We start from the raw sequence: 267604 nt of genomic DNA, 5'->3' as shown, positions 1-267604 counted from the left end.
AAGATGTGTCTGTTGTGCAACAGAAGCGAAGACTATATCTGTATTTGGCAAGGGCTCTCACTTGCAAGGTTATCAATTATGCTAAAAGGAATGAAGAACAAGGCCATTTTTATTTATGCACAATATGAGGAGGTACTGGCCATCGGGAACATAATAAAACTTAGCTAATGCTTTCTGAGAAGTTCTATCCAATGACAGGGCACGTTTCAACAATGCGGTCATCTTACCCAAAGAAAGAATGGTCAAATCTTATAGTGAGATAAAATTGTAATCTGTCTATCAAAAGGTGGGACCGCTATCTGTTGTCTAGGTAGGGTGGGGGATCTAGGAGCCCCCTCATTGGAGTCATGGTAAACCAATTGTTTTATACCACAGACACTGTTCTAAGTGTTCCATTTCCCAAGAAGCACTTGTTCTCCAAAGTTAACCATAAAATTAGGTTTCTGGCAAGATAAGAATGCAATGGGGACATTGGCAGGGGCTCTTGTTCAGTGCCACTTTGACTGTGCATGCTCTTCCTGGTACAACAGTGCTCCCAAGATAATAAAAAATTAATTGCAGACATCTCAGAACAAATTAGTCAGGATTATTCTTAAACTTCCAGCACTTACGCATCTTGACTATTCCCACTTTGAAAGCCTTAGATGGCTCAAAGTGGAGGAGAGAGTCGCTCAAATTAAATTGTGTTTTGTACATAAGATTGTCCACAGTATGGTCCCCAGGTACCTATGTAACTACTTTAACTTAGTAAGAGATAACCATAACTATTCCACTAGAAGGAGTGAAACTGATGTTGTTCCTTTTAGATTTAAAAGCGGTATGGGGAAAGAAACTTTTTTATGCTCATTTGCCATTCTGTGGAACAGTCTTCAGAAGAATTTGAAACTTATAACCACCATAGGTAGTTTCAAGTTCTCAATGAAAAATGGCTCAAAAGTGAGTCGTAAGATTATAGTACGTGGCTGAGAAGGAAATACCCGCGATAGCATATGGTCTGCCTTTTGGTGCCTGTTGTCTATTATATGGTGATTGTCTTGTATATATTAGGTATTGATTATTTTATATATTAAGGGTATGTGAGACAAGGGAGATGTTGTTTATTAGGAAAGGAAATTGTACTAATTATCTCATGTTATGATACAAACAACAATTTTTGTCTGTCATTGTCTGTTGCCATTACAATTACCGCCTAACCTTGTTGCATTCCCCGTTCCCCCTTCCCTCTTCAAAAGGACCACAATGGAAATAAGCTGTTAAGCTTTATTGTGTTATCCTTGATGATTTTCATAAATTGTGTGTGGATGCGTCACCGGCTGGAGCGCCCACATGTATGTCTTTTACAAATTGTCAAGTCTGACACCAAATTGCTAATAATGACACAACGTGGCAGCGGATTGCAACCGACCAACTAGCTTCCCTAATGTTTGTTGGAACTATTTTTCAAATATATTCAACTATTTTACAGGTGGATGAAGTGTTTAAGTTAAATGTCCTGTAGTTTATACACTGAAACCTTATATGAACAGAGCATTATAAATCATACTCTCTGTCAGATGTCTCCAGGTAAGCCAGTCTCTCGTTTAGGAAATGAGCCGTCCTGTGTCAACAGTCTAATGTTCATAAAAACTCCAGCTCGTATTAGATATCAGGCTGTAAAAGAATCACCTGCAGCCTTTTGGAACTCCTCTCCCTCCTTATATCAATCAAGTGCCACAGTTTAGTGCTCACACCGGCCAGATTTTAATTTCTCTCTAAGCTTTATTGAAATTTGATTTGCCAAGATAAAGCTTTAGCTGTTAATCTTTTTTTCCACTCCTCACTCGTCCCTTCCAATAAACTCATTGAAATGGGCATACATGTCTCTGTGCTATGTATTTCTGAGGAGGGAATGAGAAGTTATTTTTTTATGACAGAAGTTTGTGTTTTATTCAAATGTATACTGCCAATATTGAGCAGTGAATAAAACTGCAGTAGACATTTGAAACATGGACAAAACCATGACAGTAATCACTTTCACAGTTTGCAATGTAACCCCAACGCCTCGGGCTATATAACACTGACCTACTCAACATGGGCTAGATTCAACACAGAGTACTCTAGCTCTACCTTATACATCATTCATCCAGGATCGGTGAGATTGAAAAAGTGAATCCTTGATATTCTGTAAAATGATATTTCAAGATTGACCCAATACTCCACTCCTTGCAGACTACGTCATCTCAGAGCGTGATCTCACTCATTCCTTTATATGTATAGAACAAAAAACGCTTCTCATTTTGATTAAGGAAAAGTGCGCTGGGTTCATGTCTATGGGAACTCTGCTTGCTCCACTCTTTAATTGTTTTTCTTAGAATCTTGGACCCATTCCACATCTGTCAACATCAATTACCCCTGGATTAACCCTGCCTCTACACAACAACTTCCTCCACTCCCGATACACACAAACATATACACACACGCTTATATAATTGGTCATATTTCTCCAGTGCTGTCTCAACATGGCCAGGGCTCAGTCGGGACTGCCACACAAGTTGCCATTGGAAGTGCAGCAAGGACCGAGCCCGCTGGATCACACCGCTCGTCTCTGTCTTATTACCCGCACATTTCTCAAACAAATTTTCCCAAACTAGATTGTCTAGATTCCTACAGCAATTAAAGCATTTCTCCCATTCCCCGCTCCTTTCTTCTCTGTCCCTTTGGCAGCAGAGGCAACCATGTTGGTCAAGTCGTCTCAATGTTCCTGGGCCAAAGCTGACACAACCAATTTGCGGAGGCAACTGTGATTTGACAAACAAAAGGAACAGAGGATTACTGCTCGGAGGACGTCTGAGGTTTGAGGAGCAGTGAGAATCTCACAGGCCGTGCCATTGTTTCCCAACCACAGATAGTTTTTGGCAGCCACCAGCCATTTTCTATTCCTAAACCCGAGGAGTCGGCCTGCTCTGGCAAAAGCCTCATAAAAGAGACAGAGGTTGCAGTGAAAATTAGAAGCAGAAGAAATAAAAAACCTCTTCTGGAGGTGAAAGGGTGAGGAGTTCTGACGTGTGCTGAGGATGCTCTCCACAAAAATTATGAGTCACTTAGACTTGAATGTACATGACAAAAAACAATGTCTAACAACATCAAATACCAGATTGCTGATAGGGTGATTGATTGGTAGCAGCAATAGTCTGGTTTATTTTAACAGTAGTGTAATATTTGGGAGCCTTGGTCTAGTCTGTTTTTTTCTCTATTGGTTTCATGTTCATCAGTAATTAAATTGGCAAGACAGAATATTGAGAATGATATAACAGCACTCTTTCTACAATTGTGTGTGTGTGTGAATAATAATAATATGCCATTTAGCAGACGCTTTTATCCAAAGCGACTTACAGTCACGTGCGCATACATTTTTACGTATGGGTGATTCCGGGGTTCGAACCCACTACCCTGGCGTTACAAGCGCCATGCTCTACCAATTGAGCTACAGAGGACCACAGTGAACACGTGCATGCGTATCTGTGTATGTGTGTTTTCACTGTGACCCTCTGCCCTTCAAAGTTGATTGAGGCGAGTGACAATAATATTTTAACCTGTGTTTCGGAAGAAGACTGCTCCATGTTGCCCTCTGGCCCATCTGGTGAGACAGTAATGACACACTTCATCAACCATATACCATACCTCTTTCCCTGACGAGAAGGATATGACGGAGAGAGATGGAGGCAGCCAGGGCTAATGCAAACGGTCAATGTCGGACTATCTTTAATATCGTTAACTGCTTGTCCATTTCCATCCCAGGCAGGGAGGAGGGCAGGGAGGAGAGAGGGGGAGAGTGACAGAGGAGAGGACAGGAGAAGACAAATATGGCTGCGATTTCTCAGAGTAAAGCAGGACAACGTCAGATTCATGTCTCCTGCTAGACTGCATATACACTATGGGCACAAATCAACGTTGGGTACTTAACTATTATGTTTTCTTTACAATATCCTGTCTTATAACTTCATAAACAATTCCAAAATGATGTGTTATTATTTATAGAGCCAGGTGTATGGCATACCAGTAAAATAATACTAAATATCCTGGTAATAAGGGTTTTGATGATGTGCAGGTTGGAAACTCCAAAATATTCCCACCTCATTCAGGTCAATAAAGTTAATCATAAAAGGCTATTTATTTTTGGGTTCCTGTGTTTGGATTACGTTTCTGTTTCTCGTGGGAAAGGTTTACTCTCGAAAAACACAAACTGCTTTCGACTTAACGCTTGAATGCAAATTGTCTGAATGATGTTATGCCATTTTTTTAATGGACCTTTCGAGGGCATTGAAACATACTAATTTTACCTTTGAAAAGGTTGGAGACGAGTTGATCGCTCTGGAGTGGATCCTTTGAGACATCCGTGTAAAAGGATGCTGGAAGAGAGGTTGTGTGTAATTAGGGAGAAATGAAATTGAATGCGACGATACTTTCAGCAGCAGAGCTCGCTGTGCTAACATAACAGAACACTCATCAGTTCGACGGCCGCAAACGGCAATATGAAAAACATCTGTTTCAACATCTCCCACTTCCCAACAGCAATGTGCTTGAGTGGATTGTGGCACCCTGACCTTGATGGCGTTTTGTTTTTATTTGGCTTCTGGGCTCAGTTTAAATGGACAGCTCCTCTGCAGAAATATGACTGTGGGGTCTCGCTAACACTATGCTATGACTGCTAACTATGGTTGTAGTCATGGTCAGTCGTGGTTATTCCCATTCTATTATTTCTGGGTGGGGGCTTGCTGTGTTCTTTTTCCTGTACTCTGGCACTGTGTCAGACACCAGACTGGAGTACAGTATAAATTATAAATCTGTGCGAAAAGCACTCCTTTCCGCAGCAGAGCATTTAGGCCTTTAGCTAGTGTACAATATCGTTTTCACACCATACCATGCCAATTGGTATTGGATAATTTATTTTGACATTTTCGTTAAAAGCACAGTTACAACAAATATGGTGGATGAATAACCAGACCTGCTCAGTACAGCTTGGTTTGGCTTGACTTGGTTCTGGCTCAGTATTGTGAAAAGCCCTAAGCACTGACCTGTTGAGAAATGACACGGGAAGGGTGAATCTGGGATCGGCTGTACAGTTTCCTGTATGAGTCTGATGGACAGGCGGTGGAGCACGCTCGCCCTAGACGCCACGTCCCACGTCCTTGTCCAATTCAATCAGTGTTAAAAAGCTGTAGGACGAGACGTAAATGCCAAGACTGGCTGATCACATCTACTGTATAAGAGGCTTATGGTAAACCCCCCTTCCGCTATGTTCCCGACTTTGCTACTGTATAAGTGGTTCCATCGATAACCTTTTGGTGTCATCCTCCTTATCTCCCCTGGATTCTCCTCATCAACGTCTTTTAGACAAGCAGAAAAGGAGGACATTCACTTCACCAAAGTTTACTTGAGAGACTGTACCCAGGAGTTGGCCTACATATCCCTATTTCTTTGAAACCATATTCAATTGAATAAATGAGACATTATGAAGACACATTATTTAGATTATTCTTCAATAACTTCCCTCAACATCAACTAAAGTAGGTTTCCTAGGCTGTATCCAAATACGAGTCTTTGTGAACTCACAGTACGAGGATATATTACAACTGGCACACTATGTCAGCTGTGCTGTACGTCAGATCTCTTAGTCTAATGAGAGATGGTGGACGTGGAGGGGAAGCAGGAGTAATGCCCAAGGGGATTGTCATACTTTCTTAAACACTGTTGAGAAGGTTGCATCCTATCCTCCATTTTCACACGCTGCTGCTCTGGGCTTCTGGGTCCAATGAACCGTCTGTACAGAATCTTGGGTCGGGCAGGAGGAGTCACCAGGAAAGTAAAATATTATTGCAGCGAAATCCAATATGTGGGCACGACTATGACAGTTAATAACTTGGCCCCCGCCCTCCCCTTCACTTTGCCTGCACCACCCACAGAGAGACGGCCGTGAGCAGCCTTACAGCTCCCAGCCTCTGACTGACTGACTGAATGACCTCACACCTTACAGGGTACACAAGGGTCCTTCTCGGTCGGGGCCCAGAAATTCACCCCATAACTCCCAAACAATGTTCTGTTCATTTGTCTCCCCCACTCTTTTACAATACAAACAGCACACAGTTGCAACATTTTCAGTACAGGGTGCTCAGTTGTACGATAATACTGTTCTAGGTGTGTCCAGATTAGTGTATGCCGCGGCCGCCGGCGCCTGCATTGTTCCCTTTTTGTTATTTTAGAATTTAAAAACCCATGAAGGATGGTTTTCTCTGGCCACTGGGCGAGGGTCGTGTGAGCTCGTCTCCAGAGGCACCCACACCACGCCACCCCTCTTACGGTCATCTGTCTGGTCTGGCCTCCGGCTTCCTGGAGAGGCTCTAACTCTCAGGCCACACGAAGATATACCCGTCGCCAACGATGCGTCATCGCCTTCTGACAGGCGTAATTACAATGTCCGCCTGTTTCAAAACGCAGCCTTACGGGAATGCTGGGGCCCCATTACTGCTCCGTCCCGTGCGCTAGGGGCCCGTGGGACCATAAAACGCTCATCTGTAACCAGCAATAAAAGCAGCAGCAGAGAAAAAAACAACAGAAAACTTGGCTCCGTTACAACATGGTATTTATTGCAATAATAATCACACCCCCTTTTTGCTTTTATTGCATGTAAGCTTGATTGATTCATTGCCTTGGAAGGAGCACATGGGAATATATTTGTCAGAGTGTTCCGTGACTCTGGCAGCACTGTTTCCATGGACCACGAACAGCCATGCTATGTCTGTCTGTGTCCATGCATCTGGGATGAGAACCATAGGAGGTGAGACAGTTAGCCATATTACCGATGAAGGGGTCTACTCTACAGAACACCAAGCAGTCCTATAGAATTTAGTATTTATTTTTAAAGTCACCATTGGCCTCATGGTGAAATACCTGAGCGATTTCCTTCCTTTCCAGCAACTGAGTTAGGAAGGACACCTGTATCTTTGTAGTGCTGGGTGTATTGATACACCATCCGAAGTGTAATTTATAACTTCACCATGCTCAAAGGGATATTCAATGTCTGCTTTTTTCTAGCAATAGGTGCCCTTCTGTGAGAATCTGTGTTTGAAATTCACAGCTCGACAGGGGCCTTACAGATAATTGTATGTGTGAGATAGAGAGATGAGGTAGTTATAATAAAATCATGTTAAAAACTATTATTTAACACAAAGTGAGCCCATGCAACTTATTATGTGAGTTGTTATGCAAATGTTTACTTCTTAACTTATTTAGGCTTGCCATAACAAAGGGGTTGAATATTTATTGACTCAAGACATTTCAGCCTTTCATTTCTAATTAATTTGTACAAATTTCAAGAAACATAATTTCACTTTGACATTATGGGGTATTGTGTAGGCCAGTGACAAAATCTCTTAAATTCAGCCTGTAACACAACAAAATGTGGAATAAGTCAAGGGGTTTGAATACTTTCTGAAAGCACTGAAACTAGGTCCAACCATATGGTAGCTATAGCTAGCTAGCAATTTAACAGGATTGTTAGAAAGGTTTTATAAATACTTTATTGTAACTTTATTGTCACCAACTGATATACACTGAGTGTACAAAACATTAGGAACACCTTCCTAATATTGAGCTGCACCCCTTTTGCCCTCAGAACAGCCTCAATTCGTGGGGGCATGGACTCTACAAGGTGTCGAAAGCCTTCCACAGGGATGCTGGCCAATGTTGACTCCAATGCTTCCCACAGTTGTGTCAAGTTGGCTGGATGCCCTTTGGGTGGTGAACATTTCTTGATACACACGGGAAACTGTTGAGCATGAAAAATCTAGCAGCGTTGCAGTTCTTGACACTTTCAAACCAGTGCATCTGGCACCTACTACCATACCCCTTTCAAATGCACTTAAATATTTTGTCTTGCCCATTCACTCTCTGAATGGCACACATGCACAATCCATGTCTCAATTGTATCAAACCTTAAAAATCCTCATTTAACATGTCTCCTCCCCTTCATCTACACTGATTGAAGTGGATTTAACAAGTGACATCAATAAGGGATCATCTCTTTCACCTGGATTCACCTGGTCAGTCTATGTCATGGAAAGAGCAGGTGTTCCTAGTGTTTTGTACACTCAGTATATTGGAGTAGTTTCAAAATTCCACCTCTTCTTTGGAGCTCCGCCTATACAAAATATTTGATTGGTTTTAAGTGTCAACTTTTCTCCCCTTTTTCACAAGACATTTTTTTTTCTTTTTTTTTTAATCAGCTTAATATTGCAGATAGATTGTATCTTCTATCAATGTAATTGTCTGCATCACTTCCAATCCCCCATGTTTGTTATATATATACTCCCCTTTATTACTTTTCAACCCCGCCATCCTTTCCCTACTTGGAGTAAATTAGTGAACAACAATGCCCAGGCCTCTACTTCCGGCCTATACTTACTATCTACATCTTATGGACACAGTTAATTTTACAATAATTATATTATATATATATATATTTTTTTTTGCTCCTGAACTTCTTCTACTCTCAACCTCTCCGATCATTTTCATGATGTCCATCCGGTTTGCTTCTATGTGCCATATCTTTCTAACTGTGCTCTTTTCCAAAAGCTCCCAACATACAACCTATATACTTATTATGGACACAGTATGCTTACATTATTAGCTATCTTTGTTATTATTTGTTGTTATTTGTTATTAGTCCCATCCTTCAACTCTATTCAATAACTCCCATCTATCTCTTAACACCATCCATATAGGATTTCTATTTGCCATATATATTTCAACCGTACTGTGATGTTTTACAAAAGTTCTGAACCTTTCTATTCTCATTGCTTCTACAGATTGTGAATTAAAAATAAACATTTTTGCTAAAAGTATTATTATATTATTGATCGATTGACTATGACTTTTCAGATCACCCAGTAATGCTATCTGCAAGGTTAGCTCCAGGTAAATATTGCAATCCTTTAGCCATTCCTGGACCTGTGTCCAAAAACAAGCTACAAATGGACAGAACCAAAACAAATGATCTAATGATTCTGTCTCTTCACAGCAAAATCTGCAGAGCTGGGAAGATTGTATCCCCCATATAAATAACATTCTATTGGTAGCAAGAATTTTATATAATAATTTAAATTGAAAGATTCTAATTTTTGAATCCGGTGTCGCTTTGCGTGTCAGTTCATAAACACTATGCCATGGGATCGGTACATCAAAAATCTCTTCCCAACTATTTTGCAATCTATATGGGACGGCTGTCAATCCTTTGGTCCTTAAGTGAAACTGATATATTTTTTTATTTATCACAGTTTTCCTTAACCAATTATGTTCTTTAATGCAAGGCCGACAGACAAGTTCCTTACTTTCTCCCCCTTCCACTTTCGTCTTCCACTTTTGCGGTAAGGCTGCAATTATTTGGTTGTAATTTTGGGTAGAGCAGACATTTCCATATGTTTTTGTTAGCTGCATGTGTCAATTAGTATATTTGAATTTAACCACAATATTTGTTGCATTATTTGTTCTGTCGTTTCTGGAGGATTAAATTGAAATTGCAACCAACTTTCTATGGCTTGTTTTAGAAATAGTGATATTTGGGAGATTATTTCCTTTTCACAATACATTTGACTTTATCTAAAATGTAAGGATCCTGTCTCTCTTATATTAGTCAATTAGAGCTTTTTACATTATTTTGACCAGTAGTCTTTCTCTATCTTTAATGTATATTAAACCCATTATATAAGAACCAAATTAGGCCCACATGACCATTTCCATGACTAGCTGCCAAAATAATATTGATCCTGTTAAACAAGGCTAAATATGGACAAAGCCCAGGATCAGAGAGGGACTCAAAATAATCACTCAGGGATCATCCCCAACATGTCTTTGGCAACTTCAACGACACTTTATGGATATGGGGGCATGGCTCAATGAAAAGGCCAAGTGTTTGGACTTAAACACGGAGCCAACACATAATAGATCCTCACCGCTAATAACATCCAATATGACGTAGAAACCCTCACAAAATCTATTAATCTATTCTTAACCACCCCAGTCAGACAGACTTTTTCTATTTTCAATCCTGGGCCTGGAGAGCCTTATCTGATGAGTGACTTGGTCAACATCCCTCTGATTAGATGAAAACTCAGATGGCCCCTCGAGTAAGCATGGAGTCTCTGTGCGCTCAGTTCATTCAGACCTCCATGGGAGCGAAAGAGAGAGAGAGGCTCTGCTGCAGTGGAGATGGCGTGGAGTGGTGTGTAGCGGACATTGAAGCCTCAGAGCGGGATTGTTTAACGGGCGGAAGGATGAACGTCAGCCTGATGACCAACATAGATGGCCGACAGGATCCACTGCTAAATTGGGAAGGGCACCCAGTATCGATGACGCACAAGATGCCATTCCAAGTGATGGAAATAACCCAGAGATTTCCCCAAAGAAGACAATATTCAAGGTTGTCTTCATGTTGTCATTTGTTTTCACTGAAAGGGATGGATTTTCACAGATGGATTATGGTGAACAGACGCATAGATGTGTCAATGTTCAGAGGCTAAATGGTTCTATGTCATCAAACCAAGTAACCTACCAATATTGTGTCTCTTCTCACAACAGTTCTACGTCATTTATGAGGAATAGCCTCAAAGTTAGAGTCATTGGTCTGAATCATCACTCAAAGTCGATTTGTCGACAATTCTATTTGACAACAATGAACATAAACAAAGGAAACAGGCCAGATGAGTTAAAGCAAGTACAGAGACATGCACGTTAACTCGCACTGTAGCATAAATCATGCATTTATATCAATGGGAGATTTGCACACTAAAATACAAGTTCCTTTCTAAAGTTATAATTTTACCCTAATAAATATGCATTTTTACTCTCCATCTCTTTTTGCATCTCCTCTTACACTTATGTAACCTGAGTTTTAATATTGACATCCTGACTTAGCAACATAATTGAGATAATACCTAAATGGTTATTATTATTACATTGTTATTACACTGCTATTATTCTGTAGACAGTAGACAGACAGAAAACAGGCAGATTATTTTATTTATGGCAAAGTCATTAAGCTCAGTGGAGACAGAACTCAAGCCTGTTTATCAATATTATATTGCTAGCTATACAGTATATCAATATTTATGCTGCCTTCATAATACATTTCCATCATACACTGTAAAATCTAAAATTATTATATTTCTCGCTGAATAAACATGGTGGAAACCACATGAAAATATATAAACTATTTGACCTTGTGTGTTCTTCGGTTCATGTCGGGATATGTGAAAACATCCCAGCAACTGAGGATTTGATGCTGTGATCACAGCACCGGTCCAAGCGGGCCCGAATCAATAAAAGAACCACGGTAGACATCCAAGATTTCTGGAGAAGGACTGAATAGAATTGTTTCTGCTTGCTCTGCTCGGTGTGTCTAAGTCAAAGGTTTGGGCCGAATAAGGCCCCTCTTTCACTCTCTCTTCAGTTTTTTGACTGGAGGCCACAAGAGAAGGCCTAGGCAGAAAAACAGGTCAATACCAACTGTTAAAAACCCATGATTGGATGTTTTGTGGTCTGGCCGTTTGGAAGACTGCATACAATAACATTTTACTGGGTTCATAAACCTCTGGTGGATGTAAGAATTGCCCCTCCATAAATCCTAAGGTGTTAAAGGCGAGGCAGTAAAGCCGAAGCTAAAGGAGAAAGGAGAATGTATAGAGAAGCAGATCTCCACTCTCCACTATCAGCCAGAATAGTTCACAGTTTGTTATGTGATCTTAAGATGATGGTGGAACCATGAGTGCTAGGCGATCATCACTTAGAACAAATGTGTCTATGGAGATAGCCAGTGTCAATTTACAAGTATGCCCGGGCCGGTGTGAATATGATTGTTTGATTGGTGTTGCATTGCAGGGTAATGACTGATTTGATGTTACATCAACAATGTTAACCAGGCTAACAGGCCACTGGCAGTATTAGGATGGATAAAGTATCACAGTATCGTTATACTGGCTGTTGGAATGGATCCACCGTTCCATGCATCACTTGATTTGATTTGGACCAGTGGTCTCCCCTGAAGGACAATATTATGGAAAACCCAATACACTCTCAATGAACCGTCTAAGTCACAGTTCAAAGTAGATGTTCAGAGATCGTTTTGGTAATGTTTCTGAAATATGACTCAATGCAGTATTCTGGATGAACACAGCCATTTCCACTCGTTTTCATTTTATTCCCTTTAAAGAAAACAGGTCATTCAGTTTGACCTAGTTCATTGTCACTGTCTCATGTTGTGAGGGGGCTCCCCATCCTCTTTTTAATGTAACACATAACACCTGCTAATCTCTCTTCCTCCCTCCTTCCCTCTAGGTAGAAGTAACAAAAGTTATCACGCACATGTGGAATCTAGCCCCATAGTGGTTGTTGAGGGCCATCCTCTCAGGAGTTGCGGCCCAAAATGGGAGGCCCCGCTGGGACCAATATATAACCCAGCTTGAGTCATCCTGCTCTGGACCCGGAGGATCTGGTGTCCCCTCTGTGCGGCTGGTTTAGACGGGCCTCTGTGCGAGGTGCAAGCATACACCCTCTCTGATCGAGTTCAGATGTTCCACTGGCCAGGGAAGGGGAGACGAGGCGCATCAATCACCAACCCGGATGTCCTGGATGTCCCAGTTTCACGTTCTTCTGAATAACTGTCCCTCTCTGATCTGTTTGGGTTTGCTGGAAGACACTGTCAAAACAATAATGAATACAATACCACAATTAATCATCTTGTATAAATGGTTAATGTATGTGTGCATGCATCCATATCTGTTTGTGAGTGTGTTTTTATGAACACTGAACAAAAATATAAACGCAACATGCAACAATTTACAGTGCATATAAGGAAATCAGTCATTAGACCCTTATGGATTTCACGACTGGGAATACAGATATACATCTGTTGGTTACAGATACCTTAGAAAAAAGGTAGGGGTGTGGATCAGAAAACCAGTCAGTACCTGGTGTGACCACAATTTGCCTCATGCAGTAGTGGTGCTTGGATAAAAACCACCGGTGAAGCCAATCCAGAAAAAAATGCCATATTACCTATGTGTTGTGATAATTGCGTTGTTTGCTCTATAACCTGCTAGTTCATATGCCTTGACACTGTGATATATAGGCCTAAGGCCAAGACAATAAGGAGACACAGTGGCAGAATAAATTCAACCACACATTTGTTTCATCACAAAACCGGAGAGCAACATCTGTCCGCAAGTCCACAAAACATATTGCATGTACCTAACAGTTACATGACCTACAGCATGGTCAAGCAAGGTAATGTTTCCGATATTTTCAGACTACTAAACAACTATCGATTTAGAACCACAGAGAGTTACCGCAAGTCACAAAGAAAACATGAGCTGACTACACTATTCCAGCACCATTTCAACTTCAACATTTCAAAATCATCTAATCACCTATGCTTAGTCTAATACAGTGACTACTTGCACACACGTGCGTTCGTGCAAGTAGAAAAAACATGTTGACTTGTAGAGAAACGGCAATGCCATCCTCCTCTTGTTCATGTTGACGAAACGGTCTATGACTCTGTCATACAGTACACGCTTTTAGTTTTTGTTGTCCTAGGCTACCTGGCTAAAATACTTGCTCGCTAGCCTAACTTCCTTTCATGGGCAATGATGCGCCAGGCCAGCTAGTTAACATTTTCATACTACATCTAGCTACATGTTGAATGTCCATCCTCCCAAGCCAGGGACACAATGTATAAATGTATGGTTGGATCAGAATCGCCGTTATAATCATTGGCCAGTACGGAGAATTAAGTAAAACCACTAGTCCAAATCCTTACCTCCATCTATTGCTAATTTAGGAAAGGGACAATTTTAGCTAGCTAGCTAGCCACCGGAGGTCAACAACACAACGAGATGCAAAAAATCAAGTATTTTCTGTCAATAATGACATTTGGCTTGTGATGTGATTGGTCTGAAGCCAAATCCAAACTGGCTTCCCTTGACACTTTTTTTTGGTGCGCCAGGACCATTCACAGATGAGCTCACTCAATTTAGCTAAATGCTGATTGGCTATTATTTTATGTATTTTTTATCAAGGGAGGCCTAATGCTCACTGGCTTCCCTGGCATTCAATGCTACGGGAGGCAACAATATCATACTCTTTCTGACCAGACAGCATCAGATAGATACGCTACACATACAGACAGGCTCTGTTTCGTTAGCTAGGATGCTTTCTCCGTTGAGACACATTCATCCTCTTGAAAACTGAAGGACATTTATGAAACACATAGAGACGAAAGAGACATTATTTTGTCTTTTTTTATTGGTACATTTTTCCTTGGCGTCCATGAATACACGCAACTGGCCTCATGCAGCGCGACACATCTCCTTCGCATAGAGTTGATCAGGCTGTTGATTGTGGCCTGTGGAATGTTGTACCACTCCTCTTCAATGACTGTACGAAGTTGCTGGATATTGGCAGGAACTGGAACATGCTGTCGTACACGTCTATCTAGAGCATCCCCCAAACATGCTCAACGGGTGACATGTCTGGCGAGTATGCAGGCCATGAAAGAATTTGGACATTTCCAGCTTCCAGTAATTCCAGTAATTGTGTACAGATCCTTGTGACATGAGGTGATGGTGGCGGATGAATGGCATGACAATGGGCCTCAGGATCTCGTCCCGGTATCTCTGTGCATTCAAGTTGCCATTGATAAAATGCAATTGTGTTCATTGTCCGTAGCTTATGACTGCCCATACCATAACTCCACCGCCACCATGGGGCACTCTGTTTACAACATTGACATCAGCAAACCGCATACCCACACAACGCCATACACGATGTCTGCCATCTGCCCGGTACTGTTGAAACCGGGATTCATCCGTGAAGAGCATACTTCTCCAGCGTGCCAGTGGCCATCGAAGGTGAGCATTTGCCTACTGACATCAGTTACGACGCCGAACTGCAGTCAGGTTAAGACCCTGGTGAGGACGACGGGCACGCAGATGAGCTTCCCTCAGATGGTTTCTGACAGTTTGTGCAGAAATTCTTCGGTTGTGCAAACCCACAGTTTCATCAGCTGTCCGGGTGGCTGGTCTCAGATGATCCCGCAGGTAAAGACACCAGATGTGGAGGTCCTGGGCTGGCGTGGGTGATGTGGTCTGTGGTTGTGAGGCAAAATTCTCTAAAACAATGTTGGAGGCGGATTATGGTAGAGAAATTAACATTCAATTCATTAGCAACAGCTCTGGTGGACATTCCTGCAGTCAGCATGCCAATTGCACGCTCCCTCAGAACTTGAGACATCTGTGGCATTGTGTTGTGTGACAAAACTGCACATTTTAGAGTGGCCTTTTATTATCCCCAACACACTGTGCACCTGTGTAAAGATCATGCTGTTTAATCAGTTTCTTGGTATGTCACACCTGTCAGATGGATGCATTATCTTGGCAAATGAGAAATGCTCACTAACAGGGATGTAAACAAATTTGTGCACAAACTTTGAGGGAAATAAGCTTTTTGTGCGTCTGGAAAATTTCTGGGATCTTTTATTTCAGCTCATGAAAAATGGGACCAACACTTTACATGTTGTGTTTATATTTTTGTTCAGTATATATGGTTGGCGGTGTCGTGAGTCAAATACACTCAAGGTAACGACTAAGGAGACAGCATACCCAAAATGCACTGTGTTGACTGCAGAGCCAAGTGGAGCCGAAGGAATGCATCCATGTGAGTGTGTTTTTCATGTACATGGTTGGGTGTGTCATGAGTCAGATACACGCAGATGTATCATATACAAAGTATGTCCTGTATTACTTGAGGATTCATGTCTGTTGATGTGCAGGGATTGATGCTAACAGAGGTCGTATATGTTGTTGATTCATCTATATGTGAAGTGGACAAGTCACTGCCCCCAATAGAATGGGTTTCAGAATCCCAATACCAGACTGACTGTGTTATTTCATAGCAGTCCAACCCTCCATGGGCTCGGCTCGCCCACATGGGAGTGATTGCTGGATCTGAAGCTCTGTTCAATTCCAGACCCCTGTGAGTGGTGCTGACCCCGTGCCTCCCAAATGTCCCTGGCAGGTACCAGTAGCTCCCGAAACAGAGATCACATGAAAGAGAAGCGAGCTGTTGAAAGTAAACAAATTAACAATTGGCTTTTTTACACGCAGGTTTGCATGCATTTCAGGTTTTTGGGAAGCGAAAGCACCCGCGGGCATAACCCTCTTGGATACAAAGAGCATGTAGTATGTGTTTGAAGTGATATCCATTAGACCACTACGGCGCTGGGTTAGAAAAAAAGCCCTTCCAGAGTGGCTGGAATCTGTTAGTCCAGGAATTCACAGGATAAATAATTTCAAGGTAGTCTGTAAAATGAAGTGCTGCCCGCAATACTTATTTATACTGTAATTATCTGAGGTAGTCTCAAACTACTCAAACATCAACCACAGTAGCACTACTAAGTTTTCGATGTATGTGTTGTTTTTCCAATGAAATCCAATCAAGTCCACAGTTCAAGTGCATGTAATAACAATGCCATGTGCGGTAGACTGAAGATGTATGTTGTCCCATGTGTTTCCTCCACTGTAATGATTAGACCCAGTGTCTGGATCAAACACATGCAATTCACCCGCTCCTCAGGACTGATGGGACGATTTGCTTTGCTAATTTCCTGTTGAAAGACAAAACCGTACAATGCAAACCTACATTCTCTTCCTCCATTTCTCTCCTATACATCTGGAAACACACATATATATTTATTGCTCTCACAAGACATTGTCTGAGTTGTATAGCTGTTACAGTCCAGGGGAGAGAGACTGTGAGAAACAAAAGAGAGAATGAGAGAGATAGAAAGAGTGGCCTAAAGAGAGAGAATGAGAGAGGGGATAGAGAAAGAGAGAAAGAGTCAGCCTAGACAAATTCAGTTGAAAAGGTCAGAGATATTCAAGCCAGAGACAGAAACACAGGTATGTGATGTATCTAGAACATGCACGTTTTCCCAGCCTTAACTTTCTTTCTCCTGCATGTTATCGTGTGGAGTGCGGATGGCCATGTGTCCTGAGCTTCACGCTCTCCCAGACTCCCGCCAACCCCTACTAAACCCCCTCTGGACCCCCATTGCTCACTGCTGTCCTGAGACCTGTCCGCTGGTCCTCCCGGCCCTAATGAGCCTCTTTAGTAACCCAGCACCTTTCACGTCAAGCCAAGCGCTCTCCAGGAGACAAATCGGACACAGAAACCATAAACACATTCCCACAGATTCCTCAACCAGAGGACGGTCAATAGGCGCCACCCCCATTGCTCAAAACACCCTTTCCCCATGCCCAAAAAAATCAACAGTCATAAGGAGATTTCAGAAATGTGCTGATTTTGAGATGGATATAGAGTGGACTCTATGACCTGCTGGGATCAGTATGGGAACTGACCACTGCACGGGAACAGTCACAACATTTTTCCATAAGCAAGGATGCAGCAACGCAAAAATAAAACCCCATAAAATCTAAAGGCCAGATAGAACATACCAAAAAACATAATAATGTTTGAAAAGTATATGGTTCCAAGAGCATGTGTTTAATGTTCTCATGAACAGCCTTTGCCATGTTTATCGAAATGTGTGAACAACTCAACCCAAAAATGAAATCCTGTCAATCATGCTCTGTTTTGGACGTTCTCAACCCAGAACCTCTGCTCTCCCGTTATTGAGCCATCACATTTATTGGAAAACGATGAGAGGGGCTTATTTGGAGACAGAGGACTCGCGTTAATCACGATTTCACGATGTGGTTCAGGACGTGACTCTAGCACGTTTCCGACCTGACTGGGCTCCACAGACGACCTCCTCTAGTAGGTCCACTGGGCCCCGGTCCACGGATATAGATATAGAAATATATCCCCACCAAGCATTCTTCCATCAGAAAGCCTTGTCTCGCCACTTCACCGGCTGACATGTGAGTGACAGCGCCCCCCCCGCCCCCAGGACTTCAAAGCAGGCTAGGATGCAGAGAGAGCGGGCCAAGATGTCAGGAAGAGCTGTAGGGAGCGTGCCATGAATGATAAGATGCAGGTTGGAAACTGGCAGGGACATATCACACCATCTCCTCTCCTCCACCGCTTATCGAGTACACTATCTCTCCTCATCCTCACCTTGTTCTGTTGTTCACACGGTAGAGGGAGAGAGAGAGAGAGAGAGAGAGAGAGAGAGAGAGAGAGGGAAAACAGAGAGAACCTTCAAGAGGCCCAGTAATTCTAACCCTGTAGTGTCCCGCTGCAGGGCTGCCATTGTGATGCTAAGATCAGGTCACAGGGTCATGGACAGGGGAGTTGGCGGTGGCTATGCCGTTAATGTCTGTTCTGGACTGCACCGAGTAGCCTTGGTCTCTTAGACGCTGGGGCGGGATGCGTCACCGGGGAGAATTAAGTGTTAACATAAAATATGCCAAAAATGCCAAGCCTTGATGTGTCAGTGTGAAAAATGGCCGACCTGTCTGCGGGACGGTGTGGTTTATGGAGGCCGCCTCATTAATCTCCTGTGACTGATTCCCAGGCAGTCAGCCGTCAGAGATCAGGCTGTGCACCGCTCTTATACCCAAACCCAACACACATGTACCAGGGCTGGGCTCTTCCAGGGGATAGGGGAGAAATGAGAAGGGAGAAGAGGAAAGGGGAGAAGGGGAAGGAGAGAATGGATAGGGGAGAAGGGAAAGGAGAGAAGGGATAGGGGAGAAGGGGAAGTTGCCTTTACTGTGCTCCCACAGTAAACCCCCACCAAAAATAGTTTGGCATCCACATATTCCCTTGAAATAAAAAAAGAAGGGCCCATATGGAGCTGACTTGAGATGCAGATTTGAACACACTAGTTCTCCAACTTTCTGTTCCCTCGAGTTTGAACTGTGATTCGAATGTGAGAGGTCAAAGCATTTTGACTTCTCTGGGTCAAAACTATGTGCACTATATGTAAAGGTAACATATACACTCCTGGGCTAAACATGATAAGTCCTTGATAATACTCCATGAGAGAAGCAAAACTAAACACAAAGAACCTCAACTGTGTTGACGCACAGTTGGGCAAGCAGTAATGGTCTCAGAATACTCTGCCTCCCATCCACCCCCAGCAAAATAGCTCAAAATTGGGGTTTGAGGAAACTGGGTCCCTGCTGCTTTTTGGCCTGGGTCTCAGACTCCTCTACAACATTTTTTATTAGCATTCAGGATCACTGGTCAAAGGAAAAAGCTCCAAAATGTACACACCAAGTTGACAAATAAATAAAGCTCCAATAAAGTACCAAACTCTTGTGTGAGAAAAGTCGGCCACATTCGACTTTAACAGTTAAAGGGATACTGCGAGATTCTGGCATAAAAAATTAATTGTTGTGATTAATTGGTTGAGGAGGAGGTTGTCGGGTGAGGTCGTCGGGTAAGCTTGGCTTTATACATAGTTTGGGCTTTGTCGAGTAAAGCTTAAACTATGTATTTAGATTGTAGTTAGGTATTGTAGGTAGTTATCGTGGGTTGTTGTATGTAATTATTGTAGGTTAGTATTGTATTCGGCTGAGCCCGGTGAAGCACGAAGCTAGCTAGCTAACCCACTACCTGGACCAGCTGGCGGGTAGCTACTGGCAACTATTAGCAACGGTATAGTTGTTTCACGCCTGAGAGTGCCTGTAATTACGCCAGCTAGCTGCCTACAACAATTACATACAATAATGCCTACCATTCAGCTGTTTTCTAACCTCATTGTCTGAACCGTTAACGTTAGGTAGTAAGTGGCTACTGTGCTTGAAATTTAGCTAGCTTGTTGCTACCTGGATAGCTACTAGTAAACAATAGCTGGAACGACCTAGCGAACAGACGCGAACTGGCTGAGTCAATTCAGTGGCTAGCTTTGCACTTGGCTAGCTAACAGTAGCTGCTAGGGGTAAGTCATAACCTACATTTGTGTTTTGTTTTTACATATTGGTAGCCAGAGTCGTTCAAGGAATTCGGGACATGGGTGACTAGTTAACGTTAGCTTGGCTCTCTCTGTGTGTTCGTGCCGTGAAAGGAGGGGTTTCTTCTTTGTCTGAAAGCAATGGCTAGCTAGTATGCTAACTATTCTAGCTAACTAACTGGCTGAATAAGTTGACGACAGACTCGCTCAAGCTGTCGGGACTAACCCACAACGTTAGACATGGACACGAACGATCTGCTTGGCGTGTTGACACACTGGTGGCTTGTTGTGGCCGAGTACTGGTGCTAAACCGTGTTGTTGGAGTCCGGCATGCTAGCTGGCTGTGGCGTCTTATGACTAGGTGCCCTGGACGATTTTCACGGAAGAATACTGTACCAAGTTAGCTAGCTGAATAAACTAAGTTAGTCTATTCCTAGAAAACATTGAACTGCTGTAGTTTACAACAATTATAGTTTCTGAGGTGGAAGTTGGGAGAGTTATATTTGGGTGTTGTGGTGAGGGAGGCCCCGCTCTCTCCTTTCCCAGATGTTTAGTTCATTTCATTCCGAACTCCTTTGCATTATTGTAGCCATTTTCTGTAGCCTGTCAACTATGCCTCTGTCTATCCCTGTTCTCTCCTCTCCGCACAGGCTATACAAACGCCTCACACCGCGTGGCTGCTGCCTCTCTAACCTGGTGGTCCCTGCACGCACCACCCACGTGGAGTTCCAGGTCTCAGGCAGCCTCTGGAACTGTCGTTCTGCTTCCAACAAGGCAGAGTTCATCTCAGCCTATGCTACCCTCCAGTCCATCGACTTCTTGGCGCTGACGGAAACATGGATTACCACTGAAAACACTGCTACTCCTACTGCTCTCTCCTCGTATGACCATGTGTTCTCGCATACCCCGAGAGCATTTGGTCAGCAGGGTGGTGGCACAGGAATCCTCATCTCTCCCAAGTGGACATTCTCTAGTTTTCCCCTGACCCATCTGTCTATCTCCTCATTTGAATTCCATGCTGTCACAGTCACTAGCCCATTTAAGCTTAACATCCTTGTCATTTATCGCCCTCCAGGTTCCATTGGAGAGTTCATCAATGAGCTTGACGCCTTGATAAGTTCCTTTCCTGAGGATGGCTCACCCCTCACAGTTCTGGGGGACTTCAACCTCCCTATGTCTACCTTTGACTCATTTCTCTCTGCCTCCTTCTTTCCACTCCTCTCCTCTTTTGACATCACCCTCTCACCGTCCCCCCCTACTCACAAGGCAGGCAATACGCTTGACCTCATCTTTACTAGATGCTGTTCTTCTACTAATCTCACTGCAACTCCCCTCCATGTCTCCGACCACTACTTTGTATCCTTTTCTCTCTCGCTCTCCTCCAACACTACTCACTCTGCCCCTACTCAGATGGTAACGCGCCGTCGCAACCTTCGCTCTCTCTCTCCCGCTACTCTCTCCTCTTCCATCCTATCATCTCTTCCCTCTGCTCAAGTCTTCTCCCTCCAATCTCCTGATTCTGCCTCCTCAAACCTCCTCTCCTCCCTTTCTGCATCCTTTGACTCTCTATGTCCCCTATCCTCCCGGCCGGCTCGGTCCTCCCCTCCAGCTCCGTGGCTTGATGACTCATTGCGAGCTCCTCCGGAAATGGAGGAAAACTAGACTCCCTGCGGACCTGGCATCTTTTCACTCCCTCCTCTCTACATTTTCTTCATCTGTTTCTGCTGCTAAGGCCACTTTCTACCACTCTAAATTCCAAGCATCTGCCTCTAACCCTAGGAAGCTCTTTGCCACCTTCTCCTCCCTGCTGAATCCTCCTCCCCCTTCCCCCTCCCTCTCTGTGGATTACTTTGTCAACTATTTTGAAAAGAAGGTTGACGACATTCGATCCTCGTTTGTTAAGTCAAATGACACTGCTGGTCCTGCTCACACTGCCCTACCCTATGCTTTGACTTCTTTCTCCCCTCTCTCTCCAGATAAAATCTTGCGACTTGTGACGGCCGGCCACCCAACAACCTGCCCGCTTGACCCTATCCCCTCCTCTCTTCTCCAGACCATCTCCGGTGACCTTCTCCCTTACCTCACCTCGCTGATCAACTCATCCTTGACCGCTGGCTATGTCCCTTCCGTCTTCAAGAGAGCGAGAGTTGCACCCCTTCTCAAAAAACCAACACTCGATCCCTCTGATGTCAACAACTACAGACCAGTATCCCTTTTTTATTTTCTCTCCAAAACTATTGAACGTGCCGTCTTTAGCCAACTCTCTTGCTATCTCTCTCAGAATGACCTTCTTGATTCAAACCAGTCAGGTTTCAAGACTGGTCATTCAACTGAGACTGCTCTTCTCTGTGTCATGGAGGCTCTCTGCACTGCTAAAGCTAACTCTCTCTCCTCTGCTCTTGTCCTTCTAGACCTGTCTGCTGCCTTTGATACTGTGAACCATCAGATCCTCCTCTCCACCCTCTCCGAGCTGGGCATCTCCGGCGCGGCTCACTCTTGGATTGCGTCCTACCTGACCGGTCGCTCCTACCAAGTGGCGTGACGAGAAGCTGTCTCCGCACCACGTGCTCTCACGACTGGTGTCCCCCAGGGCTCAATTCTAGGCCCTCTCCTATTCTCTCTATACACCAAGTCACTTGGCTCTGTCATTTCCTCACATGGCCTCTCCTATCATTGCTACGCAGACGACACACAACTAATCTTCTCCTTTCCCCCTTCTGATAACCAGGTGGCGAATCGCATCTCTGCATGTCTGGCAGACATATCAGTATGGATGACGGATCACCACCTCAAGCTGAACCTTGGCAAGACGGGGAAGGACTGCCCGTTCCATGATCTCGCCATCACGGTTGACAACTCCGTTGTGTCCTCCTCCCAGAGTGTGAAGAGCCTTGGCGTGACCCTGGACAACACCCTGTCGTTCTCCGCTAACATCAAGGCGGTGACCCGATCCTGTAGGTTCATGCTCTACAACATTCGGAGAGTACGACCCTGCCTTACACAGGAAGCGGCACAGGTCCTAATCCAGGCACTTGTCATCTCCCGTCTGGATTACTGCAACTCGCTGTTGGCTGGGCTCCCTGCCTGTGCCATTAAACCCCTACAACTCATCCAGAATGCCGCAGCCCGTCTGGTGTTCAACCTTCCCAAGTTCTCTCACGTCACCCCGCTCCTCCGCACACTCCACTGGCTTCCAGTTGAAGCTCGCATCTGCTACAAGACCATGGTGCTTGCCTACGGAGCTGTGAGGGGAACGGCACCTCCGTACCTTCAGGCTCTGATCAGTCCCTACACCCAAACGAGGGCATTGCGTTCATCCCCCCCCCCCCAAAAAAAACTTTGTAAAGTGGTTATCCCACTGGCTATAAGGTGAATGTACCAATTTGTAAGCCGCTCTGGATAAGAGCGTCTGCTAAATTACATAAATGTAAATGAATGGTCATAAGACTGATTGGACTGTACCAGAGTAAGTGCCCCTCTGCAAGCCCCCTCTTAACCTTGTACATTTGCAGATTTTTGTCTGTATCCTTTTATCAAAAGTCAAGAGAAATTAGCATATAAAACCTTTAGCAAAATGTGTGACCCCCGGACCCCAGGTCAGAGTCGTTCCTACGCCCCTGCTCACGTGTTGGGTTTAGAAGTTAACTTTATGCTGAACATTCCTCAGCATGCTGAGTATCGAGCTGGATTGAGCTGGACCGAGTTGAGCTCAATTGCCTGGGGTGAGAGGGAAAGTTACTGGACCATGCAGAATTTTAAGGAGAACTCAATCTCCTCTTCAGATTCATTGTGGTGACATCGAAGCTCCACTGGATGTGCTGAATGCACAGCTTCCCCAACCAGAGCGGTTTCAGTTGTGTAATGTTATCTCAAGGCCACGTGATGATATCGCTTAAAAATATGACATTGAATTTATGACTCATTGCCACTTATGTTTTGAATCATAGTTAATGATTGCTTAAAGGGATGGAATTGCCACCACAGTAAATGTGAGGCATCATACATCAATGCTTCGATTTAGGTGATTTTCCAATGTTCCATCTTCCATGTTAAATGTTACCTGAGATTTTTTTAATGCTAATTTCAATGTTCCACGTTTCACAATAGACACCCCTTGTGAAAATAATACATAATACATACATTCATTCAAACTAATGAGAAATCCTGTAGTACGATAACAAATGATCAAATAAATGGTCATCTCAAACAAGTATTGAAGTCCAACTCTGAATTATTTTCTAATAACTCAGCTGCATACTTGCATAGCATCCACTTGTTTTGGTTTTTTTTCTGTTCATTTCAACTCCATTTAACAAGTATCATTAGTGCCACTAAGAATATGCCTGGATAGATATTTTGTAGTGTCTGTGCATGATTAGTATTCGTTATGTGAGTCTACAGAGTCTGGTTGAACACAATTGTGTCTATGAAAGGGTGCCATTGATAATTACTTTGAATGCTTTTTATATTCATTTTCTGGCCAATGATTTAAAGCGTTCATTTGGTTGAGGACCCAACTCATAAAATAAGTTATTTCATTTCATTTTTCTAATGCCTTTCTATTACTGGCTCACATATGGCTAACCTTTCTCTTTGGACCTGCTATATTATTTTTCTCTCTATAAATATGTTATTTTTCTCCCCTTATATTTCCCAAGACCAAAATATCATTTCCAGACAGAACATTCTCGATCAGCAGTTCATAAAAAGTAATTGGAAATAGGAGGGAAAAGGAAAATGATTTTGTGAAGACAACATATGCATAAAAGATTTTGCACACCCAGTCGGCACGACAACAATAGTATGATGGAAGTTTTAGAGTAGTATGAGTGTTTTTTTTGTTTTTGTTTTTTATATATATATTTTTTTAAATGTCAGAGGCAGAATTATTTATCTTCATATCACAATAACAGCTTTCTAATGTATCTGGAGGTGGTTTGAATATCGCTCACACAGGACAACGACTCCCATTGTTAGGGGCATAGACATGAGCATCTTGTCACTATATACAGATCTCTGGACGGGTGGGTACACTTTTACACCTGCTACGTTAGGTTAGATACACACAGACCACATGACAGAGGAATGTACACAACACAACTACGAGAGGGACAGAGACAGTTGGTGAAAGTGGACCTCATCTACTCTGAAGAACTAGTTAAATGATTTGGTCAGACAGTTCTGCAGTATACTTAGACAGGCTAGCTAAATAGGATGACTAAAGACAGTACAGTATGGGGAACACATACACAACTGAAATATTGGATTATTTCATAGTGATGTCCTATTTTTCTATTGATCACTACCCAGTGTGGACCTGACAGATACAATGGAATATTTTTTTGGCAATTGAATGTTCACTGTTTTTAGCTTTGAGATTTCCATTTTAAAAAAATCAGAATGCATTTCATGTTTTTTTAAATTATCGAATTCGAAAACCGTTATTTGTTTGTAATCGAACCGAAACAGAACAGACCTCATCAAAAAGCACTAATTTCTCAGCACTAACACAAACACACACACACACACACACACACACACACACACACACACCTTTTGATTGTCTTTTCAAAAGCAAGTTTTGTTTTTAAATTCTTAAAACAAAGACAGCTTTGATGTTGTGGGATATAAATGTTCAATTATACCAATGACATTAGTTCCTGCATTTAGCTGTATGGTGACCTTGGTTTAGTCCAAAATGACCCTGGTCAAAAGAGCCCCGTGGGCCCTGGTCAAAGTAGTGAGTGCGCAATATAGTATGAGTGTTTATGATGAGAACAAACTTCTTAAATAATATAACATGTCCTAAGTTAAGAGCACATCTTAAAACTAAATAAATCTTATCTCCAATCATAAAACGCTAGACAACAACAAGCTGTGAAGTTTCCATGTGCAGCAAAATAATTAAGAGCCCTTGCTTTCATTAGTAATAGCAGTGGCAGCCTGCCCCAGTGCGTAATTCTGGTTAAGGCTGTGGAAGGAAGAGAAGAGTCCCTACTACTGTCTTGGAGATAGAGACTGAGTGGAACCCATCACTATTACCTTGACTCACCCCACAAACAGATGGTAGCATCTGCCGCCTGCCAAGTTTACTGGGAGGATAATGTGTGTGTGTGTGTGTGTGTGTGTGAGTGTGTGTGTGAATGTGCGTACAAACACAGCATTAACAACACTTTTAAAAGAATCTTCATCTCCCAACACTCGCCGCTCAGCTGTTCATCTTGTCAGCCCAAAAATAAATATGATTGTATGTCACCTCAATCAGAGTAGCTCATCCTCTCTCAGAAGCAGATATCAGAGAGAGCAGAGAGCGAGAAAGGAATGTTAGTTGCTACTTTATATATATTCCCTGACAAATATGTATCCAACAGAATATATCTGGCAACCTTAGCATGCAATACAGTAACAGAGTGAATCAATTTTACACCATACACCGACTGGGGGAGTGGGTGAATTCATCACAGTCGAAGCGACCAACCGCTCTGTCAGCCTAAGCTCTCCACAGTTTGTCCTGCAGATGTACAGTCAATCTGGATCTTCAATTTCAACCGATACACAAATCACACAAAAGAGGAGTGAGTCTGTCTGCTCAGACGAGATCTTTGGGGTTTGTCTTAAACCCTTCCATGTTTCCCAATTATCATTGTTGGGAATTAGCAGTGGCCAATTACCCCTAGAGACTGTGGAGGAGTTTGGATCTCTTCCATGAGGCGAGGTCTAACCAGACTAATGATAAGTCAAGCCATGCGTGTACACAGATCCTCACGAGCCCATGTGGACGCCATCAATAACAGTGTTGATGGTTTTAGAGATTAGAAAAAGAAGAAACATGTTATTGTAATGAAAATAACAATACTCACATTTCCAGGGATGGGGGTTACTTCAGTGAGCTATTGAGGCCAAAAAAAAATGGTTAAAAAGATGACCAAAAAAAACAGGAGAAGGCTGAGACATGATGGAGGCAGGCAGGCGAGGCCTGCGACGTGTGGGTCCTGAGTACAGCTGTCACAGTGAAATCAAAGCCCTAGAAAGGAAGTGTTCACATCAAAGGAGAAATTTGGGAAATATGGAGAACAATTCCTGTCCCATTGTTGCAATAAGGAATGAGGTCTGGCACACAGCCCTGGAACTCCTTTGACTCAAGCATTGTTGAAGCAGTTAAAGATATGTTACCCATACCTACCTACCTGGCTGTGTTGTGTTCTGTTGTGAGTTTAAACACTGGCAAGGTGTCTGAAACACAAAACACCCACCATGTTGGCGAGCAAACATGTAACGGCTTGAGGGCGCTATTCATAGTGTTGTCGGTTGCAGAAACCTCTCTCTCTATCCTCAACTCTCTTGACTTCGCCATCTTCCCATTTTAAAATATCCCTGTGGTTGCCAGCAATGTTCACCCAGGAAGCTCAATCAGTAGCCGATCCTGCTTTTTCCTTCTTTTTTGTAATTAGGTCTTAGGCCTTTTGTGGGGTAAGCCGCATGCCTTCTGGCTGAGAAGACGCTCTGAGAGGGGATTTGTGGTCTGCGAAGCCTGGGCTGGAAAGAACAACTGTCTACTGAAGCCAGCAGCCTGCCTCTCTCTCTCTCTCTCTCTCTCTCGCTCTCTCTCTAATTCGACACATGCCATGTGCTGTGACGGAGTGGGCAGACAGGATGCTGCTCGGGCTCGGCATGTGGATGGCCAACCCACCACCACGGCCATGTGGAGCCCGATGCAGGGCCCATCGACCAGACCAGAGCAGAGACAGGCCTCTAGAGGCCACAGAAGATCCCCTGGCTGGAAGGAGACGGCAGCAGTCTGGAGCCTCATGGTCAAGTGGCCTGGAAGATGAGCTGTGTTCAGAGCAATGTCTCATTTCCCAATGCAAAGCTCACAGTATCTCAGAAATTACCACACACGCACACAGAGACACACACGTGCACGCACACACATACACACTGGCTATGAGTTGTCCTTTTGCCTTGAGAGAAAACTATTTCCCAGCATCATTGCCCTTTGAGAGTAAACTCAGTTTGTTCAGAATCTGAGAACTGGCAGGGTTCTGAAAGGAGACATTGTGCAGCAAGAGAAAGGTTAGCATTCTGGAATTTGCCAATTGACCTCACAGTTTCATATTATGCAATAGCAATCTCTTCTTTTCCGATGTGGAAAGTTATGTGATACCTATCTTTTATACTGAAAATAACCATATTCTTTATTAATGTCAAAACGATGCTGTGTGGCATAGATTCCGTCTCAACTAGTTGAATGAGAAATGTTCTCAATTCTGAACCCAACTCTATGTTTTCATGGCATGAAACTGGAGGGTCTCTGGTTGTCAAAACAGATTTTCCGTCAAATGTATTTCACCCTGAAAAACAAAGTTACTTGAAATCACAATAAGTTACAGTTTACTTTTCAAGTGTATCTGTGTGTAAACACGTGCATAAATGGGCGTGAATTTATTGTGGTGGAGCTAATATTCATAGATTTATGGCTCAGAGCAATAGATTGAAAGCAGTCCTTTTTGTTGAGTTTTCAGGAGCAACATGCTCTTTTCAAAGGGGGTTGAAGCCCTTTCATGCAGGTAACAGGGATCTGACCACATCAGTAGACCAGGACCTCAAGATAAAATACTGCTTTTGATCTTCATGATAGGCCTGATTTAGACACGCTAGCCTGTGGAATCTTGGTCCGTACTGATAAATCATTGAATAGCTTTATAGGAAAAAGTCATTCTTGAACTGCGATGGCATTTGGGCATGTTTTTTATTTATTTAAATGTATTTGGGTGCATCTTCCTTCTCATTCTAAACTAATATGGCAGCTTAATGACTTTACATAAAATGTACCATCATGATAACATTGTGCCACCAGTAGGCGTAGTAACACTAAGGACGGTAACACCAATGACACATTTTAGGTAATTGAGGATTTTCGTAGGCCACAGATGCTCAAATCTAAGATCATTGACCCTTTAAAAATAATTTACTAAAGTGATATAATTTTGCTCACATTTAAATTGAGTAACAACAATGACACCTTTTATTTAGATACCATCTGCATCTGTGGGCATGTGTGTGTCTGGCAGACGAGCCCCTGACATAGTGTCTCCCGAGTGGCGCAGTGGTCTAAGGCACTGCATCGCAGTGCTAGCTGTGCCACTAGAGATCCTGGTTCGAATCCAGGCTCTGCTGTAGCCGGCCGCGACCGGGAGACCAATGGGGCGGCGCACAATTGGCCCAGCGTCATCCAGGGTAGGGGAGGGAATGGCAGGCAGGGAGGTAGCTCAGTTGATAGAGCATGGCGTTTGCAACGCCAGGGTTGTGGGTTCGTTTCCCACGGGGGGCCAGTGTGAAAATAATAATGTATGCACTAACTGTAAGTTGCTCTGGATAAGAGCGTCAGCTAAATGACGTAAATGTAAAATCTCTCCACTGTGTCAGGTGTTGTTTGAGCGATCCATACTTGTTGGTCTCCGCTCCGAACCAAACACTTTCATCACCTCGCTCTGTGACTAGACAAGGCAGGATTTAGCACCGCATGTCTCATCCATCTTTAGCACTCCCATCCTGTTCTATTCCCCCCCAAAACAGAAAGAGACGGATGGGTTCCCCCGTCCACCCACTCCACTACCACCTTGGGAAACTTCTCTCCAGTCCGCACCATGGATGGGGCCGGCCCCTGCTCATCCTCCACACCCTGGCCCGGCTTTCGCCCCGGTTCCAGAGTCAACACCTTCTACGGCGTCGCATGACAGAGAACATCCACTCATACTCATTGTTCACATTAATGATGACATATACATTTTTTCCTTCTCTCCAAGCCTGGCAGCAATATGATTTAATGCGTGGATTTCTTTGGTAAAAAAAAAATATGAAAGAAAAGGTTTTATGTTTGACATGGTTCAGGATTTATTTTCTGGAGGTATTCCAATCGTGTCTCTCGCTCCCGATCAAGACGTCCAATCTGTGGCTAGCGGAGTTCACATATCATCAAGATCTTGACTGATGTTCTGGCCGAGGACGGCTAAATCACAGTGTAAGCTCATCACAGAGCCTTATCCACTTCAGCTGACCTGACCACCGTGGAGCCTGGATCCAATAGAGCCTCTAGACACTAGCAAGCCCTCTTCAGGCTAATCTCTTTGGGAATAAGGGATTACAGGCAACACTAATGGCTAATCCACTGCACTTTGTAACCCCCTGAGCAGAGCCAACAGTTTAGGGCAGGCTGGGTTTCCCTTCCTGCTGCTGGTCTGTCTGGGGATCTTCACACTGCTGTGTGTGTGTGTGGTGCATAGCAGTGGACTGAAGCTGACTACATGTACATTACCATGATTGGACTGAGAAGAAAGTATTTGAAAAAACAAACAGAAAAGGACTATAAGGCTGCGTTTACACAGGCAGCCCAATTCCGATCTTTTTCCACTAATTGGTATTTTTCCCAGAATTGGGCAAAAAATCTGAATTGGGCTGCCAGTGGAAACGCAGCCTAAGACACTTGCATATAAAAGACCTGCCGCATTCACGTGCTAGTAGGAACTAGGAAACGTGTAAATTTCCAACTTGCTACCTGGTTGTAGTTATACACGTTTAACCAGTTAGCAAGTCGGAAATTTCAGTTTCCTAGTTCCGACTAGCAAGTGAACACGGCAACTGACCTGGTGGGAGTGCATTTATACATGATTAGGTACCTCCTTTATGCGTGATGTTATTTCTGTCTTTTGACAGACTTATTATTAATTAGACCCTTTCCATATCCATGGGTGTGTAATTTATCATGATGTTTATCAAGATAGGCTATCACTTCAATCGTATGATAATGTGTAGGAAAGAACATCTGATGAAAGAATGTAACCTTGCATTCTGAGATGCTCATAACTCCATATTCTCTGAACTTCTTCCTTGAACTCCCAGAATCTCAATTCTACCTCCAGACTACAGATGGCACTATTGCATCAGACACTATTGGACAGTGTCTACATGTCAATGCCTTGAACTGATCATTCACACATCACTATGATTGACAAATCAGCCTTTATGGACCATTTACAGGCATTTAATTACCTTCTCCACAAGAACAGGCCTAATTGCCTGGGTTGGCAAGTAAATTACATCCTCTCTCAAATTAAACATCCTTCATTGCTCTTCAAATGCGTAATTTACATTCAGTAATTCCTGTAAAAGTAACCACTATCAGTTTATGCTCAGAAAAAGTCCCTTGGCTTTCATTGGTTCTGCCAGATTGGTGTGCAAAATCAAATGCAGACACATCATACACTGACCATGGTATTAAAAACGGCTTTCTCCACTTCAGCTTTGAGCTCCGCGACCTCTTTAAATCCTAAAGCTGTCCAAAAAAGGCCATAAACTCAACGCTCAACTTTTCCATCAGTCTGCGAGTGAAATTATGAGACAATTGCTGCGACTTAATAAACAAAAAGCGATCTAAGTACCAGCTGACCCTGCACGGGTGAGCGAGAAACAAGACATTCATTTGGACCAGCCCGGATCCGACAATCACAAATGAGTGTGGTATAAGGAAACCAGACCTCCTTTTCACTGCATTAACATCTATTTTTCCCCCCTCATTTATAAATGTTCCCAGATTCATGAATTTGATTTGTCTGTGTTTTAATTACTGGCCGCCAGTCCGTGTGCTCTGGGTCTCCCTAAACTGAAATGACAGAGGTGTTCTGCCGCGCCGCCACGCGTTGCAGTTACAGAGCCCTTATGGTGTCTGGGTAATTGAAGGGCGGGATTCCCAGCTGGATCCAGTGTGAGAAGCAAAGGCCTTTAGCCTTGCTGCTGTTCATTTAATGAGAACGCTTCTCTCCCGCTCACTGGATAATGGCTAAAGCAGACAGCTCTAGTGTTGCTGATTGCTCTGCTGTTGCTACTGGTGGGGTAGAGTGGCTGGAGCTCAAACACCATAAGATCAGAGAAAGCTTACAGAGAGAGGATTTTATCATCATTATCATAAAAGTAATGAATCTGCCGTTAACATTATCAGTTGAGCCAATGTACTGATAAGAAAGATTGGTCCTATACACAAAAACAAAATAGACCCCAGGAAAATCCCAAAGACCAACCCACTGAAATGAGAAGATTTGCTCCAGACTGCGAACAATTCAAACCTTTATTAAGACATCTGGATGGACTGACAGAGAAAAAAACAATAGTTACAAAATAAAAACGTTTCATTTCATTTACAGACATAAGGAAATCTCGGAGGGCCTAGCTGCATACAGACGGACCTGTCCAAGCCCTCTCTTTATATTAGCATTTATTACAGCCACTCTCTTCTCTACTCACATCTCAGTCCCTGATCTCAATGCGGGAGCATCCTCTACCTGGCCTATGTCTCAAATGTCACCCCATGTATCCCATATAGTCCACTATATTTGCTCAGATAGGGCTCGGGTTAATAGTACTGCACTATAAAGGGCACTATGTAGGGCGTAGGGTGTCATTTCAGACACAGCCCTGCTCTAAATCATCAGGGGGAGGATAGGGGTGGTGGTGGTCGAGCCTGGAGGGGGTAGGGGAATGGAGGGTGCACAGCTCTGAGCCAACAGAGCTGCCTTGTTGAGCCATGTAGTTGGGGGTGGGGCTTAGGACATGGTGATCTGCATGGACTCCAGCATCTCCTCCACGGCCTTCACGGAGCATTTGTTCTCCTTTGTCCCGCGACCGGCCAGCTGCATGACAGAGAGAGAAGAGAGAAAACATCAGCTCATCACATCTTTAAAGAGGCCAAAGCACAGGGCTGGCTGAGGGAGAGCCAGCCAAGCCAACACACTCTATCGCACACTCAGTGTCACGATAACCTCATAGCCCTATCTCACGCTTCACCACATCAGGTCAAAACAGTTCAATCTGCAGACAACAGACTAAATTACACTGCGTATACCAAACATTTGGAACACCTTCCTAATATTGAGTTGCACTCAGAACAGCCTCAATTCGTCCGGGTATGGACTCTACAAGGTGTCGAAAGCGTTCCACAGGGATGCTGACCCATGTTGACTCCAGTGCTTACCATAGTTGTGTCAAGTTGGCTGGATGTCCTTTGGGTGGTGGACCATTCTTGATACACACGGGAAACTGTTGAGCGTGAAAAACCCAGCAGCGTAGCAGTTCTTGACACAGACCGTTATGCCTGGCACCTACTACCATACCCCGTTCATAGGCACTTAAATCTTGTCTTGCCCATTCACCCTCAATGACACACAAACACAATCCATGTCTCAATTGTCTCAAGGCTTAAAAATATTTATTTAACCTGTCTCCTCCCTTTCATCTACACTGATTGAAGTGGATTTAACAGGTGACATCAAAAAGGGATCATAGCTTTCACCTGGATTCACCTGGTCAGTCTATGTCATGGAAAGAGCAAGTGTTCTTAAGGTATTGTATACTCAGTGTATATAAACTCCACAAAACCAGCATAATGGGGCAACGTTGGAATGTCACATCAGCAGCCTGACAAACCTAGAATGATAACCTGACAGAAACACATGAAGCACCATGATGAAGACAGACTGGCCATGGGCAATTCCAGAGTGACTAACGGGGCAAAGAGAAGAGAAGCACCACCTGGAGTCAGGGATGTTCCTGGCCTGTTGCAAAAGAGCTGTGTGTCTGTGTGTGAGGAGGGGGAGAGGAGAGAGAGGGAGGGCCAGGATGTCCTGATGACTCATTGTCTCACGGCCGCACGTCTGGACAGCCCCAAACAGCCCCATAAACCACTGCTCCTAATCTCTGCCCCCCTCTCTCTCTGCCCCACTCTCTCCCTCTGTGTATGTGTGTCCACGGGCCAGACTGGACTTCCTCTGTGACTCACACACACAGCCACTCAGACCTCTCCATCTCCCAATTAAACCACAATCAGCCCTGCTATTATCGGAACTCTCCTCTCGGCCCTGTCCCCAAACTACAGAGACTAACAGAGAACCTAATTTAGCCACGCTAGGCTAGGAGTTAGGACATGTGCCCCCCTGCAACAACAACCACAGGCACTTGGCATTAGTGAGTTGTGCGGTAGACTACGCCTCATTCCCATTACAATAACTGCTATTTGGGCACAGGGACAGCAGCGTCGGGGAAAGCGTCCTAAGACTTGAGAGCAGGGTTGGTGTGTGTTTGTAAGGCAACATCTGCAGCTGGGCGGAGAGCACACAGACAAGTCAGAGCAGCGCAGCGGAGGATATCTTTGGCCCTTTCTCAATAAAAGCATTATGAAAACCACATTAACCCCCTGTGCTGAAACAGAGACTGTGTTCCTTTCTCCCACATGGCTGATGTGCCATTTCTGGCTGGACACAGAGAGGGGCATATTCGGCCTGTCCTCAGGAATGAGCGATGGGTCTCCGGAGATGCTCTGGCTCCTCATTATAGACCAACATTCAATCCCAAGCTAACCCTAACCCTCTTTATCTGGCTTCTACCAGTTTTGCTAAATAGCAGAGTGCTTTACAGTAAATGTGTATATTCTAATACAAATCCACATTAGACAAGGTGAGTTTCCCACCATACAAATGTAAAGCGCTGCCACTTGGAGAACCTGGAAAAGCATTAGGCTATATAAATACAATCCATTATTATCGGAATAGTGAGGTGGGGCTTGCTGTCAACCATTTATGAACCTGTTGATATACTGTATGCACACACATGCATATCCAATATGATGTTTCCATATGGGGTAAAACTGTGTTTTCAGAGTGTGTCATAGAGAGGGAACTTGGTGAAAATGTACCTTTGGCAAAGAAGTAATTTCCGAGTGTGACTCATGCAGATGTATTAAAGCGGTGGTGTGGGGGCGGTGTGGTGTGGGTGAGGGGGAGTTGATGACGGTCAGCGCGTTTTGCTGTGTGCTTCCCTAATGTCCCATTATCCCCAACCACAGAGCCAGGCAGCCAATTATCTCGCTTGCCTAAGGTGAGGGGACTGTATTAACTCCAGCCCTGAACTCGAACAATCCAACTCGAGAAAGACTAATCAATGACCGAAAAAAATATGGCTCCACTGTCTATATTTCATTAGTTTATGTAACTGTAGGGTATATGTACAAACGAAAAACCACTAAAACGCCACAATTCAAGTGTTAAAATCTATCAAACCGTCAAAGATCATTCATTATTAATTTGTTAAGGACAGATCTTAAGGAACATTATGAATGAAAATGCATTTCAAAAGAACAGAATTGCATATTTTGAGTTTAAATATATTACTGTGCTTTAATTGTTGCGAATGCACGCTAGGGACTGTCCCGGGAACACTTCACATTTCCTGAAAAAAACTAAAATGACACGACACGGGACATTACAACATTTTCCCCCAATGTTGACACTAATGCAATTCTACAAAATACACAGCAGCAGTTTACCAAAAATGTAATAGCACATTATCCAAACATGTTGTCGCATGGAAGCCTTTAGCCTAGCATATTAACTTCACACAAAGTCGCCATAAATTCAAAGCACACGCATAATTGACACTGCCTGACTGCACGTGCCACCCCGAATGCAGTTAATAAACCCTACAGGAAACCCCTACACCATAGGCTATAAAAGATTGTGCACCGTTTCGTACTTGCTGCCCATACGAGAGCTATGATTCGACAAAGCTATTTCCAGGATACACTCTGTGCGTCCTGAGCGCCTGTCGAGACAGCCTACTGCTAAAATGTGCTGAATTAATTGAGGAACATGATAATGCTCGGAATTTATGAACGGCCTGTTTCGCAATTCACAATAATGTAATTTTGGTCACTGGCATAGTGACCATATCTTGATTTATATACTGGGACTATTTGTTACGTTACCCAGCAAGAAAACCAAAAAAGTCGCTCAAACAGAAGGGGGAACTACCAAAGAGTCACTGACAACAACTAAAACAAAACAGGTGCAGTTTTAGGAGGGGTTCTAAAAGACACTCATTGGGTCTCCACTGAAAGTTGCATAGCAACAACAACTGGGACCTAAAAGACACCCACCATGAGCACCCCACTACATTTGCCCACTAAGAGGCAAACAAAAGAAAAATCCACAACAAACTTAGACAGGAAGCAAACCAAAACAGGTGTAACACATATTGACTAACGACGTGACATCAATCGATACGCCCTGCGTGCTAACGAGCTATACGTGCTAAAGTCCAACCTCATAACATTAATGGAAAAACCAAAACCTGTAACACCTTCCCCCTTAAGACAACAAATATATCCTATATTTTTGTTGGACAAGTTCTCTCACCACCAACAGAAAACAACTTCCATTGCACAACATAACCAACTTAAATTAATCACTACTTAAATGCGTCGACTTCTCCAATATAAACATTGCCACTACTGGCTGTCAACAATTAAATACAAGACAAAACAGCCACCTCTATTTTTCTTTCTATAGTTGCCCAAAACTCGCAAGTTTTCGTAAAACTCACATACGCTTCTATAACTCTCGTCCCCTTCGAACGAGCGCAACCAAAACAAAACTCATCTCCAAAATGTGCAGTAAAAATAAATTGTGAGCCAGGGCTACACACTGGCTAAACACAAAACGTATTGAATGCCCACCCTTGAAAGACAATCAGCAACCAAGTTGTCCTTACCACAGACATGTCTGATTTCAAGGGGAAACTCCTGTAATATACATACCAACTTTCCTCTTGTGATTTTCCTTAGTGTAAAGGAGTGGCAGCGCACATGATCAAATCAAATCATATTTTATTTGTCACATGCCCGAATACAACCTTACCGTGAAATGGTTACTTACAAGCCCTTAACCAACAATGCAGTTCAATAAATAGATGGTTAAGAGAAACTGGTTACCACTCTTTGCTTTGGGCAAAGGACCAACACAATCCACCAAAACCCTGCTGAAAGGTTTGTCAAAAGCAGGAATAGGTTGCAAAGGTCCAACCGGTACAGCTTGGTACGGTTTACCCGTCCGCTGGCAAACGCGACAGGATTTACAGTAAGACAAAACATCCTGTTTCAGACCAGGCCAGAAGAAGTTATCCAAGATACAGTCATACGTCTTGTTGACCCCAAGATGGCCTGCCATACTACCATCGTGAGCCAACCTCAGTATCTCTTGTTGAAGCGTAACTGAAACTGCAATTTCAGATACACTGGGCCAATCGTCTTGCCCAGAAGTGGCACGAGAACTCCATATCCTCATTAGAATACCATCTCTGTCAAAGTAACGCACACTAACTTCATCAAACTCCGCCTCTTGACATATCTCAGCAAAAAGAGGGGAGAGGGAAACATATTTACTCTGTTCCGAAATCAGCTGCTTCCTAGACATCAAAGTGTCAACTGTAGGGACCTTCTCTTCCTTCAGTGGTCCTACAAACTCTCTCATCTTTGGAGTATTCAAAGGAGAGGTCAACTCAGGAGGTTTACCGAAATCAGGATCACCCATAAACGTCTCGGACAGATCGACCATGGTGGGATCGCTGACATCCTCCTCAAAACTAGCACACACTGGGAACTCTCCAGGGTACTTTTCTGATAACCCATCGGGTTCCTCTACTCTGGGTTCCTTACAAATGACAGGATTTGGCACAACCTTCCCTCCAACCAAATCTGATAACTATGAATTATTCCCGGTATTGAAACTCGGTAGATTTTCAAGGAAAATATTAATCCCTAGTGCAAATGGGGAGCGCATGTAATCGTGGTAATTCTGCCAAAAAGTTATACTCTAAAATAGGGAAAGTGTAGGGTTAAATACGCAAGACATTTCCTAGTCAGTTGCACAACTGAATGCATTCAACCAAAATGTGTCTTGTGCGTTTAACCCAACCCCTCTGAATCATAGAGGTGCAGAGGGCTGCCTTTATCAAAGTTCATGTCGACCCAATGGGTAATTGTTAAGTTGTTTGGCAAGGATAGGTGATTTGGAAACAGCATAATCTGCTCTTTCTGATACTATATAGACATAAAAAGATCTTACCTGCTTGTGACTATGTAGGAGTCACTCTGTTTAATTTCCCTGCCGGGCCCTGTCTTTCCGTTTTCAGTAGTAACATTTTTAACGGCCTTGCCCCAGTCGCTTTGACCCCATTGTGACGTCTGCTCCCACAACACCACTCACCTGCTGCCTTTTCTCGTACTGAGGTATGACAATCACCAGGTACAGCGGGTCATAAAAGCGGGATGGCTGACACGAGCAGCCCTTTAATGCCCCCATCAATCAGTCAGCACAAGCACACAGCAGCCAGGCCAGCCCTGCGGAGGCCCACAATGATCCACAGCGGCTCCCTTTCAAATAGCCCAGGACCCATTTAAAAAGGAGGAGAAAAAAAGTCAACCTTGCGCCCTGTCATTTTTCCTCTCACACGCAGGGTGGGGTCCCGCTGCTCTGCTGCCCCTGCCATTACCAGGCAACTTAAAACAAACACAGCCCAACAGGTTGCTGGCTGGGCCCGCCGGTAGCCTCTTCCTGTTCCCTGGCTGATAAGGGTGTGGCTCTGGCTCTGTCTGAGAGTGGAGACCAAACACACATGGTATTTTCCCTTGTGCATTTACTCACCAAATAGAAACACTTAAAATGTGAATAAATATTCCACACCCACAGTGTTGAGTGTAACATTGTAAAGTGTGCCTGACTGACTGATTGACACCACCCACAGTGTTGGAAAACTAACACAGTTAAGTGTTCTTGATTAATCAACACCCAACGTGTTAGAGACCCAACACCCATACTACTACTAACCTCTGTGGTGGAAACCCTCCCAGCACTCCAGGAGGGAAAGACAGCGCTGAGTGTGTCAAGACGTGGGCTTTAGTGGCTCAGCGGGGTTCCACTCTCCCGACAGAGCCCGCACATGCAGAGCAAGGAACTGCTTATTACATGTTTAACTGTCAATGCCTAAATAAGCAACATATATCACCCCTTATGGCAGAAAATAGTTATATTAAATATGCATTTACACTACCGGTCAAAAGTTTTAGAACACCTACAGTGAGGGAAAAAAAGTATTTGATCCCCTGCTGATTTTGTACATTTGCCCACTGACAAAGAAATGATCAGTCTATAATTTTAATGGTAGGTTTATTTGAACAGTGAGAGACAGAATAACAACAACAAAATCCAGAAAAACTAATGTCAAAAATGTTATAAATTGATTTGCATTTTAATGAGGGAAATAAGTATTTGACCCCCTCTCAATCAGAAAGATTTCTGGCTCCCAGGTGTCTTTTATACAGGTAACGAGCTGAGATTAGGAGCACACTCTTAAAGGGAGTGCTCCTAATCTCTGATTGATTGCTTCTGTGGACAGGTGTCTTTTATACAGGTAACAAGCTGAGATTAGGAGCACTCCCTTTAAGAGTGTGCTCCTAATCTCAGCTCGTTACCTGTATAAAAGACACCTGTCCACAGAAGCAATCAATCAATCAGATTCCAAACTCTCCACCATGGCCAAGACCATAGAGCTCTCCAAGGATGTCAGGGACAAGATTGTAGACCTACACGACCATCGCCAAGCAGCTTGGTGAGAAGGTGACAACAGTCGGTGCGATTATTCGCAAATGGAAGAAACACAAAAGAACTGTCAATCTCCCTCGGCCTGGGGCGCCATGCAAGATCTCACCTCGTGGAGTTGCAATGATCATGAGAACGGTGAGGAATCAGCCCAGAACTACATAGGAGGATCTTGTCAATGATCTCAAGGCAGCTGGGACCAACTCACCAAGCAAAACAATTGGTAACACACTACGCCGTGAAGGACTGAAATCCTGCAGTGCCCGCAAGGTCCCCCTGCTCAAGAAAGCACAAATACAGGCATGTCTGAAGTTTGCCAATGAACATCTGAATGATTCAGAGGAGAACTGGGTGAAAGTGTTGTGGTCAGATGAGACCAAAATCGAGCTCTTTGGCATAAACTCAACTCGCCGTGTTGGGAGGAGGAGGAATGCTGCCTATGACCCCAAGAACACCATCCCCACCGTCAAACATGGAGGTGGAAACATTATGCTTTGGGGGTGTTTTTCTGCTAAGGGGACAGGACAACTTCACCGCAAAGGGACGATGGACGGGGCCATGTACCGTCAAATCTTGGGTGAGATCCTCCTTCCCTCAGCCAGGGCATTGAAAATGGGTCGTGGATGGGTATTCTAGCATGACAATGACCCAAAACACACGGCCAAGGCAACAAAGGAGTGACTCAAGAAGAAGCACATTAAGGTCCTGGAGTGGCCTAGCCAGTCTCCAGACCTTAATCCCATAGAAAATCTGCGGAGGGAGCTGAAGGTTAGAGTTGCCAAACGTCAGCCTCAAACCTTAATGACTTGGAGAAGATCTGCAAAGAGGAGTGGAACAAAATCCCTCCGGAGATGTGTGCAAACCTGGTGGCCAACTACAAGAAACGTCTGACCTCTGTGATTGCCAACAAGGGTTTTGCCACCAAGTACTAAGTAATGTTTTGCAGAGGGGTCAAATACTTATTTCCCTCATTAAAATGAAAATCAATTTATAACATTTTTGACATGTGTTTTTCTGGATTTTTTTGTTGTTATTCTGTTTCTCACTGTTCAAATAAACCTACCATTACAATTATAGACTGATCATGTCTTTGTCAGTGGGCAAACGTACAAAATCAGCAGGGGATCAAATACTTTTTTCCCCTCACTGTACTCATTCAAGAGTATTTCTTTATTTTTTACTATTTTCTACATTGTAGAATAATAGTGAAGACATCAAAACTATGAAATAACACATATGGAATCATGTAGTAACCAAAAAAGTGTTAAACACATTTTATATTTCAGATTCTTCAAGTAGCCACGCTTTGCCTTGATGAAAGCTTTGCACACTCTTGGCATTCTCTCAACCAGCTTCATGAGGTAGTCATCTGGAATGCTTTTCCAACAGTCATGAAAGAGTTCCCACATATGCTGAGCACTTGATGGCTGTTTTTTCTTCACTCTGCGGTCCAACTAATCCCAAACCATCTCAACTGGGTTGAGGTCGGGTGATTGTGGAGGCCAGGTCATAGCCCTTACACAGCCTGGAGGCGTTTTGGGTCATTGTCCTGTTGAAAAACAAATGATAGTCCCACTAAATGCAATCTGAGGTGCAGTTAACTCTAATGAACTTATCCTCTGCAGCAGAGGTAGAAGTAACTCTGGGTCTTCCTTTCCTGTGGTGGTCCTCATGAGAGCCAGTTTCATCATAGCGCTTGATAGTTTTTGCGACTGCACTTGAAGAAACGTTCAAAGTTCATGAAATGTTCCAGATTGACTGACCTTCATGTCTTAAAGTAATGATGGACTGTCGTTTCTCTTTGCTTATTTGAGCTGTTCTTGCCATAATATGGACTTGGTCTTTTACTAAATAGGGCTATCTTCTGTATACCACCCCTACATTGTGACAAAACAACTGATTGGCTCAAACACATTAAGGAAAGAAATTCCACAAATTAACTTTTAACAAGGCACACCTGTTAATTGATATGCATTCCATGGTGACTACCTCATGAAGCTGGTTGAGAGAATGCCAAGAGTGTGCAAAGCTGTCATCAAGGCAAAGGGTGCTACTTTGAAGAATCTCAAATATAAAATATATTTAGATTTGTTTAATACATGATTCCATATGTGTTATTTCATAGTTTTGATGTCTTCACTATTATTCTAAACTCAGCAAAAAAAGAAATGTCCCTTTTTCAGGACCCTGTCTTTCAAAGATAATTCGTAAAAATCTAAATAACTTCACAGATCTTCATTGTAAAGGGTTTAAACACTGTTTCCCATGCTTGTTCAATTAACCATAAACAATTAATGAACATGCACCTGTGGAACGGTCGTTAAGACACTAACAGCTTACAGATGGTAGGCAATTAAAGTCACAGTTATGAAAACTTAGGACACTAAAGAGGCCTTTCTACTGACTCTGAAAAACACCCATAGAAAGATGCCCAGGGTCCCTGCTCATCTGCGTGAACGTGCCTTAGGCAAGCTGCAAGGAGGCATGAGGACTGCAGATGTGGCAAGGGCAATAAATTGTAATGTCCGTACTGTGAGACGCCTAAGACAGCGCTACAGGGAGACAGGACGGACAGCTGATCGTCCTCGCAGCGGCAGACCACGTGTAACAACACCTGCACAGGATCGGTACATCTGAACATCACACCTGCGGGACAGGTACAGGATGGCAACAACAACTGCCCGAGTTACACCAGGAACGCACAATCCCTCCATCAGTGCTTAGACTGTCCGCAATAGGCTGAGACAGGCTGGACTGAGGGCTTGTAGGCCTAATGTAAGGCAGGTCCTCACCAGACATCACCGGCATCAACGTCGCCTATGGGCACAAACCCACCGTCACTGGACCAGATAGGAATGGCAAAAAGTGCTCTTCACTGACGAGTCGCGGTTTTGTCTCACCCAGGGGTGATGGTCAGATTCGCGTTTATCGTCGAAGGAATGAGCGTTACACCGAGGCCTGTACTCTGGATCGGGATCGATTTGGAGGTGGAGGGTCCGTCATGGTCTGGGGCGGTGTGTCACAGCATCATCGGACTGAGCTTGTTGTCATTGCAGGCAATCTCAACGCTGTGCGTTACAGGGAAGACATCCTCCTCCCTCATGTGGTACCCTTCCTGCAGGCTCATCCTGACATGACCATCCAGCATGACAATGACACAAGCCATACTGCTCATTCTGTGCATGATTTCCTGTAAGACTGGAATGTCAGTGTTCTGCCATGGCCAGCGAAGAGCCCGGATCTCAATCCCATTGAGCACGTCTGGGACCTGTTGGATCGGAGGGTGAGGGCTAGGGCCATTCCCCCCAGAAATGTCCGGGAACTTGCAGGTGCCTTGGTGGAAGAGTGGGGTAACATCTCACAGCAAGAACTGGCAAATCTGGTGCAGTCCATGAGGAGGAGTTGCACTGCAATACTTAATGCAGCTGGTGGCCACACCAGATACTGACTGTTACTTTTGATTTTGACCCCCCCTTTGTTCAGGGACACATTATTCAATTTCTGTTAGTCACATGTCTGTGGAACTTGTTCAGTTTATGTCTCAGTTGTTGAATCTTGTTATGCTCATACAAATATTTACACATGTTAAGTTGGCTGAAAATAAACGCAGTTGACAGTGAGAGGACATTTCTTTTTTTGCTGAGTTTACAATGTAGAAAATGTATGTAAAGACAAGATTAAATCAAGAATAGTCTGATAGGTGACAATATTAGCCTATCACTTTTTTTTTTATGCTAGTGGTTGTATACATTTGGGATCTATCGCATCCCACAACTGTCCCAGACTATGTTTGGAATATTTATTTCTCGCACAGAATAGGGCAACTTTTGTACTATGGGGGATAGTAGTAAATGTAAATGTGTAAATGTGGACAGTTCTTCCAATATCTTCAATATGCACCTCGGAATTGGATAAGGACGCACGCAGGTGCGTCCCCGATGTGTCTGTCTTCACTTGTAGCCTGTGAGAAAGACTCGATCACGTGATGGAGAGCCGTGTGAGTGAGCGATGCATCGGTGCAGGCAGCACTCAGGGGGAAGGCATGGATTTTTTTAGGGTGCATTATGGCCACACAAAGGGGATGCCGCTGTGAAATTCATGGCATTATCAAATGCTTCTCAAATTGTGAAATAGAGACTGATGAAGTGTGTACAGCCTGCGCAAAAAACAAAGCAGAGCTTATGCCTTTCAAGTGACTTATCATGCAGCCTTAAAATGTATTAAAAATCAGAACATATAGCCCAACGTTTGTAGAACAACTAAAGTTACATTAATAACTCTAAATTAAGCATATAGGAGGACCTATTTCTTTAACTGCTCAACACAGAATAGCCATATGTGCGCACTCCCTCAAATCATTTGGAGAAAAGATCCTTTCTATTTTATTCAGCTTTATTCAATTGTATTCTTCATACTATAAAATAATAGAAAATAATGAAACGGAATACTATTCTGTTCTTCTGAAATAGACTACATTTTCTTCATATCATGTTTCTTTAGACCTGTCAAAAATAAATAATGGATTTATTGTGAAGGTGTAGGATATAGACTTTTTAAAAATGTAGATGTTCCAAAGGTCTACATCAGTGGGTTGTAGGCTGTGTGTGGAAGCCAGGAGATGCTAAATGTGTTTATGTTAATTAACGGTCAATTATCGTGAGACCGACAGTTATTTGCTTGACAATCACCGGCTGACGACATTTCGTGACAGCCACAGCCCTACTTTGAAACAACATCCACAACGAAAATGTTTTTCACTCAGTTTCAACCTGTTGTTAAACTTCTTTCTTCAAATTGATCATCACAGAGAGGTCAACATTTTTTGCCTAACAGCGAGATTTAAAAGCATGATACTGTTTTGATGAATATGGTCTCCACAACAGCCCTAGGCACCACACCTAATTCTGCCAATAACCTCACCAACAGTGATTGGCTAGATTAATCTCACCTGGTCTAAAGCAGAAATTTTCAATAAAATACAAAGTACCTGTGGCACTACAGAACCAGGGCTGACTACCCTTGTTGTATAGGAACAGTTAAGTGGAAAAGGCAAGTGGGAAAGGACCCATGTGGCTCAGTCGGTAAAGCATGGCGCTTGCAACGGCAGGGTTGTGGGTTCGATTACCACGGGGGACCAGTACGAAAAAAAGTATGAAAATGTATGCACTACTGTAAATCGCTCTGAATAAGAGCGTCTGCTAAATGACTAAAATGTAAATGGTGTAGCTTCCAAAATTAAAGTTGACACCTGCCCTCTGTCTCGGTGTAACTCACCTGATAGGCTCGGTTGATTTGATTGGTGGCCCAAGCAGCATACTTCACATTGGACTTTTTCACTGTGGCGTTCACTTTGGGGCTGGCAGCAATGTGGCTTGCCGACTAGACGGGAAGAAGAAGAAGGGAGTGGAAAGCAGGGGAGAGAGGAAAGAGGAGAGGGAAAGAAAGGCGTCGTCATATCAAACACATGGCGAAACTGCAATAAAAGCATAATTGAGATGAATGTGCAACCAACTCCACCGTGGGCAAGACGACAAAAATTGGCCCTACAACACGTGTAGAAAACGTTTACAGGAGAGGAATAAGTTAGTGTTTTATTTAATGTCCCAGCCACCGTGTGCAGTGTCACTTCATGGGCCCTAATTTCTCTAACACCATAGATAGCCGGTGATGACAGGGCTCGGCATGTCTTCGGAACCCGCGGTGCGGTGGCGAGCAAAGCGCGATGTGATTCATGCTCTCCGCTCGTCTCAGCTCCCCTCAGAACCACAAAACCCATGTCTTTCCCATGCTACTGCCATCGTCTCCGCAGTGCAAACCCCACTAGGCTTAAACGGGCAGCACTTCAAAGGTGTCCCATGGACATGCTGAAACTTTAACTACAATCAACCTTGCCCCCCCTATTATTTTCTTTAAAACGCTTTTGCTTCTGGATTTCGGTAAGCATTTTTCATTTTCTTCTTCATAACCTCCGGCTTATGATGTCAGCTCCGACAGACTACCCCAGAATGTCGTCGTCCTCCGTGAGAGAGGATCCCCGCTAGTGCGGTGACACGGCACTGACTAACACTAACTAACCTCACAGCGGTCACGACTACCAACGACTAAGCTGTACCAGGTGCTCTGAACGACTAAACAGAACCAATCAAATAGCTCTTCGGTGAGGAGCTGCCCTTCGTTGGTGTTCATGAAGCTTCACTGTCAACCAGAATCAGATGAAATGGTCAGAAAGTCATTGCCTTGGCACAATCCCATGTCAGGAACTAACATGCACTTGTCAAGGATTTCAACTCTGGAGCTCATGGACACACTTTTTATGAATTTAAACCTGAAACCAGCGTTAGGCCAAAATACAAGTGGCAGTGGATGATTTGACAGAGCAACATAAAGTCCTCTATGTAACTACGTATGCCTTTCCTACACACTTCTCAGTAGTTGGTATTCCGACTTACCTTATGCAGGTGCGTAACGGGCTTTGCAGGCGTGGTTCCCTTGCGTGCACTGAATACACTTAATTCAACCACTGAAAACCCTCCCACTTGCTGGCCAACAGATTTTCTCGTGGAGTTTTCAATCAATAGGGTTTTCAGTACATGTATCTAAAGCCATCCCTTTTAATTTGGTGTACCTTCAATTTGACTCACTAAAATATATGGAGAGAACGGTTCAGAATAGGGATCAGTGAAACTAAGCCTTGTAGGCCTAAATACATGCATATTTGTCTCCTTTTCAGCACCAATTGCAAGATAAAAAAAAACCTCTGATCTTGTATATTATCTACGCTTAGGAAAGTATTTATGTATAATAATAAAAAAAAACAGGTTTGGAGAGCCTATACGCACAAAATATATTGGTGAATCAAAAATACAGTGGTTCGATTCATCCTGAAAGCTGACAATCAAATTGTTCAATCCATGAAGTATTGGAAGGTAAGTGTACAGTAGGGGTTGAACAGTAGTCAATAAGTCTACCCTGATCCTGGAACTGTGATGAGAACAGTCCAGTCGTTGTGAACCGTGCGCCAGGCTCCAGGTTTAAACTGCTATGTATGGTCTGCGTTCCATAATGATTCAAATAGGCTACATGTCGCAAACGATTGCACAACTTGTAATACGTTAGCCTAATATGATCCACCATTGCTAGCGATCCTCAGGAACAACCACACAAATCTGAAAGAGGAAAGAAAGGTAAACTAACTATGTAATGGAATGATGCAAAATGTAAGGAAAGGAACACTTAAGTGACAGTTCTAAATGTATGTAGGTATAACTGACGGTGGCATGGTGAAATAGATCTAACTCAATTGTCATTTACAGTGAGGGAAAAAAGTATTTAGTCAGCCACCAATTGTGCAAGTTCTCCCACTTAAAAAGATGAGAGGCCTGTAATATTCATCATAGGTACACGTCAACTATGACAGATATTGAGAAAAGAAAATCCAGAAAATCACATTGTAGGATTTTTAATGAATTTATTTGCAAATTATGGTGGAAAATAAGTATTTGGTCACCTACAAACAAGCAAGATTTCTGGCTCTCACAGACCTGTAACTTCTTCTTTAAGAGGCTCCTCTGTCCTCCACTCGTTACCTGTATTAATGGCACCTGTTTGAACTTGTTATCAGTATAAAAGACACCTGTCCACAACCTCAAACAGTCACACTCCAAACTCCACTATGGCCAAGACCAAAGAGCTGTCAAAGGACACCAGAAACAAAATTGTAGACCTGCACCAGGCTGGAAAGTCTGAATCTGCAATAGGTAAGCAGCTTGGTATGAAGAAATCAACTGTGGGAGCAATTATTAGGAAATGGAAGACATACAAGACCACTGATAATCTCCCTCGATCTGGGGTTCCACGCAAGATCTCACCCCGTGGGGTCAAAATGATCACAAGAACGGTGAGCAAAAATCCCAGAACCACACGGGGGGACCTAGTGAATGACCTGCAGAGAGCTGGGACCAAAGTAACAAAGCCTACCATCAGTAACACACTACGCCGCCAGGGACTCAAATCCTGCAGTGCCAGATGTGTCCCCCTGCTTAAGCCAGTACATGTCCAGGCCCGTCTGAAGTTTGCTAGAGTGCATTTGGATGATCCAGAAGAGGATTGGGAGAATGTCATATGGTCAGATGAAACCAAAATATAACTTTTTGGTAAAAACTCAACTCGTCGTGTTTGGAGGACAAAGAATGCTGAGTTGCATCCAAAGAACACCATACCTACTGTGAAGCATGGGGGTGGAAACATCATGCTTTGGGGCTGTTTTTCTGCAAAGGGACCAGGACGACTGATCCGTGTAAAGGAAAGAATGAATGGGGCCATGTATCGTGAGATTTTGAGTGAAAACCTCCTTCCATCAGCAAGGGCATTGAAGATGAAACGTGGCTGGGTCTTTCAGCATGACAATGATCCCAAACACACCGCCCGGGCAACGAAGGAGTGGCTTCGTAAGAAGCATTTCAAGGTCCTGGAGTGGCCTAGCCAGTCTCCAGATCTCAACCCCATAGAAAATCTTTGGAGGGAGTTGAAAGTCTGTGTTGCCCAGCGACAGCCCCAAAACATCACTGCTCTAGAGGAGATCTGCATGGAGGAATGGGCCAAAATACCAGCAACAGTGTGTGAAAACCTTGAAGACTTACAGAAAACGTTTGACCTGTGTCATTGCCAACAAAGGGTATATAACAAAGTATTGAGAAACTTTTGTTATTCACCAAATACTTATTTTCCACCATAATTTGCAAATAAATTCATAAAAAATCCTACAATGTGATTTTCTGGAAAAAATTCTCTCATTTTGTCTGTCATAGTTGACGTGTACCTATGATGAAAATTACAGGCCTCTCATCTTTTTAAGTGGGAGAACTTGCACAATTGGTGGCTGACTAAATACTTTTTTTCACCCACTGTATATTTACAATCCCCTTATCCAAACGGCTTACTCATTTACCTAGCGCTTATCAATCGCTCTTATCAATGTGTAGAGAGAAAAGTGCATAAAAAGATAATTACGGCCTCCCGAGTGGCGCAGCGATCTAAGGCACTGCGAGGCGTCACTACAGATCTGGGATCGATCCCGGTTTGTGTCGCAGCAGGCCGCGACCGGGAGACCCATGAGGCGGCGCACAATTGGCTCAGCGTCGTCCAGGTTAGGGAAGGGTTTGGCCGGCCGGGATGTCCCATCGCGCTCTAGCGACTCCTTGTGGCGGCCGGGCGCATGCATGCTGACTTCGGTCACCAGCTGTACGGTGTTTCCTCCGACACATGGGTGCGGCTGGGTTCCGGGTTAAGCGAGCAGTGTGTCAAGAAGCAGTGCGGCTTGGCGGGGTCGTGTTTCGGAGGACGCATGGCCCTCGACCTTCGCCTCTCCCGACTCCTTTTTCCATTTACCCTGAAAGTAGTCTATGGGCAAGGAGAGACAGTCACCTACGGTTTGAATTTGTTTAAATAGCCACTGCTAACGTTAGCTAATTTTAACCCCATAGACTACTTTTAGAAAAATAAAGGTTAGTCTATAAAAGTGAAGATATCCCTTCAAAGACCATGAACGGATCCAGTGGTTGTGCCCCTTTCCGTGTATGAGATGTTTTGACTGCCTGAACCCCTGTGAGAGGAAACACTGGAAGGCCTGTGTCGCTGCTTCTCTCTGCTCTGGCCATCCACCCACCCTTATTCCTGCACTCTCCGTTTGTGTTCTTATGTCAGGACTCACTTACATATGATGCATTGGTGCTAATGGACAACTTCCTGTTTAAATAAATATGCAGATGAAAGGGGGGCATTTGGCGCAGACAAAATCAAAACGTTAACCTGGGCCGGGGCTGGGGGCTGCCTGCGACAGAGAGAGGCAGTGGCCCTCTCTTTCCCCTTTTCGTACTGCCACTGCTCTTATTTATTTTAGTCATTTTGGTCCTAAACATGAAAAAGGTCCCGTACAAAAGCCTAGAGGGATAATATCACCAAAATAGAGAGCTTGAAGGGGCAGACTTTTCCAAGCCGGGGGGTTTACCCACTGAGTCAGCATTGACCTGACCTGTCTGAAAGCTGGGCTCTGTGGTCACTACACAAAGCCAGTAGCAGGCCTGCACATTTTGACAAACCACAGGAGAAAAGGGATGAGTTGTTGCTCTTTCACCCCCTCCCTCGCTCCTTTCCTCATGCGACGGTTAGACGTTTGAACTCACCATATACAGACCGAACAAGGCCCTCATGTTTCTGTTGTTCAGCTTCAGAGCCTGGGCAAAATATTTTCTGGACAGCTCCAGGTTTTCCAGCCCCCCCTGGGTGTACTTCACCTATGAGACAAGGCATTAAAATTTGAGGGGGGCTTACGCAATGCCTACATGGCATCTGAATAAGCACGACATGACAAGCCATGTAAACATTTCGACATTCATGAGCGTGTATTCCCACTGACGTTAAGTGCAGCGGCCGGCTCCTCCATTCACGTAGAGGGCTGGGGGAAACATTATTCCATAGTTAGGCCGCTTGATGACGGACATGCAGAGAGTCATACCTACCTCAGCGTACTGCTCACAGTACAAGTGATTGTGAGGGTTGGTCATCATCAGCTCCTCCAGACAGAAAGCTGCTTTTCCATAGCTGTGGAAACAAGGGAACAATGAATAGATTGATGACTACTAGCGATGGACATTTAATCTTTCAGCTTTAAAATAGTAAGGGGGGAAATGTGCTCTATTTCATCTGTGATGTAGTCTACCCATTCCAATCCGAGAGTGTACATTTGTTCTGCAGAAAGTTCTATTGCTGCCTTGGTTTACTGTCCCATTTTGGCAAGTTTGGATCTAGGAAGATGCATCCAACAAACTACGTTTATTTGCAGACTAAGGGGATCTGGTGGCCTATGTGGTTATGTCTATATTGGCGAAACTCTTCCGTTTTGGAAAGTGGAACATTGAAAAGGAGAAGAGCGGGGGTCTCCAGACAAACAGGATCAATCTGTCTGTCTGGGGATGTGTTTTTCACTCTGGTAATGTGTAGTTAAATACCTTCCTGAGGTCAGCGCTACAGTAGGAACTGGCACACTGTGCCCTACTCAAATGAGATCACTTCTCAGACTGCTGAGCTGTTGACCTCACGCTAATCTGCAGCCATTCCACATCTAATACACAGTTTCCCCTTCAGGGGACCCGTCCAAGGGAAGGCAAGTTTATCACTCAGACGCACACAGTCAGAATTACAAAGTCCACACACACACACACACACAATTCCCACGCCTTGACAGACTACATAAACCATATGACCCCAGAACACTAAAACAGGGCTATTAAACCAAATCGGACAAAACACACAAAAAAACTGAATTCAATTCTAGTGTAGAGAGACTGTACGTGATCCAGCATATGCTGTATCAGCGCTTGGAAATGCGCAGAAAAACCAAAATGGTGCTTGAGGGATCCTAAATTACGCAAGATATGGATGCTAATCTGTAGCCATTTCACTGCCAGCGAGGGAGAGAGGAGTGAAACAAAACGCTGACGCAAGTTGGGTGTTTTGGCGGGAACACAGGCCCAAATGCTGCCTCGCACGACATGAAGAGACTATCGGCCCATTTAGAGTCAGTTTAAAGGACTTCAAAGAGAGCCACACCATGAGAGTGGTGGGGGAGAGCGAGGGGCGAGTTGGAATGAGAGGGAGAGAAACTGGGGGGGGGGGGGGGGGGGGAAGAGAGAGAGAAAGAAAGAGCGAGAGAGATCAGGGTATTTGGAAGGTTGGGGGGCCGCTTACAATTACCACTTCCTCCCCATAAAGACTTTCAGATGTGCTCCTGCAGTGGCCCCGGCCTGCAGCGGAGAGGAGAGAGGAGAGGCAGCCTCCATTAACAGGCAGAGGCCTGGCTGACTGCAGTACCGCACCCTCCAATCTCCACCCTCCGACCATCAATACCACCACTCAGCTCCAACTCCCTAAGCCTGGGCTCAGAGACCACGGTGCTAGCTCGGGGTGGTAGCACTGTTCGGATGACTCACACAATTGCTTTGTTTTCTTTGAACACCAAACCAGACAACGGTTGGTTTTTGGTGCTACCAATTGTAATACCACATTTTGACTGAATTCCAGCCCAAAGTTTTTCCCCAACTAGACTGGGCAAACGGATCAAGATTCCGCCATTAGACTGTGCAAACTGACCACAGAAAGTCATCATGCTCTGTCGGATGACCAGGCCAATCTGAACCGATAGACAGTAGTTCAATAAAGACTACTTCAACAGCACTAAAAGCTCAGATGATTCTCAATGAGTCGAAGCATCTCAACGGTTCAACGCAACAATAACAAAAAGGCGCAATCTCAGTAACGTCCGAATATCACTCAGCGGTATGAGGATTATTCAAAAAAAGTTTCCACTGTGTTAGGCTATTAATTACTGTCATAATGTTTGAACACTGATGCCTGTAGAGCCATGTAACAATGGCAGGCGAGAATCCGTGAGCGATTTGTATATTTTTAGCTTGCGGGGCGCTACACAGTGAGGGCGGAATCGTTTATTTCTCTTCCTCACTTCCCCATCAGCCTCGGTTTTTTCTGGCTCTGGAAAGAAAGTGCCACCAACTTCTCCTGGGAATCTCTCTGCAGCCACTCTCCCTCCCTCTCTCTCTCTCTGTGGAAAAGAAAGGCGATAATGACATGCTGTCCGGAAGAGGATGGGAGGGGGAAAAAGGGCGTTTGTAACCCAAAATACAGAAAAGAGAAAAGAAATTGACACGCCTGTAGATAAGGGGCTCGGGGAGTGAATAGGGTGATATTAGAAAAGTTGGGCTAAGCTGGGAGATAATCCGCTCACCCCTGGATTTCCTCCCGCTACTACAGCAATAAAGCCACTCGGGACAAAAACATGAAATATCCAATAAGCAGCCCTCTCACTACGCTAAACATTCCTGCAGACACTGCCCTCTTGCCAGGGTGACCGCAGAGCCGGTGTGCTGCTCACACAACCACACACATACACACACACCTCCGTGAAAGACGGCTGCTTCCCTGACTCCTAAGCCCCCAAGACAATTAATGAGGGACAAAAAGTGACACAAACAAAACAAAAACATTTTTTGCAATGCTCTTGTCTTGGGAGGCTGACAATTACCCCTGGCAACAGAGATATCAGTAGGAGGTTGTCTTACCCCCCATACGTATGAGTGGGGGGCTTAGGGACTAAATCCTATTACCCTCCTCTCCATGTGACAAACAAAGACAGGGGCTCAAAGCAGACCCCTGGCTGAGTTAGGCATTTCACCGCCCCTCTCCATTGTGCCCATCCTAATACATCCCCTCTGGGATCAAGCCGTCAGTTCAGCCACCGAGACTGGGAGAGGAGAGGAGTTACTGCTTACAGACACTCCCCACTCTGTCTCACCCCCCTGAGTCTGTTAGAAGCTGACAGATGCCCCTGGGAGATATGATAAGGTGCCGCCTCCAGGTCTTGACACCAGGGAGTGCTGACACACTGCTGGCACAGCACTCACCACTGGAATAAGTCAGTAAAAACAATGTGGGTAAATTAATCACAAGTGACGTAGGATAATGTGGGCACCGAATGGCGCAGTGGTCTAAGGCACTAGAGATCCTGGTTCGAATCCAGGCTCTGTCGTAGCCGGCCGCGACCGGGAGACCCATGGGGCGGCGCACAATTGGCCGTCCAGGGTAGGGGAGGGAATGGCCAGCAGGGATGTAGCTCAGTTGGTAGAGCATGGCATTTGCAACGCTAGGGTTGTGGGTTCGATTCCCACGGGGGGCCAGTATGAAAAAAATAAAATAATGTATGCACTCACTAACTGTAAGTCGCTCTGGATAAGAGAGTCTGCTAAATGACTAAAATGTAATAATGAGTTAAATTAATGTGATAAAGAAATGCGATGATTACTCATGCTCGTTGATGTAGAGTTCCGACAGCTCGTGCCACGCTTCCTGGTCCCCGACGAACCTGTAAAAACAGTGAGAAATTTAGGGAGTCTCCCATTGAGGATCATCAACAATAACCTCTCTAATGTATAGTACAACAGCTGAAATCTCAACGTTTCAAATCAATCCAAATCATGGCATTATATAACTAGGCTAACATAGACGGACAGGGCAGACAGGCAGAGCTCCCAAGATGGGGGGTTGAGCAGGGTTGGGGGGGTCTCATGGACAGGTTGTGGCCCAGCCCGGCTCAAATCGAATGCAAACCCCCTTTTAATTAAAAAGACCAGGGGAGGTGCGGATGAGGAGGAGGTCGTCCAAATCCCCTTGTAAAACACTACTCACTGCTCCAGATACTCGTTGAGCTCGCGAATGGCCTCGGCACTCTTCCCCTGGGCCTTCAGAATGGAGATCTTCCTCTTCCTCGCCGCCTGTGGAGATCAGCATCAACAGAGGATTAGTAAGGTCTTAGCTCCTCAAGTGTTTGTCCGAGGAGAGGGGTTCTCCTCAGTGCTCACACTAATAAAAGGGAGAGGAAAGAAAGGAGGAGGGTATGTGTTAAATGAGTCTGGGAACTGTGCTCAGGTGGAAATTGGGGAGGTGGTGGGGTTTGGGATGTTGGTCAAAGCTACCCGCCTCTGCTCCTGGCCGATCCCCCTGGGGATAGGGACCATGAGTTCACAGAACGCCAAGTCTATTGGGAGTGGAGGGAATCAGGATTTTACATTTTCTCTACGGAATCATCAGCCAACAGCATTGATGTGATGTGGTGATGTTCAGTACCAAATCATTTCATTTCAGTTAAGTGATATCTTCATTTAGGAGAGAGATATTGACTGCATGAACCAGCCTTACTGAGCACTTTTCTGTTACAGTTCTTCCACAGCGGTGAGAAGCCTCGTTACTTAAAATGCTGATGTCCCTTTTAAGGCGACTATTATTGATATTGTTATGGGGCAACTTTAAATTGATGTGCCAGCATCGCGTAATGGTTAGCTAGGCTATATCTGTGGAAGGAAGAACACAAATCATGAGTCAACGTTTGAGAGTCGGCGTGTGTGAGCTTAGAGGCTGAGATAAAGTGGTGAGTCATCCCCATCTAAGTGGGAAAAACATTGCCTTACCCCAAACCCAACGGCCAGCGCATTCAGAATGAGCTTCTGAAACCTAGCTAACTTACACCAGCCTCCAATTGCCTTTTTTGGATGTTGAAGTGACCTTAAGGTGGATTAGATTCTCATCAATCTGAATCAGAAAGTATTACGCCCGCTCCTCTGACTTTTCCAGGCGGCGTTTTGGTGTGTGTGTGTGTGTGTGTGTGTGTGTGTGTGTGTGAGTACCTGCTGTACGGGCTGCTGTTGCCATTAGAATTGTGCTGCCCTGCCTGCCATGGCCCATTTTATTTATGGACTGGCATTTGATTGAGTGGGGCTTCCTTTCTCCCACACTCATAACCAAAGCCATTGAGGGCTGTGCATGAGTCACGTCTGAGCGGCCATAAATCTGGGAATCCACTGACACCGCCGTCACAATAAATCCACTTATCCATCACCCTGGGACAGGGACCTGCACTACAGCCTGGCTATGGTGCTTACTCTCACAACACACACAGACACACACTAACCTAAAGTCAGCGATTTTTTATAAATATCTAGATTATTCTTGACCTGTATTATTGGGGGGGGGGGGGGGGTCACACCAACCATATTTCTTCTTCTCTCCCCCCTCTGCCCATAAAACACATATCTCCTCAAAAGATCACACTATTCTACATGGACAATATTCTACTGGGGCTTGATGCTATGTGAGATTAAGGAATTTATACTCACTTCTAACCAAATTGCTAACATATGGATTTTCCCTGTCCGATACCAAAAATATGTCAGAACACCAAATTTCAGTGTGGATCTTGCAATTGTAGGCCTACCCCACACCCCTCTCTTCCCCCCTTCCTCTCTTTCTTTCCCAGTCCTTTTTTCCTGATAAAGAACCACTTGGGGCTCACTCAGAACATATGGAAGTTGGTAGCCCCGAAGGAGTCACACGGAACTTTATTAAATGCGGAGCTCTCCCAAACCGCTCCTCCGCTTGCTCTCTCCCCCTCTCCAAACTAATGATCCAGAAGAACCTGGCAGCAGGGATAATCCCGCCGTTGTCATGATTCTTTTTTAATTAGGGTTCTCGAGGAGCACTCCGAGTGGAGCACTGGATTGTTTGAATCACCCCTGGCTCTCGCTGAGAAGGACTCACCACAACACAGGCTCTGACTGTGAGGACTACACTGGACACCTAGATAGCCTATGTTATAATAATGTTATTTAACATACATGGAGGGAGAGATGGAGGGGTCGAGAATGGAGGGGATGGAGGGAGGAGATGAAGGCGAGAGAGAAGAATACAGAGAACGATGCTGTTTCACAACAGCGGCACATTGCTAGTAGATGAAGGTATTATTGCATTAAAAGCAACAACGACACTAAAACATTCAGAGTAAAACATTGGTGTACAGTAAAACATTTAAAAAAATATTACAGATGTTTCAAATGCCTAAGAGCTGAGGGAGTTGTACATGTATTACTTGGAATCAAAGTCTACGAAGGCATCCAGATATCAAATCCAGAAGCATTGTCTAAATAGTGCCTAAATAAAGGTTGCAAAGAGCCAATATTTTCCATTTCAACAGGATCTAGTTTCAGCTCAGTAGAAATCTGAGCGCATCATGACCTCTGTAAAAACTATCTTGTCCTACACTCTAATTGCATACAATTCTAGGCCAACCTCAGTAAGGGATTCTCAGCGACCTCAATTGCTTTCTCAATAAATACTAGCGGTGTTTCTACACACCAATTATGAAATGAGGGTCGGAATTCCATATATCAGATGAATCATCCACAGTGTCATTTGGACTCCAAATGAATAATTAATGAAGTTACCTTTTGTATGAAAATGTGGTAGACAGACACTAGGCTATAGCCTTTTAGCCAAAGTTCTCAGAGAAAAAGAAAAAAAGACGAGCAAAGCACAAAAATGCATTTACGCAAGCAGACGAGAATTTCGCCAGATCATTGCTGTAGGTATTGGAAGGGCTAAGAGTTCGACACATTCTTTGGACACCGCCATGGCAGAGAAACCTTGAGCAATTTCTGATGATTCAACAATTTTGGTTAATGGGTACCACATCTATTCCACAGCCTGTAATTACAACAGCTCAGTTTCCAATCTCCAGCTCGGCATGCTGGGATGCCTCACAAGTCCTTGCTGTGAACGCCAATTTTCCGCCATTTCTTTGAGCTCCATCCCCTCCCTCATTGTACAGAACATGTTAGAGAACATGCTGGACTGGGATCAGAGGAGATCCTCCTGTAGCTCAGTTGGTAGAGCATGGCGCTTGCAACGCCAGGGTTGTGGGTTCCAATCCCATGGGGGGCCAGTATGAAAAATGTATGCACTCACTAACTAAGTCGTTCTGGATAAGAGTGTCTGCTAAATGACTAAAATGTAAAATGTAAAGACAGGTGACCTAAATGATGTCAGCCCCCATCCACACCCTCACCAGCCAGGATGGGTTGGCAGGGGACAGTGAGGACCTGTTTCCATTCCCGCCCTCAGGTTTAACCGAGAGGGCGCTGGTGTTCCGGGTGACATCCACCCAACCTTTGGAGATCAGGAAACGGAGTGATCCCATCCCAGGACATCGCCTGGGTGTTGCTCTGATTGTCTGGTGAGTACTAGTACCCACCATTCCCAAGGCACCTCCCATTTCCCATTGGTGAAGATCTCACTACCCAAAGAATGAAGAGGGCAATGCATATTTGAACTAGTTTATCCATTAAAGTAAACTATTACGTGTCATAGGAAGAGCTCCTAGAAAGCCTTTGATAATTCCGAACCCGGTAGACTTTCAGCGAAGTCTGCCTAAAACATTGTCCTTTGCGAAGGCTGATTTTACTCTCTGCCCTTCCAAGTTCAGTTTAGGGCTGGGCGATATGGCCAAAATATCATATTTTTCACATTTTTGACGGTATGCCAGTATTTTATGTTTCTGAATAATACAAGTTCTAAATATGCTTTATGGGTCGTGCATAGGCATGGGCGGTATTTAGCGTATATACCGTATACCGGGGTATTTGGAAATGGCCACGGGATGGTTTTTCAATACCGTCAAGACTATTTATTTAACGTTTTTTTTTATTTACACATTTGAATATTTGTAGTTACTTTTTAAGTAAATACCTGCAGTCAATTTGTGTAATACGTTAGGAGAAAAAGAAGATTGCGTTCTTCATTTCACCTGCCACATCATTCTTCATTATGAAGCTTACCGGTAGTCCCCAGTCACGTGGTGTTTGTTTACAAGCACACAACGACGAGAGACCGGAGCCTTGTGAGTCACTCACTGATGTGCAGCACGCGCCAGGTGATCTAGTTACAGTATGGAATTCACAACTAAATGTTTGCCTGCTAGATATGTATCATTTGATTTACACAACATGCCTACCACTTTGAAGATAACATATTTTTTATTGTGAAACAAACTAGAAATAATAAGAAAAAAAATAAGAAAACTTGAGCGTGCATAAATATGATGCTGCCACCACCATGCTTCATTGTGGGGATGGTGTTCTTGGGGTGATGAGAGGTGTTGGGTTTGCGCCAGACATAGCGTTTTCCTTGATGGCCAAAAAGCTCAAATTTAGTCTCATCTGACCTGAGTACCTTCTTCCATATGTTTGGGGAGTCTCCCATATGCCTTTTGGCAAACACCAAACGTGTTTGCTTATTTTGTTCTTTAAGCAATGGCTTTTTTCTGGCCACTCTTCCGTAAAGCCCAGCTTATAATGGATTTAATGGTGCTCATTGGGATGTTCAAAGTTCTGAAGGTAATTGTTTGCACCAGATCTTATTTAGAGCTTCATAGCAAAGGGGGTGAATACATATGCACGCACCACTTTTCCGTTATTTCTTTATTTTTTAAACAAGTTATTTTTTTCATTTCACTTCACCAATTTGGACTATTTTGTGTATGTCCATTACATGAAATCCAAATTAAAATCCATTTAAATTACAGGTTGTAAAGCAACAAAATAGGAAAAACGCCAAGGGGAATGAATACTTTTGCAAGGCACTGTCTTTTACAGTTTACCGCCGAGCCCTAGTTCAGTTTGCAGCCATAATACTCAAATACAGCAAATGGCGCTAAAAACTAAGCACAAGTAGGCTAATTGACAGAACTATCAATGCTAATGCAAGCTAGCTAATGGGTGAGAGATCTGTTAAAAGGTACATAAAAATGGTATCCATTAGTTAATCTGACTGGGGAAGTAGATAAAGGGCTTCATTGCCAAAATCCTGAAGTGTCCCTTTAAAAGAGTTCAGTGTTTTCCAACTGGAAATCAACTATCTAAAGTCAGCTTGAAAGATTAAATCTAGCTATCATTATGGAAACTACTTTTTGTGAATATAAACCAGATGTTGGAAACACACTGAAATCTCTCTTCCACCTGTCACAGACACTGGTGGATTGGAGTTCGCCAGAGACGAGTTTGGCAAAAAATGTAGGCTGGGCAATCCACCGCGATTGAACACCTTGGACAAACACCTGACTTTTTGTTCTTTAAAGCCAGTGAACAAAACCATTTCCAAGACTTCAGACCCTATTGGTGATTCACTCATGTTAATTATCTATACTGAACAAATATATAAAACGCAACATGCAACAATTTCAAAGATGTTACTGAATTACAGTTATAAGGAAATCAGTCAATTGAAATAGATTCATTAGGCCCTAATCTATGGATTTGACATAACTGGGAGGGCATAGGCCCACCCACTTGGGAGCCAGGCCCACCCACTGGAGAGCCAGGCCCAGCCAATCAGAATGGGTTTTTCCCCACAAAAGGGCTTTATTACAGACAGAAATACTCCTCAGTTTCATCAGCTGTCCGGGTGGCTGTTCTTAGATGATCCCGCAAGTGAAGAAGCCGGATGTGGAGGTCCTGGGCTGGCGTGGTTACAAGTGGTCTACGGTTGTGATGCCAGTTGGACAAACTGCCAGCTTATGGTAGAGAAATGAACATTCAATTATCTGGCAACAGCTTTGGTGGACATTCCTGCAGTCAGCATGCCAATTGCACACTCCCTCAAAACTTGAGACATCTGTGGCATTGTGTTGTGTGACAAAACTGCACATTGTAGAGTTGCCTTTTATTGTCCCCAGCACAAGGTGCACCTGTGTAATGATCATGCTCTTTAACCAGCTTCTTGATATGCCACACCTGTCAGGTGGATGGATTATCTTGGCAATGGAGAAATGCTCACTAACAGGGATGTAAACAAATTGGAGAGAAATAAGCTTTTTGTGCATATGGAAAACTTCTGGGATGTTTTATTTCAACTCATGAAACCATGTTGCGTTTATATTTTTGTTCAGTATATTTATTGCTGAGGTTGTGGAAGTGCCTGCACTGGCAACTTGACGACCAAAAGCAGTTTCTCAGGAGGCATCACAGCCTATACAAACTAACTTGCTCTTCCCTTCCCACCACATGTATTGTCTTCCATGACAGAGTATTTAATGTGCTTATAATTGAAATAGGACATGGTGGATCTAACCTGTGTAAAACAAATAGATCTCTCATTTTAATAGAAGAACGAATAGAGTGACTGGTTTGGTCCAACAGAAACAGCGAGTAAAATAAAAATAAATGACGGTAAATGACAAAGTGAAGAAGGTGAAAAGGGGTCTGAACGAGGGGGAGCAGACAGTTACACTACAGGGAATCCATAGAGATGAGGAGGCAATTCTTCCACACCAGAAAGAAGGGGAGGTGACTGCATCAGAGTATACCCAAGTTTATTGATTTTGTCAGCAAGGCGTCCGTTTGTTTGAAACAGACAGTCGGTGAGGTGCAGAATCCTCACATGGTGTCCAAAGAACAAATGTTTACGCTTCGTCTCTCACACTTTGCCAGCCAGGAGAAAATGTTTCATATATCTAAGCAAGTTCATGTGTCAGGGCAACACAGAAACTTGTTGAACGTCTACAGGAGGACTGCCAAAACAAATAAGGTCATGGTTTCTTTTGAAAAACTTTAAAACATGTATTTTCTTGCGTGGCCACATGTCCTTATGGAAACAATTAACAGCAGGTACAATGCGTTTTGGGTTGGTGGTGGGGGATTGGCAGAACACTGGATAGACATGGTCTTGCAAGTCATTCAGCTGAAATTCAATATAAATTGAGAGAAGATTGTATGGAACTTAAAGTATGGAAGTTAAAGCAATAGTGTATATCTAAAGGCTATACCCACTTATAATCTGACGGACTCAAATGGTTAACTGCTGTGTAAACCATAGGGTTGCATTTGTTGGAATTGTTTTGTGGGAAAAACTGTTTTGCTACATCACTGTGATAATGCAGACTAATTGGCAGATACAGTTATACAGATGACACTCAAAAGACAACATGTGGATAGAACTGATACAGCAAGTGGCGATCAAGATAGTGGTAAAGTAGCAGCCTTGTCAGAGGCCAGACGCTCTACAAATCTCACAGTGCATTATGCATGGGCCTAAGATTTAATATAACAAGAACTTGAGTAAAAGTCAAAGGCTTCTTGTATCTGTTTCTACTGTTTAGAAGTGAACGCTGGGCTTTACACCTGAAGAAGGGATGCACATTTCGATCAATTTTGCTGCCGACTAACCAACCCTCATTAACCGGTAAAAAAAAATCCAGACAGTAAAATGATGTGACTAACAGAAAATTATATGCATGCATACAAGGAACTGACATTTTTAATTAAGAGAAACATGCAACAATAGCAAACCTATCGTCTTTCAGTCAAAAGGCTATAGCCTATTATTGAACATGAAACTCCTGTAATGAAGCAGCTAACAAAACGTAATTTTCAAATGCAATTTGCGGGAAAACCCTGTTCTAAACAGCGCACCTAATGCGAGTGGTTCCATATGTGACAGATAAAAATCTCAGTTAGAAACATAGAACGAGGGGGACTCTAATAGCCACAACTAGGATGGCCTCTGGCTTCTGGACAACGAAAGAAAGTTGATATGAAAACCAATAGAACAGCAGAGAAATGCTGGTTAACAGTATGAGGAAGTCAAAATAATTGCCTCCACGTTTCTATGGATGGATTTTGGCTACTAGGCTATTTTGAAGCAAGGTAAGACTTGCCTCATTATTGGAAGTAAAGTAAAACGTTCAGGTTTCAAACAATCATACTGCCTCAAGCTAACATTGCAAAGTGGTGGGTGACGCGCTGATAGCCTGCCTACCGTTGACTATAGCCTATGCACTTAAATGGCGAAAGGGAGGCGCGCTTTAATTACCAGTTGAGATTGAGATAAATAAAAATATTACCTCTTTTTAAATCGTAGCCATCAAAACTGGGCTTACAAAAGCATGTTTCACTCAAGGTCTCGCAGTCTCACTGCAGAATTAGACATTTATCCACGTTTCTCCAAACATCAAATTTAGAAGTTGCTCCAAACGTCAAATTTCTAAGTGCTTTTGACACCTTGGGTTGCTCCTGCTGTTCTGTATCGTTCCATTTCTTCAAACGTCAAAATCAGAAGGATTAAGTTTAGGCACTCATTCCGAATGGTTAAGGTAAGGGTTAAGGTTTGGGATTGAGTTAAAACGAGAAAAAAAAAAACAGTGTCCACAAACAAAAAAAATAATAAAAAAAACAGTGTCCACCACTGGGATCCAACACAGAACCTTCTGATCCAGAGTCATGGGATTACGCCCATCCCCGTCTACAACGCCCTAGCAAAACCAAAAACGACAAGGTAATAGCGCTCACTGCTGCCCCTAGTGGCCGTTTTGAAGACATTTCCCGACATCCGCAAGACATGGATAGACGTCCAATTTCGAAGTCAATCTTGAACGATCTCCCTGGTTTCACTCCGGCACCAGCTTTTGAGCTACTCTCGCGCTGTTTTACAGGTGATTGGCTATTCCGCTCCTCAAACAAGGCTATATATGCTGTGCGTGTGTGATAAATAATATACATGACTAACGAAAATACACAAGTACCTATTTAATACCATTAAAGTTATGAAAATGTACTTATAGACTGATAAGCATGACCAAGTAAAAATGCTTTTTCATGAACATCCCTAACCTGAAGCCGCCTGACAGTAATGGAGGACGTAATAGTGGAGCACAGTCCTGCTCACCCCAGAGGGGGTCTAAGAACTACCTATATATCACAGTCTTCAAAGAGCAGGAATTTTATTTGGCCCTAGTTCCACCCAACATGTCAAACACTGCCTAAGACCATGAACCACTGCCCCATCTCCCGCTCCCTCAAACTCCTGTAATGTGTGTGTGTGTGTGAGAGCCTGATCAGCAATGTGGTTGAGGTCAAAAAGGCCAAGGAGAGTTTAACTAGGCAAACTCACACCACGAATACCAAAGCTTTTCAGCAGATTTAAAGCTGTCCAAAAAGTTTGGACCACAACTGTAACAAAATAAGAATAAGTGTGTGTTTTTCCTCTCTTACCGTATTGGTGGGATCGTCTTGCAGTATTGAATCATACTGCTTGCTGGCATCCTCGTACCTTCAAAAGCAGAAGAAAAAAAAAAAAGACTCACCAGTCAAGAAAAATTAGGTGGTGGGGAAATCAAACAGAATTCAAGGCAATCAAGTTTCTGTACACAACGTGGCCGGTCTCTATGGTTACACTGTGAACCCTTGCAGAAATCAGCAGTGACCTAAAGGAGGAAATAAACAGTCATTACTGTTGCTGCTCAAATAGCCTGCGTTGTGAGAGGCTTACACCACTTAACAATGAGTCAAGAAACCAATACAAAGAGTAGGGAAGCACACTGATCTGAAGAGTGTATACACAATGATTGCCTTTGATTTGTTTAAAGGTGAATCAAATCAATCTGTTCAGCTTTGTTTTAGAGGCCTTTCTTTTGAGCCGTGTAGAATAATAGGCAACCTTCCATTACATACAAGTCTGATCAGAGCTACATTCAACACAATGTGTGTTTTAAAGTTACGGAGCAAAGGGGGAATCCATACGATTCTGTTTAAAATGAGTGAGTTATGAGCTGTAAATACCAAACCATGCAGACATTTCCTGGCAACAGGGAGGTGGGGAGGCGTGTTCCCTTCACTTGTCATGTCAAATCATGGGTCCGCAGGGATGATTTTGAACTTGTTTTTTTTTATTAGAGGCAATCTGCAACGCTAACGGTTTAGCAGCCAAAAAGCCAGGGCTCCATGATCAAAACCTGTTCTGCCCACCACAACCTACAACAGAAGCAACTCTGTTTCCCATTAGCAGTGAGCAGCCCCACTTCCAGTGCCACTCCTTCCCTCACATCCACTTTATTACTCAACTGCACTCTGGGAGATTTCAGACGGCACCAACCAACCACTCATGAGCCACTTTGATATGCTTTATTTACTGGGGGGGGCTCAACGAGACACAGTGTGTGTGCGTCGGGGGTGATGGATAGTTAGTCATTTGAAGCTGTGTCATTCCAGTGTACCTCCGCCTGAAGCCAATTAGAGGCCAGTGTGTGCCATGTATTTAATCTGACAGTGCAGGAGCAATCATTTTCAATTATCACATCAACTCTGACATAACCGATAAACGAGTCATGGTGATCAGGGGTGGTAAACAGATTGAATTACCCTTACTCCAGTTCCAGTCAAAAATACTGTGTTTATCTTGTTCCCTTACACTCACTGCCTTTCTGTTTTTATGAATCACATTTGCAGATTTAAAAATAAACAGTGCTGAGAAGAAGCAAAGCTGAAACTGAGATGCCATGTCAATATTTACAGGCAGGCAAGACCTCGTCTCTCAGCTCAGAGACGAAAAGCACAACAAGACAATACAAAAAATAAAAAAAGAGAAGATTGAGGGACTCCCAGAATAGCAGTGGGAGCAAACCACTTCCTTCCTGGGGAATCCCTTGCTCAGGCTAAAAGGGCAGAGCACAGAACCATTCACTTATTTTTTCTCCACCTTTTTGCCAGTGGAATGGTTGTTTCCAACACAAACAGAGAGCCCACCACAAACACACCCAGACCATCATACCACTTAGGATCTACAGTCCACCCCACCCCACCCCCTTTACCACAGGCCTATAGGGTAAATCCAGTTTAATTAAATCCATTTTTGACAGCATCCCTTTTGATTTAAACAAAACTTTCCATACATGTTTGCCCATGGAAAAAGTGGTCGGAAAGTGACTTTTTGGACCTGAATGCCAAAACAGTCAGGAGATAAAGGTGCTCAGATTTTACCCATTTTGCATACCCCACCATACCATGAGACATCCATGTCTTCTTCACTGGAAAATATAAACGGTTGAGTTTGAGATCATTTAAAAGCTTACAAAAAGTGGTCAAATTTTTATTATTTCTTGAAAAAAAGGTTTTGTAATAACAAAAATGTAACGTCAACTATCTAAAAACACAAACTCCCGATTTTTTTCATATTCGCATACGCTGTAGCTTAGACCCTATTTCACAACATCTGAGGTTTTTGCGTTGTGCCCGCCATCGGTTGAGACACAACATGCTCTTGAATACAGGGTGGGTGCCATTTAGGGCTGACCCCATTTAGTCGACAGGTTTATTGATTGGTCGATAGGCTGTTGGTCGACAGAGAATTTTTTTATTCGAGCGGTCGCAAAATGTTAAAAATTTCTCATGGCACACGAGACACCTGTCTGATTTCTGCATGTCTCAGTGGACTAATCCATTGTGGAGGCCGCAGGGATGGCATAGTCCATCCCTCTAAGACAGTGGTTCCCAACCAGGGGCACTAGGACCCCTGGGGGTACTTGGCCTAACCACAGGGGGTACTTGAGAAGACCCATGAGACCATAGGCTTACTGATAAAATGCACATGAGGGGGTACTTCAGGGGCAGAGAAACATGCAATTGTTGGTACAGTAACCTAAACAGGTTGGGAACCACTGCTCTAAGACATACAGTGCCTTCAGAAAGTATTCATACCCCATGACTTATTCCACATTTTGATGTGTTATACCTGAATTCAAAATGGATTAAATCTATTTTAAAAAAATCTCACCCATCTACACACATAACCCAGAATTACAAAGTGAAAATGTGTTTTTGGACATTTTTGCAAATTGATTGAAAATGAAATACAGAAATATCTCATTTACTACTCATTCAAGGGTTTTTCTTTTTACTATTTTTTACATTGTAGAATAATAGTGAAGACATTAAAACTATGAAATAACACATATGGAATCATGTAGTAACCAAAAAAGTGTTAAACAAATCAAAATATATTTTATACTTGAGATTCTTCAAATATCCACCCTTTGCCTTGATGACAGCTTTGCACACTCTTGGCATTCTCTCAACCAGCTTCATGAGGTAGTCACCTGGAATGCATTTTAATTAACAGGTGTGCCTTCTTAAAATTTAATTTGTGGAATTCCTTTTCTTCTTAATGCATTTGAGCCAATCAGTTGTGATGTGACAAGGTAGGGTGATATAGAGAAGATAGCCCTATTTGATAAAAGACCAAGTCCATATTATGGCAAGAACAGCTCAAATAAGCAAAGAGAAACGACAGTCCATCATTACTTTAAGACATGAAGGTCAGTCAATTCGGAACATTTCAAGAACTTTGAAAGTTTCTTCAAGTGCAGTTGCAAAAACCATCAAGCGCTTTGATGAAACTGGCTCTCATGAGGACCGCCACAGGAACAGAGTTACCTCTGCTGCAGAGGATAAGTTCATTCGTTACCAGCCTCAGAAATTGCAGCCCAAATAAATGCTTCACAGAGTTCAAGTCACAGACACAGCTCAACATCAACTGTTCAGAGGAGACTGTGTGAATCAGCCCTTCATGGTCGAATTGCTGCAAAGAAACCACTTCTAAAGGACTCCAATAAGAAGAAGAGACCTGCTTGTGCCAAGAAACACGAGCAATGGACATTAGACCGGTGGAAATGTGTCATTTGGTCTGGAGTCCAAATTAGAGATTTTTGGTTCCAACCGGCGTGTCTTTGTGTGACGCGGTGTGGGTGAACGGATTATCTCTGCATGTGTAGTTCCCACCGTAAAGCATGGAGAAGGAAGTGTTATGGTTCTATGCTGGTGACACTGTCTGTGATTTATTTAGAATTCAAGGCACACTTAACCAGCATGGCTACCACAGCATTCTGCAGCGATACACAATCCCATCTGGTTAGGCCTTAGTGGGACTATCATTTGTTTTTCAACAGGACAATGACCAAACAGACCTCCAGTCAAAAGTTTGGACACACCTACTCATTCAAGGGTTTTTCTTTATTTTTATTATTTTATACATTATAGAATAGTGAAGACATCAAAACTATGAAATAATACATATGGAATCATGTAGTAACCAAAAAAGTGTTAAACAAATCAAAACATATTTTATATTTGAGATTCTTCAAAGTAGCCACCCTTTGCCTTGATGACAGCATTGCACACTCTTGGCATTCTCTCAACCAGCTTCATGAGGTAGTCACCTTGAATGCATTTCAATTAATAGGTGTGCTTTGTTAAAAGTGAATTTGTGGAATTTCTTTCCTTAATGTGTTTGAGCCAATCAGTTGTGTTGTGACAAGGTGGTATACAGAAGATAGCCCTATTTGGTAAAAGACCAAGTCCATATTATGGCAAGAACAGCTCAAATAAGCAAAGAGAAACGACAGTCCATCATTACTGGTCTGAATACTTATGAGGTATTTCTGTTTTTTTTATTTATATAAATTTACAAACGTCTAAAAACTTGATTTCACTTTGTCATTATGGGGTATTGTGTGTAGATTGATGAGAAAAAAAGTAATTTTATCTACTTTAGAATAAGGTTCTTCATTCACAATTGGTGATTACATAATTATGCATCCTTCGCGTCACCTCGCTCATCAATACATTATACTTAACTTCATTTATTTCATCTGTTTGTGTGTGTGAAATTTGTTACGGTATAGTTTAAGTTCAGTTGAGGCAATTATCAGAGTGATTATAAACTGGCCACAGCACCTTCAACTGTCGGGAGAAGGAGCAGAGCAGGCCCTACTGTTGGGAGGGGCAACGGGGGAAAACCATAAAACAATGACATGCCCTCCTAAAACTGGTTATAACTCCAGTTCTGTTTGTGATATTAAGATTCTAATTAAGACAGTGTGTTGTATAGACTTATTTAGGAAAAGTCAAGGACGGAGGAGGCCATGACTTAAAAAATGGCAGAGTAATATTTTTTTTACAAATCATGAGCGTGAACTGGGTTTACACCAGATTTTTTTTGCAGACGGCACATGCAAATGAGCCTAATTGTAGCCTAAGACTTACCTACCGGTACATACTGTAGCTACTTGATACTCTTATAGAGTACCATAGTATGAGTCTTAATACCCATAAAAGTTAGTGGTCAAACAAGGAAATGGTTCCGATTGTTTTTCCACCATTTAGTTTTCCCATGGGGGATTTTAGAAACACTTAAAATAAGGGCTGTGTTTCGTGTAGGCTTTACCTGGCATGACATTTTGAGAACCGTGTAAATCTCTTTAGGACAAGGTGACTTTTATCAATATATTTGCCTGTATTTACCCCCAAAAAATGAAATGCTAATTAGCTGCTTATGTGGCTATCATAAAAAACTACAAATGCCATGATGATCTGGACGAGACTGCCGAATCACAGCAAAGGTAAGGAACCTCTGAATTAACGATCTAATTTTAGCTAAATGTAGTATTGAATAAATTGGCAACATTTCTTTAAATTGACAATTCTGTGAACTGTCTTGTGCAAGTTTTAAATTGACATAATACCTATTAGCAAAGGTATCAGCTAGAGATGATGTGCAGACCTTGCAAGGATTTGCAGTCTTGCATGATGTCTACTTTGATGCTAATTAGCATTTTTGAAAGAATAAATAGAGCCGAATATATTGATAAAAGTCAACTTGTTCGAGAGAGATTTACATGGTTATCAAAACGTCACGCCAGGGTCTTAATTATTTTATCATCGCCTTGATAAGTTCCTTTCCTGAGGATGGCTCACCCCTCACAGTTTTGGGGGATTTCAACCTCCCTATGTCTACATTTGACTCGTTTCTCTCTGCCTCCTTCTTTCCACTCCTCTCCTCTTTTGACCTCACCCTCTCACCGTCCCCCCCTACTCACAAGGCAGGCAATACGCTTGACCTCATCTTTACTAGATGCTGTTCTTCTACTAATCTCACTGCAACTCCCCTCCATGTCTCCGACCACTACTTTGTTTCCTTTTCTCTCTCGCTCTCCTCCCACACTACTCACTCTGCCCCTACACAGATGGTAATGCGCCGCCGCAACCTTCGCTCTCTCTCTCCCACTACTCTCTCCTCTTCCATCCTATCATCTCTTCCCTCTGCTCAATCCTTCTCCCTCCAATCTCCTGATTCTGCCTCCTCAACCCTCCTCTCCTCCCTTTCTGCATCCTTTGACTCTCTGTGTCCCCTATCCTCCCGGCCGGCTCGGTCCTCCCCTCCAGCTCCGTGGCTTGATGACTCATTGCGAGCTCACAGAACAGAGCTCCGGGCAGCGGAGCGGAAATGGAAGAAAACTAAACTCCCTGCGGACCTGGCATCTTTTCACTCCCTCCTCTCTACATTTTCTTCATCTGTTTCTGCTGCTAAGGCCACTTTCTACCACTCTAAATTCCAAGCATCTGCCTCTAACCCTAGGAAGCTCTTTGCCACTTTTTCCTCCCTGCTGAATCCCCCCCCCCCCCCCCCTCCACTTTGAAAAGAAGGTTGACGACATCCGATCCTCGTTTGTTAAGTCTAATGACACTGCTGGTCCTACTCACACTGCCCTACCCTATGCTTTGACTTCTTTCTCCCCTCTCTCTCCAGATAAAATCCTGCGACTTGTGACTGCAGGCCGCCCAACAACCTGCCCGCTTGACCCCATCCCCTCCTCTCTTCTCCAGACCATCTCCGGTGACCTTCTCCCCTACCTCACCTCGCTGATCAACTCATCCTTGACCGCTGGCCATGTCCCTTCCGTCTTCAAGAGAGCGAGAGTTGCTCCCCTTCTCAAAAAACCAACACTCGATCCCACTGATGTCAACAACTACAGACCAGTATCCCTTCTTTCTTTTCTTTCCAAAACTATTGAGCGTGCCGTCTTTAGCCAACTCTCTTGTTATCTCTCTCAGAATGACCTTCTTGATCCAAACCAGTCAGGTTTCAGGACTGGTCATTCAACTGAGACTGCTCTTCTCTGTGTCACGGAGGCTCTCCGCACTGCTAAAGCTAACTCTCTCTCCTCTGCTCTTGTCCTTCTAGACCTGTCTGCTGCCTTTGATACTGTGAACCATCAGATCCTCCTCTCCACCCTCTCTGAGCTGGGCATCTCCGGCGCGGCTCACTCCTGGATTGCGTCCTACCTGACCGGTCGCTCCTACCAAGTGGCGTGGCGAGAAGCTGTCTCCGCACCACGTGCTCTCACCACTGGTGTCCCCCAGGGCTCAGTTCTAGGCCCTCTCCTTTTCTCCCTATACACCAAGTCACTTGGCTCTGTCATATCCTCACATGGCCTCTCCTATCATTGCTACGCTGACGATACACAACTAATCTTCTCCTTTCCCATTTCTGATAACCAGGTGGCGAATCGCATCTCTGCATGTCTGGCAGACATATCAGTATGGATGACGGATCACCACCTCAAGCTGAACCCTGGCAAGACGGAGCTGCTCTTCCTCCCGGGGAAGGACTGCCCGTTCCATGATCTCGCCATCACGGTTGACAACTCCGTTGTGTCCTCCTCCCAGAGTGCGAAGAGCCTTGGCGTGACCCTGGACAACACCCTGTCGTTCTCCGCTAACATCAAGGCGGTGACCCGCTCCTGCAGGTTCATGCTCTACAACATTCGGAGAGTACGACCCTGCCTTACACAGGAAGCGGCACAGGTCCTAATCCAGGCACTTGTCATCTCCCGTCTGGACTACTGCAACTCGCTGTTGGCTGGCCTCCCTGCCTGTGCCATTAAACCCCTACAACTCATCCAGAATGCTGCAGCCCGTCTGGTGTTCAACCTTCCCAAGTTCTCTCACGTCACCCCCCTCCTCCGCACACTCCACTGGCTTCCAGTTGAAGCTCGCATCCGTTACAAGACCATGGTGCTTGCCTATGGAGCAGTGAGGGGAACGGCACCTCTGTACCTTCGGGCTCTGATCAGTCCCTACACCCAAACGAGGGCATTGCGTTCATCCACCTCTGGCCTGCTGGCTCCCCTTCCTCTGCGGAAGCATAGTTCCCGCTCAGCCCAGTCAAAACTGTTCGCTGCTCTGGCACCCCAATGGTGGAACAAGCTCCCTCACGACGCCAGGACAGCGGAGTCACTCACCACCTTCCGGAGACATTTGAAACCCCACCTCTTTAAGGATTACCTGGGATAGGATAAAGTAATCCTTCTACCCCCCAAAAAAAAATTGTGAAGTGGTTTTCCCACTGGCTATAGGGTGAATGCACCAATTTGTGAGTCGCTCTGGACTAGAGCGTCTGCTAAATGACGTAAATGTGCCCTTGAGCAAGGCACTTAACCCTAATTGCTCCTGTAAGTCGCTCTGGATAAGAGCGTCTGCTAAATGACTAAAATGTAAATGTAAATGTAATTTTATCAAGCAGTAGGCTTAATCCTTTACACTCGTGGGAATTGGCCTATATGGATAGGGCTAAATTGAAATGTTTCTCACAGAAGAAATATGTAAAGCATATGCATAACCATGGTAGCAATTGAAACGGAACAGTTTGGAGATAATGGGAAAATTGTTAGACCAAAGGTGAGTACACAACAGTTCACCTGATAAAACAATCTAAACATTACATAGCTGATTTTGTGTATTTTACATTTAGTGTACTTTTCACCGCAACGAAGTCTGAAAATACTCCGGATACATTCAGTAACATGATAAAACTATTCCTGGAAAATGTGGGGTATGTGCAAACATAAGACCAAAAAATTACAAGGGTTTGAGTGAGAGGACTAACTGGTGTCTCTAAATGGCCACACACCTCTCCAAAGTGTGCAGTTCCTATGCAATTACAACGCACTTATGACTCTAGAGTTCAACTTTAAGGTACTTATTTGAGCTCTCCTAGCTGTGCCGTTGAGGAACTAGAGCAAGTACACTTGTAGTTGTTTCATTTGGAACACAACCCTGCATCCCCGCCATCACACAATTACTGTTGTTGTTTTCGCAATCCAAAAACGGTTCATTTTAAATCGCAATCTGGGTCAGGTGGGCATGACTTGAAAGCTTGTTCTATTGCCAACATGATTAGCTAAATTATAAAATAAAATTGTAGTGTTAGGCTTTCACAAGGCAATTCAGAGAAAAATATTGTAATTTTGGTGCGTATAGAAAGGAGTCATGAGTACATTGAGATGTGTGTGCTAGTGTTGTCATGATACCAGAATTTTGATTCCGATACCACATTTAGTATAACGATACTTGATACCAAATATAGCAAATATTTTCTTGACTGGGAGAGATGTGAGACGGGGGAGACAAAGTGAATTAATAACGTTTTTGGTGACAATCATCTTTGAAATCAGCAATATTTTGTGTTAAGGTTTGCATATTATTACAAACAATGTGAAGTGCACATTTGGACTGAACGGTGTTTGGCTAGCTTGTAGGACATCAGAGGTATTTATTATACTCCTCAACGTCTCATCTTTCAAAATGCATTGTGTCATCTTAAATTTACAGCATTTCCCTCACTCACACAACAAAACATTTGCAAAAGTTGCCCAATTACTGGGAGAGAAGGGGCAACTTCTTGTCGCGCACGGTGCTCAAATTCAGAACGGCTGTCAGTCAGAGGTCTGACGTCATGTATAGCATGTTACTGTACAGCCACTACATTCCAATTTAGGCGCTTATTAGTGCCCAAATCTTCCATTTTCAACCCGTATACGAGTACGAGTGTAAATGGTTAAAGCATCAGACAAGCTCAGTGCATATAGTTGATTTTATTAAAACACACAGGTATGTCTATATGGAAAAATATACATTTAAAAATGTTGACCAATCGATTGTTTTTTTTTTTGTCGGGGACAGCCCTAGTGTTATTTCAATTATAGAAATAGAATTCGTATAATGGACAAATCCCTTCAGACCACAGCAATGTTTTCTTATAATTACTACCATTTTAGTACATTTATCAGCCAAAACATGTCAACCACCCTGTGTTCAAGAGAATGTTGTGTCTCAACTGATAGCGGGCACAACACAAAAACCTTAGATTATGTAAAATAGGGTCTAAACTACAACATACAGTGGGGAAAAAAAGTATTTAGTCAGCCACCAATTGTGCAAGTTCTCCCACTTAAAAAGATGAGAGAGGCCTGTAATTTTCATCATAGGTACACGTCAACTATGACAGACAAAATGAGAAGAATTATATACACATCTCAACTGTTTATCTTTTCCAGTGATGAAGACAGATGTCTCAATGGGTCAACTTTGAAAGGGAAATTAAAGGGAAAGTGGATACCTAGTCAGTTGCACAACTGAATGCATTCAACCGAGCACCTTTATCTCTTGAATGTTTTGGCATTCAGGTCCAAAGTCACTATCTGAGCACTTCTGCAATGGGCAAATATGTATGGAAGGTTTCTTTCTAAACAAAAGGGGTGCTGTCAAAAAGTGATTGAATTCAAATGGATTTACACTATAGTCTTTCAGCCATGTTACAGTGAGAGACTATGTAGCTTACTTTTCCAAAGCCTCCAGCCGCATTCCCGCTAATCGCTTCACTCGTTGGCTACCTGGAAACTGCCTCTTCAGTTCCTGTAGACAAGTCTGCAAGGGAAGTGGGCAGAGGGGAGGTGCAATTAGAGTTGGCTGCCTGCAAAATGTTACAAACATACAGGACACATACACTTTCTATTACTTAAAGCCCCCATGCAGTCTTTTTTTTTATATATATATTTTTATATTTTTAAGGGGTAGATCAGTTTTAATATTGCAAATAGATTGTAGCTTCCATCAATGTAATTGTCTGCATAATTTCCAATATCTTTTTTTGTAAATATATTTATATATTTACACTACCGTTCAAAAGTCTGGGGTCACTTACAAATGTCCTTGTTTTCGAAAGAAAAGCAATTGTTTTGTCCATTAAAATAACATCAAATTGATCAGAAATACAGTGTAGACATTGTTAATGTTGCAAATGGCTATTGTAGCTGGAAACAGCAGATTTTTAATGGAATATGTACATAGGCGTACAGAGGCCCATTATCAGCAACCATCAGTCCTGTGTTCAAATGGCACGTTGTGTTTGCAAATCCAAGTTTATTATTTTAAAAGGCTAATTGATCATTAGAAAACCCTTTTGCAATTATGTTAGCGCAGCTGAAAACTGTTGTGCTGATTAAAGGAAGCAATAAAACTGGCCTTGAGACTAGTTGAGTATCTGGAGCATCAGCAATTGTGGGTTCGATTACAGGCTCAAAATGGCCAGAAACAAATAACTTTCTTCTGAAACGCGTCAGTCTATTCTTGATCGGAGAAATTAAGGCTATTCCATGCGAGAAATTGCCAAGAAACTGAAGATCTCGTACAACGCTGTGTACTACTCCCTTCACAGAACAGCGCAAAGTGGCTCTAACCAGAAATCTGTCCTTTGGACCGATGAGTCCAAATTTGAGATTTTTGGTTCCAACCGCTGTGTCTTTGTGAGACGCAGAGTAGGTGAACGGATGATTTCCGCATGTGTGGTTCCCACCGTGAAGCATGGAGGAGGAGGTGTGATGGTGCTTTGCTGGTGACACTGTCGCTGATTTAGGCTATTTAGAATTCAAGGCATGGCTACCACAGCATTCTGCAGTGATACGCCATCCCATCTGGTTTGCGCTTAGTGGGACTATCATTTGTTTTTTCAACAGCACAATGACCCAAAACACCTCCAGACTGCATAAGGGCTATTTTACCAAGAAGGAGAATGATGGAGTGCTGCATCAGATGACCTGGCCTCCACAATCACCCGACCTCAACCCAATTGAGATGGTTTGGGATGAGTTGGACCGCAGAGTGAAGGAAAAGCAGCCAACAAGTGCTCAGCATATGTGGGAACTCCTTCAAGACTGTTGGAAAAGCATTCCAGGTGAAGATGGTTGAGAGAAGGCTGAGTGTCCAAAGGTGTCATCAAGCCTACTTTGAAGAATTTAAAATCTATTTTGATTTGTTTAACACTTTTTTGGTTACTACATGATTCCATGTGTATTATTTCATAGTTTTGATGTTTTCACAATTATTATACAATGTAGAAAATAGTGAAAATAAAGAAAAATCCTTGAATGAGTAGGTTTCCAAACTTTTGACTGGTACTGTCTAATTGGAGTAAACTAATGAACAACAACAACTTAGGCTTCTACTTCCAGTTTATACACATTATATACAGTGGGGAGAACACGTATTTGATACACTGCCGATTTTGCAGGTTTTCCTACTAACGAAGCATGTAGAGGTCTGTAATTTTTATCAGAAATTTTTTATCCAGAAAATCACATTGTATGATTTTTAAGTAATTAATTTGCATTTCATTGCATGACATAAGTATTTGATCACCTACCAACCAGTAAGAATTCCGGCTCTCACAGACCTGTTAGTTTTTCTTTAAGAAGCCCTCCTGTTCTCCACTCTTTACCTGTATTAACTGCACCTGTTTGAACTCGTTACCTGTATAAAAGACACCTGTCCACACACTCAATCAAACAGACTCCAACCTCTCCACAATGGCCAAGACCAGAGAGCTGTATAAGGACATCAGGGATAAAATTGTAGACCTGCACAAGGCTGGGATGGGCTACAGGACAATAGGCAAGCAGCTTGATGAGAAGGCAAAAACGGTTGGCGCAATTATTAGAAAATTGAAGAAGTTCAAGATGACGGTCAATCACCCTCGGTCTGGGGCTCCATGCAAGATCTCACCTCGTGGGGCATCAATGATCATGCGGAAGGTGAGGGATCAGCCCAGAACTACACGGCAGGACCTGGTCAATGACCTGAAGAGAGCTGGGACCACAGTCTCAAAGAAAACCATTAGTAACACACTACGCCGTCATGGATTAAAATCCTGCAGCGCACGCAAGGTCCCCCTGCTCAAGCCAGCGCATGTCCAGGCCCGTCTGAAGTTTGCCAATGACCATCTGGATGATGCAGAGGAGGAATGGGAGAAGGTCATGTGGTCTGATGAGACAAAAATAGAGCTTTTTGGTCTAAACTCCACTCGCCGTGTTTGGAGGAAGAAGAAGGATGAGTACAACCCCAAGAACACCATCACAACCGTGAAGCATGGAGGTGGAAACATCATTCTTTGGGGATGCTTTTCTGCAAAGGGGACAGGACGACTGCACCGTATTGAGGGGAGGATGGATGGGGCCATGTATCGCGAGATCTTGGCCAACAACCTCCTTCCCTCAGTAAGAGCATTGAAGTTGGGTCGTGGCTGGGTCTTCCAGCTTGACAACGACCCGAAACACACAGCCAGGGCAACTAAGGAGTGGCTCCGTAAGAAGCATCTCAAGGTCCTGGAGTGGCCTAGTCAGTCTCCAGACCTGAACCCAATAGAAAATATTTGGAGGGAGCTGGAAGTCTGTATTGCCCAGCGACAGCCCCGAAACCTGAAGGATCTGGAGAAGGTCTGTATGGAGGAGTGGGCCAAAATCCCTGCTGCAGTGTGTGCAAACCTGGTCAAGACCTACAGGAAACGTATGATCTCTGTAATTGCAAACAAAGGTTTCTGTACCAAATATTAAGTTCTGCTTTTCTGATGTATCAAATACTTATGTCATGCAATAAAATGCAAATGAATTACTTTAAAATCATACAATGTGATTTTCTGGATTTTTGTTTTAGATTCCATCTCTCACAGTTGAACCTATGATAAAAATTACAGACCTCTACATGCTTTGTAAGTAGGAAAACCTGCAAAATCGGCAGTGTATCAAATACTTGTTCTCCCCACTGTACATTTTACAGACACAATCTATTTTACAATAGTTATATTTTGTTTATTTTTAGTCCTGTCCTTCCTCAACCCCTCCCATCTATTTCTGATGTCCATCCAGTTTGATTTCTATTTGCCATATATTTTTAACTGTGCTGTTTGACAAAAGTTCTGAACCTGTATACATTTGACACACAGTATATTTTACATTTGTTATCTTGTCGTTATTAGTCCCACCCTTCAGCTCCTCCCATCTATCTCTTAACACCATCCATATTGGATTTCTATTTGCCATTATTTTTCAACTGTGCTGTGATGCATCACAAAAGTTCTGAACCTTTCTAATTTAAAGATAAACATGTTTGCTAAAAGTATTGTTATGTTATTGATAGCTTTTTAATTCTACACAATAAGCATTTTGCTAGAATTTTTGCATCACAACACTGAAGTGTAAGAGGCCTCCAACTTTATATTTACCACTTAGATCCAGTTTCAGTAATGATGAAATCAGACCTTGTTGAGCGTCTGATAATCTACCATTTATATAGGAGTGGTTAAAACATGCTAATAACGGTCCTCTTGAGTATATCAAAAATAATTTGGTGCATTTTTCCCCATATTCCATCCAGTTCGCTAAATTTTTATAATATATTACACTTTTTTGAATAAGTTCCTCCATTTATTTTGTTTTTCCTCTAACTTATTCTGAGCCTCTATGGTATAGTTTTTATTGTTATCTATCTGTACCGTTAGTCCTTCCATTTCCTTTGTTAATATGGACTCTTTTGACCTAAATTGCTTTTGTTTTAGATAAGAACTGAATTGCATGGCCTTTAAAGGCACATTTAAAAGTGTCCCATACAATAAGGGGATCGGATGTACCCCATGCAGTCTTTGGAATTGTATTTTTAAATCACTGTATATCGTCAATCTGTGTTTATTTAATGAAAATAAAATGTTACATTTACATTCTAGTCATTTAGCAGACGCTCTTATGCAGAGCGACTTACAGTTAGTGCATTCATCTTAGAGATTCTCCGGTACTTTTGTATACTTTTTTTGCCAGTAGTTCTGAAAGTAGCACTCACAAGCCAAAAGTGGTCCCCTGAAAATTGCGTACTACGTCACATATGTGCAGATATGTGCACCACGTCATTGCTGTCTCTCTATTGGTCGGTCTCTGCTGTTTCCACTGTGCCGTTGGGTCCACCCTGCAGATAACGCTGGGCAGGCCTCTTGCCAGCTGTCACTCAAATGCGAGAGGCTGAAGCTCATTGGCGAGAACTCGAATTGCTAGGGTGCTGGCCCACGTGGGAGGAAATGTAGGGAAAATGGCGCAGCACAGCTTCAAGAAAACAGTCGCTTTCAAACTAGGGATTTCATAACCACCCCTATGTAAAATGTATACACGCATGACTTTGGATAAAAGCGTCTGCTAAATGGCATATATTATTATACACTGCTCAAAAAAATAAAGGGAACACTTAAACAACACAATGTAACTCCAAGTCAATCACACTTCTGTGAAATCAAACTGTCCACTTAGGAAGCAACACTGATTGACAATAAATTTCACATGCTGTTGTGCAAATGGAATAGACAACAGGTGGAAATTATAGGCAATTAGCAAGACACCCCCAATAAAGGACTGGTTTGCAGGTGGTGACCACAGACCACTTCTCAGTTCCTATGCTTCCTGGCTGATGTTTTGGTCACTTTTGAATGCTGGCGGTGCTTTCACTCTAGTGGTAGCATGAGACGGAGTCTACAACCCACACAAGTGGCTCAGGTAGTGCAGCTCATCCAGGATGGCACATCAATGCGAGCTGTGGCAAGAAGGTTTGCTGTGTCTGTCAGCGTAGTGTCAAGAGCATGGAGGCGCTACCAGGAGACAGGCCAGTACATCAGGAGACGTGGAGGAGGCCGTAGGAGGGCAACAACCCAGCAGCAGGACTGGTACCTCCGCCTTTGTGCAAGGAGGAGCACTGCCAGAGCCCTGCAAAATGACCTCCAGCAGGCCACAAATGTGCATGTGTCTGCTCAAACGGTCAGAAACAGACTCCATGAGGGTGGTATGAGGGCCCGACGTCCACAGGTGGGGGTTGTGCTTACAGCCCAACACCGTGCAGGACGTTTGGCATTTGCCAGAGAACACCAAGATTGGCAAATTCGCCACTGGCGCCCTGTGCTCTTCACAGATGAAAGCAGGTTCACACTGAGCACATGTGACAGACGTGACAGAGTCTGGAGACGCCGTGGAGAACGTTCTGCTGCCTGCAATATCCTCCAGCATGACCGGTTTGGCGGTGGGTCAGTCATGGTGTGGGGTGGCATTTCTTTGGGGGGCGGCACAGCCCTCCATGTGCTCGCCAGAGGTAGCCTGACTGCCATTAGGTACCGAGATGAGATCCTCAGACCCCTTGTGAGACCATATGCTGGTGCGGTTGGCCCTGGGTTCCTCCTAATGCAAGACAATGCTAGACCTCATGTGGCTGGAGTGTGTCAGCAGTTCCTGCAAGAGGAAGGCATTGATGCTATGGACTGGCCCGCCCGTTCCCCAGACCTGAATCCAATTGAGCACATCTGGGACATCATATCTCGCTCCATCCACCAACGCCACGTTGCACCACAGACTGTCCAGGAGTTGGCGGATGCTTTAGTCCAGGTCTGGGAGGAGATCCCTAAGGAGACCATCTGCCACCTCATCAGGAGCATGCCCAGGCGTTGTAGGGAGGTCATACAGGCACATGGAGGCCACACACACTACTGAGCATCATTTTGACTTGTTTTAAGGACATTACATCAAAGTTGGATCAGCCTGTAGTGTGGTTTTCCACTTTAATTTTGAGGGTGACTCCAAATCCAGACCTCCATGGGTTGATACATTTGATTTCCATTGATAATTTTTGTGTGATTGTGTTGTCAGCACATTCAACTATGTAAAGAAAAAAGTATTTAATAAGATTATTTCATTCATTCAGATCTAGGATGTGTTGTTTAAGTGTTCCCTTTATTTTTTTGAGCAGTGTATTAAAACAGTAATTCTGCTCATAGATTATGCATGTATGAATTACACATTGACACATCAAGCCCTTAGTCGCCAAAGTGGCGAAGCATGTCTTTAAGATAGTTAGGTGAGAAATGTTTTACATTTACATTTTAGCAGACGCTCTTATCCAGAGCGACTTACAGGAGTAGGCCCCTATAAAGTCTGTTATATATTGTGCCTGATTCCATTTTTTTTTTATTCCAAATTCCGTTTTCTCCTTTTTGTTTTTCCAGGTTTCAGTTTTTCAATTCTTTATATTTTTATTAAATCACAGCAATGCTTAAACAAGTCCACAACAATGCTTAAACAACATTGGGAGACCACTTTTGAGGTCTGGGAAAACATCTAAGAAATGTTGCATTTTGGGTGTAGTTACCCTTTATTGCAAGTGTGCACCAGCCAGAGACCGTTGTTTGGTTAGCTGTGTTTCTGTAGCGCTCATGTGAGTTTGCAAAACAAATGGCCACTGGATTGATGCAAATAATCATGATATTCTGCCAGGTAGGCATAGGCTACATTGTAGTTAACATTTAGTTTAGAAGGTTTTGGGGAAAGCCTTTCCATCTACCAGCAGATTATTATCATTAGCATTATCGCTAACGGCTACACAAAGTGCAGACTAGACATACGTGCACTGCACACAACACACAGACAGGGACATTCCTGTGCCGTTTCAGAGGTTGCAGGAAAATAAGAATCACTGATGCATGTTCATATCTTATGATTAATTAATTGTCTAATAAGTTAAATACATTTTTGAATATTGCTGAATTCCGTTTTAAAATCTGGATTCAGTGATTCCGTCTGCGTTTTCCGCAACGCTGATTTTATATGCCCTACAGAAGACATTAGGGTTAAGACCTTTTGGTTACCGGCCCAACACTCTTAACCGCTAGGCTACCTGCCGCCCAACATACACAGCCCGAGTGACGTGCGGACAGGGTAGGCAGTGCCTACTCTGTGAAATGAATAAAAATAGAAGTAATGTTTTTTCTGCATGATAAAATCGATTTCTGAACTTGTACTTACTTCCCTAATTTGCGCAATGAGACCAGGGGAAAGGCAGCCTCGCTGTGTGCCTTTTTCCCACCCTTCAAACTCATTGACATTACATTTACATTTTAGTCATTTAGCAGACGCTCTTATCCAGAGCGACTTACAGGAGCAATTAGGGTTAAGAGCCTTGCTCAAGGGCACGTCGACAGATTTTTCACCTAGTCGGCTCGGGGATTAGAACCAGCGACCTTACGGTTACTGGCACAACGCTTTTAACCACGGACGTCGAAAGGCAGTCAGAGAGCTTCGCTGCCTTTCATGTTTCAATATGTTCCATTCATTTTCATTGCACCCAAATAATAAATGTGCATGTGTACTGGCATGAAATAAGTAATGAGATAGGCAGAGGACAGGCAGAGCTCGCTCCTGCCTGTGGACGTCACACGTTATCTTCCGCCTTTTGGAGGTTACGTTCTTTTTTTACTGCTAGCTAAAGTAAGCTGATCAGGATGGCTAACATACTGCATCTGAAACAGTTTTCAAAGAAGAACTTTCTAGCAAAACGGGCTATTAATGGATGGAAGACCTACACCTGAGCTTAGGGACTTACATCAAAGCTAGGGAGAAAATAACACGATCATTTCAATCTGAGTGGTATCAACGGAAAGACTGGCTCTGTGGCTGCGCTGCTAGAAGCCGACTAAGCTTCCCCTGCCTGCTGTACTCCACCAGATATCAGCGTGTAACACGCATTGAATGAACGACGGAGATTGAACATCAGCATGCACAATGCAAACGTAAAAGACAACTGTAAGATTTTGAAAGACCTAGCTAATTAATGATACATCATGCTACCTAGGTAAACAGGATTTGGCAATTCGAGGCAACGATGAGTGCCAGCTCATCAAACAGGCCCAGGGGCAACTATATGGAACTACTACTTGACTTGGCTGAAAAAAATGAACAGTTAGCAACCCATGAAAAAAATGAACAGTTAGCAACCCATAAAAAAAAGGAACAGTTAGCAACCCATGAAAAAAAGGAACAGTTAGCAATCCATTTAGAGACTGCCACCTTGTTTGGTTTTTGCTTATGGCCTATGATGGAATTTTCAATAAAAATGACTCGCTCTTCCGTGTTTTGCAGAAAAAAGTGATGGATATGACTTTCTGCAGTACCCGTATCAGCGACACAATGAAAGCACTGGAACGGCAGCGACAACACTTTGTAGTATCTATGAGCGATTAGAGCAGAAAGGCGATGAACTGGGCCTGGCAGAAAGTGAAACTCAAAGTAAACAGCTGATCAGAGTAGAGAGGGGGCGAATCTACTACAACGTACTGGACAATATCAATGTTTAGATGAGAGCCAGGTTTGACCATTTTGGTGTACTTCATTTCCTAGGCTTAGTGGACTGCAACATTTTTTAAACAATGTCACAAAAGTTCAACACCAGCAACTGGTCATTGTTCAGAATAATCAGATCTGATTTTGTCATTCTTTGGGGAAAAACTCCATCCTACCTGAAAAGGCTGACATTCCAGGAGTAAAAGGGCATTATGATAAATTTACAATTTGAGTGTTATTTCAACCTCATAGTATGGAAATATCATTCAAAAAAAGAAAATCGACATTATGACTGCACTGCCCCTTTAAACACAAACAAATATACGGTATCCATGTAAAACATTAATGGTTTTGAGATGTCAAGCACAGCACCTATATATGCAGTGTTTTTGTTTTTTTAATGACGCATTCCAGTCCACCCAGACCATTGAGAGCAGAGCAGGGCAGGAGGGATAGTTGATGGTTTCCATTCATGGTATCCATGATAAAAGATCAACAACACAGTCCTGAAGAAATGATGTGAAAATCGGCAGTTGACGTGGTTGAAGACCATGTTGCCTTGTGGCTACCCACAATTCACCACTTGCTACTATAAAAAGGAGAAGCAGGATGCTCTTTACGGTGAGTTTTTTTTCCTCCCTTCTCTACGAGGGAACTGGAGTTTGTTTTTTCACACACTCATGACAGAAGTGATATCCTGGATGAGATGGAAAGTCTGTTCTGTAGCCCAGATCTTTTGACCTATCCAACTACAGTCATGGTCTTTCTCACAGGCAGCAGGTGATAGGACAACTTTACGTAATCTAGTATTTTTTGCAATGCATAGGAAAACCTTGCAAAACATCCTCATATACTATTCCCATCACCCATTGTTTTTTTTATGTAATCACTCAATTTTAAGCAGGTATGAGCAAAACTGACAGGACATTAACTAGGCTTCAATAGTACATTTAGCCAGATTCAATCAGTCCAGAACAGTGGGAAGAAATGCCATTGGTTCCTGCTTTTTGCAGTGAAAATGCACATTTTCATTTAAATCAAACTAAGCAGGAACAGTGTTATATTACCACAATGCGAATTTGATTGAATTTAAATGCAAACGTATAGGCTAATGCCATTGGTTCCTGCTCTTTGCAGTTTAAGTGCATCTTTTGATTTAACTCAAACTAAGCAGAAACAATGTTATATTTTCCAAAATGCAAATTTGATTGAATTCCAATCCAAAACATATAGGAACATCAAAACATGATAAATTGACATATAGACTGTTAATACAGTATTAGTTCTGACAGTAACATAAGGTGCTTTCTTGTTTTTCTACTGGATCATAGGAAGAATAGGAGATGGGCCTAAGTGATGCCTCAACAGGAATCAGGATTAGGCCCCATCTGCTCTCCTAGCATGTTTATTTTCAACTGTTGGCATTCACTTCAAACTTTTCACTTCCATAGGAGAATATCTTGAACAGGGAAAATAAAGTCTGTCTGCTATCTGGGCATGGCTTCTTATCAACCCAGACACTCATAACCCGCTCAATTACCATTCAGTCCTAAAATCATGTCTGTTTGCTATCTAGGCATCGTTCGTCATCAACCCAGAAACCCATAACTCACTAAATTACCTTTCAGTCCTAAAATGAGTAAAACAGAATAACCTCATTCTATCACATACTGGATTTGAAAATAATCAATCAGATCTTAAAATAAACTGGATTAAACACTAATTAGAAATAATTGTGGTTTTAAATTCCCAATGTTATATTTGAAAACATGGGGCGGCAGGTAGCTTAGTGGTTAAGAGCGTTGTGCCAGTAACCGAAAGGTCACTGGTTCTAATCCCCAAGCCGACTAGGTGAAAAATATGTCGATGTGCCCTTGAGCAAGGCACTTAACCCTAATTGCTCATGTAAGTCGCTCTGGATAAGACCGTCTGCTAAATGACTAAAATGTAAAAGTGTGGTGGTCTTAACTTTTTGCTCTCGTCATTTTAAATGTAATACATTTTCATAAACAAGCCCTTGAATCCTGGGAAATTGCTTTCAAGTATGAGCTCTCTCCTCAATCCTCACACTTGTATTATTAAGAATAATGAATACATGCTGCATAGAAATAAAATAATGTATTTAAAGGACTGGATGGACAAGGGACTTAAAAATATATATAATAATGATCATCCTTTTAAATACATCTCTCTCCTGTATGTTTTATGTTGTTCAATCAAAAATAAATTTGGGGTGAAAAATCATGGTGCCTTCAGAAAGTATTCACAACCCTTGATTTTTTCCCCACATTTTGTTGTGATACAGCCTGAATTTAAAATGGATTACATTTACATTTGTGGTCACTGGCCTACACAAAATACCCCATAATGTTAAACTGGAATTATGTTTTAGGACATTTTTACAAATTAATAAAAAATGAAATGCTAAAATGTATTGAGTCAATAAGTATTCAACCCCTTTGTTATGGCAAGCATAAATAAGTTCAGGAGTCATGTTATGGGTATACTTGTCATCAGCAAGGACTAGGGAGTTTTTTGTGGGATAAAAATAAACAGAATAGAGCAAAGCACAGGCCTTATCCTAGAGGAAACCCTGGTTCAGTCTGCTTTACAGACCCTTATCCTAGAGGAAACCCTGGTTCAGTCTGCTTTACAGACCCTTATCCTAGAGGAAACCCTGGTTCAGTCTGCTTTACAGACCCTTATCCTAGAGGCAACCCTGGTTCAGTCTGCTTTACAGACCCTTATCCTAGAGGAAACCCTGGTTCAGTCTGCTTTACAGACCCTTATCCTAGAGGAAACCCTGGTTCAGTCTGCTTTACAGACCCTTATCCTAGAGGCAACCCTGGTTCAGTCTGCTTTACAGACCCTTATCCTAGAGGAAACCCTGGTTCAGTCTGCTTTACAGACCCTTATCCTAGAGGAAACCCTGGTTCAGTCTGCTTTACAGACCCTTATCCTAGAGGAAACCCTGGTTCAGTCTGCTTTACAGACCCTTATCCTAGAGGAAACCCTGGTTCAGTCTGCTTTACAGACCCTTATCCTAGAGGAAACCCTGGTTCAGTCTGCTTTACAGACCCTTATCCTAGAGGAAACCCTGGTTCAGTCTGCTTTACAGACCCTTATCCTAGAGGAAACCCTGGTTCAGTCTGCTTTACAGACCCTTATCCTAGAGGAAACTCTGGTTCAGTCTGCTTTACAGACCCTTATCCTAGAGGAAACTCTGGTTCAGTCTGCTTTACAGACACTGGGAGACAAATTCACCTTTCAGCAGGACAATAACCTAAAAGACAAGGCCAAATCTACACTGGAGTTGCTGACCAAGACGACACTGAATGTTCCTGAGTGGCCTAGTCTAGCAATGATCAACAACCAACTTGACAGAGATTGAAGAATTTTAAAAATAATAATATTGTACAATCCAGCTGTACAAAGCTCTTAGAGACTTATCCAGAAAGACTCACAGCTTTAATCACTGCCAAAGGTGATTGTAACATGTATTGACTCAGGTGGATGGATACTTACGTAATCAAGATATATTAGTGTTCTATTTTTCATATATATATATATATATATATATATATATATATATATATATATAAATAACTTTACAATTTTTTTTATTTTTCTTCCACTTTGACATTACAGAGTACTTTGTATAGATTGTTGACAAAACATGACAATTAAATCCATTTTAATCCCACCTTGTAACAACAAAATGTGGAAAAAGTCAAGGGGTGTGACTACTTTCTGAAGGCACTTTAAGTAACACAATCTGTAACATATCTATTAGTTAACTCTGGGATGGTAGATGAATCAACAAGGGGGAGTTAAACTCCATAAAGGTTTACAGCTAACACTAACACTGCTCAGCAAATTGTTTTTCCAAAGTAGACAGATGGGGTAATATTTTTGGCCAAATAAAAATATTTTCACATTTGGCAGCAGGGGTGACAAAGTAGCAATGACTGTGAGAGATGGGTTTTGAGGTCGTTGGGTGTGGGTGGCAGCTGTCGGTAGTTCACTTACCCAAGCCAAATCATCCCGACTGCAGTCCAGCGCAGCTATCATCACCTGCTCATAAATTATCCATACTGGGCACAGGAGACAAAGAGAAAACGCACTGTTTTAATATTCCAGTACAGTGTCAAGTGGAACATCAAAACATGATAAATTGACATATAGACTGTTAATACAGTATTAGTTCTGACAGTAACATAAGGTGCTTTCTTGTTTTTCTACTGGATCATAGGAAGAATAGGAGATGGGCCTAAGTGATGCCTCAACAGGAATCGGGATTAAGCCCCATCTGCTCTCCTAGCATGTTTATTTTCAACTGTTGGCATTCACTTCAAACTTTTCACTTCCATAGGAGAATATCTTGAACAGGGAAAATAAAGTCTGTTTGCTATCTGGGCATGGCTTCTTATCAACCCAGACACTCATAACCCGCTCAATTACCATTCAGTCCTAGAATCATGTCTATTTGCTATCTAGGCATCGTTCGTCATCAACCCAGAAACCCATAACTCACTAAATTACCTTTCAGTCCTAAAATGAGTAAAACAGAATAACCTCATTCTATCACATACTGGATTAGCAAATAATCAATCAAATTTTAAAAATAAACTGGATTAAACACTAATTAGAAATATTTGTGGTTTTAAATTCCCAATGTTATATTGGAAAAGTGTGGTGGTCTTAACCTTTTGCTCTGGTCATTTTAAATGGAATACATTTTCATAAACAAGCCCTTGAATCCTGGGAAATTGCTTTCAAGTATAATTTCTCTCCTCAAACCTCACACTTGTATTATTAAGAATAATCAATATGTGCTCCATATAAATAAGACCATGTATTTAAAGGACTGGATGGACAAGGGACAAAAAAAAAATATTATATATATATATAATCATTTTGTATCAATCTCTCCCCTGTAAATTTTATGCAGTTCAATAAAATAAATTTAAAAAACGTTCTATTAGGCCTACTTCATTTAGAGGATCAATCATGGTGAATGACCACTGACCAAGTCAAGGCTATGTAGACCAAATTCTGCTGGTATTCTAAGATTTCCTTCTTTATAGAAAATGTTCTAAACATCATAAGATATTGTACAACTCCATACAAAAGACAAAGCTATGCAGCCCTTCCCAAAAGCACAGAGAAAGAAAGCTTACACAGCTGTTATCTAGGGCAGCAGAAGATTGTCATTTCCCCTCATCTTGCTGTGATATTCTAACCAGTTACGGTGTGACGCCTTATTCACAAGGTTTATCAACATAGCACGATACATTTCATCCAGTGGTTTAGCAATAAAGATTAAATGTTTATTGAAGTGTTTATTCAATCATTCAACTGTAACAGTAAAAGACAGTGATTATTAATAGGCTTGGCTAATGGATCCAATTAATGGAATGAATGCTAAATGTCAGACAAGTCTGTTTTGACAAGCACGCCAGACGTCCTCTGCCAAACGCTGTCTAACTGCTTATTGAGAAAGAATAATAAAACCCAACTCAACAAGAAAACTGATATGCCAAAACAAACAAACGCCTGGAGTTTCTTGCCTTTTTATGATTCCAACTCTTGTTTTGATAATTGCCATCTTGTTTCACAGCCAATTTAAGAACTGGTTTCAATAAAACCGGGGCGTGTTAAGTGTTTACCCTGCTCTTTAAAGACTGTATGAATCCTAATGATTACAAGGAAAATAGACTTTCAAAGAGTCGTTCAGCAAGACTACATAGTGAGATACTAGCAGGCAAAACTGAGTGTACCGCTACCAACCATCACATATGGGTTATTTTCTATCAAGAAAAGGCTTAACAAGTTTCTGCATCATTCAATTCAAAAGTTGAGTCACATTGGTAAGCCTACTAAAAATACTGAATAGGCCTAGGCTTCTGAGAACTTGTGACACATTAAAGCTGGAATTTGCATAAGGTGAAACAGCGACACTGTTGGACCCAGCGTCTTTGTTATTGTTTTGTTGATGAAACAAAGGAGAGGAACGTTCAGCATCGTTGTAAAAAAGAATCGCAGTACATATTCTGCTGAGGGGTATACTACAAAGTAGGATCAAGGATTTAGCCAGCTAACTAGCCGAAATATTGTAAAATATTAGAAAGATAAGGCGGCAGGTAGCTTAGTGGTTAAGAGCGTTGTGCCAGTAACCGAAAGGTCACTGGTTCTAATCCCCAAGCCGACTAGGTGAAAAATCTGTCGATGTGCCCTTGAGCAAGGCACTTAACCCTAATTGCTCCTATAAGTCGCTCTGGATAAGAGCGTCTGCTAAATGACTAAAATGTAAAAATGTAAATAAGCTTAAATGGGCATGGTCTAATTGATTCAACGAACAAAAACACATCTAAGTTTAGCTTTTTTAATGAACGAGAAATTAGTTATTTCTGGTTGCTCATCAAAGATAGCTAACTTATTGATCCTGCTTTGTAGTATACCCCTCTGTTCTAAAAGTGTTAAGTAACTTTTTGTTGTTATAACCCAAACGAACGTGGCAGTTTCACCAAACAGATCCCAGCTTTAAAAGATACTACCCTTTACGGTTTGCCTTTTGAGGTGGGAATTGATTATTTTGGAATAAAAAGAACAAGTTCAGGCTACACTAGTGCCTTCACAAAGTAATCATACCCCTTGAATTATTCCACATTTTGTTGTGTTAAAGCCTGAATTCAAAATTGATTTTTTTTCTCACCAATCTACATACAATACCCCATAATGACAAAGTGAAAACACACTTTTAGAAATACTGGCACATTTATTTAAAAAAAATTATACATAAATATCTCATTTACATCAGTATTCACACCGCTGAGTCAATACTTTGTAGAAGCACCTTCGGCAGTGATTACAGCTGTGAGTATGTCTAGATAAGAGCACGGCGCTTGTAACGCCAAGGTAGTGGGTTAGATCCCCGGGACCACCCATACACAAAAAATGTATGCACGCATGACTGTAAGTCGCTTTGGATAAAAGCGTCTGCTAAATGGCATATTATTATTATTATAAGTCTCTAAGAGCTTTCCACACCTGGATTGTACCAGGTTTTAATCTTGGGTTTTGCCTGTGCTTAGCTCCATTCTGTTAATTTTTTATTCTGAAAAACTCCAGGCCTTAATGATTACAAGCATACCCATAACATGTTGCAGCCACCACTATGCTTGAAAATATGGAGAGTGGTACTCAGTAATGTGTTGTATTGCATTTGCCCCCAACATAACACTTTGTATTCAGGACATAAAGTTAATTTCTTTGCCACGTTTTGCAGTATTACTTTAGTTCCTTCTTTTCACTCTGTCAATTACGTTAGTACTGTGGAGTAACTACAATGTTGTTGATCCATCCTCAGTTTTCTCCCATCACAGCCATTAAACTCTAACTGTTTTAAAGTCACCATTGGCCTCATGGTGAAAATCCCAGAGCGGTTTCCTTCCTCACTGGCATTTTTGTAGTGACTGGGTATATTGATACACCATCCAAAGTGTAATTAATAACTTCACCATGCTCAAAGGGATATTCAACGTCTGCTTTTTTTTCTATCAATAGGTGGCCTTCTTTGCGAGGCAGTGGAAAACCTCCCAGGTCTTTGTGATTGAATCTGTGTTTGAAATTCACTGCTTGACCGAGGGACCTTACAGATAATTGTGTGTGGGGTAGTGGTGCGTGGGTCAGCTGTTTGTTCACCTGCACGTGCCCGCAATTGCTAATAACCCATCCACAACCGCCCGACTCTCTTTTGTCATTATATGTTGCCCTAGAATACCAAATAAACCCTTGATCAACATAATAATGTAATAGATCAATAGAATGAATGCTTCAATCTAGTTGACATCGGTAAAGTTCTCTCTGTCATCTTTCACGGCGCAAATACGTTTAGGGACTGGGGTGAAAATACAATAACGCAAAAAAACAAAAAAAAACAAAAAAAACGGGAACGATTTTCTGTGCAAAATCTCCAAATGACATCAGTTTGACCGGTTGTAAGAAAAAAGAAAGCTGTGAAAATGACCCAAGGTGTTTCTGATAAGATTTCAGTTCGGCTTCGATGCATATTTTATGTGGTTGAAATACTATCAGCTTTTATGAAGAAGACCCGTGTAGCTCAGTTGGTAGAGCATGGCGCTTGCAACGCCAGGGTTGTGGGTTCGATTCCCACGGGGGGCCAGTATAAAAATAAACTAAATGTATGCACTCTAAGTCACTCTGGATAAGAGCATCTGCTAAAAAAGGACTAAAATGACAAAAACAACAAAAAGACAGCACCTCTACAGATGGTATCTAACTGAGCATTGCATTCTCTCAAGATGCAGAAATAAATAAATCATATTTCTCACTCCTGTTCCCAAGTTCAAATTTTGCCTACATTTGGTGTATCATTTTACTGCAAGAAATGCTTAATTCTGCAGGAGTTATTATTAAGGCTATGTGAGAGGTTATAGACCTACAGTCAGTGTCCAGATTTCAGTTTCCATTCAACTCATCTAAACAGTAGGCTACAGTTCCCTTGACTTTTCTAGCTCTCCCTTCTCTTTATTTTCAACTCTCCGTTCACAGCTTTTGTCTTATTGAATTCAACTTCAACAATGTCCTTTTTGCCTCCGTAGATATACATTCACTTTTTCTGCCCATTCCCAAAAGTATTATTTGGCGATTGGCTGTGTAGGCTATTTGGCACGCGTACAGTTAAGCCATGAAGCTTAGGCATTAATAGCAGATAGCCTAAAATAATGGGGGAAAAACTCAATGTAGCCTATATAAAATGCACAAGAATTCACATTTATGGATTTTTTTAAGGTATTGTTTCTCTTTGTTCAACCTGCCCGCCACCCACCCGCCCTTCAGCCACACAATATTTAATGACCCTAAACCTGTCCGCCCCGCGGATATAACCGCTGGGACTGCGGGTTATGAGTCAACCCGCGCATCACTAGTGTGGGGTACAGAGATGAGGTAGTCATTAAAATATCATGTTAAACACTGTTTTTGGACAGAGTGAGTCCATGCAACTTATGTGACTTGTAAAGCAAACTTGTATTCCTGAACTTATTTAGGCTTGCCATAACAAAGGGGTTGAATACTTATTGACTCAAGACATTTCAGCATTTACATTTGTACAATTTGTTTATAATAAAAACAAGTGTGTAGGCCAGTGACCAAAAATCTCAATTTAATCTATTTTAAATTCAGACTGTAACACAACAAAATGTGGAAAAAGTGTGAATACTTTCTGAAGGCACTGTATTTTGAGGCCCTAACTGCCCCTTTTCTGGCACACAAATTTATTTTGACAAACAAAACAAATTACATAAGAAATGTATCAATATTGTGGCGTTTTGGGTAGGCAGTGTAAGGTTCCGAGGCGAGAACAAATCATCCAAAGTGCCAGAGCCAGACACGTTATCACTGCTCCAAAAATAGTTACAAGAAGAAGTGCATGACTAACACCGTCGTTAAGTTTGCTGATGTCAACGGTTGCAGGCCTGATCACCGACGTCAATGAGACAGCCTATTCAGAGGAGGTCAGAGACCTGGCAGTGTGGTGCCAGGACAAAAACCTCTCCGTTAACGTCCGCAAGACAAAGGACCTGATCATGGACTACAGGAAATGGAGGGCTGAGCACACCACCATTCACATCGATGGGGCTGTAGTGGAGCGGGTCCACATCACTAAGGATCTATCATGGTGAACACACAGTCGTGAAGAGGGCACGACAACACCTCTTCCCCCTCAGGAGGCTGAAAAGATCTTCATGAAGTTCTACAGCTGCACCATTGAGAGCATCTTGACTGGCTGCATCACTGCTTGGTATGGCAACTGCTTGGCATCCGATCGCAAGGCGCTACAGAGGGTAGTGCATACGACCCAGTACTGGGGCCGAGCTCCCTGCCATCCATGACCTCTATACCAGGCAGTGTTAGAGGAAGACCCTAAACATTGTCAAAGATTCCAGAGAGTCTGTTAACGCATGGCAAGAAGTACTGATGCACCAAGTCTGGAACCAACAGGACCCTGAACAGCTTCTACCCCTAAGCCATTTGACTGCCAAATATACTGAACAAAAATATGAATGCAACACGTAAAGGATTTGTCCCATTTTTCATAAGCTGAAATAAAAGATCCCAGAAATGTTCCATTCGCACAAAAAGCTTATTTCCCTCACATTTTCTGCACAAATATGTTTAACATCCCTGTTAGTGAGCATTTCTCATTTGCCAAGATAATCTATCCATAGCAAGGTGGTGACTAAACATCATGATCAGGGACAATAAAAGGTCACTCTAAAATGTGCAGTTTTGTCACACAACAGAATGCCACAGATTTCTCAAGTTGAGGGAGCGTGCAATTGGCATGCTGACTGCAGGAATGTCTATCTGAGCTTTTGCCAGATAATTGAATGTTCATTTCTCTACCATAAGCTGCCTCCAACGTCGTTTAAGAGAATTTGACAGTTTGTCCAACCAGCCTCACAACCGCAGACCACGTTTAACCATGCCAGCACCCATGACCTCCACGTCTGGGGGGGGTGGGGTTGCTGAGGAGTATTTATGTATGTAATGAAGCCCGTTAGTGGGGAAAAACTCATTCTGATTGGCTGGGCCTGGCCAGGATCGAGTCAAAGATTAACGGAGCAAGTACAGAGAGATCCTTGATGAAAACCTGCTCAGGACCTCAGACTGGGAAGAAAGTTCACCTTCCAACAGGACAACGACCCTAAGCACACAGCCAAGACAATGCAGGAGTGGCTTCGGGACAAGTCTCTGAATGTCCTTGAGTGGCACAACCAGAGCTGTGCAGCAACGCTACCCATCCAACCTGACAGAGCTTGAGAGGATCTCCAGAGAAGAATGGGAGAAACTCACCAAATACAGGTGCGCCAAGCTTGTAGCGTCATACCCAAGAAGACTCAAGGCTGTAATCGCTGCCAAAGGTGCTTCAACAAAGTACTGAGTAAAGGGTCTGAATACCTATGTAAATGTCATATTTCAGGGCGGGTTTTATTTATAAATTATGGGATATTGTGTGTATATTCATGAGGGGGAAAAAACTATTGAATCAATTTTAGAATAAGGCTGTAACGTAACAAAATGTGGAAAACGTCATACATATATATACACAGTGGGGAGAACAAGTATTTGATACACTGCCGATTTTGCAGGTTTTCCTACTTACAAAGCATGTAGAGGTCTGTAATTTTTATCATAGGTACACTTCAACTGTGAGAGACGGAATCTTAAACAAAAATCCAGAAAATCACATTGTATGATTTTAAAGTAATTAATTTGCATTTTATTGCATGACATAAGTATTTGATACATAAGAAAAGCAGAACTTAATATTTGGTACAGAGATCATACGTTTCCTGTAGGTCTTGACCAGGTTTGCACACACTGCAGCAGGGATTTTGGCCCACTCCTCCATACAGACCTTCTCCAGATCCTTCAGGTTTCGGGAATGTCGCTGGGCAATACGGACTTTCAGCTCCCTCCAAAGATTTTCTATTGGGTTCAGGTCTGGAGACTGGCTAGGCCACTCCAGGACCTTGAGATGCTTCTTACGGAGCCACTCCTTAGTTGCCCTGGCTGTGTGTTTCAGGTCGTTGTCATGCTGGAAGACCCAGCCACGACCCATCTTCAATGCTCTTACTGAGGGAAGGAGGTTGTTGGCCAAGATCTCGCGATACATGGCCCCATCCATCCTCCCCTCAATACGGTGCAGTCGTCCTGTCCCCTTTGCAGAAAAGCATCCCCAAAGAATGATGTTTCCACCTCCATGCTTCACGGTTGGGATGGTGTTCTTGGGGTTGTACTCATCCTTCTTCTTCCTCCAAACACGGCAAGTGGAGTTTAGACCAAAAAGCTCTATTTTTGTCTCATCAGACCACATGACCTTCTCCCATTCCTCCTCTGGATCATCCAGATGGTCATTGGCAAACTTCAGAAGGGCCTGGACATGCGCTGGCTTGAGCAGGTGGACCTTGCGTGCGCTGCAGGATTTTAATCCATGACGGCGTAGTGTGTTACTAATGGTTTTCTTTGAGACTGTGGTCCCAGCTCTCTTCAGGTCATTGACCAGGTCCTGCCGTGTAGTTCTGGGCTGATCCCTCACCTTCCTCATGATCATTGATGCCCCACGAGGTGAGATCTTGCATGGAGCCCCAGACCGAGGGTGATTGACCGTCATCTTGAACTTCTTCCATTTTCTAATAATTGCGCCAACAGTTGTTGCCTTCTCACCAAGCAGCTTGCCTATTGTCCTGTAGCCCATCCCAGCCTTGTGCAGGTCTACAATTTTATCCCTGATGTCCTTACACAGCTCTCTGGTCTTGGCCATTGTGGAGAGGTTGGAGTCTGTTTGATTGAGTGTGTGGACAGGTGCCTTTTATACAGGTAACGAGTTCAAACAGGTGCAGTTAATACAGGTAATGAGTGGAGAACAGGAGAGATTCTTAAAGATAAACTAACAGGTCTGTAAGAGCCGGAATTCTTACTGGTTGGTAGGTGATCAAATACTTATGTCATGAAATAAAATGCAAATTAATTACTTAAAAATCATACAAATGTGATTTTCTGGATTTTTGTTTTAGATTCCGTCTCTCACAGTTGAAGTGTACCTATGATAGAAATTACAGACCTCTACATGCTTTGTAAGTAGGAAAACCTGCAAAATCGGCAGTATTGGTTTCTCAAATGACTGCCTCGCCTGGTTCACCAACTACTTCTCAGATAGAGTTCAGTGTGTCAAATCGGAGGGCCTGTTGTCTGGAACTATGGCAGTCTCTATGGGGGTGCCACAGGGTTCAATTCTTGGGCCGACACTTTTCTCCGTGTATATCAATGATGTCGCTCTTGCTGCTGGTGACTCTCAGATCCACCTCTACGCAGACGACACCATTTTGTATACATCTGGCCCTTCATTGGACACTGTGTTAACAAACCTCCAAACGAGCTTCAATGCCATACAACACTCCTTCAGTAGCCTCCAACTGCTCTTAAACACTAGTAAAACTAAATGCATGCTTTTCAATCGAACGCTGCTGGCACCCGCCCACCCGACTAGAATCACCACTCTTGACGGGTCTGACCTAGAGTATGTGGACAACTACAAATACCTAGGTGTCTGGTTAGACTGTAAACTATCCTTCCAGACTCACATAAAGAATCTCCAATCCAAAGTTAAATCTAGAATCGGCTTCCTATTTCGCAACAAAGCCTCCTTCACTCATGCTGCCAAACATGCCCTCGTAAAACTGACTATCCTACCGATCCTTGACTTCGGCGATGTCATTTACAAAATAGCCTCCAACACTCTACTCAGCAAATTGGATGTAGTCTATCACAGTGCCATCCGTTTTGTCTCCAAAGCCCCATACGCTACCCACCACTGTGACCTGTACGCTCTTGTTGGCTGGTCCTCACTACATGTTCGTCGTCAAACCCACTGGCTCCAGGCCATCTATAAATCACTGCTAGGCAAATCCCTGCCTTATCTTAGCTCATTGGTCACCATAGCAGCACCCACCCGTAGTCTGCGCTCCAGCAGGTATATCTCACTGGTCATTCCCAAAGCCAACACCTCCTTTGGCCGCCATTCCTTCCAGTTCTCTGCTGCCAATGACTGGAACGAATTGCAAAAATCTCTGAAGCTGGAGACTCTTATCTCCCTCACTAACTTTAAGCATCAGTTGTCAGAGCACCTTACCGATCACTGCACCTGTACACAGCCCATCTGAAATTAGCCCACCCAACTACCTCATCCCTATATTGTTATTTATTTTGCTCTTTTGCACCCCAGTATCTCTATTTGCACATAATCTCTTGCACATCTAGCATTCCAGAGTTAATACTATTGTAATTATTTTGCACTATAGCCTATTTATTGCCTTACCTCCATAACTTGCTACATTTGCACACACTGTATACATATTTTCTGTTGTATTTTTGACTTTATGTTTTTTACCCCATATGTAACTCTGTGCTGTTTTTAATCGCACTGCTTTGCTTTATCTTGGCCAGGTCGCAGTTGTAAATGAGAACTTGTTCTCAACTGGCTTACCTGGTTAAATAAAGGTGAAATAAAAATAAAAATAAAAATAAAAATCAAATACTTGTTCTCCCCACTGTACCTCTAAATAGTAAAACCAGAGAAACTGATAATTTTCCGCAGCTGTATATATATAGCACCAGTCAAAAGTTTGGACACACCTACTCATTCAAGGGTTTTTCTTTATTTTTACTATTTTCTACATTGTAGAATAATAGTGAAGACATCAAATCTAAATGTCCATTGCTCGTGTTTCTTGACCCAAGCAAGTCTCCTCTTCTTATTGGTGTCCTTTAGTAGTGGTTTCTTGCTGCAATTCGACCATGAAGGCCTGATTCACACAGTTTCCTCTGAACAGTTGATGTTGAGATGTGTCTGTGACTTGAACTCTGTGAAGCATTTATTTGTGCTCCAATTTCTGAGGCTGGTAACTCTAATGAACTTATCCCCTGCAGCAGAGGTAACTCTGGGTCTTCCATTCCTGTGGTGGTCCTCATCAGAGCCAGTTTCATCATAGCGCTTGATGGTTTTTGAAACTGCACTTGAAGAAACTTTCAAAGGTCTTGACATTTTCCGGATTGACTGACCTTCATGTCTTAAAGTAATGATGGACTGTCGTTTCTCTTTGCTTATTTGCTCTTGCCATAATATGGACTTGGTCTTTTACCAAATAGGGCTATCTTCTGTATATCCCCCTCCCTTGTCACAACACAACTGATTGGCTCAAACGCATTAAGGAGGAAAGAAATGCCACAAATTAACTTTTAAGAAGGCACACCTGTTAATTGAAATGCATTCCAGGTGACTACCTCATGCAGCTGGTTGAGAGAATGCCAAGAGTGTGCAAAGCTGTCATTCTGCAGCGATACGCCATCCCATCTGGTTTGGGTTTAGTGGAACAATCATTTGTTTTCCAACAGGACAATGACCCAACACACCTCCAGGCTGTGTAAGGGCTATTTTACCAAGAAGGAGAGTGAGGGAGTGCTGCATCAGATTACTTGGCCTCCACAATCCCCCGACTTCAACTCAATTGAGATGGTTTGGGATGAGATGGACGGCAGTGTGAAGGAAAAGCAGCGAACAAGTGTTCATCATATGTGGGAACTTCTTCAAGACTGTTGGAAAAGCATTCCAGGTGAAGCTGGTTGAGAGAATGCCAAGAGTGTGCAAAGCTGTCATCAAGGCAAAGGGTGGCTATTTGAAGAATCTCAAATATAAAATGTTTGATTTGTTTAACACTTTTTTGGTTACTACATGATTCCATATGTGTTTTTTCATAGTTTTGATATCTTCGCTATTATTCTACAATGTAGAAAATAGTTTTAAAAAATAAAAACAAACCCTTGAATGAGTAGGTGTCCAAACTTTTGATTGGTACTGTATATATATATATATATATATATATATATATATATATATATATATATATATATATATATATATATATATATATATATATATATATATATATATATATATATATATATATATATATATATATATATATATATATATATATATATATATATATATATATATATATATATATATATATATATATATGGTCAGTACTCCTTGATTCCACACTGAATTAATTCATCATTGGAGAACCAGTCATTTCTAAGAGATTGATGCCCTTCCTTGCTTTCATGAGCAGCGAACTGTGACAAAATCAATCATAGGCCTACTGTCCAACATGTTCTAGCAATCATGTTGCAGTGAAACCACAAACCATAGCAGTCCACATTAAATCTAGATTGTAGTATTTGCATGCTTTTTGCCAGACTGAGAATACAGTATATGAATTCATTTCCCCTTCAGCCACTAACTGTTGTCTATATTGAACATGCTGCCAGACTGTAAATGTTGGCTATGTGTATGTCTTTGATGCCTGAAAACACTATACATCTCCATAACCTATATGTCTAGACTACATCGAAGTCCACATCCTTCATATTATAATGCTACTTTTTGTCTGATGAATAAAATCAATCAATAATATGCCATTTAGCAGACTCTTTTATCCAAAGCGACTTTCAGTCATGTGTGCATACATTTTTACGTATGGGTGGTCCCGGGGATCGAACCCACTACCCTGGCGTTACAAGCGCCATGCTCTACCAATTGAGCTACAGAGGACCACAGAATGAAACAAATAGACAAATCAAGCCCTTGGCTCCCAAACATCTTGTGATGGATGATGGCTAGTGTTGTGGATCATTGTGTACAAACAGATTCGGCCTACTACAGCAGCACTACATTTACATTTACATTTTAGTCATTTAGCAGACGCTCTTATCCAGAGCGACTTACAGTTAGTGAATACATATATTTTTTTTTATACTGGCCCCCCGTGGGAATCGAACCCACAACCCTGGCGTTGCAAGCGCCATGCTCTATCAACTGAGCTACATCCCTGCCGGCCATTCCCTCCCCTACCCTGGACGACACTGGGCCAATTGTGCGCCGCCCATGAGTCTCCCGGTCGCAGCCGGCTGCGACAGAGCCTGGATTCGAACCAGGATCTCTAGTGGCACAGTTAGCACTGCGATGCAGTGCCTTAGACCACTGCGCCACTCAAGAGTACGAAATTGGTCTGATGTGAATCTTGACTTAATGCATATGCACTTACTGTCATCTCCAAGTTTGGACGCATGCTCATTTATCAATTCTTCGCCAACATCCACGATTTGCTCACTGTTTCTGTGGTTATCCTCCCTCCACTTCCGCAGCTTGTCTCTCATTTCTGTGAACACAAATCAGGCAATAAAAAATGTACATGCTTCATATAACATCATATTGAATCAGGTAGAGCGCACACACACACACACACACACACACTCGAGAGTGAGCAGCACACTATCAGCCCCTGGAGCAATTGGGTTAACTTGCTCAATAGCACAACGGTAGTGGACACTAATGATCCTGAACCAGCAGCCCTCTACTCTAGCAGGCAGTTCAGTGCATACTTTTTCTGCTTACTGGTCCACCTCTCTAACATCTGGGCTACCTATAGGTTCCTGACATACAGTGCCTTCAGAAAGTATTCACACCCCTGACTTTTTCCACGATTTACACAAAATAAAAATTAACATTTGTTAAATAATTATGAATAAAAAAACACTAATATATCTTCATTACATAAGTATTGAACCCCGAGTCAATACATGTTAGAATCACATTGGGCAGCAATTACAGCTGTGAGTCTTTCTGGGTTAGTCTCTAGAGCTTTGCACACCTGGAATGTACAATTCGTTTTTATTACGTTTTTATTTTTGTCAAGTTTTTTGCTCTGTCTTTAATTTTTTTACATTTACATTTTAGTCATCTTTCCATAGATTTGAGCCGATTTAAGTCAAAACTGTAACTAGGCCACTCAGGAACATTCAATGTCGTCTTAGTATGCAACTCCAGTGCAAAAGTGACTCGTTTCATGAAACTAGACGTATGTCGCATATACATTTATTTTTTGTCAAAATGAAGTTTTTGGCAGAAATTCCTTCTGCAACATGTGAACTTTCATGTGTCTTAATAACAAACTTGTATTCCATCCATACATATGAATACAATTGTTAAATTACGAGCCTAGTTGGTTTAGCCATGGAAAAAGACAGGAACCTTCCCGCTAGCCATGATTGGCTGAGATAATGGATGGCCTGGACATGCCGGGATATGAGTTTGGATTGGTGTACCATGTAGCATGCTTCTGTCTATAACGTGAGCTGTTCAGTAAGTGTTGACAGTCCTTTCTACCGCGCCGTTTTTGAAAGATATAACTTTAGCCATCGAGAACTACAAAAGTTTTGCTACTTTCCTCAACAAAATTGATTACCTGAATTTAGCAGGCTCCATCGACAGATCAGTTGGAAAAAGTGATGGGCTACTTTCTACACACGCCACAGTCAGTGTGAACCGGAGTGACTTGACACAATGCTGGCCAAAAAAGGGTTGCGTTCGGCTATCTACTCCGATTTCAAAGCCCGCTCGTCTGAGTGTGCCAGAGCATAGAATAACTGATGAATTTACCAACGCTCAACACCCGTTGAATATGGCCGGTGTCAGTAAACGTCGGCAAATAAAGCGTAATTAAATTGTTGCCAGCATCACAGTTACAGTCACCAACGCTCTGGATAACATGAAAACACCCTAACCAGGTCTGCTAGGGTGAGTAAAATGGTCAGAGTGAGATTCTCTCTAATTTGTGTCTGGAAGTAGCTAGCAAGCTAGCCAACATTAGCGTGGGTGCTAGACTGCCGTTGTGAGGTCAGAACGCTCGGATCAACCCTACTCCAAGGCCAGAGGTTCCAAGAGCGAACCGCGCTGAATTTACGAACGGACAATCTGACAACGCTGTGAATTTACGAACGCCCAGAGCGCACTCTGGCACTCCAGATTGAATTTACGAACACACCCAAGATATAGCTACAAACAAAAAGGAGTTAAATGGTTCCAGTCTGCCGTGAAGCGTTCAAACATGTATACGGTTAAGAGTCTAGCTACATTTTCAGATATAAGTTTCTAATTTTGTAAGAAAGTCGTGTTAGTTACGGTAGCTAGCTAACGTTACATTTATGATCTGTGTAGTAATATTATTCAAATCAGAAATCCATTTGCATTGCTAGTTATAGCCTAATGTTAGCTAGCTGACATTGAACCTAGTTTGTTAGCAATAGCTAACTGCAGATTCATACTACAGCTATTCCAATGTTTGTATTGGTAGTAGTATGAGTTGGGATTATGCCGGTTCATTGTTTAGCTAACTAGCTACCTACATGTCTAAACACAAGACTCCACCGCGGCCGGATTATTACATGACCCATCAAATTAGCCAGGTGTGTCTGGGGGGTGATTACGGCCATCTATTGTATTTCACGAACATGTGAACATGTCTAGACAATAGTGACCCATCCACTTAGCTAGATGAGGCTGGGTTATAGCATTTCCTTCACATGACCCATCAATTTAGTATGTTGGGTAAGCATCATCTAATATTAATAATAACATATTCATAAAGTATTTTTTTCTGGACACTTTGTTTTTGATATTGCTACTATGCATGTAACCACTTCACTGTACCGTTTACACCTTCTATATCCTGTGCATGTGACAAATAAACGTAGATTTTATTTGATATAGCGTGTGTTTACCACATTGCCTCACGTTATTATTATTATTACATGTGAATCCTTAAAAATATGGGTGGGGCTAAGGCTTAAGAGGGTGTGAACGATGCTGAATGGGTGTAGACAAAGAGCTCTCCAGTAGGTGTACCAACACATTCAAGGACCATTTTCTCAAAAGTGGGGTTAGAAGTTTATCAACTTTCAAAGCATCATTACTTTCCCATTGTTCCTCAACTGCAGTATATGATATAAAAAATTTCTAGCTCTGAGTCTCTACTTTTATCTAATGTAAAAAACACAATTTCAAATGTTGCTACATAAGACCGAATCGAGGCGGTCGGTCACATATTTGGCCTTTTGTATGTGCTTTTGCTCCAATCTGTTTCTTTTTTATCCTGAAAAACTCCCCAGTCCTTAAGGATTACAAACATACCCATAACATGATGCAGCCACCACTATGTTTGAAAATATAGAGAGTGGTACTCAGTAATCTGGTGTATTGGATTTACCTCAAACAAAACACTTTGTATTCAGGACAAGAAGTTAATTGCTTTGCCACATTTTTTGCAGTATTACTTTATTGCCTTGTTGCAAACAGGTAGTGCTAAGCGATTAACTTACATTTCTGTTATTTTCCATTTATAAACAACTAATTGACCGATGTCGGTTAAATTATTTGAATTCCATTCATTAGTTTTTTTCCTGTGAGCTCAATGCACACATCACAGTTTCTCTAGAGATACATCGGATCCAGCCTGAACTGTTCGATGTAGTAGGGAGTTGTAGTTTCCAACAAGCCAATATTCTACATAGTTTAGCACATAAAGTGGTAATTAACTACAATGACCATAATCCATTGTGTATCTACTTGTCCGGTGTGTTTCTTTTACGCCTGCTTCGGATGAGAGAACAATGAGCGATCGTGATGTGATAAAGAGCAGTTGCTGCTTCGCGAGTTATCTCTACCTGAAAATATTTTATCTAAGTGAGTGATAGTTGGTATTCCGCTGTAATAAAAGTATGCCTTGTTTACTTTGAAGAACTACACAAATTGTTATTTTGTCAGACAGCATAGGCAGCAGCTCTATAGAGATGAGATGACTTGGAAATAAATAAAGTCATCAAATTAAACAAACGTAATATACACAACTGAAATATTTAAGTAATGTAATGTGAATAAATGGTTAATAAGTGATAAGCAGTAATGGGCAGTCACTACCATCATGGGACTTTTATTAATTGTTTTATTCAACCCACATAATGCATAGTGAATTTAATGTTAAAAAATATTAACGAAACCAGTGATTATTTTTTTTATAATCGAACTCAAAATGCACTAATCGTTAAGCACTACAAACAGGATGTATGTTTTGGAATATTTGTATTCTGTACAGGCTTCCTTCTTTTCACTCTGTCAATTAGGTAAGTATTGTGGAGTAATTACAATGTTGTCGATCCATCCTCAGTTTTCTCCTATCACAGCCATTAAACTCTGTTTTAAAGTCACCACTGGCCTCATGGTGAGCGGTTTCCATCCTCACCAGGAACTGAGTTAGGAAGGATGCCTGTGTCTTTGTAGTGACTGGGTGTATTGATACACCATTCAGAAGTGTAAATAATAACATCACCATGCTCAAAGGGATATTCAATATTTTTTTATACCCATCAACTAATAGGGGCCCTTCTTTCCGAGGCATTGGGAAGCATCCCTGGTCTTTGTGGTTGAATCTGTAAGATAATTGTATGTGTGGGGTACAGAGATGAGGTAGTCATAAAAAAAGTATTGTTAAACACTATTATTGCACACAGAGTGAGTCCATGCAACTTATTATGAGCCTTGTTAAGCACATTTTTACTCCTGAAATTATTTAGGCTTGGCATTACAAAGGGGTTGAATACTTATTGACTCAAGACATTTCAGCTTTTCATTTTTAATAAAAAATCAAATAAAAAACAATTTCACTTTGACATTATGCGGTATTGGGTGTAGGCCAGTGAATTTTAAATTCAGGCTATAACAACAAAATGTGGAAAAAGTCAAGGGGTGTAAATACTTTCTGAAGGCACTGTATATACACTGTATTTACATATTGATAGCCCGAGTCGTTCAAGGAATTTGGGACATGGGTGACTAGTTAACGTTCGTTTGGCTCTCTCTGTGTGTTCGTGCCGTGAAAGGAGGGGTTCTTCTTTGTCTGAAAGCAATGGCTAGCTAGTTTGCTAACTATTCTAGCTAACTAACTGGCTGAATAAGTTGACGACGGACTCGCTCAAGCTGTCGGGACTAACCCACAACGTTCGACACGGACACGAACGATCTGCTTGCGCGTTGATACACTGGTGGTTTGTTGTGGCAGAGTATTGGCGTTAAAACGTGTAGTTGGAGCCCGGCATGCTAGCTGGCTGTGGCGTCTTATGACTAGGTGCCCGGACGATTTTCACGGAATAATACTGCACCTAGTTAGCTAGCTGAATAAACTGAGTTAGTCTATTCCTAGAAACATTGAACCGCTGTAGTTTACAACAATTATAGCTTCTGAGGTGGAAGTTGGGAGAATTATATTTGGGAGTTAAAGCTAGCCAACGTTAAAAACAACAAACCACTATTGGTGGTTTGTTGTGACCAAGTGTTGGTGCTAAACTGTGTTTTTTTTTTTTTTTTTGGATGCTAGCATGCTAGTTAGCTATGGTGTCATAGTTAGCTAGCTGAATAAAGTGGGTTGAGTCTATTCCTTTAAACATTGAACCGCTGTGGTTCACAACAATTCTGATTTCTAAGGTGGAAGTTGGTAGAGTTTTTCCTCGGGTGGTTCAGTGAAACAATTATAGTTTCTGAGGTAGAAGTTTCTCTCCCAGATGTTTAGCTAATTTCATTCCGATCTCCTCTGCATTTTTGTAGCCATTTGCTACAGCCTGTCAACTATGCCTCTGCCTATCCCTGTTCTCTCCTCTCTGCACAGGCTACACAAACGCACCACACCGCGTGGCTGCTGCCTCTCTAACCTGCTGGTCCCTGCACGCACCCCACACCTGGAGTTCCAGGTCGCAGGCAGCCTCTGGAACTGCCGTTCTGCTGCCAACAAAGCTGACTTCATCCCAGCCTATGCCAACCTCCAGTCCCTCGACTTCCTGGCGCTGACGGAAACATGGATCACCACTGAAAACACTGCTACTCCTACTGCTCTCTCCTCGTCTGACCATGTGTTCTCGCATACCCCGAGAGCATCTGGTCAGAGGGGTGGTGGTACAGGAATCCTCATCTCTCCCAAGTGGACATTCTCAATTTTTCCCCTAACCCATCTGTCTATCTCCTCATTTGAATTCCATGCTGTCACAGTCACTAGCCCATTTAAGCTTAATATCCTTGTCATCTATCGCCCTCCAGGTTCCCTTGGAGAGTTCATCAATGAGCTTGACGCCTTGATAAGTTCCTTTCCTGAGGATGGCTCACCCCTCACAGTTTTGGGGGATTTCAACCTCCCTATGTCCACATTTGACTCATTTCTCTCTGCCTCCTTCTTTCCACTCCTCTCCTCTTTTGACCTCACCCTCTCACCGTCCCCCCCTACTCACAAGGCAGGCAATACGCTTGACCTCATCTTCACTAGATGCTGCTCCTCTACTAATCTCACTGCAACTCCCCTCCATGTCTCCGACCACTACTTTGTTTCCTTTTCTCTCTCGCTCTCCTCCCACACTACTCACTCTGCCCCTACACAGATGGTAATGCGCCGCCGCAACCTTCGCTCTCTCTCTCCCACTACTCTCTCCTCTTCCATCCTATCATCTCTTCCCTCTGCTCAATCCTTCTCCCTCCAATCTCCTGATTCTGCCTCCTCAACCCTCCTCTCCTCCCTTTCTGCATCCTTTGACTCTCTGTGTCCCCTATCCTCCCGGCCGGCTCGGTCCTCCCCTCCAGCTCCGTGGCTTGATGACTCACTGCGAGCTCACAGAACAGAGCTCCGGGCAGCGGAGCGGAAATGGAAGAAAACTAGACTCCCTGCCGACCTGGCATCTTTTCACTCCCTCCTCTCTACATTTTCTTCATCTGTTTCTGCTGCTAAGGCCACCTTCTACCACTCTAAATTCCAAGCATCTGCCTCTAACCCTAGGAAGCTCTTTGCCACATTTTCCTCCCTCCTGAATCCCCCCCCCCCCCCCCTCCTCTCTCTCTGTGGATGACTTCGTCAACCACTTTGAAAAGAAGGTTGACGACATCCGATCCTCGTTTGTTAAGTCTAATGACACTGCTGGTCCTGCTCACACTGCCCTACCCTATGCTTTGACTTCTTTCTCCCCTCTCTCTCCAGATAAAATCCTGCGACTTGTGACTGCAGGCCGCCCAACAACCTGCCCGCTTGACCCCATCCCCTCCTCCCTTCTCCAGACCATCTCCGGTGACCTTCTCCCCTACCTCACCTCGCTGATCAACTCATCCTTGACCGCTGGCCATGTCCCTTCCGTCTTCAAGAGAGCGAGAGTTGCTCCCCTTCTCAAGAAACCAACACTCGACCCCACTGATGTCAACAACTACAGACCAGTATCCCTTCTTTCTTTTCTTTCCAAAACTATTGAGCGTGCCGTCTTTAGCCAACTCTCTTGCTATCTCTCTCAGAATGACCTTCTTGATCCAAACCAATCAGGTTTCAGGACTGGTCATTCAACTGAGACTGCTCTTCTCTGTGTCACGGAGACTCTCCGCACTGCTAAAGCTAACTCTCTCTCCTCTGCTCTTGTCCTTCTAGACCTGTCTGCTGCCTTTGATACTGTGAACCATCAGATCCTCCTCTCCACCCTCTCCGAGCTGGGCATCTCCGGCGCGGCTCACTCCTGGATTGCGTCCTACCTGACCGGTCGCTCCTACCAAGTGGCGTGGCGAGAAGCTGTCTCCGCACCACGTGCTCTCACCACTGGTGTCCCCCAAGGCTCAGTTCTAGGCCCTCTCCTTTTCTCCCTATACACCAAGTCACTTGGCTCTGTCATATCCTCACATGGTCTCTCCTATCATTGCTACGCTGACGATACACAACTAATCTTCTCCTTTCCCCCTTCTGATAACCAGGTGGCGAATCGCATCTCTGCATGTCTGGCAGACATATCAGTATGGATGACGGATCACCACCTCAAGCTGAACCCTAGCAAGACGGAGCTGCTCTTCCTCCCGGGGAAGGACTGCCCGTTCCATGATCTCGCCATCACGGTTGACAACTCCGCTGTGTCCTCCTCCCAGAGTGCGAAGAGCCTAGGCGTGACCCTGGACAACACCCTGTCGTTCTCCGCCAACATCAAGGCGGTGACCCGCTCCTGCAGGTTCATGCTCTACAACATTCGGAGAGTACGACCCTGCCTTACACAGGAAGCGGCACAGGTCCTGGTCCAGGCGCTTGTCATCTCCCGTCTGGACTACTGCAACTCGCTGTTGGCTGGCCTCCCTGCCTGTGCCATTAAACCCCTACAACTCATCCAGAATGCCGCAGCCCGTCTGGTGTTCAACCTTCCCAAGTTCTCTCACGTCACCCCCCTCCTCCGCACACTCCACTGGCTTCCAGTTGAAGCTCGCATCCGCTACAAGACCATGGTGCTTGCCTATGGAGCAGTGAGGGGAACGGCACCTCTGTACCGTCAGGCTCTGATCAGTCCCTACACCCAAATGAGGGCATTGCGCTCATCCACCTCTGGCCTGCTGGCTCCCCTTCCTCTGCGGAAGCATAGTTCCCGCTCAGCCCAGTCAAAACTGTTCGCTGCTCTGGCACCCCAATGGTGGAACAAGCTCCCTCACGACGCCAGGACAGCGGAGTCACTCACCACCTTCCGGAGACATTTGAAACCCCACCTCTTTAAGGAATACCTGGGATAGGATAAAGGAATCCTTCTACCCCCCCCCCCCCCCCAATTGTAAAGTGGTTATCCCACTGGCTATAGGGTGAACGCACCAATTTGTGAGTCGCTCTGGCTAAGAGCGTCTGCTTAATGACGTTAATGTGCCCTTGAGCAAGGCACTTAACCCTAATTGCTCCTGTAAGTCGCTCTGGATAAGAGCGTCTGCTAAATGACTAAAATGTAATGTAAATGTATAGGGTTAAAACAAAGCTCATTCGCTAGTTATCTAAATATCTACCTAGCAAGTAAGCTAAAGTCAACTCTGGAAAACTCGCACAACAATGCTCTCTCCTTTAGTGTTAACACGCAGGCTTGAGAATATCTATCTTTTGCTGATTTTAGCTAGCTAGTAATAGCTATCCATTAGTAGTAGGCACGTCAAACGTTCAGCCTGCTGCACAGACCCTATGGACACTAGTCTAGAGTAGCTGGTTAAATTGTGCTTAGGAGCATTTTTTACATCTAAATGGTTAAACTAGTGAGAAATAGATGTGATTATTTAAAATAATCTGTGAGTTTCCATGACGTGGACAGTATGTGTTACTACCAGGGGTTGGAACTGGTTCAGCGAACAGAACAGAAAACCGGAAAATAATGACATTTTTAGAGGAACAGAATCAGAACGAAAGTGATCTATACTGTTCTGGAAAATAACCAGTATTTTAAAAGAATGGGAACCGGTTAACGTTCTTTTACGTTTTTGTCAAGTCCCACAAAAAACGCAACAAAGCGCCTACGCAAAGCCCTCACTGTCACTCAAACTTATTCCAGTGTCTGCCTGCCAGCTGAAAATCTTTGCCAGTGTGTGTAGGCTACCTGCCCGAACCCCCCTCCGAAGCATAGGCTACTGTACCCTACTGATGTTACAAGCGTGATTCTGAAATTAAGGAGAAAGATTTTTAATGAGAGAAGAATGGATTCACTTTTTCAATGCTAATTAAGAACACTAGTTATCATGTTTCACATTGGATTTATTTACGTGTTTTTATATTAACTCTGGTGCCGCTCTGCACACACAAGCTTGTTAGCTAGCTCTGGTCCAATGTTAAGCCCACTTTCGAAAGTTCAAAGACATTACAATTTCTTTCATAAAAGCTGCTCCTCTGTAGGTATAAAAATAACAAATAATGTTTTATAATTCTATGGGTCTAACTCAGATAATGCATGTCATAACACGATGCCCAGCGCTTAAAGGGATACTTTGGGATTTTGGCAATGAGGCCCTTTATTAACTTCTCCAGAATCAGATGAACTCGTGTATAGCATGCTAGTTGATACCATAGACTTCCAGTCATTGCGCTAACGCTAGTTAGCGTTGGATTCTCGAAACTACCTCTAACGTCCTTCATACTGGACAGAGACATACAAATTGGATCCACAAGTTCATCTGACTCTGGGGAAGTAGATATAGTGCCTCATTGCCAAAATATCCCTTTAAGCCAAGCCTCCTCCTCCACCCTCTCTTGCGCTCTTCAGTCGCATCTCGTGCCCTACACTTATCTGTCTAATTCATGTAAATAACTAGCTATAGCTTGCCTGCTTCACAGCAAGCTGCTCTATCCGCACTGATTGGTGAAGTAGTTGAATGTAGAGCTAAATGTAAAAAATTACAAAAATAAAAATGATTTCAGAGGTTTAAAAAGGAACAGAAAGAAACAATATAAACTTTTTTGGGGTTCAAACCGGTTCATTACTTTATTTTGGTGGTCGGAACAGAGGAACGGAATTTAAAAAAGAATGGTTCTGTTAGAACGAAACAATTGGAAAATAATTTTTGTTCCAACCACTGCTTACTACATTACACAAGCTGACGTTTTGACCACATCGAATTGGGGGGGGGGATTAAACATCCTTTTTACCTCAGAATGTTTATAGTCAACACGATGACAAGATAAATTGCTTAACACAGAACAATATCTTTGGCTTTGTACTATTGATTTTGTCATATGCGCTGGGGGTCGCAGGACTTAGAACGCAGTTAGCCCAAACATTTGGCCCCTGTTCTATTGATTTCAGAGTGAACACATTATTCCCAGATTCTGTGTGGTTTTGAGTGGTGTTAGTTAACAGGACATGCAACCTCATCTCCCCCCTCTCGCGCAATTTATGTTAATGTCATAATCAACAGGAGTGACTGAGAAAAAAGTGCTGCGTTTCTCTTTCGGTTTTAGTGACCACCATATAAAAATCTAACATTCCAAAATGTGGCTGTCTGTGTTCTGCAGGTTGTCCTCTGACCTGTGATGTATAAATATATCCAGTTTCCATGTGGTTTTTGAGTTGTGGTCTTTTCAACAGCAAAACAACAGGGTTTTTGGTGCATGGGCAGGTGCTCATTTAAAAAATACAAGTAATATGATTACTATTGTTGCACATATGTGTAGATAGTACATTTTATGTTTATGTTTTTTTATGTTTAGGTTTACAGTGCCTTTGGAAAGTATTCAGACCCTTTGACATTTTCCACATTTTGTTACGTTATACCCTTATTCTAAAATTGATTACATTGTTTTTACCCCTCATCTACACACATTACCCCATAATGACAAAGCAAAAACATTGAACTGAAATATGACATTTACAAACATTTACAAATTTAGTCAGCCACCAATTGTGCAAGTTCTCCCACTTAAAAAGATGAGAGAGGCCTGTAATTTTCATCATAGGTACACGTCAACTATGACAGACAAAATGAGGAAAATAAATCCAGAAAAACACATTGTAGGATTTTTTATGAATTTATTTGCAAATTATGGTGGAAAATAAGTATTTGGTCAATAACAAAAGTTTCTCAATACTTTGTTATATACCCTTTGTTGGCAATGACACAGGTCAAACATTTTCTGTAAGTCTTCAAAGTTTTCACACACTGTTGCTGGTATTTTGGCCCATTCCTCCATGCAGATCTCCTCTAGAGCAGTGATGTTTTGGGGCTGTCGCTGGGCAACACGGACTTTCAACTCCCTCCAAAGATTTTCTATGGGGTTGAGATCTGGAGACTGGCTAGGCCACTCCAGGACCTTGAAATGCTTCTTACGAAGCCACTCCTTCGTTGCCCGGGCGGTGTGTTTGGGATCATTGTCATGCTGAAAGACCCAGCCACGTTTCATCTTCAATGCCCTTGCTGATGGAAGGAGGTTTTCACTCAAAATCTCACGATACATGGCCCCATTCATTCTTTCCTTTACACGGATCAGTCGTCCTGGTCCCTTTGCAGAAAAACAGCCCCAAAGCATGATGTTTCCACCCCCATGCTTCACCGTAGGTATGGTGTTCTTTGGATGCAACTCAGCATTCTTTGCCCTCCAAACACGACGAGTTTAGTTTTGACCAAAAAATTATATTTTGGTTTCATCTGACCATATGACATTCTCCCAATCCTCTTCTGGATCATCCAAATGCACTCTAGCAAACTTCAGACGGGCCTGGACATGTACTGGCTTAAGCAGGGGGACACGTCTGGCACTGCAGGATTTGAGTCCCTGGTGGCGTAGTGTGTTACTGATGGTAGGCTTTGTTACTTTGGTCCCAGCTCTCTGCAGGTCATTCACTAGGTCCCCCCATGTGGTTCTGGGATTTTTGCTCACCGTTCTTGTGATCATTTTGTCCCCACGGAGTGAGATGTTGCGTGGAGCCCCAGATCGAGGGAGATTATCAGTGGTCTTGTATGTCTTCCATTTCCTGATAATTGCTCCCACAGTTGATTTCTTCAAACCAAGCTGCTTACCTATTGCAGATTCAGTCTTCCCAGCCTGGTGCAGGTCTACCATTTTGTTTCTGGTGTCCTTTGACAGCTCTTTGGTCTTGGCCATAGTGGAGTTTGGAGTGTGACTGTTTGAGGTTGTGGACAGGTGTCTTTTATACTGATAACAAGTTCAAACAGGTGCCATTAATACAGGTAACGAGTGGAGGACAGAGGAGCCTCTTAAAGAAGAAGTTACAGGTCTGTGAGAGCCAGAAATCTTGCTTGTTTGTAGGTGACAAACTACTTATTTTCCACCATAATTTGCAAATAAATTCATTAAAAATCCTACAATGTGATTTTCTGGATTTTTTTTCCTCATTTTGTCTGTCATAGTTGACGTGTACCTATGATGAAAATTACAAGCCTCTCATCTTTTTAAGTGGGAGAACTTGCACAATTGGTGGCTGACTAAATACTTTTTTCCCCCACTGTAAGTATTCAGACCCTTTACTCAGTACTTTGTTGAAGCACCTTTGGCAGCGATTACAGCCTTGAGTCTTCTTGGGTATGACGCTACAAGCTTGGCACACCTGTATTTGGAGAGTTTCTCCCATTCTTCTCTGCAGATCCTCTCAAGCTCTGTCAGGTTGGACAGGGAGCGTTGCTGCACAGCTATTTCCAGGTCTCTCCAGATGTGTTTGATCGGGTTCAAGTCCGGGCTTTGGCTGGGCCACTCAAGGACATTTAGAGACTTGTCCCGAAGCCACTCCTGTATTGTCTTGGCTGTGTGCTTAGGGTTGTTGTCCTGTTGGAAGGTGAACCTTTGCCCCAGTCTGAGGTCCTGAGCGCTCTGGAGCAGGTTTTCATCAAGGATCTCTCTGTACTTTGCTCTGTTAATCTTTCCCTCGATCCTGGCTAGTCTCCCAGTCCCTGCCACTGAAAAACATCCCCACAGCATGATGCTGCCACCACCATACTTCACCGTAGGGATGGTGCCAGGTTTCCTCCAGACATGACGCTTGGCATTCAGGCCAAAGAGTTCAATCTTGGTCTGAGAGTCTTTAGGTGCCTTTTGGCAAACTCCATGCAAGGTGTCATGTGCCTTTTACTGAGGAGTGGCTTCCGTCTGGTCACTCTACCAAGACTCCAGGAAGAGTCTTGGTGGTTCCAAACTTCTTCCATTTAAGAATGATGGAGGCCACTGTGTTCTTGGGGACCTTCAATGCTGCAGACATTTTTTGGTACCCTTCCCCAGATCTGTGCCTCGACACAATCCTGTCTCTGAGCTCTACGGACAATTCCTTCTACCTCATGGCTTGGTTTTTGCTCTGACATGCACTGTCAACTGTGGGACCTTATATAGACAGCTGTGTGCCTTTCTAAATCATGTCCAATCAATTGAATTTACCACAGGTGGACTCCAATCAAAGTTGTAGAAACATCCAAGGATGATCAATGGAAACAGGATGCACCTGAGCTTAATTTCGAGTCTCATAGCAATCTACACACTACCCCATAATGACAGTCAAAACAGGTTTTTAGAAATGTTAAAAAATTTAATAAAAATAAAACCGCCTCCACATATATGTAAATAAGGTATCGGTTTTATTTTTATTAAATGTAACATTTCTAAAAACCAGTTTTCACTTTGTCATTATGGGGTAGTGTGTAGATTGTTGAGGAATTTGTTTTATTTAATCCATTTTAAAATAAGTCTAACATAACAAAATGTGGAAAAAGTCAAGGGGTCTGAATACTTTCCTTAGGCACTATCAAACTGTTTCTGCATATTGGTTATTGATTGACACTTTAAAACGGTGTTTTGGCATTGTGCTATTTATCAATACGTCTTGTCAACAAGAAGCAGCGACAGCATAATTTTAAATGTCCGTTTTAGGAATATAAATTACATTTACATCATTAATTTCTAATGGTATTATACTTAGCTAATCAGGTAACTTTTGAAAGAGTCCAAAAACGTGCTGTGATTTATTTTGATGATAGACAAGAAATCACCAAAACGGGTTTTCCCGTTGCCTATTAGTAGTATCCATTGCAAGACTGTATTTTAGCAAGCCATCTAATGAGGCAGAACAATGTCAGCAGGTAGCTAGCTAACTTAGTTAGTTATAATCAGCTGACAGGCGTTAGGTACCTAGGCTAGCTAGCTTAGCCTGCTGTGTATCCTTGCAAACTCACACATGCTGTGGACTGTTAGCTACGACAATGGGATACAAAATAACAACATTAACAGATGAATCAATACAACGTTAGCTAGCTAACTTTGCTAAAATCTTAGAAATAAGAAAGCTAGGCAGAAATAATGTGCTAGCTAAGTGGCTATCTCGTGTTAGCAAGCTGAGCTAACTAGCTAACAAGTTAGCAGCTGGCTTGATGAGATGGACATACGCAACTACATTCGCCGAACGATGGCTAAAATGCCCTACGTCGAATTATACAAGGAATTAGCAACACACTTTCAGTCATACAGTACATTAAAACGTTTAATCGTCTGTGTTTACCTTCCCAGGTTACATCGTACATTTCTGATACCGACGCCATCTTCCTTGGCAGCACAGGTTCAACGTCATTGAACTGGGTGTGGCTTGTTTCTGCTTACTGAGCATTTGCTCTCTGAATAGTGTAACCACAAGTGACCAGTCAGTCTACAAGCTCGAGAATAGTCAAACATACACTGCTCAAAAAAATAAAGGGAACACTTAAACAACACAATGTAACTCCACGTCAATCACACTTCTGTGAAATCAAACTGTCCACTTAGGAAGCAACACTGATTGACAATACATTTCACATGCTGTTGTGCAAACGGAATAGACAACAGGTGGAAATTATAGGCAATTAGCAAGACACCCCCAATAAAGAAGTGGTTCTGCAGGTGGTGACCACAGACCACTTCTCAGTTCCTATGCTTCCTGGCTGATGTTTTGGTCACTTTTGAATGCTGGCGGTGCTTTCACTCTAGTGGTAGCATGAGACGGAGTCTACAACCCACACAAGTGGCTCAGGTAGTGCAGCTCATCCAGGATGGCACATCAATGCGAGCTGTGGCAAGAAGGTTTGCTGTGTCTGTCAGTGTAGTGTCCAGAACATGGAGGCGCTACCAGGAGACAGGCAAGTACATCAGGAGACGTGGAGGAGGCCGTAGGAGGGCAACAACCCAGCAGCAGGACCGCTACCGCCGCCTTTGTGCAAGGAGGAGCAGGAGGAGCACTGCCAGAGCCCTGCAAAATGACCTCCAGCAGGCCACAAATGTGCATGTGTCTGCTCAAACGGTCAGAAACAGACTCCATGAGGGTGGTATGAGGGCCCGACGTCCACAGGTGGGGGTTGTGCTTACAGCCCAACACCGTGCAGGACGTTTGGCATTTGCCAGAGAACACCAAGATTGGCAAATTCGCCACTGGCGCCCTGTGCTCTTCACAGATGAAAGCAGGTTCACACTGAGCACGTGACAGACGTGACAGAGGCTGGAGATGCCGTGGAGAACGTTCTGCTGCCTGCAACATCCTCCAGCATGACCGGTTTGGCGGTGGGTCAGTCATGGTGTGGGGTGGCATTTCTTTGGGGGGCTGCACAGCACTCCATGTGCTCGCCAGAGGTAGCCTGACTGCCATTAGGTACCGAGATGAGATCCTCAGACCCCTTGTGAGACCATATGCTGGTGCGGTTGGCCCTGGGTTCCTCCTAATGCGAGACAATGCTAGACCTCATGTGGCTGGAGTGTGTCAGCAGTTCCTGCAAGAGGAAGGCATTGATGCTATGGACCGCCCGTTCCCCAGACCTGAATCCAATTGAGCACATCTGGGACATCATGTCTCGCTCCAACCACCAACGCCACGTTGCACCACAGACTGTCCAGGAGTTGGCGGATGCTTTAGTCCAGGTCTGGGAGGAGATCTCTCAGGAGACCATCCGCCACCTCATCAGGAGCATGCCCAGGCGTTGTAGGGAGGTCATACAGGCACGTGGAGGCCACACACACTACTGAGCCTCATTTTGACTTGTTTTAAGGACATTACATCAACGTTGGATCAGCCTGTAGTGTGGTTTTCCACTTTAATTTTGAGGGTGACTCCAAATCCAGACCTCCATGGGTTGATACATTTGATTTCCATTGATAATTTTTGTGTGATTTTGTTGTCAGCACATTCAACTATGTAAAGAAAAAAGTATTTAATAAGATATTTTTGAGACATGTTCAATGTATTTTATTCATTTCTGCTACTTCCATTGTTTTTTTCTGCTATTAATATGAGTGTAATATGTATATGATATGATTGAGTGGTGGGCGTAAAAACTGTTCGTATTTATTAAAATTAGAAGATTCATGGAGGTCAAGTAATTTATGATTAAGGGGAAAGGTAAGACCGAGAAGCACAACATGTTACTTTATGCATGTCTTGCTCACATGCCATCTTCAAAAGGTAATGTGTGTAATTGAGCAGGCAAGGCTATCATGGATGTTCACTTTAAGGCAGCTGTTCAATCATTGGGGTAATTGAATCCTACAATCTGATGCATAGATTACATCAGGTCCCTGTCTATTTAGTTGAACAATTGACACTCAGAGCAGACCACAGTTTCTACACCTGCAAAATCTCACTTTAATCCCTGTGGAGAGGATCAAACAGACTGGTTAGCATAAGAGTCATGACAGCACTGGATGTAGGACTAGATGTAAACAAAAGCAATGCATGCACTTGCTCTGACCCTTTCCCCCATCATACCCAGGTATTAAATCTGACAGCGCTGATTAACACACTGCCTCCAGTTATTATTCATGTAACTGCGCCTAAAATTACCCTCTTTCAATCGACCTCAAAACAGGGTCCGAACCGTAACCCTAGCCCTCTCCAGAGGTTTAGGTCTCCGAGCTCTGCAATACTGCTCACGCTAAATTTATATTCATCTTACACCTAGCTTTCATGAGGACTGGTTAGATTTGTGGTTGTTACCAGGGAGGGCTGGAAAGGGGTCTGTGATGCTGTATAGTCTCGTGCTTAGTTTTGTAATTCATTTTCTTCTGAGGTAGGATAAGCAGGATGTCAGGAGTAGTACCACTGAAAGTGGGAATTGTGTGTTGAAAGCACATTTGAGATGCTGTGTTGTGTCTCACTTTTCCCTCTCAAGGGGCCTCTGACTGTCAATCCCATGTCTCTGACTTTGTAAGTTCCACGCCACACTCCATTACCACATTACGCACTTGTTGAGGTGGACTCAGCACAAACTCACTTACAGAAACATTTCAGAATCCTGATGTCATCCCCAGTACCGCTCACTGCACTGTAGATACTTTGTTACTGTTCTATTGTCTGAGGTCAACAGCACTATGTTTTGTTACAGGACACTGCCATTGTAAAAAGGCAGAGCATGGTCATTATTGGGCAAGTACAAGTGCACAAGAGGACTATAAAATCTCATCATCTCTGTCAGGGATACAAAAAATAACATTATGTGCGGTTGAACTTACGTTCAGCTCAAACGATCCGTGGACTTGTAATTTTCAAGTCTGCACATGGCAGTCAGTTGATATGTGGTCGGGTTTTTGCTGGAAACGAAAATACTGAGGCGACCACATTAAAACAAGCAAACACTGTCCTTCGGGGTAACGGGCTTTCCCTTCTCTGCCAGGGTACTGTTAAAGGCCAGGGCCCTGCTCTCTTCCCGAACCTGCACCAACGACCAGAAAAGACGTTGGGGCCTGACTCAGAGGTTGAGAGGCCATCTGTACTGTGCACAGGTTTAACAAGCTGTCTTTAATGTTGTCAGCATGAGATGCAGCTGTATCTGGAGGTAGTGAAAAAGAGAGAGGGTCACTCAGCTAGACGATGAGTAGAGATCAATAGCAACCGTCCTGAAAACCCAAATTGTGCTCGACTGCTGCTTACTTAGGTTTTCATGCTCCGAGAGCCCCACAAATGGCACGTGGGACAGGCAATTCACAGTGTACAAAACCTTAAGAACAACTTCCTAATATTGAGTTGCAACCCAAACCGGTGTGCCTGGCACCTACTACCATACCCCGTTCAAAGGCACTTAAATATTTTGTCTTGCCCATTCACCGTCTGAATGGCACACATACACAATCCATGTCTCAATTGTCTCAAGGCTTAAAAATCCTTCCTTAACCTGTCTCCTCGCATTAATGATTGAAGTGGATTTAACAAATGACATCAATAAGGGATCATAGCTTTCACCTAGATTCACCTGGTCAGTCTATGTCATGGAAAGAGAAGTTGTTCATAATGTTTTGTCCTCTGTATATATATATATATATATATTTCCTTTCAGTCTCCTTTCCTTGTCTTCAAAAAGACAAGCTTACAGTAGAAACACTGCACAGGCATTATATTTTGATTTCTGACAGAAGCAATCAGAGTTGGCAATCACTAAAATGAACAGTTATGGCCTGAAAATTGATGTGGAGTTTAGGTGCTCTGCGGTTTTGAAACAGTTCCTGTTAGTTTCCAGCCTTTTCTTTTTCACTGGTGTCATACGGTTGTGGAAAATGAAGACAGATGCAATTAGCAACAATGTTTGGGCTAAACCCTCTGGAGCCAGCTGTGCTGTGTTTGCTTTGAAAGCTGACTACGACCCCTGTCTGACCAAGTTGCTTTCAGCTCACCGCGAATCACTCTCTACAGATGACTTCAGCACACGTTGCCTCTGATGATCTTCTCTCCGTAGCACCCTTTGACCTCACCCTTAGCCTGCGTGAGAGGCCCAGAGCGGGAAAACTGTGGCCCATCACAATTTAGCTACCTCACTCTCTCACTCCCTCTCCCTAGGTTTCAATGCCAAGAACAATATTCAGCTCAATGTCAGCCCCGCACAAGTAATTAACGTTACTCACACAGTTAGAAGCTCAGGATGTATGGCTCCCCTGACACCTAGTGTAGTAGCGTGATTGCTCATAGTGGAGTAGTGTATTACCACATGCAGTACATTATGTGTTGCTGGATTGGATTTAATGTCCACCGTTCTTTCTCATTAAATTCATTTTAAACAAGTTTAACATCACCAAGCAAGAGAAGACTCTCAAAAGACTCATTCCCCATGTGTGTTCAGATGTGTTCACCCACAAGTAACCCACTGCAATTTAGGCAGGTATGAAATGTCCCATCATGATATGGGTTGAGGTACAAAATCAACTACATCCCTGACTAAGTATTAGGCTTGAAGCTGAATTCAGATTTCCTTGACTTTATCCTAGTAGTTGAGCACTCTAGCAGAGTTAACAATAGTATGAGAGAAATGTTTTATTATCTTTCAATGCCAACCTGTGGAGAAAAATCACACTTTGTTTGAAATAAAAAAAAGGTGGTTGAAATTATGCTGCAACATGGAACATTATTTATTCTATATCAATTACTGTAAACTTAACGAAAGGATACAGATTCAGTCTTTGAATTTTGACTTCTCACGCACACATGATACGCCATACAGTGACCAATCTGTCATCTACTGTAGATACCCTCTCATGTTTGGACGTTGATTTCCTCATAACTTTATACTGGCACTGATTAAGATTAGGGAAAAAAGTTTAATCTGAGTAAAGCCTAAATTTGAGTCTCCCTTAAGAGCTAGCCTCACAGATGGTGGCCCTTCTCAGTAACGGTATCCCGAGCAGTAGTGGTCTGACCTTTAACCCCAAGCTATTGTTACAGCTTGAAACATAGAACACTTCTACATCCTCCCGGGGGTCCGAGTTGAGGTTTACCATTTAGAGAAGTTATGGCCCTTGTTCACTCTCATAATTACTTTCCTCCAATTGTTTTGAGAGTGGTTTTCTTCAGAGCCTTCAACTAAGTTACATAAATATATGCAACTGCAATCATTCCAAAAATTCTGAATCCAGATGAAGAAGTATAAACAAATCCCATCCCTTCTTCGGCGGAAGCCATTGCTAAATAGCATGATCATGGAGTTATTGGATTTCACATTTATTTCCAGTAAGAATGTCCATGACCAGCCTCCCGAGTGTCACGGTGGTCTAAAGCACTGCATCTCAGTGCTAGAGGCGTCACTACAGACCCGGGTTCGATCCCGGTCGTTATCACAACCTGCCATGATCGGGAGTCCCATAGGGCGGTGCACAATTGGCCCAGCGTCGTCCGGGTTAGGGGAGGGTTTGGCCGGGGGGGCTTTACTTGGCTCATCGTGCTCTAGCGACTCCTTGTGGCGGGCCCGGGTCCTGCAGGCTGACCTCGGTCATCAGTTGAACAGTGTTTCCTCCTGAACAGTGTTTCCTCCAACACGTTGGTGTGGCTGGCGGGCGGTGTTAAGCAGCGCGGTTAGGCAGGTCATGTTTCAGAGGACGCATGACTCGACATTCGCCTCCCGAGCCCGTTGGAGAGTTGCAGCGATGAGACAAGATCGAAATTGGGGAGAAAAAGGGGGTAAAATACAAAATAATGTATTGTCCATGACCACATATTTTGAGATAACACTGTATTCCCTGTAATGTCATGTTTTCAGAGAAAATTGCAGAGGGGAAATCAAGCTATGCATATCATGAGGAGTGAGCATGTAGGGTTGGGGCCAAGGGGGGTCAAATATTCTCTCTCTGTTTGCTTAACTCTTTTTTTTTAGTGGATAATATTACTGAAGTGTACTAACTACAGGATTACAGCATCACATGAACACACATATACACTTCTCCTCTATGTTTCCTAAGACATAATATGACACGTGGCCATGTGAGGATTCTCCGGGGTTAGAAGGACTCTTGGTGTAAAATGTTGACATGTGCTGTGCAGATGTTCTGCCATGCTTGATGCAACTGGGTGCCTTGCCTGTGAGTTTGTATTGTTTTCTGGCCCCCTGGCTCGGTTGATAACCCCGATCCCACTGCCATCGAATCGGACACTGCTGATGTCAGCATTGGGCTCTGGATCAGGAGTGTGGGCTGCTGATTTATAACCTGAGGTGATGCATATCTAAAAGAATAATTGAAATTCATATGAGATACTGGCATTCAGATTGAGAGGAGATGCTAGGCTTTGCAACATCCAGCACAGAGGCATTTGTCTTCAGATCGTTTTGATGTATTTTTTGACAGATATTAGAGAGAACAGAGGCTGGTGGTGGGTGTCTTTGGCAGTGTCTGTCTTCATCCCTCTCTTGGAATCGTTGACGGAGGAGGCTTTCAGAGAACTAGAGAGCTGAGGTTTTTCATGGAATCCCTGGTTTATCACTATTGGCCCTTTAAGTTGATCCAGTTAGGAAAAGCTGAAAAGTATTTATCCTCTGAAAGACACACACATCAAGAGATGGATCCTTTTTCTGCATGCTGAAATATGTTTATGTTTCTGACAGCATCCTTTTATTGGACTGGGATATACTGACAGATGGATCATGTGTGGCCACAAACCCACACAGTCTCCAAAGGCCTCCGCCTATAGCGTTCACAACATTTTAATTTTAATTCAAGGAAACAGAAATGAGCAAGTGGGTCTGTGTATTTACGCCAGTTATCGGTATAGTGTTTTACAAGGCTCCACTCTGGATCACTTTCTTCATTAGCATGACTGTGTGATGTTTCTGGGTCTTGCTGGGATCTCCTCATTAGTTGTGTGTTTTTGCCTTTCCAACATGGTTTGGTTGACCGAGAAGAACCTTGGCAGTGGTCGACTAGACTAAGGTACAGTCAGAAATATATCCCAGCCGCCATAGCTAATTTGGAGACCACCCTGCCTCCCCCACAGAGATTGAGTGTGATGCAGAACAATGGGGAGGGGGAGGTTCAACTTTGTGGTTAAACAATAACTCCCCACAGCTACAGACTGAACTGAGGCGCATGCAGTGGGGTCTTGCAATACACAGACAGAGAGTGTGGTGTCAGGCCCTCCAGCTGGAAAGGTCTGATTTGGGTTGACCCAAACCTCCTGGTGCGGTCTCCAGTCTGGCTCCAAGGTTCCAGTGTCTATTCTAGTCTGTCAAGAACTTGGACTAGGCCCTCCGGTTCTGGACGGTCCAGTCTGGAACCCATCTAATGAGAGAACAAAATAAAATCAGGGGTAAATTGTGTGTGCATGTTTATGTATGCTAACACCTCTCAGTGTCAAAAAGGGGCAGAGTGCGTAGGCGTGCATTCTGCATTCACAAGTACATTCTGAGGAGTAGTAAAAAAGTAGCAACATCCGGAACTACCAGGGCTACTATTGAAAACAGTTCTGCCTTCCGCAATCATGTTACCACCCATTTCCATACACAGTGAGTAAACACAACATTCAAGAAGATTCCAATATGATAGGCAAGACCACCTTAGTTTTGGGTAGTACAGCACTTTAAACCATTGTCGCAGCAATCCCGCCAGTGAGGGCATATATCTTTGGATGACAACTGTGCACACATGAGCATGGGCTGTGAGCTATGAGCTCACTCAGCGAATCAGTAAAGTACAGTAGCCCTATAAAAGAATAACATTCAAAATGGGGTCTGCCCTGAAGTCTATAGACCTCAGAGCGGTGTTCAGGTCCAAGAAAGGGTCAGGTTCAGTAACCTCAAATGACTAACGCGGGCAGGTCCCCTATTTGCTGTGTAAGTGTTTCCCTCCAGTTGGAACCTCGATGTGTTAATCACTTTAGCTCTCACAGTTTCCTAAAACTTCCACCAAGCCACAATTAGGTATGATTCACCGTAAAACACATAGGCCTAATTCTGCTTTTCAGAGTAGGGAAATAACCAGCTGAAAGGATCCAGCAAGGGAAGGTGATCACAGCTTTTAGTGTGACTCTGAAACCTGATAGATGTTTATTTGGGGTAAATTGTGTAGTTCGTGTGATGACTTTTATCAAATGAAATGTGCATAATTCAAATACAACACAGTAGCCCCTTAGAGTCCTACTAGGGGGAAATGTAAATAGCTCCTGAAATAAATAAAAATCCCATCAACCGAAAACGAATTCCATTTTAAGAGGAGAGAGTATTCCCATGCTTGGATTTTTCCAACATACTCCCCAGGGCACCTTCATTAAAAACACTGGCTGGATGAAATAAGAGAAACCAAAACAATTTGGCCTTTGAATCACTCTTTCAAACACAATATTCTTTGTCAATTATAATTTAGCTTGTGGTATTTAACCCATGGTTGAAAAATATTTATTGGCTGTTGTTTGCAAATGTTAGGTTTTGCCTTCTCCAGATTAGTTTGTACATTTCTGTACCATGGTGTGTTTTGTTGTTGGAATCTGATATCAAAGTTGGAAGAGAAGCACCAATCCTATCAGGATTTGTTGTCATAATATTTACACTTTCACTTGGCAAAAATATATCCCCATAGCTTATGATAAAAAAAAACTGAGGAAGACAAATCTCAACAGAAAAAAATATTAAAGACTAAACAGTGCACTTCTTCTGGATAAAACCAAACCACTTAGTAATAGCTGGTAATTTCTTAATAATAAACCATGAATAATCGTTTCACAGGCATTTTCATGGACGGACTCCCAAGTAGTAAAACTGCCAAATAAGTGAATATGCCAAATTTGTCAAAGCAGTAAGCAAAAGTAATTTGGCGCCATTTTCACAAAAGGAATGCTGTTCAGTCAGTGGTGATCCAAATGCTAACAAAGGGTAGGCTATATCATAAAACAAAAAAAGCAATTTTCAGAGTGAAGTCACTGCTAGGCCTACAAGTACAGTGGGGAGAACAAGTATTTTATACACTGCCGATTTTGCAGGTTTTTCTACTTACAAAGCATGTAGAGGTCTGTACTTTTTATCATAGGTACACTTCAACTGTGAGAGACGGAATCTAAAACAAAAATCCAGAAAATCACATTGTATGATTTTTAATTAATTAAATTTGCATTTTATTGCATGACATAAGTATTTGATACATCAGAAAAGCAGAACTTAATATTTGGTACAGAAACCTTTGTTTGCAATTACAGAGATCATACGTTTCCTGTAGGTCTTGACCAGGTATACACACACTGCAGCAGGGATTTTGGCCCACTCCTCCATACAGACCTTCTCCAGATCCTTCAGGTTTCGGGGCTGTCGCTGGGCAATACGGACTTTCAGCTCCCTCCAAAGATTTTCTATTGGGTTCAGGTCTGGAGACTGGCTAGGCCACTCCAGGACCTTTAGATGCTTCTTACGGAGCCACTCCTTAGTTGCCCTGGCTGTGTGTTTCAGGTCGTTGTCATGCTGGAAGACCCAGCCACGACCCATCTTCAATGCTCTTACTGAGGGAAGGAGGTTGTTGGCCAAGATCTCACGATACATGGCCCCATCCATCCTTCCCTCAATACGGTGCAGTCGTCCTGTCCCCTTTGCAGAAAAGCATCCCCAAAGAATGATGTTTCCACCTCCATGCTTCACAGTTGGGATGGTGTTCTTGGGGTTGTACTCATCCTTCTTCTTCCTCCAAACACGGCAAGTGGAGTTTAGACCAAAAAGCTATATTTTTGTCTCATCAGACCACATGACCTTCTCCCATTCCTCCTCTGGATCATCCAGATGGTAATTGGCTAACTTCAGACGGGTCTGGACATGCGCTGGCTTGAGCAGGGGGACCTTGCATGCACTGCAGGATTTTAATCCATGACGGCGTAGTGTGTTACTAATGGTTTTCTTTGAGACTGTGGTCCCAGCTCTCTTCAGGTCATTGACCAGGTCCTGCCGTGTAGTTCTGGGCTGATCCCTCACCTTCCTCATGATCATTGATGCCCCACGAGGTGAGATCTTGCATGGAGCCCCAGACCGAGGGTGATTGACCGTCATCTTGAACTTCTTCCATTTTCTAATAATTGGGCCAACAGTTGTTGCCTTCTCACCAAGCTGCTTGCCTATTGTCCTGTAGCCCATCCCAGCCTTGTGCAGGTCTACAATTTTATCCCTCATGTCCTTACACAGCTCTCTGGTCTTGGCCATTGTGGAGAGGTTGGAGTCTGTTTGATTGAGTGTGTGGACAGGTGCTTTTTATACAGGTAAGAAGTTCAAACAGGTGCAATTAATACAGGTAATGAGTGGAGAACAGGAGGGCTTCTTAAAGAAAAACTAACAGGTCTGTGAGAGCCGGAATTCTTACTGGTTGGTAGGTGATCAAATACTTATGTCATGCAATAAAATGCAAATGAATTACTTAAAAATCATACAATGTGATTTTCTGGATTTTTGTTTTAGATTCCGTCTCTCACAGTTGAAGTGTACCTATGATCAAAATTACAGACCTCTACATGCTTTGTAAGTAGGAAAACCTGCAAAATCGGCAGTGTATCAAATACTTGTTCTCCCCACTGTATGTGGGCCAAATGGAGGCATGTTTGTCTTTTTGAAAGATGGGTCTATTCTTTGGCAAATATTTTATCCACCTCAGAACTGGCTGGGTAAATATAGTTTACCATTGGCCAAAATATTGCTAAATGATCTGTGTGTCAGTTATTGATGATTGTGAGAGCTCAACATAAAATGTTGAAGGAAATTAAAGGTTTAAATCACTCTCTGAACAAAATAACAAACTAGCGAGCATCTAGAGATCAAAATATAGGGACATTTGTGAAATTAGTGCAACAACAATAAAATTAACAATAGAATTAAAAGATCTGAAAGATCCTTTACTCAAAAAACCTTACTCAAAACTCTTGGGCAGAGGACACAAAGGAGCAGTTCTGGTGTTTTTCTCCAACTTTTTTTGATTCTTCCTCGAGTTTTAAAGAGCACAGACTTTAAGCCAGGGCTGGCTGTGTCTGAAACACCCAGTAAAACAGCATCGGCCACGGTGAGTGGTGTCTGTTTATGACTCATTTCTACCTGCAGTCAGAGGGCAGAGAGAAAGAGAGCTTCACAGTAACAAGGGGCAATTGTTTGGGGCTATAGGACAGTGCCATGTGGTTGTCAAGCAAACACGGTAGTAGTGAAACCTATTAGAGATGGACCATTTAATATCTGATATTGGCTCTTCACTGCTGGGTATGGCCAACACATGGGCATCTTTATGAGGCATCTACTGAAGTGAGGAAAAAAGGGTTTGCTTTTGCTGGGTAGTCAAGACCCTAATAACTTTGTAGGCAGGCAAAATGTTGAATTAGCCTTATTATTATTTTAATAATTAAAGGGAATAATTAATCATGTCTATGTTTATTTAAATCTCTATTTTCCCATGTGCTTTATTTCATTGTGAAGAGTCACAGTCTTTGAGCTTGGTGAACTCTATTAGATACTTCTCTGTTGGAGAAATATTGATGGGTTCTGAGGAGGCCCAATGTTTTAAATTTCATCTAGTTCACTTGGCAAATAACTCCCTCTTCATAAATGAAATGTTTCATTGTATCAACACTACAGTGAAATTATGGGAGTCTTGAAAGGTTTACTACATAGTCATGCTTCCCTTTGAGTGGCCTATGCAGGAGAAAAGCTGAATATACATTTCCATTTGAGCGTGCACATAGTGCACTCCACATTATAAAATATCTTAAATGAGACAGCCCTGCGAGTCACAAGAGAAGGACTTGTACACTCACAACAAAAGTTAAACAATATTAACTAATTGGTTGCCAAAGGGATAACTTAATAATACTCTAATTGCAAAGTCTAATTAGAAGAAAATGCCTTTATGCACATGCCATTATCAGGAACAATTAAAAATAAATAAACTAAATTAGGACTGGAAAATTGTGAGACAGTGTTTGCACTTCCCATGAGGTACTTTATCAGTGTTGTACATTTGTTTTATTAGTTGAAGGCTACTCAATCCACTCATTTATAATAAAAAAAAATGTATGCACTAACTGTAAGTCGCTCTGGATAAGAGCGTCTGCTAAAATGACTAAAATGTAAAAATGTGTTTTATCTTGTCTACAAAAATGTCTGAGAAAAAATTACATCTTGAATATGAATCTTGAATGCTACAATGAATCTTGAATTCTACAATGTGCCTCCAATTCGCTTTGTTGGAACAGCCAGGTAAGATAATGTACAGTATAATTAGACATGGTCATTATCGTCGTTATCTTCATTAAAATAGTGAATAATCAGTAGTAGTTAATATTTGTTAATAATCAATATGGCCAATCCGTGCAGGTACTGATGCTGAAAGTGACGCTGATTGGTCATTTACGTAACACGTTCTCACTTCTACTTCCTCCTCTCTCGCGGTGAAAATGGCTGAGTACGACCTCACCACCAAAATTGCCCATTTTTTGGACCGACATCTCGTCTTTCCTTTGCTGGAATTCCTTTCTGTCAAAGAGGTAAATGCGTGTGATATGTTAAATTGTAAATACAATCTAGGTTTTCGGTAGAAGTGTGTAAATAACCCATATAAAAAATGTAAACGCCACGTGCGTGAGTCGATATAGCTAGCTTGCTAACTAGCATATGCGTCTTCTGTTAGCTAGGTGACTAGCTAGCTATATTGGTGATTTAGTAAACGCTATGTTGGTGTCAGTTTGATTTTATATTAACGTATTGCATAACGTTAACGGCAGCACGCTAAGTAAACTAGGTAACCTTAGCTAACTTTATTTTTAAACCTAGCCTAGGATGGTTAGTTAGCTAACTTCATTTTTAAACCTAGCCTAGGCTAGTTAGTTAGCTAACTAACCGGTAACTGTTACTGGCGGCTGCTGCTTCCCTAAATTAAACTAGTTAACGTTCTGGCTAGCCTAGTGAACAAACATTTGCTACATGTATTGAGCTTTTATTTTTCAACATTAATATCTGCAGATCTTGGTGACATGACTCCTAGATGCTAGCTAGATGTTCGTCTCGATAATGTATTTAACTAGTCTGTCCTTGTCAACTAGCAAACGCGTTAACTGTTATTGTTGTTAGTTAGCTAGCTAGTAGTTAGAAAGGTTGATAACTAGTTACCGATAAACACTAGATATGCATTAAAGTAACGTTACCACAAAGCAATAACAGAAATTCACGATGCCCAGAGCTTACCCATGACGTTGCACAACGATTGAAGTGAATAAAGGGCCATCCACACCAAGGACGATAACTATAAACCATCCACACCAGCGGATCATTGTGCAGGACACCTGCCAATCAATCAACGCATCCTACTGCAAGCTGTAGGCCTATTAATAAGGTGTTAACACGACCATTCAGTGCTTCAGGGTGTATTCAATGTCCATAGTGACAACTGCACATAATACTTCAATGTACATGTAATATAGAAATTTAAATGTAGTAATTCAAAAACAACATGCTGTTTAGCCTACGCAACTTTAAAATCATGACATTGCTTGCCTGTCTCTCGTGGTTTGCAAGTGATTTCCATTTTTCTAATGATTGTCAATTTGTTTGTATATTTTTCGCTGTGCTCATGTCTGACCTGTGTGACAGATCATTTGGCCTAGGACTATTTTACATTTAGCGGTTAGAAAGAGCAAGCCTCCTTCTCTCCAGGAAAATAATATTAGGCCTAGTATAAAAAATTCTAAACATAAATATCCTATAGCTTTTCCTGGGATTTCACGTGAAGAGGAATAACGGAGAGGCTCGCATAGCCTATTGCGCACAGAAACAGCTGGAAGAGAGGCTAGATATGTGTAGCCGAAGTAAGAAGCTAGATATTAGGCCGTTCATTAGCTAAATAAATAGTAGGGATATAAATATTTACCTGTCAAAGTGCAAGAAAAAAAAGTTTACAGATGGCAGTTCTGTGCATTCAACCAGGCTGCGCTCTGCAGTCCTGGAATCTCAAAGCTCCACTATTGATTAGGCCTACGTTTTTAGACAGTAAAATTATTCTACCTAGGCTACAACAACACAGTGGAATGTATTATTGTTATCAAGTGAATGCACAATTGTCTAGGGCTGTAAACTGCAGTGATGTAGGCTAATTTGAATAACCGCTCAAACATCCTGTTTTGAATGCTTCATGATGAAATAACTGCGTACAGCCTAGGCCTGATTATGCAACCATTTAGATCAGTTATTGGTTTATTCTCCACAGTTTAAAGGAATACTTATTTTGGCAATGAGGTCCTTTACCTACTTCCCCAGAGTCAGATGAACTCGTGGATACCATTTTTAGGTCTCTGTGTGCAGTTTGAAGGAAGTTTCTAGCGCAATTGCTAACTAGCGTTAGCGCAACGACTGGAAGTCTATGGGTATCTGCTAGCATGCTTCCTCATACTGGTCACAGACATAACAATGGTGTTCATCTGACCCTGGGGAAGTAGATAAAGGGCCTCATTGCCAAAATCCCAAAGTATCCTTTTAAGGTCCAGAAAGGTACATCAGCAAGCTACTCATATGGTGTATTTTGGTCACACCATCACTCACACTCTCTCTCTCCCCTTTCAAACTCCCCTATTCTACATTCAGTAAGCAAGAGCAAGCTGGAATCACTCCTAGATAGGCTAGTAGTAGTAAATAAAATGCTTGAATTAAGTATACTACAAGCTATTCTAGTCTAGCTTTTCCTGGGACTCCAAGAACATCTCTAGTCTAAGTTAGAAACGGATGCAACCCAGCACTCATTAGCTTTTACTATTATGAGTTTATTAGTCACATGCACAGGGTTGCACACGTACAGTGAGGGCAGAAAAGTATTTGATCCCCTGCTGATTTTGTACGTTTGCCCACTGACAAAGAAATGATCAGTCTATCATTTTAATGGTAGGTTTATTTGAACAGTGAGTCAGAATAACAACAACAAAATCCAGAAACGCATGTAAAAAATGTTATAAATTGATTTGCATTTTAATGAGGGAAATAAGTATTTGACCCCCTCTCAATCAGAAAGATTTCTGGCTCCCAGGTGTCTTTTTATACAGGTAACGAGCTGAGATTAGGAGCACACTCTTAAAGGGAGTGCTCCTAATCTCAGCTTGTTACCTGTATAAAAGACACCTGTCCACAGAAGCAATCAATCAGATTCCAAACTCTCCACCATGGCCAAGACCAAAGAGCTCTCCAAGGATGTCAGGGACAAGATTGTAGACCTACACAAGGCTGGAATGGGCTACCAGACCATCGCCAAGCAGCTTGGTGAGAAGGTGACAACAGTTGGTGTGATTATTCACAAATGGAAGAAACACAAAATAACTGTCAATCTCCCTCGGCCTGGGGCTCCATGCAAGATCTCACCTCGTGGAGTTGCAATGATCATGAGAATGGTGAGGAATCAGCCCAGAACTACACGGGAGGATCTTGTCAATGATCTCAAGGCAGCTGGGACCATAGTCACCAAGAAAACAATTGGTAAAACACTACGCCGTGAAGGACTGAAATCCTGCAATGCCCGCAAGGTCCCCCTGCTCAAGAAAGCACATATACATGCCCGTCTGAAGTTTTCCAATGAACATCTGAATGATTCAGAGGAGAACTGGGTGAAAGTGTTGTGGTCAGATGAGACCAAAATCGAGCTCTTTGGCATCAACTCAACTCGCAGCGTTTGGAGGAGGAGGAATGCTGCCTATGACCCCAAGAACACCATCCCCACCGTCAAACATGGAGGTGGAAACATTATGCTTTGGGGGTGTTTTTCTGCTAAGGGGACAGGACAACTTCACCGCATCAAAGGGACGATGGACGGGGCCATGTACCGTCAAATCTTGGGTGAGAACCTCCTTCCCTCAGCCAGGGCATTGGAAATGGGTCGTGGATGGGTATTCCAGCATGACAATGACCCAAAACACACGGCCAAGGCAACAAAGGAGTGGCTCAAGAAGAAGCACATTAAGGTCCTGGAGTGGCCTAGCCAGTCTCCAGACCTTAATCCCATAGAAAATCTGTGGAGGGAGCTGAAGGTTAGAGTTGCCAAACGTCAGCCTCGAAACCTTAATGACTTGGAGAAGATCAGCAAAGAGGAGTGGAACAAAATCCCTCCTGAGATGTGTGCAAACCTGGTGGCCAACTACAAGAAACGTCTGACCTCTGTGATTGCCAACAAGGGTTTTGCCACCAAGTACTAAGTAATGTTTTGCAGAGGGGTCAAATACTTATTTCCCTCATTAAAATGCAAATGAATTTATAAAATTTTTGACATGCGTTTTTCAGGATTTTTTTGTTATTCTGTCTCACTGTTCAAATAAACCCACCATTAAAATGATAGACTGATCATGTCTTTGTCAGTGGGCAAACGTACAAAATCAGCAGGGGATCAAATACTTTTTTCCCTCACTGTAATCGCAGGGTACAGTGAAATTATTATGTTCCAACAGTGCAGGTCACAAAACGGAAGTGAATGAGACTAATACGGTCCAGAAAGGCATATTAGCAGGACAGTCATGGTGTGTATTTTGTCAGGCTGTATCAGTGTTAACAGATGGGGTTACCATCGGCAAATCTGGCCTTCTGTTTGTTGTGGCTCATCATTTTTTTTAAGTCGTCCTATAATTAATCTGGCCACAAATATGCTCACACATGCTTAGTTATTCAGGAACGCTTACCGTGTGCTCTGCCTTATCTCCTCTCGGGGCAGCCTCGTGCAGCTAGAACCAAGAACGCTGCAATAGAACGCATTTTTGATTGGTTGTCATTGTTTTATCGTCTGAGGAACAGGGAAAAAGTCGCTCTGAAAGTGATCCCAAAAATAGCTCTCGTTATCGTTCTCCGCTGTTTTTGTAGTTATCGTTAGTTTGAACGCTCCTGTTCATTTGAATTATAACTTAAATTTTTTGATAATTATGGTCCTTGGTGTGGATGGCTCTTAATAAGTCATAATTTTTTAGTCAAAGTATGATGTATTTGGGCTTGAAGTGGGAAATCCGCAGTGAGGACTTAGGATGTTTTCCGTGTGTTTCCTCATGATATGATGTGCTAATATTTTTCAGTCCATGTTTCTTTCCATGGTATTGTTATATTAATCAGAAACACCTGCAAAGTTCTTAGTCGTCGCAACTGAGCAAACAGCTTTTTGTAGTAGCAAAAAGCAGAGCCATGTAGCAAATTAAAATAGGGGGTTCATACTTGTTTTAGCACTTCCACTTTTTTTTTACCAGATTTTACATAATTCATTGGATATTTTATCCACTTAAAACATTTTTTGCTAGTCTGTATTTAGAAAAAAGACACATTACCATTTTGTAAATGTGTGATATGATTGCATTTTACAACCCTGCTCCCCCCATCGCCTTAAGATGAATGATTTTGACCACTAAAGTATTGCTTCAATGCTTTAATTGGTGCAGCTAAACCACAAGTGTCTATCCTATAATGAACACGCACCCACAGTTGTCAGTTCTACTATTTGTTGATGTTTCTCCACTCTACGTGGAAATCACCACGGCGTTCTTTCCCACCTCCAATTCGTGAATATGTGCAAGTAGCTAGCATCATTCTTCGGAGGTGTAAACAAAACAAGCATTTCCGCTCTAGGGCAGGAGTTACGTAAAAATGAGTGTGGCATTGCCCTCTGGTGGGCGCCTTTAACAACCAGGCATCCATTACAGCTAAACACGTTTTCTTCTAACTTAGTTAGTCAGGTTAGTAGCTGAACTCCTTACATCTGTCATTGTCAGCTGTTCTCTTAAACTGTGTAGTCCAAGTTAAGGATTTGAGACTGTATATTCCACAATAACCCAATTTCCCACCTTTTAACCATTTCTACTTTTAGATCTACAATGAGAAGGAACTGCTTCATGGAAAATTGGATCTCCTTAGCGAGACCAACATGGTGGACTTCGCCATGGATGTTCACAAAAACCTTTTCCCTGAGAAAGAGATTCCCGCCAGTAAGTAGACTGCACACTGCGTAGTCTACCTCCTAAAATGTTGTTCAAGAAACCTGTACAGTGATATAGATAATGCATGGTTCTGTATTGTTTACACTTATTGATGAAACAATCACAAGATGGCGGCAGAACTGATTGCACACCATCCCCCTCACATTTGACAGTCATGACTAATACAATCCTCACTGTCCCAAAAACTAGTATAAACAGACAAATCTTTTCACATTAAATGTAGCATATAATCGTATTCTCCTGGGTATTGCCTTGGTCAAAGCCTCTGTTTTCTCTCTGTCCATGTGAAGCCCTGAGGGAGAAGAGGATCACTGTGGTGGCTCAGCTGAAGCAGCTGCAGGGTGAGACCGAGCCCATTGTGAAGATGTTTGAGGACCCAGAGACCACGAAGCAGATGCAGTCAACCAGGTGAGTTAGAACCTCCTGCCCACCATTTGACTGACGGATGTTTTAGGAGTTGTCATTTGCATTTATAGATGGTCCATCATTGGCTTTTTATGACATGAATACGGCCTATAGCAATTCTTGAGGTCCCATAGTAGTGGTCTTGCTGTCTGTGTAAGATTCTCTAACTTTGCAGGCTTAACGAATGAAGTTCAAGTGGCATTTAATTGAGATAATGTTAATCAAAACATTGCTATGCCTTGACAGTGACCATTTCAGTAGACTGATTAATTATTGTACAGTATCTTAACTCTAGAGCAATCCTTGTACATATTGCACATGTTTAAAAACCACAAAGGGACAAATGTGAATAAAACAAAATTTGATGTACATGTGCGTATCACATTTGTTATGAAATGGACTCTAATGTGGTATAAATGTGCCTGTGCCAATTCTATTAAAAGTTGCTTCAGGCAATGATGGCTGGTTGGAGCTTCAGGCTCCTCAGCCTATTTAGGTCAGGAGCCTACAATTGCATTTATCGAACCTACTGTCATGGAGAACTCATGAGGTTGTGGGTTCGATTCCCACGGGGGGGCCATTATGGAAGAAAAAAAAGTGTATGCACTCACTAACTGTAAGTCGCTCTGGATAAGAGCGTCTGCTAAATGACTAAAATGTAAATGTACATTTTGGATACAATTATTTCCCTAGAGTGGCTTTAGGGGGTTACATCTTGCAAACTCAAACGAGGAGACCGATACATGATGCTGCGGTCAATGTTAAGGACATTTAGTCTGCGCTGACTTTAACCAAGCTATTTTAATCACGGCAAACTCAAGTCCTCATTCTTTACTTGGCTTCTTGGCAGGAGTGAGTTCAGTTCATCAAAGGACACTTCATCCACCAGCCAATCTTGAATTCTTTGTTTAAAGGTTTTGGTTTGAGACATGTTTGTTTATCAAAGCAGGCATCTTATACTGACCATTACACCATTGTAATGGGAGTTTTGAAGCCTCGTGAATGTAACTTAAAACTTTTTGGAGTGTAGTCTGTTGTACTGCTATTTTCTATTCAGATTTACGTTCTGAGTAATCTCTCTTTGTAGGCAGAATCATGTTTCTCTCTCGTTATGCGGGGATTCGTTTTTGATACCATTTGGATTTGTAAAACAATACAAGACTTGTCCCGGGTCACCAAAAAACTGTCTTCACAAAACCAAAAGGGCAAGCCATGCCAATTTTTGCGTACCACGCAAATATCATTAAAGTTACTCTGGATGGGGTAGTGTGTTTTTGATATGATTTTGGATTTATATAGCGGATCATCCCTGACTGGAAATGGCAGAGGTTCAATATTTGAATCCCCTAGTCCTCTTGGGATAATACTGTGTGATGTAGAGAGAATGATTTGTGTTGGAGAGTGTCTTTTTGCCAACATGCCTCATAGGAGGCCTGCCCTCAACTTACTATCTCTAGGAAGCAAATCCAATATAGACTAGGCCTAGCCAATAAATCCTTCAAATGATCTGTCATTCACTTTCTGAATTATTATTCCCGTCATGTTTCTCGTCCATGTTGATAGGTTGAGGAAATTAAACAATTCTATGGATCTTGAGTTTGTCAACATCCATTGCTTCTTTTCTCTTTTTGGTGCAGAAGGTGGCGTAACAGCCCTAGTCTCCAAGACCTGCCCCAGGTTCTAACATCCACAACTGCCTTTCAAGCCACAGGGACAACAGCAAGATACCCCACATACCTTTTGAAAGGGTATTCAAGGCACAATGTAGACCTCTACATTTTGGTATGTGGGGTATCTTGCTGTTGTCCCTGTGGCTTGAAAGGCAGTTGTGGATGTTAGAACCTGGGGCAGGTCTTGGAGACTAGGGCTGTTACGGTGATCATATTACCGCCACACCGGCGGTCACAAGTCGTGAAGGCAGTCAAATTCTGTTTAGTCACGGTAATTAGGCTTCTCCAAGCTCTGTTGCATTTAAGTCATTTAGCGGACGCTCTTATCCAGAGCGACTTACAGTTAGTGAGTGCATACATTATTTTTTTATACTGGCCCCCCGTGCGAATCAAACCCACAACCCTGGCGTTGCAAACGCCATGCTCTACTGAGCTACATCCCTGCCGGCCAGTCCCTCCCCTACCCTGGACGATGCTGGGCCAATTGTGCGCCGCCCCATGGGTCTCCCGGTCGCGGCCGGCTACGACAGAGCCTGGATTCAAACCAGGATCTCTAGTGGCACAGCTAGCACTGCGATGCAGTGCCTTAGACCACTGCGCCACTCGGGGTTGCTGCTGATGGTCATTAGTAGCCTACCAAACTTGCTAACTGCCTGGTACTCAGCACTCTATTGTCCCTCTAATCACTCTGACATCAATGCAAATGTGATCAAACACTTCATGAGAGCTCATGTTGCGCAACATTTCTATAGGCTATCCCTCTGCCCCTGTTTCGATACAGGTGTATAATAATGGTCCATTCTAAATCAAAACAAATGTCACACGTATATGTAAAGATTTAATCAAGAAGAGTCTGATTGGTGAAAATATTAGCCTATCACTTGTGAATTATATATTATCAGTTGTGAATGATGCCCAGGGTAAGGCAAGAAACAATGCATACCTTTTTTTTACTTTTTCAAATCATAGTCGCACACCTATCCCATAGGCCTATATGTTTTGTTAAGGTTTGTATCTCAACTAAAGTGGCCAAATAACTTCTTAAAATTAAGCACATTAATCCGCTTTACAAAGGGTGTAGAGCCTAACTAGCATACATATGCAGCGCGTGAGTTTGGGGAAGAGAATTTTCATAAAAGCGTTACATGCATAATTGCATTTGCAGGTCACTTTTGGTAATGGTGTTTTCCAGCTAATGGAACATTCGCGCTTATAGCCTACTGCCGTGTGCGCTTTCTAATGTGAAGAAATAGCCTAATGTAAACTTCTGACCCACTGGGAATGTGATGAAATTAATAAAAGCTTAAATAAATCAGTCTCTCTACTATTATTCTGACATTTCACATTCTTAAAATAAAGTGGTAATCCTAACTGACCTAAGACAGATTTTTTACTAGGATTAAATATCAGGAATTGTGAAAAACTGAGTTTAAATGTATTTGGCTAAGGTGTATGTAAACTTCCGACTTCAACTGTACATACATACAGTACCAGTCAAAAGTTTGGACACCTACTCATTCAAGGAGTTTTCGTTATTTTTTTCCTCCCTATTTTCTACATTGTAGAATAATAGTGAAGACCTCAAAACCATGAAATAACACATGGAATCATGTAGTAACCAAAAAAGTGTTAAACAAATACAAATATATATTCAAATAGCCACCCTTTGCCTTGATGACAGCTTTGCACACTCTCGGCATTCTCTTAACCAGGTTCACCTGGAATGCTTTTCCAACAGGAGTTCCCACATATGCTGAGCACTTGTTGGCTGCTCTTCCTTCACTTTGCTGTCCAACTCATCCCAAACCATCTCAATTTGGTTGAGGTCGGGGGATTGTGGAGGCCAGGTCATCTAATGCAGCACTCCATCACTCTCCTTGGTCAAATAGCCCTTACACAGCCTGGAGGTGTGTTGGGTCATTGTCCTGTTGAAAAACAAATGATAGTCCCACTAAGCCCAAACCAGATGGGATGGCGTATCGCTGCAGAAATTCTGTGGTAGCCATGCTGGTTAAGTGTGCCTTGAATTCTAAATAAATCACAGACAGTGTCACCAGCAAAGCACCCCCACACCATAACACTTCCTCCTCCATGCTTTACGGTGGGAACTACACATGCAGAGTTCATCCGTTCACCCACACAGTGTCTCACAATGACACAGCGGTTGGAACCAAAAATCTCCAATTTGGACTCCAGACCAAAGGACACATTTCCACCGGTCTAATGTCCATTGCTCGTGTTACTTGGCCCAAGCAGGTCTCTTCTTATTATTATTGGTGTCCTTTAGTAGTGGTTTCTTTGCAGCAATTTGACCATGAAGTCCTGATTTACACAGTCCCCTCTGAACAGTTGACATTGATGTGTCTGGGACTTGAACTCTGTGAAGCATTTATTTGGGCTGCAATTTCTGAGGCTGGTAACTAATGAACTTAACCTCTGCAGTAGAGGTAACTCTGGGTCTTCCATTCCTGTGGCGGTCCTCATGAGAGCCAGTTTCATCATAGCGCTTGATGGTTTTTGCGACTGCACTTGAAGAAACGTTCAAAGTTCTTGATGTTCCTTATTGACTGACCTTCATGTCTTAAAGTAATGATGGACTGTCGTTTTTTCTTTGCTTATTTGAGCTGTTCTTTCCATAATATGGACTTGGTCTTTTACCAAATAGGGCTATCTTCTGTATACTCCCCCTACCTTGTCACAACACAACTGATTGGCTCAAACGCATTAAGAAGGAAAGAAATTCCACAAATTAACTTTTAAGAAGGCATACCTGTTAAATGAAATGCATTCCAGGTGACTACCTCATGAAGCTGGTTGAGAGAATGCCAAGAGTGTGCAATGCTGTCAATGGTGGCTATTTTGAAGAATCTCAAATATATTTTTGATTTGTTTAACACTTTCTTTGGTTACTACATGATTCCATATGTGTTATTTCATAGTTTTGATGTCTTCACTATTATTCTACAATGTAAAATATAGAAAAACCCTTGAATGAGTAGGTGTGTCCAAACTTTTGACTGGTGGTGTGTATACACACGCACACACGGTACCAGTCAAAAGTTGCTTTTGAAGTACAAAGGAGCAGCTCGAACTGTTTTGAAAATGAAAGACCCTTGATTTGCCCGCAACTCTAGATCTGCTACAGTCCAGGAATTGAAAAAATTACATTTACATTTTAGTCATTTAGCAGACGCTCTTATCCACAGCGACTTAGTTAGTAAATTAGAGCTGAATGGGGCTTAAAACACCCAACATGCATCAGCCAACTGGTTACTCCAATGAAACAAGGCCACTAACTGAAATTCTCTTGCTCTTTTTCAGGGATGGACAGGCCCTTTTTAACTATCTGGCGGAGAAACACAGCGTAAGTTTGGCCCGCTTTGCTGACGTTTCACTTCTAATCTGCATTTCCCATGACCCCTGTGTGAACCTGCTGTTTGGGGGGGGCCCAAGCAGGGAGACTTCCCAAAAACCTTAACTCATTTTTTGGGGGGTTTCGGCTTGCAGAAAATTCTGTGGACATTTGCATTCTGTGGTGAATTGTTAAGAATAGACAGCTCGGGACACATGGGTCTGGCCGCAAGAATGCTGGGGAGTCTATATTTGGCGTGACCCCCCCCCCCCGGTTGTAACCATCCCACCCCGGCATCCCGCTGACCTGCACCCTGTCCTCAGTGCGCCTCCACAGCCCATAGGCCACTCGGCTGTGGGAAAGGGCGGTCTCCCTCCGCATCGCAGCGGCTAGCAACCACTGCCTGTCAAAGCCACACTGCATCTGTGAGACTGGCCTCGGTTCAAAAACTGACATCAGCACGCTGTGAGATGTCAGGAGTTAGCAGGAGTGTACCGTTCAGGGTTCCGTTAAGAGATATTCTACCCCCCCATGATCATTTACCCTGACCCCACCCCACATGGCCATTTATCATTGCTACAGTGTGTGTGTGTGTACTGATCATAAATATAAATATAAACACAACATGCAACAATTTCAAAGATTTGACTGAGTTACAGTTCATATAAGGAAATAAGTCAATTTAAATTAATTAATTAGGCCCTAACCTATGTATTTCATTGACTGGGAATACAGATATGCATCTGGTCACAGATACCTTAAAAAGTAGTATCTGGTATGACCCCCGTTTGCCTCATGCAGCGCGACACATCCCCTTCACATAGTTGATCATGTTGTTGATTGTGGAATGTTGTCCCACGCCTATTCAATGGCTGTGTGAAGTTGCTGGATATTGGTGGGAACTGGAACACGCTGTCGTACACGTCGATCCAGAGCATCCCAAACATGCTCAATGGGTGACATGTCTGGTGAGTATGCAGGCCATGGAAGAACTGGGACATTTTCAGCTTCCAGGAATTGTGTAAAGATCCTTGCGGCATTATAATGCTGACACATGAGGTGATGGCGGTGGATGAATGGCCCGGCAATGGGCCTCAGGATCTCATCACGGTATCTCTGTGCATTCAAATTGCCATCGATAAAATGTAATTATGTTCGTTGTCCGTAGCTTATGCTTGCCCATACCCCACGGGACACTCTGTTCACAATGTTGACATCAGCAAACCACTCGCCCACACGATGCCATACACGTGGTCTGCGATTGTGAGGCCGGTTGGACGTACTGCCATATTCTCTAAAACGATGTTTGAGGCAGCTTATGGTAGAGAAATTAACATGAAATTATCTGGCGACAGCTCTGATGGACATTCCTGCAGTCAGCATGCCAATTGCACGCTCCATTTTGTTGTGACTAAACTGCACATTGTAGTGGTCTTTTATCATCCCCAGCACAAGGTGCACCTGTTTAATCAGCTTCTTGATATGCCACACTTGTCGGGTGGATGGATTATCTTGGCAAAGGAGAAATGCTCACTAACAGGGATGTAAACAAATGTGTGCACATTTGAGAGTAAAAAGCTTTTTGTGCGTAGGGAAAATGTCTGGGATTTAATTTTTTTCAGCTGATGAAACATGGGACCAACGCTTTACATGTTTGTTTTTGTTCAGTTTATTGTTCTCCATATTTCGTCTCTTTCACTTCTCATTTTATATATTGTTATTTTGACCTGCACTGTTGGATTTTCACTGTACCCTGTACATGTGACTAATAAACTCAATCTAACGCTTGTAACGGCGTGCTTGTCGCACATGGCTAGTCGAACGCCGGACTCTTCATTGAGACAATGCCGGAACATCAATCCATGGGCAAGTCGGTGCCACATTTTCATTTGTGCTGAGTTCTTGCGTATAAAGCAGGCTATAGTGTGAAATAGAGTTATCGTTAATGGAGTCTTTGTGCTTATCAATGCATGAGCACCTTTTCCCCGTTCCTATCGCTCCTTCTATCTGTGGATTTTTTTTTTTGCGTTGTGACCATAGACAATTTGACTTACTCATGGGTGCAATGGCTGCCAGTCTTGACTTCAATGGGAACTGCCTTCTATGGTTGGTTGTGGCTGTCAGTTTGCCTTTTGCAAATTTCTAAATACAACCACGTGAAAAACTTAGTTTGGAAAGCAAATAATGTCATTACTAAATGTGTAAATTGATAGGTATTTTAACAATTCTTTTTACACACAAAGCATGTATTAATAAAATATTTAATCAGTTGTCTGTCTCGTCCCCATCATTTTGAGGAAATCTTTGCGAGAGGCAGTGGATCTGACTTCATTGGTCCTCAATTAGTGGCTCAGACACTAGATTCAAGATAAATTGGCCCCGAGTTAGCCTGCCCTGGAGCAGGTTAGTTCTGAAGGATTTGTAGCCATAGAAATATACCTGGCTAAAAGGTGATCCACTTTCATGGTACCGGTTAAACGAAGTTGACTCACTAACTCCTCAGACCTTATTCGTATTATAGGTCTCAGGTCGGTTGTTGAAGGCGTTTCCCAAAAAGCCACAGGTGACAACGTACATGACAAAGTAAATAGGCCTACATGTGGTGATGTTGTAGCATTCCGTATGGGATGTTGACAGAGAGGTTCTTGTACACAGAATTCCACACTTAAATTGCTCAAGGGCGCAACAGTATCTAGGATGATACCAGCAACCCTCTGGTTGACCATGCACTCCGCACCATATTTTCCCATCTGAGCAGGGATTCGAACTGGAAACACTCCCGCTTCTGTTAGCTCTTTTAACTGGTCTTGGCAGCAGCTAACGGGGATCCATAATAAAAACAGATACAAACTGCTAGGCTACCTGCCAACCCCATTGATCAGTGATGGTAATCAAACAGAATGGGCTCTGAAATCGAACATGATTCTAGAATTGCCCTCCTTACTCCAGCCACTCTGTTCCCTGTGGTCTGGCATTGACTGGATATAACACCATGGCTCTAGGACCATAATCTTACATGAGGCTTACGAGAAAGCTGACCAATATGGTCATCAAATAAGTAACTGCTTGTGTCAGGTGTCTATGCTCTGAATAGTTATCGGACAAAACCATTGATCAGCATTTGTTTCTCTTACAGTTCCGTCAGGAGTACCTGGACACTCTGTACAGATATGCCAAGTTCCAGTACGAGTGTGGAAACTACTCCGGGGCTGCCGAGTACCTCTACTTCTTCCGTGTCCTGGTGAGTCTAGTACCCCTCGTTTTCAGTATTAGGCTTATGAAATATCAAACTGGCGACCTTGGATACACAGCAAGTTAATAGACCTAGAGATGTTGTTTTACTATTTAGATTCTTGCGGATTTGTACCCTTGCAACTTCATCAGTAGGTTTTGGGATGACAACTGGACCACTCACAAATGGGCACTTTATTCGGCAGTGCTTTATATTAGCAAGCTCTTTAAGGGCAAACGGTTTGGCGATGATTGAGGCTTCATTAAGAAGTATTAGTTTCTCAGGAACGACTCCCATTTTGTGCATTAATCACTGTCGTTATGTGATTTTTTTCCAGCAGTGGACCGTGCCAAACGCCATAAATTATGAGCAGTATACATCCACTTAACATTGTATTTTTTGAATTAGGCACTGTTTCCGCTGATGTATACTCTTTTGGCTCAACGAGTTTTCTAATGAAAAATTGAATTTCCTACTTCACTGCTCGGTTGTTTGGCCAGGGTTCTTTCATTTTTCAAAGGGCTAGCACAAGAGGAAGAGGGGAAAAAACACCCTATCAGTAATTGCATGTGAAAAGCTGCCGTCATTCTCTCCGTTCAATTCCCCACACGTCTTCAGTATTAGGATGAGCTGATGTTCAAGGACGTGGGTAGGATATTCTTATTTTATTTACTTTGCCAAGTGTTCAGCAGCAGACTTCATTATCTGTCTTTAGTCCTCTCGCTGGGCGGGCTGCAGTGGACGGCTTATTGATTTGAAGCCAGATAGCTCCGTGTCAGGCTTCAGAGTGCTTATGAGTTACGTAACATGTTCTGGTGGGCTTCGAGAAGTCATATATGCACTCAAATAAAGAATCGACTGTTACTGAGAGCAGGTTTACTAAACAAAGAACTAGCCATCCACTTAGGATATACATTTGCTAAGACCACTCATTTACGCCTATCTTGTTTGAATTAGGGATATAGGTTTTGTTCAATTTTGTTGCAGACTAACCAACCCCGGTTAAATTAAATCAAATAAAATGTTATTTATCACATGCGCCGAATACAACAGGTGAAATGCTTACTTACAAGCCCTTAACCTCTTCAACACTAGGCACCTGGCTAAAGTGTCTGCCTCCAAAATGCATGCCCAAATTGAATAGAGTATATCTCCAAAACGACAAGGGCTATAAACATAATCTTGGTAGCAAAAGAAAAGTAACACATGTGAGATGTATCTTGAAGTGAAATAGTTAATGTGGGTATTACTGTGTCAGAGTACATGAAGCTAGAACACAGCATGAATAGGGAGGTTTTGATTCTGCCTGAAAGGAACTTCAGGTTTTATAGGGAATGCTTTATTGGACTTATGCAGCTGCAGCCCCTAAACACTATGGGACCATATATCTGCCCAATATCTGATGAGTACTTATGTTAAGTTTGATGCCAATAAAGTGAAGTAAACCAAAGTTGTAGGGGTTTTAGTTGAAGTATGTTTAGTGACATTTGGGTAGATTTGGGCACCATCAGTGCCATTTGACTTTAATCAGGTACCAGACAGCAAAAGTCATAATTTCACTAACATATCACTATATGTGTACATTCCATCAAAATACAACTGTTTTGATGTTTCCAATGTTCTCCCAGACCTCTATACGTGTTGACTGAAGTGATAATTCAGTGACAAGAAATAATACACATAGCATTCTATTGTCAGTAAACTTGCGTGTGGTCCTCTATTTAGCCAATAAAAGTTTTATCATACAATAAACTGACTCGATTGTGATCCTTGCAGGACTAGCTAAGCTAGCTAGCTAAACTAAGCTAGCAAGAGAGCTAAGCTAGCTAAGCTAAGCTAGCGCTAACTTACGTTGAGCTTCAGTTACATTCTATAATATCTATTTGAGTATGTTTTGTACTCATACAATAAATTAGTAATAGTAGTATTAGAAGTAATAAACAACAATGGGATTACATACTCTTCTGATTCTTGAGTAGGGCCCTGGACACGATAACCTTCGTTCTCGTCGTTGGGGTCTGGTTCGTCCGGTCATCGTCCGATTCAGAGTCAATTTATTTCAATCAATCAATCAATGGGGATACATGGAGTCCAACTTTCATCTGTTACAATTGCTAACGCCTCTGTAACTGTATATTTCTTACTAGAGCCTGCCATATTTTTATAAACGTTGTGTTTTCCCTCTGAAATTCAAGTGCTGTTGTGCGCTCTGCGTAACCGTGCGTAATGCAGCAAGTCAACTAATGTGATACAATGAGGTGCGCACATGGATATTTCAACAACCGGTTGGTCGATTTTGACATGTGACCCCTCTATCGAAAGTTCTGGATCAGTATAATTAGATTAGCACAATTGCAAGCTACTGGGATTGCATTATATATCCAGAAGATGGTGACTAAACAGTGCCTGTTGTGATTTAAACAAACTACTGACTTCATCTTCAAACACATTCTTGGCCATGTAAAACGATGGAAACTCATTGAAATCGACTCGGAATGAGAGAGACACTAGAGTATCTTTTCAAGTGGTTTTATTCGATCAGACACTACTTTTGGTAACAAAAACAACAAAGGTAAGACGCAGTTTGTTGTGATAAAAAAAATGGAAGTTTGTTATTGACGTTCTTTGATTAATAGTTTAGTGAGTGTTGGTTATAGTGGAACACGGCTATCACTGTTGGAATCTGTGAGGTAGCAGATTATACGGGCATGCACGGTTTCATAATACAGTACTGGTTTTGCTATATGCTTATATATTTGCTTGGAGTCTGAATATTATTTCATTTGGGCAACAACAGTTTAGCTAGATTCACAGTTGAGGCACTTCTCGTTCCAGTAGTGTATAACATTCAGGTATTCACACATGTTTAAAAACCGTACTACGTCATTGTTTGAGATTGCGGGAGGAGTACTCCGGATATGGGGAATCTCGGGATGAAGAGGTTAACCAACAATGCAGTTGGTTAACCCGTTAAATTAGTTCCAAACAGTAAAATGATGTGACCAACAGAAAATACTATGCTGTTTTTTAAGTGGACCTCAACTCTGTTTTCACTAAGTGCATTTAGAGTTGTTGCACAATGACTGAATTTCACTTCAAGCAGCAACCAGCTGTTTGAGGAGCTGCCTCTAGCTAAACTCTGTATGCGGTACCAATTTAATTCCACTAAATAATGCAAATGAACCTATAGACTGATAAGCATGACCAGTCAAATGTATTTTTGGTTAACCGTTAACATCCCTAGTTTTGAATGTCCTGCAACTAATTCCATTGAGTGTCTCAACCTGTACGGCTACACATAGATTTGTATTGTTTAGGCTAACATATGAGAGACAGAGGTGCATGGAGGAGGGATTAATTAATTTTCACCAGCAGTGAAATACTTTGGAAATCAGATAATACCAAAGAGGGTTGGGGGGGGGGGGGGTAATTACAGTTCACTGAAAGTACTGGCAGTATCCTCGTTACACATGCGTACTTCTTATTTCCTCTATAAACAAAGGGATCATTGCTCAGGCTCTGGTGTTTATGGCTTCTCTCCCGCTGCCCTCAGAAATTAGTGAAAGATGAACTACACAGAGAATGGCCAAGGTGTAGTAGGACTGTGTGCACTGCTGTCTAGAGAGTGGGAAACCTCTTAGGCCTAGGGGGGTGGTAAACTGACTGAGAGGGGCGGCCAGAGGAGTGTTTTGTGTCACAATAGAGTGGCGTAACACTAGATAAGTCCTGGGAATGGACAGCCTGTGACCCCAGTGGAAGGTGCCACCAGATCTTCAGTGCTGCCTTTTTGTTAGTCACTCTCCAGGACCAGTGGCTTGTAAGGGCTACTCTGGGTCTGAACGCTCGGCTGACCTTTTGTGCTATCGTTGGTTTTAACAAGTGAAGTCACCTAATGTTCTTCAGAAAGCCTATGCGTCAAACCTAATTTCCAAACACAAATAATCTGTTGGCCAATTAGGTTAATTTCTACTGTAGTACCAGTGTTGGTGCTTTTGGTCTAAGGTGTGTTTATATTTCTATGGTCTGACTGTGCACCACCACTACTGCCCCCTTTCAGAAGCCTATTAAGTTTCTTTTTTGGGGAAGTTGTTCACAAATGTGATGAACAAACACTCCTATGTTTTTGGTGGTAGATTTCACCATTTGTTTTTCCAAAGCCAGTGTTTTACCATTTCATCTCTACTATGTCCTGTAATTCCTCCAACCAAACAAGCACAACCAGTGTTTTCCAAGTCTTATTAAAGTGTTTTAGTTTTTCTGTTTGCGTCTGTCCTCCTTTGAGCTCTGCGGTATAGCAAAGACTCGTGCCAACGCCAGTCTCAAAAGAATGGAAATAATAAAATCAACATTTTACATTAGAATGACAAACATTACGACCAACTTAGGTTTCCCATTTTAATTGACATTTAATACTCTTCCTCTGTCGTGAAGATGTCTGTGATGAGTCATGCACATTGGTGATGCTTGTGTCCTCTCCTGAAAAACCGTCTTGGCAGAGACTCTGAGCAACGAGCCCTACTCTCTGTAAACAGCCTCTTAACCCAAAGCATTTGGGCTCTTCATTTGATTGATTCTATGTGATGCACTCCCATTTAAGTATACTAGCGAGAGACATTGAAGACCAGATGATGGCGATTCTTGATTGAACATGAGCAAACCCCCTGGTTTTTAGCTCAGTTTAAATCCAAATTGCTCAGTTATGTTGCTTAATCTCATCAATGGGAGTCTTTATACTTAATACCTGCCCCCCTATTTTTCCCCCTATTGTTGTGGACCTCCCATCTCCTCAGACTACCACCGTAAGGTAGAGGTGAGGCTCCATAAGTCATCGAACGTGGGAAAGTCAGTCAATTAAACAGAGGAAGCCAGGCTTGCAAAATCTAGGCCTCGGGTCATGTTACAGTGTAGCCTAGCGCGAAAAGAGCAACTTATTCATATCATCAGTTAATGCAGGTATTGGATGTTGCGAATAAAGATTGAGTGTCCCGACGGCTCTCCAGCACAATAAATGTATTGTTGCTGGTCAGTCAGTGAAAATGTGCCCCGTTTCACCAACCAATGGAAACTCTAGGTAACTGCTGGAAAAACCCAGGTATTGAAACTATTGTTGCGTGGCCACTAGTGAATGCCAGGCAGTGTGTAGAAAGCTGCCATAATGACATGAAGGTCCACCAAACGTATCAGGCAGGGACTTCCAAGGCAGAAAAAACAACAAACAAAACTCCTTTTAGAGATGAAACGACAACCTTTAAATTGGCAGCGTGGCTGGCTTTTCTCCTAAGTTATAATGCTGATCTTTCTTATGAGATCTCATTTTCAAAGTAATTTAAAGCAGTCCTAAGTTTTATGATCAAAGAACCCCACTGCCCCTCTTCGTGTGTTTTACTCTAGAAGACTACCTTGTCGCTGGCCGCTGACTTTCCCCACTTGTTTTTTCCTACCAGAATTTATTTCCACCTGTCATGCTCTCTTTATGTAGCAGTTCATTTAAAAGTTACTGTGTAGTCTAATAAAGTCTTCATGTAGCCAAGCAGGTAACCTAGCGTTTAGAGCGATGGGCCAGTAACCGGAAGCCGACAAGGTAAAAAGCTATGTGCCTTTGAGCAAGGCACTTAACCATAATTTGCTCCAGGGGCGCTGTACTGCTATGGCTGACCCTGTAAAATGAAGTGCTATGATGAAACCGTCTCTCATGAGGACCACCACAGGAAAGGAAGACCCAGAGTTACTGCTGCTGCAGAGGATAGGTTCATTAGTTAACTGTACCTCGGGTTGCAGCAAAATAAGTGCTTCACAGAGTTCAATTAACAGACACATCTCAACATCAACTGTTCAGAGGAGACTGCGTGAATCAGGCATTCATGGTCGAATTGCTGAAAAAAACACTATTAAAGGACATCAATAAGAAGAAGAGACTTGCTTGGGCCAATCAACATGAGCAATGGACATTAGACTGGTGGAAATCTGTCCTTTGGTCTGGAGTCCAAATTTGAGGTTTTTGGTTCCAACCGCCATGTCTTTGTGAGATGCAGATTAGGATAGAATTCAAGGCACACTTAACCAGCATGGCTACCACAGCATTCTGCAGCGATACGCCATCCCAACTGGTTTGCACTTAGTGGGACTATCATTTGTTTTTCAACAGGACAATGACCCAAAACACACCTCCAGGCTGTGTAAGGGCTATTTGACCAAGGAGATGGTTTGGGATGAGTCGGACCTCCGAGTGAAGGAAAAGCAGTCAACAAGTGCTCAGCATATGTGGGATCTCCTTCAAGACTGTTGGAAAATAATTCCTCATGAAGCTGGTTGAGAGAATGCCAAGAGTGTGCAAAGCTGTCATTAAGGCAAAGGGTGGCTACTTTGAAGAATATAAAATGTATTTTGATTTGTTTAACACTTTTTTTGGTTACCACATGATTCCATATGTGTTATCTCATAGTTTTGATGTCTTCACTATTATCCTGCAATGTAGAAAATAGGAAAAATAAAGAAAACCCCTTGAATGAGTAGGCGTCAACGTTTCACTGGTACTGTATGTATGTATGTATGTATGTATGTATCCTTTATCGTGATAATCTGCTTTTCTCAATTACTAAGAGATCCCAGCTGTGGCTATACAGCAGACACCCGCCCTCACTTCCTGGTTGACTCTTGTCACTGACTGCGTTTGGTGTTTTCATGAGCTACTGTGGACCAGAGGTTCCCATGAGCCGTAGGGTGGGGCTCAAGCTTTGATTAAGAACAGCATCTCGTGACCTTTTGAGGATGGCTGTCCCCTCGACTGTTTCTTGTTAGCATCAGTTCATATATCAATGCATTTAGCTTGTGATAATGGAGGAGTTGTGCTAAGACTTTATAGGTAACATGATTCAAAAGGATGTGTTCCTTTTGTGTTAATGGTAGGGGATTATCACAATTATATTTTAACATGCTTAAAACGCTTTAGAAGTTATTGAAACTTTCCTCTCAAAGACATGCAGTTTGTACAGCAAACCAAAATTAAGTGTCCTACTGGCAATGTACCAGACAGACTTTGGAAAAGCGTTTTACCTGGTTAGGACTGTTTTTGAAAAGCTTGATAGCCAATCAGGGACATTTCCTAAGGGCATTAACAGATTTGTCTTTGATGCCCTTTTTCAATCAAGCATCCAAACTGTCATTTATCTAGACTAGACTGATTTACCCTGGCTCGGAGTAAATGATGAACACCTCCAGATGGTGTTGAGAAACCAAGACTGTTGCTGTTCAGTGCATCTAGGTTTCTGTGGCCAGAGCAGGACCTCCGTTGTTGGTGAACTCCAAGTGACAGACATTTTGATTACTCTGCCTCTACTGCAGGCTTCTCCTTGTAGCCTTGTTGATCAAAGCTCTCGGACGTTGCACAAAACCACCACCAGAAGTAGTAGCAGCATACACACTTCATTAAAGTCCTTTCAGAGAGGGGCATAAGACCAGACTGTTTTCAGCAAGAGGGGATTGACCGGAGGTCAATGCAGAATCAGAGGAACAGCGATGGGGTTTTCCCTCGAAGATGCTAGGTGTGCCCTGCCCTCCCTCCCTCAATCTACTCTAATTTGCTGGTATAGCTTCAGTGTTCTTTCCAATTGCAACTATTTTACTGCTAAGTTAAATATCCAATTGAGGACAAAAGTTATTTCAAAGGAGTGATCTCGACCCAGAGATGTGAACTCAAGGTATCTTCAACCATAATTTCCTTTTAGATAGAATGACCCATGTAATTGTGGTATAATAATAATAATAATAATAATAATAATAATATGCCATTTAGCAGACGCTTTTATCCAAAGTGACTTAGTCATGTGTGCATACATTTTTACGTATGACCTTTGACCTGCTGACCGTGCCTAAAAAAAAAAACGTCACAACCACGGGGACTAAGGTGGTAGCTTGAGCTAGGCAGCACTAAATTAAATGATACCTTCCATTCTTAACTCTATAGAGGAGGACCAAAGCTGAAATGCCCTAGGCCTATCTTTAGTAATGTGTGTGTTGTCTTCCCACGGCTGTGTGCCACCCTGCACATTTTAAGAGTTGCAGCATTAAGTAAATAACAGTAACCAAATGTTTTCGCACTAGCACATTGTATGGCGAAGCTCACATATGCTTCAAATGTGCTCCTAGTTACGGTGGTAATCTGAAAGGATCGCAGAACATCTGCAATGCAGAGGTTGCCCTATCAAAAGTGCAGCAAATTAGGTTTTATAAAAAGCTAAACATCCTTTCATGATCCATTTCTCTTTCTGTCAAGCCCCATTCCCTCAAGATGACATAATTTAATCCGTTTATCCAGTATAAATAAGAGAAGTAACTCCACCGAACAGTTTTGCCTGCCAAAGCCAAGCGGCGGTGGCAACGGCCACTCCTTCACTGACTGTCCCGAGCATGCGTGTGTGCGAGCACACTTTTTGTACACTGAGGCATTTATCAGGATTATATCTGCCAGTGCCTGGTCATTTTGCAGATGGGTTGAGTTCTGCTGCTTTGTGATGTGATGCTGTGTTTCAGGTCCCGGCCACAGACAGGAACGCCCTGAACTCCCTGTGGGGGAAGCTGGCCTCTGAGATCCTGATGCAGAACTGGGAGGCTGCGATGGAAGACCTCACCCGCCTGAGGGACACTATCGATAACAACGTAAATGCCCCACTTCTCAGAATTTGACACTGCACTTGGATTCCCTTACATAGATTAGACTCCCATATTGACCACCTGACTCCAGAGGAACTGCAAATTGAGCAGTTATGTGGATCTAGTTTAATTTTTAATTGGATGGATAGCTGGGAAGGGAGCAGGGGTGCGTGCTTTGGCTTGGAAGGAAAACGTTTTGAAGGGAACCGAGAGGGAGAGAGATCTCTTAAGTTCTGAAAGTACTCTCTGAACTTTTTAATTGTCATACAGCATACTGTATTGTCACCTCAATCAGAACTAGTAAATAATGACAACTCTCTCTCTCTCCTGTCCAGTCGGTGAGCTCCCCTCTCCAGTCTCTTCAGCAGAGGACCTGGCTGATCCACTGGTCCCTTTTCGTCTTCTTTAACCACCCCAAAGGCAGAGACAACATCATTGAGCTCTTCCTGTATCAGCCCCAGTAAGTACTTTCAGCTCTGACACACTGGATTTCTTTATATTAAAACACTGTATGCTTATTTAGATCTGATGACTAACCCTCCTTAACATATTGACCTGTAGAAACTGCCACCTCTACAGTCGGGGGGGGGAGGGGGGGGGGGGGGGAGGGATTATCCCTAAAGAAGAGGCACAGTAGAGGGCTGGACCTCATCTGAACCTTGGGCCCCAGGGTTTGCTGCTGGCCCAGGAGAGACCCAAAAGTGGTTCAGCTGGCAGCAGCCTTGGTCAGGTCCTGCTACATGTGGAGAAACTAGACTCGTTTTTATTAGACTAACTTGATTTTGAAAAATAAGCCATTTACTCTTAATAACTTTGGGAAGGGGGCCGCTTCAAAATCCTACTCTGGGTATTTTTTAAGTGGTTTCAGTCCGTTTATTTTTGTGTGGTCTATTTACTGTCAAAGCTGCGAGTCAGTCCATGTGTATTGCAGATCGGAAACTCTGCACTACTTAAAATGTACACACCAACTATTATAATGCATCCCCCCTCCCCTCCCCCATTCTGATTGCCAGTTTGTGTAGTTGAACAGATGATTATAGTCTGAAAGTATGACATGCCACCACCACATAGCAGATAGGGATGTCTGGTTCTCTCTGAGTTTGACTTAGTTTTACATTTTATTGCAGATAATGAAGGAAAGGCTGCCCAATAATTAGTCATGAAAAGCTCACCCAAATATCTGTTTGGACAAACTTGAGGGAGTTTCGTGTGCATTGCAGTTTCACAGTCAAGAAACCACTTAATTCCACAGTGAGGCTTTGCCTCATTCCCTCACCCCTTGACCATTACTTCCTTTGGCCAAAGTTGGTGACCAGTGGCTAGGCCTTATTTTAATGTTTGACCTCTGTTACCCACACAGTCAGCTAAAATTGCACAAGGCCTTCCTTGTTTGTATTAATGAAAACCTGAGTTCAAGGGCACCCATGGTGAGAATATTGTCATGCAATGATGTAGGTGCAACGGGGGAAAATAATACTGTAGTAATGCTATCCAAGCACTCGAAGTCGGTTCAGAGTTTCACTTGCTTTACATTATTCTGTCATTCTCAGATGGGCAATGAAATTGGAACTTCTACCCCTCATCTTCACCCTCCTATCGTGTCTCTCTCCTAGTTACGCTCTCTCTCTTTTTCTCTCACTCACTCACTGGGTCGAAATTGTTTTGATTTTGAAACTAATTCTTGCTTCAATTCTTGTGAAGCATCCTCTGCAGCCAGTACAGCGACGTTGTTGCCTCAAACTCCAAAACGAGTAGGTTCCCTCAGTGGGGTCGGGTGAATGTTACATTTTTTTTTTTTTTCTCACAGCTAGTCCCAGATATGACTGCATGACTCGTGCAGGATTGCTTGCTATTGGAGACCCCCTGGAGAGAGAGTAGGTGTAAGTTAATCAGGAACTGAGCATGGAGTGTTGTGGTCTACCACTGAGTCAGACAACTACAAAGGGAGAGGAGAGGAGGCTTCTCTAACCGGGTTGATGATCGCTCACCGCCTAGCCTGCCTGCTCTCTGCTGTTTTTAGACCCCAACATCACAAGTGCCACAGGCCCCCTTGTCCCTTTTTAATTGTTTCAACTAATTAAACCGTTGTCAGCGGTGCTCCCTCTTTGCTCTGAACAACATTTGTTTCTCCGTCCTAATCTATCAGAGAGCTGAAGGGGCTGGACGTGGCAGGGAAACTCCACTTCCTCTTTTGAAATGTAATTTGGTCGGTGGAGGATTATTGAATGGGATGGATGGGGGGGGGGGTCAATGATAGCTGTTCAGATAAGGATGAAGAGAAGTTATACAATTAACTCAAGTCGAACACTCCTTTTGACAAGTAATGGGGTTGTATGTGTGCAAGTTGTTTTTTCACGGAAACGTGTTGGGAAAGGACTTGAAACACTATGCAGAGTAAGAATGTTGTCTGGGGTTCTAATCGGCTTGTAACAAGGCCCTCTCTCGTGCTCAGCCCTTAGCCAGTTGACCTGTGGCTGAAAAACAAGGCCCTGATGGATAGGGTTTCAGCTACTGGGCAGGTCCCCTTCTCAGTGATCTGTATCTGCTGCAAAAGGCCAAGGTTTCTTTTCCTCCTTCCCTCCGCTCATACAGGGGGTACTGAAAGGGAGTGTTTAACCTATGTCATGCAGAGAATGCGCTATTACGGACTTATCTGTTTGGTCGATAAGGTCAGCCATCCAAAATGCCATGGGCCTAATTGCTAAGTTACTTGCGTACAAAAATAGACCTTTATGCCCTTAAACCTATGCATACACCAACACAAAGTTGATCAACTTTGTATAAAGGGAAAGGGGGATACCTAGTCAGTTGTACAACTGAATGCATTCAACTGAAATGTGTCTTCCACATTTAACCCTGAATCAGAGAGGTGCGGGGGGCTGCCTTAATTGCCTTCACCTCCATAAATATCAACTCGCATCATGTGCCATTGCTTTTTTGCCATGTAGTTCCTCCAGTCCTTAAGACCCCTGATTATGTGTTCTGGTCGTGACCTTTTGTTTTGTCATTTCAGGTACCTCAACGCCATTCAGACCATGTGCCCACACATCCTGCGTTACCTAACCACAGCTGTCATCACAAACAAAGATGTTCGCAAGCGGCGGCAGGTCCTGAAAGATCTTGTCAAGGTCATACAGCAGGTAAAAAATTTCTCTAAGCACATTTCCTACAAAGTTTCTCACTGTCTGGACAGTAACATGTTAGCCAACCTTAGTTGTCAGACAGTGTAGGATTGGCCATTTTGAAACAAGATGGCACCAACTATTAAAGGCCAGAGAATCCACACATCTGTGAGGAATGTAAGGCCTTTGCTGATAAACTTGCTGCTCTTACAGAGTATACTTCTATCAGAGATCTGGTCCCGGCTAGAGAGGTCTTGAACCCATTACATTTGATAAATGGCAGCAAAAGGTCTGATTTGTAGTGTACCGATTTTCTTCCCCAACCCCAACATCGGTAGCTTCTTCAGAGATCAAATGGCTCTGAAATCTGAATAAGCGCCATCTCGGTGGCCTCTGTGTAATCACTAAAACATGTGCTCTTTGCGTGTTCCGTCTTCTGGATCTGGGTCTTCTTGGGTCTCTCCCCCCCCCCAGCATGGTTTGGAACTGTTTAGGTGACTTTTTGAATCTGCTTTTATTCACTGCTGGTTGCCATGGTTCTCCCACATTTACATATTTTTATGGGTTAGGGGGCATGCTGCCTTGCCTGTCGATAACCTGTGCTCTGTCCACTGCTGGAAAAATAAAGAGCTAGCCACGCAGGCATGTGCAAATTGTTAGAAATGTTATTTTCCATTTCCAGGAGTCCTACACCTACAAAGATCCCATCACAGAGTTTGTGGAGTGCCTGTATGTGAACTTTGACTTTGACAGCGCTCAGAAGAAACTGAGGGAATGTGAGTCGGTAAGTCCCAGCTGTCCCCCCCCCCCCACACACACACACCACCAGTCAATGTGCAATAGATTTTGAATAATTTGTCCTTTTCAGACCTCAGTTTAAAATTTGGTAATAGTCGTTCATTGTGTCCCGCTCTTTATATTCCTTGGTTTACAGAGGGATTTGGATTGGCCAACCAGCCCTCCCAATGTTCCCATGTAGCTAGCACAGAAGTAAACACCATTAGTGATCATGCAAGATTGGCCGACCTTTCACACTTTCTCACAGCCATGGACTTTTTACATGTTTTATATACATATATATATTTATTTTACATGGGTCCATACATATTGCCCGATGGTAGAATTGCATTCGGTCATTTGGGTGATACAGAAGAGCTCTGGGAAACCCAATGACTCATGGGTCTGGACAGATTTTTATGATGGCCTGTAATTGTCCATCAGCCTGGTAGTTAACAGTAAAAGCTTTATAAGCAAAGGTCTATGCAGAGATATTCAGACTCTCATTTAAGAGACGTGTGTCATAGACAGCCATTGGGATCATTTATTTCCATTTTGGTTTGTAATGGCTTGGTGTGTACTACCATTGAAGTAACTGTAGTGCATCAGCTAAAAATAAAGGCTGCACTTTACTTCCAGCGATGCCTTTGTCCAGCTAGGCTTAGTTCTCAGTAACAAAACAAGGTAATAAGAACAAGTAAGCTGTTCGTCAGATGTGTTGGCTCGCGGTGGACTGTGAAGATGACATTTTCAAAACGTACCAAAACGAATCTCTGGCCAACTCCAACCCACCATTTTGTGATAGGTCGAATTAAATGGTGGGAGTGTTACCGGTGGTTGCTGCTTCTAGCAGAACTTTAGTAGGTGGTGGACTTTGGTATGCAGAGATGAACTATCTGAACTCTCTGGTTTATGATCACACAAACAGTTTTCATAATGATTGTTAGCGATCTTCTTTCATGCTAACTGGTTATTTGCCACTATATATAGCTAGCTAGCAAATCCAGTTCATTTCTAAGAGTTAGCTTAACAAAACCAAACAAGTTACATTCCCCCTATCTGAACTATCTCTGGTTTATGATGACACAAACAGTTTTAATAATGATTGTTAGCGATCTTCTTTCATGCTAACTGGTTATTTGTATGGGTGGTCCTCTGTAGCTCAGCTGGTAGAGCACAGCGCTTGTAACGCCAAGGTAGTGGGTTCGATCCCCGGGACCACCCATACACAAAAAATGTATGCACGCATGACTGTAAGTTGCTTTGGATAAAAGCGTCTGCTAAATGGCATATTATTTATTATATTAGATATAGCTAGCAAGCAAATCCAGTTCATTTCTAAGAGTTAGCTTAACAAAACCAAACAAGTCTGGTTGATTTTGTTTATTGCAAGAAATGATTAGATACCATGTTGTAGAAAAGTTGGCTGGTTAGCTAGCTAGTAGTGCTGTCACACATCAACTCTCTCACCAACAGAATCTAACGCATAACACCAATCATTCACAGCGCCATCTACTGTATTGCAGTGTCCCAGACACACACTGAACTGGGAGTAGTTCTGTCAAATGTACGATTCAATTCAGAATCCTCGAGTTTAGATGGAAGACTAAAACACTCCGATTTAAATGCTGTAGAATAACACTAGTAATACAACATTGGTATTGATGAGAATTCATAGGTTTTTGAGTGTTGAGAAATGTCCCTGTGAACATATTTACAACTTGTGGTCAGATATTCATCATAATTGTGAGAAACTTAATCAGTCATTTAGGGTAAATTATGTGGCGCTTTGATTGAATATGCCCAGGAGATGGCTCATTTACTGAAGAGGGGCTGGACAGGTTCTGGAGACCCAATCACTGGACAGCAATCAGGTTTAGAGACAGAGCAGGTGTGCTAATTGGTGCAGTGCTCTGGGTATGTTCTCTGAAACCCAATCTCCCAGCCTCATTCTTTGCATACAAGGGTATAATTGAGATTTCCCAAATGATTTGATAATTTGGACCCGCAGAGAAATAAAAAGCTAAACTTTGGGCTATTTGGCCCCCTTTTCATCTTTGCTTCTTGACGATAAATGCTCTGAATGAAAAACATCTGGCCTGATCAAATGGCTCTTTCACAGAAGTAAATCATGTCAGCGGTTTACTGAAGGTCCCATTTCATCCTAATCTGTTTTTAAGATATAAAAAGCCTCTAGCTCCCCCAGTCCGCTTCTTAACGAATGAGGAACCTATAGCTAAACTCATTTGTACAGAGAATATTTTCTACTTTGATAGTTTTGCTCTGCCAAATCTGTGCTCTGACAGAAAGTACCCAAAGCACTGCCTTCCAAAAATGAGATATTTCCTGTGCAAATGCCTTGGCGGGGGGCCGCAGCAATCGCTAAATGACGTACTACCAACAATATTGTAACTGCATCCCATTTCAGCGAAGACCTGACACATGCCCTCAATCACCAAGCTCGTTGAACACTCGCACATTTTTAAAGAGCCCTCTAGGTTGGTCTCGACTTCCCTGCTTGGGGTGTTGTTTACAGAGACTCCATGTGGTTGGAGCAGATGCTGCTCCCTGTTACTCCTCAGGTTGGAGACCAGTTCTCCTCGAGGTGCGTTAGCAGCATTGCCTTGGGAGTAGTGTCCTGTCAGTCTTCTCAGTGCAGGCCCAGCACATGCCCTAACCTTTTCGCCTGTGAGTTCCAAATATCTCTAACGGTCGCCCCAGCGTGAGTTCTTTTTTTAATGCGCATGTCAGAATGCACTCACTGTTCCAAGATGTGATTGTTACGCAACAGGACAGTTACCCGCGCTGCCCTCAAACCAAGACACGCTGCCTGCTAATTATCTATAGGCTATGTTTCAACTTGTCAATTTTAAATTATTTTCTAACAGTTTGAGTTGAGGTGTGTTAGTTAATTCACAGAAGTAGCCCATTTCATTTTGTTGCAGACAATTTGTTTGTGGCTTTACTGAGCCTGACAAACTTCTCTCTTCAACGAGAGCCCAAGCACTTCCCCAGTATTTCCCCAGATCAAGTATGAAGACATTGTGCATCTCTAGTTACAACAGTCCTTGCACTAACTTTTTCCCCCTGGCACATTTTCTGGCTGGCGCCCGCATTGCCTTCATTGTTGTTTTCCTTACAGATGATAACTTTGGACGTGTGCGTTCCTATCAAAGTGCCTTATTTTCTGTATATCGTGAATGTCGTTTCTACTGTATCATACCGTATGTATGGAGCATAATGCATTTACTGTTTTTATTCACTTGTTTTCAAGTACTGGTGACAAATCATGCATTCCGATTATTGCATAGATTGTAATGTACACATATGATGTGTGTAAAATTACTTTTTTGAAGGTTGTACTGATAATGATAAGCTATTTGACAGCTATCTGTGGCGCCATGTTTGCTGACATCATACAATGCAATCTGGGTGTCACGTAAACGTCTGTCAGACCAAAGATGTTATTAACAAAACAAGGTGAAGAGATGGTTCACTCGACTGACTTATGGTCAGTCGAGTGAACTATTTGGGAACTATAGTTCCCAGTTGTCTTGAACGCTCGGAAGTAGGAGATTTCCAAGTTCCCAGTTGTTTTGAACGCGGCATCAGATTGTAACTATGGTACCTCAGGGTTGCCAGCTCAGATCCCCCTTTCCAGGGGGTTTATTTTTATTTAGTGTATAAACATCTGTGTTTGCCCCCCATTTATTGAGAAATCCCCACACAATACTTTCCCCCATTTCTACCCCCCATGGACAGACTGCCTGTCTGTTGAGGTGGGTGGCTGTGCAACAGTTGCGCTGCTGCACCTTAAGTGCATTAAGTGTGATGGGTCTGCAAACATTTTCACAAAATGGTGTCATTTGAAAGCAATAAAGGCAGGGGGGTTTTGCAGACGGAGACGCACGCCATGAAAAAGAACATCAGTCAAGGGTTAAAGGATATTTTGTGGAGTGATGGTTGAGAGGTAAAAATATATTCCTTTGTGGATGGGCCTTTGTCTTGATGAGCATGTGTAATGTATTGGTTTGGAGTCATTGAGGAGAGAACAAAGGGACTACATTACTCTGGGTGATACCCACCTATTTACTGATTGCTGTAATAGTCATAGCTGTATTATTTTCCAACTTCTCTGTCTTCACTGCAACCTTCACAACAGTGAGTGGCAATTGATTTGGAAGGTGAAGTGGGGAGTCCAGTCTTATTTGAATGCACCCCCTGTCATGGAAGTAAGCGCCTGTTATTTTTCTGCTTTCAGGGTTTTTGTCCCCCCCCCCAGCTGGAATCGCTGTCAGATGTTGGCGACTTTTGCATGTTGAAGAAAGTGGGGGAAAACACCTACCTTAAGTTTAGCTCATCAGATTGTGCATAAAAGGCCACTTCAAGCCCTTTCAAAACTTGTTTGAGGATCTTGGGCCGAATCCCAGATGACAGTGATTAGGGCACTTAGCTGTTCAAAGTTGATCATCCCTAGATAAGCATTGTCATAGCTGAAATGTGGTGTTGCCTGATAGCGCCATGTAATTGGGATTTCTTCAAGCAGAAATGGAGGGAGAAAACAGCTCTCTAAGCTTTAAGCCAACAAAAGTTGTGAGTTCTTGGAGTACATTTGAAGACCGAGGTCTGTGACGTGAACTAGGAGTCAAGACAGTTGGAACGCCGTAATAACCACAAAGGAATGTAAGCGTTTTGATGCAACGTTTGAGTGCAAAATGGGGCCATGAACACTTCAAGTACAACTGTCTAAGTGCTATTTTATGGCGGCGTAAACTTTTCAATTTAGCTGTAGCCCATCTGTCAGTGTAGCTAGAAAGCCCCTAGCCCATGTGTTCTAACGTTGGGCAGAGGGTGTTCTCGCCCCTATGGTGGCTGTAGAACCCCTGAGTGTGTGGTGGCGTGTAAATTGGTTGCTCCCGCTTGGCACAATTTACCCTGCACCACTGGGCACAGATGAACGGTGATAAGTCACAGTGGCTGGCTCCATTCTTGCCTCCCGTTTTCATGTGGAGGCAGCGGAATTCAAAGATTTGTGGTCGATTTTGGAGCACCCCGAGTGGCCTGGGATTACTTTTTGCAGATGGGGGTTTCTCCTTTTAAGGCTTTTGCCAAAGTAAATCGTTCGGTAACTTAAATGTGGCTAGAGCAAGACCCCCACCCCCCGTTTAGTCTTCATGTATTTAATTTATTTATTTAATTTGACAGTGAATTGGGTTTTCCCACAATTGAATCAGTGCTTCAATCCCAAATAAGGACTGCAAGGGGGAAACCTGTTACTGCTGTACTTTTATGGTTCTCCAGGGCCATTCAGTCAGAAAACCCAATCTTGATTGCAGTAATGAGTTTACGAAAAAGCTCAACTCTCATGAACTGCTTTACTTTCCTGAAACCCTGCGGTGGTCTTCTATAGAAATGCATACACGGATACAAATACTCACTATAATATTTGTATTACTGTTACTTAACTTTTATTTCCCTCCATCTCTTCCAGGTGCTTGTGAATGACTTCTTCCTGGTGGCTTGCCTGGAGGACTTCATTGAGAATGCCCGTCTTTTCATCTTTGAGACTTTCTGCAGGATCCACCAGTGCATCAGCATCAGGTGAGAGCAAGGGAGTGACGTAAAGCACCAGTTGGGGAACTGACAGGAAGGAAAGGCGCTGCAGGACTTAAGGATGGTGAACATTGCAAGAGATCAGTCTTTGCTACACCGCTGTTCGCCCTCACTGTCCAAATGCTAAGATGTGCACCATGCGCTACAGTGGCCAGCTCAGACTAGCTAAAGACGTACACAGGAAGGACATGACAATCTGTCACCAGCCAATGAGCTCGCTAAGCAGACCAGCTGCAGGAAGAGGGTGGATATGTGCAGTGATTACAGGAATGCCCCCCCACAGATAAGCATTTATTGCCCCCTTCCCCAGTCAAATAGACTCATATCTCCACATACACATTTTAGGGATTAGGCAATGGGAGCTTTAACTGCTTCCTGGTTGTTCTGCTCACTAAACTTTAAAGACCACCTGAGTGAGAGACCAAACCAGGGACAGGTTTCTCTCAGGGAGAGGTCAGGGTTTAGATGGGCTTTGATGGCTTTAGATTTTGCCAGCTGCTGCTGCAGGGGAGAGGGGAACAGCGTAGCTCCACCTCTGAGTCGTCCTGGGTCAGGGTGGCTGGGGTTCAGAGGGTTCTGAAGTTCTCCTTTTCCCTCCTCTTTCTTTCCCAAGCCTTGTTACATCCACTACAATACATTTACCTTGGATATTCACCAAAACCAATACATTTAGTCAATGCTAATTATGTTGAGCATTAGGGGGGAAAAAGGTAATGGTCCACAATTTAAGAAGGATTTGGCTGCCTCTTGTGCATCAATTCTAGAAAATAACAAATGTATAGCTATACAGATGTAGGCGCATCTAGTGCCCAGTCTACCATTAGACCTCATCTTACTGTGGACTTCGCTCACTCTAGTCTAATATAACAGGTGATATACTACTTTTTTTATTTTAACCTCACTGCTTTTACTGTACAGTGAACACCTGGACTTGTGGAAATGCATTTAGAAAGACATCATATTAACTGTAATGTAGTAAGGGAAAAAATGGTTATACTCAAACTTTGAATGGAATATTTGGAATATGCTGTCATGGACATTGAATGGAAAAGGTAAATTAATTATAACTTTTGACAGAGAAATTATTGCACTGCCTGTTATACAGAGCTGTGGAGGTCTGTAGTCAAGGTTGATCCATAGAACACGATAGGGCTCTGTCGAAATCTCCAGTTGCAGATGGTCTGGAATTGATTAGGAGTCCCGGCTCTTTTTTTTGGCAGACTTGCTGCAATTGGATACATTTACTTGTTAAAGACCACAAAGGTTAGTGGTAACAGTAGGAAGTTGAATTGTGATGTTTCAAATTTTTTCTCCTGTGTTTGTAGGTCTTTGTTAGCTGAGATTGTAAAGGAAAGGTACACATACAGCAGCGCTCGGCAGTGTCAGGGATTTCCGTGTTTATTTAAAGCCGTTGCGATGACATTGGACAGAACACGTCTATTTTTGACAGACGCTCAAATTCCATGTCATTAGTCTGCTACCCAGAAGCCCTCTGCATCCAAGCATGGACTCAAATGAATCTGATGCCTGTTTTTTAATGAGGACATTTTTACAGCTGTTGGCAATGAAGGTTTCACAGATATTTAGCTTGCTTTTTGCCCACGGCGTGGGACGAAAGTAGACCAGAAGTGCAGGTAATTGAGTTACTTTATGCAGAAAGGCTCATGTAAAAAAGGTGGTGGTGAAAATGTGACCCCACGATTTGAGCTTACACTCGTAATTGCATCCACTTATCTTTTTGTCTGGACTTGGGTATGTTATTTCAATTTTGTTTTCCTTTTTGTAGATTCACAAACGTAATATTACCATATTTGACATTCTTTGAATGTTGATAGGCAGTCATATTTCTAACCTTGACCTCAGATGGTACACTGTCCAGTGACTTTGTCAGTACGTACAGTGAGGGGAAAAAAGTATTTGATCCCCTGCTGATTTTGTACGTTTGCCCACTAACAAAGAAATGATCAGTCTATAATTTTAATGGTAGGTTTATTTGAACAGTGAGAGACAGAATAACAACAAAAAAATCCAGAAAAACACATGTCAAAAATGTTATAAATTTATTTGCATTTTAATGAGGGAAATAAGTATTTGACCTCCTCTCAATCAGAAAGATTTATGGCTCCCAGGTGTCTTTTATACAGGTAACGAGCTGAGATTAGGAGCACACTCTTAAAGGGAGTGCTCCTAATCTCAGTTTGTTACTTGTATAAAAGACACCTGTCCACAGAAGCAATCAATCAATCTGATTCCAAACTCTCCACCATGGCCAAGACCAAAGAGCTCTCCAAGGATGTCAGGGACAAGATTGTAGACCTACACAAGGCTGGAATGGGCTACAAGACCATCGCCAAGCAGCTTGGTGAGAAGGTGACAACAGTTGGTGCGATTATTTGCAAATGGAAGAAACACAAAAGAACTGTAAATCTCCCTCGGCCTGGGGCTCCATGCAAGATCTCACCTCGTGGAGATTCAATGATCATGAGAACGGTGAGGAATCAGCCCAGAACTACACAGGAGGATCTTGTCAATGATCTCAAGGCAGCTGGGACCATAGTCACCAAGAAAACAATTGGTAACACAGTACGCCATGAAGGACTGAAATCCTGCAGCGCCCGCAAGGTCCCCCTGCTCAAGAAAGCACATATACAGGGCCGTCTGAAGTTTGCCAATGAACATCTGAATGATTCAGAGGAGAACTGGGTGAAAGTGTTGTGGTCAGATGAGACAAATCGAGCTCTTTGGCATTAACTCAACTCGCCGTGTTTGGAGGAGGAGGAATGCTGCCTATGACCCCAAGAACACCATCCCCACCGTCAAACATGGAGGTGGAAACATTATGCTTTGGGGGTGTTTTTCTGCTAAGGGGACAGGACAACTTCACCGCATCAAAGGGACGATGGACGGGGCCATGTATTGTCAAATCTTGGGTGAGAACCTCCTTCCCTCAGCCAGGGCATTGAAAATGGGTCGTGGATGGGTATTCCAGCATGACAATGACCCAAAACACACGGCCAAGGCAACAAAGGAGTGGCTCAAGAAGAAGCACATTAAGGTCCTGGAGTGGCCTAGCCAGTCTCCAGACCTTAATCCCATAGAAAATCTGTGGAGGGAGCTGAAGGTTCGAGTTGACAAACGTCCGCCTCGAAACCTTAATGACTTAGAGAAGATCTGCAAAGAGGAGTGGAACAAAATCCCTCCTGAGATGTGTGCAAACCTGGTGGCCAACTACAAGAAACGTCTGACCTCTGTGATTGCCAACAAGGGTTTTACCACCAAGTACTAAGTCATGTTTTACAGAGGGGTCAAATACTTATTTCCCTCATTAAAATGCAAATCAATTTATAACATTTTTGACATGCGTTTTTCTGGATTTTGTTGTTGTTATTCTGTCTCTCACTTTTCAAATAAACCTACCATTAAAATTATAGACTGATCATTTCTTTGTCAGTGGGCAAACGTACAAAATCAGCAGGGGATCAAATACTTTTTTCCCCTCACTGTACATAAGACGGAGCCTGTCAGCCAACACTGAAATGTGGCACGTGGCAAGGTAGTTGGACAGGTAGTTGGACGTCTTTTCCCATCGCCAAATTTTCTTCCCAAACACTTAAGTTCTCTGATAGTTGGAATAGTGTTGTTGTGTACTTGGATGTAAAATGGAAGATCTTTCCACTTCACAATTGAGTCATTAGAAAGACCACACGGTCATTTTCGGTTTGTCTTGAAAAATCTATTTTACCCCAACAAGCCGAAAAATCGGGGGTTGTTCCAAATGGCTCAGAATCTCTTAATGCTATCATATGGTAGTGTTTAACAATGCATTCGTCTGAGGCTGACCACTTTAAGAAGGGGGCACTTCTATGGGAGTTTTCCCTCTCTAACACAGTTATCCTGCCCCCCACACGCCTGGCCTCTCTCCCCGAGTGTGAGGGTGGTTGAGAGACTCGCAGGAGTCCATCCCCCAGCCTGAAATCGAACGCTAAGGAGCCAGAGTAAGTAAGGGGTCGGAATTAAAGCAACCCCACCCCTCAAGGAACAGGGCTATGGCTGTGTAAAACAAAACCAGTCAGGAAGGCTGTCTAGTTGGCTTAAGGGCCAAGGGATATGTCAATAGTTGAGCTTGTAGGTCAACTCCCCCCATCCATCCCCTGGCCCCTCACTCTTTTCTTCCCCTTCCATTCATATCCCCTTCCCCATCTTCCGAAGTTCCAGGTTAAGGTAAAAGTTAAGACCTGGTCTACAAAGGAGATCAAGCAAAGTCCTTTGTAAAATATGATACATGAATGCTCTTCCCCAGGAAAGCATTGCCAGATTTCCCTTTATGAATTACATTAGAGTAGGTTGTTACCCCTGAAGTCATCCTGGGTGCAGGCAGGGGCACTGCACGTTACTGTGGTATGCTGGGGAGATCACATTCTGGAGGGTGTTAGGGCCGAGGTGAACTCCCTGTGAGGAAACGGGATCATGTTTGTTTTTGATCTCGGATCTGAGTCTGGATTGGCTGACGTGCCCTCCGCTTGATCGGATTGCCAAACAAACACTCTATCCGTACCCCTCTGCAGCAATCACAAATCTCTGGGGTTACAGTTTGAAACGGAACAGTTTGTTTGCCGTGGATCAGTTAATGAAATTGTAGCGAGCTTACTGAAGTGTCAGGACTAGAGTGTTCCGACACTGAAAATGGTTTATCCACCTACACCGTTTCTTGACAATATTTACTATTTTTTTTACTGTTTTGCTGAGCAAGGGATTGAAAAGTTGGATAACGCCTACTACCGTTAGACTTTGTTAAACACAGATTGTCTGATGTTTTAATGAATTGGCTTTGGCTGTGAAAAGAGCTGTAATTATCCATCAATGCCAAATTTTACGCTTCATGAACATTCGTTATAGACCTACACCACCAAGTGCTCTGCGCCAAGTCATTTTGCCCCAACTGTCGCGCCCCGTGGGTCTCCTTAGTGTTGATTGTGTCACTCCTGGATGGCAGACACATGTTAGCCATCACGACCTAAACTCACGTGAGCAGACAGCTGACAGTTTTCGTGCTCGTTAGGTCCTTCATAATGAGCCATAAGAGCAATTTCGTTTTCCACAGCATTTTGCCGTAATCGGCTGTCCGGCCTGAGGCATGTGGGGCAGAATTTAGTCATTTGGGTGTGAGTGACAGGTTGATCGGCCCCCTCTGTGTCCCCCTCCACTCCTCCAGCCCGTGGGGATTCAACGTTAATCAATCCATAACTAGTGTTTTTCTCTTGTGGTATCCACCTCCTCCATCACTTCTGTGGTGAAAGTGGTGATGGATCATCACGCTCTGTTACTTGGAATGCCCCGAGGCAGTGCCTCTTTATGCTGAGGTAATGCTGTTTATTATTTGTTGGGTTCTTTTTAATGCCCCTTCCAGACACTGATGTAATTTCAACCCCCTCCGTACGTGGTTTTGCTACGTTTTTCAAAAAAGACGACAAGCTGGGTCAAGAGAGTGGCGAGAATGTGTTTTTGCTGTCGGGGCCTTGAGGTAAGGCAAACATTATCCCAAATGAGGTTATTTCCAAATGGGCATTTACGAGGGAGAAAGTCTTAAAGAAGTCAGCGTTTGGGAAGTGACAGTTGAAATGGGCCTGCTGGTATTGGCGACTATTGTGGGCTGGGTCTGATCCCATAGCGTGTGAGGTGGTTTGGGGTGGCGAGGGTCTGGCTTACTCACAGGTCTGTCTCTCTCCGATCCCCGTGGGGGAGAAGAAACATGATTAATGTAGCAGGAAATTATAATTAGTGGGGTGCACTGTTTTCATACAGGCCTCATAACCCCATGGTCCCACACAAAAACACACACACTCTAGTATCTATGTTGGCGAACGAGTGTATTAATGAGGTTTGTTCAAAGTGGAGTGTATTTGAGGTGTGTGTGTTAGGTGACTGTGCTGTGGGATGAAAATGAACTAGCTGTACTACTTGCAGTGGTGGAAGAGGAGATGGGCATATTTATAGACCCCTAATATGAAATGGGGGACCAGCAGGAAACGTGGGGGGCGGGGAAAAGGGGGTCTAGATGGTGGTAGTAGTATTAAGGGGGTTTAGATTTTTTTCAAAGCCGCAAGGGAGGCCAGCTGCACTGGAAAAGGCTTTGAATCAAAGGGCGCCAGCCGCCCCCCCCCCACCTCCCTCTTTCCCTCGGTGACACATCATGTCCTACCGCTCTATCAAAGAGCAACCCGGCAGCAACCTGGCTTTCATTTGGGGACAGTAGCAGGTCCCGCTCTGTCACGGCAGGATCTGGACCAGGTGTTGAGAACGTAAGTGTGTGTCCAGGAGAGGACATCAAAGAGTAAAGTGACTGGCTGGGGAGAGAAACCGGGATTCTCACTGACTACTAATTGAGTTAGCCTGGGGAGTCACTAAATCTTCTGGTCTTGTTCATGTAAGACCATTTGCACATGTTCCCCTGATCGGGTTGCTTTGACATGTCATTGTATTTTACTTTTAGCCTAAGAATGTGTATGACTTGGTAATGTGTTAACATTGTCCTGTTATTAGCTTTGTTACAGGCCTAATGCAGACCATTCATCATATTGAGTAGTGTCGCAAATGTAGAGGTATGGCATCAGACCGCCACTGAAAAGGATTGTCATATACACTAAGTGTACAAAACATTAGGAACACTTTCCTAATATACGGTTGCACCCCCTTTTTGCCCTCAACAGCCTCAATCCGTCGGGGCATGGACTCTACAAGGTGTCGAAACCGTTCCACAGGGATGCTGGCACATGTTGACTCCAATGCTTCCCACAGTTGTCAAGTTGGCTGAATGACCTATGGGTGGTGGACCATTCTTGATGCACACGGGAAACTGTTGAGTGTGAAAAACCCAGCAACGTTGCAGTACTTGACATCCTCAAACTGGTGCGCCTGGCACCTGCTACCATTAAAAATCCTTCTTTAACCTCTATGGGATTGGTGTCCCGTATACGGGACGGTTGAGCTAACGTGCGCTAATGTGATTAGCATGACTGTCGTAAATATACAGCAAACTTTCCAGGACATAGACATGTCTTATATGGGCAGAAAGCTTACATGCTTGTTAATCTAACTGCACTGTCTAATTTACAGTAGCTATTACAGTGACAAAATACCATGCTATTGTTTGAGGAGAGTGCACAACAACAACAAAAACATATCACGGCAACTGGTTTGATACATTCACCTCTGAAGGTAAATTATGTACTTACATGCAGTAATCTTGCTCTGATTTGTCATCCTAAGGGTCCCAGAGATAAAAATGTAGCATAGTTTTGTTTGATAAAATCCATTTTTATATTCAAATGTAGGAACTGGGTTCTACAGTTTGAACCCCTGCTGTCTCTGGCTCCACACCCACCCCGCCCGGCCATCTAGATGTGTGAAAGTTAGTGTAGAAGCTAATGATCCATCATGTATGACATTCCTGGGAATTTGTATTACCATATCATTTTTGTATGTTCTCTATAGTTATGTACTTGAAAACGTATCAATTGACCAATTCGGCACATTTGGGCAGACTTGATACAAAATAGTCCAGTATTGCAATGCTTCACTGGATCAATCAGAAACTTTGCACACACTGCTGCCACCTAGTGGCCAAAATCTAAATCGCGCCTAAACTGTAATATTATATTGTGGCCTTTCTCTTGCATTTCAATGATTAAACAGAAATATAATTATTTTTTTGCCAGATCTAATGTGTTATATTCTCCTACATCAATTTCACATTTCCACAAACTTCAAAGTGTTTCCTTTCAAATGGTATCAAGAATATGCATATCCTTGCTTCAAGTCCTGAGCTACAGGCAGTTAGATTTGGGTATGTCATTTTAGGCGAAAATTCAGAAAAAGGGTCTGATACTTAAGAGGTTAACATGTCTCCTCCCCTTCATCTACATTGATTTAAAGTGGATTTAACAAGTGACTTCAATAAGAGATCATAGCTTTCACCTGGTCAGTCTGTCATGGAAAGAGCATGTTTTGTACACTGTGTATAATCTTGGCTTTTTTCCATGAGTGGATGAGTGTTATTTTCTGCTGTTTGCTTCAGTACATTAGAGGCTATACTGAACTTTTGCCCCTGGGCAAAATGCCACAAAAAGGGTCCCCTGAATGGACAAATATTGTCCAGAAATGATCTCATTGAACAGAGAGGGGTACACCTTCCCACACCCCAATTGATTAATGGGATATGTGTATATGAACTGTATACTATATGTTTCTCCTCAGCATGCTGGCAGACAAGCTGAACATGACACCCGAGGAGGCAGAGAGATGGATCGTCAACCTTATCCGCAACGCCAGGCTGGATGCCAAGATAGACTCCAAACTGGTAAGAGTGACGCCCTGTCTGTCTGCCTCGTTAATCAATGACCTCAGCGCCCACGCAATTGATTAGTCAGACTTTTTTTTTTTTTTCAACTCTTTCCTAATCGTGGAGCTTATTCTCCGGGGGTACCTCTAGATGCAATATAAGTACATAACTGTAGAATGACTGAGACGAGAATACCAATGCATGGGATTTGTCTGCCATTATCATAATAGGAGGGTATACAACACAGTATGAAGTAAGCAACCACAATACCGTACCCTTTTTAAGTCCTTGTTCTCCTCTGTACAGCTCCATATTGGGTCTTGCATGTTTTGGCGTACCCATCACGGCGCAGAGTTCTCTGTAATCAGCTAATCATACCCTAGCCACTCTGCCTGGAATGACATAGAATTACTTAGATGTGCACTGAGATTTGCATAAATGTGTCCCGAGAGGCTGGCGGTTGGCGAAACGGTGGTGTCTGTGAGACCTGATGTGATTGGTTCTCCCCGCTGTGTGATTAGGCCTAACTGTGCGCCCCTCACCCTGTCCTGTTCTTATCCAGGGTCACGTGGTGATGGGGAACAACGCTGTGTCGCCGTACCAGCAGGTGATTGAGAAGACAAAGAGCCTGTCCTTCAGGAGCCAGATGCTGGCCATGAACATCGAGAAGAAGATGGCCCACGCCAGCAGGAACGAGGTACGGGAGTTGTCACACCACTACCCACCCTCCCACACCCTGTCAAACACTACCTATTCCCTTTTCCAACTGACTGCGTCTCTTACGTGGTTGACACAGTTCAAAGCCCTCTCGAAATGATCAGCTCAGAGAGAACAGGGCTAGAAGAATGTCGAGGAACCAGCTTCAACAAAAAGCTCCTCTTGACACGGAATCGGCCAGTAAGAGCACGTTTTAACGGAGCTAGCTGGCGCTTTCATCATCCCATTGATCTTCATAGGCCTAATGACAAGGTAGATGTCAACGCCGCCGTAAAACAGGGCCTGTGACTCAGCTACCCCTGCGCAAATAAGGTGGATTCTCACACTAGCCTCACTGAACATTACTCAAACGACGGAGTTCCCTGCACTTAGTACAGGTCCCCACAGATGTTTGGCTTGTGGTCCAAATTTCTGTCTGTTTTGATCTTGACTGTGTGTGAGTGGTATGTAAGACTATTCCTCAATGATCACACACATCCCTGAGCCCAACCCTCTCCCCACACCATTAAAATAAAAATCACAACGGGGCCAAGTGCCCTTTTAATGTCCCCCTTTTTAACTGTCCAGTTCTGAGTAGGTATCTTTTGATGTGTTCAGTTATCACCTCCGTATCGTTTGAATATCTGCAGGAAGAGAGCCGCTATAACTCTGTTCAGTAAAAGCAGAGGCCCTCATTAAGGAATTTCTGTAATAAGACAAAAGAGGCTGCAATCAACAGTGTCATTACATCCTCCTGTCCTCAGGGCTACAAATCACATCTAATCCATTTACTGCCTGCCATCTGGATGGGCTGTTGGGGGTGCATGCGTACACACACTTACTCATATTTAAGTCAACTTCAAGTGTACAACTACATACACTCATGGGGATTTCTATGTTTCTAATTCATCACAGAATTGATTTGTAATGTGGACACAGAATTCATTAAAGCCCGGAAACAAAATACTGTATGTCTGTCAACTGATAGTCTAACCTCTCCTCCCTTTTCTCTCACATTCTTTTCTTCAGACACCCAACTGGGCAGGTCAAGAGACTGGCTTTTAGCGAGACACCATAGAGAATGTTTTAATTCCGGTTTCTACACAGCATTCCCATCCAGCAGCATCATCCTGTTTTTTCTGCTTGTCCCTCAAGGAGTAGAGGATTTTTTTTGTTGCTGTTGGTTCAAGTCATCAGTGATCCAATAAAAGAGGTGCAAAAACCATTTTCACCAATGATTGCTTTATTTCTGGACATTACAAATAGCGGTTGAGGCTTAAGTGGTCTGACTTTTTTTGCATTGGTAATACTTGGAAGTTTTAATGTGCGCATTGAGTCACTGAGTGGGACAGTTAATACTGTTTTGGGTGATGCGGCTCATGTATGCGCTGTGATGATGAATGAGTGTTTAGTCTATCGGGTTTTATGGTGTTTTAGTGGCAAGAAGTGAGAGGAGGGGGCAGACAGAGGTGATGTACAGTTAACAGTGGTCATATTCTCTGCCAGTCATCTTTCCCTCTGAGGACATGAGGGACTCATAAACCTCCATTAGCCAGACTCAATCATTTTAATGTGCCTCTCGCTCTCTACACCTCCTGCTCCCCCCTTCTCTCACCAACTCTTCCTTCAGCTTCTCCTGTGTCTTTCTCACGTAACTTTCTTTCCCTTTACCTCTCAACTTTACCTTGTTCTAGAAGGGGAGATGGTTTCAGGTAGGTGACTGGTGGTCCTTCGGTAGGCTGAAACTTTCATAGGCTGCTGCATCTGGAGAGAAAAGAAGAGGTGCTTCCAGCTGCCATGGCTCGCAGCCAGACGATTCAAACACTGACGTCACCTTGGACCGGGCCAGCGCGGGCGGGGGGGTAAAGTGATTGGTTTACCGGTCCTTCGCCATGACGCATCATGAAAATAAAAGTTATCCTAGCCCTTAATTATCATATTCACCTTACCAGTGCACTCTCCCGTGTTGTTTTGGTAGGATGTCCAGACCAATACCAGACTTGCCGCAAACAGCCCTTTGACCACAATGTCTGTCACCACTCGAATAAAGAAATAAACAGTCAGGCAAAAGGTCACTATCGGTTTTGGCCGGGAAACTTCCATGGTTCTGTTTTTACATATTGTCCGAGGTTTTCCCACCACAAAAGGTTTGCAAGCGGACCCAGTGATGAAATGGAAAACTTGCATTGTGTTTTTATTGCTTGAGGTTAGAATGCTCTCCCTCCTTCTCCTGTGTCTTGTATAAAACCAGTGTGACAACAAAATGTGTAAAATTAAATATGTCATAGAAGGTCTCTGGTTTTCTCTGTGGGGTGGTCCTATATGACACTGCTCCTCCTTCCATTGTCTACAATATTTTTTATCGTGCTCTGTTCCATGGCTATATTTTTATGTTTTCATATAACCCCATGCTTGATATTTGTAAATACAAATCATTTTAAATAGTTTTATCACTACAATATGCCTTTAGTAGTGATTTAAAACATTCATTATAAAAAAATATTTTTACCTTCTGCCCTTTTTTCTAAATTTTCTTGTTGACAGGTCAGACTGAATTCACCTCTGGCTTTCCAAAGAATACATCCAAGGTATAGATGTGTGCTTTCTGTACCAGGACTACCTATGGAGCATAACATATGCATTACACCAATCTGTAACCCCTGGGCTTTAGTAATTTCCTAAAACTCTACCTCTTAATGTCTCCGTTTATTTTGAGTGTAGAATATTGCTTCCCGTCTGGGGGCAGACAATTGTGTCCTGATAAGTGCCCGAAACAAACTAATTTCCTAGAATAAATAGAGGATTAAGTGCCACACCTAGTGGTCAAAGGGGGTAGAGCATTTACAGCATATTTCTGCCAGAACAGGCAGTGAACACTATGATGGACCTAGTGGTCAAATCACCTTACATTCTCCCAGAGTAAGGCCTTTGCATCTTTGAAGTTGCATGCATTCTTGTTTCTTGGGAGCAAATGACGAGAATGATGGCAACGATGATGAAGGTAAAACATTGATGGTTATGATCGTTGTCTTCCCAATTTATCCATTGAAATTAGACCATTCAATACATCTGAATCAAGGCCATGCTACTCTGTTTCCTTCGAAATCCTAAAATGAGAATAACTTGCACTGTGATTCACTAGCTGAGTCAAGAATACGCCTATTTGTCATATTTAGGAAATAACAGTTTAACCATACAGGTACTATTCCCGACAAGATTTACCGTTGATAATACGTTTCCTTTTGGTGTTAAATGTGATAGAAAAGGTGCACGCATGTTGGTAATAGGCCCATTTTGAGTAAGACTTATTCTCATTGGTCAATTGTTCATAATTGAACGACCAATCAAACTCCGTTCCCAAACCCCATATAGAAAAACTACTTTTAAAAACGTAAAGTATCGTAATATTTTGATAATTTGGAGTTTGGGAGAGAGTCTGAGTCATTCAACTTCGAGACTAGGGGTGATAGGCTACAACAATACCCCACTTAAACGTCACGTGTTGTGCCTAATTTCACACGAGAATCAAAACGTCTGCGATTGTTTTGTTTCATGCACTAGGACCTTGAGGGAGCCTCGGTGTAGTGTGAGGACCTAGGCAGCTAAATAGCATATGTCATCTTCATAATCTAAAATAATAAGAAAAAGTACTTCACTCTGGTCAAGGGGCTTCTAATTCTGAGCAGCCCCACATATCTAGAGATCTCCACGTGACAGGAGCAACTATATGAGAATGCAACCCAAGCATCAGGACCAGTAGTAGCCTACCACTTCATCTCAGCTCGACGCGCAGATGCAGACAATCTAGAGGAGAATCTACTGGCTTTAAAACGGAACATCCGAATGGTATAGACAAGTTTGTTTTAGTGAAAAGGGACAAGCTTTCACCGGGGAAACAGGTATTATCGGAATAAAACTCGCGTGCGTCTCAAGGAGAAGGGAGATCACTCGGACCTCTCTTCAGAATCACTTTTCATACAAGAGGGATGCTGTATGCTCCAAACCCACTGTGGCTTTCTGAAGGAACTTAGAAGTACTGAAGTGGATTTAGACTGTCACATATGCAGGTGTGTTTCACATTGTGTTCATTGTTAAACACAGTTTATTGTGCTCCTAATATTGGAAGGTTATTGCTTGTTTGAGGGGCGCAACAGCCACGTTAGAATGTAATGCATTCACTTAATGCCAAGCTCTTTTGTCGAGAATGGAGCGTAAATTAACACGTGGGCAGAATAAAGTTTCATTGTTGCAGTGTATTTAAATACAGTAGGCTTAGCCTCCGAAACTCCTTGGATCAAGTATTCTTCCCATGTTTGGATAGATGTTGATCTCGTCACATTTGTTATCACAATAACCCATATCTTTCTTTTTACAGCACACAAAGGGACACTTGTGAATGAAGGATCCGTGCACTTCATAAAATGATATTATTCAGTGGTGAGATACTATGTTGTCGCTGCTCGTTTAATGTGTGACAAATTGGAATCATTCAAGAAACTGGAGGACACGAACCAGATAATTCATCCCAAACACCATTGGCACTTCTTATTCGAGTCGGAACACCAGCCGTCCAGATGCAGTTTCGACTTTTCTCATTGGCTTTAATCGTGTTGAACTGTATGGAGTACAGCAACTGTCAAACGCAGTCAAATCGCTGGAGGAGGAACAAAAGAGGTAAGGGAAAAATCGTATATCTATGCATATAGCATCCTTGACAGTTGAGAGCGAGATACGTTTTGGATAGTTTCTGAGACAGCAACATTAGAAAAATAAAAATAGACATGGCTGGACAGCCAATATTGAAATCAAATTTTGAGACCAAGAGTTTAATCAACATTTGTTGCCATTGTATATCCTGTTCTGCTTATGATGATGATGTCATCATAAGCATGATCAGATAATTACCTTGCCAATTTATTCAAACATAACTCGTTGGCATGTCGCCTACACATTGACACTATCATCGCCCTGAGCACGGTGTATTGATTAGGATACAGTGAACAACTTAAATTAAATAGGAGCCTACAGTGGTATCGTGCTTTATCTCCTGCATCAATACAGCGGGTCCCGACCGTCCAGCATCCTGTAGACTATGCGTGGCTAGGCTATTTGAGGTGATGCATTTCTGGTAAGTGCGCTCGTGAGTTCCTGGATGACTTCTATGCACTCTGATATTATCAGCCGACAGTCGCTTTAAGATTAAAGGAGCAGTCAAAAAATAGATTTGATCCACCTAATATATCCATCCCCCCAAGACGAAAAACCTACCGAAAAGCAAAGTCCCACAGTGGTGTAAAGCAGTAGCCGAGTCTGCCCAGACTTTGGGTATATTTTATGAGGCAACTATTCGGGACTTCATGAGTTCAAAGTGGAAACATTTTTTCTAAATTGTAACAAATTGGTGAGACTTCACCACGCAAAGACATTGTTAGTTGTATTACTAGATTACACGTAATTCTTGAAGTTATGTTTTGGGGACATTTTGGCAAATGCGCAAAATGTGCATCTTGGACACATAACGGTCATGGTTTGCCAACGCAAAATATGCCTGATAAGATTTGTGATATTGTTATCTGCTTCGTGGTCCTTACACAGTTGCTGTTGTTGAGTCCTTTGGTCAAATAGCCTAGGCTACCCCACATTGCTTCGGGCTCTCTGTGGTTTTACCTGTCAGACTGTCTGTGCCAACAAAGAGAGAGGGCTGTGTCTTTAATTAAATGTGGTACTGCTTAGAAGGATACTGCGACTAGACAGTAAAAATCTGGTAGTGCGGCTATGTCTATCTATTGTGGAGCGCAGCGGCTTAGGGGGGCCTATTGTGGGAGTTTTAATGAATAGATGCGGAACCCCCTTCCCCTGGCATATTAATACGACCTCTCCAACCTCCTAAGCTGGTTTTAATTGATCTCATAACCACAGAGTTATCTTTGAACAGTTGGTACACGCATAACAATTGCCTCTGGGGATGTGCAGGGATTTAGCCCATTGGTAAATACAGCAGCGCTGAATGAATGAGCAGACGGTGAAAGCAGTGTGCCTGCTGTTAGCAGCACCCCCCTGGATCCGTGACATAAGCAAAGTCCTTACTCCAGTGGTGGCAAGAGAGAGAGAGGGAGCACTGCTTAATCTGAAGCGTGTATGCTATTCCTTATTGACCCCATGGTAAACTGGTTATAGCACAAATACCCTAAACAGAACATGTTAGGTCTATACAGTGTGGTGTTGAGTACAGTAAGAGGATCCTCTTCTCAATGCACATTTTTGGGGGCTTGAAAATTGTAAGGCAATCACAGATTTAATCATATGCCAGGGGGAACCTCCACTCCTGGCTGCAAGCCTTCCACTACCCATCTGCAAATAATCAAGCAATCACTGCGGAATACTGGCACACACACACATTTCTCTGCTCCTCTATTTTTCTCTGAGGATTGGGGTGATCTCAGATGCTCCGTAATATAATGTTCATAATGGGATCAAACATTTTGGCCCAGAGTGGAACTGGGTAAGTTTGAGATGTTATAGGGAGAGAGGCAAATTGATAATGGCATAGGTGTGTGTTTTGTCTGTGTTTCTGTGTTTGTTGTTGATAGAAGTGGTTGAAATGCTTTTGGCTACCAGTCTAAAGGTGTAACCCTTATGTGTGTGTGTGTGTGTGTGTGTGTGAGAGAGAGAGAGAGAGAGAGAGAGAGAGAGATGGGGGTGAGAGAGAGAGAGAGGGGGGTGAGAGAGAGGGGGGGTGAGAGAGAGAGATGGGGTGAGAGAGAGAGGGGGGGTGAGAGAGAGAGATGGGGGTGAGAGAGAGAGAGATGGGGGTGAGAGAGATGGGGGTAAGAGAGAGAGAGGGGGGGGTGAGAGGGGGGGGTGAGAGAGGGAGAGATGGGGTGAGAGAGAGAGAGGGGGTGAGAGAGAGAGAGAGAGAGAGATGGGGGTGAGAGAGAGAGGGGGTGAGAGAGAGAGAGAGGGGGTGAGAGAGAGAGAGATGGGGGTGAGAGAGAGAGAGGGGGGGGTGAGAGCAAGAGGGTAACTCATACATTTGACCATGAGGACGGGATTAGGCTGAGCTGTACACACATTACCGTAAACTCTCTGAACATCTCATACTGGATGCTCTAGCCCTCAGCCAGGTATGGGTTTTATACAGATTGTTTTTTTGAGGGGAAGGTGGAGGATTGGTTCCTGTTGTTTTGGAATGGAACGGTCCAACTGAGGCCAAAAGCGACATTTAGTATACACTGGCAGGCAGCCAAGCTTTAGGTTTTCACTTCCTTCCTTTATTTATTATGGTTATTGAGAGAGAGATCACTGTTCAATAGGCTCTGAGAGGGCTGAATTTGTGTGCTTTGCCCTCAAGGTTCACTCTGACAGCTCTACATACAGTATGTCTGGCACGCAGCAGTAACATAGGGAGGTTTCCAAATCAGTCTGGAGTGTTGAGTCCCAGACACATTTTAAAAACTGAATATGGAATTGGCTACGTTATGCTCCCCAGGCATATATATTTTAATGCGTAAAGAAAAGTATCCTGTGCGTAGAGGAACAAATGTCTTTACCTTTAAGGCTGAAATAAGTTCAATTAAGTTGGCTGAAATAAGTAGTAGAGCCTTTGCCGTTGACATACAGTATATGATTGGATTAGCTAGTGAAGTGTATGGGAAGGAGATGGGTGTATAATAAGAGGATGCAAGAGTGAAAAGCTGTTCTAGTCGGCAACAGTCTGTGTTCAACGGCAAACTGTAAGAGAGTCTGGCTAAATGAAGGGAATCTGTGGTGTAAATGGTTTGATCATGTCTTGCAAGCAGCTCCCATACTCTACTACATGACTCAATCCTCTCTTCCACTGTAGTTATTTTCTCTTCATATAAAACAGATGATTTACACCTCCTTAATCCCCCACCCCACCCACTAAAAAAGGGGAAGTCATTACATTTACATTTCAGTCATTTAGCAGACGCTCTTATCTAAAGCGACTTACAGTTAGTGAGTGCATACATTATTTTTTATTTTTTTCATACTGCCCCCCCCCCCGTGGGAAACGAACCCACAACCCTGCCGTTGCAAACGCCATGCTCTACCAACTGAGCTACATCATGCCAATGAAGCCTGCTATGATATCATTGAGAGACTCAAGGGTATTGGTTTTCATGTTTATTCTCTGGCTAATGATGCCACCTGCTGACTACATAAAAACAGGCTCAAGTACCAATGTTGCCTGGAGGAAGAGATGCACCATGGGTCAGGGGAGTTTGTAAATCCACTACTAGGAAATGGCTATAGTAGTGAAAGACTACAGCGCTGAAGAAATTAACCCTTCATGTTTTGTAATCATTCCAAGGTGAACTTTGATTGTGTAGGTCTACTGTGTCAAAAGATAATAGAAGTGATATGGTTTTGAATGTCCCCACAATCAGATTTTTTACAATAATAAAATAATCAGAATCAGATGAATTCAAATAAGAATCTTCAGCTATTTTTCCAACGCTGCCCGAGGAAGACTCTAGTAGTCAAAGTGCGTTTTGCAGTTGTGCGTCCTGATGTACAATGCTGATTGCTCCTATATGTATTATTTTGTAAATATATTCTGTTAATAGTTTACTAAAGTTATTTGCAATGTACTGGCCGCCTACTCTTCTTCTTTCTCAAAATGAAACAGATTTTGAGATTAAGATACTTAAAGATGTACTCCAGTTTCTTAAGCAAAACAAATTTGTAATATATCATCCATACGAATTGCAAAAAATATATAATAATAATAATATTTGCAGTACGTAACTGGTTCCAATCCCCAAGCCGACTAGGTGAAAAATCTGCCGATGTGTCCTTAAGCAAGGCACTTAACCCTAATTGCTCCTGTAAGTCGCTCTGGATAAGAACATCTGCTAAATGACTAAAATGTACACAATTTGATGACATAGTACACAAAAAAACAGGAACCACTTTTATCTCATGAGCACTACTTTCTAAACTACTGGCTGAAATTATACAAAAGTTTGAGATTGCATCTTTAAGTAACTTTGTAACCACTAAGTGATAATAAATTATCTGAATTGTGTCAAAGTCTACTTGAATATGGAGAGGTTTGGGCTTATTTGAGGAACCAGACTCAATTTATGTGAAATAAGATGAAACACACATTATGCGTCTAATGGGAAAAGTTATTTAGAACATCCAAGATACAGATCGGTTAGTACTGAAACCTGCTGAAGTCGTGTTCATTAGTCACCAAACAGAAGAAAACGGACTGAAACAGCGAGGGACTACCAATAAGAAACACTCATTTTTGTTTTCCATTACTAAACATTTTCTGTTGCTTGTAGTATGAACACACACATTCAATACAGATTTTTCACCTAGCTGGCTACTGGCTCAACGCTCTTAACCGCTAGACTACTTGCCGCCCTGAGAGCACTCAGACCGCACTTGCTAAATCTCTGTATTTTCAATGAGAGAAATGGATACAAATATCATGACTGTAAGTCGCTTGGGATAAAAGTGCCTGCTAAATGGCATATATTATTATATATTAATAGTTTATGACTGTCTATTAAATAGCTTATTGTCCCTCTTATTGTTTGGTGGACATGAAGCCATTTTTAACTGACTGTGTGAGTGAGAGAGATGTGTAGGAGTGAGTCAAAAGGTTTGGAATTTAATTTGGAGATGATTTGGAGAGAATGAGTGTGTGTGTTCGAGTGATACACCCCCCCCCCCCCCCCCCCCCCCCCCCCGCCAACAGGGAGAGGGAATGCTCCACGAGGCCACTCTTAAACCAGCTTTGCCACTCTGCCTTTGGAAAAAGTGAAAAGGGGCCGCAGATGGCATGTCTTTTAACAAGGCTTTTCACATAATGTCACTCTAATCCACGGGATGGGTGCCCTGTATCCTGCAGTGTTAGTGTGTGCGCTCTCTCCTAAGCCAGGAGGACTGTGTGACTTTTTAATTCCACAGCAGCAGTGCGTTTCTCCTGGCTGGTTATGAAGGAGCCCTGTACACTGTGCACCGGCCTGTTCACCGCGCCAAGCGGCACATGGAACGATAACTTTACGGAAACGCTGAAAAGCGATCCGGGGTTCGTGGTGTGGAATAGCAGTAGCCCCCATCCTTTCAAGTTCTGCTCCTTGCCGAGGGGGCTTTTAAAGATGAGAGGGGGGTGGGGGGACGGGGACGGGAGAGAACATATTTAAGCAGATCAACTGGATGTGGCTGAATGTGAGCAGCATCACCTGAGAGGGATTAAGTCCTGACCTGAGTCCCGGCTACAGCGTCTAAGAGGAACTGTGTTCCCTTTCTCTTCCCATCAGCCAAGCCGTTAATGTGTGTGTGTATGTGTGTGTGTGTGTGCGTGCGTGCAAGTCTTTATGCAGGTGTGTTTTTGTGTCTGGACAGTGGCAATTTTGTGGAAAATCATGGCAGGTAATTCAAGTTTTCAGCTGCATTCACAAATAAATTCAGTAACAAAAACTAAATCTGTGAACTACAGTAACTGGTGCGGTGAGGTCAGTCTGGTGTGACCCACTAACCCAAGCATGTCCATCCTGTCTGTCTGTAGTGTAGCAAGACCTACTAGGTCTCAGTCACAGCCGTATCAAATGAAGCCAGTGAAAGGGTCCTCAGTCCTCAGTGCACCGATTCCATTCTACACAGGTGGAAATCCCCCCTGAGAAAAAAACAACACAGGTGTCATGAACTTGTAGTCAGGCTCAGAGAGATTCCTCGGGACCCAGGTGTCATTTTCTCTCACCACAAAAAAAACATTGTCTATTCACCCTCTGCCTATTCACCCTTCACCCTATAAACTAAATTAGCCCTAATTCATTTAAATTGGCACCAAAACTTTGCTTTCGGATTTGATGGCGGTGCAGTAGGTTTGCGAACTAGAGGGCTTAGGTTTTCCCCCTTTCTCTCTTTTTTTTGTGCGCTGTTTGGTGTCAGAGCGCAGACTGAGGAAGATCCATTTCACACAGAGGAGAAGGCTAGTTTTGTAACACTTCTACACGTCTCCATTTATCACGTCACGGCAGAGAAACAGTCATTGTGTGGATTTGGTCCCTGTTTTTCTTTTTTTCTCAGGGCAATGCACAAGGGGATCTTCTCTTCCACCCTCAATCATTGTCATCAGAGGATCCCATATGTTGGCATCGCTAAATGCCAAACAGATGTTTTTCTTTCAGGCTACATTTTACCACACTGTAAAAGTTCATTTTCGGAAATGTGAAATAAAATGGACTTATTATATAAATCTTATAATACACTCCATATTTCCCAGTGGTGATTGGAAACTCCAGAGCTGCAGACAAAAGGTCCAGTGTCCCTTTAGAGTGCGAGGAACATTTTGTAACCTTCACCTACGTTATTCTCTCAATAGCACGCCTGCCTACAGCAATTACACCTTAATACGTTTTCGTATAAAGCTACTAAATATGGCCAGCCAGTTTGGTTCGATACTCTTGAGTTTATTGGGCCGTAAAAGTCAGAATGTGGGAATCGTTTCTAAGTGGCGCGCATAAAACAACAACACAAAAGAAGCAATTAAACACAAAAGTGAGTCATGCGAGGGCTTCAGAGGTAGGAGAGTGGACCAGAGACAGAGAGAGGGAGGCCCTTGTCAACTAACCTCTCACTATACTCACGTGAAGAACAACACTCAAGCATTTACTCAGCATTTACTGAACATTTACTCAGAACAGTGTATTGATAATAACGTGGTGATAACTGGTGTGATTCTTAAGGTATACTATAAGTGTTGGGATCAGAATAAAAAATGTAGGCATATTTTAAGAGGTTAAACTCGTCGACCAGCAGTTTAGCAGTCGTTGGGCTACAGGTGATTAACATCACCACTCCTAGAGTCATAGCTGGAGACACAAGGGCAGGGAGGGAATAGGGGTGGTCCAGTGTTGTGCTACTGCAGTGAGCCACATATCGGACTCTTGTTTGCCATGTCTGAGTGTGTTCGTCTCTGTGTGCTTGCAGACTACTACCTACTTTGGATCGATCGCTGCAAGGCCCTGGTAACTTGAGATCAGGAGCCCTCCTCCCCCTGACACACACACACACACACACACACACACACACACACACACACACACACACACACACACACAGAGGAAGGCAGGCAGGCGTGTGGGGTTGGTTTCTGGCTCTGCAGAGTATTTACATCCACGCCTGCTCTAATGGCTGCTACAACTACAGACAGGGAGGCATGGTGGCGCTGTGTGATCCGGAGAGCAGAGCAGGGCTCCCTCTACCCCCTCCACCCTTTAACACACGACAGATGGACATGCCTTCTTCTTCCCCCTCTCTGCTTTTATTGGACCTCTAATTATGCTTACACGCCACATCAAAATAAGGCTCAGCATGCAATGCCTTTTGTATGGGGAGGAAGTGAGCTGGTCAGATGCAATAAACCGTCTCACTGTGTGGAACTCGCCTGTAATTTAGGAATCCGCCGGACATGGATGGACTGTACTGTAGGTGATGGTGGTGCTCCCGAACCCACCCACCCACTGCGCGCTACCCTGTGTCCGGGGAGTTCATTGTATCATAGAGAGGCTGCTGGATTGATGAGTGCAGCTGGGGATAGGGCTGGGCTGCACCTGTGGCTTGACTGGGGCTGGGGGTAGGGCAGGGGTTGGATCTGAGGCTGGAGATATAGGACTTGGACAGAGGCTTGACTTGGGCTGAAGCTTAGGCTGGGATATTGGGCTTGTGCTGTATGGGGATGGAACTAGGCTGGGACTGGGACTACTCAGCTGGGGCTGAGGCTGGAACCGGGGCTGTATTTGTATTTATTAAGGATCCGGGCACGAGGTTGGATCTAGGACTAGGTCTCGGGCTGGGGCCAAGTGCTGGTAGTCATTACAGGGCCCTGATGCTGAGCTTATTGTCTCTCTCCCTCTGGGGGGGGGGGAGAGAGAGAGAGAGAGAGAGAGAAATGAGATGCCTCATCAATCATCTAATTAGGCTCACTGTGTTGCTGCTATTAACAATGTTGACAGTTGACAGTCCCATACTGAAAATGACTGTCAACACAGCACTGTCATTCTGCTCTAACAGAAGTGAACAGAGCATTCTAGCCATCCAATGTACTGGCATTACATATAGTATGTAGTTACAGAGTTGTAGATAGAGAGTGAACAGTGCGATATTCTCACCAAGTGCTGAATATGAAATGCCCCATTTAGATGCACCAAGTTACTTTCTCTGGAAGATTATCCTGGCAAGAACCAAATACAGTGAAGGCAGAGCTAGTTAAAACCATGGTTCCTAGTCCTGTGTACTTGGGCCTTCAGATCAGAACAAGCGTTCTCCTCTCCATCAGACCTTGTCAGAGATGGAATGCATCCCGAGTCATTCCACATGGGCCCAGACATAAGACTGTCTGTAATATAGCTTACTGCATGGTTGGGTTCTGGTCAGTGTGTGGTTGTGGTCATTGTTGTTGTTTGTCTTGTTGTCTCTGTTGACTCAAGGCCGTGCACGTTTGTGTGCTTTGCTCTGGCTGCCTGCGACACAGCCAGGATACACAGAACAGACAAAGAGCGAGATATGGAGAGAGATAGAAAGAGAGAGAAAGAATGTGTAATGTAGGGAAATTTACAAGCTGCATTATTATGTTTTGAATGTCGCGTGTGGCTCCCTCACATTTCCAGCTTGTTTGTTTACTGAATATCCTTTGTTGCGGTACTTTTATGCATTCTCGACTCCATTCAGTTTTTGATTTTTTCGCTAACTTGGTTTAGGGGTTACAGTGGAACAAAACTGCGGTAGGGAAGATTGGATTAAGAAAAAGTGAAAGGAGAAAAAAAGAAAATTCATTAACATTTTTCAAATTCCTTTCTTTCTTTTTCTTAAAGTTATGCGCTTGTATTACATCTTGGCTGACTTTATCCTTAACTCAATATTATTATTTTTTGAACACCGCCAGGTCTCATGAGAAGACTGTATAAACAACTGTCACAGACAGGAGCCCTAACTAATAGGTGTAAGTAGGCAGGGGTCACATGTAGTTTACATGTTTACGCACTAATGGGTTTCGAGATGGCACGGCCATGATGCCATAATGGACAGTAGCAAAGTGTAATGGACAATTTAGGGCTGGATATCATCATTAAAGCACAGTCGCTCGTACATGCACAGTACACACGCACACACTGTACAGGATGTGTATGGTTTTAGCAAGCAGTGTTTGGTTGAAAACAACACCATTTTAAATGTAAGAGCCAGAGGAAGGATGATACCTAAAACCCATCAGCTTTTAAGGATGTAGTGAAAGGATGTAGAGAAGGTACACTCTTAGAAAAAAAGGTGCTATCTAGAACCTAAAAGGCTTCTTCGGCTGTCCCCAAAGGAGAACCCTTTGAAGAACCCTTTTTTGGTTCCAGGTTAGGGTTGCAAACCTACCGGTAAGTTAGCGGAATCTTGAGTAATTTTGATAATTAACAGAATCTATGGTAATCTATCATAACTTTGGTAATTTATAAAAATTTATTAATATACAGTATTCATTTATTATATATGTCCATATTGTCCATGGGTTTCTAGTAGATAGACCATATGGTTGAAGAGAAAATAGCCCAATTAATGAAAAAAGCATCTAATCAACAATGGCATTGCTTTCGATTAACTCTGCCAAATCTTCCATCTATTGAATCCACCAGTTTAATGCCAAAACATTAACAACAAATACATATTGACATAGTAAAATATAAATATATATAAAGGATATTTCATGCTAAAACCCTCATATTAAACACCAATGGTATTCACTAAATTGATGGTTTGTATTTAAAATCATCTTATATCATTATTTCATATATTGTACATGTGATAAGGCCACACAGAGGGACAGCGATTATTACAGACACCTGTGATAATCTGAAGTACCCAAAAGGGTCACTAGATGTCTTGTGATAGACATAAAATACTTGAAAGATACCACAATTCTGGTAGTTTACTGGTAAACTTAGAACATTTCCAATAATATACCCTCCCTTTGCAACTCTATTCCAGGTAGAACCCTTTTGGTTCCAGGTACGACCCCTTTGGGTTCCATGTAGAACCCTTACAGAGGGTTCTACATGGTATATTTACTACAAACTCATGGAAAATATGGAAACAAAAAGGATTCTAACTGGAACTTAAAGGGTTCTCCTATGGGGACAGCAGAAGAACCCTTTTTTCTAACAGTGTAGTTTTCTAACGCTGTATGGTAACTCTACCACAACAGGGCTAGGAATTCCATCAGGCAGGACTGTTTAGACAAGAGAAGAGACTCCTGCGGTTTGAGTTATCATAACTCCTTAGCACGGCCAGTGCCTCTGGGGCTTGGGTAATAGCAGCGGCTCTTGCATAAAAACCTATTTGTTGCTAATTTGTAACAGTAAGTAGTGTGGCATGTTGACACCTGCCAGGTAGGGACTTAGCCTACACTAGGCTGATGACTTCTTTGTAATGAGACACTTAGAGCTTACATACCACCCATGTCATTGGATGGAAGCCACCTCCTAATTCACACGTATCACATGAGCTATCCTATCTGACACGTCTTGTTTTGTTTTGCTTGTTAGTTTTTTTAGGAACTCAGTCGGGGTCTCAACTTCCTGTTGAGAGTTAGAATAGTAGAATACACAAGGTGCAATTTAGATATTTGGTTGTGCATCATCAGTTTTTCTCTTGTTATGTCAGTCACTGACAGTCACTCAATTAGCCTGTGTCAGCTAACAGTTTTTAGATTGATAAGTTAGTCTAGCCAGGTATCTAAACTTGTAGTAGTCATGGTCGAATTACTGACCGATGGGCCCCCATTGGTTTTGTTAGTCACTCTCACTCAGATATCATATTCAAAACTGTAAACATTTCTCTCCACCCTATGGCAAAATGTGAAGAATTGCAGGAAATTAGCAGTAAAACTGCGCACATTTTTCACATTTCAAACACATTTCCTTTTCCACTTAGGGCCCTCAAAAGGCATGACTGCATGTGTGGGTACGCAGACCCGCGAGCCACTGCGGCCCCTCATGATGAGTTCAGATTTTTTTGGGGCCTCCACCCCCATCAAAGCTGCCCATCCCTGCTCTAGTATGTGAATTAGACGTACGGTTCACTATCCCAATTGGAACACCTATTGCACATACCATACTGCCCCTAGAGGTGTGGAGGGTTAACACATTTTTCTGTACTTTGCCATCCACTTTCATTACTTCTATGGGAAATGCTCTCTAGTAGGACTCTTATACACATTTCAAACCCGCCAACTTTTTGCAGAATTTTCATATATACAGTATGAAAGGTATTGCCAGCGATAAAGCCTCTACTTTTATTTCCGGCAACCGACCTAGTCACGATTGCGGTAAAGTTCTGCCTACGGAATGAAATGTAGCCGTTATGCTGCGGCGGCATTGACACGCACTACGCTCTTAAGCTCTTAATGGTTGCTAGGCAGCGCCCATTACCACCATTCTCCTGCCAGTTCTAAACTTTGCGAGGCATGTCACTTCACCCATATGTTCTCATAGCCCACCACACGCACTGTTTTCTTAACCACAACTGGATGTATCCATAAAGAAATACTGTTCCAGTAAATATCACTGAATGACGGAAAATATTGGAATGAAGTAGGCTAATGCAATTGAAGGCATCAAATTGTTGCTTACTGAAACTGAAACTCAGGATGAAAGTCATCCAATTGTTATAATACATTTGAAGCGATAGCCTACCCACGTGTGTTCAACTATTTCAGCACCGTTTCACGCGTGGGGCCTCGTAAGCGTGGGCCCTTATCTTGATAAATTGATCAATGTCAGATTTTTCTTTTCACTGAATCTACATTTGAATATTGGTTAGGCTACGATTAGGCTGTAGAAATGTTAGCTAAGTTGAGGTGAGTGCTGCTCATGATCAACTTGTCCAGTTGGCTCATGTATTAGCACTGGTGATCAGAACATTTGCCAGCATGTTATGTAGTTTAACAAGTGGATTATGTTGCTCTTCACTCGCAGTCGCTTAGTAGCCTAGGCCTTCTCCCGACCAAAAGCCTGTGACTCGTCTTAATCAATGTGATTTTGTTTCACTGAATCTCCGTCTGTAGGCCTATATTTGGTTAATTCTCTGGCTGGGCAAATAAGTGTAGGGGGTTTAGCTCATCTATACTGAACAAAAATATAAACGCAACATGCAACAATTTTAATGGTTTTACTGAGTTACAGTTCATATAAGGAAATCAGTCAATTGAAATAAATTAATTAGGCCCTCATCTATGGATTTTACATGATTGGGCAAAGGTGCAGGCATGGGTGGGCCTTTGAGGGCATAGGCCCACCCACTTGGGAGCCAGGCCCACCCACTGGGGAGCCAGGCCCAGCCAATCAGAATTATTTTTTTCCAACAAAAAGGCTTTATTACAGACAGAAATACTGGTCCGTTTCATCAGCTGTCCGGGTGGCTGGTCTCAGACGATCCCCAGCAGGTGAAAAAGCCGGATGTGGGTTACACGTGGTCTACGGTTGTGAGGCCGGTTGGACGTACTGCCAAATTCTCTAAAATTAGAGAGAAATTAACATTAAATTATCTGGCGACAGCTCTGGTGGACATTCCTGCAGTCAGTATGCCAGCTGCACGCTCCCTCAAAACTTGAGACATCTGTGGCATTGTGTTGTGTGATAAAACTGAACATTTTAGAGTGGCCTTTTTTATATCCCCAGCACAAGGTGCACCTGTGTAATGTTCATGCTGTTTAATCAGCCTCTTGATGTGCCACACCTGTCAGGTGGATGGATTATCTTGGCAAAGGAGAAATGCTCACTAACAGGGATGTAAACAAATTTGTGCACAACATTTGAGAGAAATACGCTTTTTGTGCGTATGGAACATTTCTGGGATCTTTTATTTCAGCTCATGAAACATGGGACCAACACTTTACATGTTGCATTTATATTTTTGTTCAGGGTATTTGTTTGCCCATCTATCACTGATCAGAAACATTTAGCATGCTATAATGTAGCCTAAATCAAATCAAGTGTAGGCCTATTATTTTGCTTGATTGCATTAAGGCAACTCCAAAAGCTTGCGGAGGTTGTGAAATATGAACATGAGACTCACATCCTTTGAAAATATAGATTGCTATTCTTTATCTATTATTGATACTCTCGCCTGCTCCCTAACAAAGCAGAGTGAGGGTAGGAAAGAGAAGAAATGTGGATCAAAAAAGCATGGCCTTGCCTTAGGCTCTGTTTCAAAATATCACTTTTTTATATATTTTCATCGGCATTACATTTACATCATTTAGAGCGACTTACAGTTAGTGAGTGCATCATTTTTATACTGGCCCCCCGTGGGAATCGAACCCACAACCCTGGTGTTGCAAACGCCATCCTCTACCAACTGAGCTACATCCCTGCCGGCCATTCGCTCCCCTACCCTGGACAACGCTAGGCCAATTGTGCACCACCCCATGGGTCTCCCGGTCGTGGCCGGCTACGACAGAGCCTGGATTTGAACCAGGATCTCTAGTGGCACAGCTAGCACTGCATTGCAGTGCCTTAGACCACTGTGCCACTCGGGAGTCTGAAACTGGCATGAAACTGGTCAGAATTGAAGGAATGCTAAATACAGGGAAATTCTTGAGGGAAACCTGTTTCAGTCTTCCAGAGATTTGAGACTGGGACGGAGGTTCACCTTCCAGTAGGACAATGACCCTAAGCATACTGCTAAAGCAACACTCAAGTGGTTTAAGGGGAAACATTTAAATGTCTTGGAATGGCCTAGTCAAAGCCCAGACCGCAATCCATTTGCGAATCTGTGGTATGACTTAAAGATTGCTGTACACCAGCGGAACCCATTCAACTTGAAGGAGCTGGTGCAGTTTTGCCTTGAAGAATGGGCAAAAATCCCAGTGGCTAGATGTGCCAAGCTTATAGAGATATACCTCAAGAGACTTGCAGCTGTAATTGCTGCAAAAGGTGGCTCTACAAAGTATTGACTTTGGGGGGGGTGAATAGTTATGCACGCTCAAGTTTTCTGTTTTTTTTGTCTTATTTCTTGTTTGTTTCACAATGAAAAATATTTTGCATCTTCAAAGTGGTAGGCATGTTGTATAAATCAAATGATACATTGATTTTAATTACAGGTTGTTAGACAACAAAATAGGAAAAATGCCAAGGGGGGTGAATACTTTCGCAAGCCACTGTAAAAGGCTTATCTCAGCAAGAATGTGGTAAAAATGGGACTGTATGAATTGGGCTCTAAAAAACATAGCTTTTTATTTTTTTTACAGGCAATATACCATAAAGTCTATCTGTAAAGGGTATTATCAGAAACAGTCCTCAATTACTGTAGTTTGAAAACCCAAGGTGGTGCAATTCTCACTCTCAAGTGAAAGGTGGTGGTGGGATTGGAGATGTTGGAGCCAGCCAAAGTCTCAGGGAACGATGCTTTGAAGTTGGCTTTTTGTGGCGTGGACCATGTGTGAAAGTAAGACCGTGTCTCAGCCATCGGCCCCCCTGTGGAGCGCTCCACTTTTGACCCTGTGGATCACCTCAGATCTCCCTCCAGGCCGCAGGGCCGAGCGGGGGTGTGAGGTTGTATCTTGTTAAAGGGTTAATGAGGTAGAACTGTGTGGCACGGTTCATGTTCACCCAGTAGAGAGAGGGAGGGCCGTAGTGATAGTCAGTGTGACTATGTATACAGTGTGTGTGCAGGGCTCTATAGTGCGACCATTTTGGTCGCAAATGCTCCTAATTATTTTGCTGTGCGACCTGGAATTTTATTTTGGGAGCACCAGTGCAACAAAAATAAATCACCCAGAATGATAGTTGTTATGATTAGGATACGCTGTACCACTGCCTCCGAGTGCCATACCCCTCGGGCCGGAGAGCAAATCAAGTGCACCTATAGGCCTACGGCTGGCTAATCGGATAGCTCAGATTACCGTGTCTGCAGCTTCCTCGAGCGCACAGAAAAATTGATACTATGAGATTTAAAAAGTTTAAAAACCATGACTAGAGACCCAACTAGCACATTAGGTTCCTTGGAAGTTGTGGGAACGTACAATTATGGTTTACCATTGGTTCTGGGAAGGAAGCCATACGTTTCCTGAATGATGAAACTGAACGTTTTTTTAAACGTTCTGAGAACGGTAGTGAAAATGTAGGTTGCAGGAAGGTTCTGATAACGTTTTACTCTTGTTCCTTGCAAGCTTTCCTTGGAGGTTTTTAAAATAAAAAATATTTCCATAAAACTTTCACAGAATATTCAACAAGACTTTTAAAAACACTGCTAGCTTATTTTGGGTTAACTTTTTTGAACTCCAAACACAGATAGATTAATTTGCTTAGGCATTAATCATGGAAACATAACATTTGTATTGTGACACGGCATCAGAGATTCAAACCTACAGTGGGGGAAAAAAGTATTTAGTCAGCCACCAATTGTGCAAGTTCTCCCACTTAAAAAGATGAGAGAGGCCTGTAATTTTCATCATAGGTACACGTCAACTATGACAGACAAATTGAGGGGAAAAAATCCAGAAAATCACATTGTAGGATTTTTAATGAATTTATTTGCAAATTATGGTGGAAAATAAGTATTTGGTCACCTACAAACAAGCAAGATTTCTGGCTCTCACAGACCTGTAACTTCTTCTTTAAGAGGCTCCTCTGTCCGCCACTCGTTACCTGTATTAATGGCACCTGTTTGAACTTGTTATCAGTATAAAAGACACCTGTCCACAACCTCAAACAGTCACACTCCAAACTCCACTATGGCCAAGACCAAAGAGCTGTCAAAGGACACCAGAAACAAAATTGTAGACCTGCACCAGGCTGGAAAGACTGAATCTGCAATAGGTAAGCAGCTTGGTTTGAAGAAATCAACTGTGAGAGCAATTATTAGGAAATGGAAGACATACAAGACCACTGATAATCTCCCTCGATCTGGGGCTCCACGCAAGATCTCACCCCGTGGGGTCAAAATTATCACAAGAACGGTGAGCAAAAATCCCAGAACCACACGGGGGGATCTAGTGAATGACCTGCAGAGAGCTGGGACCAAAGTAACAAAGCCTACCATCAGTAACACACTACGCCGCCAGGGACTCAAATCCTGCAGTGCCAGACGTGTCCCCCTGCTTAAGCCAGTACATGTCCAGGCCCGTCTGAAGTTTGCTAGAGTGCATTTGGATGATCCAGAAGAGGATTGGGAGAATGTCATATGGTCAGATGAAACCAAAATATAACTTTTTGGTAAAATCTCAACTCGTCGTGTTTGGAGGACAAAGAATGCTGAGTTGCATCCAAAGAACACCATACCTACTGTGAAGCATGGGGGTGGAAACATCATGCTTTGGCGCTATTTTTCTGCAAAGGGACCAGGACGACTGATCCGTGTAAAGGAAAGAATGAATGGGGCCATGTATCTTGAGATTTTGAGTGAAAACCTCCTTCCATCAGCAAGGGCATTGAAGATGAAACGTGGCTGGGTCTTTCAGCATGACAATGATCCCAAACACACCACCCGGGCAACGAAGGAGTGGCTTCGTAAGAAGCATTTCAAGGTCCTGGAGTGGCCTAGCCAGTCTCCAGATCTCAACCCCATAGAAAATCTTTGGAGGGAGTTGAAAGTCTGTGTTGCCCAGCGACAGCCCCAAAACATCACTGCTCTAGAGGAGATCTGCATGGAGGAATGGGCCAAAATACCAGCAACAGTGTGTGAAAACCTTGTGAAGACTTACAGAAAACGTTTGACCTGTGTCATTGCCAACAAAGGGTATATAACAAAGTATTGAGAAACTTTTGTTATTGACCAAATACTTATTTTCCACCATAATTTGCAAATAAATTCATTAAAGATCCTACAATGTGATTTTCTGGATTTTTTTTCCTCATTTTGTCTGTCATAGTTGACGTGTACCTATGATGAAAATTACAGGCCTCTCTCATCTTTTTAAGTGGGAGAACATGCACAATTGGTGGCTGACTAAATACTTTTTTCTCCCACTGTATAATCCTCTCTATTCATGGAAGTAGTCCACTGCACCACAAGGATGGCGCTAGCAGGCCATGTTTTTTTACGCATACAAAGCTGTTCATTTTAGTCTATTCAAACAGACCACATTTCAAAGGAAACAAGCACTCATTAAGATCAGGTGTGGCCGATTAGTTGGTACGGCCAACACACCAGAACACACTTAACAAGATAGAGGATAGGGAGAGTTTTGTTGATGCACAGAACGGAATGTATATGTTTTTAAATAATATTCTTAAAACGTTCTCTGAACGTCACTAAAGTTTTCTTGTGGTTTTTATGGAACGTTTTCTTAACGTTCTCGGAACAATTTGAGAACATGAATTTAAATAGAACCATGAGGAAACCTGTAGGAAACGTAATGCTGAAGTACTGAAATTCCCACAGAAGAACATTGTTTCTTTACATTCTCTGAACTATTTGAGAATATTCTCAATGTCAAACAAGTCGGAGAACCTTCCTAGAACATTACCAAAATTGAAATGAAATGTAACTATGTTTGAACTTTTAGGAAACATTCTGTTAAAGGAATGGAATACCAAGAAAATAACTATTCCCAGAAAGTTGTGGAAAGGTAAATATGCAAAATCATCATAGGACAACCACGCTCTCACCAAGTTCTAAGAAACATATGGTTCTCAGAATGTTATGTACTAAGTGGGGAGAGACTGTCATGAATACAGCAAAGAGCTGCTGTTTTTAAGAGCAGTTCATGTTTACGTTTTTATTCAGCACTGTCAACACTTTTTAGTTAACACTTTTATAAGCCATAAAATGAGCTTCTCCCTTCTTCCACTCGCACTTTAACCAGCACTGCAGCTGCTGCAATGAACGAATAGCAATGTGTATCAAAAGTCTTGCATTGATATTATTAGCGCATGAGGCTGAAATAATGGGGTGCGACTCGAGTTTCGCCATCAGTTGGAAGAGGGTGCTCACTGGGCACAGACGTCAATTCAACGTCTATTCCACATTGGTTCAATGTAATTTCATTGAAATTACGTGGAAATAACGTTGATTCAACCGGTCAGTCTCTGCGGAGGGATGGTGAGAGCTCCCTCTGCTGAAACTGCGGACAACATCAGTCCAGTAAAATTAAAAAAGCAAATTATTTAAATGTATGCTCACTCAGCTGTGCCTCACGATTAATACAACAACTGATCTATTACCAGTCTGATCATATACGGTAACTGACAAAATAAAGGAAACACTTGAATAAATGAGGGATACAAAGTATATTAAAATCAGGTGCTTCCACACAGGTGTGATTCCTGAGTTAATCAAGCAATTAACATCCCATCGTTAATTGCTTCACAGTTGCCCATTATTTTGGCTACCATGGCTAGAAGAAGAGGTCTCAGTTACTTTGAAAGAGGGGTCTTAAAGGAGCGTGCGCACGTGTGTGTGTCACCAGATCTCAACCCAATTGAAAACTTATGGGAGATTCTGGAGCGTTTTTCACCACCATCAACAAAACATCACATTATGGAATTTCTCATGGAGGAATGATGTCACTTCCCTCCAATAGAGTTCCAGACACTTGTAGAATCTATGCCAAGGCTCAAGCTGTTCTGGCGGCTCGTGGTGGCCCAACAACCTATTAAGATGCTTTATGTTGGTGTTTCCTTTATTTTGGCAATTACCTGTATCCTAAGTTTTGAAATATAATTTAAATGGTCTGAGACAAACAACATTGGCAGGGCAAATCAAGCATAGCCAATATGCAGTGATAATGTATTGGGCCTATAGCTTACTGCACAAACCTCATTGCTACAGAACTGTTTTTAATAGGTTATTGTTGCATAGGCTTAAATATTTGTAGATTTTTTGTTGTTGTTGGAATTTTACCCTCTTTTTCTCCCCAATTTTGTGATATCCAATTGCGATCTTGTCTCATCGCTGCAACTCCCCAACGGGCTCAGGAGAGGCAAAGGTCGAGTCATGCGTCCTCCGAAACATGACCCGCCAAACCGCACTTCTGAACACCCGCCCGCTTAACCCAGAAGCCAGCTGCACCAATGTGTCGGAGGACACACCGCTCAACTGACGAGCGAAGTCAGCCTGGAGTTGCAAGAGCGCGATGAGCTAAGTAAAGCCCCTCCGGCCAAACCCTCCCCTATCCCGGACGATACTGGGCCAATTGTGCGCCGCCCTATGGGACGACCGGTTGTGACACAGCTTGGGATCGAACTCGGGTCTGTAGTGACGCCTCAAGCACTGCGATGCAGTGCCTTAGACCGCTGCGCCACTCGGGAGGCCTACATTTTTAAAGTCATGTAAAAAAAAAAATTCTGCAGTAAATCTCGGCTTGCAGGTATTTGTATGAACGTTTTAGCTTTTTATAATTAACAATGTCTTTAAAGGGTTATTAGTGTCTAGGGCACATCATGTGCTTCAGAAGTAGCTAGAATTCATATAGGCTTTATCTCAATTAAAAAATCAGCTTTTCTGGTTCTCCTACATTTTCTGTTGTGCTCCTACATTTTTTAGGTTGGAAGCATCAGTGCTACCACTGAAAAATGTTAATGTAAAGCCCTGCGTGTGTGTGTGAGAGAGTGTAGTGTGTGTTAATTTGTGTGGATGTTTTTGTTTGTTTGGGACGCCTCAAATAGACCCGAGCCCTAAGGGATGTTTATTTTGGTGCTACATAGCAGGGAGAAGTTTGGTATCCATCCACCTTTTCTTTCAGATGTGAAGAACCTAAAGTATCCATGGCTGGTAGAGTAAAAGCAATAAGAGCAAATGAGGGGGCGGGCAGGGGATGGAAGAGGCCAGACTGAGCCCATGCTACATGTGGTGCAAAAATGCCAAGCACGCAGGCCCTTGTCCACTCTTCACAGGCTGTCATGTCCCCTCTCCTCTCATTCCGAGCCGGGCGTTGCGGGGAAACCCAGGACTCAGCCACACTCAAACACAATGTGAGAGTGAATTACTGGGACTCACAGCACATTGAGCTACAGGTGTGAAAATTAGGTGTGAGGTTTATGTGTGATAAATGACCAACAGGTGTGCTATTTTGAGCCACTCAACTTCACCTCCATCCACCCTTTCTCTAATTCTAACCCTTTTCAGAGAGAGGAAAACACATTTCACTCGCAGCTTGAGAGGAATTCGGGGAGTGGAAAATACCAAATATAAAAAATTCCCCCCAAAAAAGAAGGGAGAAAAGAGAGAGAAACATAAACCACAGGGCAGAAACATAAACCACATGTTTGTGCCTTCCAGCATTGCCAGAGAGTGATAAGATCCATTGTGTTGAGTCACCCATTAACTCTTTCTGTGATCCTGCACTGGAGAGTAGGAAACCCTGTAGCACCTGCTCAGACCTATTGGCCACACTGGCATCTAAACAGCATAGCAACATGACAACCAGAGAGATATATAGTCAAGAGTCAGTAGCTGGAAGATCATTCAGAGTGATAGTAGAAGTAGATCACAGAGCATGCTTTAGAGGAGATGTGCCACAGAGGGACAACTATACACAGTTATAAATGCATCATGTAATGAAATTAGTTTAATCGAGTTAGTAAATTATGCTATCAAAACAGTCATGCTTTTTAATGGGATGTTTAAGTAATGTGATTAATGATGGTAAATAGTGTTGCTGTTTTTTCTACTTTTCTCTCCTGAATGCACTATAAAGGATTTGATGGGACCTCATGTAGAGATGACACTGACTTGTCAACTGCACATCAAGGCAGTTCTCACTGCTTTTCCTGTGCAGTTCATTTCAAATGGGGCTATGAGAGTTTCCAGTCCTTTCCAGTTCTTTAAAGGCACAATCCTTAATTCATTTTCTTTATTATGCTAGAGGTATTATTTTGTAGCAATACATTGTTAGTTTACAACGACTGTTAACAATTGAGTAAAAAAAACTAAAACATTTTGGGTTATGTTGGGGTAAGACAATTATACTAAGTTCATGGTGCTTTATAAGTTATATTCTTCAAGAGTTTGGGGTCACTTAGAAATGTCCTTGTTTTCCATGAAAACATACATGAAATGAGTTTGAATAGGAAATATAGCAAAATGCATAGGAAATGTAGTCATTGACAAGGTTAGAAATAATGATTTTTAATAGAAATAATAATTGTGTCCTTCAAACTTTGCTTTCGTCAAATAATCCTCCATTTGCAGCAATTACAGCCTTGCAGACCTTTGGCATTCTAGTTGTCAATTTGTTGAGGTAATCTGAAGAGATTTCACCCCATGCTTCCTGAAGCACCTCCCACAAGTTGGATTGGCTTGATGGGCACTTCTTACGTACCATACGGTCAAGCTGCTCCCACAACAGCTCAATAGGGTTGAGATCCGGTGACTGTGCTGGCCACTCCATTATAGACAGAATACCAGCTGACTGCTTCTTCCCTAAATAGTTATTGCATAGTTTGGAGCTGTGCTTTGGGTCATTGTCCTGTTGTAGGAGGAAATTGGCTCCAATCAAGCACCGTCCACAGGGTATGGCATGGCGTTGCAAAATGGAGTGATAGCCTTCCTTCTTCAATATCCCTTTTACCCTGTACAAATCTCCCACTTTACCACCACCAAAGCACCCCCAGACCATCACATTGCCTCCACCATGCTTGACAGATGGCATCAAGCACTCCTCCAGCATCTTTTCATTTGGTCTGCGTCTCACAAATGTTCTTCTTTGTGATGCGAACACCTCAAACTTCGATTCGTCTGTCCATAACATTTACATTTACATTTACGTAATTTAGCAGACGCTCTTATCCAGAGCGACTTACAAATTGGTGCATTCACCTTATAGCCAGTGGGATAACCACTTTACAATATGTTATTTATTATTATTATTTTTATTTTTTGGGGGGTGGGGTAAGGGGGGGTAGAATGATTACTTTATCCTATCCCAGGTATTCCTTAAAGAGGTGGGGTTTCAAGTGTCTCCGGAAGGTGGTGAGTGACTCCACTGTCCTGGCGTCGTGAGGGAGCTTGTTCCACCATTGGGGTGCCAGAGCAGCGAACAGTTTTGACTGGGCTGAGCGAGAACTGTGCTTCTGCAGAGGTAGGGGGGCCAGCAGGCCAGAGGTGGATGAACGCAATGCCCTTGTTTGGGTGTAGGGACTGATCAGAGCCTGAAGGTATGGAGGTGCCATTCCCCTCACAGCTCCGTAGGCAAGCACCATGGTCTTGTAGCAGATGCGAGCTTCAACTGGAAGCCAGTGGAGTGTGCGGAGGAGCGGGGTGATGTGAGAGAACTTGGGAAAGTTGAACACCAGACGGGCTGCGGCATTCTGGATGAGTTGTAGGGGTTTAATGGCACAGGCAGGGAGCCCAGCCAACAGCGAGTTGCATAACACTTTTTTCCAATCTTCCTCTGTCCAGTGTCTGTGTTCTTCTGCCCATCTTAATCTTTTCTTTTTAATGGCTAGTCTGAGATATGGCTTTTTCTTTGCAACTCTGCCTAGAAGGTCAGCATCCCGGAGTCGCCTCTTCACTGTTGAGGTTGAGACTGGTGTTTTGCAGGTACTATTTAATGAAGCTGCCAGTTAAGAACCTGTGAGGCGTCTGTTTCTCAAACTAGACACTCTAATGTATTTGTCCTCTTGCTCAGTTGTGCACTGGGGCCTCCCACTCCTCTTTCTATTCTGGTTAGTTTGCACTGTTCTGTGAAGGGAGTAGTACACAGCGTTGTACGAGATCTTCAGTTTCTTGGCAATTTCTCAGAACAAGAATAGACTGACGAGTTTCAGAAGAAAGTTCTTTGTTTCTGGCCATTTTGATTCTGTAATCAAACCCACAATTGCTGATGCTCCAGATACTCAACTAGGCCAGTTTTATTGCTTCTTTAATCAGCACAACAGTTTTCAGCTGTGCTAACATAATTGCAAATGGGTTTTCTAATGATCAATTAGCCTTTTAAAATGATAAACTTGGATTAGCAAACACAACGTGCCATTGGAACACAGGAACACAGTTGCTGATAATGGGCCTCTGTACGCCTATGTAGATATTCCATAAAAAATCTGCCGTTTCCGGCTACAATAGCCATTTACAACATTAACAATGTCTACACTGTATTTCTGATCAATTTGATGTTATTTTAATGGACAAAAAAATTGCTTTTCTTTCGAAAACAAGGACATTTCTAAGTGACCCCAAACTTTTGAACGGTAGTGTATTATTCATTTATTGAAATGACCACAGCTGGAGGATATTGCAGATTGTACCTTTAATGTGACACTTCCACCATACAGCAGGATCTCAACCAACTTCTGGTTGAGATCCAACTGACTGGTACCTGTCGCTGACGAAGATGGCGGCCTCATGACTAGCTCTTAGGAAACTTTGAGGTATTTTGTTTTTTTATGTATAATTTTTTACATTATTAGCTCAGAAAGTGTTTTGTATCATTACATACAGCCGGGAAAAACTATTGGATATCAGAGTGGCGGTAACTCACCAGCATTATGACCAGGAATACGACTTTCCCGAAGCAGATCCTTTGTTTGCTCTCCCCAGGGCAAATTAACTGATTCCAGCGGCTGACCCAAAACATCGCAGGCGGAGGAGAGGCACTCGGAGCAGCCTGCTGGTTCGACATAGAAGGCGCGCACACCACCCACCGCTTCCAAGTATATTACTCGCTAATGTTCAGTCTTTGGATAACAAAGTCGACGAGCTCAGGGCAAGGATTTCTTTCCAGAGAGACATAAGGGCCTGTAACATACTTTGTTTCATGGAAACATGGCTCTCTCTGGATATTCTGTCGAAATCGGTCCAGCCAGATGGGTTCTCAGTTCATCGCGCAGACAGAAATAAATATCTCTCCGGGAAGCAGAAGGGCGGAGGTGTGTGTTTCATGATTAACGACTCATGGTGTAATTGTAGTAACATACAGGAACTCAAGTCCTTTTGTTCACCCGACCTAGAATACCTCACAATCAAATGCTGACCGTATTATCTCCCAAGATAATTTTATTCGGTTATAGTCACGGCCGTGTATATCCCCCCTCAAGCCGATACCACGACGGCCCTCAAAGAACGTCACTGGACTTTATGCAAACTGGAAATATATCCTGAGGTTGCATTTATTGTAGCCAGGGATTTTAACACAGCAAATTTGAGGACTAGGCTGCCGAAGTTCTATCAACATATCGACTCTTGTACTCAGGCTGCTAAAACTCTCGACCATTGCTATTCGAACTTCCGGGATGGTTGTAAGGCCCTCCCCCGCCCTCCTTTCGGCAAATCTGACCACGACTCCATTTTGCTCGTTCCTTCCTATAGGCAGAAACTCAAACAGGAAGTACCCGTGCTAAGGACTATTCAACGCTGGTCTGACCAATCGGAATCCACGCTTCAAGATTGTTTTGATCACGAACACTGAGATATGTGTGCGAAAATAATTTAGACGAATACACTGAAATGGTGACTGAGTTTATCAAGAAGTGTATGGGAGATGTTGTGCCCACTGTGACTATTAAAACCTACCCTAACCAGAAACCGTGGATAGATGGCAGCATTCACGCAAACTGAAAGCACAAACCACCGCATTTAACCATGGCAAGGTGACTGGGAATATGGCGGAATACAAACAGTGTAGCTACTCACTCTGCAAAGGCAATTAAACAGGCAAAACATCAGTATAGAGACAAAGTGGAGTCGCAATTCAACAGCTCAGACACGAGACATATGTGGCAGGGTGTACAGACAATCACGGACTACAAAAGGAAAACCAGCCACATCGCCGACACCGACATCTCGCTTCCGGACAAGCTAAACTCTTTCTTTGCCCGCTTCGAGGATAACACAGTGCCACCGACGCGGCCCACTACCAAGGACTGTGGGCTCTCCTTCTCCGTGGCCGACGTGAGTAAGATATTTAAGCATGTTAACCCCCGCAAGGCTGCCGGCCCAGACGGCATCCCTAGCCGCGTCCTCAGAGCATGCGCAGACCAGCTGGCTGGTGTGTTTACGGACATATTCAATCTCTTCCTATCCCAGTCTGCTGTCTCCACATGCTTCAAGATGGCCACCATTGTTCCTGTACCCAAGAAAGTAAAGATAACTGAACTAAATGACTGTCGCCCCGTAGCACTCACGTCTGTCATCATGCTTTGAGAGACTAGTCAAGTCAACTGGGTCCTGGACTTCCTTACGGGCCGCCCCCAGGGGGTGAAGGTAGGAAACAACATGTCCACTTCGCTGATCCTCAACACTGGGGCCCCACAAGGGTGCGTGCTCAGCCCCCTCCTGTACTCCCTGTTCACCCATGACTGCGTGGCCAAGCACGCCTCCAACTTAATCATCAAGTTTGCAGATGACACAACAGTAGTAGGCTTAATTACCAACAATGACGAGACAGCCTACAGGGAGGAGGTGAGGGCTCTGGGAGTGTGGTGCCAGGAAAATAACCTCACACTCAACGTCAACAAAACAAAGGAGATGATTGTGGACTTCAGGAAACAGCAGAGGGTGCACCCCCCTATCCACATCGACGGGACCGCAGTGGAGAAGGTGGAAAGCTTCAAGTTCCTTGGCATACACATCACTGACAAACTGAAATGGTCCACCCACGCAGACAGTGTGGTGAAGAAGGCGCAACAGAGCCTCTTCAACCTCAGGAGGCTGAAGAAATTTGGCTTGGCACCTACACTACCGGTCAAAAGTTTTAGAACACCTACTCATTCAAGGGTTTTTCTTTATTTTTACTATTTTTTACATTGTAGAATAATAGTGAAGACATCAAAACTATGAAATAACATATATGGAATCATGTAGTAACCAAAAAAGTGTTTAACAAATCAAAATATATTTTGTATTTGAGATTCTTCAAATAGCCACCCTTTGCCTTGATGACAGCTTTGCACACTCTTGGCATTCTCTCAACCAGCTTCATGAGGTAGACACCTGGAATGTATTTCGATTAACAGGTGTGCCTTCTTAAAAGTTAATTTGTGGAATTACTTTCCTTCTTAATGCGTTTGAGCCAATCAGTTGTGTTGTGACAAGGTAGGAGGGGTATACAGAAGATAGCCGTATTTGTTAAAAGACCAAGTCCATATTATGGCAAGAACAGCTCAAATAAGCAAAGAGAAACGACTGTCCATCATTGCAACTGCAGTTGCAAAAACCATCAAACGCTATGATGAAACTGGCTCTCATGAGGACCGCCACAGGAATGGAAGACCCAGAGTTACCTCTATTGCAGAGGATAAGGTCATTAGAGTTACCAGCCTCAGAAATTGCAGCCCAAATAAATGCTTCACAGAGTTCAAGTAACAGACACATCTCAACATCAACTGTTCAGAGGAGACTGTGTGAATCAGTCCTTCATGGTTGAATTGCTGCAAATGAACTACTACTAAAGGACACCAATAAGAAGAAGAGACTTGCTTGGGCCAAGAAACGAGCAATGGACATTAGACCAGTGGAAATGTGTCCTTTGGTCTGGAGTCCAAATTTGACATTTTTGGTTCCAACCGCCGTGTCTTTGTGAGACACGGTGTGGGTGAACGGATGATCTCCGCATGTGTATTTCCCACCGTAAAGCATGGAGGAGGAGGTGTTATGGTGTGGGGGTGCTTTTCTGGTGACACTGTCTGTGATTTATTTAGAATTCAAGGCACACTTAACCAGCATGGCTACCACAGCATTCTGCAGCGATACGCCATCCTATCTGGTTTGGGCTTAGTGGGACTATCATTTGTTTTTCAACAGGACAATGACCCAACACACCTCCAGGCTGTGTAAGGGCTATTTGACCAAGAAGGAGAGTGATGGAGTGCTGCATCAGATGACCTGGCCGCAACAATCCCCCGACCTCAACCAAATTGAGATGGTTTGGGATGAGTCAAACCGCAGAGTGAAGGAAAAGCAGCCAACAAGTGCACAGCATATGTGGGAACTCCAAGACTGTTTTGAAAAGCATTCCAGGTGAAGCTGGTTGAGAGAATGCCAAGAGTGTGCAATTCTGTCTTCAAGGCAAAGGGTGGCTATTTGAAGAATCTCAAATCTAAAATATATTTTGATTTGTTTAACACTTTTTTGGTTACTACATGATTCCAAATGTGTTATTTCATAGTTTTGATGTCTTCACTATTATTCTACAATGTAGAAAAAAGTGAAAATAAAGAAAAACCCTTGAATGAGTAGGTGTTCTAAAACATTTGACCGGTTGTGTAAAACTCTCACAAACTTTTACAGATGCACAATTGAGAGCATCCTGTTGGGCTGTATCACATCCTGGTATGGCAACTGCACCGCCCGCAACCGCAGGGCTCTCCAGAGGGTGGTGCGGTCTGCCGAACGCATTACCGGGGGCAAACTACCCGCCCTCCAGGACACCTACAGCAACCGATGTCACAGGAAGGCCAAAAAGATCATCAAGGACATCAACCACCCGAGCCACTGCCTGTTCACCCCGCTATCATCCAGAAGGCGAGGTCAGTACAGGTGCATCAAAGCTGGGACCGAGAGAATAGAACAGCTTCTATCTCAAGGCCATCAGACTGTTAAATAGCCATCACTAGCACATTAGAGGCTGCTGCTGCCTATTGAAATCACTGGCCACTTTAAGAAATGGAACACTAGTCACTTTAATAATGTTTACATATCTTGCATTACTCATCTCATATGTATATACTGTATTCTATAATATTTTACTGTATCTTAGTCCATGCCACTCTGTCATTGCTCGTCCATATATGTATATATTCTTAATTCCATTCCTTACTTAGATTTGTGTGTATTGGGTATATGTTGTGAAATTGTTAGATATTACTTGTTAGATATTATTGCACTGTCGGAGCTAGAAGCACAAGCATTTCACTACACCCGCAATAACATCTGCTAAACACGTGTATGTGACAAATACAATTTGATTTGATTTGATTTGAACTAGCCGACTGTTTAGAACAAAACAAAATGAAGCTCAACCCAACAAAGTGCAAAGTCATGTACACCTGTTTCAGCCACAATCCTGACCCACCTCCGCCATTACCATCTCCGGCCACCCACTTGAGGTGGTGTCTAGTGCCAAAGCGCTCGGTGTGACATTCCAATCCAACCTAAAATGGGACACACACATCGCCGACCTTAACACCAAAGGGAACCGAAGGCTCTTCATGATTAACCATCTTCCACACTTCAACCCCCCAACCTCCCCCCATGGAGACCTTCTGACAGTCTACACCTGCTTTGTCCGTCCAGTACTCGAGTACGCCGCACCAGTATGGCAATATATAAATATTAATGGCCAAGGTTATTCTCATTTGGTTGTCCATAACTTGGATGAAACGTGGGAACAGACCGCAGCACATACTACCATGCCATTGGGTCAGTCACCTTATAATATATATATAATATATCATTATACCAAAATAATGAGGTTTCTTTCACATGAGAAAATCCAGATGTGGGATCTCACATAGGTACATGGGACTTTAGTCAGAATCCATCATAAAGAAATTAATAAGATTGTGAACCAACCTGGATTCTTCATATAGATGTGGAAAGAGGGCATAGGGTGAGAGCAATGAGGAGCCCCTCACTGAGTTGTAGAGTTAGATGGGTGAAAGGTTCTCAGAGTGTTTCCAGATTGTGTCTGAAACGCACTAAGTTCCACTACAACCTGATGCAATAATATGGACCCGGATTGCAGAGAGAGAGAAACCTTGGTATTATGGTCATAGACTGACTGGGTTCTCATTTCCAGGTGAGGAGTTATTTTCAATCTGAGAAACCAACTGCCTATGTATCTGAGCAGTTCGTTTTTACTATATCTCTGCTATGCTTGACCTCTTGACAGGTCGTCATTGCAAATAAGAATCTGTTGTTAACTGACTTACAAAAGTTAAAAAATAAAAGTATAGGATTGAATATGAGTCAAGCCTTGAGTAACATATGCTTTTCATTAATGAAGACCAAGGGCCTCTTTATGAAGAGTATGTTAATATAATCTTGACAGTTGTGTTGTGACACAGTTTGAATTCTAAAAGGGAAAGGGCTTTTAAGGACTGAGTGGACATGGTCAAGGGAGTGGCTTCTGAGAGAGGAGAGTATATGAATGACTCATGGTTTGTTTGAGTAATTGATTGATTGATTGAGTGAGGGAGGCCAATGCCAGAAAGAAGCTGTCCGGAGGCCTACTGTAGGCCAGGAGTCTTCAACTTGTGGCCTGCAGGCCAAATCTGCCCCATGAGCAGATTTATTGTGGCCTGCCAAGGATGTCATTTTTCTCTGCATGGAAATGGGCACACATGCAAGGTACAGGCTGTGCCACAACTCTTTACTGCCCACCCTCCTATTCCCTATTATAAGCGGCAGGTTCCTACGCATATAGCTGCCTGTTTTCCCCATTGCTTTGGAGATCTCTAGCTCCTTGCAAGTGATGTGATCAAATCTCTCTGCGCCTGCTTGCCTGCCTGCCTTGTCTTGCCTTGCATGGTGGGTCTGTGTCACAGGAACACTTTGGCTAAAATAATAAGTCTGAAAACAACAAATGTGTTTGCTCAGACACATGCTGCAAAATCATTATAAGCAGCAGAATTGTCCTAAATTATAAACATGTGCATACAGAACGATCTGTTAAAGTAAACTCTGTGAAAAAAACATAGATCCTAAATCCTGACTGCTTCCAGCTGGAAAGGAGTCGGAGCCGAGTCCAACATATTTTCTGCTAAATTGGAACAGAAATGTGCCTTCAGCGCATAGGGCTGGTGTCCGTTCCCCCCACCCCCCCCCACCCCTTCAGATTTTTTTCCCTAATTTTGAGCGAAGTGTGATTTCCAGAACCGTGACAAATAAAGTAATATGCTTAAAATGTGGGTGGTTTGATGTCCTTTTCCATGTACCGACTTTAACAAGCTAGAACAATGTGTAACCGTTCCGGGGGTTGGTTAACATTGGGTGGACGGTCTGAGAGTTTTACAGTGTGGAATTGGCTGTTCAGCCTCTCGCTGCTACAGCGTATGCTTCAAGGGTTCCGTGGTTTGAAGAGGGATACAGCGAGCGGTCGTGTCTCCAAGTTCGATACGAGGCCAGCCTGTGGTTGTGATGGTGTCCCGCACATCTCTCGCCCAGGGGTGGCACATCCAGATCCACCCTCTCGCTCTCTCTCTCTTTGACTGAATAACAGTAAGCTTATACCATCATTGAGGGTAAAAAAAAATACAATAATCGCCTCGATGCTATGAAGAAAAGTCCACATATATAGTTCTGTTGGCGAATGTTGTTCTCACCACATAAGAAGAGAGAACCTCCTAACCAGGCTGCGGCTTTGTAACTTACGAGGCCTGAGGTTTCCCTGCACCAATATGAATGGATCCATACATTAATGTAGACTAGAGCTCTTTCAAAACTCTGGTTAGCTACTAGGGATATAACTAGCCTAGTGTTATTAGATTGACATACCAGGTCCCTCTTGGAGTAGCTAAGGAGACGTATAAGGATAGAACCTCTTGTATTACGTTTGGTGCATTTGACCCTGAATCTCCTGTACTGTATCATTAGCACAAGCCTCCCAGTCAGAACAGTTTGAGTAAGAGTTTCCCCCCTCTACGGAGAAACATTAGTCATTAATCAGGCCCTGAGTGAGTTTTGATGTGTAGCAGCGTTCATTGCTCACTTAGGGAAATCCCGATGATGAGAGAGAATGGACCCTGGCACCCGGCAACCCTCCTCCTCTGCCCTCTCATGACATCCCATCTATCCCTGCCTCACACAACTTCAACAAATGGGATCAACAGTAAATGAGCTCTAGGCGGGATGCTCCCTTTGACTTTTCCATCCCGGGCGGTGGATGGATCGAGGGGCGACTCAGTGTGTGATTCCTACAGGGAACAATCAAAGTTCTCACATAAAACAAACACCAAAAACTGATCTGCAATTTGCCTTTTTATGGTTTAAAAGTTGCAGAAAGTTGTAATGAGTCAGTGTGGTTGATGATGTCATGGAGAGTGGTAGGTGCGTGAGAGGCAGGAGGTGATTGGCTCAGACCAGGCCCGGCTAGCTCCCCTGCCTGCATGTGGGGCTTTGGCAGCTGCCGGCGATGCCCATTACGCTTGTTTCAGAGTCGTTAAACGTACCTGAGACAGACTGTGTTCCTGCTGGATCTCACCGTGGGCCTAATTGCTCCTGAGCTGCGTTCAAAACAAACCTCCAAGCAACAGCACCGCTGCCCTGCTGAATGAAACTGCTACACTCCAAACATCTTGTCATCATAACTCATATTATGGGCCTGTGTTTTGCATGAATGGAGGACCAACACTTTGTGTTCGCCTGAATGAACTAGAATATCTCTCTCCAAACTGGGCAGTGCAACTGGAACTCTGTTGGAGGAACATGTTGCCTCTCAGTTTAAATTAGATTTGATTTGATTTCATAGTCTGGAGACTGAAAACATTGTTGAATGTCGTAGATATTGTTCTCATTCATAGATCAAATTGCACAGTTTGTTCTACCAGAACTGCTTGTAAAATGGAGTCTCATGGAAGCCCAGAGAAAGAGTCAAATGAAGAATGATTATTACTCAACCCAAGCAATTGATTTGTAGAAACATTTCAGGACTTCCCAGCAACACAAAAACACAGCACATATTGGTTCAGTTGAGAAACTTAGTGTAGTAGAATTGAGGGTGTCAATACAGTGGAGGACTTCAGATATATGTAAAATTGCGTCCTGCATATCTCACACTGGCACATACAAGGAGAACCCTCAAACCGCAAAGAGTTAGATGTCTGTGGCTGGGTGAAGGTTTCTCACATTATCTACTGTATGTGGTGCCAGTAGAAGACCAATATTAACTAGCAGCTATATGTCAGTCCCACTTCACTATACAACAGTTACACAATGATTTGTAATATGTATCTTGTCAGCTTGGTTAGCTTGCTGTGCTAAGGTACCATTGTGGTGGTGTCTTCTCCAGTGATGTTCAAAGGGGCCCTGGTTTTTGTAAATACAATACAGAGGGATCATTAGATAACCATCAGAAGTGGGGACTGCAGAGATGTTTTGTTTTAAGTTCTATTTATTCTGTGGTTGAAACTGTAAACGATGTTGGTTGATCATGGGGAGGGAGTGGCATTTTTAATGGTGTGTTCACTGCTCACATTCTCTCTCTCCACAGTTAAAAAAACAGGGTGTGCTATGGCATCCATAATCTCATGATGACCATTTCAGCTAGGCCTATGTTCTGGTGATGAAAGATGAAATGAAAGAGAAAAGAACTGAGCTACTACAGATGCCTTGAAAAAGTCTAGCATGTGAACATGTCAAAATATGGTTTGCATAGTTGATTGGTTGGTTTCAAATTTATCTGCTGTTCGGAAAACTATTTATGTACAATGTCAACTGCTGCCTATAACTTAGAGCGTTGCAAGTTCACACAACATACCATCGCTGTGTGTTTAAAAGCGCACATGGGTGCCAAATTAGGTTAAGATGCTGTAATTTTCAGAGAGCCCGAAATTCCTCCAGACCGATGCACTTTGATCGTCTCCTCTCTAGTGTGACTTGAAAACATGGCTATAGATTCTGTTTACACATCAGAGCAGCATGGCTTTCACAGTTTCGGTTGGAGGCACTGTAGCATGCGAGCTAAGGGAGTAGAGGCTTCTCTTTTGATATCTATCTGATCGCTTCGCCATGGATCTATCTCCTCATTGGCCTGCTGTCTCTCTCTGCAATGCACTGAACTGGTGGTGGTGGATGCCATATTCCCCTAGAAAACCCCCAAATTGTTGATTTTCTAAACTTTTTTTATTGGGATTTTTCAAGGATATTGTTGGTTTTCTGCACAAATATTGTGAGAGGTTTGTATCTTAAACATACATTCCTTATAAATGTCCAGGTCTATGTAGGCATGAAATTGGAGAGAACTCATTTGGACACCTTGTTGTCCTTAGAAAGCAAAACCATTTTCCTTTCTTGAGCTTGTTTCATGTTTGGTTCACATCGATGTGTCTGAGAATTGATGAATGACTGAAACCAGCTGGCAATGTTGATGTTTGAATGTGCTTGACACCGTAGGTCTAGTTGAGTTGGACAGGGCCACTCCAAACAGGCAGACGGACAGACTGACGGACAGACGGACAGACTTAATCATTTCCTCCCCTCTGACATACCTGTGGGCTGTGCTTCGAATGCACTCCAGACTTCGACCTCATCCAAAGAAGTCTCCAAAGAACAGTTACCAAAGGATTGTCTCACTCGCCTGGTTTCCTTCCTTCTTTCCATTCATAACTGTAGGATGTGGGATCTGCACCGGATCCAAACAGTGCATGCATGGCTGTTGTTATCCTTAATCAGCATGTGTTGCAAGATTAGCAACGAGACAACATTTATTTCAACAGGATCAAACAGGAATGGCATGGAGTGGTGAGTCAGAGATGTGATGAAGCGATTCACTGATGACGTTCTCGCTGATTGATTGACCAGTGGGCTGAGGTGATCAGAAATAATGAATGCACAGTTAACTGGCGGCTAATAGGAGGCAGCATATTAGTTATCGACCACAAAAAAGAGGTGAGCCACAGGCGCCGCTGGTCAGATCAAATGAGTAACTAACCTGCCCAGATGACGAAAGATAGGGACACACTTTGTGATAGTAGTGCCCCGCCTTCGTCACTGTTAGAACCCAGAACCCCTTCTCTCCCAATGGGTGGGAAATGAACTCGCAAACTTCTCACAATTTCCGTCTTTGTGCCAAGCCCGGTTTTCCCTTCTGTCAACGTTGTGTGTTAGCAATCATGTTTGGATGGGTTTTGGGAAAGGGGAGTACATTTGGCCAATTTACAGTGGATGTCAGGTCAATGTAAACATGCCCAGAGTGTATATTCTACATTAATGTATGGCTGCGTGAAGCGATGAGGAAGAAAAAATGCCCGTTTATTTTCTCTTTATGGAGGGATTGACAGCATGAAGCCAGAAATACAGTGAGCTCCAAAAGTATTGGGACAGTGACAATTTCTGTTGTTGTTTTGTCTCTGTACTCCAGCACTTTGGATTGGTTAAAGTGCAGACTGTCAGCTTTAATTTGAGGGTATTTTTCATCCATATCGGGTGAACCGTTTGGAAATTACAGCACTTTTTGTACATAGTCCCCCCATTTTAGGGGACCAAAAGTATTGGGACAAATTCACTTATATGTGTATTAAAGTCAAAAGTTTAGTATTTGGTCCCATATTCCAAGCACGCAATGATTACATCAAGCTTGTGACTCTTCAAATGTTTTGGTCGCATTTGCTGTTTGTTTTGGTTGTGTTTCAGATTATTTTGTGCCCAATAGGAATGAATGGTAAATAATATATTGTGTCATTTTGGAGTAACTTTTCTTGTAATTAAGAATAGAATATGTTTCTAAACACTTCTACATGAATGGATACTACCATGATTACGGATATTCCTGAATGAATCGTGAATAATGATGAGTGAGAAAGTTAGAGGCATACATTTCATACCCCTGTTATTTTAATGGTGAGAGGTTAGCATGTTGTGCTTCTGTAACTATCTCACTCATCTAGCACAGACTGGAATATGTTCTGGGATTCTTCTGATGGCATTGAGGAGTACACCACATCAGTCACTGGCTTCATCAATAAGTGCATCGATGACATCATCCCCACAGTGACCCTACGTACATACCCACCCCAACCAGAAGCCAAGGATTACAGGCAACATCCACACTGAGCTAAAGGGTAGAGCTGCCGCTTTCAAGGAGCGGCACTCTAACCCGGAAGCTTATAAGAAATCCTGCTATGCCCTCCGACGAACCATCAAACAGGCAAAGCGTCAATACAGGACTAAGATTGAATCGTACTACACCGGCTCCGATGCTCGTCCGATGTGGCAGGGCATGCAAACTATTACGGACTACAAAGGGAAGCACAGCCGCGAGCTGCCCAGTGACACGAGCCTACCAGAAAAATTACTTCTATGCTCGCATCGAGGCAAGTAACACTGAAACATGCATGAGAGCATCAGCTGTTCCGGACGACTGTGTGATCACACTCTCCGTAGCCGATGTGAGAAAGACCTTTAAACAGGTCAACATTCACAAGGCCGCAGGGCCAGACGGATTACCAGGATGTGTTCTCCGAGCATGCGCTGACCAACTGGCAAGTGTCTTCACTGACATTTTCAACCTGTCCCTGACTGAGTCTGTAATACCAACATGTTTCAAGCAGACCACCATAGTCCCTGTGCCCAGGAACACTAAGGTAACCTGCCTAAATGACTACAGACCCGTAGCACTCACGTCTGTAGACATGAAGTGCTTTGAAAGGCTGGTCATGGTTCACATCAACACAATTATCCTAGAAACCCTAGACCCACTCCAATTTGCATACCGCCCCAACAGATCCACAGATGATGCAATCTCTATTGCACTCCACACTGCCCTTTCCCACCTGGACAAAAGGAACACCTACGTGAGAATGCTATTAATTGACTACAGCTCAGCGTTCAACACCATAGTGCCCTCAAAGCTCATCACTTAGCTAAGGACCCTGGGACTAAACACCTCCCTCTGCAACTGGATCCTGGACTTCCTGACGGGCAGCCCCCAGGTGGTAAGGGTAGGTAACAACACATCTGCCACGCTGATCCTCAACACGGGGGCCCCTCAGGGGTGCGTGCTCAGTCCCCTCCTGTATTCCCTGTTCACCTATGACTGCATGGCCAAGCACGACTCCAACACCATCATTAAGTTTGCCGACGACACAACAGTGGTAGGCCTGATCACCGACAACGATGAGACAGCCTATAGGGAGGAGGTCAGAGACCTGGCCGTGTGGTGCCAGGATAACAACATCCAGGACCTCTGTACCAGGCGGTGTCAGAGGAAGGCCCTAAAAATTGCCAAAGACTCCAGCCACCCTAGTCATAGACAGTTTTTTCTGCTACCGCACGGCAAGCGGTACCGGAGCGCTAAGTCTAGGTCCAAAAGGATTCTTAACAGCTTCTACCCCCAAGCCTTAAGACTCCTGAACAGCTAATCAAATGGCTACCCGGACCATTTGCATTGTCACCCCCCCACCCCCTCTTTTTACGCTGCTGCACCTCTCTGTTTGTTATCTATGCATAGTCACTTTACCTCTACCCACATGTACATATTACGTCAATTACCTCAACTAACCTGTGCCCCCGCACATTGACTCTGTACCGGTACCCCCTTTATATAGCCTCGCTACTGTTATTTTACTGCTGCTCTTTAATTATTTGATATCTTTCAATTTTTGACTTAACACATATTTTTTTTTAAACTGAATTGTTGGTTAAGGGCTTATAAGTAAGCATTTCACTGTAAGTTCTACAGCTGTTGTATTCGGCGCATGTGACAAATAACATTTGATTTGATTTATGATTCATTCAGGCCACCCAAAAAAATCCAGTGCTGAAGTACAGAGTCAAAACAACAACAAAAATGTTCACTGTCTGTCACGCCCTGGCTCTGGGACTCTTATATGTTGAGCCAGGGTGTGTAGATTCTATGTGTTTTTGTTTCTATGTTAGGATCTAGTTCATGTGTATCTATGTTGGCCGGGGTGGTTCTCAATCAGAGGCAACGAGAATCAGCTGTTGCTTGTTGTCTCTGATTGGGAACCATACTTAGGCAGCCTGTTTGGCACAGTGTATTGTGGGATCTTGTTCCGTGTATGGTTTGTGTTTTGTTACCAAGGACTTCATGTATCGTTTTGTTGTTTTGTTCGTATGGTGAATATTTAATAAAGTATGTTCGCATTCCACGCTGCGCATTGGTCCAATCCTTTTGACGATCGTGACACTGTCCCAATACTTTTGGAGCTCACTGTATATTGTCACTGTATATTGTCCAAGAATATCATTACTTTGTGACATTTTTATCTTTGAAAATGAAATGGCATCAACTCCCCATATAATTTCTCTGTCAGAGTAGACCGAAGCAGGTTGGGTTTGACGTCCTGAAGCGAAAGAAGAAAAAGAGGATGGTCTGTTTAGATTTGGATGTTACAGTACGTGGCTGCAATGAATCCGATGTTCTCACAGTTCGGAAATATCTTGAAATGTGTTATCTGTCTGACGTATTGAGGTCTCTGTTCATTGCAGAGTGAGTAGTCGTGCAGTATGGAGATGAGCAATCACCAGGCCCCAGTGATGAATAGGCCACGGAGTACAGAGGGTGCTAATCTGGACATGATAGACGAGGTGTCGGGTTGAACTTAATTCCTGGAGACGATCACAGACACACTCAGATTAACACTAAATCTCACTCTCTCTACTCTCTCTACTCTCTCTACTCTCTCTACTCTCTCTACTCTCTCTACTCTCTCTACTCTCTCTCCATCTCGCCACTCCCCAACACAGATTGTGTGTGTGTGTGTGTGTGTGTGCACGTGTGTAGTCTGGCGGTTCTTCTCCTCTGTAAATCCTCAGTACTCTGCTTCAGTCTTCAACACCGTGGGGAAGAGTGAACCCCATGTCAAGCACTGACATCTCCTTGCTGCTGCTTCTCACATGATTACAAACTGCTGTTACAGTTCCACTTAGCAAATTTCTTGTTGTGTTTAAACGGGTTGGAGAAATGTAATATGCGAATTCATGGCCAATGGAGAAACATGCTCTGTTCAGTCTCCCACAGTTGACTTCTCCTCTATGATGTTTTAATAAGCACTGTGGTAGGTTGCCCAGTCGGTGGGACCTGTTACCCTATCTCCGCCTGTGATATTTAGAACTTGGCTCCGATCGATAGCAGTATCTCTCGTTTTCAGCTATTGTGTTTTCCCAAGGACATTTTCTTGTAAACGGGATCGCTAAGGAGTTTATATTAAGAGACGCTTATTGTGGAATGGACTGGCTGTTACTGGCTCCTTTGTCCTCCGCCAGCAACTCGATCCGGGCCCGGAGTCACTGCGGTTTGGCGCTTTCATCGGCTGTCTCAACACAGCATCAACACAGCGTTCATGAGGGCCAGTTCTGACCAGAATTAATGCAATATTCAGATTCAAAACCAATCAGCATTCAAAGTAGCAGAGGGGAACCAAAGTTTGCATGAATGACAAATTGCATAATCAGACAAATTTCCTACAAATTAGAAAATATCTTCGATACATATCTGTTACTATTGTTTGGCTTATACTGTGTGATGGACTTTTCAACTGCTGACTTTTTCCTCAGGTTCAGTCTGTTGCCTCAAGTGTACCTTTGTCCTCAGCTCTGAGGCCATCCACAGTTCTGTCTTACCACCGTGACAGGAACATGTTGTTGTTAGGCCCAGTGAACTCAGCTGCACTATCACATGTTAGTTACAGTGTAAAATACTACCAAAGACAGTTATCATTCATACTGACGGTGTCTGTATTCCACACTCTCAAACTCAAGCATTTTTCCAGGGAGTTTTTCCTTGCCACTGTGCTTCTCCCTGCTTTTTGGGGTCTAAACCGAGTTACTGTAAGGTACTTTCTGACCACTGCTGATGTAAAAAGATTTTCAAAGTAAATTTGATTAACTGATTGATGAATTGCTTGATTGGATTGCTTTACATGTAGTTGAAACTAATCATACTTCCTGTTTGTGCCCTCTGTCTCTCGTCTCTCTCCTGCAGCTAGCTATGGAGTGTACCCCATCTGCAAGGGCTGCTCGGTGTGCTCCAAGGACAATGGCTGCGTGAACTGCCAGCCCAAGCTCTTCCTGTTCCTGCGGAGGGAGAGGATGAGGCAGTACGGCGAGTGTCTTCACGCATGTCCGACGGGATACTACGGCGTTCGAGCTCCGGAGATCAACACGTGCTCTCGTAAGGCCTCCCCTCCTCCTCCCTCCTTAATCCCTCCATCATCCCCCCGCTCTCTCTTTTCTCTCTCCTCGCTCCTCTCTTATCACATGATTTATTGTCTTGTCCAATGCTCCTTATGCAGCCAAGAGGGAGAAACACATGCTTCACATTTTGAATGGCTGATCCATTAGCACAGGTGGATGTTAGTGCCGAGACAAGTCTTTATTAAGAAGGGCCTTTCCTCCAGGGGATAACAGTATAGGCCTGGATGTGGGATCTGAGGATCTGAGGCTGTAGATGTCTGATTAATCCGGCTTCTCAACCAACAGTCCCACTTGGTGAACATTTAGAGGCTTGCTTGAGGGTGTTGTGGATGGGCTTCAGAACGAAGGCTTGGAAGGCTATTCAGACGTACTTAAATGGGCTGTTATTCAAGTTCTAGGCATACCTTGGTGCTTTGTTTTGTGGAAGATTAGTAACGCTTACCAATAGTTTGTAGACTTTGTACAAACGGAACGCTGCCATGTGCAGATTAAAGTGAGTGGAATAGGATAAGGCACTCGCAGAGGGCTTGGTGATGTCATGAGGAAAGACTATCCTGATGATGTAAGGAAAAAACAATAATCATATTAGATATTTCCATTAATCCATGTCATGAATGTATATCATTTTGTGTGGGATTAATGTGCTCATGTGTTCAACGTGTTTTCTGTGTGTAGTCAGCTGTATTCAATATCAGGATTGTTTTGGTCTCATGACAACCTAAAAAAGACAACACCTTTAGACACACATCTTTTGAATTATGTTTTCTATTTTAAAAACTGAAAGGGGAAAAACTAAAACCCAACAATGGCTCTCAGCAAAATAAAATAAAAATGTACAATAATTATAAAAAAATCAAATTAATTAAATGTCTCCCTCTCCTCTCCTATTGGACCAGGCTGCTCCCCCATCTCATAACCTTATTTTAACATGGAGTCTGGCTTGAGAGAGGCCGGCTTTATAGGTTTAGAGAGAGCCTGAGGTGTTGGCTGAGTGTTTCATGTGAAAACTGAGAAAGAACTTGAACCCATTGGGTTCTGTTAGCCAAACTCCTGACAGACATGCTGAAATGAGGCCCCAGAGGAGCGTGTCAGGACCTCTAGGCCCAATAATCCAGACGCGCAGCAGACACCGGAGGAGAAACCATTTTGCTGCTTACTCGCTCGCTCTCTCCAAACCTCCATGCAAATGTGTCCGTGGTTTTGTCAGTCAGAAAAATAGAGCAAATTGACGACTGAAATGCCTGGCTTGTCGTAAACTGCTGGTATCAATTGGATTTTCCCCTCCCCGAGACACTCGCTTCCCCTGCACAGCACACACATGCTCATCTCTCCATTCCCCACAATAAAAGAGGAGAAGGAAGGGCCTGCAGTCATTTCACCCTATCTTCACAAGTCAGGGAAAATCAGAGGAGAAAGACATTTTCTTCTTCAGCGTATAGTAATTCTTCCCCATTTCTCCCCCCACTGTCTCTCTGTCCTGCGTGAAGTTTGATTTTAAGCGGTACCGACGTGCGCCACCAATGTGTGGCAAGTTCATCTGAGTCCTTTTCCGAACAAACTGCTCCCAGAACAAAAATCTTACCATTGTCAAGTAGCATCAAATCTCGGCGGCCAGGCCTACTTTGATGTGATCGCAATTGGAGTCGTGACTTCGTAATCCCACTTCGCATTTGACCTTCCTCCTTAAGTTGCACTCTTTATGTCATTTCCACTAAACAGTTTGGGCCTGTAGGCCATAACGGCCCATTCTCTCAGGGCGGCTCTACGAAGCTAATTGTCGGGTCACTGGGAATGATTTGTGGGCTGACAAGGCAGCTGGGTTCTCCTCTGAGCTCAAAGACATCGGGGTTCCTCCCCGCCACCAGTGCCCCAGACCCAGAGCCAGTGCCCCTGCTCTCTAAGAGGCCTGGAAGGTGGCATTACGTCTCAGTTATCATGGTCTTTCAAAACAGCCTCTGAAATCACTTAAGGAGCAGCTGCTTATTATTACACAAGAGTTTGTCTGTGTGATCTTATCTCATTCAAGAATGTTTTGTGGACTGCCTGGGCAAAGGAAAACCAGGTTTACACACTCACTCTCAGGCCCAGCTGTGATGAGGCTGGAACCCCAGGGCTAAGTTCCTCACTCTCTCTCAGCCGCCACTTGATAGCTTGGCATTAGGAGAAGAAAGAGTGTAGCCACACACTTTAACCTGTGTGCCAATGTGCGGTAAGGCTAGGTGACTGAAGCTAACCAGTCAACTGAACCAGCCGGTAGCTGAATTTAAAAGAGAGAGGGGGAAAGTTAAAGCTTGGGAAATGTGAGGGCAGGAAGATGACAGAGCACTAGTAGGTCCCTATAAATATCAGTTAAATCTTTTGCCTGATTCCGCTTAGTTTCTTCTCAAATTCAGTTTTCTCCGTTTAGTTTTTCCAGGTTTCATTTTTTTCCCCCAAATTGGATGTTCAAAGTCCACAACAATGCTTTTACCACACCAGGAGACCACTTTTGAGGTCTGGGAAAAATCTAAGAAATATAGCATTTTTGGTGTAGTTACCCTTTAATGCAAGAGAGCACCAGCCAGAGACTATTGTTTGGTTAGCAGTGTTTCTGTAGCGCTCATGTGATTGCAGAGTTTGCAAAACAAATGGCCACTGGATTGATACAAATCATCATGATATCATTTTGACAGGTAGGCATAGGCTACATTATAGTTAACATTCTGTTTAGAAGGTTTTGGTGAAAGCCTTTCCATCTACCAGCAGATAGTTATCATTAGCATTATCGCTAATGGCTACACAAAGTGTAGACTAGACATATGCGCACTGCACACAACACACAGACAGGGGCATTCCAGTGCCGTTTCAGAAAGTTGCGAATCACTGATGCATTTTGTTCATGGATTAACTTGGTAAAATTAATGAATTTTCTATAAGTCCAATAAATGTAGTTAATTTCCTACTAAGATCAATGAATGTTTGAAGATTGCTGAATTCTTTTTTAATGTCTGGCTTATGTGATTCTGTCCGCGTTTTCCGCATCTCTCCCTCTCTCTCTCTCTCTCTCTCTCTCTCTCTCTCTCTCTCTCTCTCTCTCTCTCTCTCTCTCTCTCTCTCTCTCTATCTCTCTCTCTCTTCATCTCTCTCTCTCTCTCTCTCTCTCTCTCTCTCTCTCTCTCTCTCTTCATCTCTCTCTCTGTTGCTCTCTGTCTCTCACATACACAAGCACACACACACACACACATACACACAAATACACACCTTTCAGCAGCTAATGGTGAAGAGTTTGGTATGAGCCATAACTCCAGATGCAGTCATGGAGGCACTTATCAGCTCAACAGACTAGTACTGCTCTATGCTCATCTGTCTCTATGTCAACCTCCACCTCTACCAGGGAGATTTCTAAGGATAGAGATTCACATATGGTTTATATACAGCCCAGTCCTGGTAAGTGCACATATATACTGTAAGTGATGTGTAAGTTAGCAAACTATGTGTAAGTTCGTTGCAGTTGCACCAGTGCTAATACAAACTAATCTGTCTACTTGCCTGGGACATCTATCTGCATGCTTTAGGTTTAGCGCATGCTTTTATAACATTATTTCATTCCCAAGCTATGGCATAGACTGTATCAGGCATCAACTGTATTTTCATATGGGTTCAAAATATTAGGAGGAGGAGGTGAATGGTGGATAACAGTGTGCTGAGTTTAACGGGAGGGAAAGTGTTGACAGGGACAGCATGAGAGTAATACTCTGAGCAAAACTTCCTCCCAGGGGCTGTATAATGGTTTTAAACACTGCTGAGGAGGTGGGGGGAAGCGGTTTGGAGGGTATCCTGGTGGACAAAGCTTTAAGTCTGGGATAGATTGTCCCTATATGCACCCCCTTCAACAAACACACGTCCCTTAGCCACACGCACCCGTGCATGCATGCACGCACAAACAAACACACACAAACACAGCTCTCCCTCAGCCACAGCGCTCCCTCAGCCACAGCATGCTGTAATGCTCACAGAAACCCCAGCAGGATGGAAACCCTGTCAAGCTGAGCTCATAGATATGGCCAATATCCTGGAAATGTGGTTCAAATATCACAGCTCGTACAGTGCCACTCGAAACTCCCCGTGATTTTTAAAACTCAATTTCTGATTTTATTTGATTGCCTCTCTCGTACTAACAATTGGTTACTGAATATCACTGTTGCATTTTGTTTCTGGTTTGTCCCGTTTTATGTATTTATTTCAATGCCAGAGTTTTGGATGATTGGTTACACCTTTGTAAGATAGTTCATTTTTAAAGTGCATCATGGGAGTTTGGTGGGTTCTGAGGTGGACAGTAGCCACACATCAGTTCTCCAGGCCAAATGAGGACTGAAGAATGAAGCACTGTAAAGGAACTAACTTATAATACCATGAGTTACGTTGGCAGCACAGGCAGAAACAGGCTACTCTGCATCTCTGTCTTCCTGTGGGTATTTCCATTGCACATTTTAACCAGAAAAATACCAGTTGCTTTTGGCCTTTGCGCCTTATCAAGGGACAGTTAATCATCACAGCTTTTACAAACCACAGTTTAGACACACTGCCAGACAACACAATGGACACAACCAACTGACAGGCGTGTTGTGTCTCCTCTCCACTGGCCCATTCTGACTGACAGGAACACCGGCACTGTCTCGCCCAGCAGCCCCTTGCCAGTGTGTTGAAGAGCATCCACGTGGAAAGAAAAGAGAATGTCAGAGGGGAGAACATGCAGCCTTGCCCTGTGCCATGAACTCCTGCCATCCATCAATCCACATGACATGGCTGGGTGGCAGCTAGCAAGCCAAGGGTTAAATGTCAGCCAAGCCTTCTGATTTAGAGAGTAGGTCAGAGCGCTATTAGGCTAGCACTAGGCTAGCTGCTTCCCTCAGACCCGCTTGGAGAGGAAGGCTGGAAAAATGGGGGTTGTTTTCCCTCGCTTCAGTGCCAGAGCTTCTTTCTGTCTGATCGTGGACATGGACACTGCCGCTGCCTGCCTGTTCAACAGCAGGCCTGGTTAGCATCCTGGAAGACTTTGTGACTTTTCATTAGACTGATGATTGGCTTGACAACCTAACCCCCATAGCTTACAAGAAAGGCCCTCTCTGGGCTCCCAACAGATTCTCCATCTTATGAAAAATGATTTATAGTATTTTTAACATGAATATTCATATAAATAAATCAAGTGATGGCATATGTCCCATGTCAACCCAATCTCAGACAGAGCACCTCTGAAATTGACAATTGCTTTGAGTGTCCCTGATCAAATTAGCAGATTTTCGATCCAGACCACAGCAGAGAGAGAGGGGAGAGTCGCTGCCAGCTAGACTCGCAGGATTAGATCACGCTTTTAAAGCTCTATGATTCAACTCCAAATGCAGTTGACATGAAAACCACAAACTGAAAAAACAAAAAATGGAAACAGTCACATTCATACAAGTGCAACCATGACTTTCCTTTAAAATATGTTGACCCCTCAGCTCTGCCACTGTCTATACTCGGTGACTTTGAATTCCTATCTTAGCAGAAACATATTTTTCTTTATTTTTACATCTTGTATTAAAGGTCCAGTGCAGTCAAAAACTAGATTTGCCTGTGTTTTATGGTATATTTCCACATTATGTTGATGGAATAATACTGTGAAATTGTGAAAATTATAATAATGCCCTTTTAGTGTAAAAGCTGTTTGAATAGAGCGCCTGAAATTTCAGCCTGTTTTGGTGGGATGGAGTTTTGGCCTAATAGACCAATAAGAAAGAGAGTTCCAAACCTCTCTGCCAATAACAGCTAGTTTTCAGTTTTCCTCTCCTCACTCAGACCATTCCCAGACAGTCCTAACAAAATTCTGGCTTGAGAAATTGCACTTTACTAAGAAGCTATTTATTTTTATTTTTGACCATTTTAATTAAAAACAATCACAGTACGGTACTTAATTGTTACCTAGAAATGATTTGATATTGAGTTACAAACTGAGAAACAAGGCTAAGAGGAGATAATGTGTTTTAAGCCTCAAGAAGAATATTAAGCCTTCCTTCCATCGGATTCCTGCCAGATCTGATGACCTCATTATTTCTTATTAGTCTCCCAGAGTCACCTAGACGAGACATTGGAGGTGGCACAGAGGTTAATCCCAAAGAGGGTTATAACCTGCTCCTATGCATCTGAGGGCCATGGGCCCCTGGGGGCCTCATCTGGGGCTCTGATTTGGGCCCCTGGCCACCGCGAGGCAGACAAGTAGCCGGGCAGATGCAGCACCCTGTGGGAACTTCGCTCATATCCATCCAACTCTGATCACAGACCCATATACAGTGGGGAGAACAAGTATTTGATGCACTGCCGATTTTGCAGGTTTTCCTACTTACAAAGCATGTAGAGGTCTGTAATTTTTATCATAGGTACACTTCAACTGTGAGAGACTGAATCTAAAACAAAAATCCAGAAAATCACATTGTATGATTTTTAAGTAATTAATTTGCATTTAATTGCATGGCATAAGTATTTGATACATCAGAAAAGCAGAACTTAACATTTGGTACAGAAACCTTTGTTTGCAATTACAGAGATCATACATTTCCTGTAGGTCTTGACCAGGTTTGCACACACTGCAGCAGGGATTTTGGCCCACTCCTCCATACAGACCTTCTCCAGATCCTTCAGGTTTCGGGGCTGTCGCTGGGCAATATGGACTTTCAGCTCCCTCCAAAGATTTTCTATTGGGTTCAGGTCTGGAGACTGGCTAGGCCACTCCAGGACCTTGAGATGCTTCTTACGGAGCCACTCCTTAGTTGCCCTGGCTGTGTGTTTCGGGTCGTTGTCATGCTGGAAGACCCAGCCACGACCCATCTTCAATGCTCTTACTGAGGGAAGGAGGTTGTTGGCCAAGATCTCGCGATACATGGCCCCATCCATCCTCCCCTCAATACGGTGCAGTCGTCCTGTACCCTTTGCAGAAAAGCATCCCCAAAGAATGATGTTTCCACCTCCATGCTTCACGGTTGGGATGGTGTTCTTGGGGTTGTACTCATCCTTCTTCTTCCTCCAAACACGGCGAGTGGAGTTTAGACCAAAAAGCTATATTTTTGTCTCATCAGACCACATGACCTTCTCCCATTCCTCCTCTGGATCATCCAGATGGTCATTGGCAAACTTCAGACGGGCCTGGACATGCGCTGGCTTGAGCAGGGGGACCTTGCGTGTGCTGCAGGATTTTAATCCATGACGGCGTAGTGTGTTACTAATGGTTTTCTTTGAGACTGTGGTCCCAGCTCTCTTCAGATCATTGACCAGGTCCTGCCGTGGAGTTCTGGGCTGATCCCTCACCTTCCTCATAATCATTGATGCCCCACGAGGTGAGATCTTGCATGGAGCCCCAGACCGAGGGTGATTGACCGTCATCTTGAACTTCTTCCATTTTCTAATAATTGCGCCAACAGTTGTTGCCTTCTCACCAAGCTGCTTGCCTATTGTCCTGTAGCCCATCCCAGCCTTGTGCAGGTCAACAATTTTATCCCTGATGTCCTTACACAGCTCTCTGGTCTTGGCCATTGTGGAGAGGTTGGAGTCTGTTTGATTGAGTGTGTGGACAGGTGTCTTTTATACAGGTAACGAGTTCAAACAGGTGCAGTTAATACAGGTAATGAGTGGAGAACAGGAGGGCTTCTTTAAGAAAAACTAACAGGTCTGTGAGAGCCGGAATTCTTACTGGTTGGTAGGTGATCAAATACTTATGTCATGCAATAAAATGCAAATTCATTACTTAAAAATCATACAATTGGATTTTTGTTTTAGATTCCGTCTCTCACAGTTGAAGTGTACCTATGATAACAATTACAGAACTCTACATGCTTTGTAAGTAGGAAAACCTGCAAAATCGGCAGTGTATCAAATACTTGTTCTCCCCACTGTATATATATAGGCTATCTATGGCTCTGTCTGATCTTAGATAGCCTCTTTGTTCCCTATCTTGATAGAGAGATGTCTGTCTGTCGTGGCGTCTCCCCCCACGTACTTCTTCTTCCGATGACCTTTGACCTCGATCACTGACTAAGAGGAAGGTCTTCAGCTTGGGAGTCTCTCCCTTGTCAGAGCTATATGCATATGTCGAATATCTGTAAATAAATGACGTATCTTCCAACTTATCTGATAAGGAGTAGGACAGGAATCGCTACCACCAGTGTTTGCTAATAAATTTGACTATAAGCTTGTTTTTGACATCTATATTGTAAGGTGAACTTTAACGTTGTGGCACTCGTTAGTCATGTGTGTTTCGGTGTACCAGCATCTCCACTCCTGTTTGTTGTCAATAACAGCAGGTTGCGCAACAAGCCGGTGCTTGAGAGTGTAGTAGCGCCAGATGTTCTTTTTTCTTTTATTTCTTCAGAGCGAAAGGAAGAAAGAGACTCAGGTGATGACAGGCCTGGGAAGGCTTGTGTTTGAGGGTTAAAGAAGAGCGCTGCGTTCCATTTTACTCCTCTGATTTATTGTCTGTTGGGTCCCTGTCTTGGGCCTGACGTGTATTGACACCGAGCCCCACTGCTATCTCATTTCAGCGGGAATGAAGAGGAGAGGAGAGAGAGATGAGAGCTAAGAAAGTAGGGAGGAGGGAGGGGAGAGCGAGCGCATCCTGCCTTTGTGTGGGCCTCTGCCTTACCTCCCCTGTTTCACTCATTCCATGCCAAAATCTCTACAGCACTGCGTAACACTAGTGGCCCAGTGTGTTTATCAAACAAGAGATAAGCAAGTGTGTGCATGATATGCTGGACCTGGGATGAGAGCAGGCATGGTAGTGAGAAGGCAGAAATGTCTATATTGTAAATGTTGGCTGCCTTCCATGTGTAGTTTGTTCTATCTATCTAGGTCATCTTCAATTGGCACGAAATGGAAGAAAACTATTTGTACTTGTCCAGTGTAGGGCAATTCCATGGTAACAGAGTGATGCTGAGACTCAGATTTTTCACTTTAAAATGTACAGGATATCCAACAAAAACCAAAGATTTCAAAGTTAAACACACAGAATGTCGGTTTGTGCTGTTTGTGGCGTCATTCTGTTACCAAACTTTGCATCAGCACTGTTCTTCAAGTAAATTTGTTTTTGTAAAATGCTCAGTGGAAATTGCTAAAAGTAGTCATTGTGCGTAGAGTTGTATTGTCTAACTTTGCAATCAATCATTGGTTTTTGTTGGATATACATTTTAAAGCAGCACTCTGTTACTGTGGAATTGCCCTACAGTGTGCCCTAATGAACACGACCCAGGAGTGCAGTAAGGTCCTACACAGGCTGCCTCAGACCACCTCTTGAATCTGAGTGTCTGTTGAATGCCTCCATATACCACATCCACACATCCGTTCCAGTAGCACTGGATTTACACAGTTTCTACTCCAACATCCCGTTTTTGCAAATCACAGCTGGTTGTCACATATGGTTGTCACCTTCGGAGAGTTTCTCTCTTTTCCTTACGATATAAGCGTATGTTAAATTACATTATTGTGCCCTAGGTTGCACTGTGCTTTTACCATTAGATAATTTAGGCTGTAGCTGATTTTATTCATGTCCCAAAGGATTATTATTATTTTTTAGCTTTTTTGTTACATATACATTTTACATAATACATACATGGTACTTTTATAAATATATTATTTATACAGACAGTACATACAGTTCTGCTTGAAAGTATGTGAACCCTACAGGGCTGGTCATTATTTTGCTATAAAATATTAAAATAAACATAATATCTAAACCCCAATTCGAAATAAAGACATTCCAAGTAAATGACAGAAACAAAATAATGTGATATTTTCATTGTTTATTTAACAAAAGTGGTTTATTTAACAGAAACTCAGATTTGATGTGTGCAAAAATGTGTGAACCCCTTCAGTCAATAGCTTGTGGCACCTCCATTAGCAGCGATAACTTGGACTAAACATCTCCCATAGCCAGTAATCAGTCTCTGACATCTATTTTGAGTATTTTAGTGTATGGGTGGTCCCGGGGATCGAACCCACTACCTTGGCGTTACAAGCGCCGTGCTCCACCAGCTGAGCTACAGAGGACCACATGCAGCAAGGATGCAGCAAGGAAGGTCTGCAAATCTCTAGATGTTATGTTTGGGTTTGCTTTTACCTCATTTATTATTGTTCTTGGGGATATTTTGGAAGGGCGTCCACTTCTAGGCCGAGTTGCTGTCATGTTAAATGCTCTCCATTTTTAAATGATTTACCTCACGGTGGACTGATGGAGCTCAAATCTTTATGAGATGATTTTATAGCCTTCCCCAGACTGATGTGCTCTCCCTATCCTCATCCTGATGTCTTCTGAGATCTCCTTTCCTCTCGGCATGGTGTGCTTTGCATTCACCTGGATGGGTACCACCAAACTGATCAAGTTTCTTATCTTTATTTATCAAAGTCCCGCCCAAACTCTTTCCTAACGATCTCTCCTTTGATTGGTTCATTTGGTAGCTAATTATTTCCCCACCTGATTCTACTTATCTACTTGATTTAACCAATGCAACTTGGGGTTCACTTATTTTTGCACCTGCCCTAATTCCTTTTTAATTTTGTTTTTCTACTACACGCATGATTTCCTCTACACCAACATATGGTATTGGTAAATATAAACCTGTTATGTCAGATCAAAAATACTGGTTCTGATTACATTTACATTTTAGTCATTTAGCAGACACTAAATTAAGATTTCATGGTAGAAACTGAAAAAATCTGTAATTGCACAAGGGGTTCACATACTTTCAAGCAGCACTGTACATACATACATATACATACATACACACATACACACATGCATACATACACACATACATATATACACATATATATATATACATACATACATTAGATTTGACTCTGGTATACATTATATTATATGTACACTACCGGTCAAAAGTTTTAGAACACCTACTCATTGAAGGGTTTTTCTTGTAGAATAATAGTGAAGACATCAAAACTATGAAATAACATATATGGAATCATGTAGTAACCACAAAAGTGTTAAACAAATCAAAATATATTTTATATTTGAGATTCTTCAAATAGCCACCCTTTGCCTTGATGACAGCTTTGCACACTCTTGGCATTCTCTCAACCAGCTTCACCTGGAATGCTTTTCCAACAGTCTTAAAGGAGTTCCCACATATGCTGAGCACTTTTGGCTGCTTTTCCTTCTCTCTGCGTTCTGACTAATCCCAAACCATCTCAATTTAGTTGAGGTCGGGGGATTGTGGAGGCCAGGTCATCTGATGCAGCACTCCATCACTCTCCTTCTTGGTAAAATAGCCTTTACACAGCCTGGAGGTGTGTTGGGTCATTGTCCTGTTGAAAAACAAATGATAGTCCCACTAAGCCCAAACCAGATGGGATGGAGTATCGCTGCAGAATGCTGTGGTAGCCATGCTGGTTAATAATAATAAAATATGCCATTTAGCAGACGCTTTTATCCAAAGCGACTTACAGTCATGTGTGCATACATTTTTACGTATGGGTGGTCCCGGGGATCGAACCCACTACCTTGGCGTTACAAGCGCCGTGCTCTACCAGCTGAGCTACAGAGTGTGCTTGAATTCTAAATAAATCACAGACAGTGTCAACAGCAAAGCACCCCCACACCATAACACCTCTTCCTCCATGCTTTACGGTGAGAACTACACATGCAGAAATCATCCATTCACCCACACGCATCTCACAAAGACATGGCGGTTGGAACCAAAAATCTCAAATTTGGACTCCAGACCAAAGGACAAATTTCCACCAGTCTAATGTCCATTGCTCATGTTTCTTGGCCCATGCAAGTCTCTTCTTTTTATTGGTGTCCTTTAGTAGTGGTTTCTTTGCAGCAAATCGACCATGAAGGCCTGATTCACACAGTCTCCTCTGAACAGTTGATGTCTGTTACTTGAACTCTGTGAAGCATTTATTTGGGCTGCAATTTCTGAGGCTGGTAACTCTAATGAACTTATCCTCTGCAGCAGAGGTAACTCTGGGTCTTCCATTCCTGTGGCAGTCCTCATGAGAGCCAGTTTCAGCATAGCGCTTGATGGTTTTTGCGACTACACTTGAAGAAACTTTCCAAGTTCTTGAAATGTTCCGAATTGATTGACCTTCATGTCTTAAAGTAATGATGGACTGTCATTTGTCTTTGCTTATTTTAGCTGTTCTTGCCATAATATGGACTTGGTCTTTTACCAAATAGGGCTATCTTCTGTAAACCCCCCCTACCTTGTCACAACACAACTGATTGGCTCAACCACATTAAGAAGGAAAGAAATTCCACAAATTAACTTTTAAGAAGGCACACCTGTTAATTGAAATGCATTCCAGGCGACTACCTCATGAAGCTGGTTGAGAGAATGCCAAGAGTGTGCAAAGCTGTCATCAAGGCAAAGGGTGGCTATTTGAAGAATCTCAAATATAAAATATACTTTTGGTTACTACATGATTCCATATGTGTTATTTCATAGTATTGATGTCTTCACTATTATTCTACAATGTAGAAAATAGTGAAAATAAAGAAAAACCCTTGAATGAGTAGGTGTTCTAAAACTTTTGACAAGTAATGTAGTGTTTTCAATAATACCATTACCAATCATGAGCTCTTTAATCCCACCCCTCAGCTAAGAGTAGGTAAATACCCTTAATGTAATCTCCATTGAACCTCACAGGATATAGGCCTACAGTAGGCCTATACATATCGTGTCAGGAACATCAATCATTAAACTTTCTTTGATAATCAAGCATTATGCCAATGACCAGCCAGAGAGCCACTAGATACTGTATCTAGGTAAAGAATCAAGAAGGGTGTGGAGGCTGGTATTCGAACGTCTTGTCATCCTGTCATCTTTTCAGAAGGTAGGCGACAGGAGCGACAGCGTGACGGGTGTGTCCCCAACCAACTCTGATTTGAGTGTGGTTAGTGTATGTGATGTGTTTGTGTGTGTGTCTGTTTGCATATATGTGTGTGTGAAAATGTGTGTATACAGTATGTGTATGTGTGTGTGTAAGGTTTTCATTATGTGTGTGTGTTTATGTGTACACGTGTATATGTTTGTGTGTGTACATGACGTGACGTGTGTGTATGTGTGTACTAATGTGTGTGTGTGTGTGTGTGTGTGTGTGTTCGCGGTGGGTTTGTTTAGACTGGTCGGGATTGGAAAAGCGTGAGAGACAGAGTGAGTGGGAAGAGGCCATACTTAGGGGTTCAAAGTGAAAAAGGGGAGGGACCTCCGTCGTTGCGGAGGAATGCAGAGCGAGCAGAGGAGGCCTGATGGTTAGCTGGAGATGGTGTAATTAAGGGGCGTGATTGTGAGAACCTTCTCTGGGCCCGCAAAAGGGTCCTAGATAAAAGAGTCTCGGGCCTTATCTGTATCTGTTACATGTGGATAATTACTTCAACACACAATCACACACTCACATGCACACATGGTGACTCTCCGTGAGACACAGAGAAGACCAGATGCCACCACCATACCTGAGAAAGCCTAGTAGAGCGAGTGATAGAGATGGCTGCTGCTAGTTGGCTGGCCTATAGATCAGTGGAGGCTGGTGGGAGGAGCTATAGAAGGACTGGCTCATTGTAATGGCTGAAATGGAATTAATGGAACAGAGTCAAACATGTGGTTTCCATATGTTTGATATGCTTGATACGTTCCATTTATTCCATTCCAGCCATTACAATTAGCCCGTCCTCCTATAGCTCCTCCTACCAGCCTCCTCCGCTATAGATTGTGGTTAGCCGACCAATCAGGCCACTTCGGAATTCTGAGGAGTGTCATAAATTAGACAGCTCGGGTGAGGGCTTCCTTTTAATCATGCAGCCCAGTGCGTCGCCCCGTCGGTGCGGCTCGTATAATTTGGGCCCCTGCCTGAACGTGCTATTTGCAGAGTAAAAGGCTTGATGACATGTCGCCCTCGCCGCACAGTGCTGCGTTTCAGCCCGGCAGGGTGGGGCGTGAGACGATAAGTGTGGCGTTGTGTTTCTCACCAAAGACATCAGCGTTGGTTAGTTAGTTTGGCAGGGGCTCGCAATGTTTTTGTTCCCCAACCCAAACTAACACAAAACCGAGGATTCTATCACAGCTGAATGCTAGCTTCCTAATCACAAAAAGTTCATTCTTACCCCGATCAATTATGCAATGTCTGATAACACTAAGCTTAGAATAAGCCATATCAAACATAAGTTGGAGGCACGGGTAACACTAACTTGCTTAAAAATTGTATTTAAAACCAAAACAAAAAAATAGAATCCCCCCACAAAAACAAAATGGAATCCCTCAAACCCATTCGTGGCTAGGACATGAGAACCAGGCTCCAGACTGTTGGATGTCAGGCTAGTGATCTGTTTTCCTGCCTGTGTTGAAAGGGGTCACAGTGAGGGAATGTTTCACTAACTTTACTGTTGTCATTTCACAGTTCACACTCTTCACCCGCTCACACTGAAAACCGAGTGTGCTGAAATATAGCATAGCCCTGGAGATATATGATTATATGATTCACAGGACATCAACACAGAGGCTTTCTTTTGGAAGGGGGCGGTAATCCTTTCAAGAACTCCATCTCCTTCCCCAAACCCCCTTAGTCTTCTATCAACTCCAGATGATATAAGTGTATACTGTACCGCTGCCTAGCCCTGGCCTTGCCGAGACCTCTTCTCTCCTCTCCTCTCTTAACTTCCCCTCCTCTCCCCGCATCGCCTCTCATCTCATCTCCTCTTCCTCCCACAGGGTGCAGGATAGATAACTGTGAGTCCTGCTTCAGTAAAGACTTCTGCACCAAGTGCAAGGCAGGGTTTTACCTGCACAAAGGGCGCTGCTCCGAGAAGTGCCCTGAGGGCTTTGCGGCCATGGAGGACACCATGGAGTGTGGAGGTAAGAAGGAAAACAGCACAGACATATGTGCGTCTGAAATAGCTCCCTATTCCCTATGTAGTGCACTACTGGGCTATGGTTCAAAGTAGTGCACTATATAGGGAATACGATGCCTTTTTGGAGTCATTCATATTGTGTTTGAAATATGGAAAGTCGACAATGTGGATCACATTGAGGCAGGATCTCCTCGAACTGATTGACTTTACCCAACAGTCTTTAACCTTCTAACCTCTAGTATATGTTTTTGAATGAAACAGTAGAAGGATGGAAAGGACCACACACCAAGAGGTTATGGCCATCCTATAGTCTTTTCACTATGTACTGTAGTAAACCTTTGTTTGGGCCCTCCATCGAGTCTCCCTGGTGCTACCCTTTAAATACTCATGTCTCTCCCCACACAGAGGGCTGCGAGGTGGGCCAGTGGAGCGAGTGGGGGTCCTGCACCAGGAGAAACAAAACCTGTGGCTTCAAGTGGGGTCTGGAGACCCGGACGCGGCACATCGTGAAGAAGCCGCCCAAGGACACGATACCCTGCCCCACCATCGCCGAGTCCAAGAGATGCAAAATGGCCATTAGGCACTGCAGGAGAGGTAAGACATATCACCGTATTGGCAGACAGCTGTTTGGGTGGGGAGATGGATAGTGTGTGTCATCCATCTCTATCTTTATGGTGTGTCTGTCATGTGCAAGTCTCTCCTCAAGGATTATAGTGATTTAGAGCAGGGGTGTCAAACTCATTCCATGGAGGGCCTAGTTTCTGTATGTTTTTTTTTTTTTTCCTTTCAATTAAGACCTAGACAACCAGGTGAGGGGAGTTCCTTACTAATTAGTGACCTTAATTAATCAATCAAGTACAAGGGAGGAGTGAAAACCCGCAGACACTCGGCCCTCTGTGGAATGAGTTTGACACCTGTGCTTTAGAGACTTGTATCTAGGGTAAGGGGATAAGAGGCCAGAACCCCTTCTTGGGAGAACCCATTTCCCCTCTCTGGTCTCAGAGTCCCACCAGGTATGTCTGCTGCTCTAGCCCACATTAACCCTGTGTGTCCCTCAAACACAAACCCACCACTTTCTGCCTTTTATTTAACCTTTTGGTTTTTAGGTGCACAGTGGCGTTTTCATGCATGAAATATCTGTATTTTTCCATGGCCGCCCCATTCAAGCCAGCTCACCAGGTTTTTCTGGGGTATATATCTTTTTTTTTTTCTCTCTCTCTCTCTCTCTCTTCAGTGGAATTCTTCAAAGTATGAACTGCAGGTTTCCTCAATGGCACTCTCTGTTTCCTCCCGTCCATTTGAAAGTTATTTGCGGTACGCACAGCATGTACGTCGACCATTAAATGAGAAGTCAGATCTGGAAATATTTTTTGTGTAAATACAGCTAGGAAAATATTTTTCCTGAAGGTATTCAGTTCTTCACAGATTATCCAAACACACCATTTAGAGTGATGGCCTCGTACAAGTGTGCTTATTGACGAGGTGATGACAGAAAAGCTGTCCCTAACTCAAATATGTCCCTAACTCAGTCGATGTGATTTTGGATTAGGATATGCTGTGCTTCCTTAGGCAAAACAAGGAGATATAGGAGTTATAGTGGCAAATTTGATTCAAGCCTTCCGAAAAATGATGAAAAAGAACATTGTTCAACAAAACCAGGAAAATATCCTACTCTCTCTCCAGGATTTTCCTAAATTTTTGGTATTGTATGTTAAATCCAAGTACCATTTATTGAGGTGGTGAGAGAGTAAATAAACTTCAAATAAACCATGATCGTCTCTCATATTCCAGCAATATTGAGGCAGACAGTGCTTTCTGGCTTGGAAACTGTCCCACTGGGCACAGACGTTAATTCAATGTCTATTCCACGTTGGTTCCACGTCATTCAGTGTGTGCCCAGTGGGGTGATTATGTGGCACATTTCGTTCCTATCCCTTGTCCTGGTTTCTTCTTTAGGAATCCCCCCCCCCCCCCCTAATTTAGCACTGCTTGCTTGACCTTTTCCAAAGTATTTTATGGTCTTCTTTAATTAAAACCTGGCATTGTTGGGCCTGTGTTACTGGCATAAATTATTTAGTATGAGGTCAGTGATGGGGAGTTATTGTGAAAAGTCTAAATTGAATGCATAGCAAAGCTAATTTTCTGCTAGCCTGTAGAAACCAAATGTGGGGGCCTCTAACGTCGACCTCGCTTATCACTCCTGTCTCATGGTTGACACGGTCATTGTCAGTATTAGTGTCTTCACCCCATTCAATGTCTCTGGGAATGGTCCATGGCTTCAATTTAGTTGTGTAGTTAAAGTTGTCTGTAGTTGTTGCAGTGTGCTCTTTTTGGTTACAAAAATGGCAGAGGTGGCTCGTATCATAAAGTTGTGTTTTGTACTTAAACAGCACTGTTAACTCCCCGACCCTCAAGCCGCTCAACCCTAAGTGGTAGTGAGAAATCCTACCCCACCAAAACAAAGCCTGTGAAACTAAAGACTCGTCAATGTCAAGCTGTTTAAATAACTACTATGTAAAATGGAAGCCATTTAAGTCGAGCGGGATAAGGGAATGCCAAGAAAGCAAAGAAGAAGAAGTACTCAGGGTTCCACACAGCCCAGAGATTCATTTAAGGCAGGCAGCATGGACCCAGTCCCAGTTCCAGACTGACTGACATTGTAAAATAATCACTTCCCATAAGTGATAATAAAGAGTAATCCAACGGGAGGAATGTCTGTCTTTCCCTTTGGTGTGCAGGTGACCAGGAAGTGGTCCAAGCCGGTGGATGAAGATCAAGAGGTTCATGGAAAGGCCTCATTACGCCCGGGTTCATTATGAAATACCTCCCATTTGACCTCATAAATTACAACAGATTCCAGGGACTTTGGGCAGTAAGGCCCTCCAATGCTATCTAATACACCACGGCTTTGCTCCGCAATATAACAAATTACGTCTTAAGAAGTGAATAGGATTATGCCCAGGCTATAACCACAATGTATGTTTTTTCTTCTAAATATACCGTTACAACAATACAACCCAACAAGAAAATAAGTTAGTGTGTGAACTAGAGTAGAATCCCGAGTGACACGAAAGAAAGAAAGGCTGGGTTAAGAAAATTTGGACTGCATGTAATTTCTTCCCACTGAACACCAGTATTTGGGATAAGTATTGGATTAGATTGCTGTCGATTAAATGAGACAGGAAATATATATACAGTAATCCCTCGTTTATCGCGGGGGTTACGTTCCGAAAATGACCCGCGATAAGTGAAATCCGCGAAATAGAAAACTTTTTTTTTTTTACAATTAGCAACTATTACATGTATACAAATACAGTGACTCACGTGTAGGCCGTTTCGTCGACATTATGGGTTTAGAAGATGTTCGAAATTACAAGATAATTTGGCCAACTTAATGTAAATTTGCCAAGCTGTTTTATGTACGTACACATAACTGCACGAGACGACAAAATGATAGCACAATTTGTAGCATGTTTTGATACAAGAAGCGGGAGTGAGTTTTTAGCGAATCAGAATGCAGAGCACAATGCACCAAAAAAAAAAAAAAAATGCATTATGAAAATCCGCGAAATAGCGAATCCGCGATAAGTGAACCGCGAAGTGGCGAGGGATCACTGTATATACACACTGCTCAAAAAAATTAAGGGAACACTAAAATAACACATCCTAGATCTGAATGAATGAAATAATCTTATTAAATACTTTTTTCTTTACATAGTTGAATGTGCTGACAACAAAATCACACAAAAATTATCAATGGAAATCAAATGTATCAACCCATGGAGGTCTGGATTTGGAGTCACCCTCAAAATTAAAGTGGAAAACCACACTACAGGCTGATCCAACTTTGATGTAATGTCCTTAAAACAAGTCCAAATGAGGCTCAGTAGTGTGTGTGGCCTCCACGTGCCTGTATGACCTCCCTACAACGCCTGGGCAGGCTCCTGATGAGGTGGCGGATGGTCTCCTGAGGGATCTCCTCCCAGACCTGGACTAAAGCATCCGCCAACTCCTGGACAGTCTGTGGTGCAACGTGGCGTTGGTGGATGGAGCGAGACATGATGTCCCAGATGTGCTCCATTGGATTCAGGTCTGGGGAACGGGCGGGCCAGTCCATAGCATCAATGCCTTCCTCTTGCAGGAACTGCTGACACACTCCAGCCACGAGGTCTAGCATTGTCTTGCATTAGGAGGAACCCAGGGCCAACCGCACCAGCATATGGTCTCACAAGGGGTCTGAGGATCTCATCTCGGTACCTAATGGCAGTCAGGCTACCTCTGGCGAGCACATGGAGGGCTGTGCGGCCCCCCAAAGAAATGCCACCCCACACCATGACTGACCCACCGCCAAACCGGTCATGCTGGAGGATGTTGCAGGCAGCAGAACGTTCTCCACGGCGTCTCCAGACTCTGTCACGTCTGTCACATGTGCTCAGTGTGAACCTGCTTTCATCTGTGAAGAGCACAGGGCGCCAGTGGCGAATTTGCCAATCTTGGTGTTCTCTGGCAAATGCCAAACGTCCTGCATGGTGTTGGGCTGTAAGCACAACCCCCACCTGTGGACGTCGGGCCCTCATACCACCCTCATGGAGTCTGTTTCTGACCGTTTGAGCAGACACATGCACATGTGTGGCCTGCTGGAGGTCATTTTGCAGGGCTCTGGCAGTGCTCCTCCTGCTCCTCCTTGCACAAAGGCGGAGGTAGCAGTCCTGCTGCTGGGTTGTTGTCCTCCTACGGCCTCCTCCACGTCTCCTGATGTACTGGCCTGTCTCCTGGTAGCACCTCCATGCTCTGGACACTACGCTGACAGACACAGCAAACCTTCTTGCCACAGCTCGCATTGATGTGCCATCCTGGATGAGCTGCACTACCTGAGCCACTTGTGTGGGTTGTAGACTCCGTCTCATGCTACCACTAGAGTGAAAGCACCGCCAGCATTCAAAAGTGACCAAAACATCAGCCAGGAAGTATAGGAACTGAGAAGTGGTCTGTGATCACCAACTGCAAAACCAGTCCTTTATTGGGGGTGTCTTGCTAATTGCCTATAATTTCCACCTGACATAATCCCTCATCAAGAAAATATACATGGAGAGAGATAGTCAAAGCCCAGATAATGTCAAGGACGTCAAGGAACAAAGCATTTCTCACCGAAACGCGAGGATACGTCTAAAGCGTGTCTGATATATTCATGACATCTCACCGTACTGTATAAACAATATGATATAGTTTTCCCTTCCACCACCATGTTTCAATTTATTTTCTCTACTGGTATTGACATAATAGCTTGCCACTGGGCACAAACTGGCTGGATTAACATTGTTTCAATGTAATTTGTCAACGTATTGTGACTTGGAATCTACGTGGAAAATACATTGGATTTGAAAAAGTAATCAAAGCTGTTGTTTTGAGGGTGAAACTTAAACCACAGGATTATGTCATCATAGTAAACACATTTCAACATAGACAAACCTTGTATAAAATATGTTGAATTTGTACCTTTAAAACAACGTCAGATCTTCAATGTAATATCCAGTATCAGAAAACAAAATAGATTCACTGTTGCTGTCAAAGTCATTCCAAAGGGTACAGTGAGGGAAAAAAGTATTTGATCCCCTGCTGATTTTGTACGTTTGCCCACTGACAAAGACATGATCAGTCTATACTTTTAATGGTAGGTTTATTTGAACAGTGAGAGACAGAATAACAACAAAAAAATCCAGAAAAACGCATGTCAAAGATGTTATAAATTGAATTGCATTTTAATGAGGGTAATAAGTATTTGACCCCTCTGCAAAACATGACTTAGTACTTGGTGGCAAAACCCTTGTTGGCAATCACAGAGGTCAGACGTTTCTTCTCCAGGTTTGCACACATCTCAGGAGGAATTTTGTTCCACTCCTCTTTGCAGATCTTCTCCAAGTCATTAAGGTTTCGAGGCTGATGTTTGACAACTCGAACCTTCAGCTCCCTCCACAGATTTTCTATGGGATTAAGGTCTGGAGACTGACTAGGCCACTCCTTAATGTGCTTCTTCTTGAGCCACTCCTTTGTTGCCTTGGCCGTGTGTTTTGGGTCATTGTCATGCTGGAATACCCATCCACAACCAATTTTCAATGCCCTGGCTGAGAGAAGGAGGTTCTCACCCAAGATTTGACGGTACATGGCCCCGTCCATCTTCCCTTTGATGCGGTGAAGTCGTCCTGTCCCCTTAGCAGAAAAACACCCCCAAAGCAAAATGTTTCCACCTCCATGTTTGATGATGGGGATGGTGTTCTTGGGGTCATAGGCAGCATTCCCCCCTCCTCCAAACACGGCGAGTTGAGTTGATGCCAAAGAGCTCGATTTTGGTCTCATCTGACCACAACACTTTCACCCAGTTCTCCTCTGAATCATTCAGATGTTCATTGGCAAACTTCAGACGGCCCTGTATATGTGCTTTCTTGAGCAGGGGGTCCTTGCGGGTGCTGCAGTATTTCAGTCCTTCACGGCGTAGTGTGTTACCAATTGTTTTCTTGGTGACTATGGTCCCAGCTGCCTTGAGATCATTGACAAGATCCTCCCGTGTAGTTCTGGGCTGATTCCTCACCGTTCTCATGATCATTGCAACTCTACGAGTTGAGATCTTGCATGGAGCCCCAGGCCGAGGAAGATTGACAGTTCTTTTGTGTTTCTTCCATTTGCGAATAATCGCACCAACTGTTGTCACCTTCTCACCAAGCTGCTTGCCGATGGTCTTGTAGCCCATTCCAGCCTTGTGTAGGTCTACAATCTTGTCCCTGACATCCATGGAGAGCTCTTTGGTCTTGGCCATGGTGGAGAGTTGATTGATTGCTTCTGTGCACAGGTGTCTTTTATACAGGTAACAAACTGAGATTAGGAGCACTCCCTTTAAGAGTGTGCTCCTAATCTCAGCTCGTTACCTGTATAAAAGACACCTGGGAGCCAGAAATCTTTTTGATTGAGAGGGGGTCAAATACTTATTTCCCTCAAATCAATTCATAACATTTTTGACATGCGTTTTTCTGGATTTTTTTGTTGTTATTCTGTCTCTCACTGTTCAAATAAACCTACCATTAAAATTATAGACTAATCATTTCTTTGTCAGTGGGCAAATGTACAAAATCAGCAGGGGATCAAATACTTTTTTCCCTCACTGTAGATTTAATAGACAATAGACAAGAACAACATAAGATATTACATTAAATTCAAAATAGAAAATTCACCAAGAGACAACCAAAATACTATTTACACACTATTCATATATACATATTCATATTCTTATATACAGTACAGTTAAATTAGATCTTTAGAAAGAGGAGATACAAGATGTTTTTTATCTATTTTTTTTTAAGCTAAACTTGCTTTTTGCCTGAGTAACCTCTGATGGCAGAGCATTCCACGATGACAAGGCTCTATACATAATTGAGCGACGCATTAAATCTGTTTTTGGTTTGGGTACCGTGAAGAAACCCATAGTGGCGTGTCTGGTGGCGTATGTATGTCTGTTTACCAAAAGTGTAAGTTAAAGAATAGGACTGAATCAAATCAACAAAATTACATGATGGATTCACGTCTCCAACTCAACCAAAAATAAATGTTGTAGAATGGGATTAAGCCAGAGGCTCAGATGGAACTATCCAAGCAGTAGATACATCTCCTTTAAACGTATATATTTTGTTGCGTTGTCAACCAAACACAATTCAATATTACTTTTACAGTAAATAGCCTAAAGTTAAGGCTATCTGACATTGTATTCCTATTTGAACCTTGCCGTGCTTTTAAAATGATTGAAAGCCCTGTGATAGACATTGGGTGACAACTAAACCAAAAATCAGACATTGTTTTTGCATTGGAATTAGGTTGTGCTTTTAGATGGTTGAAATCATAGTGATAGGACATTGGAAATTCAACTTTTGGCTGTCTTTTTGAGCGGGTTAATATAGGTTGTAGTCTCGTTGTCAACCAAATATTCCCCAATTGTCCACGTTGAAATTAGGTGGTGTACCCAGTGGGTATATTCTGACTCAGCTAGCATGGCGTCTCTGCAACCTGGACTCAGGGGTAGACATAACACCCTCCTTTCATTTTTGCTTTCTGTAACATTCTGTCTTATGTAACCATACCAAACATAACATATCATACTAATTTGAGTGTCTCAGATTTCCATTTACTATGTTATGTCTGGTCTATGAGACCAGCCTGGTCTCTGTAGTTACCAGACAACCAGAGAGTTGGTCTTGTTGCTTGGCTGCTTTTCCCTGTTGGGCAGTGGTGTAAAATATTTAAGTAAAAATACTTTAAAGTACTACTTAAGTCATTTTGTTTAGGTATCTGTACTTTATTTTTTTTTACAACTTATACTTTTACTTCACTACATTCCTAAAGGAAATCATGTACTTTTTACTCCATACATTTTCCCTGACACCCAAAAGTACTTGTTACATTTTGAATGGAGGACTGAAAAATAGTCCCTGGTCATCCCTACTGCCTCTGATCTGGCAGACTCACTAAACACATATGCTTAGTTTGTAAATGATGTCTGTGTTGGAGTGTGCCCTTGGCTAAAATAAAAAAACATAAGTAAAAATAAGGAATTTGAAATTATATATACTTTTACTTTTGATACTTAAGTATATTTTAGCAATTACATTTACTTTTGATACTTAAGTATATTTAAAACCAAATACTTTTAGACCTTTACTCAAGTAGTGTTTTCCTGGGTGACTTTCACTTTTACTTGAGTCATTTTCTATTAAGATATCTTTACTTTTACTCAAGTATGACAACTGGGTACTTTTTCCACCACTGCTGTTGGGTGCCAGTCTTCTTCTCCTCACCTCTTCCCTCCTTCAGGGCAAGTAGACAGACTGCTGTTCTGTTCCTTCCATCCTCTCCTCTCCCCTCTCCCCAGGGTGGTCCACTGAAAGGGCCATAAACATGCCTTATTAATAGCTGCTCCATTGGCCTCTGTTTTTTTTTTCTCTCTCTCTCTCTCTCTCTCTCTCTCTCTCTCTCTCTCTCTCTCTCTCTCTCTCTCTCTCTCTCTCTCTCTCTCTCTCTCTCTCTCTCTCTCTTAAATTCATTATGCTTTAATGGCATGATGACAAGTTCAATGTTGGCAAAGCAAAGTGATACCCATAACAATTAGGAAAACAACAGTGACAACAATAAGAATTGTAGCTATGAGAAGAAAAAAATATAACAATAAATATCCAATACAAAAATGTAATAATGGTCAACTGTTCAGAAATCTAATTCAAGAAACAAAATTGTCTATTATAATACATGGAGAAATTAGTAAAAAATATATGTTTCTTCCCTTAGCTTGTGGCAAGCTGTGACATATTGTGCTGCCAACTCATACATATCAGACCTTTCCCCCAAAAGTAAAGAGTATAAGTTTCTCTTTGTTTGATTGTTCTGTGAATGTGTGTGAGAATGTGATTTGAAGGAGTCAGGCGCAGGAGGGTAAGTCACCGAATACAGAGTTTATTCCGTATGACACAGTTACGCTGGATAGCGTCAACAAAATACAGGCACACGGGGAACAATATCCCCGGAAATACAAGGTACGGGTAGCTCAATCGAGCTACACTCAACTCACAAATAACAATCACCCACAAGGACAAGGTGGGTAGAGGGAACACTTATACATGTACTAATGAGGGGATATGAACCAGGTGAGTGTAATTGACAAGACAAATGGAATGATGAGATATGGAGCGGCATTAGCTAGAAGGCCGGTGACGACAAACGCCAAAGCCTGCCCGAACAAGGAGTGGAGGCAGCTTCGGAGGAAGTCGTGACAGTACCCTCCCCCTTGACGCGCAGCTCCAGCAGCGCGCCGACCCCGACCTCGGGGACAGCCAGGAGGACGCGGAGCAGGGCGAGCCGGATGGCGACGGTGGAAATCCCGCAACAGGGAGGGATCGAGGATATCCCTCACCGGTACCCAGCACCGTTCCTCCGGACCGTACCCCTCCCACTCCACAAGGTACTGAAGGCCCCCCACCCGACGCCTTGAATTCAGGATGGAACGGACGGAGTACGCCGGGGCCCCCTCGATGTCCAGAGGAGGCGGAGGGACCTCCTGCATCTCAGACTCCTGGAGCGGACCAGCCACCACCGGCCTGAGGAGAGACACATGAAACAAGGGGTTAATACGGTAATCGGGGGGAAATATAGGTGACCTCGTTGATTCTCCTCAGGACTTTAAACGGCCCCACAAACCGCGGGCTCAGCTTCCGGCAGGGCAGGCGGAAGGGCAGATTCCGGGTCGAGAGCCAGACCCGATCACCCGGTACGAAGACTGGGGCCTCACTGCGGTGGCAGTCAGCGTTGGCCTTCTGATAACGCCCGGCGCGTTGGAGGTGGACGTGGGCAGCGTCCCACGTCTCCTCTGCGCGCCGAAATCAGTCATCCACCACAGGAGCCTCAGTCTGGCTCTGGTGCCACGGTGCCAGAACCGGTTGGTAACCCAACACACATTGAAATGGGGTTAGGTTAGTGGAGGAGTGCCGGAGAGAGTTCTGGGCATATTCAGCCCATGGCAAGAACACCGACCAATCCCCTGGCCGGTCCTGGCAGGAACATACCCACATCCTGATTTACCCGTTCCACCTGCCCATTAGACTCGGGGTGGAACCCAGAGGTCAGGCTGACGAGACCCCCAGACGATCCATGAACGCCTTCCAGACCTTGGATGTGAACTGGGGACCTCGGTCAGACACTATATCTTCTGGTACCCCGTAGTGCCGGAAGACGTGTGTAAACAGGGCCTCCGCAGTTTGCAGGGCCGTGGGGAGACCGGGCAGAGGAAAGAGGCGGCAGGCCTTGGAAAAGCGGTCTACAATGACCAGGATGGTGGTGTTACCTTGGGAAAGGGGAAGATCAGTCAGGAAATCAACACTTAGGTGAGACCATGGTCGTTGTGGAATTGGTAAAGGTTGTAACTTACCCGCTGGGAGGTGCCTAGTTGCCTTACTCTGGGCGCACACCGAGCAGGAGGAGACATACACCCTCACGTCCTTAGCCAAGGTAGGCCATCAGTATTTTCCGGTCAGGCAGCGCACTGTACGACCGATACCTGGGTGACCAGAGGAGGGTGACGTGTGTGCCCAGTAGATCAGACGATCACGTACAAGAGCAGGCACCTACTGCAGCCCAGCTGGACACTGAGGTGTAGATGGATCTGTGCGTAATGCCTGCTCTATATCCGCGTCCATCGCCCATACTACCGGCGCCACAATGCAGGAAGACGGGAGTATGGGGGTGTTGTCTCTGGGCCTCTCCTCTGTATCATACAGCCGTGACAATGCGTCTGCCTTCACGTTCTTCGTACCCGGGATGTATGACAGTGTAAAATCGAACTGGGTGAAGAATAGGGCCCACCTGGCCTGGCGAGGATTCAGCCTCCTCACTGCCCGGATGTACTCCAGGATACGGTGGTCCGTCCAGACGAGGAAAGGGTGTTTCGCCCTTTCGAGCCAATGCCTCCACACGGTCAAAGCTCGGACAACAGCCAACAGCTCCCGATCACCAAAGTCGTAGTTCTGTTCCACCAGGCTGAGCATCTTAGAGAAGAAGGCACAGGGGCGGAGCTTGGGTGGCGTGCCTGAGCGTTGAGATAGGACAGCGCCTATCCCTACCTCGGACGCATCCACCTCCACTACGAACAGTAGTGATGGATCAGGGTGGACCAGTACCGGGGCTGAGGTGAACAGACCCCTCAGTTTCCTTAAGGCCAGGTCAGCCTCAGCAGACCAGCGGAGCCGGGACGGCATACCCTTCAACAGAGATGTAATGGGAGCTGCGACCTTGCCTAAGCCCTGGATAAACCTCTGATAGAAGTTGGCAAAGCCCAGAAAGCGCTGCATCTCCTTAACCGTGGTGGGAGTCGGCCAATTGCGCACGGCTGAAATGTAATCCCCCTCCATCTCCACCCCTGAGGTGGTAATGCGGTATCAGAGGAAGGAGATGGACTGCTGGAAAAAACAAACACTTTTCTGCCTTGGCATAAAGGTCATTTTCCAACAGCCGGGCCAGCACTTTGCGAACCAGGGACACATGCTCGGCGCGCGTAGCGGAATACACCAGAATGTAATCGATGTAGACCACTACACCGCAACCAAGCATGTCCCGAAACACCTTGTTCACAAAGGACTGGAAGACAGATGGAGCATTCATCAAACCGTACGGCATCACCAGGTATTCGTAATGCCCCGTGGTTGTGCTGAATGCTGGCTTCCATTCATCCCCCTCCCGAACACACACCAGGTTGTACGCACTCCTGAGATCTAATTAGGTGAAGAAGCGCACCCCATGCATTGACTCGATCACTGACGGAATGAGGGGGAGAGGATAACTAAACCTGATCGTCTCCTTGTTCAGTGGTCAATAATCAATGCACGGGCGCAGACCGCCGTCTTTCTTCTTCACAAAGAGGAAACTCGAGGAGGTGGGTGAAGTGTAGGGACATATATACCCCTGGCTCAGGGACTCATGACGTATGTTTCCATAGCCGCCGTTTCAGCCTGCGACAGGGGGTACACATTACTCCTGGGAGGTACAGCGTCTACCCGGAGGTTTATCGCGCAATCCCCCTGCCCGATGAGGTGGTAACTTGGTAGCCTGCGTCTTTGAAAACGTGTGCGCCAAATCAAGGTATTCGGGGGGAATGCGCACGGTGGAGGTACTGTCTGGACTTTCCACCGTGGTTGCACCAATGGAAACACCTAGACACCTACCCTGACACTCTCGCAACCTCCCCGTGAGAACCCTCTGCGGCCATGAGAAGGTGGGGTTGTGGAGTGCTAACCAAGGGATACCTAATACCACAGGGAAAGCAGGGTACTCAATAATAAAAAAAGTGATCTACTCACAATGAGTCTCCTGGGTAATCATGGTGACTGGTGCAGTAAATTCCTGAACAAACCGGGACCCTAATGGTCGACTATCAAGTGCTCTAATGGGGAGTGGAATGGATAGGGGAACCAATGAAATACCTAGACGGCGTGAGAATGCCCTGTCCATAAAGTTCCCAGCTGCGCCTGAATCGACTAGCGCCTTACACTGGGGAACTACCATGTGATCGGGAAAGTAGATGGGTAGGGTACAGTGCGCAGCAGAGGGCTCTGAACGAGTGTGGGTGTTCGATACCTGGGGTGATGCGAGAGTGCCCTGCCTGCCACCTCTAGACCCAAAAGAGCGTTTACTGTCGCTGTCGTCCTCCGCTCTCTCGGATGGCGGCTCCACCCAGCTCCATCAGCTCGGGAGCCGAGTCGGCCGGGGTGGGAACGAGCAGACCCCTTCCAGGACGTCCTCTGGCTGCCTGCAGGTTGTCCAAACGGATGGCCATGTCCACCAGTTGCGTGAAAGACAACATGGTGTCCCGGCAAGCTAGCTCCCGTTGGACGTCCTCCCGCAGATGGCATCGGAAATGGTCGATAAGGGCCCGCTCGTTCCACCCGGATCCCGCTGCCAGAGTCCGAAACTCCAAAGCGAAGTCCTGCGTGGTCCTCGTCCCCTGCCTCAGGTGGACCAGCCGCTCGCTCACCTCTCGACCTTCGGGCGGGTGATCGAAGACCGCCCGAAAGAGGCAAGCGAACTCCCCGTAGTTCTCCAACGTGGCTCCACCTTTGTTCCACACCACGTTGGCCCACTCCAGGGCTTTCCCCAAGAGGCAGGAGACGAGGGCGGACACCTTCTCCCGCTCCGATGGGGCCGGCCTGATGCTGGAGAAATAGAGCTCCAGTTGGAGGAGGAATCCTTGGCAGAGCGCCGCTGTCCCGTCTAACTCCCGTGGTCGGGATATCTGGATCCCTCCGGGTGCTGGGGTGTGGGTGGCTGGATCCAGTTGACCAGCTGGTCTCGACAGATCGGGTCCTCCCCTCTCCTGGCATTGGACGACCTGAAGAACCCGATCCATTGCTTCCCCCAAGCTGGCCAGCATCGTGGAATGCTCCTGGACCCGTGCCACGACTCCAGGCATGCGCTCCTCTCCCGCTGACTCCATAGTGGAGGTGGGTGATTCTGTGAGAATGTGATTTGAAGGAGTCAGGCGCAGGAGGGTAAATCACCGAATACAGAATTTATTCCGTAGGACACAGTTACGCTGGATAGCGTCAACAAAATACAGGCACACGGGGAACAATATCCCCGGAAATACAAGATAGGGGTAGCTCAACCGAGCTACACTCAATTCACAAGTAACAATCACCCACAAGGACAAGGGGAACAGAGGGAACACTTATACGTGTACTAATGAGGGGATATGAACCAGGTGTGTGTAATTGACAAGACAAGACAAATGGAATGATGAGATATGGAACGGCAGTAGCTAGTAGGCCGGTGACGACGAACGCCGAAGCCTGCCCGAACAAGGAGGGGAGGCAGCTTTGGAGGAAGTCGTGACAATGTGGACATTTTCATTTTTCATTTGGGGAAGAAGGAATCTGTAACCAATATGTATTTGGGGCAGAAGATTAGAAAGTGTTCTTCATGTTCTATTTCTCCCAACCCACAGTGATGACATAATCGCTCTGGCCAGCCATGTTTTTTTGATGGCGTCCTGTTTCAATTGCCAGGCTAGGATCACTAATTATGTATTTAGTTAAAGATTAAATCTGCATTAGGCGGAAACAGCACCCACCACCATTGTTATTGTTTTTGTTGCCAAGCTGAAGAGATGTCGCGCAGCATGGTAAAACAATTGCAGTACATATTGTGCTCTTGCAATGATGTCAGAGGGGAAAAAACAGTGTTTGTTGTTTGCAGTAACTTCTTTGTTGTTGTAATATTGCAGACGGACTTGGCAGTTTCACCATTTAAGGTTTTTCTTTGTTTGGGGTCTTTTAAACGGGTTAAGTATTCAGTGAAGTCTCTTTCCAATGCTCGATGGAATGGGGAATGGCCCCTTTCTCCTAACCTCCGAGCGACGGGTTATTCCATTTTAATACTATTAGATGTTGTGTAAACAACTTAAAATCTTTAAGCTCTAGAAACACCTACTTAATCTTTATGTAATCCCTGGTTTTGGAATTTAGGCTGAGTAGTAAGGTCTTACACAAACACGCCATTGAAACTCATTGGCTAATTTTCTACTGCTCGGCAAATCCTCTTTCAGATTCACAGACGGCTCCAAAGTCACTAGTTGTCATTGACAAGCGGGACATTTGTGTAACTCTTGTTTGCATTTTCTGTGTAAATAGGCCAAGTAATGATTAGTCAACCCAGAGTGGATAATATCTATCCACACAAAGACAGAGAGATGAGATGAGCCAGGCACCATGGTGACAGGGGAGGGAGAGTGTAAGGCAGACTGAGAGAGAAAGAGAGAGACCCCATAATGATTATCTATGGTCATTGGATTAGGTACCTGTGCTGGGAGCAGAGAGGAGCAGCAGTAGTAGGCCAGTGTGGTGGGGAGCTAATGATCTCCCCTGTGTGTAAGAGGAGAAACCTTCTCTGCTGTAGAGCTCATCTGAGGCCAAGCCCTCCATCGCACTGTCATCAATCATACACTTAGCTAAACTTCTCAGAACAGGCTGCGAGCACTTGCCTTAGCCAGGCAGCAAATGCTTCTCATTGGAAAACCACTTGTGTGTGTGTCCGTGTCTGTACAAGTGTGCAGTGCATACTGTATGTGTACTGTACCTTTTTTCCGTAGAGAAATCATCACAGCCTATGAAAAAAGTTGAATGTATTGGTAACTTGTAACTTGTTATACAGTATTAGTATTTCAGTATTAGTAGTATTTCAGTATTTCAGTTTCCATATAAAGTTACATGGCTAGATGAAAGCTAGAAGGCCTGTGAGGTCTTCGTCAGCCGTTCAAGAGCTATGGAATCTGACAGAGTGACTGGCAGCAGCTTTGTGCTCAGCAGTCACCTCATTGTGTCCACAGGCTCTGTCTCACCCGGTGTGGTTATGAAGTGAACACACAGGGCTGTGGACCAGGTTCTGTCTAAGTCTAAGTGTGGGTCTGTAGATTCTGTCTACCCCAGTGTGGTTCTACAGTGTGGTTCTGTAGGGAACACAGAGCTCTGTGGACCTCCTTGACGTCTCCGTCTGGGAACCATGTGTGGCGGTCGGTTTGGTCCTCCTGTAAAACGATGCACTGAGAACTGTGACTGCCCCAAATCCGTTTGGGAGGAAGCGCGGCCGCCTGTCTGTAACACACACCGTCCGTGACACCAACTAGCTCAAGCTAGGATTCGCTTGATGTGTGTGTGTTTGTGTGTCTGTGCCAAATCAAATCAAAGTTTATTTGTCACATGACAAAATACAACGGGTGTAAGCCATACAGTGAAATGCTTACATACAAGCTCTTACTTAGAAGCTCTAGTGTGTGTGTGTGTGTGTGTGTACTGTGTCACACAGAATTTGCCTGTTTACGGTAAGAAAACCAAGCGATTTAGGCACTGGCAAAGGCTATCCGCTGATCGCATCTGACTCCAGCTCATTTTTGGATGTCTGTGTGTCTGTCAGACGTACCCCGCTCCCTCTCCTGCTGCCATCATCATGCCAGTTTGCGGAACACAGACTGACGGACTTTCACTGAAGAGCTAACTCCTCTCTTATGGAGCGCGCTCCTCTCCTTTTCCTACACAGAGAAGTTCATGGGACAGGCCTCGTCCAAACCAAACAGCAAGTGCTTTGCCTTTGCCACCACACTTAACCAAACCTCTATTCCTATTCATCCTGTCCTTTCTGTGAGGCTTTAAAAGGACATTATTTGTAGATGATGATTCCTGAGTCCTGATGATTCCACGGCAGATCCGGAATGGGGCGGATCTCAGGCGAACTCCGGCCTTAGTAATATCGTGGAAAATCCAGATAAATGTATTTCCCGCCAGCGGGAGTGGGCCGCCAAGTGTTTTCCCAGGGCAGACGGAGAGCACTAATTGGCTGCTGGCCTGTCAGAGTGATTATGCGCGCCCCACGCGGCAGTCTGTTGTGACTGCGAGAGCCATGGCCTAATCTTCATTTAATTAGCCCGCTCGGCTCGGCCGACACGGTAGCCACTAAGTGGGGCCTCAGAAGTGCCGCGCCCTGATGCTCCCCGCCTCTCCCCGCAGCCACAGGGGCAGCTCTCTCCCCCCTCTGACATCTACCATCCACTGCTGTTCTCAAGAGCTGGTGACATGGTGACATGCATTAACTATGTAATGTATCTGAAATGAGTCATTAAGATGTGATGAGTCAGGATATTCATGAACAGGTAGCTCTCGATGATAATGAGGACGTCGTTGAGCGTTGTGTGACATTCATTTCACCTCTGAGTTTGAGATTTGGAATATATTAGAATGGTGAGGTAGAGAGATTAGAGAGCGTTTACTGCCGTGTTTCTGAGACTCAGATAGAGGATCACGGGTCAGAAGGAAAGACATCAACCTGTCATTGGATTGGCCAGGACCTCTGCAGCCCTGGGCCAATGGCAGTTATAGCCACTGCTGCGGTCGCACTCACAAATTAACACACAAGTTCTGTTTCAGTCACGCTCAGTCCCCACCAGTCGCTGCCTTAGATCATTTATTTTCCAATAAGCACTTATTATATTCTTCTTTGCATCTCCTAACCGGATGGAAATTGATTATCCAAGCGCATGTCTGGACAGCCAATCAACACTTGATTTATGCTGACGGTTCCCTGACCAATCTTTGGGTTTATTTTTCTGCCTCTCAAGCGTTTTCGCTGTGTTAAATCTTCCGCAGGAGGAGAAAGTCATTACCAGTAGTCTCCGGTCCTTCACTGCCGTGGTTGCATTCCTCGGAAGAAGGGTGGGAGAAGGGAGTCGGGAGTCTCTGATTAACTCCCCACAAAGTGCCCTGCTCCCTGACCAAAATAAATACGGCCGCTGTCATTTTGTCAGCAACTGTCTTCGGAGAGCAATATTTGAAACACCCCATGATCCTTGCTGGCTTTTATATGGAGAATCCATCGTCATACCACAGGCATGAGCCATAAACATGTGGAGGCCTTTCAAAGACCAGGGGGGTGGAGGAGAAGGGAGGAGGAGAGGGTGCATTAGTGCTCACTGGGGCTCCATACTCCACATTATTGTCATCTGGTCGGTTCCAAGCAGGAAGAACGAGGGGGGGGACCGGGGCTTTTTTCTCCCACTCTTTGGCCCGACAAACTAGTCGTTTTACCGAACGGCCTCTCTAGACACATGTAGTCACATTACAACGTGGAAATCCCAGGCATTTTTTTCATTCATTTTTAACGGCGATGACCATATTAATTATTGCTTGATTTTCTGACATACGGCGATAACGTTTAGGGCCGTGTTAAGATTAAATCTGATACGTTAGATGATGAAACATCCATGGAACAACAGACTATTAGTGGGTTTAATCAAGATGATTTGTATGTCCCAAAGTAGCCCAACCAGGTGTCTGACTGTTAGTCTGTTTGTGACAGTGTGTATGTATGCAAGTGTGTGTGTGTACATGACAGTGTGCGTAGAGCGAACACTGTTCAGGAAAGCCTCCCTGGCTGAGGTTCTGCCTGGGAGGAAATGAGGCAGCATATGCTCAAACAGCAACAGCCCCATCAAATACAGACGTACACAAACAAACAAAGTGGCAGCACACTGGAGGGGGAGCAGAGCAGAAGGAAAACGTTTCAAGTCCCCTTCAACATGTTTCACAAATGGGAGAAATGTACTGTCACAGTGTGATATTGTCCATGACATGGTAAGGGCTGGAAAGCCAGGTTCTCTGCTGAGGGTTCATTGGAGGTTTTAGGGCTTTGATGGTTTGTCAGTGGTTTCTGTAGGTGCTTCAACAGACTCACATTGAGTTGATGAGTTCAAATGTAAGTAACCTTCTCCATGGCCCCTGTGAGGGCCCTGAAGGCCCCAGTGTGGCCCCTGCCCGGGCTGCAGCTCTGCCTACCAGACCTCCAGCTCTCTGACTGTGGCCCGCACACACTTTCATCTCCACATACAGACCACACATAGCATACCAACACACACACACACACGTATTAACGCACATGCAAACACACACACATGCAAGCACTATATGATAAAGCCAATCGGAATGACAGAGAATGTGCAGTGCACACAACACAGGATGACATTTTGGCATGATTGTAGTGGCGCACATTTTCGAGGGGAACATCAGTGTGCCTGCGTCCCCTTGAGTGTGCTGGCTGTAAGGAGAAGGGAGGAGAAGGGAAGGGGGCCGGCTGGGAACATCTGGGACACAGTTGTACTGGCTCAGCCACCAGAAGCCCCTCTACCTCCCCCCTCCCATTCTCTCCCCTCTTTCTCTCTCTCTCTTACTCCCCCCCCCTCTCTGTCTCCCTCTCTCTCTCTCTCTCTCTCTCTCCCCTCTTTCTCTCTCTCTCTCTTACTCCCCCTTCTCTCTGTGTCTCTCTCTCTCTCTCTGTCTCCTTCTCTCTCTCTCTCTCTCTCTCTCTCTCTCTCTCTCTCTCTCTCTCTCTCTCTCTCCCCTCTCTCTCTCTCTCTCTCTCCCCCCTGCCCTCCCTCCCTCACTCCATCCATCTCTGGCGGGCCTGGTCTTTATAGAGACATCACAGCTTTTAATTAGAGCCTGATGATTCACAGAGAGAGGCTGTGGCTTTTGACCCACTCATGTCCAGGAGCTTGGACCCAGGGAACAGACACACAGACACAACAAAGCAACAAGTACAGGCCTGCCAGATGCTGCTCAGTGTCTTTGTGTGTGTGTGTGCGAGCATACGTGTGTGTGTGTCAATGTTTGTGAACACAGACAAATACAGGGAAGGAGAAGCAGAGCACTTAAGTAGAGGCCCACTCATAAAGGTTGTACTCAACTCAACACACGAAAGCAATGTGCCATGGGCTCTGAGGAGACAGCAACAGTTTGGCCTGTCTGTAACTGTAATACGTGTTTTATTGCATGGCTGAGGTGAGGGGGTGGCTGCCGTTTTACAGGCTCCAAACCAAATGTGCTATTTTGTGTGTTTTTTCACATTGTTTGTAACTTATTTTGTACACAATGTTTCTGCAACCGTCTCTTATGACCGAAAAGAGCTTACCGGTACCCCCTGTATATAGCCTCGTTATTGTTATTTTATTGTGTTACTTTTTTTACTTTAGTTTATTTAGTAAATATTTTCTTAACTCTTATTTTCTTAAAACTAGATTGTTGGTTAAGGGCTTGTAAGTTGGCGTGTCACGGTAAGGTCTGCATCTGTTGTATTCGGAGCATGTGACAAATCAAATTTGATTAGATTTTATTTGAAATGTGATTGTGTGTATACAAAAGGGAAAAACTTGAGAAACCATAGATTCTTCTATGGCTCATCCAACCTCTCAGACTTCTATGTGAATTACTCAAAGGGGAGTTTGACCAATCCCAGGTGCCCTATGGTTGACGTTTTAAATCCCCTGTAAAGTGCACCTAGTTTGCTTCATTGGTGGCAGGCTTTGGGATCATAACCCCACCTCACTGGGCCTTGAGACTGGGTATTGAGCTTGAATGGGATCACGAGTCACTATGAGCAACCGTCATACCTCTCTGGAAGGATGTTGTTGCCTGAAATACACAACTCTCTCTCTTATTCGACCCTGAAACGGCCGTCAAAATGGAAATTGCACTGTAATCAAAGGAGGCCAAAGAACAAACCCATCAAATGTTTTCCATATGTCAAGACGTCAGGAAAGCCCCTGTTTGTGTTTGAGTGAGTGGGTATTGGAGGATTATTGACAGACAGGGATATGGCTGGTGCCTGGGTAGGAGAGGAGAGGAGACTACAGCAGCAGCCTATAGCTGGATGATACAGGATCTGTAGGATCTGTCAGCTTCACTCAGCTGTCTGCTTGACTGGCGCTTGACAGGCTTCTGATCGAGCGCAGGCCTTAGTGAGGATCAGGGACTACTGAGAACTGACTGCTCTGGGTCTCTAACGAAAACACACACACAACAGGAGCTCTGCTAGGACATCAAACAGACTGAGACCTCAAGGCTCAAATTAGACTTTGTCTAGTCGAAAATAACTCTTTTTACAAAATGGTTTGTTGTGTTTTCACGCTTTGTGAGTGCATTGTCGAAGGAGATGGGGTGAAAACCGTCCAGAGTTACCCCAATCCAAGAAGATAAAAACACAAAAACAAGGTTATATCCTTGAGTCCCTTGTCATCCGCTATAGTATGGGGATTGTGCCGTGATCCCCACAGCCCCTCTCTCTGGTTTAGCGTCTAAGCCCATCGGACTTAGCATGGCTCCCTCTTCGTTAGGGCCTAGTTCCTCTTTACGGGACAATTGTGCTCCTTGTCCAGACATGGGGGGGGATTTCCTCCACTCCGTTTTCCCAGAGGAGCAGGGGATGAAGGGACTTGGTGGAGAAATGAGGTATAAAGCAGTGAATCATGCCGGACAATTTCCTCCTAGATCCCTCCAAGCCCCCCAGGCCCCCAGAGGGGCTGTTGTAGGCCAGGGAGTCAGGGAGAGGAGAGCGCACACACATGCCCCAGACACCAGACAGACAGGCTGTGTGTGGCAGACTCTGGGTCGCCCCTTGGCGTCCTCACAATGCAGACATGATGTTCTATATGTACTGTATGTATGATGCACTGTTGACACAGCCTTGATATTTCAGTGTATGTGAGCCCCTCTGTCTGGAAGAGGATACACTCCATCGTGTGTGGGTGTGGGTGCATGCATGCTTGTGTGTGTTTGCACTATACATACAGTACCTGTGTATGCACTACACATACAGTACATATGGAATCATGTAGTAACCAAGAAAGTGTTAAACAAATCAAAATATATGTTATATTTGAGATTCTTCAAATAGCCACCCTTTGCCTTGATGACAGCTTTACACACTTGGCATTCTCTCAACCAGCTTCACCTGGAATGCTTTTCCAACAGTCTTGAAGGAGTTCCCACATATGCTTAGCACTTGTTGGCTGCTTTTCCTTCACTCTGCCGTCCGACTCATCCCAAACCATCTCAATTGGGTTGATGTCGGGGGATTTTGGAGGCCAGGTCATATGATGCAGCACTCCATCACTCTCCTTCTTGGTAAAATAGCCCTTACACAGCCTGGAGGTGCATTGGGTCATTGTCCTGTTGAAAAACAAATGATAGTCCCACTAAGCCCAAACCAGATGGGATGGCGTATCGCTGCAGAATGCTGTGGTAGCCGTGCTGGTTAAGTGTGCCTTGAATTCTAAATAAATCACAGACAGTGTCACCAGCAAAGCACCCCCAAACCATAACACTTCCTCCTCCATGCTTTACGGTGGAAACCACACATGCAGAGATCATCCGTTCACCCACACCGCGTCACACAAAGACACAGCGGTTGGAACCAGAAATCTACAATTTGGACTCCAGACCAAAGGATACATTTCCACCGGTCTAATGTCCATTGCTCGTGTTTCTTGGCACAAGCAGGTCTCTTCTTCTTATTGGAGTCCTTTAGTAGTGGTTTCTTTACAGCAATTCGACCATGAAGGCCTGATTCACACAGTCCCCTCTGAACAGTTGATGTTGAGATGTGTCTGACTTGAAGCATTTATTTGGGCTGCAATTTCTGAGGCTGGTAACTCTAATGAACTTATCCTCTGCAGCAGAAGTAACTCTGGGTCTTCCATTCCTGTGGCAGTCCTCATGAGAGCCAGTTTCATCATAGCGCTTGATGGTTTTTGTGACTGCACTTGAAGAAACGTTCAAAGTTCTTGAAATGTTCCGTATTGACTGACCTTCCTGTCTTAAAGTAATGATGGACTGTCGTTTCTCTTTGCTTATTTAAGCTGTTCTTGCCATAATATGGACTTGGCCTTTTACCAAATAGGGCTATCTTCTGTATTACCCCCCTACCTTGTCACAACACAACTGATTGGTTCAAACGCATTAAGAAAGAAAGAAATTCCACAAACTAACTTTTAAGAATGCACACCCGTTACTTGAAATGCATTCCAGGTGACTACCTCATGAAGCTGGTTGAGAGAATGCCAAGAGTGTGCAAAGCTGTCATCAAGGCGAAGGGTGGCTATTTGAATAATCTCAAATATAAAATATATTTGATTTGTTTAACACTTTTTTGGTTACTACATGATTCTATTTGTGTTATTTCATAGTTTTGATATCTTCACTATTATTCTACAATGTAAAAAAAATAGTAAAAAATAAATAAAAAACCCTTGAATGGGTACGTGTGTCCAAACTTTTGACTGGTAGTGTACATACTCAGCAGGACTCATGATAGTGTGAGTACAGTATATATTACACCATTTATGTGTGTGTGCATGTTAGGAAAGGTCTTCCAGACAGAACCGTGAGCGTTAGCAGAATAACCCTCCTCCTTGTGGCCCCACAAAAGGGTCCAGAGGTCCAGAGAACCCCCCTCCACCCAGAACACGTATTGCCTGCCCCCTCCCTGCTCTGCTCCCCACTTTGGGCCCCGGCCCACGACCCAGGCCCACTCAACACCCCCAGCAGACAGCAGGAAATGCATCTTCACCACCCTGAAATGAAAAACAAATGTTCCATCCAATAATTTGTTTAATCCTTGGTGTGAGGAGGTTACCTCCTTGGCAGGACTACGTATGTTTTTTCTCTCGGTGCTAGCGAGCGTGCTTTTAAAAGTGTACAGATAAGACTGGGAAGGTGGGGTTTTACGGAGGGAGAGAGTTGGGGTGCTCTGGAGTGGGAGTTCTTCATTCTCTTTAGTTAAAGGGTGCCAAGGCTGGTTTTAAAAGGCAAAGGCAGAGTGTGTAAAAATGTACTGCCAAGTCCTGTTTTTATTAGATTTTACTGTTTAATGGCATGGCGTAAGATAATGAATCACAGAGGCAATCAATGTACTTCTACTCCAAACAAAGGGAGAGTCAAGAATGCAACCAAGTCAGCACCACGTTTCCCTGTTTAAAATGGTTCATTTCATTAGGGAATTACCCTGCATCTAACAATTGATATGTAAATTGTGCGATGGAACGAAGATCAATGATTCTGTTTCTACCCCCCAAGGCACCTTTCTAAGGCATGCAAGAAATATTTACATAAAATTGATTCAATTAAATGAATGAGTGAGATCAAATAATATATTGTGATCTGATTATGGAAGACACCCCACAATGAAAGCATGAGAATGACAGCCCCACCCTCTCCTCTGCTATGTGACTGAAGTGGAACGTAATTGACATCTGCCCTATAATTCCAGCCAGGATGATAAATGTGTAATATTCCACCCATAGTCCCCTTGATCTTTTAATTGGATGCCCGGTCCCCTTTTATACCACCCCCTGGTTTGCAACAGCTATCCACAGCTCTCTAACATTCACACACACACCCGCTCGCACCAGCACACACACTAGCGGAGCCACACACACTGAGAAACACGCACACATACACACATGCATGCAAGCAAGCATGTACACACACACACACTCATAGTCATACACACAGATCCCCACCATTGGCCATGCTGGAGAAACAGTGGCGAGGGGGGCCCCCTTTGATAACGACAGAGCTTTTTATTTTGCTCGTCAGAAATGAAACACAACATTTAGCCATTCATTACAGTTAACTAAAGCAAATTATTCCTCCTTTTCCGAGGGTTCTGTAGGGCAGCAGCTCAATGTATTTAGGCCCAGATGTGTGTGTGATTCAGATAGCAGACCGCAGATGATGTTGTGCAGCTCTCTCTGAGTTTCAGACTTATCAGACACAGCAGCCTAGTCATCACGCCTGCACTCTGCGTGACCCTCTGACATTGCCGTGGTGACGCCATCCATAAAGTATAGCCAGAGTTGGTGAGCAACCGCCAATTTAACCTGGAGAGGGGTACCATTCAGGGGAGCAGAGTTGTGAGTGACTCTCCGGAGGTTGCCAATTTTGATTTCCAAAATTGGGGCCTGGTCTGCTGGCTTGACTATATTAAGGTAGTTAGCGGTGTGGCGTTAGCGGTTAGCCAAATATTGACCAAATATTTACAGGTAGCACTCTCATTAGCAAAGTATACCTGCTCAGAGTTGACAGATCAGAAACTGTTGACTGAAAGTTCACTGAATGTTTTCATCGTCAGACAGTGCCCTTCCCTCAACACTGGACCATTCCTCTATATCGGACCATTCCTGATACCGTTCCTGGGGAATGTTCCATTGTCTTTGTCACAGTCATTCAGCAGCTCGAAGGAGGAAAAAACCCAACTCCATATTACCCATCGGGCAGATTAATCACTGTGTCAGTCATGCATGTTTTGCCGGGGCTTCTCCTCGCTAAAGACGCTAATCTCTGAGTTGGGTTTTCGATTTGACTTATTGTCAGCGAAATGGAGCTTCAAAGGCGGGACCGGTGGACTAACCTGCTGCTTAATCTCCCGACAGAGCCTCCGCCGCATAGATGAGAAAATAATGACCCACCTAATCCCAACATTAGCTTTTTAAATCGGAATGCATATGTTTTAAATCATCCCTGCTAAGCAGGATTGGTGATTGTAAGCAGAGCACTGGGGGAAAGAGAATGAGAAAGAGAAGAGTGAGCGAGAGAGAGAGAAAGTACGATTCAGAGTAATCTTGTTAGGCTAAATGACGCTGTGCAGAGAGGCTCTTGTCATCCGGTTGGCAAGATGGACATGTTCTCATAAACGATTGTCCTCTCTGGACAGAGGCATTTTTTTCTTTCTCTTTTTTCGCTGGCACATCTCTGTGTATCTTTCCCAATTCCCAACTATTTCCCCTTTTTTCAAATTTCTCTCCATCTCTGTCTCTCTCTCCCTCTCTCCCCCTTCTCTCACCCTCTTTCCTACCTCTCTCTCGCCTACACTGTCACTCAAAAGCCCCCACTAAGTTCTTCATTTTCTTCATTATCATCCTCCTCCTCTTCCCCCTCTTCTCTATTACTCACTCTCTAAACTCTCTGTCACTTTCAGGTCATATCTTTTCATGTGAACATCTGTAGACCTTGGCTCACCATATGTCCTTACCATTTTACATATTAACACACACATACTGTCCATGGAGTGTATCTTCTTCCAGACAGAAGAGCTCATCGGTGTGAGTGAGAGGAGCTGGCTACAGATACATTCCCCTTCACGGAATTATAAATGTATGTGTGAGGAGGCCTTTAATGGCTGCTAATCCAATTTCTGCCACTGAAATCAAATCTCGCTGGCGCCAGTAGTCCCCTCCTTCCTTCACAAATAATGGCTTTCGCTTTGGCATGTTTATGAAGAAGATGAGCCTCCAAAAATTCCGGCTTTACCGTACTAAATCCACCAGAATCTTCTTCGGAATAGTTTTGATCCCCTATCCTCAACTCCCCTTCTCTTAAGAAACATATTAATTGATGGTCTCGGGACGGTGGCGGCGTTTACTGGCGGGATGAGGTAACAAAAGGAGTGGAGAGGGTTCACTTCAGAGGAGGAACCCATTTACCGTTCGTCTTAATGCCTTCTCGAGGTTGGGCCCATCGATTTCCTCCAACCGCAAGCGGAGCGGATAAGATTAGGCCTTCGATTGGTGCGCTGCCTGCTGGAGCCTGAGCACTGGGTGGATGAAGTCACTTGGCCATGCCGCCAGTCAGTCAGTACACACACACACACACACACACACACACACACACACACACACAGTGGTCATGGCCTCAGTGATTATAGATTTGCATGCAGGTACACACTCCCACAGTGGCAGCCACCAGGTCCGTATCGAAATAATCATCCTTGTTCTTTTCTCTCTCTATCGAGGTCTGTTTTTGTCAATGTCCTCATTGAACTGAGCCCATTCTTGGCAACGGGAAGAACACAACATTAACCTAATTATGGAAAAATTTAACATTATTTATTCCATAATTCAAACACTCACTCATCGTAAGGGATATATTTTCTCCGGTTTATTTGGTTCTCCAAAAGAAAGATATTGGATGAAGGGAGTTTTGGCTCCATTTTTCTCCCCTGTGTAAAATGCTATTGAATGATTACCTGTGATTCAATTAGACAAGTTGAATGGACCGCAACTCAGAGTGCCGTGGGCATATCTCCTGAGAGATAGCATAGTGTTATTGTTACTATACAATAGACCTACAGCACAGCATTCCTGTTGGGATATCTAGCTATGTCTCAACCACAGAGAGAGAGAGAGAGAGAGAGAGAGAGAGAGAGAGAGAGAGAGAGAGAGAGAGAGAGAGAGAGAGAGAGAGAGAGAGAGAGAGAGAGAGAGAGAGAGAGAGAGAGAGAGAGAGAGAGAGAGAGAGAGAGAGAGAGAGAGAGAGAGAGAGAGAGAGAGAGAGAGAGAGAGAGAGAGAGAGAGAGAAATATGGATCTCAACCGGACTGGTCCTGGAATGTCCCGGTCAGCAGAGGTCAGGGTGAAACTCCCACCCCAGTGCATGTAGGGAAGTCTAATCTGCCTCTGCCAGGTGCTTTGGCAGCTGATAAGATTGTATGTGACATTAGAGGGTCCAAGAGACATTTCTCAAAGACCTTGAGCTGATATGGAAGAGCGTACACACCCACCTACTTTTAGACAAACACACACAAAACAGGCTTGGAGCGCACTCCAGGGCTTTCTTCAGGTAGCAAGCACTTTACCAGAACCAGACTCAGAAACCTGGCTCCTGCAGTGAGACCAAGATTGGGCTTACTCAAACACAGGCACAAATACAGTCGTGGTCAAAAGTTTTGAGAATGACACAAGTATTGGTCTTCACAAAGTTTGCTGCTTCAGTGTTTTTAGATATTTTTGTCAGATGTTACTATGGTATACTGAAGTATAATTACAAGCATTCCATAAGTGTCAAAAGCTTTTATTGACAATTACATTAAGTTTATGCAAAGAGTCAATATTTGCAGTGTTGACCCTTCTTTTTCAAGACCTCTACAATCCGCCCTGCATGCTGTCAATTAACTTCTGGGCCACATCCTGACTGATGGCAGCCATTCTTGCATAATCAATGCTTGGAGTTTGTCCGAATTTGTGGGTTTTTGTTTGTCCACCCGCCTCTTGAGGATTGACCACAAGTTCTCAATGGGATTAAGGTCTGGGGAGTTTCCTGGCCATGGACCCAAAATGTCGATGTTTTGTTCCCCGAGCCACTTAGTTATCACTTTTGCATTATGGCAAGGTGCTCCATCATGCTGGAAAAGGCCTTGTTCGTCACCAAACTGTTCTTGGATGGTTGGGAGAAGTTGCTCTCGGAGGATGTGTTGGTACCATTCTTTATTCATGGCTGTGTTCTTAGGCAAAATTGTGAGTGAGCCCACTCCCTTGGCTGAGAAGCAACCCCACACATGAATGGTCTCAGGATGCTTTACTGTTGGCATGACACAGGACTGATGGTAGCGCTCACCTTGTCTTTTCCGGACAAGCTTTTTTCCCAAACAATCGGAAAGGGGATTCATCAGAGAAAATGACTTTACCCCAGTCCTCAGCAGTCCAATCCCTGTACCTTTTGCAGAATATCAGTCTGTCCCTGATGTTTTTCCTGGAGAGAAGTGGCTTCCTCGCTGCCCTTCTTGACACCAGACCATCCTCCAAAAGTCTTCGCCTCACTGTGCGTGCAGATGCACTCACACCTGCCTGCTGCCATTCCTGAGCAAGCTCTGCACTGGTGGTGCCCCGATCCTGCAGCTGAATCAACTTTAGGAGATGGTCCTGGCGCTTGCTGGACTTTCTTGGGCGCCCTGGCGCCTTCTTCACAACAATTGAACCTCTCTCCTTGAAGTTCTTGATGATTCGATAAATGGTTGATTTAGGTGCAATCTTACTAGCAGCAATATCCATGCCTGTGAAGCCCTTTTTGTGCAAAGCAATGATGACGGCACGTGTTTCCTTGCAGGTAACCATGGTTAACAGAGGAAGAACAATGATTTCAAGCACCACCCTCCTTTTAAAACTTCTAGTCTGTTATTCTAACTCAATCAGCATGACAGAGTGATCTCCAGCCTTGTCCTCGTCAACACTCTCACATGTGTTAACGAGAGAATCACTGACATGATGTCAGCTGGTCCTTTTGTGGCAGGGCTGAAATGCAGTGGAAATGTTTTTTGGGGATTAAGTTCATTTTCATGGCAAAGAGGGACTTTGCAATTAATTGCAATTCATCTGATCACTCTTCATAACATTCTGGAGGATATGCAAATTGCCATCATAAAAACTGAGGCAGCAGACTTTGTGAAAATTAATATTTGTGTCATTCTCAAAACTTTTGACCACGACTGTACTCATGTACACACACACCATGTCTATAATACACACACAGTGGTAATGGTGGGGTCATCCTCTGCCACCACAACAGCTTCTGATTCAAAACTACAAAACATTTTGAATTGCTTATAAATGTTTCGTTTTTTTGTTCAATTTACTCTATGAACCCATCCATATGCAAAGCTTTAGTTGGCAGATTTTATCTACAAAAAAAAAACCAACATTATGCAATTAAGGATTGCAGAAGTGATGCGAAATGTGGCCAAAACTGAAAAGAAAATTGGAGAAAATATAGTAAAATTATTTTCTGAAATGAAAGCCATTCTTCAATTTTGGCAGCAAGTTTTAATTCTGGGTCAGTGTGGGGTAAAACAAAAATAGGAAAAAATGATTTGATTATTTCTGTTCCTTCCAAGACAAATGATCTGTTCTCGCTCAAAGATTTATGAATTTGTTCCTTGTTTGGAAAGTAATCGAGTTGACTTCTTAATCATCTTTTTCCTGCTAAATTAAACATTTTTTTTTTCTTCTAGGAACTCTGGGTTGCATATACTCATCTTAAGTGATTACATTGGTTGTAAATATGATATCATAACGGCCTTGTGTATTCATTCTGTGTTACGCCCTTGGAAATGCTCAATGTGAAAGAGACAGACCCTGATATGATGTGCCATCTCACAAGCCTTATATCAGATCCAAAGAGGGGAAGATCTAAGTTCTCTTGGTATTGGTTGCCCTCTAGCTGTCAGGCTAGAGAACTCTGGTTATGAAATATAACCCTGCGTAGTCCATGCTCTCATGGACACAGTGGTCAAACAGAAACAGAAAAGATCATCAGCTCACTTGGACAGCTCTGATGATAATCCAGTTGTTTGGTTTTCACAGTTCACATTGTCCTGGAATAAATGAGATATTTTGAGATATGAGAAGTATAATAATGACCTCAGACCTGGGACAAATACATAATATGTCAAGGTAATACTTTGAGGGGTGCTCGATTTAGTTTGGACTTTTGGACTATTCCTTCTTTTTTTATCCATTGGTTACATTGTACTGGGGCAAACCAAATGAAGCACAGCTCAAGCTTTTGAATGTGTTTGACTAAGTGTGTGTATTTGACCCAGGTCTGGAGGCAGCCTTGACTTACTTACACAACTTACTTACATCTTATGAGATGAGCAGTACTGTGATATAGAATCATGGTCTATATAATGTCATGGAGATGTGTAATCCCTTGTTTTTCCAAGAACATGCTTGAATCATGTTTGTGTGTGTTGTAAGAGAAGTGTTATGTAGTTCACAAACATCTTAAAGCCGTGTGGATCATATCCGTCCTGTGTTCTTGACTATCCAGGAAAGCTATACTGTAGGTCTTAAAGTGAGATCTCACACATTTATTTGCACTACACGCAAACTCGCACTACACGCAAACAGCCTATTTATTTATAAGACAGGATATTGTTCTAATGGCTCCAAGGAATGGCCCACATGGACCTAGCCCAGCTACGGAGGCCTTTTTAATACAGCAATGTGTGCTTTATTGTCATCGAATGTAATTTGTCTTGAGTTGATTGTATTGAAGGCCGTGTTTATGAAGTGACCTCTTTAAATGGCAATTAGGAAAATAAACCTATGGTCCAGATTGAATTGAGTGTTAATGCGTGCACTAACAGTCGTAACTATACTGTAACTCACCCAAAGCATCTAAAGCGACATTTACTAAACAAGCATAGCAACTTTGCTGTTCATGTTTTTCAATTGGAAGTCATGGAAAGTTTAGAGCAAGATGTATGTTTTCCCCATGAGATGTGATTTTAAAGACTTTATGCTCTGAAGAGGGGATTCTTTTTCACCCTCGGAATGGCCGATGTGACCAAAAAATAGCAAGCTAGATTGAATTAATTGCAGGAAATGGCTCTGAAATGTCGAAGTGAAATTGTTTGATACAGTGGGGAGAACAAGTATTTGATACACTGCCGATTTTGCAGGTTTTCCTACTTACAAAGCATGTAGAGGTCTGTAATTTCTATCATAGGTACACTTCAACTGTGAGAGACGGAATCTAAAACAAAAATCCAGAAAATCACATTGTATGATTTTTAAGTAATTAATTTGCATTTTATTGCATGACATAAGTATTTGATACATCAGAAAAGCAGAACGTAATATTTGGTACAGAAACCTTTGTTTGCAATTACAGAGATCATACGTTTCCTGTAGGTCTTGACCAGGTTTGCACACACTGCAGCAGGGATTTTGGCCCACTCCTCCATACAGACCTTCTCCAGATCCTTCAGGTTTCGGGGCTGTCGCTGGGCAATACGGACTTTCAGCTCCCTCCAAAGATTTTCTATTGGGTTCAGGTCTGGAGACTGGCTAGGCCACTCTAGGACCTTGAGATGCTTCTTACGGAGCCACTCCTTAGTTGCCCTAGCTTTGTGTTTCGGGTCGTTGTCATGCTTGAAGACCCAACCACGACCCATCTTCAATGCTCTTACTGAGGGAAGGAGGTTGTTGGCCAAGATCTCGCGATACATGGCCCCATCCATCCTCCCCTCAATACGGTGCAGTTGTCCTGTCCCCTTTGCAGAAAAGCATCCCCAAAAAATGATGTTTCCACCTCCATGCTTCACGGTTGGGATGGTGTTCTTGGGGTTGTACTCATCCTTCTTCTTCCTCCAAACAAGGCGAGTGGAGTTTAGACCAAAAAGCTCTATTTTCGTCTCATCAGACCACATGACCTTCTCCCATTCCTCCTCTGGATCATCCAGATGGTCATTGGCAAACTTCAGACGGGCCTGGACATGCGCTGGCTTGAGCAGGGGGACCTTGCGTGCGCTGCAGGATTTTAATCCATGACGGCGTAGTGTGTTACTAATGGTTTTCTTTGAGACTGTGGTCCCAGCTCTCTTCAGGTCATTGACCAGGTCCTGCCGTGTAGTTCTGGGCTGATCCCTCACCTTCCTCATGAGCATTGATGTCCCACGAGGTGAGATCTTGCATGGAGCCCCAGACCGAGGGTGATTGACCGTCATCTTGAACTTCTTCCATTTTCTAATAATTGCGCCAACAGTTGTTGCCTTCTCACCAAGCTGCTTGCCTATTGTCCTGTAGCCCATCCCAGCCTTGTGCAGGTCTACAATTGTATCCCTGATGTCCTTACACAGCTCTCTGGTCTTGGCCATTGTGGAGAGGTTGGAGTCTGTTTGATTGAGTGTGTGGACAGGTGTCTTTTATACAGGTAACGAGTTCAAACAGGTGCAGTTAATACAGGTAATGAGTGGAGAACAGGAGGGCTTCTTAAAGAAAAACTAACAGGTCTGTGAGAGCCGGAATTCTTACTGGTTGGTAGGTGATCAAATACTTATGTCATGCAATATAATGCAAATTAATTACTTAAAAATCATACAATGTGATTTTCTGGATTTTTGTTTTCGATTCCGTCTCTCACAGTTGAAGTGTACCTATGATAAAAATTACAGACCTCTACATGCTTTGTAAGTAGGAAAACCTGCAAAATCGGCAGTGTATCAAATACTTGTTCTCCCCACTGTATATGTGCAACTGTAACATTGCTCTCGTTAAAATATATTTTTTTATATCTCGTTTCCTCAAGCGTGTCTCTATTGATAGGAAATAATATTTTCTAATATATTTTACAGTGTGGTGCTGAGATGTTCAATTGAACCAGACTTTTTTTGGGCGGCTTTAAATGGCCGGCGTTTGGCCAGGCCATATAAGAAGGCAATTAGAGGTACAGTGGGGAAAAAAAGTATTTAGTCAGCCACCAATTGTGCAAGTTCTCCCACTTAAAAAGATGAGAGAGGCCTGTAATTTTCATCATAGGTACATGTCAACTATGACAGACAAAATGAGAAAAAAAATTCCAGAAAATCACATTGTAGGATTTTTAATGAATTTATTTGCAAATTATGGTGGAAAATAAGTATTTGGTCAATAACAAAAGTTTCTCAATACTTTGTTATATACCCTTTGTTGGCAATGACACAGGTCAAACGTTTTCTGTAAGTCTTCACAAGGTTTTCACACACTGTTGCTGGTATTTTGGCCCATTCCTCCATGCAGATCTCCTCTAGAGCAGTGATGTTTTGGGGCTGTCGCTGGGCAACACAGACTTTCAACTCCCTCCAAAGATTTTCTATGGGGTTGAGATCTGGAGACTGGCTAGGCCACTCCAGGACCTTGAAATGATTCTCACGAAGCCACTCCTTCGTTGCCCGGGCGGTGTGTTTGGGATCATTGTCATGCTGAAAGACCCAGCCACGTTTCATCTTCAATGCCCTTGCTGATGGAAGGAGGTTTTCACTCAAAATCTCACGATACATGGCCCCATTCATTCTTTCCTTTACACGGATCAGTCGTCCTGGTCCCTTTGCAGAAAAACAGCCCCAAAGCATGATGTTTCCACCCTCATGCTTCACAGTAGGCATGGTGTTCTTTGGATGCAACTCAGCATTCTTTGTCCTCCAAACACGACGAGTTGAGTTTTTACCAAAAAGTTCTATTTTGGTTTCATCTGACCATATGACATTCTCCCAATCCTCTTCTGGATCATCCAAATGCACTCTAGCAAACTTCAGACGGGCCTGGACATGTACTGGCTTAAGCAGGGGGACACGTCTGGCACTGCAGGATTTGAGTCCCTGGCGGCGTAGTGTGTTACTGATGGTAGGCTTTGTTACTTTGGTCCCAGCTCTCTGCAGGTCATTCACTAGGTCCCCCCGTGTGGTTCTGGGATTTTTGCTCACCGTTCTTGTGATCATTTTGACCCCACGGGGTGAGATCTTGCGTGGAGCCCCAGATCGAGGGAGATTATCAGTGGTCTTGTATGTCTTCCATTTCCTAATAATTGCTCCCACAGTTGATTTCTTCAAACCAAGCTGCTTACCTATTGCAGATTCAGTCTTCCCAGCCTGGTGCAGGTCTACAATTTTGTTTCTGGTGTCCTTTGACAGCTCTTTGGTCTTGGCCATAGTGGAGTTTGGAGTGTGACTGTTTGAGGTTGTGGACAGGTGTCTTTTATACTGATAACAAGTTCAAACAGGTGCCATTAATACAGGTAACGAGTGGAGGACAGAGGAGCCTCTTAAAGAAGAAGTTACAGGTCTGTGAGAGCCAGAAATCTTGCTTGTTTGTAGGTGACCAAATACTTATTTTCCACCATAATTTGCAAATAAATTCATTAAAAATCCTACAATGTGATTTTCTGGATTTTTTTCTCTCAATTTGTCTGTCATAGTTGACATGTACCTATGATGAAAATTACAGGCCTCTCATATTTTTAAGTGGGAGAACTTGCACAATTGGTGGCTGACTAAATACTTTTTACCCCCACTGTAATTCTGCCACATATTACACACTTTAGCCTTATTTTCCTTAGTGAAATGGCATGAACAAGTGCAATAATAGGACACGGAGCCAGGTTTTGAAAACCTACCGTTGAGACATCCATTTATGTAGCATTTTTCTGTATTTTCCCCCCTCGGCGAACCATAGCATGCCTTGCTGTGCCAGATCAGGATCCAGATAGCATCTCATCATCCACGCCTGACTCTAGTTTCTCCCCCATCAGATTTTATTTTTCTTCAGATCAGTTACCCACTCAAAACCAGCAGAGCTATGCCACTGCGCAGAGGGGTTGGCAGCAGGATTTTGCCCCCACCACCCAAAGCCAACCTAAAGGATTTTGCCCCCATCAGTTCTCTCTCTCTCTCTCTCTCTCTCTCTCTCTCTCTCTCTCTCTCTCTCTCTCTCTCTCTCTCTCTCTCTCTCTCTCACACTCACACTCACACTCACACGCACACACACACACTTCGTTATATTATTTGTGTCTTTTGGCAGCCAAACTGTTGCCTTTTGGTTCAGTAGCCTCTGTCATAGCGAACCAGGGTTACCGAGGTACCGCCACACACGGTTCCATTAGCACAGATTCCCAACATGCTTTGCCCACACCAATGACACCTGGGATACATTAAGATACATTAACCCTGGGCATGCAATTTCCCCTTCTCTCCCCTCTGTGTACCCTAGCAGAGTGAGTGGAAGTGATCGAGAGAGAGAGAGAGAGTGATGGGGCTGAATAAAGGTTGGCTTTGGGTGGTGGTGGTGGTAGGGGCAAAATCCTGCTGCCAACCCCTCTGCCCAGTGGCATAGCGCTGCTGGTTTTGAGTGGGTAAGGAGGGGACCAAGATATATGGTATATACAGTTGAACTCGGAAGTTTACATACACTTAGGTTGGAGTCATTAAAACGTGTTTTTCAACCACTCCACAAATGTCTTGTCAACAAACTATAGTTTTGGCAAGTCGGTTAGGACATCTACTTTGTGCATGACACAAGTAATTTTTCCAACAATTGTTTACAGACAGATTATTTCACTTATAATTCACTGTATCACAATTCCAGTGGGTCAGAAGTTTACATACACTAAGTTGACTGTGCCTTTAAACAGCTTGGAAAATTCCAGAAAACGATGTTATGGCTTTAGAAGCTTCTGATAGGCTAATTGACATCATTTGAGTCAATTGGAGGTGTACCTGTGGATGTATTTCAAGGCCTACCTTCAAACTCAGTGCCTCTTTGCTTGACATCATGGGAAAATCAAAAGAAATCAGCCAAGACCTCAGAAAAAAATTGTAGACATCCACAAGTCCGGTTCATCCTTGGGAACAATTTCCAAACGCCTGAAGGTACCACGTTCATCTGTACAAACAATAGTACACAAGTATAAACACCATGGGACCACACAGCCATCATACCGCTCAGGAAGGAGACACGTTCTGTCTCTTAGAGATTAACCTACTTTGGTGCGAAAAGTGCAAATCAATCCCAGAACAACAGCAAAGGACCTTGTGAAGATGCTGGAGGAAACAGGTACAAAAGTATCTATATCCACAGTAAAACGAGTCCTATATCGTCATAACCTGAAAGGCCGCTCAGCAAGGAAGAAGCCACTGCTCCAAAACTTCCATAAAAAAGCCAGACTACGGTTTGCAACTGCACATGTGGACAAAGATCGTACTTTTTTGAGAAATGTCCTCAGTTCTGATGAAACAAAAATAGAACTGTTTGGCCATAATGACCATTGTTACAGTGGGGGAAAAAAGTATTTAGTCAGCCACCAATTGTGCAAGTTCTCCCACTTAAAAAGATGAGAGAGGCCTGTAATTTTCATCATAGGTACACGTCAACTATGACAGACAAATTGAGAAAAAGAAATCCAGAAAATCACATTGTAGGATTTTTTTATGAATTTATTTGCAAATTATGGTGGAAAATAAGTATTTGGTCACCTACAAACAAGCAAGATTTCTGGCTCTCACAGAGCTGTAACTTCTTCTTTAAGAGGCTCCACTGTCCTCCACTCGTTACCTGTATTAATGGCACCTGTTTGAACTTGTTATCAGTATAAAAGACACCTGTCCACAACCTCAAACAGTCACACTCCAAACTCCACTATGGCCAAGACCAAAGAGCTGTCAAAGGACACCAGAAACAAAATTGTAGACCTGCACCAGGCTGGGAAGACTGAATCTGCAATAGGTAAGCAGCTTGGTTTGAAGAAATCAACTGTGGGAGCAATTATTAGGAAATGGAAGACATACAAGACCACTGATAATCTCCCTCGATCTGGGGCTCCACGCAAGATCTCACCCCGTGGGGTCAAAATGATCACAAGAACGGTGAGCAAAAATCCCAGAACCACACGGGGGGACCTAGTGAATGACCTGCAGAGAGCTGGGACCAAAGTAACAAAGCCTACCATCAGTAACACACTACGCCGCCAGGGACTCAAATCCTGCAGTGCCAGACGTGTCCCCCTGCTTAAGCCAGTACATGTCCAGGCCCGTCTGAAGTTTGCTAGAGTGCATTTGGATGATCCAGAAGAGGATTGGGAGAATGTCATATGGTCAGATGAAACCAAAATATAACTTTTTGGTAAAAACTCAACTCGTCGTGTTTGGAGGACAAAGAATGCTGAGTTGCATCCAAAGAACACCATGCCTACTGTGAAGCATGGGGGTGGAAACATCATGCTTTGGGGCTGTTTTTCTGCAACGGGACCAGGACGACTGATCCGTGTAAAGGAAAGAATGAATGGGGCCATGTATCGTGAGATTTTGAGTGAAAACCTCCTTCCATCAGCAAGGGCATTGAAGATGAAACGTGGCTGGGTCTTTTAGCATGACAATGATCCCAACACACCGCCCGGGCAACGAAGGAGTGGCTTCGTAAGAAGCATTTCAAGGTCCTGGAGTGGCCTAGTCAGTGTCCAGATCTCAACCCCATAGAAAATCTTTGGTGGGAGTTGAAAGTCTGTGTTGCCCAGAGACAGCCCCAAAACATCACTGCTCTAGAGGAGATCTGCATGGAGGAATGGGCCAAAATACCAGCAACAGTGTGTGAAAACCTTGTGAAGACTTACAGAAAACGTTTGACCTGTGTCATTGCCAACAAAGGGTATATAACAAAGTATTGAGAAACTTTTGTTATTGACCAAATACTTATTTTCCACCATAATTTGCAAATAAATTCATTAAAAATCCTACAATGTGATTTTCTGGAGAAAAAAAATCTCATTTTGTCTGTCATAGTTGACGTGTACCTATGATGAAAATTACAGGCCTCTCTCATCTTTTTAAGTGGGAGAACTTGCACAATTTGTGGCTGACTAAATACTTTTTTCCCCCACTGTATGTTTAGAGGAAAAAAGGGGGACTTGCAAGCCGAAGAATACCATCCCAACTGGGAAGCACGGGGTTGGCAGCTTCATGCTGTGGGGGTGCTTTGCTGCAGGAGGGACTGGTGCACTTCACAAAATAGATGGCATCATGAGGAAGGAAAATTATGTGGATATATTGAAGCAACATCTCAAGACAGCAGAGCTATGCCATCGTCAGGAAGTTAAAGCTTGGTCGCAAATGGGTCTTCCAAATGTACAATGATCCCAAGCATACTTCCAAAGTTGTGGCAAAATGGCTTAAGGATAACAAAGTCAAGGTATTGTAGTGGCCATCACAAAGCCCTTACCTGAATCCTCTAGGAAATTTGTGGGCAGAACTGAAAAAGCGGGTGCGAGCATGGAGGCCTACAAACCTGACTCAGTTACACCAGCTCTGTCAGGAGGAATGAGCCAAAATTCACCCAACTCATTGTGGGAAGCTTGTGGAAGGCTACCTGAAACATTTGACCCAAGTTAAACAATTTGAAGGCAATGCTACCAAATACTAATTGAGTGTATGTAAACTTCTGACCCACTGGGAATGTGATGAAAGATATAAAAGCTGAAATAAATCATTTTCTCTACTATTATTCTGACATTTCACATTCTTAAAGTAAAGTGGTGATCCTAACTGACCTAAGACAGTGAATTTTTACTAGAGTTAAATGTCAGGAATTGTTAAAAACTGAGTTTAAATGTATTTGGCTAAGGTGTATGTTAACTTCTGACTTCAACTGTATGCATTAGCTGGTTTTAGAGAGACACCAAAGGGATGGAATAAATGTTCATTTTTTACATTGATGCACTGCTTTTCTAATAGGCTCTCTTCTCCTTCTTGTCTTTCTGCTTCAGGAGGATCAGGGAAGCACCGACCCAAAGAACCAAAGAAGAAGTCTAACAAGCAGAGGCTCCGGTTCCAGGCCCAGAACCAGCACAGTGACCACCTGGCCTCCATGCGCTCCAGCCAGTAGAGGACTGAGTCGTCCCCCCCCCCACCCCCACCCCATTGGAACCTAAACAACACAAAGCTGCTAGCTGCTGCTCCACACACCTCCACCCTCCACTCCCCCCCCCCCCCACCCCCCAGCACACAGTCACACTACACCCTATTACTGTCCCTACACATGTCTATGGTTGTAGTAAAGTACACATATGCCCTCTGTCCCTGTCTCCCTCTGCCTTCTGCTGCTTCCCTCGTACCGTAGAGTACCGCATCATAGTGTACCGCTGACAGATCAGCTCCCCCCTTAAACCCCACTGTGACATCATAGAACTCATAGAAACACTCGTTCCCTTTGCTCACACGTCATGTACGTCGGGGGAGAACAAACCAACACAGACAGACTGACAGACTGAGGACGCGAAAGAGCAGAAGGAGACTGAGGAATGAGATGGATGTTGATAATAGTGATGACGGTCCAGCTAAGGGGGCAATGGAAGACGTCAAGACGATGATTCTGACGGAGAGAGGAAGAACGTGCAAAGAGATAGAATGAGAGGATGATCAAGAGAAGAGGAGAGATTTGCAGAAGCAACGAGGGTGACGGCTATAAGTGACGTCTTGAAATAATTGAGACTTTTCTGTATTTATTTCAAAGCAAACTCTTATTTTCCCCCAATGGAGGCGGATTGTTCCATGTATGGCCTTTTTGTTCATTATGTACATTTTTGAGAGTCATGTTAAGAAATACCATGCATAGTTGCAAAGTATTTTATTCTCAGCACAAAATGTTTACGTCCAGAACCGCTTTAATGCTCTAACTGTATAGTGTGGATAAAGACATGTAGTTGTTCGACTTAGCATGGCAACAAACTCATGTGTGCATAGTTGAGTTTATCTAATTATAAAACCTATTACAGTATTTTGAGTATTGACTCCTTCACCGTTCTAAATGTTTTAGAGAAAAGGTTGTAATACCAAGCTACAGATTCAAAAAGATTGAAAACTAAATAATAAACATAGCCACCACATAGCTATTACATTTATATGGTATATATTTGATTTATTTATTGATTCTATTTTGTACTTTTGTGTTCGGTGACAATTTTGTCTCATACTGTTGCTCCTCTGTGCTGAAATATTATTTGAATCCCACAATACAGATATCTTTAAAAGAGCCTCTTGTTTGTGTCTGGTCGTGCGAAACAGTTTGAGTGTTGTATCGTATTCATTTGACCTCATCTACTGATTTCAATGTTTCAAAAACGACAAAATAAAATGCATACTTTGTTTGACATTCTTTAGGTTTGATATTCAGGATTCAACAAATATATGGTCATAGGACTACACATTGTGTTTTATTAAAATAAATGTCATGTGACTGTTGATGTAGCTTTTCAGTCTTATGTTGTTCATGAACAGCTAAGAGCACTAGCTTTAGCTTGTCCCTCCCACATTAGTATATAATTATGTAATTTGAAAAACATTTGTGATATCAATCATGCAATGTGCACTGCATGACACAAGCTGCCTTTAAGCCAGGGGGATTCGATATGGTCAATTGAACCATGACAGCATGACGTCGCTGTGAACGGGCCTGTAAGTCATCTTGACTTGACGTGTCCTCACGGGTGGTGCAATGCCACATTGTGATGTCACCACCAGATCATTAATTTCCACCCTCATTATCTTACACATGACTAACTGTGCTTCCTTCACACACACACACACACACAAACACACACACACACACGTGAGCACGCACATATATACACACACACACACACACCCATTCACCCCCTCTTTATTTGAGCACACATCAGATCTCATTCATTTTCAGGGTTTCAAAACATCAAATAAATAAATGTAAAAATCTCCCTTCTGGCAAAATGTGCTGGCTTGCCAAGAAAGGTTTTAACGCCAGTCACGGCTAATTAACCTAGTGATGCATACTGTATAATCATTTTCCCTTAAAAAATGTGAAGCCGTATCTGCCAGACAGCTTATGGACGCACAGTAGCGAATGAATCAACGTTGTGTCCTATATCATCCTGGGAGACACCCACCGCATGCTTCCTGTTCCTAGTAAACCTCTGAAGTCACGCATGATATTTCCAGAGGGAAAGAGGCGACGGTGTTGATGCTCAAATAACCCATAATACCCGGTTCTCCCATGTAGCCTTCTCTGAAGAGGAGTGAAACAAACCTCTTACAGGGAAACAATAGCCTCAGCATGGCGAATGCCTCAAAATACAGTAAGGTCTTTCACAGGTGTTGGAAAGGGGCATGGAGAAGGATGCTTGACATTTTTACAGCTTAACACTTCACTTAACCTTCCCATTGATTAAATGTATGGGTACTCATTGTCATAAAAGGGGAATATCCTCTTTGATGCGCCTTATAGCAATTAGAGATATCCATAAAGCCTATAGTGCAGAACAGTGAGTGAAGAGTGAATGGAAATGTAAAAGTAGTACTAAGTGTTTTAAAAGACATCTGCTGCTGGTTAAAAGTTAATGAACGATTTACAGATGTCATCCCCAGGGCCAGACTGTCACTGCATCAGACTGGGAATTAAGTGCACTGAAGTGGATACATTAAGGAGAAGACCACCAACACCACTGAAACACTACACAATGTCTAATGGGGGGAAACCAAGTGCGCGCTGGAGAATCACCACAATACATCATTCTAAATGTCTTGTTTCCCTTACCTTTCCGCTTCCAATTATTCCTCTGTCTGTCATCCATTCTAGGTGTATTTGTGTCGTCGGTGAGAAACAGCATTCAGGGTTTCTTTAATGTTGGTTAGGGCATCAACGTTCACCCAGACATCAGAAGGTAGCCCTGCTAATCCCCTTTTATTAGTGAAACCACTTCTGTAAACTTTTAGGCAGCTTAAAGGAAGCGTCTGTGTTTCTCACTGTGTGTGTATGTGTGTGTGTGTGTGTGTGTGTGTGTGCGTATGTGCGTGTACTTTATATGGTTGAAGGACATAGTTAGGTGGTTCAGGCTGACGCTCCCTTTTAATGTGACTGGGTGCATTTTCATTAGTTCAGTTCAGTCCTATTATTAAAGCCCACTTCAAAGGCCCAACAAGTGAAACCACAAACAGGA

At 43.4% G+C, this 267604-nt stretch overlaps 3 protein-coding genes across 6 annotated transcripts; 2 read left to right on the top strand and 1 right to left on the bottom strand.

Annotated features, from left to right (window-relative positions):
• Nucleotides 1–32055: 32055 nt before the first annotated feature.
• LOC311122458 (ER membrane protein complex subunit 2) lies at nucleotides 32056–113072 on the bottom strand. Its single transcript, XM_084158066.1, has 11 exons — nucleotides 113012–113072; nucleotides 98434–98547; nucleotides 85766–85830; nucleotides 73108–73193; nucleotides 62868–62925; nucleotides 53683–53768; nucleotides 53300–53359; nucleotides 49944–50025; nucleotides 49608–49718; nucleotides 44701–44805; nucleotides 32056–32631 (listed from the first exon to the last, which is right to left on the bottom strand). The coding sequence occupies exons 1-11, from the start codon at nucleotides 113049–113051 to the stop codon at nucleotides 32545–32547; spliced, it is 894 nt and encodes a 297-aa protein (XP_084014192.1). The 5' UTR covers nucleotides 113052–113072; the 3' UTR covers nucleotides 32056–32544.
• A 12498-nt stretch (nucleotides 113073–125570) lies between these two features.
• LOC311114026 (eukaryotic translation initiation factor 3 subunit E) lies at nucleotides 125571–168243 on the top strand. Its single transcript, XM_084157146.1, has 13 exons — nucleotides 125571–125710; nucleotides 131035–131152; nucleotides 131455–131572; nucleotides 136561–136603; nucleotides 139728–139832; nucleotides 148353–148478; nucleotides 148808–148932; nucleotides 151486–151612; nucleotides 152277–152378; nucleotides 157863–157972; nucleotides 166238–166340; nucleotides 166885–167019; nucleotides 168048–168243. The coding sequence occupies exons 1-13, from the start codon at nucleotides 125621–125623 to the stop codon at nucleotides 168081–168083; spliced, it is 1338 nt and encodes a 445-aa protein (XP_084013272.1). The 5' UTR covers nucleotides 125571–125620; the 3' UTR covers nucleotides 168084–168243.
• Nucleotides 168244–171589: 3346 nt separating this feature from the next.
• LOC311114035 (R-spondin-2-like) lies at nucleotides 171590–264519 on the top strand (the record flags this gene model as incomplete). 4 transcript variants are annotated; one of them, XM_084157150.1, is made up of 5 exons in its annotated part: nucleotides 171590–171692; nucleotides 210580–210768; nucleotides 225521–225664; nucleotides 226066–226254; nucleotides 264401–264519. In XM_084157150.1, the coding sequence occupies 5 exons, from the start codon at nucleotides 171593–171595 to the stop codon at nucleotides 264517–264519; spliced, it is 741 nt and encodes a 246-aa protein (XP_084013276.1). The 4 variants fall into 4 exon arrangements, with proteins under 4 accessions (XP_084013276.1, XP_084013275.1, XP_084013274.1 ...); XM_084157149.1 differs by having other exon boundaries at nucleotides 171593–171692; nucleotides 264404–264519; XM_084157148.1 differs by having other exon boundaries at nucleotides 171593–171692; nucleotides 226066–226269; nucleotides 264410–264519.
• Nucleotides 264520–267604: the final 3085 nt, after the last annotated feature.

Source organism: Coregonus lavaretus (genome assembly GCF_964263955.1).
Source record: "Coregonus lavaretus genome assembly, chromosome: 3".
Lineage (NCBI taxonomy): Eukaryota > Metazoa > Chordata > Actinopteri > Salmoniformes > Salmonidae > Coregonus > Coregonus lavaretus.
Note: the sequence above shows the minus strand (reverse complement) of the source record. Positions and strands in the feature narration are given on the sequence as shown.

Bases quoted from the DNA above. Each gene is read 5' to 3' on its own strand.
- LOC311122458 (XM_084158066.1), bottom strand. From the start codon at position 113,051: ATGGCGTCGGTATCAGAAATGTACGATGTAACCTGGGAAG. The intron at 62,926-73,107 runs GTAAGCTACATA...CTGCTTTTGAAG, and splicing joins CGGCTGGAGGCTTTGGAAAA to GTACGAGGATGCCAGCAAGC. The intron at 49,719-49,943 runs GTAGGTATGACT...CTTGTCTCATAG, and splicing joins ACTGTGAGCAGTACGCTGAG to GTGAAGTACACCCAGGGGGG.
- LOC311114026 (XM_084157146.1), top strand. From the start codon at position 125,621: ATGGCTGAGTACGACCTCACCACCAAAATTGCCCATTTTTTGGACCGA. The intron at 131,153-131,454 runs GTAAGTAGACTG...GTCCATGTGAAG, and splicing joins TGAGAAAGAGATTCCCGCCA to CCCTGAGGGAGAAGAGGATC. The intron at 151,613-152,276 runs GTAAAAAATTTC...TTCCATTTCCAG, and splicing joins TTGTCAAGGTCATACAGCAG to GAGTCCTACACCTACAAAGA.